At 40.4% G+C, this 273,868-nt stretch overlaps 4 protein-coding genes across 4 annotated transcripts; 1 reads left to right on the top strand and 3 right to left on the bottom strand.

The window, feature by feature from the left end:
• Positions 1 to 11,598: 11,598 nt before the first annotated feature.
• TRAF1 (TNF receptor associated factor 1) lies at positions 11,599 to 30,230 on the bottom strand. The gene is made up of 7 exons (XM_016213758.2): positions 29,661 to 30,230; positions 27,454 to 27,538; positions 19,398 to 19,463; positions 18,325 to 18,735; positions 16,646 to 16,823; positions 14,794 to 14,942; positions 11,599 to 12,860 (listed from the first exon to the last, which is right to left on the bottom strand). Exons 1-7 carry the CDS (start codon positions 29,798 to 29,800, stop codon positions 12,642 to 12,644), a joined length of 1,248 nt encoding a protein of 415 aa, XP_016069244.1. The 5' UTR covers positions 29,801 to 30,230; the 3' UTR covers positions 11,599 to 12,641.
• A 15,663-nt stretch (positions 30,231 to 45,893) lies between these two features.
• C5 (complement C5) lies at positions 45,894 to 121,737 on the bottom strand. The gene is made up of 41 exons (XM_087823222.1): positions 121,673 to 121,737; positions 117,942 to 118,134; positions 115,321 to 115,483; positions 111,793 to 111,863; positions 109,736 to 109,827; positions 106,908 to 106,990; positions 104,484 to 104,574; positions 102,910 to 103,024; positions 101,172 to 101,298; positions 98,651 to 98,766; positions 96,536 to 96,721; positions 95,157 to 95,360; positions 93,662 to 93,871; positions 93,392 to 93,541; positions 92,232 to 92,361; positions 90,875 to 90,937; positions 89,906 to 90,103; positions 88,289 to 88,379; positions 86,442 to 86,515; positions 85,117 to 85,256; positions 83,877 to 84,104; positions 81,877 to 81,937; positions 77,508 to 77,597; positions 76,136 to 76,348; positions 75,614 to 75,689; positions 72,217 to 72,376; positions 70,500 to 70,595; positions 68,906 to 69,077; positions 65,922 to 66,127; positions 64,467 to 64,619; positions 61,751 to 61,813; positions 60,302 to 60,383; positions 59,031 to 59,082; positions 54,587 to 54,689; positions 53,535 to 53,609; positions 53,314 to 53,419; positions 52,142 to 52,225; positions 51,291 to 51,380; positions 48,981 to 49,064; positions 47,050 to 47,188; positions 45,894 to 46,492 (listed from the first exon to the last, which is right to left on the bottom strand). The coding sequence occupies exons 1-41, from the start codon at positions 121,735 to 121,737 to the stop codon at positions 46,354 to 46,356; spliced, it is 5,034 nt and encodes a 1,677-aa protein (XP_087679348.1). The 3' UTR covers positions 45,894 to 46,353.
• Positions 121,738 to 132,384: 10,647 nt separating this feature from the next.
• CNTRL (centriolin) lies at positions 132,385 to 203,719 on the top strand. Its single transcript, XM_087822847.1, has 43 exons — positions 132,385 to 132,721; positions 134,621 to 134,751; positions 137,906 to 138,036; positions 138,854 to 138,995; positions 140,531 to 140,717; positions 144,082 to 144,275; positions 148,203 to 148,259; positions 150,155 to 150,274; positions 151,161 to 151,386; positions 152,973 to 153,082; positions 155,053 to 155,247; positions 159,463 to 159,616; positions 160,890 to 161,110; positions 162,273 to 162,449; positions 164,968 to 165,102; positions 168,964 to 169,109; positions 169,700 to 169,907; positions 170,413 to 170,592; positions 172,425 to 172,604; positions 173,364 to 173,480; positions 173,814 to 173,958; positions 174,443 to 174,591; positions 176,428 to 176,617; positions 177,695 to 178,008; positions 179,494 to 179,699; positions 181,453 to 181,645; positions 184,272 to 184,402; positions 184,540 to 184,680; positions 184,783 to 184,909; positions 185,698 to 185,862; positions 186,615 to 186,774; positions 187,933 to 188,048; positions 188,127 to 188,344; positions 191,681 to 191,838; positions 193,175 to 193,248; positions 194,301 to 194,489; positions 194,901 to 195,126; positions 196,707 to 196,912; positions 197,915 to 198,055; positions 199,397 to 199,669; positions 199,843 to 199,905; positions 201,166 to 201,378; positions 202,567 to 203,719. Exons 1-43 carry the CDS (start codon positions 132,526 to 132,528, stop codon positions 202,624 to 202,626), a joined length of 7,065 nt encoding a protein of 2,354 aa, XP_087678973.1. The 5' UTR covers positions 132,385 to 132,525; the 3' UTR covers positions 202,627 to 203,719.
• Positions 203,720 to 205,214: 1,495 nt separating this feature from the next.
• On the bottom strand, positions 205,215 to 228,134 carry RAB14 (RAB14, member RAS oncogene family). Its single transcript, XM_087822848.1, has 8 exons — positions 227,945 to 228,134; positions 219,547 to 219,605; positions 218,299 to 218,352; positions 216,919 to 217,096; positions 213,025 to 213,091; positions 209,018 to 209,105; positions 208,680 to 208,710; positions 205,215 to 207,477 (listed from the first exon to the last, which is right to left on the bottom strand). The coding sequence occupies exons 2-8, from the start codon at positions 219,596 to 219,598 to the stop codon at positions 207,300 to 207,302; spliced, it is 648 nt and encodes a 215-aa protein (XP_087678974.1). The 5' UTR covers positions 219,599 to 219,605; positions 227,945 to 228,134; the 3' UTR covers positions 205,215 to 207,299.
• Positions 228,135 to 273,868: the final 45,734 nt, after the last annotated feature.

The raw sequence follows: 273,868 nt of genomic DNA, 5'->3' as shown, positions 1-273,868 counted from the left end.
GCGAGGATGTTGGACCTTTGGAACCTTCGTAACACCATCAGCGGAGACATAAATGGCTACCATGGCTTTGGAGTGGACTTTGGCAACATCCAAGCAAGTTCAAGATGCCCTCATCCACAGTTCACTGACTCCACCCCCCTCACTCCACATATAATTGTGAAAATTAGACATCGATTTATTATTCATGACTGCTGTCCAGATAGATACATTGTGATCTATTCACACAATGGAACAATACACCAAGAGTCAAAAGAAACTAAGGCTATAAGCTTCAACATAGATATTGTGTAGGAAAAGACAACATCCAGATGTAGGGTAGGTACAGTGTGAAACAAACAGTTGTTTTAAACGTTCAAAACTGTGCTGTGTATATATTTTTAGGGATCCAGTCAAATAGGACAAGTGTCAAAACAGGCATGGAATATCAAAGACACCACAATTTAGAAGAGTGGTTACCTCTGGGAAGGGAGGGATAGCAGTGAGATCGGAAAGAGGTACACAGGGGTTTAATTACATCTGTAATGCTTTATTTCTTAGGAAAAAGTATCTGAAGCAAATATGGCAAGGTGTCAAGATCTCACAATGCTGGGTCCATACTTGGTCTTTCTGATCCTTCTTCTCAAGTCTAAAACTTTTCCTCTGTTTTCTGTGTGTTTGAAGTGTCCAGTAACATAAAGGTGGAAGGGGCAGGGAGACTGCCGGGATGTCAGGAGAAAAGGTTTGGTCACGTGTGCAGGGCCATTAGAGCTCAGTGTCCCAACACGTCTATTACGTGACTTGCCACGGCTTGGTGAACCAGGGCCAGCAGGCGGCAGATCTGGGTACTGGGGAGAGAATGGAGGCTTGGGGAGGTGGAGTGATCTCCCCATGGTCACAGGAGATGGGCAGTTAGGGCTCCTCCCCTTACCCTCAGCTGTGGCTTTGCATTTGCCCATCAGGGGGGACAACCAGAGGCCAAAGATCCCTCCCCCTCCACTGGCTACCTTATTCTATGTTTTCTTTCAATTAAGAACAACTAGGGAAATGTAGAAAAGTGCAAGGAAGAAAATAAAAGTCTCTTGTGACTTCTCACTGTCTTATTTTTAAAATCAACTTCAGAGGTATGTAGATAATGCACATACAATAAATTCACCTATTTTAAACGCACAGCACTCTCCTGAGAGAGCATGACTTCATGTGGGAAATCTCTGTCGTGTACTAGACAAATTAGCATATATGAAAGGGCTCTACAAAGAAGAAAATGCTTTTCACAAATACGAATACTTACTACTGTAGCGCAGTTTTTGGAAATAATTATGATAAAAGTGCTGTCACCATTGAAAGCAGGTAGGCAATTCAGGGTTTCGTGGCCTGAATTGGGGCATCAGTTTATAATGTCCTCAGGGTGGAGGTGCTGAGAGTTTTCAAATTATAGTCGAAAACATGATTCTTAACACCATTTAAAAATTAAAGAAACAAAAACCGAAAAAGAAAAACACAAAACAGATGACAGGGTCAGACTGTGACCCATTGAAGTGCTTGTGGCCTTGGAAAGCTGCCGAGCCATAAACACCTTTACCTGCGGCTTTTGTGGGGAAATGAGAGGCTGCCCTCTCTGCGAGCCCAGGGGGGTAGAGGAGGGAGCCTTCACCGAGAGGCAGGGGATCCTACTGGAACCCTGAACTTGCCGGAAAACCAAGGGTGGGTCTTATTTCTTCTCTGAATTGTAGTCTCCCTGTCAAAAAGAAAGTGGTGCCTTGTTTACATTTTCAACATTCCGCAGACGGTTATGGAAATGTGTTGTGGGCAGGCTCTTTGCTAGGAATGGGGGGTGGGGAGAGAGGGAGGTGTGCCAAATAGATGAATGGCGGGCCTCTCGTAGGTGGGGGAGGGGTACAGGCACATCCGTAGGTAAATCAGCAGGCCAAGGGTAAATCGGTGGACGCACCCCAGTTAGCTCAGAGATTTACGTCATGTTGCTTTTGTCAGCTCTCCAGCAGTCCTCTTGAAATATTCTGCCAAAATTTCTTTAAAAGCCCTTTTGGTTGAGTGTTCTGTGATATGTGACATTCTCATGAATTTCAGGGGGAGTTTGCTACTGGGTGGGGGAATGTCTGTGTGACCTTCGGGACCTCTTTCAGCTTGGAGAGGCAGTGACTGCCACCAGAATCCCATGGCTGTTTAAGATCATCTTTGCTGTGTCTTGCTGAGAAACTCATTGTGGTCTTTCTGTGGTCTGTTCTGCTCTCCGATCCTTGGGCCTAAATTGGGGCAACAGCTCCAAGAGATTTAGATGGGACCACTCAGATCTGCATCTTACAGCCGCTTCTTCCAATAGTTCAAGGTCTCCTGCCACGGAGGAGAGGTGTCATCTGGGTCAGAGCTGCGTGGAGGGAGCCTGGCTTGCATGGGAGATGCCCCAGGTAGGAGCCTGTGAGCTGAGAGCGCTCCATTCCAGATGTGGTTTGGACCCTGGGGTCTGGATCCCACCTGTGAGGCTTCGACAGGCCCAGGGTGTGTGTGTTGGCTGGTGTGTCCGGGCAGCTAGAAGAGGAGGGACTCTGGAGCAGCTGGCATTCAGGAAGGAGGCCCTGGGACTTATGCAGGGTTGGTGGGGACACCAGGCCTAGTATGTATGGACATCCAGCCAAAATAGAGAGATGCTAAGGCAGCTGGACCAACAGCATGGGGAGAGCACTGCAAGAGGGGAGAAACAGGGGCAGGCCTCTGCAACAAGGGGTTCAGTCTGTGTAGGTCACAGAGAAACCAGAGGAGAGCCCAGGCTCAAACAATGAGTAACCTCACAAACCCTGCACGGCCACCCTGGCATCTGGCATGACTGAGAAACCATGTCATCTCCTGCAGTCCCAAGATGACCCGATGTCAGCTTGAGTGTTTCCCACTCCATTCACTGGTCCCTCCTGCCTGCAGTCACCCCCGTCTGCCAATCATGGGGCCACACTGGGGGAGGACCCTTCTGTGATGGTTATTTTTGTATCAACTTGGCTGGGCTCTAGCACCCAGTTATTTAATCAGACACTGATCTAGGTGTGGCTGTGAGGTACTTTGTAGATGTGGTGAACATCTACAGTCAGTTGATTTAAATCAAGATTACCCTCAACAGTGTGGGGGGCCTCGCCCAATCAGGTGGAGGCCTTGAGAGCAAAAACGGAGGTTTCTCACAGAAGAAGAAATGCTGCCTCAGACTGCAGGATTAACTCACCCAGGTTTCCAGCTCGTCAGCGGGCCCTACAGAGCTGGAAGACCCACAGTCATGGGAGCCAGGTTGTTAAAACTAAAATAAAGACATCTCCAAATGTATCTATATCCAATGAGTTCTGTTTTCCTGGAGAACCCAGACTGATGAAGCAGCTTTCACAGTCCTTAAGAACAAGTCACTGGTCAGGTCTTTCATAGCCCATCTCCTGAGCACCTAGTGACACATACACAGGTCCCGGTATTCTTTGTCTTCCTGCCCCTCTGTCCATATACCCCAGCTGATCTCTCCTTTGGCAGATCACATCCTTGGGTTTTACTGCTTCTCCACACTCAGGATCCAAACGAGGCCAGAAGGACCTAGATGGGCACGGAATCGTAGAAGAGCAAGGTGGTGGCTTGAAGAGCTGAGGTCTGGAACCCAGCGGTGAGATATGGAATAGGTAATCTGCCTGGCTTTTCAGGACCAAGGCAGCAGCCTGGACAACTGGGTCTGTCTGTGTCTATATTTCCTGGGCCTTGGCAAGAGAGACTGTGCCAACATTTTCACAGCATTCAAACATGGTTTTCCTGGTAAGAATCTTCAGATCAATGCCCACAGGACCACAGGAGGTGGCTACTTCCTGCTAGCTATGTAAATAGGATGGGGACCTATGACCTGATATCAGTCAGGATTCTTGGTTACAAGTAAGCATTGCCATCACTGGTCATCTTAAGCAAGAAGGGGCTTACTGGGAGATAGTGAGGGCTCACAGAACTGACCATAGGCTGGAGAACAGGTTTGAACAAAGGGAAGAGCCCAGAGAGTGCAGGAACCCCAGCCAAGGGAATGCTGCAGGCACAGTCTGATCCAGGGTCCTCTACTGAGCCTGACTTTCATCTGCCAGGGTCCCCTCACCACTCACTCAGTGGCAGCCCCAGGAATGAATATTTGACTTGAAGGCATTGTATTTCACATGTGCCTGTCCACTGTCTAGGCAGGAGGAGATGCTGGGGAAGAATTTTGCTTCACTAGGCTTTTGCAGTGGTGGTGGCCATGGGAAGTGGATACTAGTTTCCCCTGCCTCACAGTGGGGAATTTCCCCCAAAAGGGAAACCAGGGTTCTAAGGTGGGGGTGAATACTAAACAGATTGTGACAGCTAAACCTAAATCTCTTGGAGCTATCGTCCAACCTAAACCAGTAACTGTTAGATGGTATTGCTTAAAAAGGAGCAAGGTAGGGTGGACAGAACTTAGGGTTTGAACTTGGGTGACTCAAGGTCAAATTCTACCACTTACTAGTATCGTGACTCTGGGGCAAGAGCCTCAACTTCCTACTCTGAAAAATGGAGATAAAACTACATACAGCTCACAAAATCGCATGTGACAACTTTGTAAACTGTCAAGTATTTTGAGTCTAGGTGCAGTGGGGATGGAGCATTCATGCCTGACGCATCTTGGTGCTCAGGTGAAAGCCTGATCCCCTAGCAAATGCCCAGCAAGTGGTGAGTGAATGGATAAACAAGTGATCAGTGACAATCATCATCCTAACTCGACCATCAGCTTTGCAGAAAAAAGCAGGCAGATGCTGTTGAACCCTCATGTGCGTTTCATGCACTGAGGCCTCACAAATGAGCCTGCATTTTTTTTTGGTCTTTTTTTTTTTTTTTAACAACCCTTTTGACGTTTTCATTTTAATATGCGAAACCTGGCTACTTGTCTCAGGGAGCGTTTATGGAGAGAAAGCTTCCAGTTGGCTTTGGGGCAGCCCATAAAAATGTACCCAGACTTTGACCAGTAAGGAGTGTGCAGCTGTTGGAGAACAAAGACAGTGACGCCATACACCCTGGTGGGGCCCACAGTATCTCAGTAATTAGCTCTCTGGGCCAGAGGATGCCTTCTTCATTCCTTCCTGGTTCCTAGTCAAAGGATGGGGCCCAGAATCTGTTAAAGAGAAACCACAGCTTTCAAATAACAGACAAACACATCTTAAACACAGGCAGTCTGTGATTCAAACGGTTTCAAAGGGTATGGGGGAGGGAAGTGTTTTCAAAAGTTTTAACTGCAGCAGCTAATCAGAATAGCCACACCTCTCCCTCCCTGCCAGCTTTCCAAATCCTACATCTCCCTTGGCTCAAATCTGACCTCCTCCAGGAAGCCCTCCTTGATAATCCTAGCCCATTAGGGGCTTGTTCTTCCATATGACTTAAAAACCTCCAGAGGTTCCTTCTAACTTCAGGGTCAAGTTCAATTTTGTTGAACTTGGCATGCAAGGCCTTTTGCGATTTGGCCCCTTCCCTCTCCTGTGGCCTCTTCTCATACCCCCACCCCCCCCCACTTCCACCCTTGATCTAGCTGTGCCAGAACCTTCGGCTCCACCTCCTCCTTCCATGGGGGCCTCAGAGCCTTGGACTGTACCCTTGCCTTGGCTGGATTTCCTTCTTTATGTGGCTGCATGGTATTTATTCCCCAAACTCAGCCCAGGCCTCTCCTCTGGAGGATGGGGGTGGAGAGTTTGAGTGCCTCAGGCTGGGTGAGGTGCCCGTTTGGGTTCCCCAGAGCGCTCATGTATCCTAGCAGTCCAGTTACTCCTGGCCTCCAGCCTCCCCTCTCTCTGGGGAGTTTGCTCATCTCCATGTCTCTATTTGGCTCAGAGAAGGGGCTCCTTTTTCAGCCCTGCTCCTCACACCTGGCAGTACCCTTGGATCATCTGAGCAGCTCTGAAATGCTGATGTTCTGTTCTCATCCTCGGGGATTTTGATTTAGTTGGTCCGGGAGGTGGCCTGGGCATGGGGTTGGGGAGCATGGGTTGAAAAGTTCCTCAGGTGGGTCTAATGTTGAGCAACACTATCCTTTATAGCATATGACTCAGGTCTTCCCCAGCAACTCAGAGGAGCTGCTTCCAGGCTCCTGTTGGGGAGTGTGGCCTTGAACTCACAGCCCCACTGTACTCACCAAAAGTTGTGTTGAAAGAAACACTATTCATCCACGTAGCTGGATCAGCAGAGCTGAGTGGCTATAGTTACCACAGGCCCACCCAGCCCCCCAGGGCCTGTTGGGAGAGAGCACCTGCATGAGGATCACCTGTTACAGAGATGCCTGAACCCCAAACCCAAGGAGCAGGACCTGGGACTCCGCACAAGAAACAAGCTACTGGGCTCTTCTAACGCACAGTAATGTGCCACACCTCAAAATATTCAAAAATGGGCCTGCAAGGTCCCAATGACTTGCAAAACCAGGTAGGGAAGTTAAGACAAAAAGGGCCTTTGGGGAACCATGGAGGGACTGACTGGAAAACGACTCAGCTCTGGCCAGATTTTGTTCTTGGGGCCTCATGTTGTCAAATCCATTTAAAAAAAAAATACACCACCCAAATCTGGTTTTTATGTGAAACCTGTTTAAGTTTGACAACAATTCAAATAATTTAAATACACTTTTCAGTCCAAGCGAAGCTTAACTGGGGGCTGCATTAAGCTAATGGAGCGCCAGTTTGCTACGAATGCCTCCTATGAACTCTGCGTGTGGGTTAAACTGGAGAGTGGCTCTCGTGCTGCGTGGTCACTCTCTCTCTTCTGAGCTGCTTCTCCACTTTGGGACTTGGGCCAGCGCGGAGGGGAGTACAGGAAAGAGCTCGGGACTCGTGCTGTACGTGCAGTAAGTACGCTGTTTGAGGACATTGCTCCTTAGGTTCCACAGTGCCAGCTCTTCGTGCCAGCTCACTAGGAAAGGCCTCACTGGTCTCGGGGCCTATGAGAGTCACGTTTCGCCTCAGCAGCTGGTTTGTTAGTGTCTTATGGACCCTGAACCGCATGGGATCGGTCTTTGCCTGCTAGAAAGCTCAGAGGACAATCTGTGGCCTGTCTCTGTAACGTGTAGGACCTCAAGGTCTGTATTTTGTAGACCTGTCTCATTCCTGGCTTCTTCTGACCTTTCCAACTTCTGTTTTTCATTTGTCACCCATCACATGACCGTGTTTTCACATTTTTATTCTCTTGTATATCAAGTAAAGAAGTTATGTTAAGTGCTTTCTGAAACAAGGCAGGCTATAAATAAATAAGCCCACACAAAATAGTAAGTGCTCGAAAAGAGTTTGTTGAATAAGTGACTACTGGAATGATTCATCTTTCGGTCCCCCTCCGGGCCTTGCACAGAGCAGGTGTTCAGGAAGTGAGGGGAAGCGAGGGGAAGGAGGATGGTGTGGAAAGTGACAGTTTAGAGATGGGGAAACAATAGCCCTTTCATTTCCTTAGCCAAGTTAAGCTCTCTTAGTCTCAGTTTCCTCATCTGTAAAATGGGTATCATCTCAGCACCCACCTTCTTGGAGTTTTGGGAGGACTGAGTGAGATTATGGATATAAAATGCCTGGTACATAACAGAATGAGGATATTCTCACGCTGCTCAAGCCAGCTAGAGTCCGACAAAGAAGCTACATGTACCCCCTGGGGGAGTAAAACAGACATGTGTGCCTCAGCTCTCAGTCCCAGGTCACTCACCATGCTGAGGTCACCCCTGGTTACAGTGCCGGTGCAGGGAGCTTTCTGTCTGAGTCTATGAGTCCACCGCTGCCCCTTCATTCTTCCCAGCATGTGCAGGTGCTGAAGGCCCTTCCTGCTTCCCCATCACTCAGCTCTCCAGGCCTCACCCTATACCTCCCTGTTCTGGGAGCCTCTGGCAGTTTTCTCCAAGTTTCCCAGCACCTCCCCTAACCCTGCCTGGTCTCCCTCCTGGGGATCACTGAAGGGAGCAAATTCATCCTGAGCTGCCCCTTGCCCTCATTGATAAACGTGCCCACGCTCCAGGAGGTTTGTGTCCGGGCCATTCAGGTGGCGCACTCACAGAGGACTGAATGTCCTCTCTGGGTGGGACACCGGCCTGATAGTCAGGAACAGAACCCTCTTTAACACCTGTTTAGGGAAGGTAATTCATCATAAATCCTTGCTGTGGGAAGTGAGTGATGCTGAATTTATGGTCAGCCTAAGGGCAGAAAATTTATTCACAGGGGGTACCATTGTGTAGGGCAGAGGTTCCCAAAGTGTAGTCCCCCGACAGAGAGCATCAGCACCAACTGAGAACATGGGATGAGTGCAGATTCTGGGCCCCACCCCAGAACAACTGAGTAAAAAAAGTGGTGGTGGTGGTGGGGGGTGGCACTCCAGGTTTTAGCAAGCCCTCAGGGCGATACGGATGCATGGCCAGCTTGCAGACCACTGAAGCAGTTTGTAGCCACAGCCACCTCCTCTGTAAACGGGGACAATGCTAGGGCTTCTGTAAAGCAAATCTCACACATGGTTAGTGCTCAGTAATCCCCTCACCCAATCATCATCACACCAGCTTCTGCAGGTCAGCTATGACCTGATACTGCTTTGTGATCCCCATGGAATCAGTCATGGACCCCAAGACAAGGGTGAGAAATAAGACAAAGTTAAGAGAAATCTGATTAGAAAGGTTGGTTGGGCCCTGAATGCCAATCTTAGGATTCTTATTTTAAATGTTTCTACTACTTTTCTAGGACAAAGCAATAGGATCCTAGTGATTCCAGCAGCCCCTGGGGCCACCTGGCCCCTAATCTCCAGGCCACCTCCCAGTTCCTGGGGAGGATGTTGGAGAAGCTGCTGCAGGCCAGCGTCCCCTCCCCACCTGCTCACCCCAACAAGGCAGCTTAAGTGCATTCTCTGACTGTGCCCCCTCCTCTCTCTGGCCTTGGCTGTGGCAGCAGCCAGAAGCCCTCTTATGGCCTGGAGGCCCAGGCTGCCTGGGGAGGGCTGGCGCAGTCCAGGAAAAGGCGGCTGGGAAAGCGGCTGGGGGCTGGGAGTGCAAGCAGCAGTCACTGCATCCCACATGCTGCGGGGCCCTGGGTGGCCCGGGCCCCACCAGGGGGGGCCACCCTGGCAACCAGCTGCTCCCCTTTTAAGCCCTTGGCTGTCCCTCACATTCGTATGTGTTCATTTATTGTCTGTGTCCCCTACCACTGTGCACAGCAATGTTGACCACTGACTGCCAAGACTAGCACAGTGGGTGTCAGAAGGATTTGCTGAGTGAACACCTAATAAACCGCTTATTGGTAGAAGGCTTTAGGGAATCTCCCTCTTAAATAAACATGGCACAAAAACCACCAGAGCATCAACTTCAGCGAACATTCCTGGGCACCTTCTATGTGTCAGGACCTTACGTGGTAATAACAGGCGACAGTCCCCGGCATGCAGGGGACTTGGTGATTCAGCTTTGCCTGTAAGGACACTTGGGCTCAGAGCTGGTAATGTGACTTGTCCAAGGTCACACAACCACGAAAGAGCAGGTCAGAAGCTGAATCCAGGTTAAAGGACTCTGCCCTTTCTTTCCAAGCTCCAGAGGGAGGGGAGCCCCGCTGGAGCATTAATCTGGCATGGCTTCCCCAGATTTTCTCATTTTCTCACTTGGACCCCAGAGCCACTAAGACTCATAAAGTAAGGAATAGACTTCTTAAGAAAAATAAAGCATAGGAACCTCCAGCAAGCTTTTTTTCCCAGCTTCATTGATGTATAATTGAAAAGTAAAATTGTGGGAGGTTTTGGAGCTTTCAAATTTAAGAGGAGTCTGTAACTTTCATGTCGTTTATATAACAGCTACAATGGCACGATTGCTTGATCAACAGGCTCTTCGGTAAAACCCTGGGAGCCTTCCAATTAAAACAAGGAACCTAATAAGGATGTCTGTTACTAGTATTATCTAACATTGACCTGAAAGTAAGCAACACAGTAAGATGCGAAGCCATAGGGCAGTGGCAGAAAGACATGGATGCTTCTTAAGGACTCTGAAATTGGAGTTTATATTAAATATCTTATATAATACTTGTAGCACCTCAACAAGGTAGACATTTTATGTCTTAGAAATATATTCATATATTAGTATTATTTCTATTTTTTACTTCTAAAGAAGTAAGATGTCAGGGGTTTGGTGCACTTAACACAGGGCTTTGTTGGAAGACAAATTAGTAAATATTTTAAACCCCTGTCTCATCCTGCTGTTAACAGCCCAAAGGGTCACATGCAGGTGATTTACTTTCTGGCAGATGGAACTGCCTTCAATGCCTTCCGTGCTCCAGCCCAGAGTACCTTTCTGCCTTTCCCTCCGTGGTCCTATCTGGCAGACCCTACTCGAAGCCAAGGCTGCGTCCCATCTCCGAGTCTGTACTCTCCCCCACACCCTGATCTTCTGTACCTCAAAATATTTTAAGGCTGAGTTTCAATGTCACCTCTTCCATGAAGCCCTCCCTGCTTCACCCAAAAGATCTGAAATCCTGTTTTTGAGCTTCTCTTATGTACCAGTTCCAACGATCTACCTATGTATGGATTTCCCCCACTGAACTAAGAGTTTCTTGAGGTTAGGGTGCACATCTTAATTTTCCCTGCCTAGGGTCTGGCACAGTAGGTCTCAATAAAGCTTTACTGAAAGAATGGCTGCCTCCCACCCTGAAGAGAGTCTGTGTCTCATCCCATCAGAAATAAACCATTAAAGATGTAGAGTCACAGTGGTCCCTAGCAGTAGCTTGCTCTACAAATCTCGTGAGGTAGGGACTCAGTGAGGAGGGATGATGTTGTTATCAGAACACCAGCTCTGAGGCAGGACTCCCCATAACTTGTGTGACCAGGTCTTCCCTTGCTGTTCACACCCGCTGAGGAAGCAAGTCCGTCTCCATTACCGACGGGCTGTCAACAGCAGGGACAAGAAGGAGCCCTCACATGTTTGCAGCCCTTCAGGCATGACAAAATGCCATGGCACTGACAAAGCCCCTTCACATGCATCCCCTTTAAATGAAGAGGCTGAGGCAGGGCAGGAGACCAGGTCTGGATGAGGGTTGGGTCTGGGTTTTCTGACCCAAGGAGCCCATCGAGCTGTGCTGCTCCCTCACCTCTTGTGAGGAACAGGCCGGACTGCTGACCCACTTCACAGAGCCGGCCCTCAGGGTGTGAGGAATGAAGTTGATCGCAGCCTCACAAGTAGAGAAAGAGCAAGTGAGCTGCAGGGAAGGCTCTGGGAGGTGGGGTGGAGAGGAGTGAGGCCCTGACCTGGAGCTCTGAGCCGCAGCATGAAGCCTCAGGGTCTCTGGAAAGCAAGCCAGGGTCCCCGTAGGACTTGGTTGTGTGAGGCCTCCAAGGTGAGAAGACAAGCGTGGACCACAGCCAGGCCATGACAGGTAGGCAGTGGTGCCCAGGCCTTTCTCTCTCCAGCCTCTCCTGTTAGCACCTCCTGTGAGGTCCACAGAACCCAGCGAGGGAGGCGGCTGGCTGCTTCTCCCCATTACAGAGAGGAAAAGACTAAGGCAAGAGGGGATGTTACCTGCAAAACTGGCAGTGCCACTGAAACACAGCAACGGTCCTTTCAGGTTTGGCTCAGTTATGACCAACTTCCACGACCATACGCCATCATGAGAACGTCAAAAGAGGGTTTTTAAAAAAAATATTTCTTTGGTTTTATACACACTTGAAAGGGCAACCTCTGCTAGTGGCTCAGAGACCCTGATCAGTCAACAAGAAAAGTGAATACCTTGGTTAATCAGGCGACACAGGATTCTGGAAAGCGTGGAAGGTGAGCCCCGGGCAGGCAGTGGAGAGTTTATGCCTCTCTTCCTTCACGCTCCTCTGGCTGCTCCTGAGAGCTCAGTGACCTTGTTGCACCTGGAGAAGGTGAAGGGGAATTGGGCTGGGGGAGGCATAGGACGCAGGGTTTGTGTGTATGTGGTAGGTGCTGTGCCGGCCAGCTCAGCCCACCTGGTGGTACTGAAGGTGAGTGCGAAACCTGGAGGACACGAGGCTCCTGAATGTTTCCAGAGCCCCTGCAGCCATAGGCCTCACCTGGACGAGGAGGCCTAGAATTAGAGACTTTCTGGGCTGGAAGGAATTTTGAAGGTCTTCATATCCAACCCCCAATTTAATGCCTTCCCCCATTCCAGTGTAGCCCTCTGGCTTTGCTTGTTTACCTCCAGTGATGGGGAACTCAGTGTATGTCTGGACAGAATGATTTCACACTGGCAACCTGTCCCTTCCACCCCTTGGTTCTGACCCCGGGCAGGAGGGCAGCAAGTGTGTTTCCAGTTTCCATGGTGGCCCTGCAGAGACCTTCCAGGCTCAGGTCCTTTATCTCCAGGTGGCGATCCATGTCCCAGGTCTGGTCCCCCTTCCCTCCCCATCTTAGTCAGAGTCTGCCTCAACATTCAGGGTTGGAGTGGCGGCCAGTGTTGCGTGGTCAGTGCAGAGAGAACAGTTCTGCCACCACCTCCTTCTGAACCCTCTGCCTTTGTGGGCCCAGCCCAAGGGCCTGCCAGCCACCTAAGCTGATGGCTGCCACAGTCAACCTGTCAGCCCTGCTCCGATCATGCCAGCCCAGCTATTACTGTGCCTGGGGACTGTGGACACCAAGGGCAGGACTTCCTCCAGTCTGGGTTGGTGCTCCCTCAGGACACAGATGCAGCTACTCGTCCCCAGATCCCCTAAGCACTTGTTTCCACGATGCACTTGAGGAACATGGTGTCGTCCTTCACATAAGCATGCTTGGGCGACTGCAGCCTGTTGAGAGGGAAGAAGAGAGGGCAGCCGCTGGCGACGTTGGTTTCACTCTGGGGCCGCTGGAAGGATGCTGAGCTCAGGTCGGGCCGGAAGGCGTCAATGGCGTGCTCACGGTTGTTCTGGTCCAGAAGCATGAAGGTGACCTATGGGACAGGGCAGGTGGGAGGTCAGACCCTGGGCAGTGCACCCAGGGGCCCAGAGCTGGTCTGTCTGCCACTGTGCAGCCCCTCAGACCCTGAGCTCAGATTTGTTAGGGAGCCCCTGGGAATGGAAGCACCTGGTATTCTGAACAGGCTTTGGGGACTGTCCTATAATTAGGGATCTGATGTTCTATTCAACAGTAAGAGGGAATTTGGCTGCCACAGTCAATTTTGGTTGGCTGCTGGGGCTATAGGTGGGACTGAGCCCTGACAAGGAGGCTGGACTCATAACCTGTAACGCCCCTTCCCGCTCAGAGATGTTTGATAGTCAACTACACGGAACCTCCTAGGTGAGGCAGGGGGGCGAGAAGAAAGAGGCCTTCTGCTGAGGGGCTGTCAGTCAATGTCTGGAAATGTCTGTCTGCACAGGGCAGATATGTGTACCCCCAAGATGCTGATGATCTCAGTGACACAAACCCTCTTCCCTGGTACACGTCACTGGAATGCCCATCAGGACATGAAATGTCTTCCCATCACCCACAGCAGCTGTTCTCAAAGTTGGCTGCACTTAGAATCCCCTGGGAAGTTTTTAAAAATCCTGATGCTCAGGCCTCACTATTTTCTATATAGTGAGACCCAGGTGTGGGTATTTTTAAAATCTCCGGGCAGGTGTGGGGACTACTGACCTACGGCTCATATCCAGACCACTGTGGCACTCTTGCCCTTTTAAACATTCTTAATAGACTTTATTTTTTAGAGCAGTTTTAAGTATACAGCAAAACTGAATGGAAAATACAGATTTCCCATCACCTCCTGCCCCCACACAACCTCCCACACTACCAACGCCCGCATCATTGTGGGATGTATGTTACACTCGATGGACCTACACTGACACATTATTGTCACCCGAAGTCCATAGTTTACATCAGGGTTCACTCTTGGTGTTGTACATTCTATGGGTTTGGACAAATGTGTGATAACATGTATTCATCATTATAGTATCATACAGAATAGTTTCACTGCCCTAAAAATCCTGTGCCCTGCCCATTCATCCCTCTCTCCCCACAGCCCCTGGCAACCACAGATCTTCTTACTGTCTCCATCGTTTTGCCTTTTCCAGAATGTCATATAGCTAGAATCATACAGTATGTAGCCTTTCAGATTGGTGTCTTTCACTTAGCAATATGCATTTAAGGTTCCTCCATGTCTTTTCATGGCCTGATAGCTCATTTCTTTTTGGTGCTGAATAATATTCCATTGTCTGAATGTACCATGGTTTGTTTATCCATTCACCTACTGAAGGACATATTGGTGACTTTCAAGTTTGGCAATTATGGATAAAGCTGCTATAAACATCCATGTGTGCATTTTTGTGTGGACATAAGTTTTCAACTCATTTGGTAAACGCCAACGAGTGTGATTGCTGCAGCACACGTTATAAGTATACTTAGTTTTATAAGAAACTGCCAAACTGTCTTCTAAAGTGGCTGTACTATTTTGCATTCCTACCAGCAGTGAGTGAGAGTTCCTGCTACTCCACATCCTTGCCAACCTTTGGTGTTATCAGTGTTTTGGATTTTGGCCATTCTGACAGGTGTGTAGTATCATCTGCCTCTCTCCCTCTCTCTGAAAATGCTGCTAGTTCAGGCTGGCCCCACAGCACCTCCTCCAGGAAGTTTCTTTATTCATCCCACCAGGTGAATTTCTTTTCAACATGCCTCCCAGGGGTGTCGGTCCAGGCATTTTTGCCCATGGACTAATGATGCTGGAGGGAGCCTTGGCTACTAGATGTGAACTCAGGCTCTTATTTTATGAAAGGAGCTGATAATGCAGAGAGGGCAAGGGACTTGTGCAGGTCACCTGCCAGTTCATGGCTAGACCAGGACCAGGACCCAGGCTTCCCCATCCCACCCCCAGTGTTCCCCTTGGCCCGTACCTTGTTCCGGAAAGGCCAGGGCAGCAGAGCATCGTATTCCCCTTTCATGATCACAATGAAGAGTGACAGGTGGGTCCTCTTTCCTGTTCCATCACCATTCAAGTAGAGCCTCAGGCACAACTTGTAGCCGTACTTGGCAGTGTAGAAAGCTGGAATGTGGAAGCCAGAGTCAGCACCGATGCAGCTGGAGACTGCTAGCATTGCAGATGAGGAAACTGGGGCCAGAAGTTAGGCATGCCCAAGGTCAGGGAATCAAATAAGAAATCTGGGGGTGGAGCCCAGCATTCTTCTTGGTTACATACAGTCCAAGAGGATCCAGATCTTGGAGCTCATCTAGCCTAGTGGCTGTCAACTGGCCATCAGAATCACAGATTGCCAGGCCCCACCCCCTGAGTTTTGGGATCAGTAGTGCTGGGTGAGGACTGAGAATCTGCATGTCCAACGGGGACAGTGATGCTGTTGGTCCAGGGACCATACTTTGGACTTAACCGACCTGCATTTTGCCATCGGGAAACCGAACCCAGCCAGTGGAAGTGTCTGGCCTCAGTGTGCTGGGGACAGAGCCAGGATTAGGGGCCAGGCCTCCTACATTCCAACACTGACTTCTTTCTGCTGTCCTAGGCCAAGGGGCTGGGGGCTTCTGGAGGCTGGGGAAGACTGAGGGGGCTCACAGTTCTTCCAGGCACCCTTGGCAAAGGCCCCTGAGGAGTGAATCACTCTCTGGTGACTCAGCACAGGGGCCTGGGGGCTCTCTCCCTCGGCAGCCAAAGGGGTCATGCAGTGTGGGTTCCAGTGGTTGTCACCATAAGGGCCCCTCTAGGAGGGAGTGATTGGGGACAGAGGATGGGTGGGGCAGGCAGGAAGGGGCAGAGGAGGGACAGACTGACAGTCTGACTCATCCTGTCCTTACGTTTTGGTAGAACAGGAAGCCAGAGACACTGCTTGCTTTGTCCCTCATTGGAAAGAAGAGAAGAGAAAAAGCCTACATGTTGGAGGTGAGGCCACCCCATGAAGGGGCTGCCGCGTGAGGAAAGGGGCCTGGCTTTGGGACCCAGCTCTGCTCTATGGTGTGGAGCAAACTCCGATGCCTCTCTCTATCCCAGCCCTGTTGGTGCATCAGAGGAGCAGATGGACAGGAGACGTATGAAGCTGGGGCAAAGGTGAGAGGCCGTTCAGGTCATCATCTACACACACCTTCCTTAATGTCCCCCTCCCTCTTGCCGTTTATGAGGACGCACATGAAAGACGAGAGGGAAGAGGGGGAGAGCACGCAGGTCTGAGCATTCCATGCACAAATATACACATTGTTTTAGAAACAGAAATCGATTAATTGAGGGAAACATCTATCAAGTAGCTACTTCACACAAGACACTATGGCAGGCCCCGGGGCCCTAGAAATGAATAAGAACTGCCCCGGTCACATACCACTTCCTAACGCCCTACCCACAATCGTGCACTCAGCCCTGCGCTTGTCTTATTTCGGACCACTGGCTCTCTGAGGGCGGGGTCCCAGGGACTTGCCTGTGAGAATCATCCTCTGCCTCCTCTCACTCGCACACGCTTTGGTTCACGGCACACTGTCTTTCACATCAGACATCCATTCGAAGTCAATGACAATTTTATTCCTGTCTGCAGGATGTGACTGATACTCGGGGAGATGGAAGGTGTGGCAGTTCAAATAACCCGTGCTCTACATGGCTGAGCCAGGCGCTGCCCCCTCTGTGGTCCCAGCACGGTAGGTGGCCCAAAGGGACACTGGCCTAACTGGACACAGTACGGAGTCACAGAGTTGGCTGCTCCCCATGCTGTTTTCAGGGCCCAGTGAGTCTCTGTGCTCCTGGAGAGGTGTTACCTGGGGAGAAGAGGCTGACGGTCCTGCCACAGGCTGACTCATGGCACCGCCTAGTGACGTTGGTGATCTTCCACAGGAAGGTGCCATCGAAGGAGGCCTCCTCCATGAGGCGCAGGCTCTGCTCCAGCTTACCCAGGGCCTGGTCTTTCTGGGCCAGTGTCTGATGCAAATCCATCACCTGTGGGAAAGCCAGCTCAACCAGGGACACCAGAACCTGGCTTAGGGGGGTGTGATATGGAGATACACTGCCAAAAATATGCCTTCCTGACCATGTCTCCCTCAGGCGTGTGCATCTGCCTTTGCATGCGCTGTACCTCCTGCCTGGGATTCCTTTTCCTTCCTCCTCTACTGGCCAACTCCTATTCATCCATCAGAAACCTGGCTCACACAGCCCTTCTTCTGGGAAGCATTCAATCACTGCCCTAGCTCAGCTGATCTCTCTCTCATCTATGTTCTTACAGAGCCTTTACAGCAGTTTTATGAGGGTTATTTTTCTGCCTTTCCTACCAGATAGATGTCTTCCCTACCGAGGGCTGGGCCCATGCTCATTTTCTCTCTGTGTGCCTGCCTTGCATAGTGCCTGGCATGTAAGAGTAGAGCCAGGAAGTTTGCTCATGAACTAAATACATGGTCGCTGCCCTCAGGGAGCCCACCTTCTAACTGGGGCAAGAGTTACGTAAAAAAAGGTTTTCCTCTTCACTCAAACCCAGTGCCTGGTTCTTCCGGTAGGTTTCCCCATTCACATTTGACATAATATAAATTTATTCTTGGGTGTGCTCACATAGGGAAGCCAGGAGTGGAAATAAGTGTTCTTTAAAGAAGCTGAATCCCTCATTTTACTGATGAGAAAGCTGAAGTACTGAGAGGGAAAGTGACTTGCTCAGACATAGCAAGTTAATGGTGGAGCTGGAACTAAAATCCAGGACTAACTCAACATGAGACAGTGATGTCATGTTGGCTCCCCCCCCCCCAAAAAAAGGGGGAACATTAACATGGTGACTGATTATATTAAGAAAAGTATAAGCTCTGGAACAAAGGAGGGGATGACAGTCCTGTTCAACCAAGAACTGTCAGGTAAGTGGATTATCTGGAGTTGGTCCAGGATCACCATTCTGAATGTGTGGAATCCTTTAGAGACTGAGCCAGAGTGTATGTGAACAGCATGAAACAATGTGCTGTGATGAAGGGGTGAAGGCACTAGGGGCATTTAGCCTAAAGAAGGAAATACTCAGGTAGGTTATAATCACTGATTGCTCATCTCTGAAGGGCTTCCACAGGATCTAGAAGGGAGATTTATTTTGTGGGCCCTGAGGGGCAAAGTCAGGAACAATGCAGGTAAGAAACAAAGAGACTGATTTCAGTTTGGTGTAGGAAGAACTTTCTAATAGTGAAAAAATCCATCAATGGAATGAGCAGCTTGGGAAGGGAGTGTCCTACCATGGGAGAAATTTGAGCAAAGGAAATGAAGCACTGGATGGGGGAATTGACCTTAACTAGAACTTCCAAGTGCTCCACCTAGAGGTCTTGGGACACAGGAGAGATACTTTTTGATGGGGGAATGACTGCTGTGAGTGGAGAGAATGCTTCAGAAGAAGGTTGATCCACTGCTCTGGAGACAAGCCAGGGCAGAAGAGAACCCCTGAGCCAGCCTTGAAGGCAACCTTGTGTCCCATGCTTACCCTCTGTTCCAAGCTCAGGATGAGCTCGCGGTCCAGCTGGCTCTGGTGGATGGAGGCAGCCAGGGCCAGGTGGGAGGCCTCCACCTCCTTGTTGAGGACGGCGACGATGTTCTCAAACACGCGCAGCTTCCCTTCCAAGTCGGCCAGGAGCTTCTCCTTCATGAAGTGCTGCAGGGCCAACTCCTCCTGGTTCTCAGAGCAGGGTGCCCGGTAGCAGTCTACCTCCAGGTCCCCAGCCACCTCCACGGCCGCCTGCAGCTGCAGGTCTGACAGATTCCGCTCCAGGGCCATGGGCCCTGAACCCAGGCCTGAGCCCAGCTGGGCCTTCCACTGTTTCATGAACTCCAACAGCAGGTTTAGGTGGGTGGCCTGAGAGGTGACTTCATGCTCTTGCATGAACTTGGCGCTCCCCTGCCCAGAGAGTGGGGCTGATCAGTGAAAAGGCAAGGTTCCCAAAGAAAGTCAGATCCATTCACTCAGCAAAGGCAAACTTGTTTTGTGTGCAGCGAGAGGGAATCAGAGGACCCTGGCATGAGACATGCCCACAGTGAGCCACGTGCCTCCAAGCCTCTAGAGCAGGGGTGGGGAAACTTTTTTTCTGCCGAGGGCCATTTGGATATTTATAACATCATTTGCGGGCCATACAAAATTATCAACTTAAAAATTAGCTATGAAAAAAACTCCTAGACTTATTGAATTTTGAGTCCTGCCTGTGGTTGCCTTGGCAGGGCCAGACCAAATGATACAGCCCATGGACCAGACGTTCCCACCCCTGGTCTAGAGCAACAATTCTGCCCCAAGTGCAGTGATGATTCAGGACCATGGAGAGAGGCATGGGGGGAGGGGTTGGTCATTTCAGTGATGCTACAATGCTAAGATGAGACATTAAGAAGAACTTTCTGGAGTGTGGAAATGTTTTACTAGTGAGATTTGCTGCTTGAGAAGGTCATTAATGTAAGGGGCATACAGAGGAGTAGCTTGATGTGGGAAAATCCTGGAAGGGCTGAAGTGGGGAGACCCAGCGCTCTAGGGTTGCAGTGGAGAGATGTCCTTTCTCACACTCAGATGCTTACCTTGAAGGAGCAGCCAACGCCTGCAAAGGGGCACACAACTCCATCTGTAGCCGCCTCAGGGTGATCCTGGAAATAATATCACTGGGTGTTATGGGAGTCCCTGTGGGACCACTGGGGCTTTCAGCAAAGCATCAGGATCCAACAGGGCACATGATGGGCTGGCGCACAGGACTCTGCACATGCTGGTCCTTCTGCCGGGCTGCCCCCTTTTGTAACCCTCCTTCAAAGCAGGCTCAGGGCCCCTGCTGTGATCCTGGGCAGCCGGGCTACTTCTCCTGTCAGGACAGGATACACACAGCACCATTCACTCTTTGGTTGCCCCCACTGGTCTGCGGGCTCTGTGAGGCTGTTTTCCTAGTGCTGAGGTCAGGGCCTGGCACAAAGGAGGCACTTGGGACATGCTAGCTGCATGAGTGAGCACCTCCCTCCTCCTGAAGCCCATGGGGATGCTCCGCACAATTGCCATCTGCATCCCTCCTTGGCAATCTGCCTTGACTAGAGAGTGCCTGCCCTATACTGCTCTCCTTCTGGATAATGCACAGCCTAAGGGCAGGGATGCAGAAGGGTCTCAGTGTTCAACAGCAGCCTGACCATACTGTTAACCTATTTACAGGTCTGAGGAGTTTACAAAATGGTTTCATGGTCATAATTCTTCCTAGGACCCCTGACAATGCTATAGAAAGGCAGGGTAGGTATTCTGTCCCCATTTTACTGATAAAGAAACTGAGGCTTAGAGGGGAAGGGATTTGCCCAAGAAGGAACGGCTAGGAAGCAGTGTAGACACAGGCTCTTCCTACACCACATCACTATAGTTGACCCTTGAACAACATAGGTTTGAACTGTGTGGGTCTACCAATACACGGATTTCCCCCCCCAAGAAATACCTGTACTGTTTTGGATGTGCAGTTGGGAACCCACGGATGCAGAGGGCTGGCTATTTGCATTGATCTACACCATTTTATATAGGGGGCTTGAACATCCATGGATTTGGATATCTGTGGGGGGTCCTGGAACCACTGTCCTATGGATACTGAGGGACAACTGTAGTAGTTAAATTTGGGAGCAGTCAAAAGTTATACACAGGTTTTCTGTTGTGTGTGGGGTGGGTACCCCAAACCCCTGCATTATTCAAGGGTCAACTGTATCTCTTATCAAGTGTAAGCCCAAGGGGAACTGGGAGAAGTTTTTTCCAAAACAGATATCCAGAAAGGGTTTGTATCCAGAATATGTAAAGAACTCTGTCAATTTAGTAATAAGAAGACAAACAGCCTAATAAAAAATGGGTAAAATACTAAACAGATGCTTCCCAAAAGGAGATATATAAATGACAAGCCTATGAAAAGATGCTCAACATCACTAGTCAATAGAGAAATGCAAATGAGAATGAAATACCACCATGAAATACCATCATCCACTCCCAAGATGGCTAAGATTAAAAAAGAACACCAATACTGAGCTTTGGTAAGGACGTGGAGGAACTGGGAAATAGGAATGTTGCCAGTGGGAATGCAAAATGGCACAGCCACTTCGGAAGAAAATCTATAGAAGTATCTCATAAAGTTAAATCGTACTTACAAAGCAACTTACTTATAAAGCACGCTTGTAAAGTTACCATACAAGCCACACTGCACTCCTAGAATTTACCCAAGAGAAACTGACATGTTTACATGTGTATGTGAATGTCCATGGCAGCTGCATTAATAATAGCTCTAAACTAGAAGCAATCCAAATATCCATCATCTGGTGAATGGACAGTGGCTTTTTAAATTTTTCTAGAACACTACTCAGCAATCAGAGGGACTAAAACACTACATGCAATAACAAGGAGGACCCTCAAAGACATTATGCTAAATAAAAGAAATCAAACACAAAGGACTACAAGTATGGTTCCATTCTTTTGAGATTCTAGAAAAGGCGAAACTGCAGTGACAGAAAGTCTATGGGTGGTTGCCTGGGGCTGCATCTGGGGAGACTGACTAACCAGGGGCACGAGGAAGCTTTTCCTGGTGCGGAAAAGAAACGTTCACCATCTTGACTGTAGTCATCACACAACTGTATAAATTTACCAGCATTCATCAAACTGTACACTTAAAACAAGTGAATTTTATTGCCTACAAATAATATGTTGATTTCCAGAGTTTTGTTGCTGTTGTTGTTTAAAAAAGAATAATCTAGAACAAAACAACATCAACAAAACAAAGACAAACAAAAAGAGAAAAAACAAAAACAAAACAAAACAAAATAATAAAATAAAACAGAATACTCTAATGGAGCCAAATGGAGATTTGGATTAAAAAAGGGGAGGACAGAGGTCTTTGGGGCTGAGCAAACACAAAGCTACATTAGTTATTAGTCTTTAAAAGTAAAAGAAGCTAGAGCGTGGGCTTAACGAGTATGGTTGGCTTAGGGCACAAAACACAGCCCAGCAAAGGGCCACCCCCCTTCGCCCTACTACCCTGGGGTTCAAGCACAAGATGTTCTTAACAAAGAATAGAAAACAGATGTTGTATTGGGGGTGTGGGGAGAGGGCAGCCTTGGCAGGGAGACCGTGCTGGCACTGGGAAGTGTGTAGTGACGCAGCTCTCCCAGCAGGTAGCTTCCTGATCTGTGGGCACAACAGAGGGACTGATCCTTGGTGTGGACCTGGTTCCTGGTGAGTGGACTAAGGGAGCCTCTCAGGCCCTAAAACACCCTCGAAGTCCATGATTCGAATCCTCTGCGGTTCTAAGCTGGGAGTGAGAGCCATAGGAAGTATAAAGGGTGGGAGAGAGAAAGCGGTGGAATTCCAGAATCACCATGCAGGCAGAGGGGCACATGTCTTCTTGGTGGCTGAGCCAAAAGAGGTGTTGCGTAGTGCAGGGAAAAGCCAGGCCCAGGGTGGATGCAGGGGGTGTCCTTGTTATGATGTGTGGATGGATGTGGGCTGTGACCAGACTCCAGTGGCTGTCAGAGGATGGCAGAGGTGACTTGAAGGTCTCGGTGGCCAGTAGTCTGCTCATAGTTCCATCATCAGTGAGTCGCTCATTCCCTAATGAGCGCTACGGGGGTTAAGGGCTGGGCTCTGGAGCCAGCCTGTCAGGGTACAAAGGCCATTTCGTTCACGTCACATACTAGCTGTGAGGCCTTGGGAGAGTATTAACCTCCCATGTCTCACTTTCCTCCTCTGCAAAATGGGGATAATGATAGTACAACCCCCCCCCCCCCCCCCCCGTAGAGAGTTCTCATGAGAATGAAATGGGACAGCACATGTAAATTCTGGTCTTAGTTACATATTGCTGCTATAATAAAATGCCACAAACTTATGGCTTAAAACAACACAAATGTATTATCTAACAGTTCTGTAGATCAGAAGTCCAAAATATCAAGGTGTCAGCAGGATTTTGTTCCTTCTGGGGGCCTTAGGAGAGAATTGTTTCCTTATTTTTTCTAGCTTCTAAAGGCCACCTGTACTCCTTGGTACATGGTCACTTCCTCCGTCTTTAAAGCCAGTGGTAGAGTATCTTCCAATCTCTCTCTGACTCTCTAGTCTCCCTCTAATGAGGACCCCTACGATTACACTGGACACACCTAGATAATCCAGGATAATCTCCTCATCTCAGGATCCTTAATTTAGTCACATCTGCAAAGTTCCTTTTGCCACTATTATGGGCTAAATTATCCATGCCCCCTATTCATATGTTGAAGTCCTAACCCCCAGACCACGACTGTATTTGGACATAAGGTCTTTAAAGAGGTAATTAAATTAAAATGAGGGTGGGCCCCAATGAATATGACTGTTGTCCTTGTAAGAAAAGAAAATTTGAACACAGATGTGAAGGGAAGGCAATGTGAAGATATGGGGAAAATATGGCATCAGCATCTACAAGCCAAGGAGAGGGGCCTCAGGAGAGACCGAGCCTTTCTTGAACTTGTCTCCAGACCTATGAGAAAATAAATTTCTGTTGTTCAAGGCCCCTAGTCTGTGGCACTTTGTTATAGCAGCCCACGTAAGGCAATGTATTCATAGGAATTAACATGTGGACATCATTCTGCCTACCATAATACAGAATAAATGTCAGCCATTATTATTATTATTAGTATTAGCAGTAGTATTCCAGTGGATTAAGCACTGCCCTTGGGACCGGGGCATCTGCCCTGGGCCAAGCCTGGTATATATCTGGTGCCACAAGCAGCCCCCGTTAGTGGCCTCAAGCTTCAAATTGCTAAAAATAAAATTTGCAGTGGAATTTCCTCTGAGGAGGAAACAGAAACAGAAAACAAAATCCCAGCCCTGAGGGAACACTCGTCCTTCTGTCTGTGTCCGGGAAGTCTGGGGGGTGTGGTGTTCTTAGCCACTCTGCTTACCCAGGCCTTTTGTGACGGGGTCAGCAGAGGGTTCTGTTGAGAGGCCCCCACTTAGAAACCCACAAGCTTCCAAGAATGTGAGTGTTAGGAGGGTGCCAGGAGCATGAGAGCAGCCTCTGTGAAGCTACTGCACAGAACAGAGGGTCTGCAGCATGCCAGGCATGGCCCACACCGCCATACTGGCACAAAGACTACCTGAAGTCTTGGATGACTGGAGGGGCTGTTTTTGCTCAGGTTTCAGCTGTGTTGAGGGAGAAGTACTCTACTGTGACAGGGCAGGCCCAGTCAGTCTGTCTTCTGCCCGCCAGGCCTGCCCTCCTCTGCACCTGGGCCAGCTTCCTCTCTGGCAACCTCTGCTCAGCTCAGCTGCCACCTCTTCTAGGAAGCCCTGTCTGATTTTCCTAGTTGAAAGTAGTCTTGCCCATTCCTGTTTTTCCAGCACTTAAGGCTGACTGTGAAATTTAAACCCGCAGAACACATTTAGGGTGGTCTGCCATGGAGGCAGCAGAGGGGAAGATGCCACCAGCCTAGGATGCAGGAGTTGGAGACTGGCTTTGCCTCCCTCTTGCTACATGACTTTGGTCCAGGCACACCTCCTCATGGAGCCTCGATATATCACAACCACCCATACAGGATGTCACAGGATCAATGAGGTTACAGATGCAACTGTTGAGCTCAGCAGTGTAAGGGTTCAGGGGTTCATTTCTACACATCACACTTCAAAGGACACAGATGCACTGAGACTAAGGACAGACTCAAGGGGGTTGTGGTCAGCACCTTTCCACTCATATGCAGGACTACCTCAGAGGACAGGAGGCCGACTGACTTGCCTTGTGTGGCCTTAAGGGAGACAGACTTCAGCTCAGTACAAATGAAGAGGAAAATGGTACAACAGTCAGAGCCCCCCACAGCGGAAGTGGTGATTTCTTAGAGTAATGAGCCTCCCATCACTGGGAGGACATAAAGCCACCTGGCAGGAATCCAGTAAAGAACAGAATGGAAATTGGACTAGACAGCTTGACCGCCTGTCACTTTCTGATTCTAGAATAAGTTAAGGCATTATTGTCAGCCACTGGCAACAGATGCCAGCTTGCTTTTGACCTTGAGTGGCCTCAGAGGGAAGAGAGTGAGAGAAACCATTTCATTCACAGGGTCGCAGGCAGTGAGAATTGAATGTTATTTTCTATCCACAGGCTGCCCCCTATTCACGTCACTTCTACGAGAAGGTCATGCCAGGCAAGAACCAAGTCTCTAACTAGGTCAGTAGTAATCCTTTAATATCTGCTTCTTCTATTACCTAAGGGGCCCGTGGCTGCCAGCACTGCTTAGAGAGATACCAATCTAATGAAGTCAGAGGGTAAGGACAAACTGATAAGCAGATGGCACAGAAAGTGTTCGCAAGGATGGGTGCCTCGGGGCTTAGCTCAGCTGGTCTCCGGCCCAACACTTCCACCCACCTCCAGTCTCCAGGTTTTCCCAGATGCACAGACAAACTTCGCAATTACCATGCATGCAAACTATTGACTTATAATCAGCTGCTTTCCTTTGGTCAAAAGTCCCCCAAAGTTCCCATCACGGTCAGGAGCTGGAGTTGTCCCTTGTCTTTCCTCTAGGTGGCTTTGTGCAGGAGTCAGACCACTGGCTCATTACCGCTCCTCCCCTCCCCCGCTTCCCCAGCCTTCCACTGGGGGTACAGTGATGATGGCTTCAGGGGGTGAGAGGGAGACCCATGCTGCTTGGAGATCTGCCTGCCCCCAAATGTAGGCAGCACCCCTCCCACCCTCTTGCTTGTTACAGTGCCTATAATTCCACCATTAGAGTCACTTCATTTGGTTTAAGGCAGCAAGTTTCAAATTATGCTCTGCCAGGCCCCCTAGGAATCCCCAGGGTCCCTCAGGGCCTGGGGCAGCTGGGGTAACTAAGAGGACAGGGTTCCAGATTCCCCTTTAATCAGAGCACTTCCACTGTCATCTGATTTCACGTTAACAAAGATGACAAAATTAAAGCCACTGGATTAATAGATATCAACATATCTCTATATTATCTAAGAGTTGTATAATTACTGTGTATTAATTTTGTTAAGAGGTCAGAATGAAACAAGTTAAGAACAACAATCCTGTAGCATTCAAGCAGGCAGGGGGCTCAGGAATCATCCAGCCCTGCCCTCCCTTGTGCAGGGGGAGGGCAGTAGCCCATAGAGTTATGGGTCTGCTCATTCCCCTAACTCGCTGAAAGGGGGTGGGGGACAGAGAGGAGAAAGGAGGGGAGGTGTGAAGACTTGCAAGCCTCAGGTCCTACAGGTGGGAGGAAGAGTTGCCCTGCCAGCCATTGACCAGTCATCTGAAATCACAAGACATTGCAGAGCAAACGTAGCCTCTTTATTTTACAGATGGAGAAACAGGCACAAGAGTTGTCTTGGCCACAAACTGAATTATATAGAACCATCCCTGAACATTGGGCTCCTGGCCCCTGGGCTGTGGTTCGAGGCAAGGGAGGAGCTTTGGCTGAAAGCAGCCAGGTGCCTCACAGTGATAACATGGAGGATGGCTGAGCAGTGAGACCCTGATCCCCAGAAAGCTTCGCACTGAGACTCCCCAGTGGGTGTCGGGGCCCCATGTGTAAGACGAGGGGTTAGGTTTAGAGCAGTGGTTTTTACATTCTTATAGCTTTGGATTCATGGATCGATACAAGTTTTATGTTTGTTTTTTTTAATTGGGAGACTAACATAAATATGGCCATCTTTTTAATTTACCAAGTAAAGGCTCTACCAAAAATTCTACCATTTACTATCATATCATTTCATTTATACAAAGACTTGTATAGGAAGAGCATAATCTCAGAGTAAAGGTTGACTCTATAAGTGGAATTTAGTTTTATAAAAAACTCACTACAATATCCTTATTTGTATCATTCTGTCAGGAACTGGTGGGAATGGACCAGCTCTGGTCAGCATGTGGGAACCTCTGAGCTGGACAGATGACCCGTGAGAATCCTTCCAACCTGGATGGGCTAGGATTCTAAACTGGGGGGCTTGAGAATGTCTCTTTGGCACCTCACACTTCCAAGGCCATCTCTTAGTCCTAGGAGCACGGCTTGGCTGAGCCTCAGAGGGGAGCCAAGAATGGCCTCTCCTTGTCTGAGGGCAATCAGGGACACGAACAACTGTCTAGATCAAAACTTTTTCTGTAAAGGGGCAGAGAGTAAATATTTGGGGCTTTGAAGCCCAAGTTGCAACTAGTCACCTCTGCTATCACAGGGCGAAGGCAGCCACATACAATTCAAAAATGAGTGGGTGTGGCTGTGTGCCAATAAAACTTTATTTATGGACATGGAAGTTTGAATTTCATATCATTTTCACATGTCACAAAATATCATTCTTTTGATTTTTTTCTTAACTATTTCAAATATAAAACATATTCTTAGCTCGTGGCTATATAAACACAAGGGGCATGCTGGATGTGGCCTGTGGGACACAGTTTGCAAGTGCCAGGTCTAGACTGTTGTTCTCACCTTGATCAGCCAGGTGGCCTTGGGCAAGTTGCTTAACCAAGGTGCTGTCAGTCTCCTCACTGCTTACAAACCAAATTCAGTCTAGACTCGAGACAGAGAGGAAGGTGCCTGCCAGGGACTGTGTGAACACCTGTCTACTGGGCCTCAATCTCGACAAATGGAGAAAATGGACAAATACCCTTGCGTGGCTGTGCCAACGTACCTTCTCCGGAGACATAAGGCTTCCTGGGCTTACAGATTGGGGGTCATCTCCTCTGCACTTGGGACAGATTGGATCCTCGCCGTTCCTAGAGACATATGAACGAATCTGGCTGAGTGAGGTATTCATGACTTCCTGACACCAACCTCTGTCCCAGTAGCTCCAAAAGCTGAGGTTTTGCCCAGCACAGTGCCTGATACAGTGAGCATGCAGATCCACAATCCCAGACCCACTGTTCTCAAACCTCAAAGCACTGGGCACCCAATGTCTTCCCATAGTTTGCAGTGAGCTTCTTTGGCAGCTAAACCTGACCCGCCCGAAGTGACTGGGGGCTATTATAGCCCTTATCCCACTTAGTGTGAATATTTGCTTCATTGCAGAAATATTAATAGGCTTGATTATAAGGTGCTGCCCAACTCCACTGGAAGAATTATGTAGTAATGCACTGACTTGCTTTTCTGAAATGTGAAAAAATTCTGACTTCTAAAATACAACTGAGCTAGGGCTTCAGGCAAGGGATTGTGGCTGTGTAGCTACAATTGTTCCCAGCTTCCTCTATTTGGTTTTGACTCTTTGCCTTAGGAATTACAGTTGACCACGACCAATTAAACAAGAAGGGGCCTCAGAGAACACCTAACCTGAGGTTTTCACCAAGAGAGGGTGTCAGACTCTCGCCAGGTGACACATGGGCTATGAGATTTTACAAAGCTCCCAAGTAATTCTGATCCACAGTCAGAGCCACTGGTCAGGCCTCAAATGTGAGACCTCAGAGGACATATGGAATGGCCAAGGGTAGGCAGAGTCAGGAGCAGAACTGGGCAGAGCTCCTCATACCTAAAGCCTGGGTCCCTTCAACATCCAGTCAGCTCCTTCTCCACCTCTGCCAGGTTTTGGAATAATGAGGAGGGAAGCCAAGAGACCCAGTGAAAAGCCTGAGATGAACCCACAACAATCAGCTTGATGGTAAAATCATTCAGGCTTTGACTACCCTATCCCCACAACCTGGTCTTTCCATGGCCACAACCTCTCCCCTCCCCCTGCATCAAAACATTTGAATTTCTCAAACTAGAGTGATTCAGTTTTCCCACCTTCTTACTCTGTAAAGCCCCAAACAAAGGTCACGCTGGGGGCGTATGGCAGTTAAAGAGCACTTTGCCAGTAAATTGACCTGGGGCAAGTTGACCTAATCTCTCCATTAGGCCTCAATGTCCTCTTCTGTAAAATGGGACAATAGTATCCACCTTTCCAAGGCTCTTCTGAAGACCCAAGGAAAGAGGCAAACAGTTGGCTCAAATTAGTCCCTTAAGGTCGGACGCTGATGATAGTATGGATGTCATACCTCTCTGAGTTATTGATATTTTAAATATTTTATATATGTAAAACATCTCTTTATATAAGTATATATCTATATGTAAATATATACATATTCAATTATGTATACATACAGGGGTTGGCAAAATAGGTTTACAGTTGTGAATATGCAAAGTGGGCAAAAGTAGGTTTATAGTTGTTTGTATGGAAATCATACAAATAATACAATAATTAATAAATAAATATTACTTGCATACTCACAACCGTAAACCTACTTTTGCCCGCCCCTGTACATATCATCTGTAAATACATACATATATAAACATATACATATTCACACCATATCTACATATATAAATATATCACCTACAAATACATATATAGATATCTTTGTTCCCTTTAAAAGTGTTCTCAGCAAATAGTACAAGATGATGGGTGGTATTATGGAAGGAGATATAGTTGTATAGAAGTTTATCATTTACTAAGAAAGTTTATATTCATTATTACAAAAACTTTTTGGAATATTATTGATTGTGCCTCTTAATCCTGGGAGATAGAATATAGCTTTACAGGCATTTTACAGACAAGGAAGTGGAGGCTTCGAGACATAAAGCAATTTGTGCCCAGCCTCATAGTAAGTAAGGAGCCCAGCTGGGCCTGAGGCTCTCCCCTACCCTGGACAGCCTTCTACTGTGACAGCTGACATCTGTCTGTGGCTACTTCTACCAAGAGTCAGAAGGGGCAGTGTCAAGGACTGTAAGGAAAGGGCAAGGAAACTGAGGCCCAGAGAGGTGAAGTCACCTGCCCAAAGCCACCAGTTTCTCTCACCCTCTTCTCCCATCAGGGGTCCCTCCCTGGTACCTTCTTCCCACCCACTCTATGCTCCTCTGACCCCTCACCTCAAGTTCTCAGAGAGACAGGCGGTGCAGCAGAGGGCCTTGGGCTCTGATGGGTCCTGGCAGACGGTGGGGGGGCACCCAAAGGGAAACTCGTTCTCATCGGGGGCTGGGCGGGGGCTGCTAGCTGAGCCAGAGGCCATCCCGGGGTCCCAGGCTGGCCAGGGGGCCCGATTAGTTCCTGCGGGGAGGCACCCAGCCCTGTGGAGTCTGCGCTGAGAGAAGAGGTAAGTTCTGGCGTGGGCACCCTCTCTGGTGAGCAGGAGTCTGATGACTTTATCTTCTCGCTGACTTGTGTGGTTCAACGTCACAGCTGAATCACAGGAGGGATGCAGGAATTACCCTTTGTGGTGAAAAAAATCCCCTGGATGCTGACTGAAGGCTCTAGGAGTGTCCAGTCATTCTTTAGAGTGACAGAGAGCAAGAGAACGAGTCAGAGAGAAAAAACAACCATGTCACAGACTTTCAGGAACCACAGTCAGAGTTCCCCTGTCAGAGAAACTCGGGCTGCTGCTGGCTTCCTCCACCTCCTCCCCAGGGGACATGGGCAGACAGCCAGAGCCGGTGACTCGTCTGTGATCCTTGAGACCTCCAAGCAGCCTAGAATTCTTGATGGGGGTGCTCACTGCCTTGGTGGAAATCCCTAGGTCCTGGTGGCAGCTCCAAAAATGCAAGTTTCAGGCGCTCGATCTCTGCACTGTCCGGTGTCTCAGATAAAAGTCACTTCCTCACAATGGGTCTCGGTTACCTCATCTCCAAAACAGGAGTTGCAACAGGTGGTCTCCAAGGCTCCTCTGGGCTCTCAGATTCTGTGACCCTAGGGCCAAGGCAACCAGAAGTAGCAGGAGGCTTCTGATGGCCTTGCCTGTGGCATTCCTCATCAGTCATGATGACAACACAGGACCTTTCCCTCCTTTCAAGTCCAAGGCCTCAGAACCATACACTGCTCAGTGCACTCCTCAGGGCCCCACTCAGGAAGTCATAGGTGGCCACATACCCAGGTCAGGCACCACCACTTCCCAGCCCTGAGGAGAACAAAGCTCTAAATAAATACAAGGCCACAGGGAGTTGGTCTCAGTGGCCAAGTGGAATGCAGATCCACTGTTGTGTGGGATCTGCGCTGCCTGGCACATATACTGTGAGCAGGGTAACATTTTCCTTCCTATTCCTCAAAGTAACCTGTTGGGAATTCTGTGGCCACATATAGGCACAGAGAAGCAAGACTACTGGTCCAAAGTCACACAAACCCTGGTGGTGGAGCAAGATTCGCAGCAGGTCTGTGGGACTCCAAGCTCGGTCTGGGTTCCTTTACCCATACAAGAGAGATGAAAGCAAGGCCGAGTGGGGGAGCCTAAAGAGCCTGGGATGGAGGCCAGAGCATCCAGCCTCTATTTTCTCACCTATCAAATGGGAAAGATAATTTCTTCACATTTTTCTATCCTGCTGGGCTGCTACTAGGGATTTGGAAACTTTTATAATGATTTCAAATCATGGGCTTTGAGGTCTAACAAATCTGAGCTTAAATCTTAAGTCCACTATTTACTAGCTGTGCGTCCTGAGACAAGGTCTTTAACTTTTGAGCTGCAGTTTCTGCATCTGTAAAAGGGGGAAATAGCTACTTCACCTGACTGTTGAGACTAAATGAGATTGTAGGTGAAAGTGTGCCATGATGCACTGCCCAGCTGAGGTGCTCAAAAGCCTTTGACACTATATTCTGATGATGGCCACAGCCCTCCCAGCTCCTCCAGATTAGGGGAGAGGATTAAAATGGTAAATGATGCTTATATCTAGTGTTTACACATCCATCAGCTTTATTTGAGTCTCACAAGTGGGCAAAGTAGGTCAGATGTTGTCCTCTGACCCGAGATAAATTCGACTACCAACCTTCCCTGAGCAAAACTGGGGCTACCAGGGGCTGCTGACAAAGAGGGCATGGCACCCTGGTGCTGCAGTGTAAACCAGGACCTCTCCTGGGCCAACCCTGGCCGGGCTCTTTCAGCAAATGACCTTGAGGCCTACTTCAGAAAAGACTATCAGAAAGGCACTCCCTCAACTGCCTACCCCAAACCTGCAAACTTCCTCGCATCCGCACCTGTTCTCTCCTTCCCTTGGTTTGACACAGATAGGTACCCAGGATTTCTCTCCCTATCCAAGTTCTGGGTCCTTTTCTGTTTAGTCTCTTTTCTCTCTGCCTTCAATGCCTCCCTCTCTACCAGCTCCTTCCCATCAGCATCAAAATATGCCCCAGCTGGTGAAAAATAGTTATGTACTACTTTTTAGCGCTGTGTGAAGTACTTTCACAGGCACCATCTCATCCCATCTTCACATGAACCCTATGAGGTAGTATTGTCATTATCTCCGTTTTACAGATAAAGGCACAAAGAGGTTAAGCGACTTGCCCGAGGTCTCACAGAGAGTGAGTAGGGACTTCTAACCACAGGTAGTGCTTTAAAATGCTCTTCACCTTCATCCCAAATTCCTCTCCCAAATCTATACTCCCTCATTTTAACAGAACTTCTAGAAAAGATGGCCTACACAGGTGCTCCCTGCCTCACTGGCATCTCAGTGGAATCATCTCTCCAAGGTTCTCGATGTCAAAGTGGCCAAGCGCCCTGCGCCTGCCCGTTTTCATCCACCAGCCCTCTGGCCAGCACCAGACACGACTCTGGGCCCCTCCTTTAGAATTCTCTTCCCTCTGCGCCTCCCTGGGACCCTCACACGCGAAGCCTCTCTGCCGCGCACCCCCATCTCCCTAGTCTTCCACTTGTCTTTCGGGGCCCACCTGGACCAGACCCCACTTCCCCTTGGCGTCTCCGTAGGCCTCCCCAGGATGGTGCTGGGCACCCGCCTTTGAGATTTCATCGCGTCCCGCAAGCCGGGTTGCCTATGTGTCCCCTAGCTCCGTTCGCCCCATGTCCCCCACCCGGGCGGGTGACTGTCGTCTGGCCACCGTCATCTCTCCAGCTGAATTCCCAGCCGAGCAGCGCCCGCGACTATTCAAGGATGAGCGAACCCCAGGGGTGCCCCGGGCGCCCGCAGGAAGGGCTGGGGCAGTGAGCCCGGGTGGGTTCTGCAGCCGCGACTCCAGGTCCCGGGCCGCGCGCGGGGAGCCCGGGCCCGAGCGAGCGGGACCTGGGCGGTGCAGGGCGGGGAGCGCCCGCAGGGCCCGGGCGGGTGGGGGTGGGGTGGGGGCGGGGTGCAGTGCAACCAACCTCGGCGCCGCCGCCGCAGCCGCCGCCTCCCCGTGGCCGGCTCAAGCTTCCGGTGGGGCCCCGAGGACGTGGCCGCGCGGCGGAAGCCGGGAGGTTGGGGGCGGGTCTCCCAGTCCGAGCCGGCTCCGAGGCCGCCCCGAGGGCGGGGCGAGCGCTCCCCCTGACGGGGAAACTGAGGCCGGGGCGGGGTCTACGGCGTCGCCCTGCTCCCTCCCCGGCTTCCGCGCCCCAACTCCCTTCTCCCTGTTCCTGGCACACGCGAAGGACTCGGTCAAGTGTTCACAGAATGAACGAGTCCAGGCAGACCTGGGACTTGGACCCCCACGCCCGTCTCCTGCCTGCCTGAAACCCCACGTGGAGGTGGGTGAGCAGAAGCAGAGCCCGAGTCTGCCCACTTGGAGTCCTGCGAAGAGCCTAGCACAGTGCCAGGCTCCGCCAAGCTTATTGGGTTGGCCCACGGTACCAAGCGGTTCGCAGGCAGGGTGCTTTTACAAAACTGGGTGTTTTAAGGAACCACTTCTGTTTTTTTCTAAACACACACACACACACACACACACACAGTCACTTATTCCCTATGAATCTGTGTGTATCCATCAAAATAGTTATGGAACTTAGTATTGGGATAGAATTTTTGTTTATAAGATACAACCTTTGTCTTCGCGAATTTGACAAAGGCCCTTCTCCCACGGACCTCTGCCTGTCTGTCTGCAGGACTGTCAGCTGGGGGAGGAACCAACTTTGTTGGTTTTGTTCTGTTCTAGTTACTCAGAGGCACCCATTAAATTTTCTGTATGTATTAGGGTCCCATTTTTTTGTCTTGACACCCAACTGGAGTTGGGAACTGTGTTTTAATTCTTTGAGATTTTGTTGTTTAAGCCTGGGATGCATTTAAGCCTCCCACCCAGGGCAGAGCTTCTTCCAGCTTCTCACCAAGAAGCTGATGCTGCAGGACAGAGTCCCTCTGGTGAAAGGAGGTCCTCTAGGTCCTCCCTGGAAGGGAGACACCTGTTCTGAACAAGTAGAGGATCTCAGGGGCCTCCAGACAGGCGACCTGTGGGAGGTTGACCAGAGGTGGCCTTTTTTAAGAGAAAAAAAGGATTCAGAGTTTTGAGTCTCTGATTTAAAAATTCATTGATTTTTCAGTCACTCCATGAAGGATTTGGGACCTATGAAAGCCATTCTCTGATCCCACTTCTCTCCCACCCACCTCTTCCTCTGCTCCCCAAGGCAGTGTAAGTGAACAGGCAACCTGACCTCACTCTCTTCGTGTACCACATCCTGTTTTCAGATTAATGAGCTCATTTGATGGAAATTTACCAAGGGAAATAGTTTAATTTTGGAAAGTACCAAAAACTTATCTGTAGTCACTTGGCTTATTTGGGGGGCTCTTAAAATAGAGGGGGCATCACCGGGGGACCTCTGAGCTTGCAGGCAGCTGTGCGGTGAGGCTGCAGAAATCGAAAGCTAGGCCTCACGGGGTTGAACCTGACTCAGAAAGGAAATGAAACCCTTTGGAGACCACTAATCTCTACCCAGGAGAAAATTTTTTTTCCAAAAATAAGTTTTAAAAGAAAAGTAGTCCATCTGGCTAAGGCCTAACATCTGGTAGTCTGAGCATGGAGCCAAGATTAAGAAACAAGAAAGCAAACCCAGGGAAGTAGAGCGTGCTAGAGCCTCAGCAGTCCCTTTCACATCCATATCTGCTCTGTCTTCAAAGAGACACCAAAAGGCTTCCATTCTCCAGTTTTGCCCCAATCCTTTAGCTGCTAAGCTCTTGACACCGAAGTTGCCTGTCTAGCCTTGTAGCCTTTTGAGCTTCTGGCTCCCAAAAGGAGCTAAGGACTGAATCGCCAGGGGAACTTAGATATTAAAGTTTTGTGGGCCATTCTTCATTGAAGATGATAGAGCACATGTGACTAACTTTCTAAGTGCCTGACCACCTCCTGGCTTGCCGTATTTCCTAAAGTAGAGATTTTAAACCTCTTTTCAGATACAGAATAGAAAAATGGTAAAAACTGCAAGGCCCTGACAATTTAGTACTGGGATGAAAGGAATTGCATCTTCCTTCACTCTTCCCACATCTAAATCTGTAGTGATATACCGAAGGCTATATTTTTATGTTGAAATGAGCACCAGACTAGGAGTCAGAAGATGTATGTTCTGTTTTTCCCCCTTGCCACTAATCCAGTTGTTTGGGGTTGGGAGTGGGGGGAAGATAAATAAATGAATGCTTAAGTAATAATTTGAAAAATTACAGTTCATAGATTTTTTTTTAAGCAGGAAGTGATCAAAAAGATCATAGAATGTGTTAGGTTTTTCAAACTTTGTATTAGCTGTAGGACCATGTCTTTGAATGTGTTCTCACTTAGGGCCCAAATATATAAACCAGCTGGAAGCCGAGATACTTTGGGAAGCAGAGCAAGTGGCTGGGAGTGTGTGCACTGGGCTTCTCTCCTCCCCATCCTGACCTCTGGGCTCCAGGGACACAGTTTGAAAATCATGAACCTTAAAAAAAAATTAAAAAAGAAAATCATAAACCTAATGAGATGTGAAAATTGGGATTCTCACGTGGGCTGACCTGCCTCTGCTGTCCCAGCCATTCAAGCTTTTCTCTGACAACTACCTTTCCATGTGTTATAGTTCAGGACGCTGGTAGCCAAGGGCATTAGAGGAGGAAGAGATTACACTGGCCTGGGGGAGGCAGAACCAGATTAGAGCATAAGCATCTGGAGGATTGTGGTCCATGGTTGTGCTAAAAATACCAACAGTGACAATAACAGTGACTACCCTTCATTTAATATCAGAGACTGCTCTGAATGTATCACATGAATTAGTCCATTCACTAAAATCACCAAGAAGAGGTTAGAAAACTATTTTCTTCTGTCCAGATGAGAAAAGTAAGGCTTAAAGAGTTCAGTAACTTGATCGTGGTTAAGCAGCCAAAATTTGGCAGCACTGGGGGTGGGAAGGGCTTTGCATGGTTTTTCCACTTGTTCAGACCACCTGGGATCTCACCTGGTTCCCCACTGGCAAACTGTGAGTTGTTTTCCTGCCCTCGGCTTCAGTTTCCCCATTTGTCAGGTGACAAGAATGGAACAGACATTCCCTTGGATCTTTTGAACACTGTCACTCTGTGTTGACAAAACCCAGGCCTGTGGTACAGGTAGGTGAAGGGGGCCACCCAACCTATCCCAGTCAATACGCCAGCCCACTCCCCAGCCTCTTAATTCTTGACATTTCTTTAAGAAGATACAGATCAATATCTGCTTCAGGGAGAGAGGAGGAACCAGTCATTGTGATCCAAGCTTCCTGTTAAGTATCAGGAGGAGAGTCTTTCCTGAGGGCAGGTTGGGAGAGGAAGAGGAAATTGTCCAGTCTGGAGGAAGGTAGGCTCCAAGGAGGGGTAAAAGGGATGGATGGTGGGTCACAGTTGCTGCAGACATTTTCATTGACTTCACTCCATACGTATTTATTGTGAAGGCATATACTGTGTTCGGTCATGAGCAAGGCCCCGAATTATAGCTATGAATGAGTCAGGCAAGGCTCATAACTGCTACATCCTAGATGTGAATGAACTGAGTACGTCTAGTCAGCTAATGACAGCCATGCTCCTGTTTGTCAACAACCGTTAAAACATGGAGCCCCGAATGGGCTATTACTCCCTCTACTTATAAAACCCAAAAGTTCCCAATTTTGCCCTATATTCCTTCTTTTCATTGCGAGCATCATGCCTTATCCCTGTCATATCCATGGCTTATGTTTAGTGAAAACAATTAGTGAACAGCTTTCCTGTGAGCATCATCTTAATCTCCTCTGATAACTCCTGATTCCTGAAGAAGGAAATTTAATTAAACAGAGGATTACAGGTTATCAGTCACCTAGTAGATTAGAAGACCAAATGGTACTGGGTTCTTCAACCCAAATTCAATACCTCCCTCTGGTAACTTATACACAGCCAAATCAACAATAAAACAAAGAAATACACCAAAAGGTCTTATAAAACTATAGCTATACTATGCATTTTTCCGCTTTGGTGTTGATTAAAAATGCAAGAATTTATCCATAAGTTAACAATAGTTAATGATGATTTCACCACCATCAGAAAACATTTAACTATCTCTGGCCTGGCTTTTTTTTTTTTTTTAATATATCTTTATTGATTTCAGAGAGAGGAAAGGAGGGGGAGAGAGAGAGATAGAAACATCAATGATGAGAGAGTTATTGATCGGGCCCGCAACCGGGGCATGTGCCCTGACCAGGAATCGAACCCCGATTGCCTGGATCCCAGGTCCATGCTCAACTGTTGAGCCACGCCAGGCTGGGCTGGCCTGGCATTTTTCAGGGTGTTACAAAGCTAGAAATAGCATTTTAACAAAACTTTGAAAAGAAATCTGGAGTTGTTTGTTGTAGGGAGTTTCTATATCTGGTGATTTTCCCCATCTCAACAGATTTCCAGATTTTAAGGGGAAAAACAAAGCACCTCTGAAGTTCTTTGAACAGTAGGCTCCAGAACTGTCCCTGGGGTGTTTCCAATTATTTGTGGGACTGGCCACTTTGAAAGTGTAATGGGGATTTCAACATATGATGGGAGTGCCAGTAGTACTCATGGGGAGGGTGACATGGTCCAGGTGAACTGCTTGGCAGACCTTTGATAAGAAAAGCTCCTAAGATGCCAGTAAAGAGGAAGGCAAATATCTCTGGATTACTACTAGCCAACGTACTGTTTCTCTTTGCCATCTCTGGCCACCCAGGTGCCCTGTTCTAAGAGACCGGTTTAGCTATGTGTCAGATTCCTACTTTCATGGAATTTTACCATAAAGACTTTCCCAAAGGTGGATACCCTGGGCCTCCAAGGCCCTTGGCTGGGCTATGGAATTACTGTTCTTCCCTCACACTTACCTTTGTGAGGTTGGATGTCCTGGGCTCTGGGCTGGTGCAGATGAGAATAACTCAGCCATTAGCTCGGCAGCAGTCACTGACTGGATGAGGCAAGGTGCAGCCTGGTGGTCATCTCACTCTGTCCGGAGGACTCAGACTGAGAGAGAAATCAGGGAGTGGGAAGAGCTCTTACTCAGGAATTGGGATATCTGCCTATGCTGTTGATTGCAGACTTCGGGGGAAAGTCCCACCCAGGCTGGTGTCACATTTTTCTTATCTGTGAAGTGGGAGAATGACCTCTGAGGAATGCTTCAGAGCAAACCCTGTAACCATTCAAACCCCGGTGCTGTGGAAGGGGAACAGCTCTCCCACTGGTTTAGGAGCTGCTCTCCTCACCTGGACCAGGAACTTTTATAACAGATGCTGGAAGCTTCTGCTAGATGCCTGGTCTTTTGGGACTCCAGATTTTTTTGATTTTTTTTTTTTTTAAGAAAAAGCAATGTGAAAAAACCTCCTGTGATGTATTTTTTTTTTTTTCCCCAGAGCTCAAGCCAGATGAATTCCTAGCACAAGCTGAAACTTGGAAGCAAGAATGTAGGGTGGGAACCCTGGCTGGTGTGGCTTATTTGGTTGGGCGTTGTCCGGTGCACTGAAAGGTTGCCGGTTTGATTCTTGGTCAGGGCATGTGCCGGGGCTGCAGGCTCGATCCTGGATAGGGGGCATGCAGGAGACAACTGATGGATGTTTCACTCTCACATCAATGTTTCTCTCTCTCTCCAATAAAAAAAGAATGTGGGTGGGGAGTAAGAGACTGAGAATCAGGCAACAGCCTGCGCTCCCTCCTGCAATGCCCAAGCTGAGGGCAGGAGGGATGTGATTGTAGGACTTTCTCCTCTTACAAAAGAGGAGCCGGGCCCAGCTAGGGGTAGGAGCTTGCATAGTAAATTAGAAGTCCAGAGGCCTCTTCCTCTATGTTCTGGTGCCCTTTTGTCCCAAATTGCCTCAATAATACCCTGTTCTTTCTTGTTCCTGCTTTCACTTTTCCTTGGATATCTCTCCACAGGAGGGCCTGGGAGCACAGCATATTTGTGTTTATAGGCTCCAGCCTAAATCTTGTAAACCGGAGGTGGGGCTGGTAGAGGGGGCATAGAAAATACCTATTAAGAGGGACCGATTTGCCATCTTAAGAGGACCCAGGAGAATATCACTCCTACCTTTCACATCTGTGAGTTCCCAAAATGTGTTTAACAAATTCATTTTTAGCTTCTACCATGGGTCAGTTTGCTCATTTTTAAAAGAACCATAGTATACACAGCTAGCAACATTTTCTGGGGAGATCATTGCCTTAATTACTTTAGAACTATAATTGAGGAAATGTAAGATGTAAAATCTGATGGACAAAAAAACCCATTCTGTCTAGCTGCCATTCTTGATTTCTGTCTTCTGTAACCAGTGTCCAGCCGCACAGCTAGAGAGCCTGGGGTAGGGCCCACAGCTCTCCCTGGCCCCCTGACTGCTGAAACTGGAGCTGCCTGGGGAGGCCAGATCCCTGGCACCAGCTCCTGCCTGGTCCTGCTTCTCCTTTCACAGAGAACATGTCTGCACAGGAGCCCTCCCAAGCCACCTTGGAACTCCTCCAAGGACAGGCCTGGAGACTGGCCAGGAGAGAGGGTGCTCCTGGGAAGGACACATCAGTGGGAAGTAGAGACCGTGGCATGCAGGCATACACATGCAAATGCTTGCAGGACAGCCAGATCTTCCAAGGTTTCAAGAAAAACTGGAAATCTGGATTTTTATGTGAAGTGTCTTGATTATTAGAACATTCCATAAGAAAAACGAAAACAAAATCCTCCCCACAAACCATGTCTGTGGACCACTATTTGTGACCTCTGGTAGAGCCTGGCACGCCATATATACAACTTAAGAAGATGAGCTAATGCCCCACATGGAGCTCACCTGGACTTTGCACATTGCATGTGTTTATCCAGGTACAGAACCTGTGTGCACGTAACGGAAACAGTCATTGAACATTTACGCACATGTTATCTCCTAGGATGCCATTGTAATATATTCATTTTGCAGTTAAGGAGACTGAGTGTTGGGGATCTCCAAGGTCTTGTAGCTAGTGGCTGGACTTGCATCCCAGGCTGCCTGGCCACAAAGCCAGTGTTCTGAACTGCCACACAAACAGCCTCCCAGGCGCCTGCACTCTGAACTGAAATGCCTTCTAATTTGCCTCCCTCACTAAACTCAGCTCTGTGAGTTCAGAGACTTTTAATGGCTGTTGCATCCCCATCACCTAGCACTGTGCCCAGTGGAACATAGAAGGTGCTCGACAAATACTTGTGGGATTGCGCATAGGCACACATAAACCCACACACAGGCACGTAACTCCACCGTGCCCCAGAACACCGAACACTCACGTTCTCACAAGAACACCACCCACCCCCACTCCCCACCTCCCAGGGCATCAGACCCAGCTGGGCCTCCTCAAGTCCCCTGGCCAGCCTTGCCCAAAGCCTTCACAAATTGTTTCCTGGAAATCTCAAGGCGGCTGTGGTGTTCTTTTTCCCTAACTCAGGAGACAGCTCAGCAGTTTTGTTTTTCAAAGTCTGGGACTCATAAACCTGGATCCTTTCTTCGTTTTTTCCACTAGCATTTTCCTTGGCCTTGTGCCCTTCCCCAGGGCCTTGGCCCGGAGGTTGTACTCCGAGCGCCCTCTGCTGGGCACCATCTTCTCAACCTTGTGGCCAGTTGCAGTGGGGAAGGAGAGGACATGTCTCACACTCAACTGCTTTACAGATGGGGAAACTGAGTCAGATGGTGGTACTGGGAAAAGGTTGGAGGGGGTGTAGGCTCAGGCCAAGTATATGCCAGGTTTTGTGATTTTTTTCATTGTTGAAAATAATGAAATAGCTTCCAGAGCTCAGACACGGCAGAGAAAGGCCCTCTGCTCTCCCCAGGGCCTCTGTATGGGGCAGATGACAAGAGACGGAGGGACTTTATTAGATTCAACTTTATCCTTGAATTTCCACCACATTTAATAGGCAACGAAAATGAGATGCAGAGAGATGTTGGGAGGAGTGGAAGAATATTTATTGAGCATCTGCTATAGCTAGGCTTTCAAACTCTCACATTTAATCTTCACAGAAACCTTGTGAAGTAGGTAGCTTTGTTTCCAGTGTAAAGATTAAGATATAGAAGCTGAGCAAGGTCTCAACATCAGAAAGGGAAGTGGGGGGAAAAAATTGGAATCCAAACCTGCTGTGTTCTTGGCTCTGCAGCCTTCTGGATTTTCCCAACTTGGCTCCAGTGGGCCCAGGATGGAGATTTTCTGGCTGGGCTCATGGGGGGCAAGGTTTTTACAGCCCTCCTGCTCAGAAAGGGAAGGCCCTGTCCTTGGCCTCTTCCAGAGGGCTGCGTTGGCGGCCAAGGGGAGATGGGTCAAGTAGCCCCATCAGGCTTGAAGCTGAGGGTCCCAGAACTGGGAAGAGGGGCCTGGGACTGGACGCTGTGCAAAAGCCCCTCAACTCGCAGTAAAAACAGGATTGGATGTCTTTATAAACTGAACTCATGAGAGGTTCCAAAGGCCAAGGGTTTTTCTGAAAAAGAAAGCAAGTCCTGGAAGGTTTTTGTTTTGTTTTTCCTCTTAATGGGGTTCTGCTTAATGACACAGGAAATGAAGAACACATCTCACTAAGAATTAGTTACTGCCCTCCCTAACCCATCCTCCGTCTTGCTACCCTGTTGAAAACCTTCAAAACTCCTCTCTCCCTGCAGGAAAAAGGCCAGCCTCCTTATCTTGTTGCTCTGTCTAGCTTGGCCTTCCCATCCACTTGTCTCGTTTAAACAGATCTCCTACGGGGCTTTTCTGCACATCTTCCTTCATTCCCACCAACGGGCATTTGCTCGCATTATTTCCTCTCTCTGAAAGACTTCATTTCAGCTTATCCAGATGTCATTCTTCAAGACCCCGCTCAAAGGTCTTCTCCTCCATGGAGCCTTCTCCACTGTGCCCAGTGGGAACCATCCTGCCTTGTGCTAACCTTTGAGAGTCATGTTCCCTAAGACACTGAAACCCTCGAGAAGCAGTGCTGGATTCATCTTTGATTCCCGTGTGTGTGCGTGTGTGTGTGCATGCTAGCCCTTTATACCACTTAGCAGTATGGTGCTATAGAAAGAGCCCTGAGACCCCAGCTCTGTCATTAGATTAGGGTTGAACAAAGATGTGACAGAGAGAGCTGTTGTGTGTCTCCCCTTCTCAAGTCAAGATAGCTGAGCACGTCTACTGTAGTCCAAGATGGGGAGGCATGGTAGGCTGGCACCTGACAGCCCCCAGAGAAATCTAGAGGGTGAGAGATAGGTGCCATCTTAGACAGACAAGGCAAAGGAGAGGCAGCACTACTCAAATCAGCCTGAGCGCCCAACGTAGGTTTGGGAATAGGATTTGCTCCCATGGACTAGAAGTGGGCCATACACTGGAAGAACTGATGTGAAGGCCTCTTAGGTCTGTTCAAGAGGCACTGGAATAGGGGGCCTACTAAGTAGGTTGGTTGCTGCTGCTGCTGCTGTTGAGCACCCTCACCCACCAGTGACAGCATCCCTGACCTGCCACCCTCATTTCTGCCTCATGCCCTTCCTCTCTTTCTCCCTCCCTTCCCCCCCTTCCCTCCCTCCCTCCCTCTCCAAAAAACCAGAAATGACTGTCTTGGCACTTGGGATTCAAAAGGTTGCCTAACAAATGAAAACTGATCTTACCTCTTTGCAAAGCAATTTGACAGTACATTTCAAGAGCCAAAATATGTTTATGTCCCTTGATCCAGTAACCCTTCTCCTGTTGGATTATTTATATAAAGTAAATTCCCCAAGGGAGAAAAAGAAGTTTGTACACAAAGATCTTCTGTGCAGGATTATTCATTCAGTAAATATTTATTGAGTTTCTCCTATGTGCCAGACACAGTTCTAGATGGTGTAATAAAGATAAACAAGGTCCCTCCTGGGGATTATAATTGGGGAGAAAGACAATACATACCCACATAAACGAGAAAAGTAACAATTTTACTAAATTCTCTGCAGAAAACTGAAGGTCTCAGAGAACTGAGTGGCTGCTCTAGATTGGGTGGTCAGGGAAGGTCCTTCAAATGTCACTAAATAAGATGACATTTAGGCTGAGATTCCCATGACAAGAAGGGGCAGCCATATGAAGGCCCAAAGACAGCATTCCAGAAAGGGAAGCCCAAGGTCCAGGGACCACTGACTTCCTAGGGCTGCAGAAGGAGTGAATGGGATATAAGGTAGTGTGACACCCACATACGGGTGAGCAGTCCTCAGAGCCTGGGAGACTGTCTGAGAATTCCATGCATACTCCCCCACAGAGTCATCTCTAAAGCCTTCTTACAACAGTATTCGTCAGGTAAGAGCTCTCCTGCTCCCCTTTCTTCTGCCTCTCCTCACTACCCCACCCCTCTAGCCCTGGAGAAGTCAGAAGTCACAGCAAACTGGGGAGGGAGGTGTGGGGAGAGGCAGCTGTCCATATCCACTATAGGGGGTCCTACTTGCAACAAGCACTGGGTGGGAGAAAAGGTTGAACTTTAAATCAAATTTGGAATTTTGCTTTTTAGGGGACTGAGCATATAATTTAGAAATAGAGTTTGGTTAGAGAGTGTGTGTGTTTTCTGTTGGTGTTGTCAGGGGCAGATGGAAGAGGGGTTGATGCTAAGGCAAGAGAAATTGGAGCTGAGGAAAAGCAATGGGAAAAAATATCCTCAGGTGAGGATTAACAAAAAAACAAACCAAAAACTTTTCCTTAAACTTAATTTATGACAAATAAATTTATTTTTTAAAAAATTGTATATCTTGGCTCTTATGTGCTACTTATGCTTTTTCTAATAAAGGTGCTCCTCAACTTATGATGAGGGTTACGTCTCGATAAACGCACCATATGTTGAAATTATTGTAAGTAAAAAATGTAATTAATATACCTACCCTAACGAACATCATTGTTTACTAAGCCTAACCTATCTTGACCATGCTTAGAACACAATATCCAAAAAACTCTGGCAACACAGTGCACTGTATAATATTGGTTGTTCACCCATATGATCATGTGGCTGACATAGCTGTGGCTTGCTGCTGCTGTCCAGCATCATGAGAAAGTATTATGACACATATCACTAGCCTGGGAAAAGACCAACATTCAAAGTATGGTTTCTACTGAATGTGTATCACTTCTGCACCATTGTAAAGCTGAAAAAACGTAAGTCAAACCATCACAAGTCAGGAACTGTCTATACATATTAAAATATATAGCTATTAAAATGAACAGTGTTCATCTATACCACCTAAACCATTCTCTTGACCCCCAGACAAAACCTGCCTTACGCTTTTCCCACCTGTCTCTACACAAATCCTGCCCATTTGTCTCCAGGAAGCCTCCAGAAGCTCCCCCAGCTCACTCAATCACTCACTGCTCTGGGTTCCTTTCACACTCACAGAAAGAAATCCATACCCAACATTTGGATGCTTACATGCCATGCAGTTTTGTTTTCTGTTTCACAATTATAAAATATCTTCCTAGAACTAAAAATAAAAAAGATATTAGTGTTTTCAACTCCCTTGTTTTATCTGCCACCAATGAGATGAAGAGGCTTGTCCCAAATCCCTGCCAGGGGAAAAATCAGGACGAGACCTTGGAAAATCACACTTACTGGGGAATCCACAAACACTTACTGAGTCCCTGTAATGTTTCCAGCATTGTACCAGGCACAGGAGATAGTGGTGAACAGAATGGACCCACACTTTGCCCACATGGAGCTTACAGTGGAGCCAGAAGCTGCATACTAAGCAATATATTAAGTAAATAATTGCAAGTACCTTGGAAGAGAAGTGCAGGGTTGAGTAAGGGCCCTAGCCTGTTTGGAGGAACACAAAAGCCTCACTGAGGAAGTATATTTAAATGCATAGGAATTAGCTGAAGAGGAGCTGGCGGATTTTTAAATGGCACCAGGCTAACTCACAAAGGCCTGCTTTGATGTTTGAAAGCTCAGCTGCATTGCGGGTGAATTCAGCCACTGTGGCCCAACCTATTGCCACAGTGCTCAGGTAGAAGGCAACCCAACAGTATAGACTCTGGTGCCCTAGAGCACTGCAGTGGTCCCCTCCACCCTGCATCAGAAAGAAGGTGATGGGAGACACTTCAGGCCTGCTCTGGAGGGGCCCTCACCCCTTACTGGCAGAGAGTTTGGGTGTATTGGACATGTTGGCTGTTTTTGCCAAGGGAGGGCCTACGATGTGAGCTTTGACATTAACAAAAATAAATCCTTAGTTCCTAGAAGTGGAAAATCTTAGTATTACTTACAGGGCACACTGCAAGGCTTCCTGCAGTTTTACCTAACTGGTAAAATGCAGATTTTTCAAAAAGGGAATGCATTTTAGTCACTGTTTCTGTTATATCCAGAGTTTATCTTCATACTTTCTTGGCGATATTTCAGTGGGGCTGGTTAAACTATACATGTCTGAGAAACTCCAACTGCATCCTGCCTTCGTCTTAGAAAGTGAAACCTGACAAGCACTGTGGTGGTGCAGTGATGTGGAGGAGGGGTGTGCTTATACTGAGAGAGAGCCTTGCGATGGGTCACCAACTCTGCCCTTACTGGGCTGGGAAAATTGCTTCATCTTTCTGAGCCTCCATGTCCTCATCTGTAAAATGAGGATAATAATAATTCCTGTACCTTGTGAGATGCTTGAGACATTAAATGGGAATATATATGAGAGCTCTAATGTGCTGAAAAATGTCATTTAAAAATGAGCCTCCTGTTATAAATCCTCTTTTATAAACCTCAAACAGAGGCTCAGACACCTAGCTGGGGCTAGAACAAAGGTCTCCTAATTACACCACAGTTTCTTTTCACTAGATTGCTGCACAGGGGCCTGTCTTCCAGGAGAGGAATTATTGGCAAGAGTGAGTGCCTGGGGAAACATGTGTGCTGGGAGGGAGGGGAAAGGGGTAGAGGGACCCGAAAAGGGGTAAGGAGAGGGCAACAGAAGGGGAGGGGCAAGAACACTCTCCTACCTTCTCCGTTTGCGGAGGGCTCCTAGGGCTCCGAGGTTAGGCCTTCTCAGGTCTCTGCTGCTGCCTTCTCTACCACTTTCAATTTGCCTGTCTTTGTGTGGGTGAAGTTGACCTAGCATAAAATAACATGCTTTTCCACACATTTTGAAAGCAAAGTCAGGCTTTAATGATCAGTTTTCTGTTCCTTGGTATTTTCTTTTAAGCTAAGGCCATGTTTTTATAAGATACTACATTTCAATGGGCTATTCTTTTGTCCCCAGTAAACATTCCTGAGTGGTAGGTTTTAGGAGACGTTCCAATTTATTGCTTCTGGTGTCCAATAACCTTGGAATGAGTATCTGTCTCCATGCCCCCAAGGCCATATTATTTCAGAAAGTTACAGCTCTTAAAATCTTTCTCTAATAAAAGCAAGTGCCACTAATTCTAAGTGAGCTTTCCAAATAGGACCAGCTGTGAACGTTTAAAAAAAACAAAAGGGAGAAAGAAATTTCAACAACAGGAATCCATACTGAAAACTGTACACAGATGAACTTTTTCAGGCATTTTCACAGCCGTTTAAAAAGATGTCTTCAGCAAACTCATCTAAATTAGCTAAAAATGCTTGGCATGATGGACACGTTGTGTCTTTAGGCCAATATTCAATCCAGGTGGAGGAATCTAATGGATAGATGTACCTGCCAAGAAAAAATGAAAACGAAGCGTTTGTGATGATGGCCATAGATAGAGGAGAGCTGAATTTGATTGAGCTCAGGCTGTTCAGGTCCCCAGGGGTCAGTCAGGCTGTCAGCCAAACTCTTCTGGACTCGCCTCCCTGTGGGAAGGTCAGCAGGCCCCTGAAGGTTGTGAAGTTGCTTGGTGCTCTCACAGTTAAAGGCAGGAATGACATCTGTTCCAATGTCTATTTTTTTAAAATGATAATAAAATGCATAAACATTTTTCTTTACAAACAGAATAGCCCAAGAACTTATTGGGGGAGCAGATGTGGTATAGGGGGTTCGGATGAACACACTCAGATTCATCTTCAGACCCAGGCCCTCAGTTTATCTGTCAGTGAGTCCTCAGCTGACCTAATGGTTTTAAATAGTTCTTTGTTTTAAACTCATATTATTTCATTTATGCTCCTAATGGTTTGTTGGTTAACAGCAGGACACATAAAAAACATGTAGTATATTTAAAAATAAATTACAATTTTGGAGGGAAGATCAGAGAATCCAAAATAGTAGTGACTTACTTGATACTGAAATTGTGTTTTATCTGGAGAGCTTCTTTACCCATAATTAAATACTGGCTTCCTTTTCGCAGGTCAGCATTAACACAGGTTGCCTTTTTAATGAAGGTGATTTCAGAGTCTTTCTCAGCAGCAGCTTCACCTGAGAGGCATACAAGTAAAGTTATCACATTCATGTTACAGTGTCACAATTATAAACTCTCTTAAGCATTCTAGTCCCTCATGGCTATTTATTAGTGAGTGTAAATTTATATAGAGAGGCTAATGGCTATTGTAGAGCAACAGTGTCCACATGGTTAAGGCTTCAGACTTGGGTGTTTGGGTTATACTCCAGCTCTGCCACTTCCTGGCTGTGTGGCCCTAGACAAATGATTTATGCTCTTTGTGTAAGGGCTCAGCACCCTCATCTGAAAAATGGGCATGACAACAAAGCCTACTTTGTAGAACTGTTGTGCAAATAAATGGGTTGATATATGAAAAGTGTTTAGAACTATATATACAGTAAGCACTATAAATCTGCTTGTTATTATTACTCTTGTAGAACCAGGAATTAAAAGAACCTCTTTCTAGTTGAACAATATTTATCTCCATATGTTGTAAAGCAAAATTAAAAAGTAGTTGGTAGCTGGCAAGGGGAAATTTTGTAGAAAAGTGGAAGACATATAGAAGACTTGGAAAACTTTACATATTGTCTTCCTCCTACTCCCATTATACTTGAACTTCTACCACAATGTTTTACTCCACATATCTGTCTCCTCAGCTCAGCTGGGAACTTCTTGAGGCAGGGACTGGGTCTAATTCATTGCTATATACTCAGGACTGATCTCCAGTTAGCTGTCAAACTCTGGCAGTGTCATCCTAATTATTAAATCCTGAAAAACTTCTGAACATGTTGGCAAATAGAATACAATAGTAACTGTGTCAATGATCAACTTTAATTAGTAATACAAATTCTAGTGTACACACATTAGTTTAAGCTAATTTTCTTAGGCTTTTCCGACGACTTCCTGTTGCAGCAATATATAAACAACATTCTCAGCACTATTTGCCAATTCATTCCCTGTCATGATTAGCAGTGTGGCTGTGTGGTGCCTTACCATTATTTTTTAAAACCTTTTGTTATGGAAAATTTCAAGCCTATTCAGGAGAAGAGGATACTTAATTAACCTCAACTTCAACAATCACTAATCTTTTTATCATTTATATCCTCACCTACTCTAAGCACCCTGTGTTTTAGGAGAAACACCAATTTATTATTATCCTTGAAGTACACAGTTGCCCTTAATTCTAAATAGTTTTGTTTTTATTTTGGTTTATTGTTAGTGTGCATCAATTCTTGTGTAAGTTGTTAAGTGTGTGGTGTTTTGAAATTTATATAAATTTAAAATTTACATATATTAAAAATGAACACCCAGGATGAAAAGATAAAAATGTAGGCAAAAGTTTCTTAACATACTTTACAAACAGAACAGTTTTTTTATAATTGTTTAATTTCATTCCTTTAAAAATGTGTCTCCTTAATAAAATTTACATATATTAAAAATGAACACCCAGGATGAAAAGATAAAAATGTAGGCAAAAGTTTCTTAACATACTTTACAAACAGAACAGTTTTTTTATAATTTTTTAATTTCATTCCTTTAAAAATGTGTCTCCTTAATAAAATTTACATATATTAAAAATGAACACCCAGGATGAAAAGATAAAAATGTAGGCAAAAGTTTCTTAACATACTTTACAAACAGAACAGTTTTTTTTATAATTGTTTAATTTCACTTCTTTAAAAATGTGTCTCCTTAAATAGAATATAAGCTTTATGAAGAGAGTAACTGGCTGTGTTGTTGAAGTTGTATCCTCCATGTCTAATAAAATGCCTGGCACATAGTAAGTACTAAATATTTGTTGAATAGAAAAATGAATGAGTGAATTCTCACCAGCTTTGTAGACATCCAGGAGGGTTGCAGTGTACTTGATAAAAACATTTTCTTCAGTGAAGGATGTGATACTAACTTTATAAGCTGGTAAAAAAGAAGACAACAATATGTTGATGCTAAATACCACTAATGCCATGTCCACAGAAACCAGAGTTAGTTGAAAAAATGAGAAATGAAGCATGGCAAGGTCATATGTGCACCTTGAGGTAAATCTTATTTCTTCCAAGAAGCTTTCCCAAATACTCTCAGTCTGATTTTATTGATCATTACTCTAATGATTCATTCTACTTAGAATCATTAGTTCTGGCCACTGTTATAGAACAGGCTGACTAGGATAAGAACAATGTTAAGCTGAAAGAGGAGCACACAAAACAAACAAAATGAGACTTTGTTAGATATAAAGTTCAGATTCTGATCCTGCGAGATTAGTGGAGTCATGCCCAAGGGGCACTTTGAAAAGCCCCTTCCTTCCTTCTCTGCACAATTATCCATCATTAAGGCCAGCCTTGTGAGCATCCTTTTCTTGTTTCCATTCCTCAGATACCTCCACTGGCTTTGATCTTTGGTTTGTGATAGGATTGTTTTCTAACTCATCTTTGCTTGGATTGGCAACTCTCTGACATAAGCTACTCCCAATGCTGTTCTCTTCACTCAAGCATTGATCCATGGCATTGACCTCAGTTCTAGAACAACCAGCTTGAAGGGACCCATGCCTTCCATGCGGCCTGAGAAAAAGATCCTTTTATTTTTGCTTGCGATGGGGTTGAATGACCCAAAAGGTTTGTACATTTTTTAGATCCTAGCTAGATAGCTAGATATGAGAAACCCATTTTAACATAGAGAATACATGCAATCTGGATTTAGTTCATTACTTTCAAGAAAAGATAATAGATGAAGAATGAACACATTGTGGCAAAACAAAGGCTTCTAAATTAGTGGCTTAAAATAGATAAACACTGTCCTGAGTTTCAAGCTCATAAATCTTTATGGTGAATATGAGCAATGTACCTACAGTGGGCATAGGTGGAGAGAGGAAACTATTTTGTTTGGATTCTGTTATTCCAGTAAAAACCCATAGTCTCCCAAAAAGCCAGCTAAGTTTTTTTTTTAATATAATAAATTAAATCCAGATTGCATTTATCCTCTGTATTAAATAGGATTCTAACATTTAAAATTTAAATCATTCTAAAATAGAAGAAATAATTTAATGAAATTTTTGTTTGCTAAAACAATATGGTATTTTCTTTAAATCTCAATGTATTTTAAAAACTACAGTGGGTCTTGGCTGAGTTGGGCCACATTTTAGCTTTTTTTAAAAAAAATCAAGATGAATTAGAAGGAAAGAAAGACTATAAACCACACAAAATTCATTCTGATGGCTGTATTTCCATTAAGAGAATTCAGTGTAATACAATGGAAATTATACTGAAGACCAGGATGGCTCCTAGTTCTACTACTTACTTCCTGCATGGCTTTGAGAAAATTATTTTATTTCCCCGAGCCTCAGTTTCTTCACTGGTAAAATAAGGATGAACCCTCTGTTACCTCAAAGGTGTCTTATGAGACTCCTATGAGAAACTATATAAAAGCAGTTGGTAAACACTTAGCACCAAATCAACTGTACTGATTTCTTATTAATAAATAATGCCCTAGCAATTATCAAGAAAAGATTTGAGATGGTGTACCATGCTCTCTATCTTAAAAAAATCCAGAAATAAACATTAGAACCTATGGATAGAAAAATAAAGGAGCTAATTCTATGAGGAACTTGAGATAAAACTACAACTGTACTTGGGCATTTAATTTAGCACTGAGCTCTGGAAAACCAGAAGGGGATGCGAGAGTCTCAAACATGGACTGAAATTCTACATATATTAAAAATTATTTAGTATTGATATTTTCACCATGTCTTTGAAGAGATTTAAAAAAACCCCACAAACCCTAAAACAACCTGTGTCTCTGCCTCTGTTCGATCGAGTGGAAGAATACAGTAAGTAGTGAAATCTTATACCTTTGAGGCTTCTCAAAAATTCTCTTTAAATATATTTCAGTGCCTTTAATTCAATGGTATCTTTAGGAGTAAAGTATCTTCACATCACTTCCATCATTTTTAATGAAAATCATGTTTCTTGCTGAAGGATAAATAACTTTGCATGTTAATGCTGAAAACTGCTGGCATTTTCCTTCAAAGGAATACATGAACTATTGTATCCACATAATAACTACAAAGAGTTATTGATCTTCCTAACTTATTATGTATTGATAAAATGTCATGTTTAATGGAACTATATATTGAACTTTTGAACTTACCATATGCAATCTCTGGTTTACATGCTGTTGTTTTTCTAGTATCTGCAGAGATTGTCAGATCCAATTCTGGCTGCATCTGTCCACAGTCAGCTGGATTTTGTGAAAAATGGTAAACGGTTAATGTAAGGAAGCACTCTCTATGGGAGTAAACACAGTGCCCATGAGCCCTGAGACAATCTAGTATAATCTTATAAGTACCAGATTCCTAAAACTCATCTATTGTCTCCTCTTCCATAAAGTGAAACATTATATATAAAGCAAAAACAAATAAAAACAAAATCTTGAACATGAGACTTATTCTTAGAATGCAATGCTGAAGGAATAAAATGATAACTTCACTGACTTATAGATACAAGTGGTGCAACAAGTACCTAAGAAATGTGTAGATATTAAGGATTTGGAAAAACAAAATAAAACCAACCCAACCCAGACCCTCATGAAGTCAGTTGATTATTTGTGAGTTCAGGGTCTTTTTCTTGGCCAAGAAGGCTGCCTTGGATTTATAAAAGACTGAATGGGGAATTCACTAACTGGGAAGGACAAGGGGAAAGAAAGAGGAGCCTCTCTTCTCTTAGGTTGTGGTCCTATTACATGAGAAAGACCAGGTGAAAAGTAAGAATTTCACATCATGTTATCCCTCTGATAGCCAACAATCATCTGGATGGTGTTTCTCCACTTCTGTGTGGTAGAACATCAGGTTGTTCAGGAGGTGTTGAAAAGTAGCTTTACAGTGCTCAAGAAATCAGCTTTCAATCAGCTGAGATTGCATTTCTACTTCTAAGATACCACAGTTTGTCAAACAGCTTCCCCTTGATCAGCCCCAGATTATGAGTGGCTGCAATGAAGTTTACCTTCTACACATTTGCACACTGCTCCTTCGCAGACTTTCTGAAGTTGGCTATTGGATGTGCCATAAAAGATGGTGCACTTTTTCTCTGTGGCAATGAAAGCATGGTTAGGAGAGGAGGCTTGAGCAATGTAGAACACATTTACCACTCTGTGAATCTCATCCATGGGGTCTTAGAGATCACTAATTTCAAACCCTTCTTTTTGTAGGTAAGGCCCATGGAGGTTAAATTTTGAATTGCTTGTCCTGGCATAGGCCCTTCTATCCTCAAAATTATCTTCCTTTCTGTGCTTGAAATTTTATTGTTCAATATTCATTTCTTAGAATGAAAATATTTGGTGTTTCCATGAATGAGAGGAAATACATTATGTTACATGAGAGTCTATTGAAAGAATTGTAATTGTCTAGGCTGGAGAAGAAAAGGAGTGTGTGTGCATATGTGTGTGTGTGTGTGTATTTTATCTCTCAAGGGGAGGAGGGGCTAAGTATGTTCTACGTGATTTCAGAAGTTAAAACTAGAATGAACGGGTGTCAGAGTTTGGTTCATTCTAAAAATTTTCTAAGAATGCGAACTGTCCAAAGTGGAGTCATCCGTCTTGTGAATCAGAGAGCTCTCCAATCACTTAATATTCTCAGAAGTGGCAGAGTGATCAAATGTGGGTTCATTCATTCAACATTTATCACTACACATTATGTACCTGATACTGTGTTAGATACTAGGGACACATTCTGTCTGGGGCTGGTGAGAAACACATGCAAATAAATAACTACAATGCAATGTGAATGTGACAACTACTCTAACAGAGCTCTCTGCAAAATGTTATGAGAATATAGATGGAGTAGAAGTTGATTCTGGGAGAATTAAAGAAGTTGTAGACTAAGTGGGCTTCTCTAAAAAGGAGAGGTGCAATGAAAATGAGCAACGAAGATAATCCTGAGGCAAAGAATTTAGCTGGGAGCAATCTAATCCAGCTATTTTAAAAATGAAGAAACAGAGAGGTGAAATGATTTGCTCAAAGTCATGCTGAAGTCTGCACGTGCAAGTTGGGACTTTTGTGAAGAGTGAGCCCTGGGAGAGGCAGTGCATAAAATTTACAAGCCTCTAGTGGATTTCTAAAGGTTCTGTAATGAATACAAAGTAGTCCTTGGAAGAAATTTCAGAGTAGAGTTGGTTACCTGGTCTGTGATATTCATAGACCGTGAAAGTAGCAGGATTCAAAAACCCAACTTGAAAAAGTTCAACTATCCGAAATCGAACACAAACGAACTCATTGGAAGGAATCTGTTGGCAAATTCAAGGTTTAAGGAAATTATGGAAGGAAAGAGACTGATAATGTTTTAGCTTGTACATTTTGACCAGTAATAGTAAATAAAGAATGATGGGAGGTGGAACTTACTGAGTCCAGTTGCAGAATAACATGCCCATCTTTGATTTGATAATCAGTTAATAGTTGATCCACCCCTTCCACAAGCTAAGGGAGGAAAGGGAAAAGCTTGAATTTCATTTTATGATCCTTTGGTTTAAATGCATTCACCCAATAAGGAGATATTAGATCACGGTGATATACGCCACCTATTCACAGAAGTTGAAGAGCAGCTCCTTCTCTTGAGAAACTTGGAGCACGCTATCACATGCACTCACAGTTTTTGTGCCACGGAAATATGTATGTCCCCACTTTGCGGGCGTAGACAGCTAGTCAGTAAGGGGAGGGAGCAAATGGAACTGGACATCAAGCCCGACTCCCCCCAAAGCGGGCAGGAAGAACTGGCTCCTGGTCACCAGCAGGGACTACTGGGGCAGGATAAAAACAGCGGGCAAGCTACGTGCCTAGGCCATGCCCAGCAGAAGCCAGGCGGTGCGGGGAGAGGAAAGCTCGGGCACGGAAGCCCGACGGCTGCGGCAGAACTTTGGGGCATGTGCAGCAGGAGCCAAAATGGCGATACGAAGGGGGAGGAGTCTAGCCTGGGAAAAGCAGCAGATTGGGTAACGGTGCGGAACCCCAGAACATCCAGGAAAGGGATTGGCTAGGGGGAGGGCCCAACACAAGCCTGGGAAAGCCCGGGACGTAGAGCCCGTCGTTGGAAGGACAGCCTGCTTGTCCCTTAAACCAGGAAAATACATGCTGGATTATCAAGAATCTCGGAGCAGCTGCTGCTGGAGTTTGCTCACCCTCGAGGATTTATTCTGTCCCTTCACTCCAATAAGTTATGCCGCTACGCTTAAACTTCCCCCACTTGTGTGCCCTTTGCAATTCCTTCCTCATGACGCCATAAAAACCCATTCACATCAGCAACAACTTCACTGAAAAATAAAAACTCGGGGAGATTGTTGGTTTGGAAAGAATATTCTGGGCGATTCTATGAAAGTGATGTATTAGAGGAAATGTCTTTGTGAAATAATACAGTAAAGAATACCAAGAATTCATAACAATATTTAAAAAATATTTACGGCTCTTAAGTCTTCTGTGTTTGCACTGATTCCAGTAGGCAACAAGATATCCATCACTGTGTGGGAGGACCCAGATGATGACTCTCGTCTGCTGGGCTTGTAGCTAAAATAATTAGAGATTAGAAAATGGAGTAAATAGATAAGAATCTTTAAGAAGAGGCCATATTCCCTACTAGGCTTTAATTTTCAAAGTTGGATTTCCACTACAATATATGCATGGCAATCTCTGAATTTTAAGTTGCAAGACGTTTTAGTCATCTATACTAACTCTACTCACTTGACCAATAATCTCAACAGAGCTGAAGAGGTCATAGAAGCCATTCAGTGTAAGCTCTTAATTAACCAGTTGAGGAAACTGAGGATGAGAGTAAGGCACTTGGCTGAAGGTCACATTACTGGTTTGCCTCAGAGCTGCATATGTCGCTCTCGATTCTCATTTTAGTTCTTTATCCGACAGAGCATATTCAAAGAAAAAATCAGTTGTGTATTGGAAAAAGACTCAATAAGCACGATCAGGAAAATACTGAAGGAAATATGCTAAAATATTAGCAATGTGTCGTTCCCCCCCCCCCCCCCCCCCCCGCCCCGGATTGTGAGATTAAACGTGATTATCTCTTTTCCATGCTTTTCTTTATTTTCTAAATTTTCCACAACAGACACTTTATTTTAAAAAAATGTTTGAAGGACAATCTTTTGTCTAGGAATTGTGCTTGTGGAGAAGCTAAGGAGGAAGGCAAGGGGGAGGGAAATGGAAGATTTGCTGTTTTTGGTTTTGTTTTTTTTCCTAGTAAGAGAGAAAAGAACACTGAAATGGGGATTCAGGAAACTTGGGTTTTATCCCAGTTCTACTGAGAGATTTTCACAATCATCTTCCCTTTTTGGAGCTTGTTTTCTTATTCCTAAAATTAGCTGTGAAGAGGTATAAACGTGTGTTTTAAATTTATCTTTAGAATTCCAAAGTTTTAAGCAGTTAGACAATTTAAAAAAGGGTAAGCTGGTGGGCCAGGACTGACAGGGGCAGAGTGAGTGTGGTTCTGCAAAGACTGAGTTTCAGGTTCCAGGTCTACCTCAAGATGCTTCAGAGGTAGTGGACATACAAGAGTAGGGCTTGGATCCTGGCAGGGTAGCTCAGTTGGTTGGAGTACTGTCCCATACACCAAAAAGGTTGCAAGTTCGATTCATACCTAGGTTGTGGTTTCGATCCCTGGTTGGGGTGCATACGGGAGGGAACCTATCGATGTTTCTCACATCGATGTTTCTCTTTCTCTCCCTAAAATCAATAAACATATCCTCCTCAGGTAGGAAAATAAGAGTGGAGTTTGGAAGAGCAGTCAGGATTAAAGGAAGAAACTGGGAAAACAGCTTTATAAGGAGGAAAATGAATTGATCTTACCTAAAGGAATAACTATCAATGAAATGAGAAGTATTGGGAGAGGATCTCTTGTCCCCAATCACACTTCACAGAACATATATAAAGTGACCCTATTCAAAGTTTAGGTGTAATATTTACCATAATAATTTAAAATACAATAAAATTTCTGGCTTATAAAAATTAAACTCCATTCTTCACCAGATCAACAATTTAAACCAAATATAAAGCAACTTGGAATGTTACATGGCATTTGGACATGTCCCCAACTGGATGGGTGTCACCAGAAGCAGAGAACTCTTCCTCAGAGATGCAAATACTCTGTCAGCAGGGTGGAAAAGGGCCTCCTGAGTGGAAAGTGTCTCTGAAAAGTTGCTGGAGCCTTGATGACTGATTGCCATGGTGATGGTTTCAGCCGTGGAACAGAAACCTTCCTTTCAAGAAGCCCTTTGCCTGCTGCCAAAGACAGCACTCTTTCCCAAAGGCATTTTGTTCCAAGAGAAGGAAATAAAATCCTTTTTTCTTTTCTTATGAATGCAACAGCGGTTGTAAAAAGCTAAATACACGAAAGAGACGCTCTGAACACAGAAACTGTATGCTGACATTTTTTTAATCAGGAGAGAGAATATTAGAAGGCAAAGAATTTCTCCCATGAATAAGTACTACACAGTTACTTTCCTAATTTATCCAAAGTATCTGCAGCGTCTCAGAGCCAAAAGCATATTCCACTTGGCTTTTCTGAGCATTCTGTCCCCAGTGTGTAAAAACCAAACTATAGAATATTCAATATTACATCTCTATTTGCTTTCTTTTGTGTATTAACAATCTGGAGTTAGGCCTGCTGTCAATGAATTCAAATGAATGAGTTTTTGATGAGAGCCTTTTTATACAGGGTAGGGCAAAAGTAGGTTTACAGTAGTGCGTACAAAACACACAGAGTTTATTCTTGTATTATTATTTATTAATTATTGTATTATTTGCCATACAAACAAATGTAAATCTACTTTTGCCCCACCCTGTACATAGCAGAGCTGCGGAATATTAGAACTGGAGGACACTTTGAGATCAGATTATCCAATATCCTTTACAGAAGAGGCCCAGAGAAGTAAGCTGATTTACCAAAGGTCACTTTAGCACTTCATGGCAGTGTGTCCAGCTCCACTATCAAAGAGTGCCTCTTATGCCCACTCTAGGTGTCCCCCTGTAGGGTCCTGTGCATTGACTCTAGCTCTGCCCACAACTAGCTTGCTCACACCTCCCTATGACAAGTGTTGTGGATTTAAAGACAACTGTGATCACATCCCTTCCCCAGAAGAGAGGTACCCAAGAGTAGGGATGGAAGTCAGGAGGAAAGAAACTGCCTGGGAAGGGTTAACTGAATGGAAAGAGCTTAGGCAATAAGGGAGGGTGAGGGATGGGAAACAGAGATCAGAAATTGGCCCAGGAAGGAAGGAGGGATTGTGAACAGGCTGGCTGGTGAAGGAATCCCGAGAAGACAGTGACTGGGCTGAGACCACAAACACAGCTAGGAAGTAGCTGGGAAGGAGGAGGTGAGAAATAATGTGCTGTTCCTTGAGGTCAGTGGTTTAAGATTCATTGATTAAAGGAGGTGGTTTAGATACTAGACTGAGTGTCAGGGTCTGAGGTTTGAAGCCCCAGCTCTGCCTCTAACTTTGTGAGAACTTGGTAGGTTAGTTTACCTCTTCAGGTCTCAGCCTGTTTGTTTCTAAATAAAGGGGATTACATCATCCCTAGAACCCTTTTCAGCTTTAATAATACAACACTATGGAATTTCTAAGTTATCCATACTGAGTGTTTTAACATCAAGTGTGATTATAAGTAAAAACAGCAAAATGCCTATAGAAATCACTGTTATTGAAAATAAGAAGAGTTAAAGAAACAGAACATAACAGGAGATACTGAGGGGTGATGAAAAGAAGAGTAAAGAAGCCTGTGGTCTAGTCCTGGCTCTGCCACCAAGTGATTCACTCTGTGTGATCTCTAAGGAATACATGCACATTTTCAGAACCCTACATTTTCATAAACATTTTAGGATGGTGTGTGTGGTAAGCAGAATAATGGCTCCAAAGATGTCTAGGTCCTGATCTCCTGAATCTGTGAATTGGTTACCTTACATAGCAAAAGGGACTTGCAGATGTGATTATATTAAAGATCTTGAGATAGGGAGATTATTTTGGATTATCTGGGCAGACCCAATGTAATTCACATGGGTCTTTTACAAGGAAAAGAAACAGGAGAGTCAGAAAAGGAGACGTGATGATGGAAGCAGGAGTCGGAGTCAGAGAGAAAGATTAGAAGATGCAGTGCTGCTGGCTTCGAAGATGGAGGAAAATGACCTCTAGAACCAGGAAGGGGATCCTCCCCTAGAGCCTCCGGGAGGAATGCAGCCCTGAGGACACCTTGATTATAGGACTTCTGAACTCCAGAAGTGTAAGATAATACATTTGGGTTAAGTAGTAAATGTGAGGCAAATTGTTACCTGGCAGCATTAGGAAACGAATACAGTGACCAATTTAGGCCTCGAGTTAAGTCGGCAGTGGGTACAGCATCAGTGGCTCTGAACCCTGGCTACCATGAGCACGACCTCCGGGGGTGAGGCTGGATTTCTGGATAGTTCTAACAACTCTCCAGTTGTCTTCAATGTGCAGCCTGAGCTGAGAACCACGGGCTGATACTGGCCAGGGATTTTGCTGGGTGAATGTGATCTTTCTAAATGAAAGAGTAGGAGCTGCTTAGGAGAGAATCATTTTCTTTTTCTCTTCCTGATAGTTACATTACATCTCTATCTTTCTGAAACACTATAATATACACACATTATAGTGTTTGAATTAGAAGGTGGCCAAAAACTGGAGGAAAAACTATATATAAGCAAAAAACAAAGCTGTCCTGTACAGTAAATAGCTATTTAAGAATGCCTGTTATGTGCTACATTTAAACAAGTGAACAACTTTGCATTTTCTGGCCATCTTAAAATTCAAAACGATGTAAAGAAATAATATAATGGCAAGCATGAGATTTTGGAGTCTACAGTCCCCTTTGTGGAAATGCACTCACCTGGCACATGCTACTAGGCGCTTATATTCCGAGGTACCTCTGAAGTTGGATGCTAGCACACACAACAAACAAACAAGCAAACAAAAATGAGAATAAACTGTTTTTAACTGTTTTTGAACCTGCTGGAACAGAATCATTAATCAGTACGTCTCTGAACACACTTAAAAATGATTTGTGATTTGGAAGTTGGGACTTTTGGTGATTTTAATGAAAATTCATGGCTACAGACAATACCAGGGAGCCTTTAAATGATTAGAACAATTTGCTGTTCTCAAAAACCTTATAATTTAGAGGAGTCATTTAAGATAAATATGTAGTAGTAACATGTTTGGGGGAGGTTGTCGGGAGAAAGAGCAGATGCCTGGATCCACTGGATCCTGTAGGAAAAGGCTCCTGAATCACACAGGAAAGCCATCAGGCCAGGGGAGTGGCACACACCCTGACCCTGAGTCATAATTAGAGGAGGACTGGGGTGTGCATGTGGACTTGATTTTGGACTGAGAGGGAAGAACCAATCCACCAGAAGAGGGATGTGAAGGCCACAGTAGAAAAAAGGGTGCATTAATAAAAGGCCATAAGTACTGGAGAGACCAAGTTGAAGATGGAGGCAGATAAATATATATTTGTCAGAACCCTTGGAATACAGAAAAGGGACGGGGTGGAAATACGACAGGATGATAGGGAAATTCAGGGTCCTAGAATGGAACACTGACATAAAAGTAACAGAAATTCAAGTATCTGAAATTAGACCCTTCTAGGGCTTTATAACTAGTTATATTCTTAAAAAGTAAATTAGTCAAAACAATTTCTTGATCAGTAGTGCATACCTTTAGCTTAGTTATTAAATATCAGTTTCCAACTATTATTAAAGAGTTACTTCTGTTACAGTAAATGGCAGTAATGTTTACTCTGATGTCAACCTGCTGAAGAATTTGATTAAGAAATTTTTATTTTGTCCAGCTGGGTGTGACTCAGTGGTTGAGCATCGACCTAGGATCCCGGAGGTAGCGGTTCAATTCCCGGTCAGGACACATGCCCGGGTTGTGGGCTTGATCCCCAGTCAGGGGTGTGCAGGAGACAGCCAATCAATGACTTTCTCATCACTGATGTTTCAACTCTCTCTCTCCCTCTCCCTTCCTCTCTCTGAAATCAATAAAGATATATTTTTAAAAAAATTTTTATTTTGGGGCAAGCACATTTTCCTAATCAGGGAAGCTCTCTGACATTCTTTATGCTTAGGTAAAATTACAGTGTAAATCATGCTGTTTTACCATCAATGTCCTGGGCTTCAATTTTCAAATGAAAGTTGCAAACTTCTTCAGAGGTACCAATTTTGTAAACCACAGTTGCAACCTGTATTGGGACAAGTAAACAAGATTTTATTTAAAGTGGGAAAATAGAAAAGGTAGGACTGCTGCTGTAAATGAGATGCTTGAAGTATCATTTTCAAAATCCAGTGCAAATGGACCCATTTTCCCAGCACCTGGACTTTCGGCAAACTCCACAACCTTAAAATATAGCTGAGAAATCCAAAATAAGCAAAAACTGACCGTGGCCAGGCAGAATCTTGGTCCAAATTTCATGCAGTTAAATCTGAGCACCTCATTTTTTAGGAAACTTCCTAAGATTCTTGTCTTTGAGCTTGTACACTCAAATTTTACATATAATACTACAAGTAAGTGTGGTTTTCTCCCAGCCCACACACCACAGTGGTAAACAACAAATTATAGGTGTGTATGGATAGGAAGGGGTGCTGCCAAAAGCAGGTATATTTAGAGCAACTACAAGTGACAGAAAAGTGGACAACCTATCCCCCACCAATATAATTTGATAAACTGTCTGAGACACTGAGCTTTTGGTTTAGTGAGGGCCTCTCGTGTGAGAGGGTAACTTCCAATATGTGTTCTGGGACTGGTCCATGAGTAACATCATTAATTGAGAAAGGGAAGAATAAGAGTATAATTAAAATCATCAATAGAATATTTATTTATGCTCAGAACACAGAGATTTCATTTTATTTTAGCCATTGAGTGGCAAGTTTTTCTAAACTGTTTATGTTTGTCCATGCAGCCTATGGCTAAAATAAAATGAACTTAAGCCCTTACACACACACACACACACACACACACACACACACACACACACACACACACGTGTATGTCTATATACATATATACATAAAAATCCCCAATGATGCTAGATAAATGTGACTATGTTACTAATCATAGAAAACATGAATATATGTGTTTGTATATATACACACATGTATATGTGTATATATATATATGTAAGCATAAAATGATACATATATATATATACACACATATACAGGGTGTGGCAAAAGTAGGTTGACAATTGTGAGCATGTGAAACAGTTTATTCTTGTATTATTATTTATCAATTGTTGTATTATTTTCCATACAACTATAAACCTACTTTTGCCCAACTCTGTATATATATTATATATGTAATTTCCATAATTACATATGTAATTTCCATAAGTACACCAACTATATACATACAAGGTTTGAAAATAGAAATTTTCAAAAAGAAATTGTGAGGGCAGCTACCAAGGTAGCTAAAAAGAGTGAATCCTACTTCAGTCCTAGTTACCAATGCCCAGATTTTTATCTTTGTGGCAAAGTCCCTACTTTATTTTATGTTACTTAGTGCAAGCAGACACATACTCCCAAATAAGTTGGTTCTCAATGAAATACTTACCTGCACTGTTGCCAAGCCACTGCTATATCCAGTACGAACAAGAAGATCATCATTGAGAGGCACCTGGAAGGTGGATGGAGAAGCCATGCTTTCTTTTATTATTTAATAGGGAGAGAGGAGAGAGCAATGAAAAGAGCTGATATCTGCCAGCTTCCTCTCTCAAAGCTCTTGTGAGATTAAATGGATAAGGCATTGAGGATTCTATGTACCTAGTAGGCACTAAAAAGTACTGGAATTTCCTTTCTTTTCAACATATAAATACGGTGTCTGAAATAGCCTAAGTAAGCCAGCAAAACCAACATGTCAGAAGTCACTTTGATTACATTTTCATTTTTATATGGTTATGGTAAAACTGGATCTTCATCTCCTTTGCCAACTAAATAAATTCCTTTCAGTGCCTAGCATCTATGTGCCAAAGGAGATCCTTTTCATTAGCAGGAACAGGGAACCTCAGCATGACTCTAAAGTAGGTGCAATCTATCTTTCCTCCTCCCACCCTCTGCTTTGCACTCCTCTTTCACCTCCTAATATCTTACTTTCCCTACTTCCTCTGGTCTCTGTTAATGGAAACCCTTGGCACCCCACCCAAACCACCTAAAATCCGACCAAGCCTGCCAAATCCTTAGGTGCTGCTGCTCTTTTTCCCACTCTGCTAGGAGGAGACTGAAGACATGAACTGAGTGAGTTCTCCCTTCCAGAGAAAATCTAGCATACGGATACTCTCTAATGTGTGCAAAGCATGGAAGAGATCATTCTGAGCAAGAGGCCTGAGGAGTTGGTTCTTCACTCCCTCCAAGGCTGCAGCCTGACCTTCCCTTTACCTAGCACATGAGAGCAAAAGGGATTCCGTGCACATGAAAGATTGTCATCCCTTCCTCAAAATTTTAGTAAATGTAGGTAAACAGGCCAACTTTCTTGTTCTCCTGATGAAATACAGCAGCATTTACTGCAAAGCAGTAAACTGAGATACTGCGAGAGAGAAGGGCTCTATGGACAAATAAATTTGGCAAATGTACACTCCACTGTGCCCATAGCCCATTCTTCCTCAGAATCGCCACACTTAATCACATACAGGTTAAAGACAAGGGAATCCTGTGTTAAAGAATTTATTTAACTTAATTTAAATGAGCGTCCCACCAAATATTTTTTTCATGTAACGCATTTTAGGAAATGTTAGAGTAGAGGATTTCAAACTAGATAAAAATAGCCCAGGTTTCACACAAAGGCGACATCATGAGCTGAGGTTCAAATTATTTTAAGATGACGAGTGGCCTTTACCAGCACTACTCCCCTAAGAGAAGGATAACTCCAGCTACCTCAAAATGGTAGCCCACCAGGCTCTTCAGGCCAAGAGCTCTCATTAGAGGTTAGACTCTTGGCTCTGGTGAACCATGAGTCCAAGCTCTAATGAGCATTTAGAGTTCACCAGACATTGGTGAACTCTAAATGCTCCCAGGGAAAGGTTACCAAACTGAGGGTCACAATCATAAATGCCTGCAGAAGACCAGGCACAAAGCAAGGATGGATGTAAGTGCATATACATACAACATATGACTGGTCAGGACTGTAACAAACTGAAGAATGCATACCATGTCAACAGCACTCTATTGCCAGATCTTTGTTTTGTTTTATGAGAATTTAGAAACCAGATTTTTATTTGAAATTTCTAAATTTTAAATGTTGGAATATGTCTATGTCTACATCTACATCTATATCCACATCCATCTTTTTACATGTATATACAGGGTGGGGCAAAAGTAGGTTTACAGTCTGGAGTGCCTGAAACAGAGTTTATTCTTGTATTATTATTTATTAATTATTTTTGTATTATTTTCAATATGAATGACTGCAAACCTACTTTTGCCTTGCCCTGTATATTTACTATGAGCTATGAGTTTGCAATTTTTACATTAAATTTAATTTCTCATGCTTACTGACTTTACACAAACATGAATTTGTGGAGAATGTGGACAATAGAACAATCTCTAGTTATTTGTACATTTAAATATACCTCAAAATAATCTAAAATGTGGTAATTAGAAAAATAGGTATTAGTAGCTGTATACTACTATACCGTACTAGTTAATATTATTAATATGGGATCTAGTTTTTCCAATGTGTTCTTTTCTTTGGGAAATTCTCATAGGCCATCAAGGTTTTCATTTTAAAAAATCCGGTAGTAGCAAAGGACATGGGGCAAGTTGTTGGAGGACCTAAAGGTCAATTCCAATTTGGCCACAGTCTGCATGTGTGACCGGGCCAGATGGAACCACCGGTGGACTCCCAAATGTGTCTTCTCTCTTATTTTCCTGCTGTACCTTTGTGCATACTGTTCTCTATGTCTAGAATGTTCTCCCCTTTTTTTCATCTGGCTAAATTCCTCCAGATTTAACCCACCCATCTGGATGCCTTTGACAAACTCCTCCTACCTCTCAGCCTGGCTCGTGAGATCCTCTCTGTCCTTCCATATACCTATCAAGGCTCTTATTTTTCACTGTGGGTTTAAACTACTGTCTCCCCCCCCCCCCCCAGGTTCTTTGTGCTTTAATTTTGAACCTTCAGTGCTCAGGACAGAGTAGGCACTCCTGCTTAGAACACAGAAGGCACTCATTATATGTTTAGGTAGTGAATGGATACATTTGTAAAATAAGGGTGAAACAGATGATTTCAAATGTCCCATCCAATTATAAAATATTATAAAACATCTTTCATTTACCTCTATTGGTCTCCCAAGGAAATTCGTCTTTGTTATCTTATAATGATAGAAGTCACCTTTATGCTTGTAAGAAACACTGATATCCATATTCAAGTGGAGTTGTTTCATCAGGAGTGAATATTCTGTCAGGCCCTCGATGGCATTAATTGTATCCTATCAACAAGCAGCAAGGCACAAAAACCGGTTTAGCTTACTTACGTGCTCTCTTTTTACAAATACCCTTTCTTATAAGTGGGTAGGTCAGTGTTGTAGAGATGAAACTCCAACTGAGTGAAACTGGTTAAGGGCCCCCTTGTGGAAGTGGAAAGAAGTACTCTCCTCCAATAAGGACTCTGCTCTTAGCAGGAACAGGATGTGTGGCTTCAGGTCCAGATTCTCCACAATCCTGAGCATATGAACACAGGCAAGCTGCTCTTTGAGGAATGACCAACTCTTCGCATGACTATTTTTTTTTCATCCTTAGGCTTCAGCTTGAAGTCATAAATAAGCTCTCCCTTCCCCTTATTTAAGGTTGCCCCTTCTGCCCTTCAGAGCATTCATCTCAATTTATAATACTTTAATGTATAGTTTCTTGTTGGCCTCCTCCATTGTAATGTAAGAGTCAAAGTATTATATCTTTCCTGGCATCTATTACATTTAGTAGGTACACACATGGTAGCTAAAGAGTACATGGATGGATGAACCTAATTTTTCTGGACCTCATCTTTCTCATCTATAAAATCAGGAACTGTAACCACTTCAAAGATGTCAAATACATGGCTATCCTGTTTGCCCATGTCCTTGGCAGCTAAAACTAATCAATGAGTCACTGGTTCCTGGTAAGCCTATAGTTGTACCCAAGATGAAACCCATTTGCCTCCCAGGATTAGATGATCACTAAAGTAATCCTGAAGAACCCCTGGTAGCTTTAAATTTTATGTTCATATTCACATACTCTGTCATTGTCCACATATCCAGGGAACAGAAAATGTATTAACATTTGAACTAAACTTAAATATAGATGTATATTATACAACGATATGATAGTTATAATGTAAAATAGATGTGTTCAAACGAGTTTACATTGGTAGATAAACATGTAACAATCAGTATTTCTCTCACTTTTTATTTATTCTAGGGGAAGGGAACATCAGTACCTTTGTATACATGGCAGCCACTGTTTATTACATAGGATGTAACCTTACTAGTCATTTATGGTCATTAAGAATCATAAAGGAAGTGCTGAACTTAGAGTCAGGAGAACTGAGTTTTGATTTTGACTTGGCCACTAACTCCCTGAATGAACTTCTCAGGGCTTATTTGTTCCTCTGTATTAGAATGGTGTCAATGCAGGTAAGAGTCCTTCGATTCTAGTCATTTATTCTATCTATAGCGTGCCAGGATGAGGGTGAGATGTGTGGCGAGGAAGGCAGCAAGTATGTTTCAGGAAGATGAAACAAGACAAAGAAACATTACCTGGGTTGAATAAAAGCCACCTCCATACCTCTGTTCTTCAGATAGCCATTTAATGATTGGGTTAGCATAATTCAGATCTTTCAAGTTCAAAATAGTAAGTAAAGCATAGGCAGTGGTTTCTACCATTTGTGCTGTACCAGTGTTAGGTACAGCGCTATCTTGTTGTTGAAGATCATCTTTCCAAAAGCGGTAACTGGGTGGAGTGCCTGAACATCAACAAACCAAACTGATTAATATGATTAAAAATGTGAATTTGACGCAATTCCAGCAGATTTTTAGCAGTTTCTTCCAACAGAGGCCTTCTGATTTCCAGAAGTTTCTTATTCTTTTGTAAGAATTCCTCAAGATGACCAATGCCAAACAAGATCCCTAAATACAGTGTTATTTGCCTTTATTTGAAAAGGTCAACATGGAATGCCCACATCTTTTGGTAGCAGGGGACAGTTTTGAGACTCAATTTCCAATGGGGGAGGGGTTTTCCTGCACATCAACAAACAATTATAGGACACCTGCAGGATGTTGGAGAATTCAACTCAGTTTTGACCCCATCTAGTCAGAGAGAGTGTCAGATTTCACAGGTTAAGAGTTCAGTCCTACAAGATGGTTTCTCCCTCAAGCCTCCAATTCAGATGCTAATCCCCAACCTGGATTGTTGAGGATACTTCAGACCAGTTGGCTATAAATCAGAGGTTCCAAAGACCCTCCTCCTCAGGTTTAATTACTTTACTAGAGCAGTTTACAGAACTCAGAGAAACATTTTACTTACTCGATTACCAGTTTATTGTAAAAGGATATAACTCGGGGACAGCCAGATAAAAGAGAGGCATAGGGCAAGGTATAGGGAAAGGGCATGGAGCCTCCATGTCTTCTCTAGGTGTGCTACTCTGTCTGAATCGCCCCGTGTTCACCAACCTGGAAGCTCTTTGAACCTTGTCCTTGTGGGTTTTTATGGAGGCTTCACTGCATAGTCATGATTGATCAAATCATTGGCCATTGATGATTAACTTAACCTCCAGCCCCTCTCTCCTTCCCTGAGGTTGGGGGTTGAGGGACAGGTACTGAAAGTTCCAACCCTCTAATCACATGGTTCTCCTAGGCAACCAGCCCCCATCCTTACGTTACCTAAGGACTTTCCAAAAGTCACCTCATTAACAAAAGACAACTCTATCACTCCTAGCATTTAGGAAATTCCTTGACAGAAAATAACTACATTCTTGAAATTATGAGATTATACCCAAAGCCTTAGTTCAGTCTTTTATTATTTACTCCCAATTTAAAGCACTAAAGGTAATTTCATATATGCATCACTTTTCATAAATTAAATTCTAAATTATATTTGTTATTGCTCTAGTAATTTAAACTTGTCACCTCAAATTCTTTTTAAAAACAAATTATTTTAAAAAACAGTAAAGCATATCTAGAAATCATTTTTGAAGATTAGTGAAAATTTCAATGTATCTGTTTAAAATTCAGGATCCATTATTTGCATGACTTTGGACAACATGTTTTCCTTCCCTCTCAGAGACTCAGATTTGCTGTATTTAGAATGAAAGGTCTGTTTTCTAAAGATACTTCCAGCTCAAATATTATTTGAATTAAGTTCTCTTCTAGCTCTTAAATTCTATAATTTTATGATCCATATCTTACAATACTCAATACATTTCTCTTGTGTTAGTACAAATATTACATAAGTGGTTTTGAGATATATGTTAAGATTCAGTCATTTTTAAATGACATCGAGATTTATTAAACTTTTGGAAAACCTCAGCCAAGAGAGGCTTCAGAAGTGCTCAGTGATGTCCATGCTGATATAGGCACATTGGCCAGTGGTCGCTGCTACTATTTCTTTACTCTTGACCTATAGGAAGTTGTATCTTTAATTTTCTAAAATATATACCTTTATAGCCAAACTGATACACTATAAGCCAAGTTATGCACTCCTCTGCTCAAAATCCTCGAATGTCTTCCCTTCCCACTGAAAGTGGAAATTAATGTTCTAGGGCTCCCACTGGCCCCCAGGATCCCCTTGTTCAAGGTGGAAGCAGGCCCAGACCACAGCGCAGCTGAAAAGCAGATCCAAACCATGGGCTGGATTTCAGCCTCAATTTATTGGCTTGCTTGAGAGCCTTGCACATTGCACAACTGTATACTGTATACAGAAGTCCTGCAGAACTCCTATAATGACTTTCAAGGCCCTACATAACAGCTTCACCCTCCCCTCCCCTCCCCTCCCCTCCCCTCCCCTCCCCTCCCCTCCCCTCCCCTCCCCTCCCCTCCCCTCCCCTCCCCTCCCCTCCCCTCCCCTATCCTTTCCTTTCCTTTCCTTTTTCTGACTTCACTTTCTACCCCTCATCTTTTCCTCTCCAGCCACACTAGCCTCCTCGCCTTTCCTGGAGCACCAGGGATACTCCTGCCTTAGAGTATTTGCACATGCTGTTTCTCTTCCAGAAACACCCTTCTAGATAGCCACAGGCTCACTTCTTCCCCTCTCTTACTTCAGCTTTCAACTCAAATACCACCTTCTCAGTGAGGTTTAAGCCTGATTACCCTATCAAAAATTACAACCCACCACGTCACCCTTTCTCTCTTCCCTGCTTGGTTTTTCTTCATATCAGTCATCACCAACCTATTCACTATATGCAGTGTTTTACTTATTTATCATATTGCTTCTCCTTAATGAGAATGAAGTTTCACGAGGCCTAGATTTTTGTTGTTATTGGTGCCTTATCCCCAGAGCCTTGAACAGTGCCTGGTACATTAGAGGTACTCGATACATATTTATTAGATTTAGGAATGAATAAGCATGTGCTGAATGAATAAATATATGAGTAATAGCACTTATTACATTGCATTGTAATGGTTTGTTCCTTGAGGGCAGGAACTGCATCTTACTCAGCTTTGCATGCCACTACCTACTTCCCAGAATGAGCAGATTCTATATACTTAGTAAACACTTGCCAAAAAATGTATGGAACCAGTCATACCTTTAACGGAAGCTTTCCTCTTCAGGGCTGAGACAATGGAACGAAACTGTGAGTGACTTGTATCTCCCAGGGAAAGAGCGTAAGCAGCAATGGCCAGTGTGAAGGTGCTCTGGGCCGAGAGGGCATTTTCAAGCAGAAAGGTGTCAGCTTTAGTTAGAGCTGTGCTGATTTTCTGAAAACAAGGGCAGAAGATATCTAAGTTTCTTTGTGATGCATCAACCTATCAACTAACGTGAACTACCCCCAGGTGGCACCATCCTGAGGTAGGCAAGATAAGGGTGGAAAGAGAAGTGATTTAATGGAAATGGATGGTGTCTGGCTGAAGCAAACCCTTCCTGGCGGAAGGAGCAGAGCATAATCTCAGAAGCAAAAATGAGGCTGTCCAAATTGGGTCAAGCTTTTTGCCCCTGAATTCTCATCTCCCTCTAGAGGTTTTTCCATTTAGTTTCTACTTCCCAAGTCAGACCTAGCCTCCAGGAAGAAAAAGCACTGAGCATAGATACAGCTTTCAGCATTCCCCTTCAGCATAGCTGAGGCAGATTCACATTTTCAAAAGGAATTTTACTAAATAAAACTATAATTAGCAGAAAAAGAGCTAAGTTGCCAAAGTACTTTTTGATTCAAAGGATTCCTGGAAAAATAGTCTCTACCACTTTGTCTTTAGACAACTAAAATAGTCATTTTGGTAAGGTATTAGGAGAAAGCGTAGTGCAATGCTGCTAACATTGCCTGGCTCCTTCCTTCCAGCTCCATCTGTGTCTTACTCATGCGCTGCCAGGTGCCAACTGGTCCTCTAGGCCCCTGGGAATTGGTCCTCATCAATTATTTCGTCTTGTTAAGTATAAATAACAACTCTTTTGAAACAAACAAGAAACATTATTTCATTTTATGCTTCAAGTCCTACAAATCCTCTTGGGATTTTTCCATCTCCATTCTGTAAGCTGGTTTGAAGGACTTGTCTAACTTACTTTTGGTTTGTAGGTAGGAGTGTTTAACTTCAGTTTAGGGACCTGTCGCTTCCAAGATCAGAGGTTCATCTCTGTTATCCCTTGGAATCTTTTATGTTGATTCACTTAAGTGAAGCCTCTTCTTTTCCCCCTCAGCTTCCAAGCAAATGAAACAGCACAACCCAAAGAAGCAAACATGCTATCGTGTATAAGATAAATTCATATGGTGAATTTCTCATATACACGATAGCATGTATAAGTAGTTCCATGATACAGAGTGCCTCAACTGTAGATAAGAGTCATATACATATTATAAGATTTGACAGAGATAAGAGAAGGAAGTTGGGGATGCTGGGTCATTCTGTCATTACAGCCAGAAGTGATCAGTTCTAGTCCCAGCTCTATCATTCAGTAGCCTGTGAAAGTGAACAATTAAATTCATCTGTCCTATAGGTCTCAGTTTTCTCATCTGTCCAGCGGGTTGGATTAGGTGGTTTCTAATATATCATAATTCTGAAATCCTTTGGTTCTGGAGTTCCAGTTATTTTCAAGGTCTATACTCTGCCCCTCCCCCCCTCCCCCCAGTATATGGTACAGAAACAGATGATGGGTGTTAGACACAAAAAACCAAAAACCCTCTTACTTACCATTAGGGGGCATATATCAAAGGCCTTTCTAATTCCAATCACAGTAAAGGCTGTAAGATATAAGATGTTTTCTTCGGCTTCAGTAGACAAGGTACTCTAAAAATAATGATAAAGGACAGTGAAATGGCATCTTTAAAGCAAAATGACCTAGTTCTAATCTCCATATTGAGCTAATATCCCTCTCTTCCTTCATACATTCTAGTTGGGCTGCTTGCCATTTCTCAGGAAACCCTGAGTCTTTCTTACTTCGTACCTCTATGTGCCCTTCTCTCCCACACCTCTTTGTGTTGAAGCTCCACTTCATACCACTTCACCACATTAAAATTCTCCCCTCCTTCAAGAGCCCGTTAAAATGCACGAAGCACTATTCTGCCACTCTTCTCCCATATTTTTTTCTTTTGGGGCAGTGACATTCCAATGTAATGCTTCTGAGAACTTCCAATATGTGACCTCTAAGTACCTCTCCAGTTTTATTTCATGCCACTCGCCCCCTAGCTCTCTTGGCCCCAGCTCTTTGAGTGAATCACCCCCTCTCTCTACTTCAAAAATGCCAGGCATGCTGTTGGCTCCACTTGGAACCCTCTTCCTGACTCCCTCCTTCCTAGCTCCAAGAAGCCTCACAACTCATTTTTCCAACTCCCCCAATCTGGGATAGATCCCCTGGTTTCAATGAAATGATATTTCCCTTTTCTTAACATGTATCACATACTTGGAATTACTCAATGTCTCTGCTAGATTGTAAGCTCTGTGGCCTCACCTGTTTTGTTCACTGCTGTGTCCCTACCATGTAGTACTTAGAACACGTTCAATTAATATCTATTGAACAAACAAATGAACACATAAACTTATGTCTTGATTAGAGTCACTAGTATATTTACTCCACTTTCCCTACCAATGTGTGAGCTCTTTTGTGGCAGGGATACTGCCTGGTCTATCCCACGCTTCCTGTCGCATGCTGACCAAAATAGGCCCTTTGCATGTATTAGATGCTTAGTGAATGGTTGTTGAATGAATGTAGATAGATGGATGGATGGGGTGGACATCTTAAGAAAAAATAATTGTTGTAGCATTTTACTCTTCAAATGTCATTGTCAGTTGCCTCCATATCTTGTGGGAGTCCTAATCTGCTACTGACCCAACAGAGGACCATTATGAGACTCCTGTTAGCCAGGGAGCCCATTGTGTCTGATAAAAAATTCCAAGGAGTAGAATATATTGGAGCAATATTGAAATTACTTTGTATGTCAAGCATAGAAGTAGATTTTAATCTCAAGTAACACTCGGTTGCACTTTGAATTAAATTGACCCCAGTCTTTCTTTCCAACAGAGTGTAAATAGAGTCCCTCCCATCTTTCATGACAACACCGTGCAACCTTGGCCTGTAAGAAGGCTCTGAACTTCAGGTACAGGTTCCATACCAGGGGTACGTAGACAGTTTGTGCATTTTACACATTCTGAGACCTCTAGCATCTGCTGCCTATGAACCGCCAGTGCCTGTTACACAAGATGTCTAAGATATCACTGATCTGACCTACAATGGGTGGTCTGAAGAGCAGAATGAGGAGGCCTTTTGAACTCTTCGTGTGCGCACAAGAGGAGTTTCTTGCAGGGCTGCACATATTTGTTCCTGTCTTCCTCATCCTCCTAGAATAGGGTGAGACAGAAGCTCAAACGGGCAAATACAACTATTGCTAATCTGTGCATTTGGTTTCCTTACCTGTAATTTTAACGGTTGGTAATGGGAATATTTCTTGAAAGACCCGTTTGCTAGCTGACCATGCTCAATCAGCCACGTTAAAGAATTGCAAATTGAATTTTGGTCCTGAGGTAAATATTTATGTAATTGTCCCAGTACTCTTAAAACAAAAGCTGTCAACCTTTAAGACAAAATCAAATAAATAAACATTTATACACTGAATTGCTTTTGGCTCTCAATTTACAGTGTGTTTTAGCACATACAGTGTTTATTCTTTAAAAGAAAATAACATTTTAAAACATGCAATTCCAAAGTAAATTGTCATTATTTTACAAGAGAAGGGAAGATTTTAGGAAGATCTCCAAAAACATTCGGTCAACAAATGAGAGCCACACATTTTCTGTGGTTGCAACATTGTGAGCCCGTACATAAGCTAAAAAATGAATGCCTGATGATACAAAATAAAAATTTTTTAAGTTAAAGACAACAGCAGTAAAACAAATAGTGTTGAGTCAAGGCACTGACACATGAACGTACGATGTGGAAGAACAAAATTGTAGAATTCTTGATTGTAAGATTTGTGCAAGCCATCTAATCTAAATCCCTCTCTGAGGCCTGAACACCCTTCCCCAGCATCAGTAGGAGTGTTTATCTGCTTCCCCTAGAGCCATGCCATTGATTCAGGGCTCACTACCTCACAAGGAAGCTTTAATTCTCATAATTATTTAGTCAAAAAGCAATTTAAGTCTTTACTGATATCTCTCAAAGAGCCCTGTCTGATGTGGCTCAGAGGTTAGAGTGTCGGTCTGAGCACCGAAGGGTTGTGGGTTTGATTCCCAGTCAAAGGCACATACCTGGACTGCAGGTTCATCTCTGGCCCAATCGGGCTTGTGTGGGAGGCAACCAATAAATATGTCTCTCTCATGTCGCTGTTTCTCTCTCTCTCTCTCTTCCCTCCCACTCTCTCTAAAAATCAGTGGGGAAAAAAACTTCAAGTGAGAATTAACTATATATATATATATATATATATATATATATATATATATATATATATATATATAATTAGATCTTGTCTGATATATATATATATATATATATCAGACAAGATCTAATTCACAAGCCCCAGAATGCCTCTTACACCTTCATTCCTCTCCTCCAGTTCCCTCACTCATTCAACTGCCCTAGATCTGCCCAATTCTTCAGCTCCTCAGATGCCTTTGAGATACCTCTCTCCTCACTTTAAAATTTTGTTTTCATTTTCCTTTTTAAAATGAGTAACATATTATTCATTGTACTTTCTGCATATTTCCTGTATTTCTCTGAACAATTTTTGAAAGTATTCAGGTAGGCCATTTTTTCTATGTATCTATTTCTCTCAAGGAGCTTGTGGAATTGGTTCTAGGACAGTACACAAGTGTTTCTATGTTTCTGGCTGAGCACCACCCACTCAGTTTTGCCCAGAACTCCTGAGAGGCTCTGCGTGTTTACTGATAGGCTGTCACATCTTGTGGGGGTTTCAGTTCTCTAGGCATTTAGTTCCCAGCTCCAGTCTGGATCAACACCCACCCTGGTAGTTACCTCCTGATTGACATGCTCTAGGGATATACATGCCTTTTAAAATGTGCCATCCACATACGGCTTAGACACACTTCTAAGGTACAATCTGTGAGAATTGGTGGCTGATTGGATATAAAGCCAAAAGGATAGGGAGGAGTCAAAGTGGGGATAAAGTACGGAGTATCGCTGTGCACTGATTAAGGGAACAGAGAAACAAAAGAATGAATTTGGCATAGATTATACTTGAAGGACCTTTGGCTCCCAGACCCTAGAAATGTGGATCTGGAGGTTATGAAAGAAGTTAGGCCTTGAGACATAGATTAGAGAATCATCTGTAGAGAAGTTATGAAAGTCATGGGCAAAGACGAGATTGTACAAGGAAAGATTACAGAAAATAAGAAGGTCAAGGATGAAATCCTAGGGCCTCTCAATAGTTAAAGGGCATAATGTAAAAGTTAATTATTCTAGACTGTACACTCTTTAAAAGTGATTCATACTGTAGTACCCACAAAGCACATGGCATAGTGTGTTTTTAGTAAATATTTTGTCAAAGCATGATAGTATTTTTTGAAAATATATTACCATATGGATTTAATTAATTCAGATTGTCTTTTCCTCAAATCATCAGAATTATGGAAGTTATTATGCTTCACTGGACAAGTACTTATTGAGCACCTACTATGTGCCAGGTATGTACCAGGTGCTAGGCATACTTTGAATTGCCCATGTAGAGCTTACATTCTAGTGGCTGTCTGACAAACAATAAGTGAGGTAAGTAAGAATCTTAGTAATAGTCAGAGGGGAGGAGGGTTAAGGGGCTAGGTGACACAGGTGAAGGGATTAAGGAAAAAACAAAGTCAGAGACTCGGACAACAATACAGTGATTATCAGAGGAAAAGAGGAGTGGGGGGAGGAAGAAGAGGATAAGGGGGGGACAAATGGTGACAGAAGGAGACTTGACTTTGGGTGGTGAACCCACAATCCAATATACAGATGATGTATTATAGAATTGTACACTCGAAACCTATAGAATTTTATTAACCAATGTCACCCCAATAAATTCAATTAAAAACTTTAAACAAAGAATGTTAGCAATACATTCCAAAGAAAAAAGGGAAGCTGGGGAGAAGGCTATAAAGTTTTGGGATGGGAATGGGTACAAGTTTAGACAGAAGGATTAGCAGAGGCCTCACTGAGAAGGTGACTTTTGGTAAAGACCTGAAGGTAAAGAAGCCAGCCACGCTGATACCTGGGGGAGCATTCCAGATGGAAGTAACAGTCAATGCAAAGGCTCTGAGTTGGAAGTGTGGCTGGTGTGTTTAAGGAACAGCAAGGAGCTCAGTGGGGTTCAAGTGGAATGAAAGAGAACAGAATGGGATACAGACTGAGAAGTGAGGTGGGACCAGACCACAGAAAGCCTTGTAGATCACAGTAAGAACTTTGGTTTTTACCCTGAAAAGATGGGAAGTTTCTGAATCGTTTTGAATGGCATAAACTAAAACTAATTTATGTCTTAACAAGGTCATTCAAGATACTCTGCTGCATAAACTGAAGAGGTGCAAGGGCTGAAGCTGAAAAACCTGAGGCTAGTGCCATAATCCAGGTGAGAGATGAGAGTGGCTTGGACCAGTATGGTGGAGTGGAATTGGTAAGAAGTAGTCAAATTCAGGACATATTTAGAAGGTGCAGCCAAAAGTATTTGCTGGCTCAGATGTGGCTTGTAAGAGAAAGAGGGCAATGAAGGATGACTACTAGGCTTTTAGCCTGAGCAACTAGACAAATGAAGTTTCCATTAAGGTTGTTATTCTTTAGTTAATTAATCAACTACTGTATAAAATACAAGTCAAAACCTTCTACTTACCAAGTACAACCTTGTCCATTTTTCCACATGCTATAAGAATAGTCAGGATTTTTGTAGGACATGATGCTTATCATCCCTAAGAGGCACCAGAAAAAGAAAAGAGTGCTTCATTGACCTCCATGTCTACTCGGAGTGCTTTATTAGCTCCTGGGAGTGGTAAATTTCCCTTGATGTTAAGCAGCAAACATATGCTCTGTGGCCAACATTGAACTTCTCAAAGGAAATATATGAATCACTTAAATTGGGAATTATCAAGTAAACTATTCTGAGCTCATTCAAGAAGGAAGGAAGTGTGCTTTAGATTTGGAATGCAGGTGTCTTGTCTATTTTAGTAAGTTAAGCCAAAACACAACAGCAAATAGTATTTATTCCTATAGTAGAGTCTACCTTATAATTTTTTGATGAAATGCTTCTTTAATTAAACTTTTGTATAATTCATAACATAAATATTAGTTTAATTACACTATTAGTTTAAAAAACACAAGATTTTTATGTACAATATGTGAAATAGATTTTTTTTACCTTCTTTTAATTTTTTCATCAGGTACTGTTTTTCAAATAATGAGTTAGGAGAAAAAATGTTCCAATGATTTCCTGCTTCCAGGTAGCGATAAACATAGAATACTGGGACAACGCTCATCAATTCCGCCTCTGCATTCCCCTTGGGGAGGTCAGCAAGGATATCAATGCCTTCCCGACTCACAGCTGCAGACATGACCTCACCCATAAGCAGTCCTGAAACACACACACACACACACACACACACACACACACACAAAATTCAAAGAAAATACAATCAATTTCTATTAATTTCTAAGTAACAGTATATTTTAAATAGAAATAAGAGCAAGCATCACTAGTCTTTCCTTTTTATCTAGGCAGTTGAGTTACTTCTCTGAATTGGGGAGATAAAAATTAAAAGATCTGGTTAGAAAGGCAGATTTTTTAAAAACACCAAAAGTACGCTTAAAAATACCACTGTTATATGGTGGTGTAATACAGTGGGCAGATTACCGCATAGAGTACATGGCAAATTAACTGCCATTCAACTTGAAAGCATTAGACACTGCAAACACTATTAATCAGTTGCTTCTGCAAAGCAAAGCAAAGCAAAGCAAAGCAAAGCAAAGCAAAGCAAAGCAAAGCAAAGCAAAGCAAAGCAAAGCAAACAAAGCAAAGCAAAGCAAAGCAAAGCAAACAAAGCAAAGCAAGGCAAAGCAAAGCAAAGCAAAGCATCTGAATTGTGAATGCTCTGTGAAGGTCCTGTCCATAACTCACTGCTCAATCCTGGACTAACTGCTTTCTTATATATGCAACAACAAGGTTGCTCATGATTAAAAAGTCCTCTCCAGTACTAACATTCAGTGACTCCAAGGTCTTATCTGAGATAAAGTGTAATCAGGACCTTCTATATTTTGAAGATATGTCATTGAATTGTAAAGGCTGGAGACCAGGGAATACCCAGCAGACATCACTTTTGCAAATGCAAAAGAACCCCTCTGGGACACATACCTGAGCAGAGCAGTGCTGCTGGTTTGGGGTCATTTGCAATTTATAAGGCATTCTCTAGAGTAGGACTGGCCACTAAGATCATGGAAAGTTCTTAAGTCTAGAAGCAGCTGCACTTCCATTGTAGAGAAGTCTTTGGGTCAATGACAGACCTCACCCTTCATCATGGAGAATAAATTTCCTTTTAAATCAGGCCAGTAGAAGAAGACAGTTGGAAAAGTGGTTGGGGATTTGAAGGTGGGAATAGGAGTAGGGTACTCCCACAGGTGAGTTTGTATAAGCTACTGAATAGAGATGAGGAGAAATAGAATGATCATGAGGATATTGGATTTTTGTTTGAAGCAAAAAGTAAAATAATAGATAAAAATGACATTTGTTAATTTACCTTTTACACTGACAGTCCTTTTGACTTTTGTTTTGGGGACCAAATCTAATGGTACCCTGTATGGGAACAACTTTTGTCTGCTAACGACACCTGAAATTAAAAAAAAGTTATTAGATTTACACAGAATTCTAGAGGGAAGACTCTTTGCAGATTATTTATAATATAGCTACTGCAAAGGAATTTAAAAAACAACTCATAATAACAATATTAAAATTTTAGAAGGAAGTTAATAATAATTAAGGATTTTGATCAAACCCTAGGCTTAAGTAATCTCTTTAAATAAAGCATTGCATTTGACTGTAAGCTTTCTAGTCATTACAAGATAGGAAAAAAATAGACTATATAAATCTTATTCCCCAGTAAAAGTGAGATAGTCATTTTGTCCAAAGAAAAAAATTGTTCTTGGAACTGAAATCTAAAAATAACTCACACATAATTCCTTAGTCAAGGAAATGTGGCGATTAGCTCCGTTAGGAAACATGCCCTGAAATTCTTTCCTCCTTGTCTTCTCAGTCTTACTTAGACTCTTTTTCTTTATGCACAAGAACAGAGTTTAGTATACCAATATCAGAGCATTTTTCTACTGTAATCATTGGTTTATTTCATAAAGATGACGATATTTACCACGTTACTGATGGAATAGCAAGAACTCTGCTAAGCTCTTTATTTTTGTTGTTGTTGTTAATCCTCATATGAGGATATTTTTTCCATTGATCCTTACAGAGAGTGGAAGGGAGGGAGGGTGGGGAAGGGAGGGGGGAGAGAAAGTGAGAGAGAAAGAGAGAGAGAGACATCGATTTGAGAGAGACACATCAATTGGTTGCCTCCTCATACGCCCAATCCGGGGATCAAATCTGCAACCCAGGTACATGCCCTTGACTGGGAATTGAACCTGAAAACCTTCAGGCCACATGCCGATGCTCTAACCACTGAGAAACCAGCCAGGGCTCTGCTAAGCTCTTTACATGCATTGTTACATTGGATCCTTACAACATCCCTGTATGCTGCGTCTATTATTATTTTTATTTTATAGATGAGGAAACTGAGGCTTAGAAAACAAATTGCTCAAGGTCACAGAGCTACAGCTGTAATCTGAAGTCTAGAAGTTTTTGTTGTTTTTTAAAATATATTTTATTGATTTTAGAGAGAGGAAAGGAAAGGGAGAGAGACAGAAACATCAATGATGAGAGAGAGTCATTGATCGGCTGCTTCCTGCATGATCCCAGGGGATCGAGCCCACAACCCGGGCATGTACCCTGACAGGGAATCGAACTGGGATCTCCTGGATCCTAGGCTGATGCTCAAATGCTGAGCATATATAATCAAAGAATCTGGCAAATAGTTCATGGGCTATATATGGTACTTAATGATAGTAGGTTGCTTGAAATTATCTTAATTTGATCCTGCACCATTTTTCCCATCAATACCTGCTCTTGATTATTTCAATTATCATTAGCAACTCTGCTACCAGATGGAAAAGGTACAGAAGAGAAAGCTAACACTAAGAGAAGTCAATTTTACTCCTTGACAGAGATCATGATAAAAGATCCATCAAGCCCTGGCCAGTTTGGTTTAGAGTGTTGGCCCGTAGACTGAAGGATCTCGGGTTTGATTCCAGTCAAGGGCATGTACTTCAGTTGCAGGCTTGATCCCCAGCCCCGGTCAGGGCGGTGTGGGAGGCACCCAAACGACATGTCTCTCTCACATCCAATGTTTCTCTCTCCCTTGCCCCCTCCCCCTTCCACTCTCTCTGAAAAGCAATGGAAAAAATCTCCTTGAGTAAGGATTAAAAAAAATAAAAAAGACCCATCAAGACAACTCATATAAAGATAGATACCAGAGAGATTAAAATAGTTAAAAGTTAAATCTGTAAAACCAGTAAGATAAAATATATAGCAATATCTTGCATGGAAAGAACTATTAAAAATTACCCCCCAAAATATAATAATAAAATGAAATTGTAATGAATTTCACTATATCAAGATAAAGGATTCCTGTTCAACACACACTATGGTTCATTATTGTACGAAGAGATAAAATCAACATGAAATAGACAAGAAAACCGAAATGGAAAATAGAAAAAAAGTGGAAAAGATAGGAATAGGCAATTTATAGAGGAGAAGCCCAAATGGCCAATACTTTATGAAGCAATGTCTAAAATCAATAGTAATCAGAAGAATCCAAATTAAAACAATAATGAAATATCACTTTCTATTCCTCAGAAGTGGCACATTTTAGAGAGGCAAGGAATACCAGCATTGGTGAGAAGGTGGAGATATGAAAACCCTTATGCAGGGCTGGTGGAAGTGTAAATACTACAGCCATTATGAAGAGCAATATGACAGAAGTGTACGATATTTCATATATGTGTGACCTCTGACCCAGCAGTCCCACTCCTGGATACACAGTCAGGATAAATGCTCACACAGATTTGAAAAGGGAGATGCATGGGATGCCCACTGCAGCACTGTTTATGGTAGTGGGGAATCCATCAATAGGGGATGGCTAACTGAAACAGTGGTGGACTATACTTTGAAATACCATGTATGAAGCAGTGAATTAAATGTACATATAGCATTAGAGATATTTCTTTAAAACAGAGTATTGAGTTTAAAAACTTAAGAAATAGAACAGGATCTATAGCACAGAACCTTTTATATGTTAAAACCACCATTATGTCCCTGCTCAAAGACATATATCAAGCAAGCATATTTAAGTGGGTGCATTTGGAGGTAGGAAAGTGGGAGCGGGGGTCAGGAATGAAAGGAGGAAAGAAAACATGAGAGGTGCCTTCCCAGACCAATGATAATGGGGTGCCAGGAAGTGGGGTGGGGGTGGGGAAGTGAACTCTGCATCTGAGATATGAAAATATTTAAGGGAAAATGGTTTGTTAGGTAGAGAAAGTAGAAACTAGGGCTAGTCTTAAGTATTGAGTCTCTGTGATTCATCTCTTTTTAAGCTGATGTCACACAATGTTAATTGCTATTACTTTACAATTTGTTCTGATAACTTGTTCTCCCTCACTGATATACTTTTCAGATTTCTTCTAATGTTATTGTCCATTTACTTTTCCAAATGTATCTTAGCTTTTGAAAAACACAAACTCTATAAAGTCATATCCTGGTACAGCAATTCCAATATATAAATACTGAAAGTATTTAATAAAATCTCTGAAATAAACTGGAATTGATTGCCATCTTTACCCCATTTAGCACTCTAGAAAGTAACAGAGCTGCCTACATCTAAATTGTCTAAAATGGTAAGGGGAAAATGTCACACAAGATAGGAAAGAGGCAAAGATTTTTTCTTTTAATCAAGGCTTTTGATGAAGAGATCTATTCCCAGGTAAAAAGTCATTCATTCCCACCTTGTGGCCCTGATCTTCACACCTAGGATGGGTAAGGCAGGACCATTTTGGAAAGCTGTTTGCAACAATGTTAGTATAGGAGGCACAAGGGTAAAAAGAAGGAAAAGGCAAAGGATGCAGTGGCTCTGAGTCATGATGTAACTGTTTGAGGCTAAAACCCTCAGAACTTACAGTATCTCTTCCCATAGATTCCCTGCCCCCCTGCCCGCCCAGCTATGAGGAGGCCTGTGTGCAGATAAAATTAGAGAAAAAAGCTACTGTATGGATACATGGATACAGGACAGATTTTTCTTTTTCTACTCTACTGAAGTCACCCTTATTCAGTTCATGATACTCAGCTAGTTTAAAATGTTAAGGTCTTAATTCTTTGCTTTTACAGAAACGGCACTCTGAGGTAAACTTTTTTAATCCCCATTGCTATATCACTGAAAGAAAGGGAAAATCATTTGATGCAACAATAAGGTAAATTTTAATCATTCAATAAGAACTATGTAAGTCTGTCTTTTTTTGTTGGAAAAACTGTTAACTGAGCATATTATAAGTTTCATAAGTAGATAATGTAATTAGACCTTAAATGAGCAAATGTTTGCAAAATTCTAACATTGACAAGATTCAGAATACCTCAATTGAAAGAAAAAAGGGGAGCAGGAACAATGCGGAATGCTTTGTAAAGTGATTAATCAACATTGTGTTTTCAAATAATGCATGTTAAGTATGTAAAAGTGATTTTTTCTTATGTATCCTTCGGACTGATGGTTCAATAAAATATTATAATTATTATTGTGTTGGGTAGAAAATGATTAATACCTAAGGGAAGTCATAGAATTACTACTATTTCAATGCTTTGCATTTAAAACTAATGGAATTATTTTTCTTTGTTCTAAACCCATTCAGATTACAGTCCAGACAATTAACATTTTGAAAAATAGTGTTTCAAGTTACATACACACTTTAATTTCTAGAGCAAAGATGACACATAAAATACAAAATTATTTTGCCTACCGTAAATACCCTTTGGGTCTAGAGTAATACCAGCAAAACTTTCCTTTTTGATACCTTCTGGCTAAAATAAAGATAGAAAATATTCAGTTAAGAACATGATTAAATCTATATGATCTCAATTCTTAGGTGAACTTTACCGCTTTTCTAAGAAAAAAAATCCTTTTTTTGGGGGGGAGAGAAAGCAAAGTATGTTTAAATAATTAAATGCATATATGCAAGAATAAGATTTTCTGGCTATTTGCCAGAAAATAATAGAGCAAATGTTAAATAGAACTTATTATAAGCCAGGCAATTGACCTAAGTGCTTTGTATGTATTAGCTCATTTAATCTCAAAACTACTCTATGAAGTAGGTTCTATTATTACTCCCATTTGACAGATGAGGAAACTGACACACAGAGAGATCATGAAACTTATTCAATGTCACGCTGCTAGGAAGTGACAGAGCCAGGATTCAAACCTGGGCAGCCTCGCTCCAGAGCCTGTACATAGATCCACCATGTAAGGATGCAAAGGACAAGCCTTGCACAAAATAAGTCAATACATGTTTACTGAAGTGAATTTCATGGCTGAAATCAGAACTTCGAAAATGAACACTGTGAACCTTGAGAAAGAAGAAACCTACTAAGAAGGGCTCCTGGTTGCTAGCTGGGATCAAAAAACAAAACAAAACAGAATCATTTTGCATAGCAGCCATTTGTATATAGGAACCTCTCACACAAACTGCACTTCAGGGAGAAGCCTGGGCTGAGCTCCCTGCCTGCACTGTGTTTCTGCCATCTGAGCCAGGCCTTATAAAGGAGCTCCTGGAGTCCTGTTTCAACCAATAGGGCTGAGGCTTTCCCCGCACAGCTCTGACCAACCAAAGTGGTTCTATTCTGACCAATCAGGGCAGTGACTTTTGGACCAATCACACAGCAAGGATTTAGAGTCCTTATTGGCATGAGGACAGACCAATTAGGGACCAGGGGTGGGGACTTCCGTCCATATAAGCTAGCTCCCCTCGGCTCTGAGAGAAGTTCTCTTTCCACAGAAGGGAAGGACTGCGTTTCCCTGGTGGAGCTAAAACACTGTGGCTGTCTCTGGGAGCAGAGTGGAACAGACCAGTGCCGGCCAGAGCAGACTGGAACGGAATGGAGCAGATCAGATCAGCAGAGCAGATCACACAGCACAAAGCAGAACAGGAGGGAGCAGAGCATGGCAGACCATTGAGAAGCAGACTAGCGAGAGAGGCAGCCTCGCAGCCCTGCTGTATCACAATTGAGCTGTTTTGCAATGAAGAAAGTTTCCTTCCTGCACCCTAAATTGGGGATTCCTGTTGGCATTGAAGTGGAGCCAACCAACCATTGGTTGACAAGACCTAGGAAAACACAGTTCTGTCATTAACTAGCCACTTGACTCTGGGCAAGAATCTTATCTTAATAACAGGAAGACACTCAACAGACTCCATGGGTAAATCCTACTGAGTAAATGATAGGTTTTTTTCCCTTTTTTGGCCTGTTTACTTATTTATAAAATGAAAAATTTTCTAGACTATAAATCCTAAACTATAAATGCATGGGCATGTCTTATATTTCTAGCATCTACTATAATGTCTGGCACATAGATTTAAAGAACATATTTTCTAGATGTGTTGTGGGGGCGGGGGTAAATCTGGAAGGCTATATATCAAATTGTTAAAATTGGATAGCTCTGGGTGTGGGGATTATCAGTGACTTTAATTTTCTTTATGTTTTTTTCAGTATTCTATATTTTCTACAATAAGCAAGTATTGTTTTATTTAAATTTTTAAATAATTTCAGAGTTAAGAAAAATTGCAAGAATAATACAAAAAAGATCGGAGATAATCTCCACCCAGATTTCACCAAAAGTTAACATTTTGTTACATGTACATTATTGTTTTCTGTGTCTCTTTCTGAATTACTAAGCATAAGTTACTGATAACTTTTTTCAGAATGAAACAAGTGATTTTAAAAGAATCAGGAAAAACATGTTTCTTACCACCACTCGTAATGTTTTTACTAAGATTTCTTTTCCCAGTGAAGTTTCCAGTGAAAAGTTGATGTTGTGGAGGCCAATTTCCAGAGGAAGCACGGTAAAGGTTACCAAATGACTGGAGGAGCCCTCTACTCTCTGCTGTAGACATCTGGAAGTCTTTCTCTCCTGATGGTTGATAATTGGGCTTCCTGATGAACAAATTCCCTCCACAGGAGACATTGTAACACAGAACTGAAATATCACCAATGAACAATTATATCAAAACACTTTATAAGGAAAGTATGCTCTGTGTTCCTCTGGACACAAACTCCTGATACTTTCACAGTGTTAAATAATTCCTTAGATTCTAAGGCCAAGAAGAAAGCTCATTTCAGAGTTTCTAAAACATACATACAAGTTCCTGTAGACCTTAGCAATGTGAAGGGATGTCTAGGATGCCCAACACTGCTCAGAAATACCTTACAGTGTTACCTACTAAGTCAGGGGCAAAGCTACTGAAGTTCTTTGTTCTTGCTGTGATAGCATTTGTTACACTGTCTCTTTGTATTTCATACAGTGGGAACCCCAGGTTCAGGCATTCTGTCCTACTCATTTTTGTATCTTTTAGCTCATTCTTTGGTATGCAACAAATGGTGTTATGAAAGACTGAAAACTCCCATGTGTTGGCATTCAAGTCCTTGCCCAAAATGTCCCCAGATTAATTTTCTAATCTTACCTTTTAACTTTCCACTTGTACCTAATTTTACAACCACACTCTGACTGCAGAAAGACCTAGGTTCAAATCTTGGCTCTGCCTCCTACTGTATAATGAGAGCAGGTTGTAAGAGCTCTTTCATTCTCCATCTCTGCATATTTGTAGTGGGGATAATAACAGTAGATACTAACTTCTGGCTCAAATAGTAAATATTTTTCATCTCTCTCCAGATCTAGTGAACTGACCGAATTGAGAACTATACCCCAAAGAATAAAACCATAATAACCAGAATAGATTAAGCAGGCAAACAAGAAAGAGTGCCAGTGTTCATCAACTAATTTTGAAAAATTTCTCAAAAATAAAAGTTCCTTCTTTCTCTTCAGAAACACAAACTATCCAGGGTGGGCAGGACAGGAATTAATATTGGCTTATGCTGCTGAACTGAGTTGAGTTTTTATTTTTTGTGTATGTAATAATTCCATTAATAGAATCCTCAGAAAGAGAATTCTTTTTTTCATTTATTTGAACATACCATAAATACCTACTTACCCCTATCCCAGACATCCTATAGTTGTAAACAGTTCCTTTCAATTCAATCTGTTCCCCTCGTACAACAGAATATGGTATATTCATTTCCAGGAAGACATCTTTGAACACTTTTGACTTGACAGTATCAGAAACACATATACCTTCAGCACAAAGTAAAAGCAAAGTAGAAGCACATTAGGGAATTCCTATAATACTTCATTAGTACTAAAATGGCTCACATTTGCTTTGCTTCAAGAAAAAAAATTAAATCATGTTTTCTTCATCATTGTCACCCTATGCCTTTGAGTTTTCTATTCATTGATCTTTATTTCAACAACTATTGGTATTAACAGAAAACTTTATTTGTCCAACAAATATTGAATTCTATTTAAGGCATGAGCTTTTCAACTAAAGAACCAAATCTCTTTTTAGATATTTATCACTGGTTCCATTTAATGGGTATAAAATTTTTATCATGAAAACCAAGATTTTATAGAAACAAAAAATAGCAAACAAACAAAACCAACCCTGAAGTTATTTATAAAGTATCTGCACTAGCCCTGGCCAGTTTGCCTCAGTGGTTAGAGTGTAGGCCGGCAGACTGAAGGGTTCTGGGTTTGATTTTAACCAAGGGCACATACCTCGGTTGCAGGCTCCATCCCTGGCCCTGGTCAGGGTGTGTGCGGAAGGCAACCAATCAATGTGTCTCTCTTACATCGATGTTTCTCTCTGTCTCTCTCTCTGTCTCTCTCTCTCTGTCTCTCTCTCTCTCTCTCTGTCTCTCTCTCTCTCTCTCCCCCTAACACTTCTACTTCCTTTCCACTCTCTCTAAAAATCAATGGAAAAAATTATCCTAGTTGAGGATTAAAAAAAAATGCTGATGTCAAGTCCCTATTTTATTTCATTTTTCTTAGTGATTGGGAGCTTGAGAAGAGTTAGAAGCAAATGCATACAACCAAGGTACATGCCCTTGACCAGCAATTGAACCCAAGACCCTTTGGTCCGAGGACCAACACTCTAACTACTGCACCAAACCAGCCAGGGCTTGACATCAGCATTCATAAAATGATGGCTTATAAAAGAGCAACAGAGGAAATCAATATGGTAAAAAATGTGAGCATATCTAAGCCTTTTTGTAAGACATTAAAAAGAATATTACTTAAAATGTCACCACTTAAGTCCTGGGTAAACTAAGTAGAAAATAACAAACACAAAAAAAACTTACTTTTTTTTAAATGATAGCAAAAATACAGCATTCTATAATGTCCTTATTAAGACAAAGCATCAAACTACATTTTGATAATCAAATTACTACTTAAATGAGTATATAACTTAAGCTTGCTTACCACTTTCTGAAATACCAACACCTTGAATTTCCCAGGTCGTTAGAGAATCAGGCAACACAAACTGCAACTCCTTTCTGAAAGTGAAAATGTTAATGTTCAAATACAGTGAAACATTGATAAACCCAACTAGACAGCATTCATTAACAGAATTTTGCTTCATATTACTGTAAAAGAAAAAAAAAATTACAGCAAAACAAAAATCACATCAGGTATTAGGAAATTCAAGCAAGAAAAATATATTGCATAAATCTCCTACTTGTTTTATGCTTTTAGATTTTTTCCCTTGGATGGTGAGAATTCAAATTCAGAAGGATGCCTTTGAAACATTGCAAATTTAAAACATACAAAACAAAGAAAAATTATGTTCATTATGTAGTATGTTCTAAAATAGGGAAGCAAAGTAATGCATCTCAACAGTGCTCATAAAGTTGACATAACTAAAAATTTCTGATTAAATTTATATATTCATTTCATTCAACAAACAGCTATTGTCCACCAATTCTGTGTCAGGCATAGTGGTAAGTACTGAGTATATAGCATTTATAAGATATAGTCCTGTTCTCAAGCAGTTTTCAGTCTAGTGGAAAAACCACTTAAATAAACTGCAATGTACTATAATAACTATATCAATAAAGCATAAAAAAATTCAGAGGAAATTTGGATTTATTCAACACACTTATTTTAGTGCTTCTACAAGCCAGACAGACTCTATGCCAGGTCCTAAATATAAAACAGTAATCTGAATTTAATCCTTGCCCTAGAGGTAATTACATTTTAATGTGGAAGATGGGCAGGTAAATAGGCCATTATAATACTGTGATACATGTAACAGGGTCAATCAGGAGGAATAATTTATCCAATCACTGGTACAGTAGGGAAAAGTGATGGGGAGGCTTACCAGAGGAAGTGCTAGCTAAGGGGCAATGTCAGCTGAAATGACAACACTGTGGAGGAAGAATTAGAGGGGATATGGTAGAGACAAGGAGACCCATTAGAAAACTGATGACAGGCTTGGGACTCAGTGCCTTGACTGCTTTGAGCCCACAAGAAAGGGTGATGGTCAGGGTCTCAACATTATGCATCACAGTTTTTAGTGCTTGGTACCAAGTGGGCATTCTGAAAAAATGTGTTGAATAAAGAAATTTAATGAGAAAAGAACCTTTCTTCTTATTAATCAACATTTGTTTTATAGTACAGCTATTTCAGGATAAAAAGGGTTGCTTTACAATATATAGCATAGGTGTGCTCAGTTAATGCTTACTGATGGAAATGAAATTAAGTGGAATCGAACACTTCTTCCCCAAGAGTTAATTCTGCCTTGGACCAACTAGTAGAGCAAAGCACACATTTAAGAGAAAATAAGTAAAGCAAAAAAAAAAAAAAAAAAAAATTGGCCAAATGGTAGTATTATCTTAACTCTTAAATGAACTATTGGGAAATGGGCAGTCTTCAGATTTTTGGCCATAATATTTGTATTTTCTCACATTTTTCAGAGATATGTCAAAGAAGTATACCTTTGTTAGATAGGACAAGGGTCTCAAGGTCTGGGCCATTCTTACTAAATCCTATTCTTGTTAAATGTTAAAATGTAGCACAGTATTTTGCAGACCAACTGTTAACACGATATAACCCAACCTGATAAATGTAGCCAACTGCAAAGAAGACATCAACATGTAATTGACCAAAGAGTGTATATAAGCAATGACTAAGCCTCCCTTCCAGAGGCAGAGCTTTGGATATGAATCCCCTATTTGCTGCAAGTAAATACAACTACCTTGCATATAGCCAACTGAATAGGGTACACAAAGTGGGGACCAAAGTGGGGAATCGCTTGAGTTCATTAATACCTTCTGGAGACATGATGAACTTCCCATAACCAGCTTTCTGGAAAATAGCTCCTTATTTCTGCTTTGGTTACTGGTGCCAGGGGCTGTATATCTGGGAGGGGGGGGTATATTCAGTTATAGAAAAACAACATAAATTCTATTTAGAGCCAAACTGTAAAATATGGACATTAATCTAAAACAACCATTTTCTGAAAGATCAATGAAACATGTTGCTTAGTGATTTCAAAATAAGAACTATTAGAGTTTCTCCATTAATAGCACTGACAAAACAAAGCATAAAAAAATCTTTGTTTTGTAAGTTGCTAAATGTTTAGTGTTCCTGAGATTATACAAGATAAAGTTATTTGCATTTTTATAATTGCAGTAATTCTGTTATTGTGATTCTCTGCCTTAGCTCAGAAATTTATTTATATTCCCTTTAGTCAAAATAAACAGAGCTCCTGCTCCTGTCCAAGGTGAACTAACAGGAACTGTAGTTATCCTTCTATCTTAAAAAAAAAAAAAAAAAAAAAAAAGACTACCAGACACACACCATGTAAAGCAGTTTTCAGACACCAGAGCTTAAGTGATCCAGGACTGTGATTCCTGAGAGAAGGGAGAAGATGGGGTAAAGCCTAGGACTGTCCAGATTTCCTGTCTGGAGACAGTTTACAGACTGGAGAATTTACAGACTGCAGGCAGGAAGAGGAACCTATGCAGACCCTTACAGAGTTGCAGCAACACACATGGGAGTTTTGGGAGGTGGAGCTGTCTAGAATGCAGAGTGCTAGTATCAGAGAGAAGCTGCAGAGATTGAGTTCCATGTAGCTGAAACCAAACCAGACGATTATAGTTGAAATAATGGTCAATGAAAAATATATGCACTAGGTTGTTTATGAAAATGCAGATTATAATAAGAAAAAGTCTAAAAACAACCCAAATACATCTAATAACATGGTTTTGGTAAGTAGCCACAAAAATTTATGTTTGCAGAAATATATCCATTCAAATGGATGATGTTTAAGACACATATTAAGCAAAACAATCAGATTATAAAACAGGAGCTGTCATTCTGCTTTTGTCTGTTTTATTTTGACTCTATATGTAAATGAAACAAAAGGCCTAAAAGTTATGAAAACATATTAATGAGATTTCTATAGAATCTGAAAATATATATTATACTTGAAACCAAAATAAGATTTCAACTTTTATATAAGTGCACTTAACCTTATGGTAGATTTAGAAACATTTTGCTATATTTGGTCATATAGGTATAAATGGAATTTTAAATGTTTGTAATATCACAGAACCATAGAATTTTAGAGCTCAGGGGCATATTGGAGATCATCTGGCCTAACTTTCTTGCTTTAGAAATTAGGAGACTGAATGAGTTTATAGAATGAGTCAGCTTTAAACTTGCCCTGGGTCTTGACTATAGACTAGTGTATTCTGCTCCATATACTATATATACCTTTTGGATTTCCAAAAATGATTAACACATTTTTTTTCTTATGGGTATTTGCAAGTTATCTTTTCTACTTTCAATTTTAAATAGAGCATGAAAATTACCTTAGCAGCATAAAATTACACAAAATTCCTCATATTGGGCAGAATTCTGATAGAAAATGTCAAACTTACGCAGCCTTCCCAATTGTATAGGTTTATGAGGGTCTTCAGCACGGAACTGGTTTGCTATGACACAACATTCCTTAAAAGCTTTGACACATCTTGGGCCTATCTTAATCCGGGCAGCTCGCTGTTCACAGGTTTCATCATCATTACGATGGGCTCCATCATAACAACATTTCTTCACTTGTACATGTTGGTATTTAGCAGCTGAAACGGTAATAATACAGGTGCACTTGATTATCCATAAAGCCATAACACCTCACGCTTAGAAAGGATCTGAAGGAATACTTGGTTTCTACTGCCATATGATGTCCCTCCCCACAACAGTCATGGTTAGTTGGCTGACTAGTCTCCCTTTAGAACTACTCTAGGAATGGGAGAATGTGGCTTCACGAGGTAGGTAGTCCACTCTGATTCATATTAAATGGTTAAAGGGCTTCCTGCAACTAAGCTAAATACTAAGTCTTGAAACTGCCACCTTGGGCTCAGCACCCTTTGACTAAAATATGTTAACTATCTGAGAAGCCCTCAATATTAAATAATTTCTATTAGACTTGTTTCCCAAAGAGTAATCCAAAATCCTATTGACTGTTAGACATATGAAATAAAAGAGATAGATTTCTAGGTATTCCCCAATTAATTAAATTATGGATTTTTTTCAGAATAAAATGAAATAATATGATTTTAATTGCTAGATTAAGTTTGTAGAGAGGAAATATTTATGACAAATAAAAGTTTATCTTTTAGATTTTAGAGATAGAAATAATACTTATTTTCCTCAGATTAAAGTTATGGTAAATGAACTATTGGATTTATTTGGATTCATCTTTTTGATAGAGGTGAATCAGATGTCAGTGAATATCTTTCTTTTTGACCATTTTACCTGAATTAGGGGACATTAGATAATGTTTCATTTTCTCCAGCTTTGGAATAATAGGACCATAACCTTTTTACAGTCACATGAAAATTTTAGGGTACCTTGTTCTGCTATTTTCTGCGGCAGCATTCTTCTTGGCCTGAGAATTTCTTTACATGGTTCATCTATTTTGTTTTTTTAAATGATAAAGACAAAAAAGAATAAAAGGAAAAGGAGATTAAAATCTCAAAAATAGAAAATTCCATGAAATACGTAAATATTTAAAACATTCACAAATCATTCATTTAAAATATTGAGAACCTGCTTTTAACTAGGCATTGCACACTACATATCTTACTATGATTTGTTTTATCTTAGGGGAGCTCCTGATCTAGTGTTATATAGTTTGGCTTGTTTGATCTGAGTTTGGTTTTGAATCCTGTAACCTTTTTCATCTACTCATTACAGAGAAATAGCTAAGTATTTACAGTGAGCAAAGTTTTTGTTGGATATGCTATTTTTATGATTTGTTTTTTGTGCTATATTATTACAAATAATAGCATTAAGTATACTTATAAACAATTTTAAAACCATAGAAGATGATTAAGATGTGATCCTTGCCCTTAGGGATCTCATAGTGCAGTGGCTAAGAAAAGATGTATAATTGAGTATAAGAATGTGCAGTGATGCACTGCTATTGTATTATAAACAGAGCTAGTCCCTACAATATTCTTTCTTTTAAAAGAGGAGGGAATGATCAATTTTATGGGGCAAAGAATCCTCATAGAGGAGATGATTCTTACACTAGCTCCTCCTGGCTAATAAAAGGAAAAGCAGTTCTGATGAGGAAAGGCCCCAAAGTGAAAAACAGCATAGGGGCACCCAAGAGCCACACTTGGCTCTGTAGAGCTTAAACATGGTATGGTAAAAGGTAAGGTAAGGGTAAGGGTAAGGGTAAGGGTAAGGGTAAGGGTAAGGGTAAGGTAAGGTAAGGTAAGGTAAGGTAAGGTAAGGTAAGGTAAGGTAAGGTAGAACAGGATGAGAAATAGTTGGAGAGAGTTGGGGAGAAGATCATGGGAGGCTTTGAGTACTACACTAAAAATGTGTACTTGCCCACTGGTGTGGCTCAGCGGTTGAGCATCAACCTGGGATCCAGGAGATTGGGGTTCGATTCCCGGTCAGGGCACATGCCCAGGTTGTGGGCTCCATCCCCAGTAGGGGGTGTGCAGGAGGCGGCTGATTAATGACTCATCATTGATATTTCTCTCTCTCTCTCCCTCTCCCTGAAATCAATAAAGACATATATATTTTTTAAAAAGTGTACTTTATCTTAAAGGCTAATGAAATGTACTATACATGTCATTCTAATATCAGTGTAGAGAATATTCTGGAGGGCAAAAAGGAGACCTGGTAGGCAAATGATTGATGTATATTTCAGTATCAATTTGCAGAATAAACAAAAAGTGATGAGCGTTTTACCATTTTCTTGGGTGTCATCTGCATTTGTGTTGGTGAGGAAGGTGAGTCCAGCCAAGTGGAATACATCTGCATTGTTGCGGCCACCACCTGCCCCACAGCCCAGGTCACTCTTCTCTAAAGCTTGAAATACCTGTCCAGACAGGTAAAATGTTGAGCCTATTCAGGTGTAGAAATCATTTCTCTAAAGAACTAAAGGTATGAGTTGTTTTAAGGTTATAACAAACTTGTGAAATATACCGGCCACTCACTTAGCAAATAGCCACGCATCCCAGCTGGCTCACTTCTCCTACTTCTGTGACTTTCTAAATAAACTTCTTGCATCAGAATTCTTGGCTCTGAATTCTTAGCCTAACTCAAGAACCGAGGTCTAACTCCACTGTTAATATAATCAATAGAGTATCTCCTCCCAAACAAAAGAAAAATAAATGGGTGAATGTATAAACGAGTGAATTAGCAAACACATTTTTAAGATGCTTAAAACAAAGCAAAACATCTTGTGTTTGAGGGAGAAGGGCTCTAGGTTCTAAGTGGGTGAGAACTTGTTTGGGGTGCTTATTCTAGTTTTAATTTTGACCCCAAATGTTTTCCTTTCTGAATGTTTTTAACTTCAGTTTCTTAGTTCTTCTGTCCTTGTTCAAGGAAATTCAAGCCTAGGAAACATGAACAGAGCGTAGGGGAGATAAACGGGAATTTAGGGGAATTGTATCATTTGCAAATTCTTCTGTGCCACAGACTTTTATGAGAGTAAAAAAACAAAAACAAAACAAACAAAACCTCCCCAGAGGTTGCTTATCCAGTCTTTTCTTGTGCTGCTACTATAATACCCCCCTCCCCTGCCTGCCCCCGCCCAAATCCCCAAATCTCCTCAATGGATGGCACTTTTGTTCCATGAATGTGATTGCTATAGCGGTCCTATGTTTTTAAAGTGCTTAACTCTACACCTGGGAGAACAAAAAAAGGATGGGACTTGTGCTTTGGGGAGTAACATGACAATGGCTTATCTTCCTAAGAACCACTATTAGAGTACAGATTTTGCTTATGAAAAAGCAGGTCTATTCTTCCCTTAATTCTTCCCTCACAACCTCCCCTGGGGGCCATACATTGTGACGCACTGCACAGAGCCACACACACACCATAACCAAGGCTATGCACTACTTAACTTTTTCTAGGGACTTTTTGGCTTTCCTTTGGAGTCCATATACAGCACTGTCCACCGCTGTTAAAGCCACCCAAGAATTTGACTGAGTTGCCATATTAAGAGATACATGTTCACCTGGAGAATATACATCTGTATCTGGAGACAGATAAACCTAGAAAGTCATTTGAAAAAGAAAAAAAAGGTAATTTTTATGAGACAAAATGTCATAGGTTGCTGTTTACAGTCTCCTTTACTCAGAAAAAATTCGATTGTGACATAATTTGTGGCTTACCTGAAGCTGGTTGCCACATTTTTCTTCAATATTTAACCAGATTGAGTCAGACACTAATTCTGCTGTCTGCTCTCCTGTGACAATATAATAGACCAGGAGACGGGCTGAAGGAACCATTCTCTGTGTCACTGGAACGTTTATACTTTGATAAGAGGAGTCTGGAAGTTTCTTCCTTGTGCCAAAGTCAATGATTTTGCCCTTGGATAAAATCTAAAAATAAAGAGTGTCAGCAAAAATAACTATAAAAACAAAACTTTTGCTTCAGGATGGAGCTTGGAGCTGGAGTAGAAATTATATTGAAGAAAAAGAAAGTTAACACCATATGAGCCTACTATGTGCCAGGAACTTTTATATTTACTTTAACTCCTTTAAATCTTATAATCCAGTAGGATAGAAATATTATTTCCATTGTGCAAATGAAAGGGCTGAAGCTCAAGAATTAACAAAATGTCATACTGATTTTAGTTCAAAATCACATAATTAGGAAAACAGAGAACTAAAATTTGACCCCAAATCTGTTTGAAGTCATCACACTGTCACTAAAATCTCCTTTGTTTTACTGATTAAAAAAATAGACCAGTGGTGTACATCTTACTAAGGAATTAACTTATAAAGGCAGGCATTAGATTCTAAACTGGAGACATAAATTTTTAAAAAATTACAGATTACATGAAGCCAAAATGTCTCCAAAGATCTAAGTTGTCCTTAGCAGGACTACATACAGTAGACTGTAAGTTTTGGTACACAGTCCCTAAATAGGTCCCCTAATTCTTCATCAATCAATATAATCTTTGGTCCCCATTTATTTTTTTCTTTCTCAAAAATACTGGAAAAATCCATCACCACCACCTTGTTTGGCCTGCCCACTGGAATAATTCATTCCATTTCTTTGACAATTGTCAGGAAGCCCTTAACGTTTTTCATACATTCTTCCTTGGTTTCACGGACAGGCTTGAGTGACCACTTCTGCTAACATAAGTGATAATAATAAGGGATGCTATAGAGCTGTAGAATTGGAGCAGGTATGATGTGACTCAACACTTAAGAACAGGATTTGGGTTCTCCTTTTATGCCAGTGAAATGCACATATTTTAAATAGGTCTGGGCATGTAATCTTTGGCCATGATATAGAGCAGAGGTAATGTGAGAATTTAATCAGGCTCTCTCTGAGGAGTAGTCAGCTCTCTTTGGTGAAAGGAGATCAGACAAGGAGTCAGAGGTTCCCAGTTCAAATAAAAATCTTCCTTTTCCAAGCTGAGTGACCATGGCAAGTCTTTTAACCTCTTGTCTCTCAGTTTCCTCATCTATGAAATGGTCATGAAAATCATGTCCAATCTCAAAGGTTTTTGAAAAACTTGTTATCAAATTAGATGATGTTGTTGAAGTGTTTTGTTAAAATAAATTTAAGAGATCATTCTAATGTTCCTCTATAAGCAAAGGAAAATGTTCCAGGTGGAGGAATAAATAGATGCAATTCTATCATTATTTTACTTACCAAGTAATTATACTGAGTTATTTTGTCAATATATGGACTTTTGGGGGTAACAATAATATTCATATTTTCTCCCACAAGCAAAGGTTTATAGTTTCCAGTCCAGCCAATATAAAGATAACTTTGACTGAGAGATGAATATGCTATTGCTCTGTAATCTCTGCTGGCCTGATTTTCTTCTGGAAGATCTGGGTCATTGGTCCTGACCTAAAAAAGAACATTTCAGAGAAGACATGTAGATTGCGATGAAATGTTTTCTGTGAAATATACTTTTTAAATTTCTTTCTTTCCTTTATAAATTTCTAAATTTTACACCACCAAATGCTGAAGAAAGGACTACCTCCACTACTCCCATGCTTATACTGCTGTGGTATTAAGTAACTTTACAAAGACTATGGACAATAATTAGAATCATATGGGATTATGAGCTGTGGTGGGAAAGTCTGGTGAAGTGAAGAGAGAAAGATGCTCCTGGAACAAATACTGGCACCCTTCCTGAAATGTAGTGGCAAGTTGTGGAGTCCTCTTCTAATGTGCTGGGATGGTAGAAATTTGGGGTAGTGGTGGGGAGGTCATGAGGACTAGAGGACAGGAGTTGTGAATGGACATCACAGAGATTCTCTGGCCCAATTTCATTGTGAAGTAGTGGCACAGAGGAGGGTTTATAAACACAGGGTGGGGCAGACATTATGTCATGGCAGCAATATCTACCTTTGACAGCAAAGGGGTTAGTAGTTCATACTCTGGAGTGTAATATGCATTGGTTTGCATCCCAGTACAGTCATTTATCAACTCTGGAGAAGTTATTTAAGAGAAGTTTGAAGCCTCTGTTTCCTCAGTTGCAAGTGGCAAAGATAATATTCTCTAACTCACAGAGCTGATTAAGTGGGTGTTAGATGTGATCTACATAAAGCTCTTAGCACAATGCATTTTTTATTTGGAATTGGGAACTTAGACATTATTTGCTGGGAGAAAAGACTATTAAGTGAGCTCTAAAGTGGGGTGGTTCATGCAGCTATAAAAAAAAGGGAGGCTCCCACATTTAACTCTTTTATAGCCCTGAAAAAAGATAAAAATTGGGGATAGCCGGAGAGAATATCCCTACCACTGACTTCTACTGCTATACTTATTCTGAAGCTTCTAGATTCTAATATAGTTTTACTGATGTAAGAGAAAATAATTAATTCTCAAATAAAAAAGTGATAGATTTATCTTCCTCTAGTGCTATTTTTGTTTGTTTGTTTATTTATTTTTGGATGCAAAATTGTGGAACCGTTCACTGGACTCAAGTGCAAAATCTCTTGCATCTGTTCTCTACACTAGCCAAAGTGCACAGTCAAAAGTATAAATTGTCCTTGAAAATTTAACAGAATTCAGCTCACATTAAACTCCAGCGCCGTCACTCCAGATGGAAGATTGATTACAAATGAAGCTACTCCATCACTGGAACCTGTTACGCTTTTCTTTGATTCCAAGTCAGCAGTCTCTTGGTTTTCATTGACTGTTTGTGCACTCAGGGTCACCGGCACCCCTCCTATTATTTCATCAAGAGAATCCTTAACTTGCACCTGTTTGTCAGAACAGTCCAAATTCAATTCAACAGCTCAGCACTTGTTTTAAAGCATAACAATTCAGAATTAATTTTCTTTCTTCCCCACCAAAGTATAAATATTCATGTTTAATTCAGTAAAGAGAAGTGTGTTCTCAGCTTATAAAAAGATTTAATTCTATTTAGTTAAATCATTTTTGAATAGATTCTCCTGTATATCAAGTAGACTCTGAACATAAATATTATTTTTTTAATTGTGCCAAGTAGATGTGATAAGGTATTCTGCTATCTAACTTCTGTGTTTCTTCAGTTGGTTTAGGATTAAATAAAAGAGAAAAAATGAAACTTCCCACTCACTTCTGGGAATGATTCTCTTGGATATGAGAAACAATAAATGCACCCTTTTTTCTCTTAATCTCTGCTTCTCACTGCCATGCATATAATCATGTATATTTTCCATGGACATATTTTATATTATTTTCTTTTTATATGTGATAGTAAAAGCCAGTGACCTCCAGTAAGTAATAAATAAAACATTTTAATTATACTAAAGCTGACTTTTAAAAGCAGCACATTTTCAAAGAAAAAAACCCTCACTCTTCTCTGGCTTTCTAAACTAAGGACAGAGAACACAAATGTCTATTTTAAAAATATAACAGGATATAACATAATATATAAATAATAAAAAATATATACTGAATATAATAAAATCTAATTAAAAAGTCAAATGAATATCTTAATTCCATACTATTAGCTTTTTAAAAAGGAAAAGTAGAGGAAGGAGAGAAAACATTAAATAGGAAGGAGGAAGCAAAAAAGACAGAAAAGAGAGTCAGGGATAGGACAAGTCAAGATGGAAAGGATGGAGGACAATGTAGACAGATGAGATCAGACAGAGTTATGCACAAGGAGAATACAGAGTGAAAAGCCCAGAGATGCAAACTCAGAGACACGCAGGATGTAAAAAATGGTGAGAGACACGGGTTTTTTTTCCAAGGAATTATATCTGCATCTTAAGGCTTTTTAGGAACATGCCACCAAATAGTTTGGTTATTTTTATTGCTAATCCTCACCCAAGGATATTTTTTCCACTGGTCTTTAGAGAGAGTGGGAGGGAGGGAGGGAGGGAGGGAGGGAGGGAGGGAGGGAAGGAGGGAGGGAGGGAGGGAGTGGGGGGGAGAGAGAGAGAGAGAGAGACATCAATGCGCGAGAGACACATCAATTGGTTGCCTCCTGCACAGGCCCCAACCAGGGCCAAGGAATGAACCTGCAACCCAGGTACTAGCCCTTGACTGGGAATCAAACCTGAGACTCTGGTCCAAGGGCTGAAGCTCTAACCACTGAGCAAAACCAATGAGGGTGGGTTTTTTTGTTTTGTTTTTAATTATTTCACAGGGAGAATTGATGTAGATTTAAAAAAAATCCTCACCTGAGGATATGCTTATTGATTTTAGAGAGAAGAGAAAGAAGAGAGAGAGAGAAGGAGGGAGAGAGAGAGAAACATCAATGTGAGAGAGAACATCAATTTGTTGCCTTTCTTATGTGCCCTGACTGGGGATTGAACCCACAACCTTTTGGTATACAGGACAATGCTCCAACCAACTGAGCCACATGAGCCAGAGCCAAATAGTTTTAAATGTTAGTGTTTTTTGAACTATAGACTTGTGGGGTTTTATTTACATATAATTTAATGCAATGCTTATTTAGGGAATGCCTAACACAGGCTATCTTATTAAATAATGACACTTGCCATAAGGCTGAAGCTGACTTGCAGTTTCCCACCCCTGTCCAGGTCCACAGGAGGGGCAGCTTTTACAGAGTGAGTTCCCTGCATGATGTGCCTATCTAGGGCTCTTCCCCTGTTTGCCACCCGACCATAGTTTCTGTAAACAGAAAAGGTCAATTATGTTCGGCAGTTTCTCCACCCCCTTACCCCCCCCCAATCTACCTTGATAGAATATGGAATTCCAGGCTTCAAGAAAAGAGGAGTAGCAACCAAATTCAGTTTGTAGGGAGAGAGGACGTATCTGATGCCAGAAAATTCTGCCTCTTCAGAAAATCCACCTAGAGAAATGACAAGAATCATGTTGACCTTTTCAGGGATACTGATCTGTATGGGGATCTATTTATCTCAATATGTCTCCACAGACTTGTTCCTTCACTTGCTCTATTCCTGCACTCTTTCACTTAACAATTGGAAGTAAGATGCGGGTCTTGGTTCAGAGGAGCAGTGCAGAGAAGAGTTTAACCCTCAGGAACTTCCGAAGCCTCATGTACAAGGCTTGTGTGTATAGATGCCCTGTGTAGAATTAGAGCTATAGGGCTGAATTCAGGAAAAATGCAAAGAAGGGACACCACTTTTCATTGTGGTCTGAGTTTCAGTTGAGTATGTACAAAGGATTAAGGAGAGAAGGAAAGGGTAGGCCAGAGACAGAGCCTTATAGGAGGTTCACCATTAGAGTGTAGAAATATGGAGAGAAATGTAGAGGAAGTCAGAAAAGAGTGCTTGAGGTAGAGAGAACCCTGAGTGTCCACTGGCAAGATCCCAGTAGTGTTACCCTCCAGCTAAAACTTAAGCTAAACTATTAAGAGTAACATACGAAGCCCTAGTGTCCCCAGACTCCTTCCCAATATTGCATCCCCAATATCCTCTATACTTTGACTAAGTGGATAATCTGTTATTCTCAAAGATCAAGATTCACTTTGCACCCTTGGAGTGTCCCTCTATGGAGGGTACCCACTTCACCCTATCTATCATCCTTATCTCAAAACTCTACTTATCCTGTAAGACTCATTATCTTTAGGACACTGTTTTTGGTTGCTCAACCATCACCTAGGAGCTCACCTTCCTCTCAACATCCATAGCATTAACTATTGTGCTTAAAGCACACATGGAATTCTTTCTTGATACTGAATTCTTTTGTTTACCTGTGTTATAGCTGATGCTAGTGTGTTGTATGTTGTAAGCCACTTGAGTGCTGGGATTATACATCATTCATATTTGGAAGCCTGCATGTTTAGCAACACTCTTTGACTACTTCATATTTCTTAAACTGAATTTATTTGAAATAAATTGAGAAAAAATAAAAGAAAGAAACATGAAAATAATAGCAAAAACAACAGCCAGGGCAAGAAGTACTAAGTTATCATCATTATCCAACATCTGTTGAGCATCTGATATATACAAGGTGCTCAATATCTAAATAATTACCTTCACTCTTCATTCTGCTACCTTAGACATACAAATTTTAAAAGGTAAAAGAGGCCTTAGGGATCATCTTTAACTTTAATTAAAAAAAAAATAGACTCAGTGTGGTTAAATTATTTGTTCAAGGTTAGTTGGGGGTTCAATATAAACCTGAAAATATAAAAAACATTAGTAATCAAGACATACCAAAAGTAAGACAATTTGACTCAACTTGGAATAAAAATTAATAAATAACTATTAAAAACTGTTGGAGTGGGGTTGAGAGCACTAAACAAGATGTTAAGGATGCTACAAAAGTAGTAGGTGGACCCAAGAAAGAGGAGGGGGAACAGAAGGAGGAAGAGAAGGAGGAGGGCTAACCTTATATGGTCCTCATTTTGGGACAGGTACTGTTTTAAGTGCTTTGTGTATATTGACTTTATGATCCTAACCACAACCTTATGAAGTGTATACTATTATTGTACCCATTTTAGAAACTTTATTACCTCCAATTTTATTATTATTATTTTAAGATGTTTTTATTGATTTCAGAGAGAGGAAGGGAGAAGGAGAGATAGAAACATCAATGATGAGAGAGAATCACTGATTGGCTGCCTCTGGCACGCTCCCTACCAGGGATTGAGCCTGCAACCTAGGCATGTGCCCTGACTGGGAATCAAACTGTGACCGTTTGGTTCATAGATTGATGCTCAACCACTGAGCCACGCCGGCTGGGCTGCCTCTCATTTTAGATAGAATTCCTGAACATTACAGCTGAAAAATGGCTTTTGGAGGCATTTGGTTCAACTTCATCATTGCACAGATAAGGAGACTAAAAATGATAATAATAACTTTCATTTGTATAGTACATTATCAAACATTTTTACATACATAATTTTATTTTTCTTTTGTTTCTCACCAGGTGAGAACATTGGGGTGCCAGATGGTCAAGCCAGATAGACTGCAGAGCCACTCAGGATAGCAACTGGGCAAGTGTTATCCTGCAGTTGAAGCAATGGGAACCCAATGACTAGAGAATGGCAATGTTATATTCTAATCTCAGCTTTTAATGACATAAAAAGTAAAATTTGACTATGAAAGAAAATAAAATATGAAAGAACTGTAGAAATTATTTATACCTTTAATATACTGTCTAAATATTTCCCAAGATAAAGTAAAAGAGAAAGAAAAGAAAGAAAAAAATAAAAAAAGAAAGAAAGACAAAGAGAGAGAGAGGGAGGGAGGGAGGAAGGAAGGAAAAGAGAGAGAAAAAGGAACTTACCTGTAGATTCTATGACTGTTACACCAATATAAAGGTACTTATTGTTTAAGTCTTCCAGACTGCTGTAGGACAATTCTTTAATTGCTGTTTCAGAGTTAAGTGTGACTTTGGCAATTCCATTTATCAACTTTTTAAAAGGAAAAAAGGAAAGAGTTATTTCAGAGAAAAACTTACAAGGAAAATTTAACAAAGTCTGCTTTTACTACCCTCTCAAGTGAAGGCCAATGCCAGAGGAATGGTTTATCATCACCACTAAAGTAAATCACTGGTCCACAACTAAGTCCAGAATGTTATTTTCTAATCTATATTATAGAATTATAGACATGGAGAGTCTTAAACATCATTTGATTCAACAGGTCTTTTTCATACTGACAAAGATGTCTTCTTCCAATTCTGCGTCATCATCCATCTCCCTAGGCCTTTCAGCTTACTTTTGCTCTTAACTGAGAGTTTGTTGGGTTTTATATTTAATTTGTGCTGTGCTGCTTACATATTGAAACACTAATTAAAAACATACCATGGGTAAAGGGATATGGGTTAAGTCATATTATATAATTTTATTAGTAATCACAATAGTAAAGTAGATTTTGCCTTATTTTTTTCTTCTAAAATTAAATAACTTGAAGCCAGGGATTTTTGTATTATTTAGCTTTAAGTCTCAGTGTCTAGCATAAAATCTTGCATTAAAAAGTGGCATTTAATTTATATCTTGAACAAATAAAACTTTTGAAAAAGCAAAGGCTAAATAACTGATGATGTAAACTACATGTATATGCAACAGTGAGTAGAATGACATGAGTCCTTATCATCTGTGGTATAATGTAAAAATCACTGAACAAGGGAAAAGGGAACCAGGGCTCTAATCTGGTCCCAGCAACCACTACCCCTTAACCATGGACAATTAACTTCCCAATGAATTCATTCACTCACAAATATTTATAGAGTAGTACCTACTACTCGCCAGGAACCATGCTGGCTCTGAGCATATAATGGGAATGATTCAGACCTACAAAGAGTTTAGTGTAGAAGATGATAGAGAAGTAAATAAACCATGACAATAAGGAAGGGTTTCTCAACCTCAGCACTATTGACATTTGGGAAGGATAACTCTGTTGTAGGGTGCTGCTCTGTGCATTGTAGAAGTTTAGCAGCACCCCTGGCCTCTACCTACTAAGTGCCAGTAGCATCTTCTTCCCCAGCTATGACAACCACAAATGTCTGTGGACATTGCCAAATATCCCCACAGGGGGAAAAATAGTCCCTGGTTGAGAATCGCTGCAATAAATTGTCCAATGCACTCTACTAAGAGAGGCTCAAGGCCTAAGGGAGTATACCTGGCAGGGGCAGTTAACCTCGTTGAGAGGAATCAGGGGGACATTCCAGAGAAAAGGTGTCAAGGTTGAGACTTAAAGTCCCAGGAAGAATTAGGCAGGCAAAGGAGAGGCAGGAGGGGACAAAAGGCAAGAGCATTCCCAAGCAGGAGCAGCGTTGCAAAGACCTGGAAGCAAGAGAGACTAGTATGAGAAAGAGAAAAGGGGGAAGTGGCACGAGGCTGGTGAGGGGGGCTGATGTCACGGAAAATGGGCTTTATCCTAAGGACAACGAAAAGCCAATGGAGGATTTTCAGCTTCCATTTCCCATACCTATATAAAATGAGAGATCAGAAAACATAATTTTTAAGTAATTTTCCATCTCTATCAATCATGACGTCTCTTTAGGTACCATCTTAACATCTTACCATCGTGCTTTGCATTGCTTTTTCCATCATTTCTTTATGGTCATCATGTAAGTCATCTTTTATTCCAAAAGAGATAAAAACTTCAGCCTCAGTGACAACTTTGTTATGAAAATATCTGTCAAACAATAATACCATGAAATTATTTTGCTAACAAGGCTACAAAAAAAAAAATTCAGATAAACTAACAATTTGAAATTACATAGAGCACTTGATACACTTTAAATTGTCTTCCATCCACTATTAGATTTCACCCTCATAAAGCTACAATAATGAAGCCAAAGTGCAGATTTTTATGACCATGTGCTTGATGGAAAAACTGACCTTGAGGAGGTCAAAAGACTCAGGTCCAGAGCCCTTTCCTACAGAACACATTGCTTCCTTGATTATTTTGATGTCAGTGGGAAGCTGCTTCCTATTTCCTTTTATATATTTAAAAGCAGCATGTCCAATCTTACTGTTATATGAGATAAATTTAATTTTAATCCTAACTGGGTATTACCTTCCTGGTTTAGAATTAAAGCAAGAATAAAGGAAACTTTCTGCACAGCAAATAATACTATAGCAAGAACCAACTTTCCTTATTCATAGTTTGAACAAATAAAGTGTCTCCATTAGAAGAAATTAACTCTATAATTCCATGTCAGATGAGCTTTGTATGTAGATTAGACTAACTCAAAAACACTCTATTTTAGGAATAAATGCTAGTAAGAGAGGCAGTAGAGGGTAGCATTTGAGGGCATGGACTGTGGAGCCAGACCGAATGTGCAGCTTACTAGCTGTGCAATCTTGGGTAAATTACTGAACGTTTATGTACCTCCATTTTTTCATTTGTAAAATGAGGACAGTAATAGTATCTACCTCATAGAGGTTTCATAAAGATTAAATGAGCTAATATAGAGAGTGCTTCAAACGTGCCTGACACAGCCTGATGGGGTGTGGCTCAGTGGTTGAGCATCGGCCTAGGATCCAGGAGATCACAGTTCGATTCCCAGTCAGGGCACATGCCCCAGTTGGGGGCTCGATCCCCAGTAGGGGGCGTGCAGGAAGCAGGCAATCAATGACTCTCTCATCATTGATGTTTCTCTCTCTCTCTCTCTCTCTCTCTCCCTCTCTTCCTCTCTCTGAAATCAATAAAGATATATATTCAATAAATAAATAAATAAATAAGTAAATGACAGGAAAGAAGGCTTCATATCTTAGTCCCAATATCCTAAGTCATGCTGGTTCCTAAACATACCCAATGATCCCTAAGGGTTTTTTTTTGTGGGTGATTAACCAACAAAGCTAAAGTCAGGACCCACTCACATTGGAATGAGCAAATAACCTATAGGTATGATGTCTTCTCAATCAGTCAATCCCAAAGTTATGGCAGATATTGCCGATAAATCACAGATCTAAGCAATACATAAGAGTATTAAATCAACATATTGTGCATCTTAAACTTTCACAATGTTACATGTCAATTATATCTCAATAAAGCTGAAAAAATCACAGATTTCCCTTTGGGTAACTATCACTCACCAGAGTTGGCCTCAATTTAGCTGGATAATATGAAAAATAAATAACTTTCTTACCTTGCTTTTATGGTAATTTCAAAATTATTGAAGTTCTTATAGCCAATGAAACTATGTTCTGGTTCTATTGAGACAGAAAACTGTGGCAACACTAAAATAAAAATAAAAAGGCAATATTACCACTTAAATTACAGCAGCCTCCTTTCTGGTATAGCTGATGTAACTTTAGTACAACATCCAGCTGTCATCATCGTCATTGATGACAACAACATCATCATCACTGGGATGCCTCCCACTCCACCAATCAGAGGTCAGTCCAACTATCTATGTACCAGATGCACTTTGTTTATACTTAGATTACCACATTTATTATAGGCAATTGCTTATTTCCTTGACTAGAGTGTGAGTTCCTTGAAAAAAGACTTCTCTATTTATCTTTGTATATCTTCCCCTCTCACCCTTCTCATAAGTCTTAAACATAATAAATGTTTATTAAATGGAAAACAGAAACTTCTTGCTTATTTGGTATTTCTCTTTTTTGTCCAGTAGATACAATCCACACAGTCCCCAAAATTCCAGCATAAACTCTGACTCTCATCAAAAAGAGAAAGCTTATAATTAACTATAAGAAATAATATCCATGCAAAATTAAAAATTAGAACATAAAGGAGTTGTTTTTTCCCCCTATTTTTTGGGTATCTTGGTTGCCCAAGAGAATACAATATCATCTGTTGAAATGTCACTGTCTTCTCTTTATACTTACTCAGACTGTGTACCAGGGCTTATGGATTCTAATTCTATTAACCTACACAACAGTTAATAGAAAATTGGGTGACTGAGTGACCCTGATATTGTGGACAAAGACTGGCACACAAATATAAGTGAGATAGTTGGTTTCAGATATGGCTCATGTGTTTTCTAGATGGTGAAGGCTAGAAGTAAAAGAACAATGCAATTTGTTGCTCTGGACTGCATTCCTATGTAATCAAAGATCCAGGCACATGTGCTTTCTTCAGGATATGAAGTGCAAGGAAATATTTCACCCTTTCATCTAATACACATTTGCCATGTAGCAGGGACACTACTGTCAACACGGATATGCCAGTGAACAAAACCGACACAAACTCTGTCCTTAATGTGCTCACAGTCAGGCAGAGAAGACAGGCATATGAAAAAAAATTACACAAATACCTAAACCACAGTTATGAAACCAGATATGAAGAAGTACAGAGAATCCTACTTGGGAAAGAGAATTCAGGGAAAGCTTCTCTTAATAAATGGCTTTTCAATTGAGACTGGAAAGGTGAGTAAGAATTGGTTAGGCAATGAGAGAGGGGAAAAGTGTTCTAGGGAGATGGGACATCATGCATAAAGTCCCCACTGCTGGAGGGAAGCAAGGGGAAGAGTGGTATAAAATGAGACTAAAGAGGCAGTAGGCCAGTTCAAAATAGGGATTTTGATTTTCATTATAAAAGGAATGAGAAGCCACTGGGGACTTTTCAATAGCGATATAATATGATGAGATTTGCGTTTCCAGATTATTTTGGTTAAAGCCAAGGGAGAAGATTTTGGAAGAAGAGATAGCAATCAAGAGGCTTTGCAGTAATCCAGGAGAGAGACTTGCGCTGAACCGATGAGGGCAGCCACAGGTAATAAGAGGTGGATGAATTTTAGATATATATAGGAAGCAGCAAAAACACTTGGAGGAAGGGAGGTTGGTTGTAATTATATGTATTGAAAGCCTATATTCTTTAAAATTAAGTTTAATTGTAACAAATTTGTCATTGTTTTGTTTGTTAATTGTTAAAACTTGTGTATTTACTTTCCATATTAAGAGTCTCCTGGGGGATTAAACAATGACTTCAAGCAGAAAAAAGTTAAATTTGATATCAGAGCACACACATACTCGATCTAATAAACAACTATTAAAAATGGAAAAATTAAGCTATTTATATGTTAATTATTAGTCCATTAACATGATTGATTTCAAAATAAGAATATTTTAATTTCCAAATAAATATATGAGAGATTTGTGCACCAGAAGGCAAATAGCACTGGACTAGAGGAAAGAAAATCCAATGGTTGTCCTTGTTCTGTCACTACTTAGTTGTAATGACTTTAGTAAATCATGTATTAGTCTTTCTGAGTTCCACTCACCTCATCTCTGATTAAGTTTCTCCTAAAGTCGTAATTTTGGAAAAAGGCCTTAACTAGTGAAGCTCCTCAGGGAGCTAGGTCTCTTCAGGTTCTATGACGAGGAGCATAGGTCTAGAGAGATTGGTGTGCTTGTTCAAGATTACCCAGAGCATGCTGAAACTAGAGCCTAGACATTGGGACAAGCACTCCCATGCCCTCCCCCAGTACTTCTCACCAAACCAGCAGGCTGTCTCATCTTCAGGGAGTGATTTTGCATTAAGTTTATTACTGAAAATAATTATTACAAAAACACTAACTCTTTATAGGTAAACTTTTGTCAGAAATTACCATATTCTTTAACTTCAAAATATGCAGTTCCAGTTGTTGAAAAGTCCTCTTTATATTTAGCTTGAATTGTCCACACACCATATCTGTGAAAGCAAAATATTTAAAATTACAGAAGTCATCAAGTATTTTTAATTTACCCAGAGGGAATCTAATCAATCCTTATTTTAAGGAGGGAAAAGTAAGTAAAGGTGTCTATAGCCTAAGTAATATATTTTCTTTGCAAAAAACTGGAATAATTGAGTGTTTTCAGGGTATCAGAAACTGTTTATTAATTAGCTTTTCATATATTGTGTTATTTTTTTCAGGTATTTTATCTTAATACTGCCAGTAGCTGTGAATTGAAGAGTTTATGATACTTGAGCATTTACTTGATCTTGGAGCAATTATACTAACATAATATTAAAATCTACACTATAGTAGGAAATTCATAATAATGTCTCTAGAAACATATAATATAGGTCAAGCCCATCCGGATGATAAAATTCACACCTCATGTAAAAGATGCTATCACTGGAGACAAAGTATGGTTTATTTAAAGAGGAAAATCACCTGGGTTTAATTAAAAACCTTCAGTCGAAAAATATTTACTGAGCATTGGATTAAACACTGGAGATTAAAAATAAACAAGATATGCCCAGCTGGGCGTGGCTCAGCGGTTGAGCATTGACCTAGGATCCAGGAGGTCGGGGTTCGATTCCCGGTCAGGGCACATGCTCAGGTTGTGTGCTGCAGCCGATCAATGACTCTCTCATCATTGATGTTTCTATCTCTCTCTCTTCCTCTCCCTTCCTCTCTCTGAAATCAATAAAGATATATTTTTTAAAAAAATAAAAATTAAAAAATAAAATAAAAATAAAAATAAACAAGAAAAAGGGTCTCTCGCTCTGGCCAGCATGGCTTAGTGGTCAGACAGTCACCCTGTGCACTGGAGGGTCACGGATTCAATTCCCCATCAAGGGCACATACCTGGGTTGCAGGTCTTTTCCCCATCCCATGTTGGGGCGAGTGTGGGAGGCGACCAATTTCTGTCACACTGATGATTCTTGCTTTCTCCTGTCTCTCGCTTTCTCCCTCCCCCTTCCTTCCACTCTCTCTAAAAAAAAATCAATGGAAAAATATTGTCACTCCTTGGGTGAAGATTTTTTTTAAAAGGGGGTCTCTTATCTTCTTAGTCCATGGGAGTTCAAATTTTTACTTTTCCATGTACTATCAGATTGGACTTGGGGAAGGTGCTTAACCTCATTTGTGAAATGGGAAAAATAATATCTACTTTGCATATTGGTTATGCAATCAGTAAATTTAATATTATCATCATCATTAATTCAATGTGCCCATTATGTTGAAGTGCTGGAGATACAACAGTGAGCAATACAAACATGATCCCTGTCTTCAAGGAGATTACAGTCTAGTGGGGAATAAAAGGGCAAGTAAAAATAATTGCAAAATTGAAATAAGTGCTACTAAGAAACTCAAGAATAAAAGAAAGAGAGGGACTACATTAGATCATGTGTCCAGGGTCTATAAGCATTTATCTTTGAAAAGGGAGCATTTATCCTATGTTCTACTGAATGGGAAGAAGTCAGCCTTATGAAGAGCATTCTAAGCAGAGGGACATGTGCAAAGGTATTGGGGAAGGAAAGTACTGGCCATAAGAAGCTACCATGGCTGACACATAACTGTCACAGAGCAAATGGCACAAGATGAAGAAATAATAACAACTGGAGAAATGATAATAGTTATAAAACAGGTTCAATTCTGTGCTACTGAGCATGTAATATTTTCAAGAAAGTATACAATTTAAAAATAAATTATTTAAATCCCCCAATTTAATACAAATTTCTAGATAATCTTCAGTACAGTTAATTTACTATTAACTGCAAAATCCCTTCTAGAGTGCAGAGCAAAAATGACCATAAAAAGATTTTGCTTTAAAGTAATACTATAGCCACTTGTAGGTGCACCTATCTTATCTGTCCTACTCTAAAAACTTGAAGGCAGGGGCTGCAGATTCTTCATTTCTCTTTTACATGTCTCATTCCTATTGTATTTTGTACATGCTAGGAATGTGTTCACTAAGTATTTTTTACATTGGATTCTGTTTAAACATATTCTTTTTTTTTTTTTTAATATATCTTTATTGATTTCAGAGAGAGGAAAGGAGGAGATAGAAACATCAATGATGAGAGTCATTGATTGGCTGCCTCCTGCATGCCCCCAACCGGGGATCAAGCCCTCAACCTGGGAATGTGCCCTGACCGGGAATCGAGCCCTGATCCCCTGGATCCTAAGGTTGACGCTCAACCACTGTGCCATACCAGGCAGGGCTAAACATATTCTTAAATCCTTTAACATGAGGCCAAATGGAAGAAATAGCTCCGAAGACATCTCCCCTCTTGAAATATGATAGTCTGTGCAGAAAAGATTGCAGAAAAGTAATATTTTTATGACTCTCAGAGCAAGGCATAGGTCCACACCAGCCTTTTAGACTGACAGTCTATTAGATTTTCTTAAAGGATGGAGGATTGATGGTTTTGATGGGGGGGGGGGTGTGAGAAGCCTGGGGTCTGTTCTTTCCTCTTCCAAGTTTTAATTTCTGTGCAAAGCAGAAGCAGATTGGTGAGAAGTATTGGGAAATGCCCCCTCCCCACCCACCTCGAAACAGTCTAGCTTCTCATGACTGTTTAAAAATTTTTGCATATCCTATTTCTTTCACACTGGCACCCTTTGTTAACACTAGGTGGCTCCATTTGACTGTTGATTGGCTTTGCCACTAAAAGTTCCAGATGTGTTTTTTAGAGAAAACTTTATTTAAAAATATTTTAAAATACTTAGGATTAGATGGAATCTTGAAGTCAGGAAAAGAGATAATTCCAGTGTAATCACTTTCTTCTACAATGTCAACTCCTGATCCTTGAGGATCCTTTGAATAAAAACAAACAACATCAAAGCACAAAGCACATATTAAAAATTAACTCATTATATTATCTTTGATCTACAGAAATATTTACTAACAAATATCCATGTCTTCAAATTAAATGTGAAGGAGAAAGATCACTTAAATGTGTGAAAGGCAAATATGGTTCATTTAAGCCACTTCTTTCCCTCTTTTCGGACCCCCCCTTTATCTCCTACCCCCCCCCCCCACACACACACACATAGGGAGGTATAAATCAGCATCCAGGTATCCTAGTCTCAGTTATCTAGATGAGACTCAACTCTATCTTATATAACTAAAAAAAGAAGTTTAATAATAACTGATGTTATAATTAATCAAATGTGAACTTATAGGCTTTATAGATACCAGACTCTAAATTTCTTATCTGTTCATTTGAGGTTTTCCAAAGTAAATATACTATAAAATGCATTTATTAGCTAGATACTCTATAACTGCAGTATGGTTATTTTTGAGCTTGATAAAACATTAAAAATAGTTAAACAAACTTTAAAGTTTTCATAAAGTTTCCTCATAAGCTTCCTATTGTGTGTGGGTTTGAAAACTGTTGAAATGAGGTTTCTTATTTTCTTTGTACTACATGTAGGGGTCTGGTCTGCCCTTAACCCAGACATTTACCACTATATGCTGTGATTGTGAAATTCATGGTTGGGATGTTAAGGTATTTTTGTCTCGAGTTACATAGGCCCATTTTGAAAAAGAATTAGAATTGAAACTAAATGTCTTCTGGGCCGATCTTTATCCCTGCAGTCCACTGTGCACAGTGCTTCTAAGATGATCTTTCTCGAGTACTGTTTTCAGGACACTCTCTGTACACTGACTCCTCACTGCTCTGGGATCAGACTCCTCAATCCTCTCTTCCTGGGCCAGCTCTTACACAGGACAACTGACATCCATTCTTCCTCGTGTGGTGTCAGGATTCTGCATCACTCAAGTTCAACCATGGAGAGGGACAGGAGGTGGAATAAATAGCATCTGTGCATATGCTCTAGTATTTTCTGACAGAAAAAGGGCATTTGAGCTGACACTGCCTCTCCTTCGTTCTCTTCGAGACTTCTGACATCAGTCAGCCAGTTTATGCACTATCCTCATTTCTTACTTCTTCCTGCTGTCATAGCTAAACTCATGCTATATATTACATGGGGAGTTCTTCATTATTTTTAAAAAACCTATGGATATTCCTTTCATTAAGACCCAGGTCAAGCTTTCCCTTACCTATTCTATTCCAGAAAAGGATTACATCATCCTTCAACCTCATCCTTATTTTGTCTTCCCTCTGAGCTTATGTGTCATTTGTCCTACTGTACAATTAGGAGAAAAGGTGCTGCAGGCTATAGTGAAGGACGATTACTAATACACCTACTGTTAATAGGTGAACAGTTATTTCCCCACAAAAATTTTGTAGGGTTGTAACACAAACTGGGTAAGACCATGGGAGTTTATTGCACATGTACATGTCATCTGTTGTGTGTGTCATGGCTAATAAAAGGTTGATAACTGCTCATCTTTATATCATGGTTTAGCACTATTTTTCACATGTGTTAGTATGTTAGTTACTAAACTCTAAGTTCCTTAATTGTAAGTACCATGGATTATAATTCTTTATCTTGAATTGTACAAATAAAAAAATCTCATAATAGGTATTCAATTAATTCTTAGTGATTGATGGATGTTCTTAAAGAAAGAAATCATGAAGTATATATTTAAATGATTTAGTTTAAAATCATAAGTTGTTGAGATTTAATTTTCATGAGTTCTTTACATGTGCCTATTTAAGAGGTATAGACCTATAGTGTTATACTCACAGAAAGTGTTCAGTCACCATTTACTGAGCATTGAATGAATCAGTATGGTATTAGGGGAGGGTTATGAAATAATGTATCTTATCCTAAAAATGAGTTAAATTATTATTTAGATAAATAACATACTTACTGTGAAAGTTAAGACAGTTTCTCTTTTGGCTGGCTTCAAGTCATCATTCAGTGAATAAACTCTAACTTTTACTGTAAGAATAATTGATAGCATCAAAAACTCTGTTGTGTTTACAAGAATATTTTGGTTTTTAACAATAATCATCCTTAAAAGAGCTGAGTCTCATTAAAATAAATCAATGCACCATCAATACACCAAAATCCACTTTTAAAAGAAAGAAAAAGTCCACAGATATATAAATTACTAATGAGTCTTTTCTTTTAAAGAGAACCCTTTTGGATTCCTTTAAAGAGTCAATTCTAATAAATTTAGATTACAGTTCACTTTGTTAAAAAATATTTACATACAACTTTTTTAGAACACATATATAGTATAAAATTAAGTACATCTGTAATTAGGCCATTGTTTATCAAGAATTTCATAGTAGCAAAATAGTAATGTCTACCACATGGTTATATAGGAATGTAATATATTGTCTCATATTAGACTTGAAGATTTTAATGAAAAATTAAGTAGTTTGATTCAGACATTATACACTCTTACAATGCCCCAAATTAGCTCTTATTGTTGCTAAAGGAAACTTTGAATTGCATGGTTTTGTTGTATTTATTGAGCCAGATCCTACAATTGTCCTCTCATTGTTAAAAGAATAATGTTAATGGCTCACCCAGCTGGGCGTGGCTCAGTGGTTGAGCGTCGACCTAGGATCCTAGGCGATCCGGGTTCGATTCCCGGTCAGGGCACATGCCCGGGTTGCGGGCTGCAGCCTATCAATGACTCTGTCATCATTGATGTTTCTATCTCTCTCTCTCTCCCTCTCCTTTCCTCTCTCTGAAATCAATAAAGATATATTTAAAAAAAAAAAAGAATAATGTTAATGGCTCAATAATGACTAGTTCTCTTCAATTAATTTCTTTCTGTCAATTATTAGATCCCCACCTTTTAAACAAACACATCTGCTTCATTGTGCTGTGAGAACTAAATGAGACAAAGCTTTTGCATAGCTTGGCACATAATAACTAATCAAAAATGTTTATTATTTCTATTTTATTATTATTATTTCTATGACTACTACTGTGTAACCAGTTTGTGTCTAGCTTAGAAAATTAATTATGTCTCCAGAGCAATGGTGTATCGGAGGCAAGATCATCAATAAATTTTTGTGCCAAAGTTATAGCTTTTGAGTGAAAAAAGTATTAAGGGCCTTCAATGTGCAGGTACTATGTTAGGCATGGAGATATGTGGTGAGACAAATCAGACATGGAGGTCTTCTAATGGAGTGGAGGAGAGAGGTAAACACGTGATCACACAAGTATATGTAAAAATCCAGGAATGACAGGCACTACAAAGTTCACTTCCTGGCTGTCTGGGAGGGTAGTCAGGGAGGTCAGAGAGGGCTGCCCTCTATGGGATGACATGTAAGGGTTGAGTAGGAGTTAACAAGGCAATGGAGGGGCATGAATGTACCAGGCAGAAAGGTACACAGGCCTTAATATGGATAGGAAAATGGTGTGAGCAAACAACTGAAAACAGATCAATTTGGCTGGTGTCCACAGGTGAGGTGAAACACGGTGGATGATGAAGCTAGAGGGGAAGGCAGGACACAAGCTGTATGGAACTGAAGGATTTTGGTCCACAGTCTAAAGTCCTTTATCCTAGAAAGCTTTGAAGATTTGAGCTTTATCCTAAAAATGCTTACTAAAAGTCCTTCAAGGATCTTTAGATTAAATGTGTGTATCAGGACATTAGAGCTATAAATAGCTAGATTCAATCAATTTTAAAAGAATTATTTTTAAGCATTTCTTTTTCTGCTGTATATATAAGGCTTTGTGTTACTCTACAGATTAAATAATGGAAAACACTTTGTCCCTGTGCTTAGTCTGTGCTAAGCACTGTTTTAAGTGCTTTACACATAAGAATTCACTTACTTCTCACAACTCCATGAGGTAAGTTCTATTATTATTTCCATTTTATAGATGAGGAAAGTGGGACTCTGAGAGGTTGAGTAACTGAAGCAAGGTCACAGAGCTAATAACAGCCCTAGCTGGGATGTGAACTTAGACAATTTGGCTCCAGAGTCGGCTTAGTGGAAACTAGAGGAAAGTTCTCTAGTTTTCCTCTATGACTAGAATAGGTGAAGATACCAAATCTTCTTACAGTAAAGTCCTGACAGAGAAATAATAGATGAGTCTGTTCTTAAGGAAAGCCATGATAGCTAAGAAAGTTCCAGGCTCTGGATATCAGACTACTTATTGGACAAAGACTGAGGACCCTAAGTGGTAGGTAGTGTCAATAACACCCAATTAATGAAGAATCCTCTAATACTGAAGGACAGGGCAAGGATATAATTGTTTCTCAGCATGGTTATGTTCAAGAGGACCCAAGCTTTATGGGCAGAGACTATCTTCTAGTATACCAAGTCATATTGTTTGAGTCAAGAGATGGTACTATTTTGACAATGATATTCTGTCCAAATCAAGAGCAATCAATATTCCACCCTCTCTAGGCCTTTCCTTTCTGAGCTGATCATAACAGGTGCTCCTGCTGAAATGGTAATGGGGTAGCCTGTTCCATCCCACTATTGTTATCATCACCATCAAACAACATTTAGCAAACATGTGCTGATTGAAAAGTTTTACAACAAAGCTGGCTGGGTCTGCCTCTTTTCCCCTGTCCTTCATCAGTGATATCATTATAAAAACTCCATAACCTCCCCATCCCACACATAGTTCTCTCATAATTCCATCTCTAATGTGCTCAGAAGTCATTGATGATGAGAGCGAGATATGGAGGAATCAAAGACTTGCAGACACTTGAAAATATTTGGGCAGCATTCACACTTTTCTGTATTTTACTTTTGGTTCACTGGGAATAAGTCCAGTCATTCTTCAACTCCAGAGTTTTGACGGACTATCCTGCCCTTTCCCTCTCTAACAGAAGAACCATGAATATAAAACAGTGCTCTAATAGGAACTTTTTTAGGTAGATTCCCCTTAGAAAAATAATATTCATACATTTCTGTGATCTAGTTTATTCTTTACTTAAACATCTGATCTTCTAGGGTTAGATTTGTTTTCTGAACTTGAGGATTAGCTCTAAAGTAATACTTTTCTAATGAATGTGCCTCTATAATAAATTATTTTCCCATTGCAAAAATTATATTGGCAATTACATCTTATACTTGTTTAATAAGATATAACACAACATTTCACAATTTTTAAAAAACTTTTTTCTACACAGAAATAACTGATGGGGCAGACAATGTAACTGTTGATTTTGCAATTTACATATGAATTTAAAATTTATGTTTAAAAATAAAATGTAAGTGTAAAATTAATTTTATTTAATTGTTTAGCAATTTCCATATGCATTTAAAATTAACATGGTTTTTATAAGTGTAAAAGTCACTGGGAATTGAGACTCTTTTAAACAAGTTGAAATCCTATCCCCACTTAATTTCAAGTGTTAAAAAGCTCTACAGTAGTGTCAATTGTCCTCCCCAGGAAAAAGAAGCATCTTATACTCTACCTGACTGTTGTGGAGTGTAAACAGGTTTGTCTGTTTGAATGAAGAGAAATCCATTGTCATTGGTTATTGGCATTTTTTTTGATTTTGAAAAATGCTTTGATACAACATCCAAATACACATGTGAAACTTCATTCTGTTCTCCAGACAATTGTTTGGGTTGTATCTGTAACAGAAAATGTTGATGAAAAAGAGTGTAATAATAATTTTAAAGTTATAAAACATGTTGACTTTCTAATTACCACTGTAATCTCATTAGAGGGAGAAATAAGTATGTGTATTTAATCATTTAAAAAGCAGTAGGGGAGTCAGAATAGTAAATAAATTTTGCCCAAAGCCCTTCAGTGTTAAATACCATAACCAAAATTTAGCTTTAAGCAATTAAAAGTGTTTCCTAAATGTTATATGCATTTAGTAAAACTACTTAAGTTATAGAAACTCTCTTAACAAACTTTCACTTCATCAGCTTGCTGGATTAGCCTATGGTCTCTATTTCCTCCCTTCAACAGCCTGGCTGATGTCAGGACACTGTATATCTATATCCTTCTTCTCCCACAAGTTGAACTGCATGCTTTCCATTATTTGTAAGTAATTGTAATTATCCACTTTACATTGTATGATATGCAAATTTAATACATAAATAGTAATAAAATAAGTACTTCCGTGAAAACTTAGGCTTTGGACACAGGATAAAAGTTAATCACTAAAATCAACTGCTGTAGAATTAGATTCTACTTTTTTTGGAAAAAGTAGAAAAAGTTTGGAAAACACTAAAAATCCATAAAGATTCTGCACTCAGATTCTTTGCAAGTGTCTAAGTTCTTTGCCCACTTCAAAGAAACAGAAACTGTAGAACAAAGATGATCTGTTAAAGGTGTGGCACATAATAAGATTTGGTGTTACAATCAGTGGGCCTCCACTTAAAGAAAAGACCTTGGCACAATATCAAACAATTGGCAAATAAAGATACCTTATAATGTTAAGATAAAATTATATGCTTAAGATATGCACCAATTTTTATGATTTCTCCACTGTAATCTACTTTCCAATTAACCATCCAAGTTAGCACTGTTCAACAGATCTTTCTGTAATGATGGAAATGTTCTATTATCTATGCTGTCCAATACAGTGGCCACCAGTCACATGTGGCTATTTGAGCACTTGATATGTGGCTAATGTGACTAAGGAACTGAATTTTTTATTTTTGTTAAATCTGATTGATTTAAATTTAAAGGAAATAACCTTATGTGGCTAGTGGCTACCCTGAGTCACATCAGATATGAGTGTATCTACTGAAAATAACACTTTGGGAGATGAATTTTAATTCTCTTTTAGAAAGAGAGAGGAAGGGAGAGAGGGAGAGAAGGAGAAAGGGGGAGAGAGGGAGAGAGTGAAGAGAGAAAAACACTGATTTGTTGTACCAGATATTTATATTTATGCTTTCATTGGTTGCTTCTTGTATGTGCCCTAACTGGGGATCAAGCCTGCAACCTTGGTCTATGTGAGGAAGATGCTCTAACCAACTGAGTTACCCAGACAGGGCCTGAATTTTAATTCTTCATAGAGCTAATAAGTGAAGTATTTGTTAAGAGATTAGAGCACTTACCACCAAAAAATTAATGAAAAAATTCCTACATTCTGGAGGACTTCCAATGTTGACTTTTTATTATTTATAATATAATAAAAATTATTTTTATTACAATGTTACTTAAATATGTACAAACCTAAAATTATGTATATTCTTATGCTTATAATTTTTACATAATCATAAAATCAAAATAAATGAAAAATGGCTAAAAAATCAATATAACTATAATTTTAAAGTCTATACAATTTCAAATTTTAATTCCTTTTAAAGAACACACTTTTAAAGAAACAGTGGTATAAATGAACCCCCAAGCCCTTTCCAGGTCTTTGATTTTTCTGGTTCTTGATTTTTGAATTTTTATTGGAATTTAAAATAATATTTTGGTTATATTTATTGACTTAGCTGAATAGATAAAAAGTATGAAAATTATTTTAAGTTATCAGAATTTTTAATAAGAAATGAGTTGCAAGCACTTTCCTAACCAAGCTATACTATAATATCTTGATAGAAGAAAAAGTTATTTGATCAAGGTTGTTTTTTTCTATTAACTACAGGCTGTCAATGAGAGCTATTCACTTCAGAAATCAAAAATTTATTAGTTTTGGGAACTATAGTTGTAGAGTATTGGAAGTTAAATAAACAAATGTCCAATAGCACCTATGGCTTTCTGTAGGCAATGCTTTCTTTACAGATCGATAAGTATATTCATATTTCTCTATTTCTTTGTAATGATAATTTTCACAGAAAACAAGTACTTCCAAATCATTTTCAAATATTTACACATCAGTGCAATTTTATTTTCCAATAAAAACATTACAATTTACATGCATTGCTCAAAAAATAGACACAACTCTCCTATTAAGAATTTTCTGTTTGCTTCATGTTATCAATACTGACTGACATACATCATCTAATAATCACACAAAGGTATAATGGTATAAATGATCAAATCTCTATGTTATCAACATTCAAACTTGGAACATATTTTATTGAGAATATTCTGTGTGTTTAAAGAAAATAAAGGATAAATACGTACTGTTAGGATTGCAGAGTTTTGGAATTCATTTTCTGTGGATAAAGTAACAGAGGCTGAAGCATAACTGAATTTTTTATCAGGATAACTTTTAATGGAGATCACTGCATCAAATGCTTCGGTGTATCCATAAACTTGAATTACAATATTTTCAGATGCTCCGACCCGAAAAACTTTTGGTGCTGATAAGACATACCTGTTGAAACAGAAAAAGAGAGGGACTGGTATTTCTATATGACATATTTTGTTATGCTTCTGACTTTTTTCGTCTCACTGGAGATATCCAATTTAAATTAGGCGTATTTTCTCAACTTAAAAGTTATTTTTAAATTAAAATTTGTGATCTGTGGTCATTTCAGCATCGTTTCCAAGAAGAAATAGCTTGAAATTAGGACTTGAAAAATATGTACTGGAGATTTAGTTAATATTTATTTTTTCATATGTTTTTGTTGATTTCAGAGAGAGGAAGGGAGAGGGAGGGAGAAATAGAAACATCAATGATGAGAGAGAATCACTGATTGGCCGTTTGGCACGTCCCCTGACCTGTCCCCTGACTGGGAATTGAACCTTGACCTCCTGGTTCATAGGTTGAGCAAACAATCACAATCATACAATAATAATGACAACAGTAACTTAGTTGTCATAGGTTGAGGCTCAACCACTAAGTCATGCTGGGCAGGCTTAGTTAACATTTAGAAAGGTAGTAATAGCACCTTCCTGAGCTACTACAGCAAAGGAAGACTTACTGGTATTGACTAGAACATGTAAATAGGGTCACTATTTTTGCCGATGAAGAAAAAAGCAACATAGTTAATGAATTCTAGCCCTGCCATCTACTGGCTGAGTAACCATGGTAAAGTCACTACTCTACTGAGACTAAAATAACTTAACTGTGAAAATATCACCTTCTTTACCAGGTTGTGGTAAGGATGAAATAAGACTATGTATATGAAAGCACTTAGCATGCTTAGAACTCAATAAATGTTAAGATTCATTAATTTCACTAAATTATCTTAAAGAAAGTAATCTGAGAAGTATTGGTGTTATACTAGTGAGGGGATTTTTTAAAAGGATAGAATAAAAGTGAGCTTGAAGAAATACATTTGAAAATGGAAGTAGTTATAGAGTCCTTAGAGAGCAAACAATCACAATCATACGTAAATAATAATGACAACAGTAACTTAGTTGTCATATGTGAGTCTGTATTAGCACTTTACATACAATTCTTTTGATCTTTTAGGCCAGAGATGTAGATACTATTGTTTTCTTATTTTACAAGTGATAAGAGGTTAATTTGACTAAGGTCACTAGGCTTATAAGTAGATGAGGAAGGGCTATTATATTCAGGTCTCGGTTGTGTTAAACGGAAATCAAAGTTACAAGCTTTGTTCACAACCACACAGGCTGTTACCTCAGTTTTATTTTTCATGTGATTATACAAGAATGAAAATGAATCTATGTTTTGAAATAAAATCTTTTAAATATGTGATTTTCTTCATTGTTTATTAAAACTTAAAAACATAAACTAGGTTATTAATTATATATCACAAAGTAAATAGTTTGAATAGTGAGAGCTACTTCTGTTATTAGAAAAAAAGTATTTCAACTCAAAAGGTCATAACTATTGACTAATTCAAGGGGCCTAAGAGCTCATCACTTCATCTGGCAGAATTATTGCAGGCTCCTGTCAAAATTATATTTAAAAAGTCTTTTCAAATCAGGAAGTCTTTAGTAACAATGAAATTAATTTGGAAGCAATTAAGTCCTTTAAAACATCTGGCAGTTCTACATGACAACTAATTTGGAACCATTTACAGGCAAATTGTGAAACAGAGAAAAGAATCTCTAGAGTTCCAACCGTCATCTGATTTCTCCATGTGCTTACCCATGAACAGCAGAAAATAAAAAAACTTTAGTTTTGATGATAATAAGGTACATTTACAGAAATGTTACAATATGCTAAGCACTGTTTTAAGTACTTTATACATATATAAACTCAGTGTTGCTACAACCACTCTGTGAGGAAGGTCTTATTACCCTCATTTTACAGATGAGAAAACTGATTATTTACTCGCCCAAGGTCACATAGCTAATAAATTATAGAATTAGGAATTAATCTTGAGTATCCTGTTTCCTGAATTAACACTTTCAATTGCTGTACTACACTGAATTTACCAAGAGTTTTGCAAATTTAGGGGGGAAAAAAAGGTATTTTAATTTTAGTATTCTTAGAAATTTTATATTTTTTGGTTTATTATTGTTTTAATTTTGAATTGTCTATGTGGTAATGGTGGTGAAACATAAAATATTCAGTGTTTATAACTCTCTAAAAGATGGCTCTGGAACCACCCTTTGTACATATTTTGGTCCTTATCGATTTACCAGTAGCAGCACAATCTAATCTAAAGAATTTCATACTTTTTCTTATTTTCTTTCAATAGTTGCAAAGGAGCAGGCCTCTGAGCTTGCAGGGGGGCAAAAATGTCACTTTGGCCTCTACCTGGAATGTTCTTTCCCCAGATATTTACAAAGCTTGCTCTCTTACTTCCTTCAAGTTTTGTGTAAGTCCCTTAAAGAATGGTGATGGGGAAAAAGAAAAAAAAAGAACCTTATCTGTCCACATTTTCAAATGTTCCCCATCATTTTTTTATCCTATTACTCTCCTTTGCTTTTTTCTTCATAGTATTAATAACCACCTGACCTTATTTACTCATTGGTTCATTCATTCATTCATTCATTCATTCATTCATTCATTCATTTGCTTCTCCCACTAGAATGCAAATGGTACACTCTCCTTTTTTCAAGATAAAGAGAGGCAATGCTCATTAGGGTCAGTATAGTGTAGTAGAAAGAATTCAGAATCAGGCGACCCAGGTTCTAGTCCTAGTCCTACCACTTAATCTCAATCTCTCTGAACTTCAGCCACTTGTTTTTAAAAAATGAACAAATAAATACTACTAAAGGTACTGGGGTAATTGTAGCAATGTAAGAAAATCAGATTTATGACATCCTAAGTACAGATTTATATCCATAATATAGTTTACATATTTATACACTTATGACAAACAGGGGAAAAAACTGAAATGGTAAAGAGGTGTCCTTAATACTAGTCCTGCTTCTGTCTCTTTAGCAGTGTGACCTCTGGCAAGTCACTTCCCCTGTTTGCACTTATCCTCATATGTGAAATGAGTAGGTTCAATTTAGATACTCTCCAATTTCTTTTCAATGATGCTATTTCTAGATATAAGATCAGCATTTTAAGACATTGTTTAAAATACACAGTATTTCAATAATACCCAACATTGTGAAGAATGAGCTCATAAATATAAAAGTAATTACAATAGTTTTTCAAATCACTATTAGAATTAAGCCCCAAGTAACCCTTGTTTTACTATGCACAATATATAGAAAACAAATAAAACTATGCACTTAATATAAATAAGCAATAAATCACAAGAAAGTTTGTTATTTAGAGTTTATTTTGTGCTTTTTCAAAAGAAATTTGAATAATCACTTATGCAATTTTTAAAAACTAACAATCCCATAAAAACTGTCATGTTGTTAGCTATTCATCAAATCAAAATACTTCCATGACTTTCTCATTCAGATGAGACTATTCATTCGGTATTCTCAGATGTAGAAAGTAATTTTCAAATTAACTCAGTCAACTAATTTTACTTTTCACTCATCACAACTAAGATACACTGAAAATAAAGATGGGTTCTTGTACTTACGTTTGTTCCTGTCCCCAACTCTTCCTCAGGAAGATTAAAAAACAAAGTATACCCCAAAGGCCCATGGCTGGAGACAGCAGTAAACCATGGGTATAACCTTTTTGAAGTAACTCTCCTTTTAAATACACCCAGCTTAAAGAATTTGAGTAAATTAGTTTACTGGTTAATTATTAATGTCAGAAAGAGGGACTCCTAAGTTGGAAAATTAAAATAGGAATTGAAGCAACCTTTAACACCCAGGTATAAAAGTAGGAGATATTTTACAGGGATTTAAACCTAGAGAATTTATTTTAATTAATACAAATTAAGGGATTATAATATGGGAGTTTAGCATTACAGTGAATGGCTTAAAGCTAGAAACCGGTAAGTCACATTGCCTTTGGCCTTTCCTCTTTTGACGAGGGTAATTGCTCTGCTGTTATATCATCTGTTAGCATCTAGTTTAGACAGGGCTCACTAGGTGGTCTTTCTAGAGAAGTCCTGAGCAACAGTTTTGTTAGCACTGGAAATGGCCTAAGGATAAGCTGAATCTGCAAAGGAGGTCTATGGAATAGTTCCTTGGTCTATCCCAGTCTAGAAAAGAAGCTGAACGTTAGGTGGAGGTTAAGATTGTGATGGGCAATGAAAATGCCACGACGAGCATGCCAGTATCATTCTTTAGGAAATAAGTAACGAAATACTTTAGTATTTAGTAGGGAATGGATATCCTCCAATATCTATTAATTCATACACCACAAACAAAATTTATATCCATTCAGGCACAAAATATCTTTCTTTCTTTAAAAAAAAAAATTAACTCATGTTAAACCTTTCAGTGAGGATCTTAATATAAGAGCTCAAGAAAAACAAAGCTTCCTATAACAAACGAGTCTAGTAATTCATTTAGAAGGAAATAGTAATTCATTTAGAATGAAATACAACTTTAAGATTTTATGATGTTTTATGTTCAATAGAAAACTTTTTATTTACTACTTTCCTTTTATTAACACTATTTCTACCTTAGTACATAGTAAGTACTCTGTTTTAAAATAATAAAACAGATTTCTCTAAACATTATTCTATAATTCAGATGTTTTATGGTCCCACTGGCATTCCTTGCTTTGAATTAATAAGGTTCTATTTTACCAATACTTTGGTACTGAATTCAACAGGGAAAAAAGGCACACAAAGGAAATTTGATGTACACATTTCACTAAAGGTGTCTCTTGCATATGTTATAAAATGGTAAAAATATGCCACTATTCTCTGACCATCGAGCCCATTTCAAAAGAAAGCCTGTAAAATGATTAAACTGGGTTGTGAAAGACGAGCCAAGTTAAAACAAACAAAGTACTCTTGCCATCATTTTCGGGAAAAGTTATTAGGAGAAAGTGAGAACATTCAAATTATCATAGATAATATTTGTATGTTAAGCGCAAGTTTCTTGCTTTTATTATGAAGTCAATATTGAAAATGATATTGGTTTCTCTGGTAGAAAACTTTTTTAAAATGATGAATCTCAAAGGTCCTTAATAGAACCAAAGTTCAACAATTTACAGATTTGTAACAGTGTTTAAAGTTTTTATCTGCCTTTTAAACAGGACTCAGAGATGGATTCTTCTCTACATTTTAAAATGATGACCTGCATCTCTAAAGGTGGGGAAGCTATGTCTGGCAGAAACTCTAGTGGCCACCTGACCTTCCTGCTAATGCTACCTCAGTTCTACCCTCAGAACTGAGCCCAAATGACTTCACTTAATTAACAAGTCCACCTCCTGATCTGGGTCCCACTTGATTCTCCAGCCTCAGTGTTCCCATTCTTCACTGCAGACAAGAAGCTGAATTGCTTGTTATTCTTGGAAGTCACCACAGCACAAAGGTGCTCCTAGGATAATTGACAGTTAGCCAAATATTATTACTACTATTATTATCCTATTTATATCCTTAATGTGGTGTGTCATGAGAAACATGGTTTAGATATGGGTTGCTGCTACCAGCACTGCAGAACTCTGCCCACTCAGGTGCTCAACCACAACACCATGTGAAAGGGAATTTGGGGTGCAAACTATATCCAGTTGGGGAACCTTATAAGTACATCTCTCTCATTAGTCACTTGTCTTCCTATATATTTATATGAATTTTAAAAGACACCGAGCTACAAAAAGTTTACTGAAACAAAGTATTACATGAAAGTCTAATGTATAAAGTAGTTAAAGTAAAGGTGCTTCACTGTGGGGTGGCCCTGCTGCTTGCCTGTCTCCCAGGCATGCACCCCTACATGGCCGTTGAAGTGGATCAATGGGAAACCTGGGGTCCCTGGCACGTGGTTTAAAAACACACTTAAAGCCCCAAACAACCTCTTCCCAGTGGCCTTGTTTCACTTGGACCATTCCTGTTACTTCTATCAATATCCCCAAGTCCAGCTTGAAATTAGTTTGTCAGTTGATCAGGCTGAAGGAGGAACCATTCTCTTTTCACCTTATGCCCAAGATCTACTGCTTTAGCTGCAAATTAAAATTCTTCTCCCAAGCGACTTGGGCTACCAACACCAAGCCCTCTAAAAGCTCCTTGTTTCATCACAATCCTGTACCTGTGTCTCACATTCAAGACCCTGGTATCTCAACATCACACTGGGAATTCACACAGACTCCACAAGGCCTGGTAGAGGATAATGGAAAGTGAAAACTCCAGGTATGTACTCCAGAAAAACTTTTACACATATGCCTAAAAAGACTAGTATAGAAATGCTCTCTGTAGGATTATTTGTAATAGTAAAAATTTGGCAGAAACCTAAAACAACAGAAAAATGACACTTTATATGCATACAATGGAATGCAGTTAGCTAATAAAACCAGCTTGCAGAATGACACAAGGAGCATAGTTACATTTATATAAGTTTAAAAACATGCAGAGCAATGTTATTGTCTATAGATATTTACATTGGGAGTAATAACATGTATGATTATGAAAAGTAAATATTAAATGAGGATAGTAGCTTTGTCTGGGAAGAAAAGCAAAATTTGAGGGTAGAAAGGGGGTATATATAGTGCTTCCACTCTATCCATTACCTTTTGTTTTAAAGGAACATCTGAAGTCAGTATAGCACTGTGTCACAAATAATTCAGAAAAGTTTAGTGGTATATATACTAATATTTGTTAGGTCAGCCTCTGTACTTTTCTAAAAGGTTGAAATATTTCATTTTTTAAAAAGTATGGTTTAGAGTGAGGCAAGCTTGAATTCAGATTCTGGCTCTGTCTACTTAGCTATGTGATCTTGGGCAACTTAATGAAACCTTTGAACTTCACTTTTGTCATCTGTGAAATCAAATAATAAAATGCCTCAAAGAGCTGATGGGAGAATGAAATGAAACATGTATAAAGTTTTTGGCCCTGAACTTGAATCTGAAAATGTTCACTATTATTATTACTGATTTAAGATATATTCATAATCATCTACTCTTTGTTTTTAAAAAATATTTCAATTGATTTTTGGAGAGAGAGGGAGAGGGAGAGAAACATCTATGTGAGAGTGAAACATTGATCGACTGCCCCCTGTATGCTCCCTAGTGGGGATCCAGCCTGCAACCCAGACACGTGCCCTGACGGGAATGGAAGTGACAACCTTTTGGTGCATGGGGGGCCACACAACTGAGACACAACAGCCAGGGCCATCTACTCTATTTTTGATATGTGCATTGGATCCTAGCAATCTGTATTTAATACAGTTTTACTGTCTTGCTGCTGCCAGGCAGAACAAAACACTGACAATCTCATAACTCTCAGGATGGAATTTTTTTTTTAAATCCTCACCCGAGGAGAATATATTTGTTGGTGTTTTAGAGAGGGAGAGAGAAAGAAACATCAATAAATTGCCTCCCATGTGTACCCCAACTGGGATTGAACCCACAACCTAGGTATGTGCCCTGACCGGAAATTGAACTCACAACTTTTTGGTGTACGGGACAATCTTCCTAGCAACTGAGCCACCTGGCCAGGGCAGAATATTAGAATGTCTTTCTCATAAGCCCAGCAGAAGTTTGCCTCCACTTCTTTTGTTTGTTCACTGTCAGTTAAAATTCTCGGATTAGATAACTGACCTCTTAAGAGTCCGTTTAATTGCTACATCCTGAGAGTCTGAGATTCCTAGTGAACAAACGAGCACAAAAAGTTTTCCACAGACCAGATCCTTTTTATAGAGGGCAGTAAATTTTTTCTCGTTTATGGCATTGACTTCTGTTAGCAGACTGTGTATACTCTACCTCTTTATCTCATAAACTGTAAAAAGGTCTTTGCTCAGAAAGCTACTCCTCACTCTGTTACGCAAGATGTTGTTGAAACATTTACTTCCCTGAATTGGGGTAGTAATTGAGAAGAAAGGCGTTAAGTGTTAATTCACCATCGCAACAAAACCTACAAACTCGAGTGCACTTTAACAGATGCTGAACAGATTCAGACATAGAGGACATTTTTCCCAACTTTTGCAGAGCTTATCTAAATAACGACAACATAATTAGTAGCTCCTAAAATGTATCAGTTATTGCAATAATTAACTTTCATAAGTTGTCTCTAATCTTCACAACCACTCTGAAGGGTGTTATTATCCTCTTGTAACTGAGGAAGAAACTGAGGCTCAGAGAAATGCAGTGATTTGTCGCAGGAAACACATCTAGTAAATTGCAAAGATGGGGACTTATGTTGGGATCAGTAGGAAAAAGGGAGAGATGAGAGATACCAAACCAGGCTGTAGTCTTACCTTCCCTTTGACACCTTCTCCAGCTATTTTGTTTGTAGTTGATTCTCCATTTTAAAAACTCTTGAAGAATTTATAGTCTGGTCCACATATTTTGATTCCTGTTTATATGCTATTGTACATTCTAGGCAAAGGTTCAAAGGTACAAGATGGGAATAAGTGTGATATAAATGAAGAATTTAGTTTGACTTATATCTGATTCTCTCTTCCTCAAAGGTGCTGGGGTAAGACTGGCTAAAGTGACAACCAGGCAAATGGCAGATTGGGGAGATTATCTGGAAAGGTTAAAAGGAAGAGCCAGAGAACACGGTGGTTCAGATCCAAGGATGGATGGATTTGTGGTTTTTTTTTTAATCTTCATCGAGGATATTTTTCCCCCCATTGCTTTTCAGAGAGAGTGGAAAGGAAAGAGAGAGACAGAAACATCAATGTGTTGGTTGCCTCCTGCACATGCCATGACCAGGGCTGGGGATCGAGCCTGCAACCAAGGTACATGCCCTTGGCTGGAATCGAACCCCGGATCCTTCAGTCCTTGGGTCGATGTTCTAACCACCAAACGTGGTTCTTTTAAAGTCATGTTTTAACCACTCCAGGCATATGTGATATGAATTACATTCGATTCAACGTATAGTTATTGGATGTTTAATAAGAGCATGGCACTACGCTCTTAGTAAACTTTTTAATGTTCACAGGTAACTTTGGAATTTAAGGTGGAGAAACTTGATTTTGATGAATAAAGCAGAAAAGACAACCAAATGGGATTCTTTGGGAAAATGTTTCAAAGTTGGACGTAGACACAAAATGCTTGGAGGCTGCTCTGGTCTTGCACATTTTCTGGGTGTAACACAGGATCTGCCCTGACCAGATCCCCTTTACTGGGCCCAGTACATCCATTCCACAGATGCTGTGAAAGTTGGCTGCTAGTTTCTTAATTGCTCCCTCCTCCAGGTAATTCGCCACAGCCACAGAGACATCTTGTCCAGAAATGTCTGGAAAGTCACATCCTCTCCCTGGGACTGGTCCACAGTCAACAACTGACTGATTCTGGGGCACAAGAGACTAGCTGCTCTGCCTCAAATACTAGGAGCAGTTGAGACTCAAGGGACAAATATGTTGAGGATCGCCCAGATCCATGCCGCTCTTATATCATCTTTTTAACTTGAGTTCAGAATACCTAGGTGAGCCTGACCCAGATTCTTAGTTGTATTGGGCTTAATGCAATCATGTTCTGATGAAATTCCTTCCCTAGCCCCTGCCACAGCCCACAGGAATATTTTCCACAGCCCACAGGAATACTCGCTCCCTTAAGCGCGTGGCAGCTGAAGCCCAAGCTGCGTTCGCTCAGCGGTTCATCATCTTCTGGCCTGCTGGTCCCCGAAGCAGAGAGTTTGCCTCGGAAAAGGTAGCGCAAGGCACCCAAGTTCTAGGCCAGACGGCCAGCATCGGAAGTGCAGGGACTTGGCGACAGCTCTACGTCAGTCCTCTAGGTCGTCCTCTGGCGCTCAGCTGCCAAGGATCATGTCAGCGTGAGGCGTCTGAAGCTTCGCCTCAGTGACGGGACGAGCTGGCTGGCAGCTGCAGCAAGAAACCTCACCTCCCTCACGCTCCACACGCCGGACATACCCGCCGCCCAAGGCTTTCCCGCGCCTTAGCGCGCCGACGTCTAAGGCGGAACAAGTGGCGGGAAACCCCGCCCCCCACAGCAACGGGGAGGGGCGTGGCTACGGTAGGCCCCGCCCACGCCGCGCGCTCTGCCCCAAGGCAACCGGCACAACGCAACAAAATGGCTGCCGCGCCGCTGGGCACCTGAAGGGAGTGACCCGAGCGTCTCAGCCCAGCCTTCTGTCGGGGACCCGCTCCGCTCGGCCTCTCAGCGGTGAGTGGCAGGTCTGGTAGCAGGCGTTCTGCGGCCTCTAGACGGAACGGTGGGGGCCGGCGGCAAAGGCGGGAAGGCCTGGACCAGCTCGGGAAGGATTCGGGGCGGGGGCGTGTGCTTGGGAACTGGGATTGGATGGGAAGGAGGGGAGGGCCCAGCACGGGCGTGGGGAGGAGGTGGAGGCGGGAGGTTTGGATGAGGAGGGAGGAGGAGGAGGTGTTCGGGACTGGGGGGTGCGGGGCAGGTGCGGATGGAGGACCCCAGTGTGGGGCGCTGAGAGGAAGAGGGTGGGGCTGGGGGGTACCAGGTGGCCGGGATAACGGGTAGTTTGGGTATCCCGACGGGTGTCCTGGAATCAGGTGAAATACAGTACATGGAAAAAGAGGAGAATTAGGATATTGGGAAGAAAAGTGAAAAGGAGGGTTAAGGGAGGGGTGAGTTTTGAAGTAAAAACTTGGTTTCAAGTCTTGATTCTGTCACCTTGTGTGTTACTTAACCGGCTCCGTGACTTTGGGCGTCTTCCTTAATCTTCCTGAGCATATGTTTCCTAATTTGTAAAAATAACTTCTAATTATTTTTGAGTGTACAGAATATGTCAGATTCAGTTCTAAATCATTCCCATGTATTAACTAATTTAGAATTTAAAATAACTTGTATGAGGTTACCATCCCCATTTTAAAAGTAATGAAACTGAGAATCAGAGAGGTTAAGTAATTTACCTAATGTCACACAGTAAGGAAAACCAGCATTTTAACTCAGGCTGTTTAGTTCCAGAATCCACACTCTTAATTCTTAATGATACACTGCTATTTGTGTACATGAAGTTAATAATTCTGATTTTATTCAGTCTCTGCAAGGATTTAAATTTGGTAATGTCTTTAGAGCCCTTAGAACAGCCCTTTCTACAAATATTTGTCACCAAACAATTGACAAATAAGAATCCTTGCTGTCTTATAGCTTAAACTCTATGAGAAGAAACAAGCAATAATCAAGTACTTTCACAATAATCATTTAATTCTAATTGTAAGTGTTGGAAAGGAGACCATTTTGTGCAGAGACCATGTATAATAGGGAGATATAATCCTGCTGTGCATCTGGAGTGTAGACACCCTGCCTTCTCAGCTCTGTATTATTAGAGCCTAGCACAGTTCTTGGAGCAAAAAGTTGCTCAATAAAATTGGGTGAATGAGTTAATAAATTAATGGAAAGATATGAGAAGCTTAGGTCTTAGGATATCTGAGTAGAATGGACAGAGATGTGAGAGGAGAATTCGGGATGTTAATAGGATAGAAAAGGACACAGAGATCAGGGTGTTAAAAGGGAAAAGCAAGCAGCTAGGTAATTATGTTGGGATGAAGAGGAATGGGTGGGGGTTTGAGTATTTTCTTTGAGGAGGGAAATAATTAGAAGTCAGAGTATTGGAATGTATTAGGATATCAGAATATTTCCTGGGATGAGCAGTTTGGGAAATCAGGATGTATGTGAGCAGTTTGGGAAATCAGAATAGATATAGAGGTGTTGAGGCAGGGTACTGAAAAGAGCTACAGAGAAATGGAGGAAACTAATATAGCGTTAGAGAATTCAAGGGAAAGTTTGGCAATCAGAATGAGATGAAGGATGGGAGGCAGGGGTTGACAATTGTGTTGGGAAAGAAGACTGTCTAGATTAGAGACTTTAGAGAGGAATGGAATCAGGACTAGAGAAAGCTAAAGAGTAAGAGTATTTAAATATGGGTCCAAGGGTATGGAATAAAGTAGAGTTATACGAAAAGTACTGAGATGTGATTAAACGACTAAGGGATGTAGTGGAGAAGGGATATGGAGGTCAAGCAATGGGGATAGATATCTGCAGATTGGAGTGGACTGGGAAGAGATGGAAGGTTTGGGGATTGTTGAGAAGATCAGAGAAGACGACGGAAAATTAGGAATGCTAGGAAAGGTTGGATAGAGGTGGAGGTGTACTCTCTACCAAGCTGTGAAGGATGGGATTGTTAGATCAAGGCAAGTATCTGAGTCTTAGAGTGACAAAATGGGTAGTGTTTTGGTACCTTGTCATATGAATCCGATATCACATCATTCCAGTGGTTTTCTCTTGCACTGCAGACCACCTTGTGGGCCTTCAATATGAGTTTCCAGCTCTGGACTTTGGTTTGTTTTTTTTCTTTTTGTCCTGCCTCTTCATACACTCTAGCCCTACCTCTCAGCTCTGTCTTCTCTGTTCTATTGCTTGGCCTTTGTTTATGTTATTGCAAACAACATCCTAAGGCCAAAAAACATCCCCAGTTCTCCCTTAAAATTGTACTTCAAGGTTTACTATCTTCAGGTGGTAGCCTCTGAAATAATGCTAGCCATTCTCAAACACAGTAAATCCCTAAGCCCAGTTCAGTGAGTTAGACATTTTAGGAGATTGTAATACATTATCTGTTGTTTCAATGTGCAGGCTTTATAGGAGCTATGGCAACCCAGGGAGGGGATCTAGGAAGGCACTGTAACTTTGGAACCATCACTTAATCTTTCATATTACAATTCATAAAAGGAAGGATTTGATCTTGATTTATGGATCCATTCTAATTTTTGTTTTAACTCCATAAGTGAGTAAGGTAGAGTTTTCTAATCAGGAAAGGAAACAAAGGACTTCATGATAGTCTAGTGAGGCCCAAAGGGTCTTGGTCATTAGGATATTATGAGAGGAATTCAAGATGGTTCAGTATTTTAAGAATTAAGAGAGAACATCAAGATGCAGGATATAAAATAATTGCGTTGCATAAAAATATAGGATGTATTTTTTAACCAAGCAACTAAAAAATATATAAAGTGTATTTTTTAGCATGTGGCATGCACAATTATTTTAATTATATAATTTTCTATCATGCTATGGGATAGAGGAAGATATATAGAAGTGGCAACTGGGCCTTGTCTCTCCACTCTTCTATTTTTTTAATCTGTTGCTCTTATGAAAACTACATTTAATTCAGGAATAAATAAAATTTTAGCTTTAAAGCACATGCCTCTTAGCTCTTCTCAAGTTTGAGTATGTTATTCTTATTTAGGAAGAGAATGCCAGTACAGCTTAGCACTGAATCATTAATATTACTGAGACTTTTTCTGTGGCAGAATGGTGATATAAGACATAAAAGTTGTTTACCACACTTGTGAAATCAGGACCAAAACCCTTGTGGCTATGGCATAAATAGCAGTTATGTGAATTGGGGGAAGCTTTTCAGACTTATCTGGATGGTTTAACATGAAAAAATGAAAGAGAAAGTAAAGACACATATAAGTTTGCAGTTTAAAGTGAACTGGACTACTGGAACAAGGCACTTGGCCATGTTATAGTGTATAACTGTGAAGTAATCGCTTTTTGAAAACAAATATAGCAGATTTTTGCTCCCTTCAAACCAGATCATGAGTTCAGTGATGCTGTCATATTAAATTTTCTGTCTTATTCCCCTGAGCATTGTTCACTATTTAGGGAACACTGGAGGTGAAACAGGATGGGAGGAAAATGAGGGAGAAATGGGGAAATGATAAATTCAGTATGGATGTTTTGAATTTAGGATGCCAGTGAGGTTTCAAGTAGGCAGTTAGAAATAGGAGTCTAGAACTCAGAGAAAAGTTGGATTGAAGATATAAATATCAGTATACAGGTGGCATTGGGAGTCATGGGTGTGTGTTAGGTTGTTTAAAATGTGATTAGAGAAAGACTAGAAGAGACTTCAGGACTCTGACATTTAAAGAGTGAATAGAGGAGTGTAAGCCAGCAAAGGAGGCCAAAGAGTGGTCAGGGAGGCAGGATGATACCAGGAAAGTGTGGTACCCCAGAAGCCAGAGGAGGAAACTTTCAGGAAGAAGAGAGTGCTCATCAGTATTAAGTTCTGTTGGTTGTTAAATATTTATTTTCAGCTTCCTATATTCTAGGATGCGTTGTGGGTAGAAGGGCTTTATGACTAGCTCTCGCCAGTAAATTGAGAACAGAAATGACAGGTAAGATTTCTGGCTGGAGCATGTGTCAATACAAGACCCTGTGGAGGACTCTTTTCCCTCTGGCAAGGTGATCAGCTTAGTTTGAAATAGTGTCTGCTCTTGTCAGCTTGGAGTAGTGTGCGTCCTAGCATTTATTAGCTTCTGAGTTTATAACTTTGTAGTCTTGAAAATTCTAGAAATAATTTTTTTAATAGCTTAAAAAATTAACCTTGTTAAATATACTGAAAACTCTTTACAGATTTTGGTGGACACTTGTCTTCTTGCAATGAGGAAAGGTTCTCAGCAAAAATTTTCCAAACCAAAGATGCCATCATCATCTCTTATGTCAAATATGAGATCTAGGTCACTTTCACCTTTAGGCGGATCTGAGACTTTGCCCCTTCATTCTGGAGAACAGTGGTGTAAGCAAGTCGGGATTGCTGATGAAAACACTATACTTTTGGACTACCAAGACCATAGAGGTATTGCTTTCTAATCTAAGAATTTGACCACATATTCTTAAATAGAGATGGAAAATAATGAACTTAACCTTTTTGGTCCAAATGTAAAATATATCCTGGCACTAACTTGGCCTGTTTTTATTGACAGACATTGTGTAAGGACAGTGGAGGATGGAGGCTTCTACGTAAGGGTTAGGAAAAGGGAGTTTTCAGAAGAGAAAGCTTTATTTCCTGTGGTGGGAGAGTGCCTTAAAGCTCATCTGCCAAATTTATCATCAGCCTTTCCTCATGGGCAGGGCAGATCTTTTCACTTCAGAATGGAGTGCCTTAATTCAGTATAAAAGTGTTATCTACACTTGGGCTATCCCAGTTGCTTATTGGCAAACTGCTTACCTGTGAATGGTCTGATTTCCACATAGGATATATATATGTTCCACCAAGGTTTTTATTTTCTTCTTAAAACCATTCTGTTTGGAATCTATTTTCAAAAATAAATTCTTTTTCCTAAGAATCAGTTTAATGTGATTAAATATGAAAGAAAACCATATAATTTCTTTGCTAAGTCACTAAATCAGAGCCATCAAACTCTATTGACCTGAATTTATGATCAGTTTTTATTAATAAACATTATAAGCATTGAGTTTAGACTATATCCTTGCTGTCAGTTGGTACATGGTTATTTCTAATTTGTTTGCTATTTTAGAATATTAGTCATTTTCTTTCCTAGAACAGCCAAATTAAAGGGGAAAAAAATTTTGTTTTCAGCCAAAATAAGTGTAATATTAACTCATTATAAATAATCATAGGGAGTCTTTGGTCCACAGTATGGATCTGAACCCAGGGTTAATTTTTTCCTGACTCATAATGAAAGAACCAAGAGGCAATTTTCTTTTTATGACTGCTTTTGTAAACTGTAACATGGCTTTAATAAACTTTGATGGCAATATCTTAGGACAGGATGTGCTATCCATCAAGCTAGTACTTTATATCTATGAAATATGATGTCATCTTCTCTACTTAAAGAGCAACGAATTTGAGTTTCTCACCATTTAAAAAAAAAAGATTTGTAAAAATGTAAGCTTTTTTTGCCCTAGCTGGTGTGGCTCAGTTGGTTGGAGCATTTGTCCCCCGCGCTGAAAAGTCACGGGGACTGATTCCTGGTCAGGGCACATACCTACCTTTCGGGTTTGATCCCCACCCCTTTGGGGGGGGTGTGCAGGAGGCAGTCGATTGATGTTTTTCTCTCATATCAATGTTTCTCTCTCTCCCTTTCCCTCTTTCTAAAAATCAATGAATGTGTCCTCGGATGAGGATTTAAAAAAGAATTTGAGCATTTTTGAACTTTTGATTGGAACTGAAAAAGCAAACAACTAAATAGTGCCAGTTGTTTTTTAATTTCTAAAAACTTCAGTGCGGCATATGATTAAAAGTGTACGTTTTGGATTCATCTGCCTGGATTCACATTCTTGATTTTCACATTACTAGCTGCAAGATTTTGAATAAATTATAATTTTTTAAATAACTGGGAATAATAATTTCTATCTCAGAGGTTTGTTGTATAAAATTTTTTAAATGTAAAGCATTTAGCACAAAGCTTGGTACATAGCTAATACAGAGTAGGGCAAAAGTAGGTTTATAGTTATGAGTATATGAAACACAAAGTTTATTTTTGTGTTAGTATTACTGTAAACCTACTTCTGCCCCACAGTGTATTTATAGAGTACCACTGTTTTTGTCATTATTATGAAGTGCTATATAAAGTAAAATATTATTAAAGCATTGCAATTAGAACTTGCCAGCTGTTTTTACTTTTGCATGGCTTAAATATTTTTTGTTGTTGTTATTTAACATCAAAACAATTTGTTTTTCAGAGTATTCATGTCTTCCTCTGCTGACAATGATCTGTTTCTGTAATTTCAGAAGCTGATTCACCTACAGGAGTCCGATATATTACAGAGGCCCTAATTAAAAAACTTACTAAACAGGACAATTTGGCCTTGGTAAAATCTCTGAACCTTTCACTTTCTAAAGATGGTGGCAAGAAATTTAAGGTAAGTTACCAGCATTTCTGAATATAAGGCATTATTTTTTATATTTCTGTGCTTTAAAACTGAAAAAAAAGAGATTATATTAGATTTACAGTAACGTCTCATCCTAATGTCCCCTAATTTGTAGCAGACCATTAATTGTTTCCAGCGAATGTTCTACATGAGAAGTATATGACATCTTCAAATTCATAAGTACCTATTATTTTATACATTATTGAATCTAGAGAAAGGGTTGGTCGGCACACTACAGTGGGCTAAATCAGGCTGGCTGCCTATTTTTGTAAATAAAATTTTGTTGGAACACAGCCATACTCATTTGTTTACCTGTTGTCTGTGGCTCTTTTTATTTTTTTATTATTAATTAATTAATTTATTTATTTTTAATCCTCACCCGAGGATACTTTTTCAGACAGTGGAAGGGGGAGAGAGAGAGAGAGAGAGAAGAAAAAAAAATCGATTTGAGAGAGACACATTGATTGGTTGCCTCCTGCATACGCCCCTACCCAGGCCAGGAATTGAACCTGCAACCAAGGTACGTGCCCTTGGCCGGAATTGAGCCTGAGACCCTTCAGTCTTTGGGTTGATGCTCTAACCACTGAGCCAAACCTGCTAGGGCTGTGGCTGTTTTTACACTACAGTAGCAGAGGTAAGTAGTTGTTACAGAGACTATGTGGCCCACAAAGCCAAGAATATTTATTACTTGGCATTTTGTAGAAAATGTTTGCTAATCTCTTCTTTAGAGTGTTTGTGCATAAACTATACAACATGAACACTTTGTAAAGGACAAAATTTAGTTTTAAATAAGTTTTTACTGATTTCAGAGAGAGGAAGGGAGAGAGAGAGAGAGAGAGATGGAAACATCAATGCTGAGAGTCATCATTGATCGGCTGCCTCCTGCACACCCCCAACTGGGGATCTAGCCTGCAACCCAGGCATGTGCTCTGACCCGGACTCGAACCGCGATCTCCTGGATCCTAGGTCAATGCTCAACCACTGAGACACGCCCACGTGGGCGACAACTTAATTTTTTAATTAAAAAAATTTAAACTTAGATGCCTGCATTAGTCACAAAAATTAAACCAGAAGATTGAAGATCTTAATCAAAACAAAAGTCAACCAACAAAAATGCTATAAAGGCTCTAGGGAAGAATATAGGTGAAGATATTTTAAAATCCTAGTGTTGGGAAGCCCTTCTAAGCAAATACCAACCCTAATACCACAAAGAAAAATACTGACAGAGTTAGCATACTTAAAGATTGAAAAATTGTGTTTAATGAAAGATATTGCTTACAAAGTTAAAAGAAAAAAACCAAACTGGCAGGTGGTGTTTTCAATGTATGTAACAATATCCACATACTATAAAGAGCTCTCACCATTCAGTAAGAGAGACAGTTCAATGGAAAATGTTCAAAGGATATGAACAGGCCATTCACAAAAGTATAAAAATTGCTAATATTAACATGAAAATATGTTCAACTTTATTAATCTCAAAAAATGTGAAATAAAACTCAACAATCAAGTTTATACTTGCTGAGTTTGTACTCACCAACCCAGCAGTTCTCTTCGATGCCTGTTCTACTGATATGATTTCCCCATGTATTCAAAAGTGTGTGTATAGTTATATTTATTAAGCATTATTTAAAAGAGAAAAATTGGAAGTAGCCAAATGTCTGTCAGTAGGGGATTGGTTAAATAAATTATGGTGCAACAGTAGACTATGGAATACTATCAAGTTTCTTTAAAAATTAGTTAGAGCTCTATGTATTAATGTGGGACTATGTCCACAGCATATTTAATGAAAAAAATTCTAAAACATTTTGTATAGTAAGGTCTCAGGAGTGTGATTAGTTGAGGCGAGAACTTAAGGCAGGAAAGGATGGTATGAAATGTCACATTATATTGAGTAGGATGAAAACTTAGAAGAAGTCACTTGGATTTTGCAATTAAAACACCCTTCTACTCAAATCCACCAAGTACATTTTTTCAGGGCCTTTGCATTTTTTTCTCTGCCTGGTATTCTCTGCCCCCAGATGTTCACACAGCTGGCTTCTTGCTATTAAAGTCTCAATTCAGTGTACTTCCTCTGTGAGGCCTTCTCTCGCCACCCAATCACAATTAGCCACCTTCTCCTCAGTCACTCTCTCATTCTTTCAGTCAACAAATATTCAGTACCCATTATGTGCCAGGCATTAGTGCTGTAGCAGTAAACAACAGACAAACTGTCCTCTTAGTGCCTTGTATTCTGTCACATCATGTTGTCTTTATTTTCTTGTTAGTATGCTTTACTCTCTGAACATTTTGATTATTTCTTTATTTGTCTATTGGCTTTCTCTGAAGGAAAATAAGAACCTTGTTTTCTTTATTCACCCACCGTACTTCCAGGACCTGAACAGCTCCTGGCAAATAAATATTCATAAATATTTGTGGAAGGGTGAATGAATGGTGATCTTGGAGAGAACTGTGTGAATAATACATAGTAAATGCAGAAGATATATTGCCTTACCAAAAGAATAAGAGTGAGTGGAAGGCAGAGTGAGCAAGTGTACATAATTCTTGGGAGAACATGGTGGCAAACAAGAGAGAGAAAGTGATGGCTTTGTAGGAAAACTAGTTCAGTGTGAGATGGCTTGTTTTGTATAGAAGAGATTGAACATGTTGAACATAGGCTTCTGCAGCAGGGCAGTTGTCTAGTTCACTGGTATATCTCCATTGCCTGGTGCCACACCTAGTATGTAATAACTGCGTAATGAATATCTGTTGAATAATGACTGTTTTTAAATTTGAAGGAAAGATCCTGGAGAGAGAGAGATTGAAGATGGGGAGAGGAGATGGGTAAGGTTTGCAAGAGCCTTAGTACCTTGTTGAACTCTGAAGAAAGGAGAAGAGGGAGGGAGAAGCATGAAAAAGTTGAGGTGGGGAAATTCTTGTTGGATAGTCTTGCTCTTCTTAGCATATAGGAAGTGTTTTCCACTTGGGAGTTTGGCGGGTTGAGGAGAGCTGCTATGGAGAACCTCACCAAGGGATTGTCCAGGAGAGCAGTAAGGGTTTACTATTCTCTTATGACTGATCATCACAGCCTCTGATACATGTATTTATATGTTGTGCTTATGTCATGATATCTGTTGTATAAAGTATCTATTCATTTTTTTTCAATTAGTATATCGAAAATTTGGAAAAATGTGTTAAACTTGAAGTACTGAATCTCAGCCATAATCTAATAGGGAAGATTGAGAAGTTGGATAAACTATTAAAATTACGGGAACTCAACTTATCATATAACAAGATCTGGTAAGTACTTGCTTAGGTAGCATTGCAGCGTCATTGTTTTTGTTAAAGAGGTAGATTAATACTGCCCACTTTACTGAAAGAAACCTTTGAAACAGCAGGCACTTTGGTCCTTTATTCACTGGTGGTCTGGCCCTTCACAGATAACTGCCTTCATATTTTGACATTACTGAAGTACTGAAAAATATCTCTCTAGCATAATCAAAGAAGGAGATACGTTTTTTTGAGTACCAAATTTCATCTTAATTCCATTTTTGACAGGAAGTTTTCCCAGCTAGAGTCTTTTTTTTTTTTTTAATTGATTTCAGAGAGAGGAAGGGAGAGGGAGAGAAAAATATTTGTGTTTATAAATATTGTATTATCCTGGGGAGCCCAACCAGCTTGAAATGGCAGCCCTATCCTGCTTGCATAGCTACTCTTTTGGTAATCACTTAAGATAATAATTAGAACATCGCTTGTGCAGGCCTGCAACACATAGCCCTGTGTGCTGTTCAGTTTTCCAACTTTCCCCTGACTATCTGCTAGTACTCTTTACAGTGGTTAGTAAGAATGCCACAGACAGACTCATCTTTTCTGTGGGATCATAAAGTTTGATAGTAAGATAGGTAGGATTCCTAGCAACAGTAATGAAGAATTTAGCAGAGCTGTTGTGGTAAATTTGTTTTTAGCTGTTTTTTTGGTTCTCGTTTATTAAAAGGATTTATAAATTATAATTGTGAAAAGTAACCCAATGTAAAACCAAGGCTGTTAATTCTAAAAATACAGTGGAGGGACTCTATTATGGTATTTACTAAGTTTGATTTTACCCTTTGGTTTCCAGCAAAATTGAAGGCATAGAAAATATGTATAATCTGCAAAAACTAAACCTTGCAGGAAATGAAATTGAACATATTCCACCATGGTTAGGAAAGAAGTTAAAATCTTTGCGAGTCCTCAATCTGAAAGGCAACAAGATATCATCGGTAAGTTATTCAAAGTAGCAAGAATGTTTTTCAAATTTTTGGACTTGTTGAAAAAAGATTAAAATCTAAGTTTTTAAAAAATGGAGTCTCTTCTGAGGTCAGTGGTACTTTGATGAAACACTTAATTTCGACATAGCCTAGGATTCTCTAACTTAATTAAATATAGGCATTCCTGGTTTTACATGGATCCATGGTAAAAAGAGTTGACCTCTTAGCATTTTCACATTATCATTTCATTTCAGAACATTCTTGTTAAGGAGACAGTGCAGGGATTATTTTTAAAATACTATGAGCTAGGTACTATAGTTTTATTCCCATTTTGAAGTAAAGTCTCAAAGAGGTTAAGTCTCTTACTTAAAGTCACACACTTTGTACCAGAATTCAGGTCACTGAAAGCCTGGAACACATATCTTTTTTCAAATTTATGAATTAATCTTGATTATAGTGTTAGGTGTTTTAGGCAATTCGTCACTAGTTTTTTATAATAGAGCAACTTTATCATGGTTCACATAATCTGGTGATGTATATTTTTCTTGAGTGTAATTTATGACTTTATTTGATATTTATAGTTAGATGTTCAATAAACATTACTAAGTACAAACAATATATTTAAATCTGTATTAAAATTTGGGACAATCATGCTGTAATTTAAAGAACATCAGTCTTAAAATAGAAAATAAAAGATATGCCTTCTAATATGTGTCTAGACTTACCTTCTTTGACCTTGGATAATTCTTTCATCTCTCTAAAAGTCACTAAGTTGTAGAAAACAATCTCTACCCCTGCTTCTTTTATAGGAATGTGTACGCACAGATGAAATGATAGATATGAAATTCTTTAAAACAATAACTCGAAGGTTGTATTTCTTAAACCTTCACCAGTGGAAGCCATTAATAATAAACAAAACTCATTCAATGCTGTGCAGTTAACAATGTCTTTGCTTTCTTATTTCATTTTTATAAAGATCTGATAATGTGACTCTACCATTTCACTCTGACTGCCCAAGAGCCTCAGAGCCCAAGTTCCATGTTGCAAGGGGCTTATGGGGTGATGGGAACAGGTAGCCATGAATCTAAGTTTGCCTTTTAACTATCAATTATAGTTGTTAACTGAAAATTTACCAAAATTTTTTCAATTTGTTCAGTCAGTTTAATGAAAAAATAGTAGATTTAGAGTTACACAGATTTAAATTCAAATCCTGTTTCACTCACTTAAAACCTCTGAGCTTTGGGCAAGTCACCTAGTTTCTTTGAACCTCAATTTCTTCATCTGTAAAATTAAGATGATGCTTATATCATAGGCTTTGAGGAGTCACATGAAATGGTATGTAGAAATGCCTAATATTGCTCTGATACACTGCAGATACTTAAATACTCCCTTTTTATTCCTCCCTTCAGACACTACTTTTGGATAATGGGTTTCATTGCCATGAACAGGTTCCTTGCCATGTTAATAGCAATTTTCTGTATTTATTACTCCCTTTCGGTATGTTTATGATTTTTAAATTATACCAATAATTTTATATGTCATTTCAGCTTCAAGATGTAAGCAAGTTGAAACCACTTCAAGATTTGACTTCTTTGATCCTAGCTGAAAATCCAGTTGTGACTCTTCCTCATTACCTCCAGTTTACCATTTTTCACCTCCGTTCACTGGAAAGTTTGGAAGGTCAGCCAGTAACCACTCAGGACAGACAGGAAGCTTTTGAGAGATTCAGTTTAGGTAAAGTGACTTTTTTTTTTTTTTTAAACCAAATTTGGATGGGAGAGGAATAATTTAGAAGTTATCCAGAAAAATATATTATATTATGAACTTTATAATGCTGTTAACATTTGCATGGAAAATGGCACCATAAATCAATTAATTTAACAAATAGTCATTGAGCATACTGTGAACCAGGCACTGTATCTGATACTAAGGACACAATGGTGAGCAAGACATATAGTACTGGCAGCTTGCATTTTAGTGAAGAAGACAGACAAAAAGTAAGTAAACCCTGATAAAGTAGCAGAGAAGAACCCTCTTTTTGGGAAAGTGTGGTGTAAAGGAATGGCTCTCTGAGAAAGCGACATTTAAGCTAATGGCAAAGGTAAGAATGGAGAGGGAGAGGGAACAGCTTATTCTTTGAGGTTGAATGGACCCCGGTGAGTCAAGGAACTGAAAGAAGATCAGTATGACTGGAGGGATAGCTCATGAAAAAGTTTGGACAGTTGGGGAGAGGTGAGACAGCACACGTCCTTGGGGTTTGGATTTTATTCCAGGTGCAGAAAGCCATTGATAGTTTTTAAGCAGGTGTGGGACATGAGCCAGTTTATATATTAAGGTTATTTTTGATACAGGATGGAGAATGATTTGGAGTAGAGCAAAATGGAGCTAAAGGGCACGTGAGGAGGCTGTTGCAGAAATCTAGACTAGAAATGTTGATGGCCTGTATTTAGGTGGTGGGTATGGTATCGATGAATCAGTTTTGGAGATTCAGCAGCACTTTCTACTGCATTGGAAATTCCCAGGTTCTGGCTTGAATAAGTGCTTGGATGGTGATATTATATATAAAAATGAGAGAGCTTAGAATGTTGAGTTTGAATGTCTGTGAGACAACCAAGAAGAGTTGGAAATGTGAGTCTGGAGTTCAAAGAGATCTGTAGTAGATATAAATTTGAGGGTCATCAGCATAAAAATGATAATTTTATTCCACCAGAATCAATTAGTTCACTCCTGCAGAAGGTAGGATGAGCAAGAAGGGGAGCCAGCTAAAGAAACTCAGAAAGAGAGGCCAGCAAGGTAGGAGAAAACCAGGAAATAGTGGGCTGCAAAAGCCTGGAGAAGAAGGTTTCAAGAGAGGAAGTGGTCAGCTATGTTGAATGTTGCTGAGACATGAAGTAAGATGAGCACAGAGAAGTGCATTAGATTGGCAACATATGATGATCTTTTTTTTTTTAATTTAAATATCTTTATTGATTTCAGAGAGAGGAAGGGAGAGGGAGAGAGAGAGTTGAAACATCAATGATGAGAGAGTCGTCATTGATTGGCTACCTCCTGCACACCCTCAGCTGGGGATCGAACCTACAACCCAGGCATGTGCCCTGACTGGGAATCGAACGGCGATCTCCTGGATCCTAGGTAGATGCTCAACCTCTGAGCCACACCCAGCCGGGCAACATATGATAATCTTGACAAGAGCAGTTAAGGAGCAGTTAGGACAAATGCTAGATTATAGGTGGGAGAGCAAATGGGAGGGAGACATTTGGGTTAAGATTTGAAATTTCCTCCCACAGTTTCTCTTCCCAATACCTAATAAATGAATTTTTAAAAATTAAAAGTTATTAAAAAATTCACCAGTAGTTTCCAGACCAGTGAGTGAATGGGCAGAAGCCAATACCGTAAACCTCAAAGTTAGTAATCAAAGGGACAAAGAGACTATTCAAGAGTGGAGTGGAAAGTCAAATCATGGCTCAATTATTTTGGTCCTTGAGAAGACAAGATGAGATCAGAGAAAAAAAAGAAAGACTGTCTCTTAAGTAGAACAGGACACTCTATCAGAAGGGAGAGAAGACGTGTGCCGGTGTGGGTAGTTTTTTTTTGCTTTAGTGGTGGGAAAATAAGGAAGTTTCCACTGGTGGGGTCTGTTTAGTCATGAAATATGAGGTCATCAACTGAGAAAGAAAATAGAGTATGGGAGTTTGTAGAGAAAGAGGAAGGTATGAAATAATCTACTTTAGAATGTTAGGAAATGAGCCTGTATCTTCAACCGTTTGAAATTGGTGTTAGTTTACTTTGACTTACAAAAATGACAGTTTCATAATAGTTTAATCCAATACTTGAGAAATAGAAATTTTTATTAGTTTGGGATTCCCCCTAACTCAACATTTATTATCCTGAAGGTTATGTTTAAATGTATAATTAAAAATTGTATATAATGCAAAGGAAAGTCATCATATAAATATGTTCTTGGGAAAAGTGTTTAAATTACTTGTGATTCATTTATGACTTTGAATATTAATTAGGAGCCTTTAATGTGCTGAGCTCTTGGAATTTATTGGTGAGCCAGGTAGATGCAGTTTCTGCTTTCACAAAACTTTAGTGGGGAGGGCAGACAGCCAAGCTATTTGATTTTCACAATTTCCTGTGTGACAAGGGCCACAGCAGAGGTGAAGGGTGGTGTGAGAGCTCCCTGAGAAGCATCTAACCTGGGGAGAGGGGAGAGTCAGGGTAGACTTTTCAAAATATTTTTAAAACTAAGACCTGGAGGATGCATAATAGGCCAGTAGTTGATAAAGGAAGACAGTTCTAAGTGGAAGGTGTGAATGAAAGCCTGCAGGTAAGAAGAAGCATCACAAATCTAAAGAATTGGAATAATTTCAGAAAGGCTGCAGTGAGGTGTGTTTGCAAATGAGGCTGGAGAGCGAGTTTGGGATCAAATCATGAAGAGCCTTGTCAGTTCTTCATGTATACTTTTTGGATCCTGTCCTAAGCATAATGGGAAGCCTTTGATAGTAGAGCATAGTACTTTGCAAAAATGCTTGCAGCATCCTTTAATGTGTAATTACTAATATAAAGTAAAATATCACATGTTTTTTATAGGAGACCTGGGAAGAAACCTCATTTATCAACACACTAATTGAATTAAATACTTGGAAGAAAAATGTTATCTTTTAAATTTGTTATCCAGATTTTTACTTCTTACCTCTTATATAAGTCACTTTCTAGTTCAAGATAGTGTTGTTCCCCCCCAAAAATAAGTTATTCATAGTAAGTTTTTAAATTGATTTTTAGGGAGAGGAAGCAGGTGGGGGGTGGAGAGAGAGAGAAACATCAATTGGTTGCCTCCTGTACTTGCCCGACTAGGGATTGAACCTGCAACCTGGGTATGTACCCTCACTGGGAATGGAACCTGCTACCTTTCTGTGTTTGGAACGATGCTCCAACTGACTGAGTCACACTGGCCAGGGCTCATAGTGAATAACTTTAAAAGTAGAATTGTATTTATACTATTCTAAGAGTTCTTTTGCTATTAGTTAAGTAATATTCTTACCTTTCTTCAAGTAGAAAATATAATTTTCAATAACTATTAAATTTGTATTGGCAGAAGAAATAGAAAGACTGGAAAGAGACCTGGAAAAAAAGATAATGGAAACTGAAGAGCTTAAGAGCAAACAAACAAAGTTTTTGGAGGAAATTAAAAATCAAGATAAATTGAACAAATCATTAAAAGAGGAGGCCATGTTACAAAAACAGAGCTGCGAGGAGCTAGAGAGTAACCTAAACACGAAAAATGAATTGGTAAGTTCATATTTTACATTGCTGTGACTGTATATATTCTTTTGAAATAGAGAATTCTTTGTCCTTGGGTCTAAAAACATAACTTCCCGACCATAGAATGGGGAAGATGTGGTTTAACAGAAATATGTGCAAAAGATTTTACAAGTTGTAGTTGACTGGGCACTATAATATGGCTGCTCAAAAGACGAATGCTGTCTTGGGCTGCATTATGTAAAGTGCGGTACCTAGAAGAAAGGAGAGAAGTGAAGCCTTATACTGTGAGGAGCTGGTCAGACTGCCCATAGATTGCATTTTTTTTAACAACAACATTGCTGGTGAGGCTATATATTGGCAAAAACTTTTAGGAGGCAATTCAGTGAAATTATCCAGATTTAAGTGGATATACCCTAAGTCCTATATATTAGAAATATTATATAGTGTTTATATTATTATTGTATTTATTTATTATTATATAATTGTTATACTATTGTATAACCTATATTTTAAATAAGATGTTCTATAGAAATGGTAGCAAGAATATGTTGTAAAGATATTTTATATTTACATACATATTTATATAAATATGCATATACACATGTATATATACAGGGACATTCCCTAGAATGTTGTTTATATTGGCAAAATATTGTCTAATATTGCCTAATTGTCTCTCAATGGATATCTATGTGGTAGAATAATCTTGTTAAATATTAAAATGAGGTAGAGCTGTATATCCTGATATGGAAGGCTGTCTAACACATATTGCTATATGAAAAAAGCAAGCTATAAAAGAGTAGACCAAGGAACAGCATATATATAAAAATAGTACATGATAGTATCAGTATATGTAGGGGAAATGGCAGGATATGTACCAAATTCTTGATAGTAATTATTCCTGAGGAGTGGAATTACGGGCTTTCAATTTGCCATTTATGCATATCTGTAATGTTTAAATTTTATACAATTTGGCTGTATGGTTGAAATAAAAAGAAAACATATTTTAAAAGAGATTTAAATGGAATAGATAGTGTATGACCAGAAGGTATCTGACCCAGAGGCTTTAAAGGTGGTGAGACCATGTCCTATGAGGATTGGCCAAAGCAACCAGGAGTGCCCCAGCTGGAGAAGACGAGACCCAGCAAGCTATGATGATTGCCTTCAGCTAGTTAAAGGACCATTTCAAGGAAGAGGCACTTAGACTTGTTGATTAAGGTCCCATGAGGTAAAACTGAGAAGTAGCAAATAGAAAATATAGGAAAACAATTTTTCATTTAGTAGTATAGAAGAAATTGCTAATAGCTCTCTTGAGATAAAATGTGATAACTCTGGAATATGTTTGCTGTCACTGAAACAGGCATATGCTCAGGATTTGGGGAAAAGATAAAAACATTAGGCAGAGATGGGCTAATTTTAATGACCTTTTACATGATCTTAAAAGGCCTTTTCAACTCAGAGAATCTGACTCTGTAAAATTATTAGGCTGCTACTTTGTCCTCAAAGGCAAAAATAGCTGTTGGTACTTTCTTTTGACAATTCTTTTTCTGAACTATGCATAACTTAGAGAATTATACTTTTCACGTAACTATAAAATCTTACATAAAGTTATCTTTATTTTTGCATTTCCCTTTCAAGATTGGCATTCTAGCTTAATTACATATTTGTTGACACAAATTCTGCTTAAGCACTTAAATTTTTAGCAAGAAAAATAATGTTCCCTCCTCTCTATAGAGAGGGAAATAGTTACATGAAATCCAAATACCTAATTACCTCCTTCTTGAGCTCTTCTTTGCCTGAGAAAAAAGGTAACATACCAGGGGACGTGATGAAAGGGCAGCTTCCCCAACTCTGTTACTCATATGTTCAAAGCACATGTGGGTTCCTTCATATGCCTCTTATTTGAAGGTAGTTTTCAAATATGTTAGCTGTATTCTGAAGGCATATTATATATGATGATAGCAATTTGGCGATTATTAATGGTTTTATATTATACGTTCTTCTGTTGCTCTCCATTCCATACTAGAGTGGATTGATGAGCAGTTTAATCTTTGGAGACTTACGTGACAATCAGTTTTATTTTAGCAGTGAACTCTTCATGCCATCACTTAACATTTGTATTTTAAAACAAACAACAACAACAGAAAACAGAACTTACTGTATCGTGACATTTTTGAGCATTTAAGCATTTTTTCTGAGTTATTAATCTCTTTTGTAATATAGAATCCATTGTTTATTAAGATAAAAGAACTTATAATTTTTATATGCTGACTCCCTAGTGCATCCATTGAAAACCTTGGCAAAATGTTGTATTTTATAACTTTGTGGTATTCCCAAATAATGGATTATTATAGTAGCCTAGTTTTCTCTTTTATTCGTTTATAATGCTGTTGATATGTTTGTGCTGTGAATAAATGTTTTGTAAATTGTCAGTGGTTTTTGCTGTTCTGTTTTTTCTGTAACTATTTTAGAAGATAGGCTGTACTCTTTTTTCTGTCATGTTATTTTTATCATTAGTCATTTAAAAACACATTTATATACAAAGTTAATATGTTTATTCTAACAAATTCTGACAATCCAAATGTATACAGTAGAAAATGAAGGTCTCACTCTTCCCCTACCCCATTGCCTGGATGTTAATATATATCCTTTTTGCTTATACAACATACATGTAATTATATAACGTATATGTAATTAAATATATATACCTTTGAATATTTTTATGATTTAAAAAAATCTTACTATATATTTTTAAATTCTGCATCTTGTCTTTTACAAAACAGTATATCATGGACAGCTCTCCATGTTTAAAAAGAATAAAAAGAATATTCATAAAATATTATTGATGAATATTTAGGTTGCTTCCACTTTGTTTTTATTAGAAACAATACTACAAATAAAATTCATATATATAATGGCTGCATTATATGTTTGTGTATGTATGTGTACACACACTAGTAATTCCTTAGTACAAATCACTACATTATTTTCCATTTGAAAATAGGAAAAAAATGGAATCTCTGCTTTAATTTCACATTTCTTTAGTTGCTGGAGAGTTGAATATTGCATATGTATTTATTAGCTATTTTGTATTCTTTAAGTATTTTCTCTATATTGTTTTGCCTGTTCTTTCATTATTCCAAAGGACTATTCTATTTTTAAAAAAGAATTCTGGCCCAGCCAGGCGTGGCTCAGCGGTTGAGCGTCGACCTGGGATCCTGGCGATCGGGGTTCAATTCCCAGTCAGGTCACATGCCCGGGTTGTGGGCTCGATCAATGACTCTCTCATCATTGATGTTTCTATCTCTCTCTCCCTCTCCTTTCCTCTCTCTGAAGTCAATGGAGATGTATTTAAAAAAAAAAAAAAAAGAATTCTGTGTTTTATTTTAAAAGCCCGCATTTGAAAAACATTTTCCATTCTCTTATGCAGAATATCTGATGATAATACCATCTACAGTTATATAATATTTTCTAGTTTCATAAAGTAATTCCCCATGTAATAGGTCAACCTATAAAAGAAATGTAGCAACATTGAAATAAAACTGCTGGCGACCATTAAACGGTAGCAATCCCCTTCTCCTGCCACCAACAAATATTAACTTTAATTATCTTTAATATTAATATTGTTCTTTTTCCTTTTGAAAGTTATTTAATTCCTGTCCTTTAGTTTCCTCATTTTTAAAATGAGGGTGATTTACCTGTCCTGCCAATCTCTCAGAGTTGAGAGGATTTAGTGAGATAATGAATGTGAAAATAATATGAAATGAATTGAGCTAAGTTATGGAAGGTGGTAAATCTGTAACTCATAAAATGTGTCCATATAAGAACAGTGCAAGTACTAATAACAATATATTTTTAAGGTAAGTAGTCCGTAAAGAACAACTTATATTTTTATAGCCTCAACTCTCTAGAGTTCTCTAGGTAATGGTTTCTGTTGCTTCTTTCTCCTTTTAGCCCTTGTCTTGGTTTCTTGCAGACCCTTTTCTGCCAATTCTTTATTCTTCTTTAAAGGTAGCTCCTTCAGGACTGAATTGCACACTGTTTTTCATGGTTTGCATGACAACTCGAATTAATATGCTTATGTACATTTTAGTTTTGAAACTGGCTTGCCTTCCCAAGAAATGTGCGTGTGTATGTATGTATGAAGTTTTCAGTGGATGTATGTATAGGATAGTGAATTTGAATGTTGGGGGGAAAGAATTCGTATCTTTTTTCCTATATTAAATATGTTAACTACAGTCAGCTCTTGATTATTCACAGATACTACTGTAATTAGCCTACTTACCGGTCCTTTGACTCCTGATTTGCTCTCATTTATGCATTTCTTCAATAGACATTTATTGAATGTTTACTGTATGCTAAACCTAATGCTATAAAAGACACAAAGGTGCTTTAAGATGCACAGAGTATTTATTCTTGTTTGCCTGCATTCTCCATGGCTCCAGTCGTATTTGCCTTTGTTTGGCCCTGCTGCCAGTCATCTTTGGGAGAGAAGCCCAAAATTAGTTGATACTGTTGGTTGTGAGTTGCTTTTTTGAGACTTGAGGTCTTTTGAGCATTCACTGGAAGAGCATCAGTGTGGGTAATGTGCTGGACACCCTTAAGCAGGACATCGGAAGCAGTATTGTATAATAGACAGAGTGTTAGGTTTGAAATCAGGAGACTTAGAATTGAACTCTGCCTCTTCCACGACCAGCTGTGCAACAGGGCAAATTACTTAACCTCTCTGTGCACCTTTTATCATCTCATAAGATAGTTATGAAGATTCAGTGAGATAGCACAGGTAAAATGCTGGCACACTGTGAGTACTTGATCAAAATTATCTCTTATTCAGGTTAGCATTACTTCCCTTGGATGGATAATCAGGAGGTGACTGTAAGCTAAATCATGCACGATTTTGATTTCCTGGGCCTTGTAAAATGTTTGTGTTTGTTTTTTATTTTCTTGAGCTTGCATTTTTATATTAATAGAGTTTTTCTGCATGTTTTTTTTACTGGTATCTACTATCAGACACTGGCAAAAAAAGTGAAAATCACTTAGTGGACCTTTGAAATTAACTCAAAAGATTAGTGTAGTAGAAAAGGGACTGGTACTGATAGTTAATAAAATATTTAGCTTCTGCCACTAATCGAATATGTAACTTTGACAAGTCAGTTCACCAATCTGGGAGTCAATTTTTTAATTTATAAATTTAGAGCATTACATTGGATGATTTCATTTATTCTAGCTCCAAAATTTCTAAGAATAACTAAAAACTTGTAATTATAGTAGAATTAGTTTATTAAAAATTTAATATTACATATTTGGATCTGATGGATCTTACTCACATCCCTTATCCTCTATTACAAAGACTAATGTTCTGAACACTTGAAACTGAGATGCCGTTAGCCAAAATACTACAGCAACAACAGTACAGCAGTTAAAACCAAACTCTTATTTTCATCCTTCTCATTCCTCCTCCCGATTCCTTTATAATCGATGTTAAATGTAATTTCCATTCATGATTTGAAGCTATCATTTAAATCTCAGAGTGAGTTAAATAAGTTGGGAAATCAGGAAGCAGGTACTTAGTAGACTAGTTACTTAAAAATAATTGATACAGAGTTATTTTCATGTTTGGGTAAAGCAAATTTAAATGATTTTTTAAAATCTTCATTCATTGTATCCTGAAATAGCATATAAACTTCAAAGGTCTTTTATGTGATCTCTTATGAAGTGATAATTTTGTATTTCATTCTTTATAATACTTTAGAATTATGATAAGATCCTCTGAATGTTGTGCTATTTGCTGTGGGGTTTAAAACAATCTAATTATTAGTTATGATTAGAACTTGCCCCATACCATTGTACCTTTATACTGACTTACCGATGCAAATGTGTTGTCTCATGTCAAATTGGGCCAATAGCTAAAACAGAAGACCATGGAACTAACGCGAGCATGTCAGAAACAGTATGAGCTGGAACAGGAATTGGCCTTTTATAAAATTGATGCTAAATTTGAGCCACTGAATTATTATCCATCAGAGGTGAGTTGTTTTAATTTTTTAGTAATCCAAAGTTAAAACAAGCATATAGTGAGGGAGAGAAGGGCAGGTGGTGGAGACTTTCAAGGGATTTTATCAATAACAATTCCATTTTCTTGTTATGAGGGCATCAGCAGAGCAAATGTATTTTGGTTGAACCTGAGAATTATTTGGCTCTGTAAGTTAGAGCAGTATCTAAAAAGAGGTAAAAAGCCCAGAGGATCTTTACCTACAGCCATATCCAGAACCCAAAGCAGCTTTCTAATCCTTAGTTACCTCACTTGAAAGTATGGTTGATCATCTCCCTTAAATCTAAACTTCCAGAAAAAGTGCACTGCCTGCTTCAGCAACCACCGAATAGTCATCTCTGTACATTGTTAGTTCAGTCATCACTGGGTTCAGTGTTAGTCAACCATTATTTATACAAATGTCATAAATGTTACTGCAAAAGAGAAACCACTTAACTTCTAAGACCAGGTGATTCCAGCCAATATCACATTATTTAGTTAAAAATACAATTATTAAAATTTATTAAACTGAGGTTTTACTTATATGTCAGCCAAGAAACCAAGATAAAATACCTAGATTTCTGATTTGAAAGATAAAGGACTGCTAAAAGCCACATAACTGTAGGCAGTTCTTTAATCAGTCATTCCAAACGCGCTCCTCAGGAATAGGAGGAGAAATCCTTTGAGAACAGTGTTTGCTCTAGTTCTTTTTTTGGTATATTAAGAATAAAAGAATGATATATATGTTAGCTTCTAGGCATGTAGGATTAACATTGAGGCAGTTCTGTGATACGTTCTTCACTAATAAAATGAATACTGTCACTTGACCGCTTATAAGTTACTTATTAAACTATACACCTATTAATTTATTTTGCTTTTAGTATGTTGAAATTGATAAAACCCCAGACGAAAGCCCTTATATTGGCAAATCCAGATACAAGAGAAATATGTTTACCAGAGAGAGTTATATTATCGATAAAGCCCAGCCGATAAAGATCAAGAAGATGAAGCCAGATGAAGAACAACCTACAAATGAGCAGAGGAGCTTGAGAGCCCATATGCCACTGGACATACAACTGGAAGACAAAGAAAGAAAAATAAGTGCAGGTTTTAAAAAGTTATTTTAAATTCTTAAAAAATATAAAAATGTTAAATAAGCAAATTGTTTTATAATTTTTTTACTTAATATGCTGAAGGCATTAAATTGTTCACATGAAAAGCCTTAAACAAAAGTAGTGATTCATTGAGCAGATTACTTTTTTTAGTTATTTCTATTATGGTAGAAAATGGTTTTTTTGATAGTAATTTGATGGCATCGTATCCAGGGATTGCAAGAATGCTTAAGTCTGCCACTGTCAACAGGTCCTTCTCACCATTGGAGCTATACATTCAAAAGCATAATTAGTAATACTTGAAGCAAGTGAAGTACCACTTTTTAACTACGCGTGCTGCCAAAAATCTAAAGCAATGCTTACAATAAGCTGGATTAGTGCACTCTCCTTAGGCTTGAGCCTGAGGCTGGCCTTTAACTCTTCCCAACCTGTCCCTGCACTCCACCTCCTCAATCTTCTCTCCCCACCTACCCCCAAAACGTCTAATTCAGTGGGTCTTACACCTCCTGGCAAGTCATAAAGAAGAAATAGTGCCCGGCCGGGCGTGGCCCAGCGTTTGAGCATCAACCTAGGATCCAGGAGATTGCGGTTCGATTCCGGGTCAGGGCACGTGCCCGGATTGCGGGCTAGGCAGCCGATCAATGACTCTCTCATCATTGATGTTTCTCTCTTCTCTCTCCCCCTCCTTTCCTCTCTCTGAAATCAATAAAGATATGTTTAAAAAAAAGAAAAGAAATAATCCAAGAGGGCACTTAGGACCCTGCCAGTGACAAACTTTGACTCCACTTACCTACTCAGCTGCATGGATATGAAAGGAGAAAGCAGATCTGAGTTCATGCATGAATTACTAAATCATCGCCTCTTGTGAGGCTCTCACCAGTCAGATTAGCAGCTAATGCTCTGTTGGTTGGTAGCTAAATGGAAAACATGGAAGGCCAGTAGAGGTTGGCTTGGAGAGGGAAGAAAAGAAACTGAGTTGTCCATGTCTATATATATACTATATGCCAGGCTCCAGAGCGGAAAGCAAAAGTAAATCAAATATTTGTGCAGACTAGCTTCAAGGAGCTCATCATTTTATAGAAGGCAGGAAAAGGGGAAGGAGAAAAAGAAATTAGAAATTTGAGGTAGCAAATAATTGATTTGAGATGACTTTAGCTGAGAAAGACTGTTCAGTAGTGAATTTCTTGATATTGAGTCTCTGTAACAGAGGTTTTTAAAAATAGCTTGAGCCTAATTATAACATAGTGACATGTAAGTGCATATTTACCAATAAAGTCCTTATTCTCTCAAAAGAGTTCTTTAGTGTTGGGATTATCAAGTAAAGCCCTTTTATTTTAGGGATTTTACAAATTAAAGGATCAATTATAGTTCTGTAGCACATCATGAAACTATTCTTGAGATTAATAGGAAAACCATCATAAGAAATTACTTTTTATTTTTGTGATCTATAATTTAATATAATCTGTAATCTAGAATTTAACTGGGGGAGGAGGTTACTGTAAAGGGAAAAATCTGGTATGAATTTGAAAATTTAAGATTTTTCTCGTGTGTGTGTGTGTGTGCATGATTTTAAATTTGCAGCACAAACTCGACTATCAGAACTGCATGATGAAATAGAAAAGGCAGAACAACAAATTTTAAGAGCTACTGAGGAATTTAAACAACTGGAAGACGCTATAAAGCTTAAAAAAGTATGTAAAAGCAAAGCAGCAATGTTAAAAAGAAATGAAAAAATGAAATGTTTTCTCCCTTCATAACCATGTAAAACAATTCTTAAATTAGTGCTGCCTAATTAATTACAGAATAACAGATTTTAGAGTCAGGTACAGTTTTGGCATATCCAGTTACATTTTCCTTCTAATCATGATGACATCCTATTAGCATTTTTTTATAAAGTCTGTAGAAATAAATGATGATTTATGTAAAAAGATGTATTTGGTCTACTACTGTGAAAAAGCCACCTACATAACCCAGGGAAGTTGCTTCTTGATATAGATCCTAATTTAATTAAGCATTCCCTACCTTTAAGATCCTGGGATCTAGATTAAGAGCCAGAAGACATCTCTACTACACCATGAACATTATCAAACAAGCAGCAGAAATGTAAATGATATAAAATATAGTGCACAAAAAAAGATGGAAGTGATACACTCTCAGAAATTACAAAATGTGTCATGAAGAAGTAAGCAGCTCAAACTAATGATGTAATTGCATAGGGAGAAAATTCAAAAAAGGAAGTATTTGACATTTTAGTTTTTAAGTGTGTAAAAGGTTTCAGTTATTTGCAACTTTTAAAAACCTGTATTTCAAAATTATGATGGTAACTGCATTCATACCATAGTAGGTAGAACAAGTGTAAAGTTCTAAATTATAGATTCTTTTTAAAGACATATTGTTACTTTCAGATTATATAGTAACTAGAAATTGATTCATGTTTATTGGAAGCTTACTATAAATCAGTTGCCGACTGGGCCCTGAGTAAATGAATAAAACAGATATGTGTCCCTTCCTCATAGAAGTAGGCAATAAACAAGAAAAGTGGAAAATAAATATATAGTTAAACAACATAAGTGTAGTAGGAAAAAAAGTTAGGAGAGGCAATAAAAATGATATAATTTAAATTGTGGGGATCCACAAAGGCCTGTGTGAGGAGGTGATCATTTAGGCTGAGACCCAAAGGATGAGAGGGAGCCAGTGAGGCAGAATTAGGAGAAAGGTATTGCAGGTAGAGGTGATAGTGTGTGCAGAGACCTTCAAACTAAAGATTCCTCTGCAGAGTGAGGGGGAGTATAGTGGAAAATGAGGTTAAAGATCGTGCCAGGCTTCATAGGTCATTTAAGGGGTTTGAATTTTATTCTGAATATAATGGGAAGCCTTTGAAGGATTTTAGGTAGTAGAGTGGCTGATCCTATTTGTATTTTTATACAAGCACTCTGGCTACTGCAAGGAGTGAAATGGGGGAGGTGGAAAGAATGGAGATGTGTGCATCTGTTGGAGGCTATTTATACAGGCGAGAGATGGTAATGGCTTGAACTAGGAAGGTGATGGTGAGCTTAGAGAGAAAGCAGACTGATTCTAGATAAAATTTGGCCGTAAAACTGATTGATAGGTCTTAAAGATGGATTGAAAGTGGGAGATGAGGTGAAGGGAGCTAACAAGAATGATTTTAATTTATTAAATAAGAATGTTTTAAAATAGTACCTGCCAAAGTTTTATATAGCTAGATTGTAAAATGTAAATAATGGACATAATTTTTAAACAAAATGTGCTTGGAAAAAGTAGTTATTTTTAATGAGTAAATATAAATTTTTCATTATACTGTTAATTTGCTTGACATGCTAATAACAAGGGTAAGTACTGTATCAAGTTAGCTACCATTAATAATTTACATGTTGCTTATACTAGAGTGACAATTTCATTTTTACCTGCTATTAAATCATTAGTTTTCATAAACTCTTATAAAATAAGATTTTCTACATATAATAAGCATAAAAGTATAAGATAGAAATAGAATGCCTAGATAACTCCTGTATTTTACTCTTATTTTTAAAAAACTGATAAGAGTATAGACTACCTTTAAGTTGTAAAAGTTGTTTTCTTTAAATTTGTAATTCAGTGTTGCTATTCTCTGTTAATTGTGTGTTGGGGTGTGGGGGATTAGCTTTCAGGAGCAGAAAAAGACCTTCTTTTCAAGCAGTTGAGTGGTAGGATACAACTTCTAAATAAATTACGCCAGGAAGCCCTGGATCTAGAAATGCAGATGGAAAAGCAAAGGCAAGAAAATGCTGAAAAGCAGAAGGAGATCAAGGACCTGCAAATAGTCATAGATAGCTTGGATCCCAAAGACCCAAAACATGTAAGTGAATAAAGAGATTCTGGCTTATTCTATGGGGACTAGAATATCATTTTAGCTGCATATTATGTCTCATCATTTTTAGCCACAGAATCCTTTCTGAAATTATTTTTTCATTTGATGTCCAAATTTGAGTAATATATATTTATATATGTGTGTGTGTATAATGTGTTTTACATATGCATATATGTGTATGTACATATATTTATATATACATACATGTGTATATATTCACATACTTATATATAAAATAGGTGTATATATTCACATACTTATATATAAAAATATGTGTGTGTTTAAAACACACCCTAGGGTTTAAAGAACGTAGCTTTCAGTAAAATAAGGGATGAATAGTATTTTTTTTTTTTAACTGATTGAATTTCCTTATATTTTAAGTCAAGAGAAACCTGCTTCAAGGTGCTCTCTAAACCTCTTACCCTTTCTCTCTCTTTATCTTATTCTTTCTTAAGAGCTAGGTAGTGGGACAGAAGAGCAGGAGTGAGTGTAGAGTCCTTTTTCTACCCCTTCTTTAATCCTTTATGCAAATATTCCACTAAAGCTATTTGTTGTTTCATGTTGTGTTGTTTTGTCCTTAAAAAAGAAACATTTCTCTAAAGTATGTCTTCCTAAAATGTGTCCAGAGGTGGTCAGGTGGCCAGATGATGGAGTTAGGTTCTTGTCTCTTTCTATCTCTACCCTGAGAAGTCTCACTAATAATGGCTTATGTTTTAGCCAATATTTGTACAATAGAAATGAAAATATTTTCTGCATATTTTAATGGTATACTTTGAATAAAGGTTATTTTTAAAGAACTTTAAGGTCTCTGGATCAAGAGAAATTATATAATTTAACATGGTAAAGGCAATGCACTATAGTTGCTTTAAGTGTTTGACAAGTTTTTAATTATTCCTTTAAACATTTTAGTAAAATATCACAGATATTTTTTGCAGACCAGCTAATTTTGACAAAGGGTGACCTTATCATCATAGGCTTAAGGTCTTTTCTAACAAAAGCCTAAGACTTAGTATTAAAATTGAAACCAAAAGTAGTCTTATTTTAAGTAATTTTCAGTTCATGAAAAATTAGAGCTTTTAAGTAATGTGTGTAATATGGACAGTAGTATCTTACTTTATTGCATTTATTTGTTCAGAAGTCTACTACCCCATGTGAGGCCCCTGAGGACAGGAACTGTATCCCCAGGGGCCAGCCCTATGTTTATGCATGCTTGTATCAAGGAAGGTAGGAAGGAACCCGCTTATAGGCACTACCCAAGCCAGCTTCTTTGCTGCCCCTACCAGTTCTGTGATCTATGAGTCTAATTAGAACCTAGATTGTATGTGCCTTTCAACAAACAACTGTGATATTCCTGGCAGACAGGGAGTCTAATGTTCACTGTATTTATGTAAATAATTACATATTGGAAGGAGTTAAATGAGAAGTAGGAGTGACATCCAAGTTTTGAAGGTAGTTAAAATCAATAGTGTTAGTGGGGATGAAGTTTACAAACCAGATTTAAGCTTCCTTTTTGGTATTGTTAAAACTACTAAAGGTTAGTTCTTAAGGTTACAGCCTTAGTCTGAGCACCAGAGGATGTTTCTTTTTAATTTGTTCACCAGAGGGAGCATCTTTTTCTGATTTGCATAAAGTTGCCGTATTGGCTAGTTTTAGGCACCCAATTTTAGGCTACAAATATGAACATTTTAGCAAAAGGGAATCAGAGTAGGATCCCTGCATATATTTTTTACAGATATTGATAGATGTTTATTTAATTAACTTTTATTATCTAATTAGATGGGGTATCTTTCTGAATAGCAAATATAATTTAAAAGAAAAAGCTTGAGAGATTAGAAAATAGTATATGACTCTGAGATATGATGAAAAGCAAATATATTAAGTGCCAACAACGTCTTGCATAGTGCTGGTGAGGAACTTTAACACAGCATCCCTATGAGATTGGTGACATTTTTTTCAATTTGCAGAAGATAAGAATGTGATTTAGAAAAATTAAATGATTTCCCAAACTCACCCTTTTAGGAAGAAGGAGAGTCCATACTTATGCTACTATAGTGACCCTCTCCCACACAGGAATTAGAGGTCTAAAGAGATTAATTATTTTTAAAATTAGCTCAGAGCTGAGCCTAACTCAACATTTTCAACAAACATAAGCATTTAACTAGGTTTCAAAAGGAAAAGATATTATTTAAAAATCTTATTTTAGTTATAAAAAAATGGTCATAGCTAGAAGCACATATATCACAGGAGCAAATAATAAAGGAGGGTTTATATCGCTTTTCCCTACATGGCAATGCCCTGTGGAAGCACAAGGTTACTGTTCTCTGTGGGGTTTAGCCTGTAGTAATCTTTTAGAAAGGGTGCGCGTGATTGGCGCTGGGGAGCTTCCTGTGCTGTGGGGCCGACCGAGGCTGCTCGTGATTGGGCCACTGGGCTGCCGCTCACTCGCAGCCGGGAATGTGGTTTGAAGACCTGGGAAGTTACAGAGGCTTGGAGGCGCTTACAGAAATGTGGCTGTCAGAGAGGGAAGTGCCCATAAATTTGAAGACATTAGAAAGCGTTCCGCCCACAATTTCCTTGTCCTCAACGGCTCAGTTTTAACAGGACAAATTCTAAGTTAAGGTAGGATCATTTTCTCTCTCTCTGCAAAGGGCTTAAAAGGAGGAGGAGTCAGATGTAAGTTCCTGGTTTTACAATAATTCTTTTGTGAGCTCCACGGTACTGAAAATCGCAGAAATCTACTTTTGCTCCCATGTATTTAATGCAAATCATGGACATATTGAACCAATTTTTTTGTCCTGCATGTAAAGAGATTTCAGTGAAATTTTTAATGGTGAATTTTAAAGATTTATTCATAGAGCTATGAATGCAGGAGTTTTTAGGATTGTTAAAAAATTCTTTCTTGAGCCATAAAAATCCTAAATTTACTTAGAATTTAAGCCAAACTTGCAGTTACCTTTTCAGAAAGATTTCAGATGGATATTTTGGGAATGTAGGGAGAAGAAGAATTTTGAAAATTTCATCAAGTTTTACCTGTAATGAATTTAAAATCTTTTGATAAAGCTGCCATTCATTTCTTCTTTGTCTTTGGAGGCAACAAACTTCTAAAATTGAAAATGTTCTTTTTTTTAATTAATTGGGTCGTGGAGTTTGTTGTTTAGACTGTAATAAAGTTCTTCCTTCTGATAATTTATTCTGTTCTCTGTTGGGGGAGGAGGCAAACTAGAGCCTGTGAGGGTGTGAGTGAGTGAGAGGGCAGAGATTCTCTGAGGAATTATTTTTTTCCATGTGAACAGTCTCCAGATGACCTGGGCAAGTCATTTGATGAATCTGAGACTCAGTTTTCTCATGTGTAAAAGGAAGAGTTAGACTACTTCCTGGTTGTCATCCCCACTCACCCCCAGCACACCTGAGAAATACAATCCAGTCTTTCCAGTTACCAGTAGAGCTATGCCTAGAGCTATGCCTGTCAGAGTGTGAGAGGGGGTGTGGGTGCAAAAGCTGTTTTCCACCAGGCGCATATGTAGTTAGTAGAGGAGTGTGTCTCCATAGGGTGGCCCTCCACCTTGAGAATCACTGGGCTAAATGGTCTTTGAGATCCCTCTCAGTGCCCAGTTTATTGAACCTAAAAACAAAATGTTTCGTTGTATAAAGAATAGAAATTAAACTTGAATTTCAAGCAAGTTTTCATTTCATGTTTCCATTATCCTATAAGAAACCTTTTTTAAAAGTACATATAATGTTTTTTTATTAAAGCAGTATCACATGTTTATTATAAACAATATTTAGCATAAAAACTCATAAAAAAAGAAAAAAAATCTCCTGTAATATTTCCACCCAGATATAATCCTTATTAACATTTGGAATATATTCTTTTTCTATATGTATATGTAATCAATTAACTTTTTGGAAACATTTTTAAAGAGACATGTTTTAATGCAGTTTAACAAACTCTGAACTTGGCTATATACCTACTAGCTGTGCCCTTGAAAAAATCATTTAACCCCTTTTATACACAATTTGCTCACCTATAAAGTGGGGATGTTTCCCACATTAAGTCATCATGAGGTTTAAATGAAAACTACTCATGTGAAAACACAGGACCTGATACACAATAGATGCAAATTGTTACATTTTATTTTCCAGTCTTCCTTTAGAAATGTTAAAGATTATTATTTTTTAAAGAATTTTTTTTTTTCAATTCAGTGCCATGTGAAGGCTCAGAAAAGGGGTAACGAACAACAGCTTGACATTATGAACAAGCAGTACAAACAACTTGAAAGCCGTTTGGATGAGATACTTTCTAGAATTGCTAAAGAAACTGAAGAGATTAAGGACCTTGAACAACAGCTTACTGAAGGTGAGAATTTTAGTTGATTTAAGAGTAAATCAGTTTCAGTATTAATAAAAACAAAGAGCACCCAGATAGGCGTTAATCCAGATATTAGCTGAATATGCTTCAGCTGTTTGTACTATTTGATAGGGAAATGTTGACACAATACCCAAAAGTGTGTAATAAAATTAAAAATTTTTAATTTAAATTTATTGTGTTGATGTCCTAGTGAGTCAGGTCATTGCAGTCAGTAGTCAGGAAGTCAGTTACATGATCATGATAAACTTTGCCATATGATTGTCTTCTTACGGGGTGAGGAATGTCCAGCCCACGGGCCATATGGCCTGTGAAATCATTTGGTCTGGCCCTGCCAAGGCAACTGTAGGTGGGACTCAAAATTCAATAAATTCAATTAAATATTTGACCAAATATAGCAGACTAATTTTTAAGGTGATAATTTTGTATGGCCCTCGAACAATGTTATAAATATCCAAGTGGCCCTTGGCAGAAAAAAGGTTCCCAAGCCCTGTTCTATGGCATAAAATCCTTTCAGGAGCAAAGAGCCTATTGCCATCAGGGCATTCAGTGTCTAGTTATAAGGGGAGTGCAGGAAGAATTTTAGGGTCTGCTTTTGCAGTGCAGATTTAAACTGTGACATTGTCGTAATCGTGGAGGGGGAGGATGAAAGGTGGTAGTGCTGAGAGCCTTCGCTCCGCAAGAGATCTCAGTCCCTGTTTTGCTGTTATCAGCTGTGTGACCTGGGACAAGTTATTTCTATCTCAGTCATTAGTTGTTGGGGAGATTAAATGAGATAGTATTCATAAAGTGCTTGTCACTTAGTAGGTCCCTCATGTATGGCTGGTTTGTTGTTTTTTTGTTTTTTGTCTTCAGGTTTCATGTTTATGTCCCTAGTCTTGGATTAGTCTTGTTTGTTGAGTGGTTTTGTTTTGTGTAACTAGCAGCAAGAACTTAGTTTTTGTGTACATTTTTCATTTTATTTGGAAATTACTGCTTTAAACTTTTTGCAGCAAGAATTAGCATTTTATAAGCAATTTTTTGTTGTATGCTTGCTCAATATTCCTGTACTATGGATAATAGGGGAAAAACTACCATTATGTCTTGAAAAAGAAAAATAAGGTAGTAGGAAATAATTGAAAACTTAGACTTTCATTCTTAGCTGGTAACAAATAACTAAGGGAACATAAGCATGACACCTGAAGACAAGACGAAATGCAGTATTATTTATATATCTTGAAAGCATTTTCTTATATACATTTTACCTTCCCTTATTTCATCTTAGGCCAGATAGCAGCAAATGAAGCCCTGAAGAAGGATTTAGAAGGTGTCATCAGTGGGTTGCAAGAATATCTGGAGACTGTCAAAGGCCAAGCAACTCAAGCTCAGAATGAGTGCAGAAAGCTACAGGATGAGAAAGAGACATTGCTACAGAGACTGACTGAGGTTGAGCAGGAGAGGGACCAACTGGAAATAGTTGCCATAGATGCAGAAAATATGAGGAAGGTATGATTTGGTTTTTTGCCTGTTTTCCCTAGCCTCAGAAGTAGATGATGTCCAAATTCAGTAAGTTAGCCAAGTTAGCAGCAATGCAGTTATAAGTGGCAAAAAGTATTAGTAGCTATTTAGTCTTGTTTTTTCCTTTAGTTGTGATACACTTGGAATCATTATTTTTCTTTTACTAAGGATAGAAGGTTATTTTAGCTGAATTTCTATTCCTGAAAGATATTATCAAATAACTCTAAAGAATACAAAATTATAGCTATTATAAATGTGGTATTAAATGTTCATATTTTCTTATTTGTATCCCAAAATTAAGTACAATTTTTCTTATTCTTGTTATTACTTCATAATTTTAACATTATTTTATAGATAAGACAGTGTTGTACCCTTTTGTACCTGATTTGTTGCCATTTATTAGGAGACTTCACTTACTCTGCTTTAATCCAGAATAGTTTGATTTAATTCTTTAAGATCCCAAATAAAAAGATGCAAGCTGTAATATTTAATTATAAAAAACCAATGGGCTAAAATGACTTAGAACTGAGTTATGCTAATAAGTATGTACTTGTATTCTTGTTAGCACTCATTTAAGTTCCTCTATCCTTGATATTAGAGAGTGCTTGTCCCGTTTTGCTCTTCTGATAAGTGAACATACTGTGGTTTAATAGAAAGAGTGTGGGCTTTGGAGTCAGAAATCTCAGTTCATATTCTGACTGTATCTTTTTTTAATTACACAGCCCCATGCCCCTTAAGTGTTCATTCTCCAGTTCTTTGTCTCTTAAATGGGAATAATATCTTGTCTCACACAGTAATTATGAAGATGAAATGAAACAATGAATGTAAAAACATTTATTCCAATGTCTGATAGAAAATAGGTTTTAAGTTTTATTCTCCTTTTTCCTTCTTACCTGTTCAGGCACATTTAAAGTGTCACTCTTTGGGAAACATGTTGGTAGCTTACTGATTTTTCTGATTACATTTAGTCAGGGTTTTGCTTTCCAGCCTGGATATGCACTGCCTGTGGCTTCATGATATTGCTAATGAACACTTTCTGTGCCAGGCTGGTCAGCATTTGGTTTACTATGCTCAAGTTACTTAATGATTTGCTGATGCTTAAGCAGCACAGTGGTAGTTTTGTAGTTAAACATACCCTAAATCCCTTTAGGAGCTTGCAGAGCTAGAAAGTGCCCTCCAGGAGCAGCATGAGGTGAATGCATCCCTGCAGCAGACCCAGGGAGATCTCAGTGCCTATGAGGCTGAACTAGAGGGTCAGCTGAAAATACGTGATGCTGAAACCAACCAGCTCAAGGAAGACTTGGAAAAACTAACAAGGCTCAGCCAGGTAAGTAAGAACATAAAGCCATCTAGAAGCCAAGTAGCCTGTGACCTTAACATACCAGTCTTCCTTTAATGTAGTGTAAGATTAAATACTTTTTAATATAATGTATGTGGAGTGATGAGAAGAGCACATTTTTGGAGTCAGACATTCTGAGTTCAAATACTGCCTGTGTGAACAAGTATAAATCACTTCATGGCTCTGAGTCTCTGACAAATGCGTCCTCATCTGTAAAATGGGTTATGATGGGGATAAGGGAGAATATGAGCTTGAAAGCTCCCAGCATTTGGTATTCAGCAAATTCTAGGTTGTTTGTTTTGTTTTTAAATATATCTTTATTGATTTCAGAGAGGAACGGAGAGGGAGAGAAATAGAAACATCATTGAGGAGAGAGAGTAATTGATTGGCTGCCTCCTGAACGCCCCCTGCTGAGGATTGAGCCCGAAACCCAGGCGTGTGTCCTGACCGGGAATCAAACTTCGATCTCCTGGATCCTAGGTCGATGCTTAACTGCTGAGCCATGCCTGGCCGGGCAATAAATTCTAGTTTTTCTCAAAACAGCTTGAGACCTCTTTTAAGTTGATGTTAAATTTTATTTTGATACTTAGTATTTTGGTTGGATGAAATATCCACTCATTTAAATTATATTTGCAAATTAGAAAGGGATAGGGTTCTGTCGCTGGGAGAGGGGTAGTCAGGGAAGACTACCTTACACAAATGATGTTTCAGCCAAGACTTGAAGGATGAGTAGAATTTGGCCTTGTATAGGGAGTGAAGTGAAAGTGGTAAGGGGTAAAAAGGGTAAGTTTGTAGACTTAAAGGCAAAGAGAAAGAGCATAGTGCATTTAAAGTGCTGAAAGTATGCCTCCAGTATCCCAGGAACAAGGAGAGGAGTAGGGAAAGAGGGTGAGAGATAAAGGCAAAGAGGCCATCAGAGGCCAGTTATAGTATATTCTTTATCAGATCAAAAATACAGTTTTGTTTAGCACCTAGTCAAATGGGCTGCATCTTCCTCCAGGCTGTTCACCCTGACTTTTCCCTGTCTGCCTGCTAAAAACCTGGGTTCAGGATTCTGCTTTGGTTTTTTGATAACCTTGTGCTTGATCAAAGTATTTTATCATGTGTCTAGTAATCATTTGTGTACACTGTCCATCTCTCCCCGCTAGACTCAGCATAATGAATGCCCAGGTTATGTGTCTGTTTCTGTTTTCTCAGTGGCTGGAACATGAGGAGGGTCAGTATATCCTTATTGAATGAAAGTGAAATAAAATAAGATAGTTTGAATCCCAGGAATTAATGTAAAATAGCATTTAGATGATTAGAAAAGGAAAAAATAGGTCCAACTTATTATAGTAATTACTTTGTATTTCTTTACTTATGAGGTATCAAGTTACCACACTAGCCAGTTGTCAAGATTATATTTTTTAAGAGCACCAAGTTTTACAAAACTATAGTTGATAACAACGTTGGGGGGAAAACTACAGCAATATGATCAGAGTGTAGAAAATAGAAGATTGGGGAAAACAATTAAAATAACAGTAAATACCTATTTTTAAATAATAGTAAATAAAATTTCTAGATGGTATCTGCTTTCAAATCAAATTTTTTTTTTTTTAAGTTTTAAGCCAGCCCTTAGCCTGAAATCTGTTGTCCTTTGTACTCCCGTTGTCCTTTATTTTTTTTCCTCATAAGTCTTGACAAAAATATAACACTCTGGCCTTTTTACAAGTTCACTTGGTATTGAAGGGGACACTTGCTTCTTTGGCATTAGGACTACCAGGATTGGTTTTCAAATCACACATTGATGGTATGGAACATAACAGATCTCTCTTTGATCTACAGGTCTTGATTGATGTACTTTGGTTATATGAAATCACTTGTGGAGTTTATTAAATGCAGATTCCTGGGCCCCACCCTAGACATTCTGGTCCATCAAGTCTGAGAAGAGTCTAGGCTTATGTATTTTTTTTAGAGGGGGAGGGAGGGAGAGAGAGAGAGGGAGAGAGATTGAGATTGGTTTGCTGTTCCACTTACGTATACATTTCATTGGTTGATTTTTCTATGTGCCCTGATGGGAGATCGAACCAGTAGCCTTGGTGTATTGGGATGACTCTCCAACCAACTGAGCTTCCCGGCCAAGGCAGGCCTGATGCATTTTTAACAGGCACAGCAAGTGATTTTGATGCAGGTATTTGAGGACCACAGTTTGAGAAATATTGGCCTAAGGGAAAGGAAAGCAGTAATTGTTGGATCACTCACAGAGCCTTTGAAGGGAGGTACTGGGGCCCACCCCCAGAGATTCTGATTTTGATACTTAATCTCCTTTAAGTATTACTAGTTTAAGCAGGCATGTGAAAAAAAATTTCCTTGGACCTTTAAATTTGGGAGTACAAATATAAAATTGAGTTGTTATAAAACCATAACTAGCAAGGGACTGCATGTGTATGTAAATTTCTTTTTGCCTTTTTAGATAATAAATTCTTGCTGTTTTGTGTTTTCATGTCCTTGCTTCCTGTGGCAATAGTTAGAACAATTAGCCCTTCAAGCAGAACTTGAGAAAGAGAAGCAAGCCCTCCAGAATGCCCTCGGAAAAGCCCAGTCCTCAGAGGAAAAGGCCCAAGAAAATAGTGAGCTCCGCGTGCAACTTAAACAGCTGCAGGTAGAGACTTGTTGGTTCAGAATGTATTCTTACACTGGACACTCACAATGTTGACATCTTTAGTCAGCAACTTAACAACCTGCTCTAACGTGTAAGCAACTTGAATTATTAGAAAAAAGGAACTCTGAGTGGGTCAGTACCAGAGCCTCTGTTCCCTTGTGAGCCCATTGTTTTAAAATTATTAATATGTTTATCCTTCATGTTGTTATGCTGGTGCAACTTCTCCTAGAAGCAGATTTGTCACCAGACTGAGCTAAAGTTATCAGATTAGTTCCTTCTTTTTCCACTGAAATATCTATCCAGAAATTTAACTAGAATGGGCTGCAGTAGAACTAATTAACTATCAACAGTTTTTACCGTCCCTGTGTCACAAAGGGTGCTATTTAAAATGCAGTCATTTTACATTGGTAGGGGTTTTCTTTGGTCAAATATTTTTATAGCTATTGTCACAATAATGTGACCAACTGCAGGAGAAGCAAGTGGACAGGATTTTCCAGATAATTAAACTCTCTCAAAGAGGACAGATGCCTGAACAAACAAGTACCTGAGTCAATACTCAGTTTCCAAATCTATTAGGTCAGGGGTCACTTGGCTGACTGGGGTGGCAACTGTTACACTTCACCAGAACTAAAAGGGCAGACTTGCTCTGGTTTGGGGCTAAGCTCACCCAGATTCTCTCTCTTTCTCCAACACCTTGAATATTTTTTCCTCAAAGTTTAAGGAAATTTAAAAACCTACAATTTACTGTGTACTGCTGTCAGTTCAACTTCTGAAGCAAGTATAAAAGATATACATGTTTTCTACTTTTGTGTGAGTTGTGTGTGTGTTGGGTATTCATTGGATGATGATTATTTTATTTTTTTGGTTAATCCCCACCTGAGGATATTTTTTCCATTGATTTTTTTTTTTTTAATTTTAAATGTTTATTTTTGTTTAAAATATTACAGATGTCCCTTTTTCTCCCCAGTAACCCGTTCCACCCCGTCCCACCTTCCTCCCCAGTCCCTCTCCCCACCATTGTCCATGTCCTTGGGTTGTGCATATCTGCAAATAAATTCTTTGGTTACTCTCTCCCCCTCCTCCCACCCACCCTCCTCCATCCCTCTGACATTCGTTAGTCTCATCTATGCTTCCATGTCATTGAATCTATTCTGTTCATCAGTTTATTAAGGTCTTTAGATTCCACGTATAAGCGAGATCATGTGATGTTTGTCTTTTCTCTGCCTGGCTTATTTCACTTAGCATAATTTTCTCAGGTCCATCCATACTGTCCCAAAGGGTATGAGATTCTTCTTCTTTACAGCTGCGTAGTATTCCACAGTGTAAATGTCCCACAGCTTTTTTACCCACTCATCTACTGATGGGCACTTGGGCTGTTTCCAAATCTTAGCTATTGTAAACTATGCTGCTATGAACATCGGAGTACATATATTCTTTTAGAGAGGGAGGGAGGGGCTAGAGAGAGAGGAAGAGAAAAAGAAGGAGAGAAAGGGAGAGAGAGAGAAACATCGATGGATATGAGAGACACATCAATTGGTTGCCTCCCTTATACACCCTGACCAGGACCAGGGATTGAACCTGCAACCCAGGTACGTGCTCTTGACCGGTAACCAAACCCGAGACTCTTTGGTGCTGGGGCTAACACTCTAACCACAGAGCTACACAGGCCAGGGCAGATTATTATTTTTTACTATGGAAAATTTCAAATAATCACAAAAACAGAGAGAATAGTCTTATGACCTTTTATTGACCCAGCTTTAACAATTATCAGCATTCTGCCATTCTGTTTCAGTTAGTCCACTTAAAAAAAAAAAGTTTTAATATGTTTTTATTGATTTCAGAGAGAGGAAGGGAGAGGAGGAGAGAGATAGAAACATCAATGATGAGAGTCATTCATTGGCTGCCTCCTGTGCTCCCTACTGGGGATCAAGTCTGAAACCTAGGCATGTGCCCTATCCAGGATCAAACCGTGACCTCCTGGTTCATAGGCTGATGCTTAACCACTGAGCCATGCTGGCTGGGCAGTCCACTTTTTTTTTTTTTTCTGGAATATTTTAAGGAAAATCTCATACATCTTTATTGCACTCATAAATACTTCAGTACACATCTCTTAAAGGAAAGGCCAAAAATCTATTCTTTGGGGGCCTTCTCCAAAGTAGAAACTGAAGTCAGCTTTCAGAATGCTGACCTGTGCTGTGAGACTATCTTAGAACTCAGTCCTCTGATTATTTAGCCTACTAACCTACTACAGAGTTCTAATTAAATTCCTCATTTGTCTTTGTCAGAAATCATTTAGTTGCAGTGTATTGAAACCTACTAACAGTACCTCAAAAAAGGAGACAGCTTGCCAGGAACCATAGCTGCTCTAGAAATCTTTCTGAGGCTTCACAGCCCTCTTATTTCTCCTCAGTCTGTTTGGGCATTATCTGTAGTCCAGCATGGATTCCAGCCCTGAGCTGACATATCTTTACAGGTCCAGCTCCTAAACAGACTTGCTGTACTAGATCTTGGTTCAGTTTTTGGAGGGAGTGAGAACTGTTTTTCAGTGGATTGGTAGACCTTGGGTGAGATCACCTGCAGCCGGATTAGACAATAATATAAATATTGCCACCACAGGGCATTAGGCAGGACAGTTTACAGATAGGATGACTGTAGATGGGACAGATACTTAACACGTTCATTGCAATTCTAAATTTTCTATTTTAGTTCAAAATGTTACACTGAATTTGAAGTAAATTAATCACTCAGATAAGTGTTCAGGGGAATTCAGTTAGTAGCTTGGAATACAGAACTATTTTTCTTTACAATTCAGCGAAATATTAGCAGTTTCCTTTTACTTGAGAGAGCCATTGTCTGAATTTAATTCTGACGTTTAGATGTGTGTGTTTGTTAGTAGTGAAAATATGCTGCTATATTACAAATACTTCCTCAGAGAATTATAAGCTATTACATACAAGCTTCAGTATTAGATGTTCCATTTTTCAGTTGATTGACAGATGGATCTGAGTATTATGGGAAAGTGTTTTTTTAACTTTGAATTATGAGTATTCTCAGGCATATACAGAAATAGAATACTAAAATGAATCCTCATGTATATACCACCTATCTTCAACAATTATGGCCAGTCTTATTTCATTTATAATGCCCTCCACACTCTGCCCCTCACACCTATTCACACAGTGATTTTGAAGTAAACCCAAGACATCTTATTTTATCTGTAAATACTGTATTATTGTATGTATCTCTAAAAAATAAGGGCTTTAGAAAAGCACAAACATGGATACTGTTGTTATATGTAAAATTATAATAATCCCCAGTATCATTCAATACCTTATTAGTATTCAAATTATCTCATACATTTTTAAAAAGTGTTTTGTTGGAATTGGGATCCAAATAGGGTGCATATGTTGCATTGGCTGGCTTGATTCTCAAGTCTCTTGTAGTCTATACATTTCCTCTTTTTGTTCTTCGTTATGTGTTAAAGAAAACTAGGTCTTTGTCCTGTAGAGTTTTCCATATTCTAGATTTTTGCTATTTGTGTCCCCATGGTATTGATTATGTCACATATGGGAGGTTATTTAGATTCAAGTTAGTTTTTGGCAAGAAGACATTCATAGGTAGTGTTCATAGGAACTTCTTTTTGCAACACATCAGGTAACATCATAATGCCTGGTTGTGTCTTTTGTGACTTTAGATCAGTAGATTCAGATATTGTCAGCCCAAGTGGAAAGGGTTTAAAAAGTTAGAAGAGGGTGTTGACTAAAACTATCACATGACAAGTAATACAGGCTGTATATGTGTATGTGGATCTATTTTTAATTTTGTTTTACTTTTACCTCCCAATTTTACTCCTCTTCGTAGGATGACAATAACCTATTAAAACAGCAACTTAAAGATTTCCAGAATCACCTGAACCATGTGGTTGATGGTTTAATTCGTCCAGAAGATGTGGCAGCTCGTGTGGATGAGCTACGGAGAAAACTGAAATCAGGAGCTGGGGAAATGAGGTAATGGAAAATCAAGACCTCCAAGTATACAGTGGGCCAAGTTGTGAGGGTCAGTGATGAACTCACCTTTCCAAGTACTGAAAATGGCTGAGTTCTTTTGTAAGGTTTCCCCCTATCATGTTTCCATAGTTGAGACACAAGATTGCTTAATTTAAATTCTCTATCACTGATTTTTTTTTCTTACATTAAATCTTTTATACTTTTTGGTATTATTTAATTTAAAAACATAAAGGTTTTAAGAGTAACTTTCTAAGAAGTTCATTGTATATGGTTAGAAAGTAGAGACAGACACATTATGCATTTTAAATATTAAACAAATATCAAAAGAAAACAGGCTAATTTAAGTATATGAAATGGACATTTATTCTCTGAGCATACATTGTTAGCCTGTATTTTCAAAGTGACTCAGAGTCATTTGATAAAACAATGGTTTGAACTTAGGAGATGTTCAGTAAGTTGCAATGGATTGATGCTGGTCCCATTCCATACAGCTCTTTTTACGCCTGCGTTAATGTTACCAGCATGTTTGTACCCAGCATCTAGCATCAAAATAAAATATCATATATATTATCTTTTTTCCCCCTTACCAGAATCCATAATCCTTCAGATGTCTTAGGGAAAAGTCTTGCTGATTTGCAGAAACAATTCAGTGAAATCCTTGCATGCTCCCAGTGGGAAAGAGAGGAAGCACAAGTGAGAGAGAGAAAACTCCAAGAAGAAATGGCTCTGCAACAAGAGAAACTGGCAAATGGACAAGAAGAGTTCAGGCAGGCCTGTGAGAGAGCCCTGGAAGCTAGAGTAAGAAAAGGGCAAAAGGCAGCTGGAGGGAAGTGTTTGGCAAATATTCATGGTGTTTTTCCTCAGCAAACTACAGTGCTCCTTTTCTCATGTAAATACAGTATAAATGTTGTTATTTTCACTCATAACGAGTGAAGCTGGGTTGTGACTAAATTCAGCTGCTGAGTATGGCTACTGATGTCAAAGTCAGCTTCTTTGTGACTCTGTGTTTTCCTTGTCCTGGAAGCAGGGGAGATGTGTATCTTAACCTCAGGTAAATAATGCCACATTGCTGGAGTATAACATGGTGCCAGTATCTGATTTTTCTTGATGTAATTATTTTAATGAGACAAACATTAAAATGGATCCTAGAAAATGTTTAAGAGAAAATCATCCCCAGGAACTCTGAGTACAAAATTTCATTACACTCTTTAGTAAAATGAAATATAGTTCTCTAAAAAGTTTTGATTTTGCTCAAAACGTATTTTGCTTAAAAATCATATTTTAAATTCCCATTTCCTCACAGATTAATTTGGATAAGAGGCAACATGAAGCAAGGATCCAGCAATTGGAGAATGAAATTCACTATTTGCAAGAAAATCTAAAAAGTATGGAGGAAATCCAAGGCCTTACAGATCTCCAACTTCAGGAAGCTGATGAGGAGAAGGAGAGAATTCTGGCCCAGCTCCAAGAGTTAGAGAAAAAGGTGGGGAAGACTAGGAAAGTGAGACGCTTGAGTCCCTGCTGTTTGGGCCTGCCCCCAGCCATCAGGCCAGCTGAGAAGGGGTGTGATCCACAGTCGCCTCTGGCTGTATTGCTCGCCCAGAGGTGAACCTGGCCTAAGAGAAACCTGCATGCATATCACCAAATCAAGGGCCTGAGACAAGGGTGCCATGATAGATACAAAGAGAACTGGGACTGTAAGGAGTGACTTTAGTAGAGCTGGTTAAATGGAAATTAAATGCTATTGGGATGAGTTTCCCACCCCTCCTTCAAAACTCCTTGCTCAATTAGACACATCTGTGGGAAATTACTTCTAAACTCCTCATCTTTCTAACACCCTGGCCTCTGTTTGAACTTCTCAATCCCACCTACCTACTCCCATTGTCAGATCCTAGACCTTGCCCAAATTGCGCCCACCCCTTTTGAAATCACAAACTGAAGTGTCACATTCTGATTGTAACTCTTACCTGACCAGCACCCCCATGCTGACCATTTTGCAACCTTATTGAGTATTTCAGTACACTAGCCCTACCTTTTCTGTTTGTTAAGCCTTTCTGTCTTTATTTTCCTCCTTGTCCAAGTTAAATTACATAGTCCCTTGCCCTTTTCTCCTGTCTTACTTCTCTGACAAAACTGTAGCTATTTGCTTTCTTTGGGCTTGCAGACATGCCAAGTATTCCTGTAGGGAAAAAAGCACCCTTCTGGGCATAGTGGTATCACTGTAAACTCTTGGTCCCCAGCCTCAAAGGGAAAACTTGTCCCTTTTCTCTAGTAAGCTCATTCTCTCGTACCCTATTGTTTCTTGTCTTCTCACTCCTCACACCTACCCTCTCCCTTCTCCCAGCCTCAATGATGACTTGATTCATACTTCACTGAGAACCCATCAGTCTCCAAGTCTTATTGAGCCTGCTTCCAGAATATATCTGGAATATATATATGTACTTTGTTCTTTTCCAATGCCACCACCCTCATCCAGCCACCATCTCTCCTCTGTACAACTGCTGTGACCACCTGACCCTGCTCCACAGAGCAGCCAACATGTTCTTTCAGAATATGAATTGGCTCTTGTCAGTTCCATCTGTGTCTCCCCCCATCTCTAGTAGCTTCTGTTTTTAGTATAAAGACCAAAATTCTTACACTTATGAGGTCCTGCATGATTGCCTTTGTTTAGTTGTCTCCTTTTCTCACTACACTCCTTTCAGTTAATCAAAAATACCAAGTTCTATCTTCCCTCCTGGTGTTCGCACATGCCATTCCCTCACCTGGCCTGTGTTCTTCCACTATTTTCCCTGACTGCCACCTTCCCACCAATGTAGGTCTCCCCTGCTGTTCTCTCAAATAGTACCCTCTTCTGTCCCTTGGTAGCACTAATCACATTTTCAGTTATACAATTTGTGTATTTATTTAATATGTCTCTCCTAAATCCTTGAGGGCAGCAGCCAAATCTGTTTGGTTTGCTACCATATGCCTGCTGCTTGACTCAGCGATTCCAAGCAGCTGGTCCATCACTTGGTGATGGTGCCAAGAAATGTTTTTCCAATGAATAAATGAATTTATGATCATGAAGAATCTTCACTAAGTAGACTGATTTCATTCTAAGTTTATCATACAGTTTTGAGATGATTTTATTTATTTATTCACTTAGCGAATATTTATGGAGCACCTACTGTGTACCAGGTATTCTAGGCATGGGGCATGTAGCAGTGAACAGAGCCTCTACCTTCATGGAAGCTAACATATTAATTCATTGCTACCAAATGATTGATATGTTTAATTAATGTTTCATATGTTTAATTAATGTTTCTTATATTTTAGAAGAAACTTGAAGATGCCAAATCTCAGGAGCAGTTTCTTGGTTTAGATAAAGAATTAAAGAAACTAAAGAAAGCTGTGGCCGCCTCTGATAAGCTAGCCACAGCTGAGCTCACCATTGCTAAAGACCAGCTTAAGTCTCTTCATGGAACTGTTATGAAAATTAACCAGGAGCGAGCAGAGGTGAGTCCACATGTACAGAACAAGTTTCCACCAGTGCTGCTGCTGCTGTCAAAACACATAACTTGTATTATTGATCTTCTTAAAGACTTCGGTTATTTTCTAAACCACTATAAAGTTGTCTGTTTTCCCTTCGGACCTGAAGATTGTATTTCTCCCATCACAGCCCTACCATGGGTCCTGCACTCTATTGGGTCCTGAAAGGAACCATCAAATGAAACATACCATCCCTGCCTGAGAGTGTAGAGATCTGCTTAGGGAGGTAGCTGTCAATACACACCCAAACAAAGGTCTTAAAGGCTCATCATGTAAACCTTCTGAATCTCAAACTTTTCATCTTGTGCAGTCAGATGATTAATGTGTTACCTCATAGGGCTGCCATGACTCCTGACTGAGATAATGTCTGTTATAGTCTTTACAGGATGCAAATGCTAATGAGATTAATACAGTAGATCATAGGAGAGAATCTAACGATGAGAGTCCAGAGAGATACTAGTCATGGAAGACTGTAGAATAGTGAAGAAAAAATTAGCCCTTGCTCTTTCTGATGCAGCACCCTGCTCACTTGGCCCAATAGAGATGTAGATCAAACTGCCAAGTGATTGGAACAGCACAGGACAAGGTGGGACTTGGTGTCACGTACGTAGGACAGTCAGGCAGGTAATCTGATGAAAGCAGAGGAATAAATCTGGGAGAAAGAAAGAAATGAAGAAGACAACCTGTGATAGTAGTGGTGCCTTTCTCATACTTCTGTCCCAATAGGAGTTGCAGGAAACGGAGAGGTTCAGCAGAAAGGCAGCACAAGCAGCGAGGGATCTGACCCGAGCAGAAGCAGAGATCGAACTCTTGCAGAATCTTCTCAGGGATAAAGAGGATCAGGTCAGTGCTGGTACCCTGAGACCTTCTCCTGATTGGGTCCTTATCAGTTCCTAAAAGATTGATCACTGGAGGTGATATCTCAAAGGATTTTAAAGTGCTGTCACTAGTCATGAGTGCTTTATTTTCTACTGTGTACCAGGGACAGTGTAGTTTAACTATAAAGTGCTTTATTTTCTACTGTGTGCTAGGGACAGTGCAGTTTATAAGGAGTGATGTGGTTACCTCATTAGTAAAATGTAAGTAAAAATTCTAGAATTACAGTCAAGTGGCAAAGCTAAGTGCACCTGGAAAAGAATGTTCACTGGGAACTTTGTGTATGTGATTTCTCAATAGTTTCACATTGAGATGGAGAAAGCAGATGTAGGCACCGGAGGAGCAGACTCACAGGTGCTAGAAATTGAGAAGCTGAATGAGATTATGGAGAGACAAAGGACAGAGATTGCCAGGCTTCGGAACTTACTAGACCTCAGTGGGGCTGGTAAAGTATTGGGCTTTTAATTTTGGTAGTGGTTTTGTACTTGTTCTAAAGTCAAAACATATTGTTTGTTTTTGACCTTTTGCAGATTTATTTAACTGTTATAGATCTGTTCGATGCTTGATTTACACAGCTGTGATAATTAGCTTAATAAATAAAAGCAAAGAATTAAAAATATTTATGTAAATACAGTATTAAGGAATTTGATTACAAAGAGATAAGAGATTTATTTTTACATTTTCAAAAGAAGTAATGTTTACAAATCTGTTTATTTCCTTTCTCTGGTTTACTTTATAAGTGAACAACAGGAGGCTCTGTCTGTCTGCTTTAAGTGTTAGCAAAATCTCATTACCAAAGGGTAGGCTGAAAGTCAGCTTTGAGGGATTGATAAAAGTCATTAACTCTCATGGAATCACTTTTGTATTTTGAGAGAGAAAGGAAGTATATGATTTCATAGCCAACTTTATAGAACAGCTTTCCCTTACAGATAACAAAGGAAGCTTTGAAAATGTTTTGGAAGAAATTGCTGAACTTCGACGTGAAGTTTCTTATCAGAATGATTACATCAGCAGCATGGCAGATCCTTTCAAAAGAAGAGGCTATTGGTACTTCAAGCCGCCGCCATCATCATCAAAAGTAGGAAGTCTGTGGTGCTGGGACTATATACTGAATTTTCTTGAAGAAAGTGTGACAGTGTTCCCTTCACCAAAGTTGTGAACAAGTGTCAAGAACACATATCTAGGCTAAGCCATGCCCTGAGGTTCTTAAGTGTTTTTAATATTGAGATGAAAATAGGGCCTTCCCAAGGAAGGTGACAATTGCCCATTCATGCTTAGGTAGTATATTATGGTGTCCTTGAGTGGGGATTCTGTAAGGGGATAAGATGACTTGAGCCCAAAGAGCCTGTTGGAAAATATGTATAGCCTTGTGCAGATGCTCAGGCAGAAAACTGGCACCTGGATTTCATTTCATTTTTAACCAACATTCACTCAGTGGTTACTGCAATCTAGTTCTAGACAATGGTAGGGTTCCATGATGAATGATATAGGCCCTACTCTCAAATAGCTTGTGGGCTGTCAGGGAAGACAGGCACACTAATGTGATTACACAACAGTGATATGCATGTGACAGCAGATTTGACCTGTGTGCTCTAGTTGCAGAGAGGTGTGAAGGATTCATTTTGTGGGGAGTTCAGGAAGGAAGGCTTTGCAAGCAGGGTTGTGAAATCAACACTTAGCAACCATAAGGGATGGGCTTTTAGGAAGGAGGGAACACCTTTTGTGGAAAAAGAGAGTTAGTTTACCTATGGCAAGTAGCCTATGGGGCTCAAAGTTTGGATGGGAAAGGTGAAGCTGGAAAAGTAGATTGAGGTTGTGCTTTTTTTTTTTTTAATGTATCTTTATTGATTTCAGAGAGAGGAAGGGGGAGGGAGAGAGAAATTGAAACATCAATGATGAGAGAGTCGTCATTGATTGGCTGCTTCCTGCACGCCCCTGACTGGGGATCCAGCCCGCAACCCAGGCACGTGCCCTGACCAGGAATCAAACTTCGATCTCCTGGAGCTCGTCCGCTGAGCCACCCCTGGCTGGGCAGGGTTGTGCTTTTTTTTAAAAGGGCCTCAAAAATCTCTTGCACTTAATTATGTAGACCTTGGGAAACTGAGGTTGTACATAATATGATCAGAGCTGTAGTTTAGGAAGAATAATTGGGCTGAGTATGGAAGCTAGACCTGCGTGAGGCTGTTTGAACACAATCAGGTGAAGGATAGAAGAGGCCAGAGTAAGAGCAGTGGAGCTGGAGTGGGAGAGATGGCATCAAGGGATGTTTGGGAGATAGAATTGTCAGGGCTTAAGGCCTGAATGTGGGGAGTGAGGAAAGCACTGTAAGCAGCACTTATCCAAAGCAGAGGGGCTAGGTGACATCTTGCCAGATTCAGCTAACAGGCAACCATCAGGGAGAAGTAGCTCTGACATGCTAGGATCCTAGGGCTCTGTATACTTAATCAGAACCCCAAAGAGCACATCTGAGATTCTTCTCCCAGGAATCTAAAGGAAGCCAACACCCTTGGCACAACCAGGGCTGGAGGTGGAAGCAGTATGGGTGAGGCTTTGGATAGACCATCTTCTTAGAGGGAGAGTAGCACTTTAAAGCTATGCCAAAATCCTAGAGCAGAAGAGGCTAATATTCCCAAATTCCCTTGAAAGTTCACTGTGTGTCCTTTGCCTCAGAGGACAAGGAAAAAGAAGAGAAACCACCAGGAAAGATAAGTACTGGAATAGAGAGGCCGACACCCAGGCGTTTTGCGTACCATGCAATCACATCTCACTTCTGTCTATGAAAAGTGAGAATTGTGGTGTATGAAAAGAGTTTTTTTCTCAGCTTTGCTACATCTCAGTTTTGCTCTAGATCTTGACATTTCTCCAAATCAGCCTTTTCATTTGTAACAATGTGCTCTACTGTCATTTGTTGTAGGTTTCCAGCCACAGTTCCCAGGCCACCAAGGACTCTGGTGTTGGCCTAAAATACGCAGCCTCAACTCCTATTAGAAAAGCACACCCTGGGCAGCCAGATGGGAAGGAAGGCAGTGGACTGCCACCTGCCTCAGGATACTGGGTTTATTCTCCCATCAGGAGTGGGTTACATAAATCGTTTACAAATAGAGGTAAGTTAAATCACATAAGGTAGTTGCATTTCTTTTGCCTGTTTAATAACTCTTTATTGGTTCCCTGAAATCCATAAGACACAGTCCAAACTTCTTAGCTTGCTCTGCAAGGCCCTCTGTGATTTGGTCTTGGCCAGTGACCTCTTGCCCTTTTGTCTCACCTCCCATCACTCTCCCACACGTCAGCCATACCCAGCTGCCTAACATACAGCATGCCGTGTTCCTCAGACTTCCATGCTTTAAGTCCTCTGTTTGAAATGGCTTTTTCTTCCTTCCTCTTCCAAACCTTTTTCTACTCATCCAGGTCCTCAAACACCACTCCTTTTATGGAGCCTTCCTCCACCCTGCCTCACCTAGGAAGACTGAGCTGCTTCTTTGCCTGTGCTCCTGGAGCATGGTGCTTACATCCTTGAGTCATGGCATTAATTGCTTGACTAAAATGAAGTGTTGGAGGTCTGCCTTCTAAAGCTTTGTGGGAAAGAATCAGACCTGGGGTAAATCATAGGTCTTTCACTAAGTGGTTGTGCGATCCTAGGCAAATTATTTAGCTACCCTGAAACTGTAAATCTTTAAAATGAGAATACCACTTTCTGAGAACTTGTTCAATCAGGACCTACTTATTGAGTGCCTGATGTGTGCTAGGTTCTCTGTCATCAGTGATAAACAGAGTTCCTGCTTGTAGGGGAGATAAGTAAGTAAACCAATACCTTGGAGAGTGCTGTTCATTGTGATAGTGGTAACTGCTGAGAGCTGTGGGATCTCACAGCACTTCTCTGTTGGTCTTTAATGTTGCACAAAGCAGGCACCCAAATGGTTGCTGAATAAATGAATGAACGAATGAAGATGGAAAAAAACACACCAAACCAACAGGTAGGCATAAGAAAAACTCAAGTATCAGCTGTTGAAAATAACTCGAATCCCTGTTTTGATCTGCTTTTCAAAATTGATTTTGACCTTTTTTATAGAATTTTATTCTAAAATTTCTGGTATCTGGCCTAAATGCTGCTGTTTTCTGCTAAATTTGTTTACTTGGGAAGCCATGGAGGGTAAAACAATCTTCTATTTATTTCTTTCAAGATGCAGAGAGTGGAGGAGATAGCCCAGAAGAGAGCGAGCTGGATGACCAAGAGGACCACCCATTTGTGCCTCCTCCTGGATACATGATGTACACTGTGTTTCCTGATGGTTCTCCTGTGCCCCAGGGCATGGCCCTGTATGCACCACCTCCTCCCTTGCCCAACAATAGCCAACCTCTCACCCCTGGCACTGTTGTTTATGGCCCGCCTCCTGCTGGGGTCCCCATCGTTTGTGGACCTCTTCCCCCCAACTTCTCCATCCCCCTCATCCCTATGGGTGTGCTGCATTGCAACGTCCCAGAACACCATAACTTAGTAAGTGGAAAGACATACGACCCCCTATCCACACTTCCATGGGAGACTGAATAAGGTTATATACTTAATAAGTTGGCCTATTTGTGAATGGGTTATATCCCCCAAGTGTGTTTGTAAGGCTGATATTTAGAACCAAGCAACCATTATCTTATTAAAATACTGGACAGGAGTTAGGGTACCAGACCAGTCTACAAACCTGGTTTAACCATTGTATAACAAAATGCCTTTAGTCCAGAAAGTAACCATTTTTAGAAAGCATATATATTTTTCTACTGACAAGTACTGTTATTAATGTGTATGTATAAACATACTCATATACTAGTGCCTGTACTTGTACACATGTATATGTTTATATGTATGTACATATATGTGCTTGTGTATACACATGTATGAGCAGCACACAGCAAAGATTTTGATGGCAATTATCTCTGGGCAGTGAGATTTATTGATTATTTTTCTTTTCATAGTTTTTTTTATTGTACACACAATTTTGTATCTATTTTTCCCACTTAATGTTATAAGCATTTCCCCATGGTTTTACAAATGTTTTTAAATAGTATGACTGCACAACACTTCTTTGTAGGCACTATGGTTGACTTGACTGTGTGTAAATTTTTACTCTATTTCATATTCTCAGTTTAGATTCCAAGAAATGATTATTTCCTAATTACTAGCTTACTTGATAACTTTTAGGTTCTAAAGAAATAAAATGTATTTTACAAGCTCCTCCTTCAAATTCAAGACACCTGGAGCTCTTTATGTTTTCCTTTTCTTAGCAGATTGAGAAGAAGGTAAAGGACTAGGACATGTGGGTGCCAGCCACTCGTCCTATTATAATAGGTCAGACTAGCGTCAGAGGAACTGTGTGTATTTATGTGGTTAAAGTGATAGTCATTCACATTGTTTTGCAGTTTTTCAGTGCATATTGAATTTATACAGTTCTGTTGGTTCAGCAGTTGATCATCTCTTAAGCTAGGTCTTTTACCCTCCAGTATACCCAGCTGTTTCGGTAGTTTTCCAGGTACACTTTTACACCTCCCTATAGTTGCACATGTTATTTCCTTAGCTTAGGTCTTTCCCATTTCATTTATTCTTCAAAACCCAGGCAAAAGACCTCTTCTTCTGGTCAGCCTTCTCACAGAACTTCCCTCCCATGTACCCAGAGGAGGGAGAGACCTCTTTGTGTGTCTTTTCTGCTAGATGGCTGAACTCTAGAGGCAGAGATTGTTCACAAGAGGTACTTGGTGAATGTTTATCAATCATAGTTGGTCTGATGGAAAAGTTAAAAGCTTTATTAATCTACTCATTTTATCTATGGCATGTGAAAAAATTGGCTTAACTTAATTTTTCTTTTTATACTGAAGCCTTAAAAACTACCACCATTTTCAGGTCAGATATACCACTTTAACCACAGTTCATTCCAGTTTTTGGCAGGAAAGAGGGAAAACATGATGTTTCAGTATTGCATTTTTTTTCTTTGTTCAGGAGAGTGAAGTTTCTAGATTAGAAGACATAATGCAGCATTTAAAATCAAAGAAATGGGAACAGTGTATGAAAGTATCCAAGCGGCAGTCTGAGAAAGAAATGGAAGAACTGCATCATAATATTGATGGTCTTTTGCAAGAGAAGAAAGATTTAGAGCATGAAGTTGAAGAATTACATAGAACCATTCAGAAGCAGCAAGAGCGAAGGTAATTATTAGCCATTTTATTTTTATAATTCAGATGAATATATTTGTTCATTAAGATAACCTATGTCAGTGCTGTCCATTAGAACTTCCTACTGTCTTGAAAATGTTCTAGATCTATACTGTCCAAGCAGTAAGCCACAAGCCACATGTGGCCATTGAACACTTGAAATGTGGTTAATGGAACTTAGGAACAGAATTTAATTTAAATTAATATCCACATGGTGATTACCATATTGGACAGTATAAGCCTCAGTTCTCTTAGCCACTAATCCAAATCAGCCCTTCTTGTAGTCCCTTTTGGAGAATGGCAGAGCCATTCCCCCTCCCCAATTACCCTGACTAAAACATGCCAGGTATCATCAGCATCTCCTTTTCCCTCCTCCCCCAGGCATCCAGCTGGTCTCCAAGTCCTACTGACTCTACTCAAAGAGCTCTGAAACTGAACCCCTTCCTTCATCTCCGCTTCACTGGCCTTTAATCAGTCTTATCCTAGATCATTGCAGTAGCTTCCACACTGGCCTTCTATGTCTAGTCTCTTTCTTTCCTTCTACCCATCAACTTGGCTACAGATCTCACTGTGCCACCCTCCTATGTGACTTTCAGTCCCATCAGAATATATTCTGCTCACCAAGATCTGAACGCTATCTCCCTTTTTTACCCTGCTCTCCCTGTTCTGGCTCTACTTATTTTGCTGTGGTTTCCCCAAGCACCATGTTTTCTTCTGCCTCTCCACTGTTGCACATACTGTCCTTTGCCTGAAATGGCTTCCTTACTCCCATGCCTAACTCCAACCTTTCTTTCAAGGCAAAGCGCAGGGATCCTCTCTTACAAAGTCTCATCTCAGGCTCTCATAGTTTGGGGTTGGCAGCCTTGGACATAGTACTGTTCACACCATGTTTTAAGGAGCCCAGGAAGGCAGTAACTGGGCATCCCTCTCTCTGCTGCAGCACTGGCATAGGGTCTGTGAATGAATGCAGTATCTGCTGAGTGGGTCACTTATGTAGAAGCCCATCTTCTGCAGTAGTCCATGGATTATGACAGTTCCCCAGTTCTTGTCATTTAAGCCAGACTGACCTAAGCACCAGGGTTGGGGGGAGACCTGTGGAGGACACAGAGGTGAGCAAAATATGGTATCTGCCTTCCAGTAGACCTGGTGGGGAATAGCAACGGCCTTGGGACTAGATGTTTGAGGTTTTGGGGATGGTTATGTCTATTATTTTTGTAGGTGTATGTGTGTGTGGCGGGGGGGGGTGGGGTGTTGAGGAGGATGGTAGGGCAGTAGGATAACCATTTCTTTTGCCAGATATAAAAGTGTAATATAAATGATCATTTTAGGGAATTTGGTAACACAAAAATCTTCAAAGGAAAAAGTAAAAATCATCTATATGACTTCATTTAAAAAGAATCTGTTAATATATTGATGAATTTACTTTCATGTTTTTCTGTCATAGCTGATCTTATTTTCAAGTAATTTTGACACGATGGCCTTGAGTTACCGAACCTGTGTCATGCTTTTTGATTTTTCAAATATCGTCAACATAAGTTTACTCTATCAGAACAGACAAAATTAGGCAGTGTTTGGGGGCAGCTGGTGATCTGGGCCTTGAAGGATAGTTTTGAGGGAATGGATGGTTATTGTGGTAATGGTTTGTTTTATAACACAGAAGAATGGAAATATTAACATTGGTTTAGGCTACAAGTGTCTGTATTAAACATTTTAAATCTCTTAATATGTATGTGTATGATATTTTTAGAGACTTCATTGATGGAAATGTGGAGAGTCTTATGAATGAACTAGAAATGGAAAAATCACTCCAACACCATGAAGATATTGTAGATGAAATCGAGTGCATTGAGAAGACCCTTCTGAAACGTCGCGCAGAGCTCAGGGAGGCTGACCGACTGCTGGCGGAAGCTGAGAGTGAACTTTCATGCACAGAAGAGAAAGTATGTTCTGTTGTGGTTTGGGGTGAGAGAGCTTACTGTTGTCAGCATGAGGGATTAGAAAGAAAATGTGATAAGAGTGCAGTTGTCCAGGTCAGACGGCCGTTTTCCAGGCTGGACGCTGCTAGTTAAGAGCTACGAGAATTTGAGCAAGTCGCTTAAGTCCCTGAGCTTTGCTTTCCTCATTCGTATATTCAGGCTAAGAATACCTAGGCTGCTTAGTATTAATTAAATGCAGTAGCATATGTAAAGCTCCTAAGTCATTAGTTTCTACCGCAAACCACTTCCTTATCTTACGTGAGTCTTTTTATTTAGGCTTTGATGTCTGTACTTATTAGTTTTTATTTTCTATCCTCCCACAAACAGGGAGGGTTTCTTTGTCATTGATTTTTAGGGAGAGTGGAAGGGAAGGTGAGGGAGGGGAGACATCTATGTGACGGAGACATACCAATCAGTTGCCTCCCACATGCGCCCCGACCTGGGGCAGGGATCAGACCTGCAACCCAGGTACATGCTCGTGACCGGGTCAAACCCGAGACCCTCTGGTGGGCAGGCTGGCGCTCTAACCACTGAGCAACACTGGCCAGGCATCTGTATTCATTAAATAGATCAACCTTATATTCTTATGGCCCTTACAGGACTCCTAGTTTTACTTTGTTCTCCAAGTTGATAAGGATATAAAAATCAAATAATTTTGTCTGAGATAATATTCTTGAGACTACAAGACAGAAGGAAGTCAGGGAGGAAGAGGATCTACCTTTTGCCGCACATTGGCTGTTTATAAAGACCACTTCATTTAACCTTCCTGGCAACCCTGTGAGGTGATTGTTAGCACATTTCCCAGATGTAGCACAGAGAGGCTGGAAGCAGGCCCAGGCTCACACAGGTAAAGTTCTCCCCCACCAAGAGAGGGTTTTTGCAGTTAGATGAGAATTCCAGGATAAAGTCCCATGCCCACATGGAACGACCTCAGGAACTACCATTTTTATATTGTTACTTAAACATGATTGATTTAAAGAATAGAAATCAATTACCCAAGAACAGAAACGAAGGATTTATTAAAGAAATTCTTTGAGTGATGGTTTTAATAAGAATGGAAAAACATCCTCATCTCTTCATCAGTTTCTTCTGTCACATGTTAGATTGCTGTGAGAGAAAATAGGTGTGAGCAGGACAGAGAAAAACTTATTAGTGGTGTATAAAGGAAACTGATGATAGCAGTAGGCAGAGATCGACAGTAAGTGAACCAAAGCCAATAAGCTTTTCTCCCTTCATCCTCCCAAAATGACTCAGGGAGGCAGTTTGCTATGGAGGAAGAGGAGGGGAGAAAGTGCTATAATTTTTTGTAAGGAGTGTGCCAGGCAAGTTAAAACCTGACACAGAAGGAGACAAAAAAACTACTTGGAAACGTGGCATTCTGGAATGCGTAGTGAGTTTTGTCCAGTGCTTTGCTGATGAAACTGACAGAAACCTGTCATGTGAAATGGAAAGTACAGTGAATTATCTATAGCTCTTCAGGAGCTTGCCAACACTTTTGCATTCACACAGGATATTAAATACACAAGTTTAATATACTTGTAAAATCAGACATGCCTCTGATTTAGTGCAACTGCAAAACTTGAGTTTTTGGCTAAAGGTGAGTGACACTGCTCAACCAAGTGCAAACCAAACTCTGTTTTTGGAACTTTGATGACATTATTTAAGCCTTTTATTTTAGAAAGAGAAACCAAGTTGATTTAAAAAATACTGCATATGCAAGTCTTGTATAGGAATGTTTTGAAATACTTCAAAAGTATTTAATATTTGCATTTCTCAACCATAATTAAATCATCTTTAGATTAATGAGGTTTTCTTTAACATGATAATAGCTAGAGTACAGCCAGAAGAAGGAATATTAATAAAATCACCTCATTACCACTTAATGGGGTAGATATTTTTAATTGAAAAAATAATGTGCAATAATATTACAGATTATTTCTTAAATAATCCAGTCTCACCACCCTAAAATGATTATTTTTACTTTTGCATAGCTTTTTTGTCTTTGTTGACACAATTTTACATAGTTGGTCTTACTTTGCTTGTACCATTTTAAATTTATCTTTTTCAAGCAATATAATATCATAAACATTTTTCCATGTTGCTACATTGTCATCTTAAAGGCTGCTGTGTTGATACATTATCACTTGTTGAATTGATTATTTCTCCTATTATTTCAATATACAATGAGCATTTCTGTGTGGTAGTTCTTTACTTCTGAATTCTTCTCTGAGAATCGGAGAGTCAAAGTGAATGAACATTTTTTAAAGTATTGCCTTGTTTTCCAAGAGTTATACCAATTTACACTACCAGTAGCTCTGAGAGAGAAGACCATAACTGAATTGCTATTTTTTTTTAAATTGATTTTAGAGAGGAAGTGAGGGAGAGAGAAGGAGAGAAATATCAATGTGAGAGAGAGACACTGATTATTTGCCTCCCATACTCACCCTGACCAGGGATAGAACTCGAAACCTGGGCATGTGCCCTGATGGAAAATTGGACCAAGGCCTTTCGGTGTACAGGACAATGCTCCAGCCAACTGAGCCATGCCTGCCAGGGCCTGAATTGCTTTTAATGACCGTTCCTTTTCTAGACAAAAATTGCTGTTGACAAGTTCACTGATGCCAGGAGAAATTTATTGCAAACCGAGAAAGATGCCGAGGAATTAGAAAGGAGAGCTCAGGAAACTGCTATCAACCTTGTCAAAGCTGACCAGCAGCTCAGGTATGTGGAATCCCTCAGCCATTGATATATCTGGTGATCTGAATGAAAAGTTTAGTTCTAAGAGGATAATAATTGCTTTATGATAAATAGTGCATATTAAGTCTAAGGGGCCTCATGGGAATAAAGCGATGTTTTAGATTGATCCAGGCTGACACAGAGAATTTGGAGCAGCACAAAACTGAACAAGAAGAAATCTTGAAAGAAATAAACAAAGTTGTTGCAGCAAAAGACTCAGACTTCCAGTGTCTAAACAAGAAGAAGGAAAAACTGACTGAAGAGTAAGTACCACAGCCACTGTAGGGCTTCAAGGGGCTTGCAATGGAAGACATATTGGGGTTCAGTCTCCATTTGGATCTGCTTTATTACTGCGTGCTTTGTAGGCTGCAGAAACTGCAAAAAGATATCGAGACTGCAGAACTCAATGAGGATCACCACCTGCAGGTGCTTAAAGAGTCGGAGACCCTCCTGCAGGCCAAGAGGGCAGAGTTGGAGAAGCTGAAAAGCCAGGTATGGCAACAGATATTTTGAAACCTACATTCGTGTGATGATTATAAAAAGAAATACATGTTTGGTTGTAGAAAAGACTGGAAAATACAAAATAAAGCTTAAAGCGTAAATGAGACTGTATATCCTAGTGGACAAGAGTAGAGTCCAACCCAAATTTTAATCCCAGTTCAATAAAATGTACTATTGGGTAAAAGGAGTGAGTCTCAGAACAGGATATACTCAGATTGTTTATGTTAAATGTGTTTATGAACACATTTATTTTTGTATTTTGTTTGTATTTTTAGTCTATAGTAAAGTACAAAACTGGTCATCTGATAAGGGGGGGATTATCAGGATTTTCTCTTTCCTGTCTTTTGCATGTTTTCATTTTCTGCTTTTTATGTAAACAAATACATATTACTCTTAAAATTGTAAGTAATTTTAAAATTTACAAAATGAATAAATTTTTAAAATACCCGCCTAACCTCCATTGCCAAAGTTGTCAAATGGAATGAGGTATAGATATGAAAGTTCTTTGAAAACTGTAACCTGGGGGATCATTATTTTCCTTTTTTTGTTTTTGGTATGATTTGAGTGATTTTACATATGTGAGCTCAAAATCTTTATTAGGCATTTCAGGCCTGTATCCCAGCCTGGCCTTTCTGACTCTTGCAGCCAGGATAATTAGAATTAGGCTAGCTCCTAACTTCTCCCCACAACCTTTAGCTAGACTAAATATCCTCTATCCTAGCAGTGAAGGCTGTGTGGCCTTTGTCAAACTTTGTATTCTTCACTTTTCTTTAATGCAGATCACAGGTCAGCAGCAGGAGATGGCCGTCTTGGACAGGCAGTTAGGGCATAAAAAGGAGGAGCTGCATCTACTCCAAGAAAGCATGGTGCAGGCCAAAGCTGACCTCCAGGAAGCACTGACACTGGGCGAAACTGAAGTAGCTGAGAAGTGCAATCATATTAGGGTATGTTTTCCAGTGGATTTTCTTAAGAGTCCTAGGATAGTGCTATAGGTTTATTTTGAGATATTTTCATTGGTTCCCTCCCCCATCAAATGCAAATATAAATTCATGAATCTTGACTCCTCTTGTAACACCAGTTTGGTGGTGTGTTATGTAGCCACACTGGCTGTCATGTGCAGCTCACCCAGTAACGTTTTCTGGATATGCACAGTTTTCTGCCTCTGTGCCTTTCTCATACCTTTTCTTCTCCAGGAATTACCTTTCTGAGAATGTCCTGATCCTACCCATTTTTCATGGTCCAGGTTCATGCCACTAAGACTTCCCTGACTTTTCCTTTACCCTGGAAGGAGTTTCTCTTCTGAGTTTAGTAGCACTCTGCACATTTCCTCGGGCATCTTAACCTTTCCTGATCATGTTTCTGTTTCCAGCCTTACTTCCCCACAAGGGACAAAGGCCCTGGAGGGCAGGAGAGGTATCTGACTGAATCAGCCTTTTTTCTCTACAACACATTGCCTTGCACATAGCGAATATTACATATACATTTTAAATGAAAATAGTGTGTTACCTTCTTACTTCTATTATACAGAAATATGTTAGTGTAATACAGTGCTGTTCTTGACATAAAAGGCAAAAATGAGCTTGTTTCCAAATTAGAATTTCTATAAGATAAAATAGTTAATAACAGAATAGATATTAAAGTAATTTCTATTTATAATTTTCTGAAGGGGGTGACTTTTTTTTTTTTTTTTGCACAGGAAGTAAAATCTCTTTTGGAAGAACTGAGTTTTCAAAAAGGAGAACTGAATGTCCAGATTAGTGAAAAAAAAACTCAACTTACTCTTATAAAGCAGGAAATTGAAAAAGAAGAAGAAAATCTTCAGGTAGTTTTAGGGAAGATGTCTAAACATAAAACTGGTAAGTTTAAAGGAAAACAATTGTGTGAAGTCTGAGGTTGGAAATGTCTGTATTCCAGGTCACAGGAAAAAACCATATTGTCAAATAAGCTTCTTTTAAAGTTTAACCTTACAGATTTTAAAAGGAATATGATATTTTTCCCCATACAAATTAATAAAGTTTATTTAAAAGCAGTATAATCATATTCGTTGCTGACGCAGTGTGGTGAAAGCAGAACACTTACTTGTCGGCTGTTGATTAAAGTGTGAATTGGAACACTCTCCCATTGTTCAAGACTCATACAGTTCACACCTGCTGAACCATTTAGCCCATATCTAGTTATCTAGAGAAGGCAAGCATTTATGCCCATCACAGGAATATTTTTTTAAAAAAGAGAAGCCTTTATTTCCTTATTTCGCAAATTAAGCTGTGTGAGTTGTTTACTTGCAGCAAAATTTATGACAAAATTCAGAAACAAATGACAAATTTAAAAGCCCAGTTTTAAAAATATCAAGACATGCAAAAATGCTGGTGAGGAGAGTGGAAAAATAGATAAAAACTGAATACACATTGGGGAGAAAAAGGAACATCTGTAATATTTTAAACAAAAATAAAATTTAAAAAAAGGTAAATTACCAAAGTTCAAAAAAAACAACACAACAATACAGAGTCTAGTCTGAATTAATTTTAATATGTATGTGTGTGTGCGCGCGCACATGCACGCACACTCTAGAAGGAAATACATCAAAGTGTTATTGCAATAGATGCTGGAATAATGATGGATTTTGGAGTTTTTCTTCTATACTTTTTTTCCCCAAATTTTCTATAGTTAGCAAATATTTTTATAATCATAAGAAAGTTACTATTTAAAAATCTGTATTTCAAAGGACAAAATTTTTCCTATTTTGACTAAAATTCTTTTAGGTGGGATAAATGCCTTTAGAACTAGATCTTCGTTAAATGTTTTTATTAAAATGTTTTGTTAAAATTAATGCTTAGCAATACTTTTAAAGGATTGTTTCATTCAAAATACAATTATTAGCTCCATTAATTCAGCACAACAAATATTTTTTTATTTTCTCTTGTTTCTTGTATCAGTCAATAGCATTTTTTTCTGTTTCATTTTATAAATGTTTCCAAGTTCATTTAATGGCATGGGCTATGCTTTGTTTCTGTTAGAACTAAAGAATATTCTGGACATGCTGCACCTTGAAAACAGTGAGCTACAGGGTTTGAAGCTACAACATGACCAAAAGATGTCTGAGTTAGAGAAAACTCAGGTTGAAGTGCTGGAGGTAATAAAGCCGTTTTACCCATACCAAACTGCAGTCTTTGTCTTTTAGCATGTTTGAGTGATCTTTTATCTGATTTAGGAGAAACTGGAGTTAGAGAATTTGCAGCAGGCAGCCCTTCGACAGAAAGGGGAAATAGAGTGGCAGAAGCAGCTCCTGGAGAAGGACAGACGGGAAACAGAGCGAATAACTGCTGAGACCCGAGCCTTACAATCATGTGTTGAGTCTTTGTGCAAAGAAAAGCAAGATCTTGAAGATAAATGTGACAGCTGGGAAAAGAAGTTGGCACAAACCAAACGGTGAGAACAGGAACAAATAAGCTTGCAACATCACTTCTTGAAAGCTGAAATATTATACACACACTACACAAAAATTTAGAAAATGGAAAGAGTACTCTGCAAACTCAGTATCACAATAAAATTCACCAATAGTATTTTTGGGTAAATTTCCTTTTATGGTTTTCCCCCCAAAGCATTTTCTTAAATAACCTGTTGTGGGGGGTTTTTATAGTGCGTCTATTTATTTATTTGTTTACTTTTTTAATCCTCATCTGAGGATATGTTTATTTATTTATTTATTTTTAAATATATCTTTATTGATTTCAGAGAGAGGAAGGGAGGAGAGAGAGATAGAAAAGTCAGGGATGAGAGAGTCATTGATGGGCTGCTTCCTGCACGCCCCCAACTGGGGCTCGAGCCCGCAACCCCGGCATGTGCCCTGACCTGGAATCAGACCCTGATCACCTGGATCCTAGGTTGATGCTCAGCCGCTGAGCCACGCCCGGCTGGACTGAGGATATCTTTATTGATTTGAAAAAGAGACAGAGAGAGAAAAACATCAATGTGAGAGAGAAGCATCCATCAGTTGCCTATCGTATGCACCCCAATGGGGGATTGAACCTGAAACCTAGGTATGTGCCCTGACCGGGAAACGAACCCACGACCCTTTGGTGCACATGACAAGGCTCCAACCAACTGAACCATACCAGCCAGGGCCTGTTGTGTTTGTTGTGGGTTTTTTTTTAAGTAAAATAATGCATGCTGGACAATATAAATAAATGGAGAAATATACCTTGTTTGTGGGTAGGAAGACAATATTGTTACCATTCAGTTCTCCTCAAATTAATCTAGATTCAAAAGAATCACAGTCCAAATCCCAACAAGTTTTTAAAATAGAAATTGACAGTCTGGTTCTAAAATTCGTATGCAAATGACCTAGAATAAAATCTAACACTTTTTAGCTATGACAGCAAAACAACTTTGAAAAAGAAGAACAGAAGTTTAGGGTAACACTACTTGATTTCAAGACTCAGTATACAGCTATGGTAATCAAAACACTGTTGTATTGGTATAAAGATAGATAAATACATCAGTAGAACAGAATAGAAAGTCCAAAAGTAAACTCACAAATATGGGGACAGCTGATTTTGACAAAGATGCAAAGATATCCTTTTCAGTAAAGATTTTCTTTTTAGAAAATGTTACTGAGATAAATTGCATATTCGCCCCCTCCCAAAAGAACCTCAATCCATACCTCACACTATGTAAAAATTAAATGCAAAACCTAAGTGTAAAACTCCTAGGAAAAAAGCCTTTGTGACCTTGGGTTAGGCAAATATTTTTAGCTGTGATACCAAAATCATGATCCATGAAAGAAAAATTGATAGCCCGGCCGGGTGTGGTTCAGCGGTTGAGCGTCGACCTAGGATCCAGGTGATCAGGGTTCAATTCCCAGTCAGGGCACATGCCCAGGTTGCGGGCTGCAGCCGATCAATGACTCTCTCATCATTGATGTTTCTATCTCCCTCCCTCTCCTTTCCTCTCTCTGAAATCAATAAAGGTATATTAAAAAAAATAATAAAATAAAATTGGACTTCTTCAAAACTTAAAACTTCTCTTTAAAAGACATTTAAGATAATGAAAAAACATGTCATAGATGGGAGAAAAAATTTTGCAACTATGTATCTTATAAAGGATTTGTACCCAAAGTCCTTTATTTTATTTTTATGTATATATATATATATATATTAATATATATATACACATATCAAGAACTCTCAAAACGCAATAAGAAGAAAATGACCAATCCAATTTTCAAAGGGGCAAACGATTTGAACATTTTACTTAAGAAGACATATGAGTGTCATATAAGCACATAAAAAGATGTGCAGCATCATTGACCATTAGGAAAATGAAATTAAAACCACAATGAGATATCATTACACACCTATTAGAATAGCTAAAACTAAAGCCTGATCATACTGAATGTTAGCAAGGAACTTTCACACGTGATTGGTGGGAGTGTAAGATGCTAGACCACTGTGGAAAATAGTGTACCTACCGGAAGATCTAGCAGTTCCACTCCTAAGTATTTACTCATGAGACATGAAAGCATATGTCCATACAAAGACTGTACGCTAATGTTCCTAGCAGCTTTTATTTGCAGTAGCTAAAAACTGGAAACAATCCCCTGGCCGGTCAGTTTGATTCCCAGTCAGGGCACATGCCTGGGTTGTAGGCTTGATCCCCAGTAGGGGGTGTACAAGAGGCATCCGATCGATGATGCTCTCTCATCATTGATGTTTCTATCTCTCCCTCTCCCTTCCTCTCTTTGAAATCAATTAAAAAATTCAAAACAAAACTGGAAACAACCTAAATGTCCATCAGCTGGTGAATAGGCAAATTACAGTATATCCATACCATGGAATACTACTCAGCAATAAAAAGTGATGGAGTTGATCAGCCTTGGCTGGTTAGTTCAGCTGGTTAGAGTATCATCCCAATATGCCAAGGTTACAGGTTCAATCCCTGGTCAGGGCACATATAAGAAACGACCAATAGCCCGGCTGGGCGTGGCTCAGTGGTTGAGCATCGACCTAGGATCCAGGAGATAGAAGTTCTATTCCTGGTCAGGGCACATGCCTGGGTTTTGGGCTCAATCCCCAGTTGGGGGTGTGCAGGAGGCAGCTGATCAGTATTCTCTGTTATCATTGATGTTTCAGCTTTCCCTCTCTCCCTTTGTCTCTCTGAAATCAATAAAGATACATATATTTTAAAAAGAAACGACCAATGAATGTATAAATAAGTGGAACAAAAAGCAATGTTTCTCTCCCTTCCTCTCTCTCTCAAAATCAGTCAATAAATTTTAATAAAGGAGGGGGGATGGAGTTGATACAACAACATAGTTGAATCTCAGCGTAATTATTCTGTGAGAAAAGCCAAACAAAACCAAGTTCATACTGTGTGATTCCTGTTATATAAAAGAATGCATGCTCATGCATGTCTGTTTATGGACAAATCCTATTATACAAACAATTGTGTTTCCTACTTTTACACTTACCAGAAGTCAGAGATCCATTTTAATTACTCCAATTTTTGGCATTGCTAGTCATGCTTTTATCCCTGATTTTTATAAAACTTCAATTTAGTGAGTTATTTTTTGAAAAATCGCCTATGTGGAAAGCTGAAAATAAGGTTTCTTTTGAAAATGAGTTGAAGAGCCTTAAATGTTTTAAGACTTATAATCTTTCAGATTCCATAACTAATTTGTGAAAGGATAGCACTGTTCCTCAGTTGCCTCGTGTGTGCTTGAATGTTTTCTTTTGACAGCCTGTCTGTTCTCTACTTGGATGGTAGAGTTTTAGCAGCTACAGAAGAAAATAGCAAAATGGAGCAATTGAACTTAGAAAAGCTGCAGTCGGATGTCAGAAAACTGCAGCAGGAACTAGACCGTTTAAACCAAGACAAGCTCTCCCTGCATAAAGACATGGCAGCAATGCAGCAGCAGCTGAGAGGTATGAGGCCGCACAGCAGGGGCTTCTGCCTTTTGTTAGGTCTTCATTTAATTGTTTGATTTTCTTATTATTGAAATAACTCATGCTAATGGGCATGGGGTTTCTTTTAGAAATGACAAAAATGTTCTAAATTTAGATTGTGGTGATGTTTGTCCAGTTGTGAATATAGTAAAAGCCTCTGAACTGTACACTTTAAGCGGGTAAAATACATGGTGTGTGAATATCTCAGAGCTGTTTGACACTAATTTCTTTTCCTTAAAGAACAATTTTGAAATAGCAAAAAGATGAAATAAAATTTACTGTTGCCCTGCCACAGTGGCTCAGTGGGTTGAGCATTGTCCCATGCCCCCAGAAGTCCCCAGTTCGATTACCAGTCAAGGCACAAGGGTTTCAGGCTTGATCCCCAGTAGGAGGTGTGCAGGAGGGGATGTTTCTCTCTCCCCCTCTCTCTCCCTCTCTCTCCCTCTCTCCCTCTCTCCCCCTCTCTCTCTCCCCCCTGTATCTCTCTCTCTCCCTCTCTCTCTCTCTCCTTTTTCCCCCTCCCTTCCTCTCTCTCTCAAATCAATAAAAACATTTTATTTTAAATAAAAAATAATTACTATCGACCTCACCCCTCAGAGATAATTCCTATTAACAGTTTGGTGAATATCCTCCCAGATTTTTCCTAGGGATGTGTGTTTGTTTGTATAGTTTTAAAAAGAAAAAGAAAGATGCAAATAATATCTTTATTACCAAATCTTTATAATTATTTGTGATTATTTAGGAGAAGTTACTAAGTAATTCTAGCTAATAATATACTATGTCTTAGACATGATGCAAATATTTTATATGTAGTTACTCATTTAATCATTATAACATTTTCATGAGACAAAAGCTATTATTTTACCCATTTACAAATGTGGGAACTTTAGTTTCCTTGTCACTTGCTTAAGAGAAGTGATTTGCCCAGCCTCACATAGCTAGTAAGTGACAAAACCAATATAGATATAAAATCTATTCCCAAATTTTCTTCCTGAAAGATTGTGCCAAATTTACATTTCTACCAGCAGTGTTGAAGGTACCTGATTATAAATCGTGCACCTCATTGACACTAGGTATTATCTGTAAAAAAAATTTGTTAGGATTTGAAAATAGAAGTCTTAATACCTTGGCTTCAAGCCCAGATCTGGTTGTGCACATACATCTCCTTTGGCCTTTAAAAAGATAGTGTGGCATAATCATACATTTAGCAGAAGTACGTGTAAATTCACTTCCACTCTACTTTTGGGGGGAGCTAATGGGAATCTGGAAAATGCATACAATATATTTCTTATATCATGTAATGTTATTTCTGTAGAAAAGCAAGAAACACTAAACTCATTACAGGAAGAACTAGCTGATGTTCAAGAACATTTGATCCTAACAAAAGAGGTAAGCCTAACATGTAATCTTCTAGTGGTATCCTGAAGACACACAAACAATTGGTTGAAATATCAATCAAATAGGCTGGTTCCTTTTCACACCAGCAGGTCCTATAGAGCCATTTATATAACACAAAAATCATATACACAAAAATTTTGATGCAGAGCAGTGATTTTGTAATTTATTTTAGCCCTAGAACTCTTGATTCTAACAGTTAATAAGGTGGTGGCTAGATCAGAGCCCAACCCCTCAGCAGCCCCTGTGGAGGCTTCAGGGACCAGATGGACCATCTCTTACCTGTGGCAAAGATGAGGCCTCTAAAGGCTGAGCTTAGATTCGATCACTCATTGAGCTGCAGAGTGGATACTTGACCCTTATACTTCTAATGATCTTCTTAAAAGTAATGTTGTCCTGTGAGAATAGTGTTATAATTTGAGTTTCAAAGAACCTCAAGCAAGTTCTGGGCCTCAATTCCCACTATGTAAATTAGAGGTTTGCTTAGACATCTAAATTCTCTTCCTCTACCTCTAGGATTCTTTGTTTCTAAGAGGTATAAAATGTAAAATCAAAGTATTCTATCTTTGAAAATGTCTTAAATGGGTTCTCATGAATATTTTTGGTGTTGTTAGAAATACGGTAACTTTTTCAAAAATGCTTAATTTGAAGAAAAGTATTTATTGTTTTCTGAGTTTTTTAACCTGTATATTTCAAATGATTACAAAACCATGAGTTTGGGTTCATTTTCAATAAGGATTAACCTTATTCGGTTTTTCTTAATCTTCTTAGCAAGCCTGTGAGGTAGGTATTATTTATTCCCACCTCAGTGACAAGGCAACTAAAGCTCAGAGGAACTGAATCTCTTGCTGAGGTTATGACATCTTCCATCATCTTATTTTTTTAGGTACTAAAAAGAGGAGAGCCAATGATTGAGTTCTGGTACCTTTGTATAAGTTTGTTGAGATAATAAAGGATATGGAACTTTTATTTTGTCTCATTTTGTCAGATTTAGCAAATGCTGGAGTGGGTTTGTTAGTAGTTTCAATGTATCCTTTCACCTAAAGGACCTGCTCCACACCACCAAGCGGAAGGATGCGCTGCTCAGTGAGCAGACCAGACTCCAGAAGGACATCAGTGAGTGGATAAAGAAGTTGCAAGACTGTCAAGGAGAAGGGGAGATGAAACAACAACAGCTTCAAGTGCTCCAGAATGAGATAGAAGAAAACAAAGCCAAACTAGCCCAACAAGACATGGTACTACACATTTATGATTTTACATAATAGGAAACACTTTGTCAGTTATGTAAGCTTTTTTCCCCCTGGCAGAAACCTGCTGAGAAGTACCTGCCGTGGAACTAGCTTCCCTTAACTGCCCTGTGTAACCAGGGGGTATTAGTATTTCTGGACTATTAAGGCCTTAGAACATTGGCCCTGTAAAGAAACTTGATGGCCACATGTCATTTGCTGCCTGAATCCCCTCCTCACATGCTGGCCAAATCGTTTTCCAGTCCCTGCTTGATCACCTTTGTAAAGGGAACTCACTCTGCCACTGTGGGCTGTTTCCTACTTTCTGTTGAACTGGAATCTAACCAGTGTCCATGAAGGTTCCCTCATCTGGGGCACTGTTTGTTATTGTGTGACTGACTAAAGTTGTTCTTTATTAAGATGTTTCAAAGACTCCAGAAAGAGAGAGAAAGTGAAGAAAAAAAATTAGAAGCCAGTAAAGTGACACTGAAGGAGCAGCAGCACCAGCTGGAAAAGGAATTAACAGACCAGAAAAGCAGACTGGACCAGGTGCTCGCAAAGCTATTGGCAACAGAAGAGCGAGTCAGGACTCTGCAGAAAGAGGAAAGGTGTGGTGAGGCCCTGGAGAAGACACTCTCCCAAACCCGTATGTATCCTGGAACATCACATTTGGAGGGGGGTGGTTCTTCTCGTGTCCTGTAAAGTGTATACAGGAGACCCAGGCCACAAGCACAGCCCCGAAAGGAGGCCGGAGAAGCACAGCGGGAAGTACGGAGCACACTTGACCCTCCCAGCCCTGAGAGAGGCGTCTGGGACTGACTGTTCAGCCTTCTTGCTTTGCATATTGTCTGTCTTGAGAATGCTGTCCCAAGGAAGTAGGACAGTAAGGCAGATAAGTGCCAAAAGGTGCTCTACAGGCTCTCTGTGAAGTGCGTTATTTATGAGCTTTGGAACAATGACCCATGTCATCTCAAGCAGGGATAAAAACAATATTAACTGTTCTACTTCTATCCAATTTGACAAAATACCTAAATAGAGTTATTTGCCTTTGGGTCTGTTTGTTCTCACTTAAGTCCTATATAAATGAAGTTGACATGGAAATTTTGGGTAAATGATTGTTCTAACATCAATAAATGATTTTTTTCTTCAGGGTTTAATAATGATCAGAAAATGTCCCCTCCTCTCACCCCTGAGTGAGCTCAGTGGACTTGAGGATCTGAAAGGGTTATTATTCCTTTTTCCCTGAGAACTCTTTTTTTTAAATCCTCACCGGGGATATGTTTTTATTGATTTTAGTGAGAGAGGAAGAGAGAGAGAGACATTGATGTGAGAGAGAAACATCGATTGGTTGCCTCTGGTACACACCTGGACTGGGGATCGAAACCTTTTGGTGCATGAGACGACACTCCAACCAACTGAGCCACCTGGCCAGGGCACCCTGAGAAGTTTTGATAGAACCATATCCAACCATTTCATTATGAAAATGACACCTAACAAAAAAAACTTTTAAAAAAAGTGTGACAATGCCAGAGGTGTAAAAATGAAATCTGGATAGGGTGTTACTTTAAGAAGGTGATCAGAAAAATTTGTTTTAGGTGTCACTTATTTATAAGCATTATTTATTGAGTCTCACTGGGTACCAAGTATTGCATACATGATTCCCATTGATCACTAGGAGATAGGTTCCCCCTGTATAATAGGGCTCATACCACTCCAAATCCTGTGTTGTTTGCACTGTGCTGCCTCCTGTGAGGAAGTAGTGGTGTGCCTCAAAATCAAGGTCTTTAAAAACACTTCAGCAATCTGTTCCATGTTCCCTGCACCTCAGGATTGATGCTGCTTTTGAGTCAAAGACTCAAAAAGGAGGCAAAATATTACAGATGTCCCTTTTCTTTCTTTCTTTTTTTTTTTTTTATCTGCAGTCAAAATCAATGCACAAATCCCATGTTTCTTACTGCTTTCTATTAAATGTATAAAAAACATTTTAAAAAAAAGAGGCAGTCGCTATCTATCACTTTGGAATCAGGCCCTCCAGGACCAATTATGTCAAGAGGCACCTTATCTAGGCCTTTTTCTGGGCCTCTGGTGTGGTCCGAGGGGCCTTGGAAGACTTAGTGGTGAAGGAGTGGGTAGCATGTCATTATGCCACCTGCCCAGGGGGGAAGGAAAGCTCTTACCACACCAGCTGGGGGCCTCTTGCTAAAGTGCAAAAAATGCTCGTTTCAGAACAACAGCTTTCAGAACGGGAGCAGCAATTAATGGAAAAGTCAAATGAGCTGCTGGCTCTCCAGAAAGAGACAGATTCTATGAGGGTAGACTTCAGTCTCTTGAGGAACCAGTTCTTGACAGAAAGAAAGAAATCCGAGAAACAGGTTCTTAGCCTGAAGGAAGCACTTAAGATCCAGCGGAACCAACTGGAGAAAAACCTTCTTGTGAGTACCTGCTGCCCTGGCAGTTTTTGAGGAAATGATGCATTTAAATATTTAAACTAAAACACCGCTTCAATGTTTCAACATAGAGAAAAGAGATTACCTGTCAACCCAACTGTTGCTTTTGGCATATTTATGTGTAATACCTTCTTGAAGCTGACGTGGATGCTGCCTGAGTCTGGGCTGCAGCCCTGGCTGGAAAGATGGTCCTGTGAACACACAATGTCAGCGATAGCAGAGAGCACGCTCAGCTGGCAAGCCGCTGCTTATGCTCCATGGGGTGCATGGGGTTGAGGGAAGGAAGGCTTCTGAAGACATTTACACAGCTGTAGTCAGTGCTCACAGATTTTTCTCATCCCATCCTTTCGGTCAACCTTAGCTTTAATTAATCATTATCCTAAAACCATGAGGCCCAATCTAGCATGCTTTTATCCCTGAAATAAATTTTGGGTGGTGATACTCAGATGAACTCAAAACAGTTTATGGTGGGTGGAGACAGATGGGCAGCAACAGGGACAGTCACAGGAGTCAGTTTATCCAACACACTCTGGAGGAGTTATTGAAGCCAGGTGGTGTGAATGGAACTTAAAATCGTGTGTTTCCCAAAAGGTGATAGATTCCCTTACAACTAGTGATACGGTAACAGGATTGTAAAGATAATATGCAGCTATCTGGATTTTAATCCTCCCAACAACCCTATGATGATGGGGGTCATCATTCCTATTTTGCAGACAATTAATGGAGGCTCAGAAAGGGAAAGTAACTTACTATCAAAAATAATGTTGCAGATCTAGGATTCAGACCTTGGGCTAACAGACTCTGAGCATGTATGTGCTCCCAGCTCTACCACAGCTGCTAAAAAAGGCAGTAGAATTACCCCCATTTTACAGCTAGAGAAGCTGTGGCCCAGATGGGAAGTGAAGTTACAGAGCTGGAGAGTGTATAAGCCAGCCACAACATCTCCATATGCTGGACCGCAGAGTCATTTTCCTCCTTCCATGCCAGGAGCAAAAGCAGGAGAACAGCTGCATGCAGAAGGAAATGGCAACAATTGAGCAGGTGGCCCAGGACAACCACGAACGGGCCAGGCGCCTGATGAAGGAGCTCAACCAGATGCAGCATGAGTACGCAGAGCTCAAGAAACAGGTGCGTCCAGGAGTCCTGGCCCACCTCCCGGACGGAGGGCCCTCAGTAGGCACGCTCACTCCCGTGGCCTCAGACAGACTTCACTTCTCAAACAGCTTGTTAGGAGGAGTATTTCTTTGTGGAAATTGTAAAAAGCTGACTATAAGAATGTTAAGTCAAATTTGTATTTCTAGTCTTAAAATTTAGAAATGTACCTCCACAAGAAAAACATATTTGTACAAAATATATATTTTAAATTCCCTTAAATTCAACAAGCTCATTGTTCTGAGAGAAAAATGAAGTTCTTCAACATAAAATTTTATCATGTCTCAAAAAAGTATGTTGAAGTGTTAGATTTTATGTTAGAAACAAGCCTGTAAGAGCCAAACCCCCAGCAAGAAAGAATGGGCTCCAGGGGAACCTTCACTGCCCTGCAGTGGGTGTGAGAGTAGTTCACGCTTAGAACAGAGTCTCTCCTCCTAGAAGCCCCTGGTGTCCCTTAGCCAGTGTCAGCATCTGGGCCACCCAGGACTCTCTAGTTGGGCTGCTATGGCCACTCATTTGACCCTGCCACACTTTGTCCTTTGGACAACTCCATGTGGCATTTCGGTTTCATCTGTGTCTCCAAACCACACTCCCTTTGGTTCAAGAAAAGAAAAAAAATTTAAAGGCCCCAAACCTCTGCAAACTTGGAAGAGCAATTAGTAGTGGGTATGACTATCTTCACTAAGCTCTTTTTGGAGAAAGCCACATATAGTAGTCTTAGGTATTCAGCACAGTCTGTAACACCTGAGGAACCTCTGACTGCCCAAATCACCAGGTTCTTCACCTGTAAAAGGAAAGCATTTGACCAGATCATTTCTAAGCCCCATTCAGCATTAACATTTATAATCTGACTTGTTTCAGTAAATGGCCCTTTTCTCCTTTGGGATTTAGTTATTGTAGTTGCCATTTATTGGGTACCACTAAGGTAGCTCATATAAATTCTCAGTTCTCTGTTTTTTTAATGCAAGGTATTATCATCTATAAATGAGGTAACAAGCTCAGAAGTTAGCTTACTTGCCCTAACTCATGTGGTTATGTTTACTGGCAGTGAGACTGAAATCCAGCTCTAACTCCAGAGAGACTGACTTCTACAGAGTTAATATACTGTCAAGGAATACTGTGCCCATGCTTTTCTGACGGGAAGTTGCTCCACTCAAAATGCCAGTAAAATCCTTTACTTGGTAGCTTATAGGTACTGGAGTAGTTGAAAAATCACAAGTTTTTTACATTTGTAGATCTTTAAATACATAACACATTCAACAGTTCAATTCCAAGTAAGTCCCAAACTTTACCAATGGTATTTGACTCTCTCTTTAGATGGCAAACCAAAACGATTTGGAGAGAAGACAAATGGAAATCAGTGAAGCAATGAGGACACTTAAATCTGAGGTAAAAGATGAAATCAGAACCAGCCTGAAGAATCTCAACCAGTTTCTTCCAGAACTACCAGCGGATCTGGAAGCTATTCTGGAAAGGAACGAAAACCTAGGAAGAGGATTGGAAAGCTTGAAAGAGAACTTTCCATTCACCATGAGTGAGAGACCATTACCTTTGGAAGAAAAACCTAATTTTTCCCAGATCCACATCATGGTAAGGGTTTATCCTGCTAGTCTCTGGACTTTGTAGAAGGATAATTTGGTTCCTACCTCCCTCAGATTAGCTGAAAAACAGACTTGAGGGTGGGGAGGGTAGAAGGAGGGAAAGGTGGTTGGTTACAGATAGTGGCGCATGGTGACTGATGGTCCCCTTTCCCTCTGAACAAGGATGAACACTGGCGTGGAGAAGCGCTGCGAGAGAAACTGCGTCACCGTGAGGATCGCCTCAAGGTTGCCCTTTATGAAATACATATGAGCATGAATTCCTTGGCACACTGAGGAGAGGGGCAGATTGCTGGCTGTCACACTGGCTCGACTGCAGCACTCCCAGCAGTCTGATAAGTTACATGGTCGAAGCGCAGGGAAGTTGGCATCACACAGTAAATGGAAGGGTCATTATTCAAAACCAGGAATTCTGGTGTTAAGCCCACTGTTCTTTAACTTACGTAATGCTGCTGTGCCTCAACTAAAACTGACAGAATCTAAGCATTTGGGACAGGAAATAGAGATACAATGATAAGCAATAAGGAGCTCACAGGCCAGTGGCTGGGGGAAAGATTGGGAATACTAGAAAAGTAGGCTTGGGTGTCAGATAAGAAGTTGTTTGGCTTGGAGCATGCTGAGTTTCAGAGCCTTGTGACTCATCCAGGGAAGCAAGTCTATCTGTAGGCAGCTGAAGATAGGAGTCTAGGATTTAGTGGTCAGTGTTGGCCTAAACATTTGGGGTTAAGGTAGAATAAGAGGGAACATAATGCACCTCTGCAGAACAGATTTTATATATATATGTATATATATACACACACACATACACACACACACAGAATGGGTGAGGGAGCTGTTTGTGTATTGAGTGGAGGCCCTTGACTTCTAATAGCCTTCAGCCACATGTGGCTATTTATATGTAAATTTGTTATAATTAAATCAGGTTAAAAACTCAGTTTTTCAGTTGCCACAACTCAAGCTCTCAATAGCCACATGTGACTAGTGGCTACTATATTGGACAGCACAGAGAACATTCCCTTCATACAGAAAGTTCTGTTGGACAGTGCTGCTCTAGACTGAATAATTTCAAAGGTACAGCGTTGGGAAAGCCAGAAAGTAGTCTGCTGTTGAGGATTAACTACATTGTGAGACACTGAAGATACCAGGTAGAGACCAATCTTCTGCGTCTGGGCAGAAAGGAAGAGAGAAATGAGCAGGAATTTAATGGGGAGGCGGGGATGCAGGAATCCTCAGCATTGTACAGTGGAGAGAACAGACTGAGTAAAAGGCCGTTTCTGACCACACAAAGCAGTACAAGTTTACACACACTGAGAGCAGTGTGCCCCTCTAGATTTTTATTTTTTTAGGACAAGAGCATTTTCAGCAGCCATTCCTACTTTATGATAGTCAAATTTGCCTCTCAAATGTTAAATGTGAGGAAGCTACTGAGTAATAGTTCTGGTGCATTTTTTCTGTATAAAACCCTAAGTTTCATCCTAACACTTTCAGGCCCAACTTCGACGCTGTATGTCCAAGCAAGCAGAAGTGTTAATCAAAGGGAAGCAGCAGACAGAGGGCACTTTACACAGCTTGAGGAGACAAGTTGACGCATTAGGGGAACTGGTCACCAGCACCTCTGCAGATTCCACATTGTCACCATCACGCAGTCTGTCTCAGCTGGAGTCCTCCTTTGCAGAGGACTGTCAGCTTGGGCCAAGCCAGGTAAAAGGAAGCTCTTCACAAAGGGTCTGGTCTGTATTGCGTAAGTACCTGAAAGCTTTGGGGCACATAATCTAGAGGAGACTCAGAAGGAAAACAGTGCCACCTTCCAATCTCTGGAAAATTTGTCCTAGGAAGACTTGTTTTTTTCATGATCTCTAGGAAAAATGGAATCAACTGAGGTCTTAGGAAATAGACTAGACCTGGAGACTGGATGACCTGCCAGGGACATACTTAATTCTGCTATTAATACCTCCACCTCTGGATTTCCTTATTCCTCCTGGGTCACATAAGAAGTTGAGACCTGTGAGGCCAGTTTGAGCCCTAGTTTAGTCTGCCGTCCCCCTATATCCTGGGGAAAGCTGACTGACTGTGCCTACTGTTATTCCTCAGCAAAAGTTTGAACACAGACCTCTTAACCAGGGTCTATTTAAAAAACACACCTGAATTTCATAAAGGTTTTCCGTGTGACTTAGATATGGTTGATCATTTAGGAGGTACCTGAAATATACTTATTGGTTGGTAAATAGTTAACACAGCACTACTGTCAGAGACAGGTAATAGCTACCATTTTTGAGTACCTACTGTGTGCATGTATTAAACCCTTTACATGTATTTTTTTCATTTAATCTTTATACCCTGGAAGGTAGGATTATCCTTTTATCCAAATAAGGAAATTGTATAAAATGAAAACTGACATCTCACAGCAAAAGACAAAACCAGAATTTAGGGATTTATCTGTCTTTACCACAGAGCAGCAGTATATGGAATGCTTGAGCCACAAGGAACATTCAAGGAAAATTGCCTATTTAATAGGCACAAGCTCATTAGCAGCAGAGCCAAGATTTAAATATGATTACCTTAAAACTATGATAGGACCCAAGTCAGGTACAGGCCCAAACCGTCATGGGCCTTAGGGAATACCTTAAGGAAGAGGGTGTCAGGTGGCTTTGGAGGTAAGACAGCCCCCAGTAGTGGGAGATGAGTGCACAGGGGTTTGGGGGCCAGGTTCAGTGATCAGCTCATGGTGGCAGCCAGAGTTCAGGTGCTCTACATTCAAGAGAATAACGGAGGAGGGGTTAGGGCACAATGGGTTGAGGTATTAGTCCAGGTCTCTGTGGGATAAAAGCCCATACCACATTGGAGTTCGGGGGCTAGCTTCTGAGCCTATTTTATCTCCTTTCTTTTCAGAACTCCTTCCAACAAGTTCTACAAGGTCCGTCAAAATTACGAGACGGTTACCAGCACTGATGCCATTCCCAGCTTCGTGCTCACAGGGTACCTGTTACAAATAGTTCTTTTAATCAGCACTTTCAGATGGAAGATCTTGAATTTTAGCTTATTATAATCTTAAAAGTAACTTTTTAACTTTCATCTTAAAACATTTTTCCAAAGAGGTACTCAAATACGTATTTTACCTATTAGCTATTATGCTGTCACCTAGTTCTGTTAATTTACTTAAGACCTGTTTTTACTGTTGTAAGAATTCATCCTTTCTTACTTTGTCTTACTGTAGGAAAAAAATGGTTCCGCCAGATGAGGAATACTCTCTCGCATAAGTGTATCTGAGGAAAGACCTTTTCTCCACTACCTCACGAACTTCATAGCTGGAATGCCACTTGGTTTTTATCAAGATCCAGTGAATTCAGATGCTGAAACTCCACTATAGTTTATCTCACTTATACCATTAAGGCCAGGGTTTTTGTAAGTCACCTGTACATATGGGAATAGTTGTAAACAATTTAAACCAGTGTCCTAGATGGCTGAGCATTTTTATTTTTTTATGTTTGAAATGTGCTGTTATAAAACCAATGCTGAATGTAACTGCAAATTTGAATCTATAAACCGTTAAAGTCTATAGTTACAAAGAAAAAATATACTTAGACCTCTCTTCATTCAGTGTCAAAAGTTATTTTTGGATTTTGCTTAAAATCTATTTTCATATGAAAATAAAAGGTAAAATAAATTTGGGGCTATCGTCTGACTTTACATTTCACAGATCTACAGTAAAGCCATCATATTATTACCTTAATTCTAAGAAATGATAATCTTTCAAATGGTTTTCTATCTTTTGCCTGGAGGTAGAAGTATGTTGTACCTATCAAAGAAGATGTTTCATCTTTGGAAATATCTATTATAAAAGTATTCCATTTCACGTGCTTTTCCTCAACCAAAACTATTCTTTGGTGGAAAAGTAGAATTTTGTACTTTAGAGAATCTGACCCAGTGGTAAGTTCAAGTTGTGTTCAGACTTTTAAATTTTTGAATTACTGTAACTAATGGCTCAACTCCATGGTCTGTGAATACATTATTCTAAAAATAAGAATAGCAATTACTGTCACAATCAAGTGTGTAACAATAGAATTCTTTCAATGGGATAGGTGAAGTGTGAAATTACATGTAATAAATTAGATTTTATAATATTCCCAAGGACTCTTTTCTAGGCCCCTAGACAGCTTTTGACCCAGAACATACAATACAGAATAGCAGTGCAGTGATCCCTCACCACTTACTGAGGTTTATATTCCTAAAAAGTTGTTTGGCTACAACTGAACCATTAAGATACGGAATAGCCCTGGCCAGTGTGGCTCAGCTGGCTGAGCATCCTCCTGTGCACTGAAAGGCTGCCGGTTCAATTCCAGGTCAGGGCACATACTCAGGTTTCGGGTTTGATCCCCATTGGGTTGTGTGCCAGAGGCAACTGATCAATGTCTCTCTCCTCCTCCCTTCCTCTCTTAAAAAAAAATAAAAATCAATAAAAACATTTAAAAAAAATGGGAGAGTTACAATGAAAATAACAATAACATAAAATTTACTTGTACACAGTAAGTACTAGAAGGCATCGAGGCCAAAACAAAAATGTATTTAGTAGTGTCTTTTGTACTTAGGTTCTTATTTCATTTTCACAAGTCTTAAAATCCTTAAAATACCAGCCTATTCAGTAACTGAAATCCTTCAGGGACACATTTTCTTATTCTATCCATGTGCTGAATGTAAGGGTAAAATATCTTCTTCTAAAATGCCACATGAACCCTCTATATATTCCCAAATAATCAGGAATGGAAAGTAATCATTAGGCCTTTTGTTTAAGGGTAGTGTACTGACCCACACAACCACAAAAAAGATCATCCTTAAAGGATATGTGGTCAAAAAAGTTCTCAAAACTTTTAAGTCTTCTGGAATTAAAAAGATGAGGTAATTAGTGTATGAAGCCAAACACCAGGTTCCAAAAGACTTTTTTCCAAAGAAACTACTACCTCTGACTATTATTATCCATAGAAAATAATTGAACATTGTGGAATGTCTAATGCATAAAGGTATTAGCACCAATTACTAATGAGGAGGGCCTCCTCATAGGTGTGAGGGCAATGAGTAACCCAGAGAAGCAGGTGACCGCACAAGTGGTAAGCTCTCATGGATTAAAAATTAAAAGAATTTCACATTCTCTCCAAAGTGCACTTTCCCCATGTCTGGCACATGAATGTTACAATATGACAATTTGCTCCTCTATTTTTGAGCACCCAAGTTTATTATAAGGATTACACATGCAAATAACAGAACTTGGCCCCAAGTACAGTCAAGGGAGAACACCATCAGGCACCAAATGTGCTGATCTCACACTGAAAAAGGTTGACTGAAAACACTGCAAGTGGGATCCAAACACAACGGTTTGTAAAAACTCAATTACTAAGTGATATGGATTCATATGCTTTGTATGTAGACTTCTCTATCAACAAATAAGGATAGTTCTGCAATAAAAACTGACAACTTATGCTAAATAACTGTTTACCTGAAGAAAATGTGAAATCCTATTATAGTTCAGAAAATAATACAAACAATTTTAATTGAATCTAGATACAGGTACTTTATTTACAAATATTTAGGTTAATAGCATTTTGTTACATCAAATGAAGAGTACAGCAGTCTGAATAAATCCTGTCACAGAAACAATGAGACCCACTGTAACAAACTTTGGAAATCAGGGTACTGCACCTACACAAGCCGCAGTCTTTAGTTTGTGATTGCTACCTTATATCCCAATGGGTGGTTTGTTGTTTTGTCTTTGTAAATATATACACACACCGGCAGGTCATGGTCCCTGGGTGAGTCCCTTGTGATGCAGCAGTGTGAGCAAAATGGATCACTGTAAGTCTTTAACAGAATATACGAATCTACTCCAGAAATCTTTTTTTAAAAAGTTCAAGACAAAAATAAAAACGAGTCCACAAATTAACCAAATCCTATTTTCTGCACATTCCAGTTTTGGCTTTTATTTAACATTGACTATACAATACTCTGGGTACTACCACGTTTACAACCCAGAAAGGTGTACTGTTTTACTTTAGTGTCTGTAAAGAGGGATTTAAAATGTGTATTTTAAACACAGCAGTTGAGCTGAGTGCATTTTATATAATATACCGAGGTTTATCTATCCTTTGCTTCACTAACTTCTGAATTTCCAGCCTAAACCATAAACTCAGAAATCAATCAACAGAAGTAAAGAACTTGGTAAAATGTAAGTTTGTTGTCTAAAGAAATGATTGTTTCCCTTGCAGTACGGTATTCTTTCAGTGGCCAAACCATCTCTGCAAAGTAATAACTTACTTTGTATCAGCATAAACATTGAAATACTGTTAGAAACACTTTCCCTTTTACAAAACAATTTATGCCAACATGACAAAAAATAGGGCCTCATACTAAGAACACAAGGGATATCTTAAATTATTTCACTGTAGTGTTAAAAATGCACAATTTAAAATCCCTTAACAGCAGACCTGTGATTCTGGCTGTCCAGTTCAGAATCTCACCACTCCAAGAAGATAAAGGTATAAAAGCTTAAAATGTGCAATAATAAACCCAGCCTTTTTTCTTTTTCTATACAGTAAGGCAAGAAATGCAGCCTGTAATGCAAAACGTTTACAAAAAGAGAAAAGCAGGTTAGCACATTGAAGATTGCACAAGAACAGTTAAGAAAATCAGCAGGTAAGCCACAGTGCAAAGATGAACAGAATCTGCTAGTGTTAATCCTCTCCTGCTAGGAGCTCTTTACAGCATAATGTCCCCAAATTGCCAGCACCAAAGGGTGGAGCCAGTATTACTTGTGAACTGCAGTTGTGTCTGTTTCCTTGTGTGAAATGGAAGGGAGTAGCATGGTAACATAGAGGTCTTACTGTACAAACTGGTATTTTATACTGTTCCAATGCCATTAATCAATTTATTTTCTTCATTAAAATAATATACACAGAATGAATTGTTAGTTCAGTTCCTTCAAATTTTATACATATTTACTTTCTGCTAATAAGAAAAGGATAAAATGATGTTTAAAAAAAAAGAGATAAAGCTATTAGGGAAGATAAACGGACATTTTCCCTGTGCAAGGCTAAGACAGAAGCAAACCTCCTCAAGAAAAATGCCACTCAGGAGATGTATCTGACAAGAACAAAAGCAGGTACAGAACCCCTTCTCTATCATCAGAAGCCATGTCACAGCAATAAACTTCTTGGTTACAACAGACATACTCGAACAGTTCAAGATGGAGAGAAAGGCTTAAGATATCAAATTAAACCGTACAGTGAGACGAAGCCTTACCAGAAAGAGGGAGGGGTAAAAATCATGAAGTCCAGCATCAGTGCTCAGTTTAAATCATGTATTGGTGACATACCTATCACGAGGACAATCAAGGGGGGAAAAAGTCTAGATTTACCATGCAGGAGAGATTACTCTACTTGCCTTTGATAACCTGATTACATCTAGTTGTTTAGCAGTTTAGTATTGTGTTAAACTGTTTTTTACAACAGAGTTTTTTTCTTTTTTCTTTTTTAATTAAACCCAGTAAGATGTACAGAAGACAATGAGGCAGTAAAAAGTACTGCTTCCAACAGACAGAGGTGAAAGGTCAAATGAGAGCCATAGCAAAGAGGTCACTAGCAGCCACAGCCTTCTCTCTGGGGTTGGGGTTCACTGGTTAGCCGGCCTCCCTGTGGGGCTGAAGGTTTGTGCTGTACACCAGACTCGGCAGCATTCAGATCCAGGCTTCCATCCTGAATGTTCTGATAGATTTTCTTGGCAGCCTCAAGGAAAGCATCTTCTACATTCTCTCCCCTAAGAGACAATTGACAACTTTATTCGAGAACCATAGTTTTCTACAAAAGATAAGACATTATACACTGACCTTTTGCTAACCTTTAGTCAACTGCCTTGATGTCTTCACCTTAGCCACTGTCATCTAATAAGAGATTACCAGAAGACTGAGCTAAGAGAACAACATGGGAAAATATTTTCTGTGGAAAGCAGATAAACACAGTACTGAGCTGTTCTACAAACCCTATTTGGATAACTGTATGTGTTCTAATCATTAAAATGCTAATGTTAATATGTAACAAATAGGCCATTTCTGTAATAACAGAGTATTCCAAACAGAAATGAAATCTCCAAACATGCAAACATAACTCCCAGATCTGTACAGTCTGACTGGCAAAGCATGAACTGTACTGTTTTTAGCATGTGATGGCAACATGTTCATGCTTAGCCACGTTCACACTTCAATACTCTTAGGACTAACAATAGAGATGAAGAAAAAGGAGCTGGCTTCTTACCAACCCAAGGAATTTTTGGCTTAATAAATGAAGAACTATGATGAGAGTCCTGGGGTTCAACAATGGACATGGGATAACAATTAGAAAATGTTAATTATGCTTCTAATTACTCTTACACACTATTTCCTTAAGTCATGCTTTTTACCATGACTGGAAGTATTAAACAGAGTCCAAGGTTGAGTCCAAGATGTGAAACTCAACCTCAGTTGTGAAAATGAAGTGTTTACACAATTTCATTTATTAACATGGGTTACCAGTGGGCATAATTAAGGTATAATCTTTTAGGTAAATTAACAAAAAATATTATTTTGAAATGCCAAGTAGGAAACAAAGGGTTGCTTACAGTTCCTCTAGCTATAAGCGCTATGCATTTATATATTATACCTTTCATGTACAGGTGACCCTCGAACAACTGGGGTTAAAGGCACTGACCTTCCTTACAGTCAAAAATCTGCTCCAAACATGCAAACTCCCAATCATGGAGCTGACCCTTGAACAAGGTGGGTTTCAACTGTGCGGGCCAACTGAATTACGCAGGTCAATTCAAAAAAATTCCTCATATGATTGGACCCACATAATTCACACCCATGTTGTTCAAGAGACAACTGTATATACATACATACATACATTGTACATTTTTCATATATATGGTTCTATTTTGAGAAATCTGAATATAAATGAAAATGATCTAATTTTAGCCACACTTACGTTTTTGCACTTGCTTCAAGGAACAATAAGCCTAAAAATAAAATTTAGACTATGATTAGGACATTTCAAATTACCTCACAAGGGCATTCTTTTTAGCAACATCTGAAGTTTCCCATCAGCTTTCAGTATTTTATGAAAGAATAGGAGTGGAGGGAATAATTGTACTACCCCCCTCCACCCCCACCATGAATTCTCAAAACACATTTTGCTACTTCCTCATTCTTGAAATTTGAGCAGTTTGTGTTAAAAAATAACTGCCGAATAATCTGCAGGATTGAAATCCTTAGAAATTCTCCCAAGTATGACCACCCCCCTCAAAAGCCATTAAAGAAACCCACCATTTTCTTCAGCAAACTGTTTGGCTTCTTCATATGTAACATCTCTCTGTGCCTCCAAATCTGCTTTATTTCCTATGAGAATTATTACCTAATGTGTGATCGAAGAAAGATATCGTAAAACAAAAGCAACCACTTAAATCAACCATAAAAATTCTGAAATCCAAAAATCTTGATAGAAAAAACATGTGGACCTAAAAAGGAAAACAAGTACTAGCAATTATCCACCAGACAGGACTACAGAATCATGATGCCGTTAGTATCAAGAGGGATCTCAGCAATCTTCTAGGCCAGGGGTTCACAAACTTTCTGTAGAGGGCAGAGAGGATATATTGCAGGTTTCTTTGCATATGCTTCTTTGCTTTTTCTTTTTTTAAACAACTGTTTAAAAATGTAGAAAACATGCTTAGCTTAGAAGCCATTCAAAAACAAAATAGTCCATGAGACACACCTGGTCTAGGCCAAAGATTATGATTTATCTGAGTGAGATTACAGGCTCCAAGGGATCTGTGAATGCACTGAAATTAAGCACAAAATGCTGTAAACAAGGACAGTCCCTGAAGAGAAAGCTCATGGCTTTTATCAGATTTTCAAGTTTCTGGGATCCTAAAACAGTTAAAAGAAACTACTAATTCAACTCCATCAGGCTACAGGTAAAGAAATTAAGGCTCAAATAAGGCAGAGACTTGTCAAAGATCAGTCAGTGAGTTAGTGGTAGGACATTAGAACCCAGGTAGAACACCCAAACTGTGATCTTCAAATACTGTCCTACCCCACACTATCCCCACGCAAGACTTAAGTTTGTAGCAACTGATGATAAATGTCTGTGTATCCATGAGGGGCAGTAGGAGACACATATGCAGTGAGCTCACACCCAAGGCAAAATATCACACAACCATATCCATTTTGGAATCATGTTATACAAGTGAAATTAGGCCAAAGTTAAAGGCAGCTCTGAAAAGTTCTAAGAAAAAGTGTGCAACCTTGGAAAACAGGGTTTTTTTGAGAGGGTGGGATAGAGATTTATGGACAGACTGTCTCTGCCTATATGTTTATTTGACACCAACTGGTAAAGCCTCCCTCCCCCTTCCAAACAGATGTGTTAATCCAGATATGGATACTTTAGGAACGGATGGTTTCAACTAAAAGGGATTTCCACCATTAACTTTTTTTCATGTGAAAGTACAGCCCACCCACTTCCAAAAAATGATGTCCAATAAACTTCTGACCCAAATGTAAACTTTGAGCAAGCGTAGTTAAGTAGCGTAACAAAAGTGAGCATTCTTGCCCTGGCTGGTGTGGCACAGTGGTTGGAGCATCAGCTCACCCTCCAAAGGGTCTCAGGTTTGAGTCCCAGGCAAGGGCATGTACCTGGGTTGCTGGTTCTATCCCTCACCCTGATTGGGGGGCATGCAGGATGCAACCAATTGATGTTTCTCTCCTTCCCTCCCTCCCTTCTACTCGCTCTGAAAAAAATCAATGGAAAAAATATCCTCAGGTGAGTAACAACAACAAAAGTGAGCATTCTTCAATCAGTGTGGACAACTGACCTCTGAGGAGGGAAAGAAGTTTTCACATATAGTTCACTGGTCTTTTAAAGATTAAGATAATGACACTTAAAAAAAATCAATTTTTTCTAAATATCAAGATTGGTAACATCACAATGGCCTAGTACAGGGCCATTATAAGACAGATACTCAAAACAAGAAATGTATACTGAATGAAAATGCTGCCACCTCTCCAAATTCCTTAAGAATTTCTAAACCATGCTTCCTTATCATTCTGAAAGGCATACCAACAAGACAGAGAGAAAAAATATATCACCACAAAATGAGAAAGTATATACAGTAGTCTCCCCTACCCAGTTTTTCACTTTCTGAGGTTTCAGTTACCTGGGGTCAACACATCATCACAAGAAGAAGGGTGAGTACAATAAAGCATTTAGAGAGATAGAGACCACATTCACATAACTTTTATTACAGTAGTTATAACTGTACTATTTATTATTAGTTATTGCTTTAATCTCTTACTATGCCTAATTTAGAAATTAAGTTTTATCATAGGTATGTGTGTAAAAGAAAACAGTATAAGAGGGTTCGGTACTATCCATGATTTCAGGTATCTGTTGGGAGTGCTGGAATGTATTCCCTCCGCAGATAAGGAGGAACTACTGTAATTTCCACATAGAAATAAAAGGCAACGCTATAAAAAATGTTAACATATGAGCTGGACCATCAAGAAAAGATTTTCTTTCTTCTGAAGATCTGGTATGACTTCAAGAGGCATAAATGAGGCAGGAAGGATATGGCTAATTCTTTTTATTATACTCCTCTAAGGACCCAATACTGTGAGTGTTTTGGGTTTTTTTTAAATAAACATTTTATCTTAAACAACTACAGAATCACAGAAGTTTACAAAAGAGTAGAGAGGTCCTATATACCCTTCACCAACCTTCCCCCAATAATAGCATCTTACATATTTATAATTGCAAATACCTAGAAACTGACATTGGTACAATCTATAGCCCTTACTCAGATTTCACCAGTTTTATGCACTCTTGTGTGTGTGTAGTTCTATGCAATTTTATTGTAGGTATAGATTTGTGTCATCACAATAATCAGGATGTAGAAATGTTCCATCACTACAAAGGAACCACTTTGTGTTGCCCTCTTTATAGTCAACTCTCACTACGCAAACCCCTGCACGCCCATTGCTAACCCCTGGCAACCATGAATCTGTTCTCCATATCGACAATTTTCTCTTTTTGAGAATGTTTTATAAATGGAATCACACAGTATGTAATCTTTTGAGACTGACTTTTTTCACTCATAATGCCCCTGAGATCCATCTGAATTGCTGCACTTATCAACAGCTCATTCCTTTGAATGGCTGAGTAGTATTCCATAGTATGGATGTACCACACTATTTATTCACCTATCAGTGCGATTTAGGTTGTTTCCAGTTTCTGGCTATTGCAAATAAAGCTGCTATGAATATTCATCTATAGGTTTGTATATATACTTGCAGTGGGTTTAATGAGAAATGGATATGAAAGTTCTAGGCACAGTCCCCATCATAATAGGCAAACCTTATTAACTGACTCTAATATAATTGTTGTTTCCTGATAAAAGCCAATGTTACCACTGATTACATATTTACTGAACCAAGCCTCTGCTAGGTGCTAGGGTACAAAGCTTAAATGAGACACAGGCCTCGTTCTTGAGAAGCTCAGAGTAAGTCACAGCTCAGTGCCTTTCCTCACTTGTCCCTGGAGTACCCTCAACAGCATCTACTGAACCTTACTCATCCCTGAAGTCCCAGCTCAACACCCTACCTAAAGCTGGTTTCTCTAGATGGCACTGCTCATCCTGGGCCATCACCAGCACCCGAGTCACTCTAACTCACATTTCACTCTGCTTTTCAGCATAGTTATTTGTGTTCCTACAGGTAATCTCCCTGCTAGACTATAACCTTTTGTGGGCCAAGGACCCATTTATCATTGTATACTGCAGAATCTAGCATGGTGGCTAGCCTTTAAAAATCTCAGTATGTTCTCAGTCTGGCTAAGAAGCTAATTATTTAAAGCATGCAGAACTCTTTAATTGAAATTTTATTGAGATAACTGTAGTTTTACATGCAGTTATAAGAAATAATGCAGAGATCCTTTATATACTTTGCCCAATTTCCTCCAATGGTAACATTTTATGAAAATAATACAGATCCCTTTTAAAGTAATAGTTTCAGATTTCATAATCTCCACTTGAGATCACCACCCCACTCATAACTTTCTTTTTTTCTCTTACAAACATGAATAAAAACCCAAGTATAAAGTGTGACACCTGGGGTAATTAGTACAGGAAAATTGTTAAGTTTTCTTCAATTAATTTAAGGATAAAATAAAAATTCTCATTCTTAGTACCCAAACACAAAAATCCCACTAGCAAATGGCTCTCCTTTTGGGGTTAGCTTAGATCTTAAGTTTTCTGTATAATAGATATCATTTAACTTACAGTATTTGGATTGGTGAGATTCCTTGCATCTGTCAACCAGCTGCTTAAGTGGTTATATGTACTTCTTCTGCAAAAATTAAAGTTTACATTTGTGACTGCCACATACAATTGCCATTTCAGTAGGAAAAAAGAAACTTCAATAAATATTTAAAATATAGACTTAAATCAACAGATCCTAAAAAAGTATTTTTGCTTTGACTAGAATGTTACCCTAAAGAACAACAGTTGTGGAATGCAAACACTTTTTTGCATTTGTCTTTAAATTTTTCATACTGGAAACCAAGACAGTCATGTCACATACAATACGCTGGTATAAAATTCACCTTTCCAGGGAAGGGATTCGATGTACAAATTGCCAGCTATAAAAACAGTCATGGGGATATAACGTACAGCATGGGGAATATAGTCATTAATATTGTAGTAACTGTATGATATCTGATGGGTACTAGACGTATTGAGGTGATCACTTTGTAAATTATATAAATGTCTAATCACTACATTGTACAGCTGAAACTAACATGTCAACTGTAATTGAAAAATAAAAAAAGTATTGAAAAATTAACATCTACCTTTCCTTAAAGAATAAGCTATAATTATAACAGCATAAAAACTGGCTTTAGAAAGGCATTGAACACATGTGATTGGAAACTCAAGTCCCCAGATATCAGAAAATGAGTTTATCCTAACTTTGTACACTTATTTATCAGCAGCTAAATCATTTTGGGATTCAAACTGCCCTATTTTCCACTTTCTCCAAGCAAGAGTTTAAAAATTCACAGGCTCATATGCACTAGCCAAGAAGGCCCTAAAAGAGCAAACAAACTCAAATAATTTACATTATTATTATACAGAGTGTAATATTAATCAGACATTACCAAAGGGCTCAAAATAATAAAAATTTTGAAGGTTAAAAGTGTCTTTGATTTATACAGATTCACAGAAAATTAATCCATCTTACTCATTTAACAGGTGAGGAAACAGAAGCCCATAGAGATTTAGATGACTTCAGAGCCAGGTGGCCTAGGACCTTTATACACATTGAGTCCTCAAACTGTTTCAGGTTTAGCCTTATGAATAATATATTCCATAATATCCAGTTGCTAGTGCTCATATGAAATTCAATATTCCAAACATTTAATTCTTTCCTAGTGGGAACTGAAAAGAACTCACTAGGACTCTCTTTTTACTGTGCTCTATCATATCATACACAAATTACCTTTTAAATGTAAAAAAACAATCATATAAATGAAAATAACTTTTTCCAGAGTTTAAAAATTTTTAAGTAAACAATGGTCAAATATTTTTAAAAAGCACAAGCCTTATCACTGCTCAGTATTTGTAGTACCTTGCTTTTACACAACAAATATATCTTACTTCATGCATAAACCTTAAATAACACAGCCCCAAACCACTTATACTGATTTTGATAAATTTTAAAATGTCAAAGCTGCCCTGCCTGCTGTGGTTCAGTTGGTTGAACATCATCCCATGCACCGAAAGGTTGCTGGTTCAATTCCTGTTCAGGGCACATACCCAGGTTTCGGGTCCACCCACCAGTTGGGGTATGTACAGGAGGCAACCAATGGATGTTTCTCTCACATCAATGTTTCTCTCTCAAATAAGATAAAAACATTTTTTTTAAAGGTAGTTTAAAAAAAAAGTCAAAGCTGGTAATGAGTGAATTACAAACTGCCACCACTTTAGTAAACAGATAAATCTACACACCTTTTGTAAGTGGTATCAAAATCATGAAAACCATATTATTTACATGTACCATAATGTCTACTAATCATTCTGTTTCATTAATTTAAAATTCACCATCATAATTTCAAATCTATAAATACAGTATCATCCAAATATTCATTACCCTGGTGGTACTAGAGCTCAAAAAAGTGCTAAAATATCCCTAACTTTATCATGGATGTTAAATATATCAAACAACTTATAGAGCCAAACAAACTGCCATGATAAGCTATGCTATCAATTTAGGAAAGTGCTTTTAACAATTAGAGTTAATGCCAAGAATAAAAAGTATTATTAAAGCAGGGACTTTTAAGTTTGCAAAATGTCGAGGATTAATAGGAAAAAATTGGAGGACTGTAACATCAATGTCACTATGAAGTATCACTGAGTCAAGAAAACACCTATCTAAAGCCTAAAGTACTTCTTACCACTAAACAGTTTTATTGGGATATAATGAACATACTATAAAGCTCACCCTTTTAAAGTATGTTCTAGAATTAGATAGTAGTGATCATTGCACAGCTTTTTGAATATTCTTAAAACCACTGTGTGCAATGATCACTACTACCTAATTCTAGAACATTTTCATCACCAAAAAAAGAAACCCCAGACCTATTAGCACTCATTCCTAGCCTCTGGCAATCCACTTTGTCTCTATGCATCGGCCTATTCTGAGTATTTTTAATCAGATATGTGGCCTTTTGTTTCTGGCTTCTTTCACTTAGCAAAATGTTTTCTAGGTTCAGCCACTGTACATCATGTATCACTGTTTCTTTCCTTTTGATGGTTGAATTTTATTCCATTATGTGCATACACCACATTTGTTCATCCATCCATTCATCAGTTGATGGATATATTTGGGTTGTTTCCAGCAGAAGTGACTTTGATAACTTAGACACACATTTTACCAAAAGTATTTACTATACTTAGATATGTTTAAAAGCAAACCATATATGTATCAAATCATCACACTGTATACCTTAAACTTATACACTGTTATATGTCAATCTTATCTCAAGCTGGCAGAAAAGATACACACACAAAAAAGGCAAAAGAAACTACAACTTTATACACTAAAATACTGTAAGCACACATCGCCATATGTAAGTTTTATTAATTCATGGAGTTTTTAGTTATGTAAAGTCTTTGGGAATGTATCCCTCATAAAAAGATGTTCTGCACAGGTGGCCAGGTTTTGAAAGTCTTCCCACAAAACTATTTACTAATCACTGACTGGCTATATGAAGAGCCTTAAGGCTGTTTCACTATGTTTTAACCCTGAAATCCCCCAATTCTAGGAAGTGGCATAAAGCATTTCCCAAAGGGAAATACCCTTTGAAAGTCCAATTATCACTTGGTCCCACTCACTCGTTCCTACTCCACCATCCAAAAGTCAGTCACACTGCTTTGATTAACACTTTGCATTAACATGAAAGGTGATCTAGTTCATTTTCTAACTTACAGTAGACAACAGAATTTGATGAAGTGGCACAATTTTCTATGATTTCAAAATTCAAACATTTACAGTTCAGTTTTGTTACTCTGTATAAAGTGCTTTGAGTTTCCAGAAATAGCCAAACTGAAAGAAATTTAACCTCACTGCCTAAAGTACTTACTATAAGCCACTTCAACCAATTTTAGGACAAAAAAGAATTTAATGAAATACTCAAACACCTTCAGATGCAAGTGTAAGAACTTTTTATAATCTATCATGTTAGATTAGAAAAACTACTTAGTTCCTTGCTTGGCCTTATTTTGTAAAGGTATAAACTTTAACACTAGAGACTGAATAGAGTAACTCCTCAAGACTTGCTTGCTTTCTACTGAAGTGAAAAGAACAAAGTTTGGTATAAAATATTATTTCACCTCAAATAATTCAACTGATGCTGCTTTTCAGAATAGTATTCTTCTGTCAGCTCCACCATCATCTCCTAAAGTTTTTCTTCAGTCATACCCACTTTCAGAAAAGGAAATCAACATGTTACGTCAAGTCTTACACAGCAATTTAGAGAAGAAACCATAAAACCCAAATAAGCACATTTAATCTCACAATTACAAACTAAGGAATGGTTAAATCAAGAAAAGGAAACCACACTGCCTAAAGTAGACTTTTTTTCTTGTATGAAGGTTGAAAAATTATTAATCTCTTACCTAGTGATATCATACACCATAAGCGCTCCTGCAGCTCCTCTGTAGTAGCTTCGTGTAACAGCCCTAAACCTCTCCTGTCCTGCTGTATCCCATATCTGCAGTTTGATTTTTTGGCCACTAACTTCAATTATTCTTGTACCAAATTCAACACCAATTGTGTGAGGACAATCAGCCATAACTGTTAGGGAGGAAAAGAAATATAATATAATATTCCAACTTCAAAAAGCTTCAAATTAAACCAGTGGGGGAAAGAATCCACTGGATTATCAAATGACTTAGTAATGCTTATAGGTTATAAAAAGACTAAAGCTAGCACTTTAAAAAAAAAAAAAATCATCAAAAACCCAGAAGTAGTAACAGAAATGGACTAGAAGAGGAGTCAGCAAACTTCTGAAAGGACCAAATAATAAATATTTTAAGTTTTGAAGGCCGAAAGGTCTCTGTCACAACTATTCAATTCTGTTGCTGAAATACAAAAGCAGCCATAAATGACTAAAATGGGGATAACTGTGTTCTAATAAAGCTGTACAAAAACAGGCAGTGACTAGATTTGGGCTATAGGCTCTTGTTTGCTGACCCCTGAAATAAAAGAATCTGCTAATTGAAGACTGTAATAAACTCTTCATAATACCAATGTTATACTATTGTCCCTCTGACAATACCTCAAAGAAAATTAGCACATTTAATATATATTTATAGTTCTATATTGGTAAGTCATATATATCTAATCCAATAGGATAAATTTACTAGTCCTTTCCTTATAATTAGGCCACTGGAAATCTAAACCCACTATTCTCTGGTACAAGTACACACAGACCACTGGACACTTCATAAAATATACTAAGAAGAAGAAAAAAAGCCATAGAAATAATTTAAACTATATGGAGACAATTTCAACTATACTAGCCATCAGTTACATAAAATAAAATGGCCCCTTCCCCTACCACCCAAGACAGAGTTATACTTTGAATCTTAAGTCATGAATGCAGACAGGGTTCCATTTTAAATATTTTCAACCTATTATTATATAGTTAACAAATGATACATGCAGCAAATTTCCCCTAATAATTTCTATAATGCAAAGTCAGAGAATTAAAAAGATTTAAATTTGACATTACAATATACATTTTTAAAAATTAAGTTCTACCATCAAAAAATCTAAAGTGAATCAAATTATATGTGACATAAAAATCAACACTCTGTACATGGGTATATTTAATTTTATCTGCACCTACTTAGAACCACTCCCCAAAGACAAAAGTGCATATACAGGGAAAGGTTATGTTTAAATACATAGAGTACACTGAAAATGACACTTTAAAAGGTAGAAAAGTGACAATAAAGAATTTACTAATGTTTTACCTTTCATTTTAAACTTACATTTTTTTTCTGTAAATTGGTGAAGCAAGCAAGATTTTCCTACTCCCATGTCCCCTGTTTAAAAGAAAGTTTGAAGTAGCGATTACATTTCTTAATTTTACACTCTTTATAATTACATGCAATGACTGCTATACCCCTTACAATATCACAAATTTCTGGGACACTTAGAAAAGTGTATTTCCCTAATTTATAATGAGTTCAAAAGATCCTACAGAGCAGTTTTCACTGTGATGTACAAACTCACTATTCCCAACTTTCAGCAGAAACAGAATTTGGTTATAAGTTACGTTAATGGCGAACAGCTGAGAAGTGCTTTTGTAACAGAGAAATTGTTGTAATCATGTTTTTCACTTTGAGCTGTTTCAAAGTTTTATATTATTTTTTCCCTTAACCATGCATAAAAGCAAAAGACACCTAGGAGTGACAAACAGGGTAGCAGCATATAACTAAGCAGGAGTAAGTTTTGGAAGCATGATTCATTAGATCCCATCTTATCTCATATTTTATGCTTGCATAATTCCATAAAAGGAAAGAATGTACACTACATGAAAACCATAACAGAACAATGTCCCCTCTGTACTACAGCAATTTAACCTTTGGTGAAGGAAACATTGCAATACAGTCACATAAACTCAACATTAAACCAAACTGTTCTCATGTGAAGAATTAACTGAAAAGTATAGGTACTTTCAATTGTGCTCTTACAACTATACTTGGATAAATAGCACTGTCTTTCAATTTGAGTAAAACCTTCTTGGAACTTAAGGGAAAAATCACCAATGTAATATTTTATATATATTACACAATTATTCTGAATCAGTGTTCTCTATCAATTTTTGGAATCCAGGGGGCTCTGAGGGCTTTCATGATATTTTTGGAATATATCAGCTCTTCTAGGAAATTAATTTCATTCCCAGTATTAACAAGCTTTCAGGCTGCCCTCAAGAACAACCAACATCACTTCAAAGGCACCCAGCATTATTCTACAGAAGTATCCAGAGCCACAACGCAAAGGGTACATTGTTAATGCAAAAATATATCTTCTCAAAGGAGCTTTAATTTTGCATTGAGAAAATTACACTTCTTCTGGAGTGGTATGTTAAGTATTAGTATATAGATATTTAGTATATTAACCTTTTTTGGAGAACAGGAGTATACGTTAAATAAACTTACCAATAATAATATATTTAAAGATGTAAGAGTATTAACCTTTTTTGGAGAACAGGAGTATACGTTAAATAAACTTACCAATAATAATATATTTAAAGATGTAAGAGTAGTTGTATGGTGCAGTTGCCATGGTGGCACTAAAAACAAAGAAAACTGTGTTACTTCAGTAGAAAAGTATACATAAGTTATCGAAGCTGACCACTGCTATCCTTTAAAGATACATTAAAATAAAGCACATTGATTATAAACTAAATGTTGGCTATAATAAGTTGGACTAAAACTGCATTTCCCAAATTGATCAAATGCACACATTTTCATGAATGAACACCACTTTAACCTTCTCATGTATTATCCATGGAAATATAAGAAATCACTTATATCAAAACAATTTCAATAATTCACATTAGGAAATATCCAATAACAAATGTTAATCTGGAAAATGTTAAACAAGGAAATATTTATAAATTCATTACAAAATCATTATAATTAGTCCCCTTCCCCTATCTCTATCAAGTTAATTACTGATGGGCCTACATGTTCAGAACTCTCTGATTTTTATAACAGAATGAGTTTTAAAACGTAACTACTAACTTACAAACACAATGTAAGTTTTTACTCTACTATAAATCAATGGTTAGCACAGCATCCAAAGAAAGAGCAATCATTATTTCCAAACCAAATTAATGCCAGATTTAGGCAGAACCACATGAAATTGTTGTTCTTGTAGATTTTTTAAAAAATCAATCATTGTCAATTTCTATGGTTCAACCTAATGTAGGATTTGAAGATTAGCAATATTATCAGATGTCTGCTATGTACTACTATAGGAGCTGAGAGAAATAATGGCATAAAATACTACCTGTGGTTGTAAAATTTGAAAGTTTATGTATTAGAATATATTTCAAAAGATCACAGCCTATTCCTTAACCTCAGATAGACAACCTGAAGAATTCTAATTTCTCTCCTACTTTTAATAACTTAAAAAAACAACTCTCCAATTTATTCAAACAAATGCCTTGAATGTGTCAGACACTGCTAGGTGATAGAGAAGTGGTGAATTCTAATACTAGTAATAACTTCCAATAAAATTATTCACAAACCAGTTTTCAGTTTAAACAAAGATAAAAATTATATATATATATATGAATGTTTAACCTTCATTTTTTAAAATTTGATTTCCAGTAATTTTTCTTAAATCTGGTTTTTACTGTTTTGTCCAACTGTCACATTACACAAGCTATACATTAGGTATAATTGGAGAAATTCATTTACTGAAACTAACAACTTCCTATATATCACATTTCAAGTAAAATTTCTATATAACTAATAAAATATAACCTGTAGAAAAAGTATATATGTAAAATAAATGAATTATTGTCATCAGGGAAGACCTCACACAATATAGTTAGCTCTCTTAACCATGTGAATCACATGCAACAGAAGTAGATGCCCTACTACCCATTCCAGCTTGACTTGTTGTAACACATTTATAATCAGTCTTCAACATCACAGCAATCTCCCTTAACCAGTTCTTTCAGGAAAGGGGGATTTTCTAATTAGATTAACTCTGATTCTGATCATTACCCTAACTGATTCCCTTTTTACAGACACTCGGGACTCAAAACATTTTAAGAATGAACTTGGTCATGAGGCAAAAATTGGTCTGAAAAATTCACTAGATCTCTGAACCAAATCCCAAACACAAGGAAAAAAATAATCTCTCACAATAAAAATTATATTTAAAGATTATGTCTTAACTTGCACTTCTCCCAGGCTTTCTTCTTCTAATTAATTTTTAACTCTTCTTGCCCCATTCAAACTTGGGGGAAAATAATAATTTAGTAACCTTTAAATTACTGTTTCTCTCATGTTCTTCCCCTTATGATTTTCCTATTTCTTTTCCCTGTTCTTACTGAAAGTTGTAGCTGTATATACTTTGCTCCCTTCCATTTTATGTTAAAACTATGGCCTCTATCAATTTCTACTTGAAATGTTCTAAAAGCTAATCATGAAATCATTTCTAGTTGTACTAATTTGTATACTTGCTAATTATTACACAAGCATTCATTAATTATCTACTCAGATGAATAATTTTGAAAGTGTCTTTAAAAATTACCAAGCATTAATTGCTATAACTATTTCCAAATAAAAGAGAATGATCACTATTTCAGATTGAATACCAGCACCCTATCTCCACTTCACCACACAATTTTCTAGTTCAACCTTCTTAAAAATTACCAATAAAAACCCTAAAAGTAGAGTTAAAGAAAAACTACGCAAATTTACTAATTCCAGTAGATAAGGAAGGCAGAATATATCTAGCACTGTAGCTGCTAATACAACAGGTCCTCCCTCTCTTACTCTAAGGTAAGATACTAACTGGGTTTAAATATGCTCATATAGTTAATTGATAACAGTCACTCAAAATTATGCATTTGCAGAATTATAGTCAAGTGGCCTCTTTTATTTTTATTTATTTAGTTTTTATTTTATTTATCGGGGTGACAGTGGTTAATAAGATCATACAAGTTTCAAGTGTGCCTTCCTATGTTATATGATCTGTATATTGCTTATTAACTGTTTAACTGTGCTTCAACAAAGGATTTCCCAAACTCATTTTTTTACTAAAATTGATCTTAGAGGAAGGGAAGGGGAGAGAGAGAAAGAAACACGGACATGAAAGAAACACTGACTGGCTGGCTTTATCTGGAACTCGCCCCAACACTGGGCATGTGCCCTGACCGAGACTTGAAACTGCCACCTTCTGGTGTAGGGGACCATGCTCCAACCAACTGAGCCACACCACACCAGCCAGGGCCCAACCTCATTTCTTGAACACGAAACATACCACTGTTAAGGTGATAAGATGAGAAACATATTTTTAACTAGCAACTAGTTTTGGAAGGGGTATAAAGTTTTTCCCCTGTTACTTAAGGGGTTCCTTTGCTTCACTTATTCAAAAGTAAAAAAAAAAGGTGTAAGAAATGCTAATCTAGTTCAAACGCTCCGAAAACACGAGTCCGACCTCTCAACACTACAATCTCCACTAATTAAAAAACCTTGGTAATATTCTGTAACTTGTGCACAACTACTGGTATGATTAAAATGCACTTTCTTCCAGGTTTTACAAAAAGCATTTGAATAAAATTTACATGCACATAAGACTGCCTTTAATTTCTTTAAGGAAAAAACAACAGGCATCATTAAATATATGAACAACTTGTAAACTAATAACAAACACAACTGTTATGGTTACCACTTATTGGGCACTTAATATATGCCAGGGAATGTGCTAAAAACTTTACATGCGATCTCATTTCATTCTTACTACTACCCTTATGAAACAGTAACTATTATCCTCATTTTGCAGATGAAGAAAGACCAAACAGGCAAGTAACATGCCCAGGTCACACAGCTAATTGGTCAAGCCTATATTAAACTTAGACTTGGCAGTGAAGAACCCCACTCTTAACCACATCATCCTCCCTCCTCCACAGTTATGAGATGTACTTGTGAGTAAATCTATGAAACCCTATAGTGGTACACTGGGGGACAAATCTTTCTCAGTTCACTCACTTGGTTTTAATTTAAAATTCTTAATAAGCAGTATTAAACAATTACATTCAGAGGATGCATTGTAATCAGGAATTATAGGTATGGATAAATGATAATACTAGTAATAATAATTCATATTATATCTACTTACAAAAAAAGTTTCTGAAGGTAAATAACATCTGTTGAGAGTAAACCATGTGATGGTCTGCACTTTTCCCGATATTGATTGTCTTACATAATTCTTACTTAATTCTCACAACTCTGCAAAATCATTATCATGTCCATGTAAAAACTGAATAAATAGAAGCTTGGAGAAATTCACATTCGGCCAGTGTTACAAAGTTAGTAAGTTGCAGAGCTGGAACTTGAACCCAGGCCTAATTCCAAAGAACCCGATTTTCTCTAAGGTAGCTTATTAAAGATATATAAATATGAAGACTGATAAAATAAAAGCAAAAATTCAAAATTAGAGAAAGATGGAGGATAATTATACTAAAAAATTAGGACAACAGTTCTACAATCAGTGCATGTAAAATTAAAACTTCCTGGCTGTCAAGTGAAATTTTTACTAAATGCATAAACACTAATAATTGTTACATGGTCTGTTTTAAATATTAACTATGCTTAATACTGCTTTAACATGATTTTGCAACCTCATCTCTTGAACATGAAACATACCACTGTTAAGGTGAGAAATACAATTTTTAAGTGGAGTTTGCTACTGCATAAAACGCTTCAACATGCTATTTTTCACTTAACGAAATTATGGATGTTTTTCCAGGCCAATACATATAGATCTAAATGGTTACTAAACGCATATTCAATACAATAACTGTACCAAAAGTAGAATTGCATAGTCTTCATATACGAAATCAGACACCTTTCTAAATAAAATTATAGAGCTATAAATGACCAGTGTTGAAATGTGCAGATAAGAGATGTGAAGGTAGGCACTTTCATATACTTTGCTTGTGGGAGTCTGAACAGCCGAAACATTTTGGGGAAGTAATCGGTATATATTTTTAAATCTTTTTTAAACTCCCCCCGCCCAAATCCAAATCACCCTTTGGCCAAGAAACCCACTTAGAAGTATGCTACAGAAATGAAAATTGCAGTCCGCAAGGTTACAGGTTCAAATGCATTTAATGCAGCATTTTTACAGCAAAGAAACTGGGAACAATCTAAACTCCTATCAAAAGGGAAAGGACTAAGTAAAGTACATCTGTACTATGAAACAATACACATCTAGTTTAAAAAACATTTAAAAATACATATTAACCTGGAAACAATATCCATGATTTTAAGTGAAAAAAAAGCCTGTTGCAGAGTTTGATGCAATAGCATGGCCCATTTTGAACACACATACAAACACATCCCTCAATCCCATATGCATATAATATGGAAAAAATATGAATCAAATTTTAAAAAATGAACACACAGGCTAAGAACAGAAAAAGGGAAGAGAGAAATTATTAACTTTCTTTATCCATCCCTGCACTGGTAGTATAATGAGAATGTAGAGAAAAAATTAACGACTGTTTAATATTTTATATACAATTCTGATACCAAGTAAGCTAAAAAATAAACCAAAAGAACTCCCTTTCATAATATTTCCAACATTACTTCCACATTCACCAATAATATGGGGAACATAAGAAGTCAATCAAATGATCAGTCTCAAAAAATAAAAAACACCCCAATAATCAATGGTATTTCCAGGTTTTTTTTTATAGTTTGGCTCCTTACTGTGTTAACTTATGCACTGTGTCTGACTAATCCTTTCACAACTGTTATATAGCTATTTTATTCTACTCCTTAGAATATGTTGTTACTGTGTAATTTTTACATAACTGATTCAAGACAACACAGGAAAAAAGCAACCCACTAAACATTTCAGGTGATTTAAATTCTGACCCTCACTGTTGAGATTATATTTTTTTACAAGCAAGATACCTTGTTAAAAACACCAGAGCCAATTTGTGATTTCAATATAAAAATATTTGTTGAGCATCTACTAAGCATAACGCTGTATGATAAATTTGACAATATAGTAATGCTTAAAAAACAAAAACAAAACAACAACACTGTCCCTGCCTTCATGAAACTCAAGAAAAGTAGCATTTTGATTTGCTTATATAGGCCCAGTTAAGTGGAATGCTACTTGATTTGTGAGTTCAGTGAACACAAATGGTAGTCATTCTAATACTCTAATCAAAATGAGTGGTCAATTTCCTTTCCTCAAGAGTAAAGCAACCTCTGAAAATAAACCACCCATTTCTGAAACTCACATAAGAAACAAAACAAAAAAACACGACACCTCACTTTTGACAAGCTATTTTATGTCACACACTTTTATACAAATCAATAATGTCAATAAGGAGAAAACTTGAATTCCTTCATGTATGTGTCAATAACAGGACTCTTTCAGGTAACTATGATGGTATGCTATGAATAGAAAATAAAGTACTCCAATATTGAACCTCTGTTCACAGAAAAAAAGTACTTAGGAGAAAAACAAAAACAAAACCCCTATCTTACTACTAGGGTTAAGAGGATTCGTGAAAATTTTACTGGTGAAATGATACAATGTCTGAGATTTGCTTCAAAATAATTTGGTGGAGAGGATACAGGTGTATGAAACAAGACTGCCAATCATTGATGACACTGGCTGATAAGTATTCCAAGGCTCAAATACTACTCTACACTGTATATGTTTAAAAGTGTCTAGGATAAAAGTATTTAAAAAGTAAAGTAGGACATCTTTGATACCTCTATTTGTACACTGCTGTCTCAAGTCACACCTGGCATTTAACCATACAAAAATGTTTCACGCTTTTTTTAAAAAATGAAGCATCTTTCAATAGCTCTTGTTTTAACATATTCTATTTGCTTTAACCAAAGGTTTCCTCCAAGTACAATATCTTACTAAGATTATGCAAAAATATTTACTCTTGATAAAAATCAGTTGTAAGAACACCCCAAATTCCTTTGCATAGTTGAAGCACACAACAACCATAAAGTTTAACATAAAATATAAAGAGCCAAAACTTTAAAAAATGTAGCTTTAATTCAAAATAGTTTTTTTGGTTATTAGAATCTAAGGTTTTACATCTTTTAAATAACAGTCTTTTACTGAGCACTTAATATATGCCAGCTACTTTATAAGTAATCTCTAATCCTAAAAACTCATTTTACAGATAAGGAAACCAGCTCAGAGAAGTGATATATCCATGATCATATATTACTGAGGGAAAAGCTAAAATTAAGCCGCTGTCTAATCTACAGCTCTCCAAAGCCATGCTCTCCTCATTTATTCAACAAATATTAAACATACAATATAATCCAGACACAGGTAATGGGACACTATATGCCAAGCAAGGTGCTAATGGTTTTTAAAGTCAACAACAGCTCAAAAATGTAGATACTATTATTCTTTGTATAGATAAGGACACTGAGCCTGAGAGGTTAAATACTTTGTTTATGGTCACTTAACTAGGAAGTCAAAGTACGTTACATACCACATGCTTCAAGGCATGACCAGATAACATTGCCTAAGCCTAATACTGAGGAAAATTTTTGCAAAGTCTTAGGGGAGGGAGTGGGAGCTGGATTAGAGCAGGGTTAAATTTTGGAAGGAGTGGCAGCTGAATTAGTGCAAGGTTAAGTTTGTCCTTAATAACCACATCTAAATAAAAGGCAGTCGTTGATAGTAATGAAATCAGCAATAAATTTTGCATGAGTTCAAATCTGGGCTCTGACATTTGCTGTGGGGCCACAAGGAAAGCACTTAGTCTCTGGGAATCCCAGTTTTTTCTTCAAAGATAAAATGAAAATCTTGCCATCTCTCCTTTAGAGCTGTGAGAATAAGGACTGGCAGTGTAGGGGCAAAAACGACAGACTGGGTTACAAAAAAGCAATCTGCTGTCATCCAACGCAAAAATAGGGAAAAAAGGAATTAAGTTGTAGCTACCTTATAAATGGTCAGGTCTGTAGCCCTGGCCTATCTTGAGTGTAGTCAATACCAGCCACAGTGTAGGGAGAGGCCAGTTTGCATGCCCCATCATTAACCAGTCACATCACAACTTCACGCCTCAGTTTCACCACTTGTAAAAAGGAAATAACTCGACTTACCACCAAGAGCTACTTAAAGCAAGATAAGCCTGTGTGAAGAGACCTAAATCTGTGCCTGGCGCACAGTTAAGTTCAACGATCGAAACAACGCCTGTTCCTTATTTTCAATTCTAGAAATGCCAAAACTTTTGGTCTTCATCATTTCTGGATTCTATCTGGGCCCAGGGCCTTATAGGATGTCACGGGCCTTGTGGACACTCACCCAAACCAGAACCTCCCAAGCACAGACCCAAAGACGCCTTCTCCAGCCCGGGTCCAGAGACAGTCCACCGACATCCACAAGGACACCGGCGCTAGTCCAAGATGCCGGCGTGCTGCCTTTTGTACTCAGGGCCAGACGCGGCCTACGGACAGGGGATCTGCCACGTCTGGGGCTCGTGGACTGCTAGGCGGCACGGCTCGCGCGGATAAATACCGCAGGGGTGGTCTGCAGCCGCCGGGAACAGCAGCAACGAGAGGAGGCCTGCGGCGAGGCCAGTCTGCCCGGTCCGGCCGAGGAGGCGGGAAAGGGGAGGGCGAACACACCCTTCCCCGCCCGCCTCGAAGCTCTCAGCTGGGCCAAAGGCTTCGGAGGGTGCAACGCGGGGACACTCTCGCCCCCGGTTGGGAGTCCCGGCCGGCCGGGCGCCGCAGCGTCCACCGCGACCCCGGGCTCGCCGCGGCCTGACAGGGCCTGCCCTGCGGCGCCGCCCGCCCGCCGCCCCAGCTCGCCGTCGTCCCCACCCTCGGCCCTCCCAGGGCCAGGCGAGGAGGCCTCGGCCGGACGGACACTGCGGAAGGCCTGGGTTACCTGGGGGGTTGCTGGTGGCTGGGCAGCTTTCCGGGAGGGAGGGGGGGCGTCAGGGCAAGGAAGAAGAGTGCGAGCGCAGCAGGAGAGGGGAGGGGGCGGTCGGCCGAGAGCCCGGCAAGTGGCGAGCTGGACAAGGAGGTGCAGATGCGCTGGCGGCTGTAGCGGTGGCAGCGGCGACTGCTCCTGGGGCTCCCTCAGGATCTTCTTCGGGCAGGTCCAAGATGGCGGCGCTCCCTGCACAGGGTTTCCTGTCACCCTCGCAATGGGCCGGACCACAAAAGATGGGGGAGGAGGATGCGCACGCAGCCAGCGGAGCCCGGAAGAGGGTGGCCGGCCCTGCCTGCTAAGCCACGCCCCCTCCTCAGTCCTCCCATCCGGACTTGTCCCGCCCGGGCGGATGCGCGCCCCACTGGCCCTCACTCTTGAGGGGGCGGGGAAAAGCGCTTATGCGCAAGCGCAGTATACTGGGTTAGTCCGAGGAGAAGCTGCTGAGTGAGGTATTTCTGGGTCTAGCAGGGCTGGGGTTGTCACTCTGAGGAGTTTTTACTATTTTTAATGCCAGCAACTACCACTTAATGGACGCTTACCATCCACCAGTCGCGGGTGCTAAGCACACAGCTACTGCATTCATGCCTTCATGCCTTCATTCATTCATTCAACATGTATGTATTGAGCTTTGTGCACGGCGGTGAGCAAGGCACACTAGGTCCCTGTCCAACAACCCCAGGAGATACCTATCCCCATTTTATCCACGGCGAAACTGAGGCTCAGATTGATCAAGTCACTTGTCCAAGATCTTGCAGCTAGAAAGTGGCACTTTCTGCCCTGTGTTTCACTTCTGTCCCTTTCAACCTCCTTTTGGGGGTGTCTTTGACGGGAGGAGAGAGATTGTGACCATATTTTTCACAATTTGTTCATCACATCCCATAGTCCAATTTGGTCTGCTGTTACCACCTTCCCAGAAAGTTTAGCACGACCCAGTGCAAGGCTGAGTTACGACTTCTGTAGGTCCTGGGCACTTTTGTCTTGTGCTTGTGAATGTATATATATAATTTCATATTTTACAACTGCATTGGTATAGAGATGAATATATATATATTTTAAATATATCTTTATTGATTGCAGAGAGAGGGAGGGAGAGGGAGAGAGAGAGATAGAAACATCAATGATGAGAGAGCCATTGATTGGCTGCAGCCTGCAACCCAGGCATGTGCCCTGACTGGGAATCGAACCCCGATCTCCTGGATCCTAGGTCGACGCTCAACTGCTGAGCCACGCCTGGCTGGGCTAGAGATGACTATATTAAATGTTATATAGCAAAACATCTTCTTCAACCTAACAGTTTATCTTTCTCTCTGTTTTTAAAAGAACTTAAAACATTATTGTGGGCTGCTAGAAGTATTATCTGCTCTAGGCACTGTGCCTAGTGGATAAGACCACTCTGCCTCAGTCCCCCATAATGGAGTTCAAGCTCACTCTTGGTATTCAAATCTTTCATAAGCTGGTTCTTTCTTTGTTAAGTGAGAGTTCATTGGAAAAGATGTGTATCGCAATTTACAGATCTTATTTTCAGAAGGACCTGGGTGCAAATCCCTGTTCTGCAACTTACTAATGATATGTCATGTCGCTTGATTTCTCAGATCCTCAGCCTCTTCTGCAAAGTAAGTGTGATGATATCTGTCTCACAAGTGCCCTTGTAAAATTAAATGAGATAATATATGCAAATGAATGCAAAATGTTTGGTATATAAGAATTTAATGTATGGGAATGTTTATTACAAGATAATCTAATAAGGTAATAAATATCCCTTCCAGCCCTATAGTTCTATTCCTATATTCTTAGTTCTAATAAATCATTTGTGGTCACAATTTAATATCTCTGAAATCAAGAAATTTGCCTCTGCCAAATAAAAGAGAAAGCTGCGAAACAGTTGCCATTATTTGTGCAGCAATGAACTTAGGTCTAACTAGAAAGTTTCTGTACATCCGATTGTCACCTTAATTGAAACCTTAATGTTTAACTAATACTATTGAACATTTACTATGTACCAGGAAATGTCCTAAGAATCATGCATAATTTCTTACTTAATCCCTACAACACTCCCATGAAATTGGTACTATATTCACCCCATTTTATGAATGAAAAGCTGAGTGTCATACAGCTCTAAAGTTATAAAGGTAAAAATTGGTAGTGCTGGGACTTGAACTCAAACATGTATGACTTCAGAGCTCCCATTCCTAAGCACCACTCCATACTTCATCCCTTATATGCACTTATAGCAGCTTAAATGTAGATCCCGAATTGCTGCTTACGTCTGTGTCAAAGACATTACACTTTTATGTAGCATTAAAGAGAACTACTGTTGTGAATGCAGTAGTATCTGTGACATGCTAAGCAATACAATTAAAGTAGAAATTGTCAATTCTTGTGATAAGTGACAGAATTTTCAAAGTCAGGAGAGACTATATGTAACCAATTGCATCATAAGGTAAGACTGTCCATGGGATGCCAAACATCTGTCAGGATTTCTAGGTAACTTGAAAAATGCTGTTTATATGAAGAGATATATACACAAAATATTCATTGCAGCACTATTTGTAATAGGAAAAGCCTAGAGACCAACTATGACTAGAAAACTGTTATAATAAATTTTAGTACATATGTATTGTGGAATATATGTAGTGCAGCAATTAAAAGTGTGGCTCAGCATCTTCCCATGCACCAAGAGGTCGCTGGTTCACTTCCCAGGTTGCCAGCTCAGTCCCCAGTAGGGGGCATGCAGGAGGCAGCCAATCCATGTTTCTATCTCTCCCTCTCCCTCTCTGTCAAAAAATCAATAAAAACTTTTTTTTTTTTTTTAAAGGAATGAGGCACACGTATATGTCCCAATATGGGACAATCTCTAAGAAATATTTCAAGTGAAAAAAGCAAGGTGCAGAAAACTAAATAGCATGCCAACATTTGTTAAAACTCAAAGGAGGGGGAAACAGACATAATGTGCTTGTGTGAGTGAACAGTGAGAGGGATTTTTCCTGTTGTCCTGAAATTGCTGCCGTGACCCAAATCTGGACAAAAAAAGTCCATAGGAGCCCATGTTCTGCATTTAAAGAATTGTCAGTGGTCGGAACCAGCTATATTCCAGCAGAACATTGGAAGAGCCATTGTTGTTCTACCTGCCCTACACCAACCCCTCCTCCCCACCTATTCCCCATTCCCACCTCTCTCCCCACAGACAAACCATCACCACTAAACAGTGGAAAGAAAGAATGGGAGACCGGAGGGAAGTCAGCATTTAGGGAAAATGAGTGTTCTGAAAAGAGACCCATCCTTTCCTCTTCCTCCTTGAGAATCACTAGTGAGCATTGGGAGTGCCTACAGAAGAAGAGACTGGCAACCCACCCCGCCTCCCCCATGTATGTTTGTATAGCAGGCTTACTGATCTGCTCTGCCCCATTGCTTCCTAAGGAAAACACAAATGGAGGGAGACCATGGCAGGGGCCTTGGGATGGCCCGGTGGAGGGCTCTAGATGGAGCGGGACTAAAACTGCCTCTACCATGCTCACATGTATCTTGGTTTCCCAGTCCTAGAATAGCAAAGAGATCTTCAAGCTAGAAGTCATCTGGAAAATGGAGCCAATATATGAGGGGGTCACCCATTCCAAGGGGAGATGCATGAGATCACTCCAGGTACTGATTCTTTGTCATATCCACCTGTTCTTGTTTCATTTCTACCTGCTTATATTTTTATAATACCTTTTGTAAAAATAGATGTTATTCTATTCTTTATCTTTTTCCAGACCCTAAACATTTAAGTCATTTTCAAACCTCTCTTTTGTGTTTATTTAAGCCAGATTAATTCATCTCCTTATTGGTTTTATAGGCTTAATTTTTTGTTAATTTTCCTCATAGGTTTTAGAATTTTGGTTCAGAGATGTACCTTGGATTATAGATTTTTTTTTTCTCTCTCTATACTTACCCCTTTTTGTATAGTGGCTTTGGAGTTGCCACCAATCCAGAACCAGATATTAAAATATCAATGTCCTGATTTTTGCAGTAATATTGAAGATACAGCAGAACCAATACAGTTTGTACTCTGAAATTTATTACTATGTACATGTGCTGTCTAATTTTAAAAAACTAAAATATTTTCAGATGTAGTTCACTGACTTTCAGTGATACATAATTCAATTAAGTAAAAACAAATGATTTAAAAATACTGGTTTACTTAAAAAGAAACGGTCATTGATATACTTCAAAATTTAGCAGTCAAAATCAAGTGCATGGGACTCTTTAGTCTCTGGGTATGAAAAAAGGAATAGATTCTAATCCTTTAGAATAAAGTGATGTATAAATGTAGGGATATGTACATGCTATATTTAATTAAAAAGAAATTTTGTGACCATTAAAAATAGCCCCTCCCCACAGCCATATACCTTATACTGACTCCCCTCCCCCAATGTAATCCTCTGGAGTCATAGTTTATGGGGGTGTGACATTCTAAAGCTGACCCATAACAACAAAAATCACATAAAATGAAAAGTGTACTTGAAAATTTTTCTGGAGAGCATGGCACTGGAGACTAATTTATTAGAGGCCATGTTACATGAAAAAGATATGCATCTTTGGACTTTGGAATCACACTCAGTGTGGCAAAATGACCATGTTATGAAATCCACATGAAAACTAAGGTTCACTAAGAAAGTAGCAGATTCAGCTCTTTATCACATACTTAATCCAAGGCATGCACTTATTTAGAATAAAGGAGTACAGAATGGTATTTAGATGAAATAATGTGAGTTAAAAGCATGTGTGATGTGACACACTGTATTAAACGTGGTAACTCTCACCATGGCACAAACATGGTAGGTGCTGTCAAGAACTGAGGTCTTACCCCAGTTGCATGCTGACAGCTTAGCCTAATGCAGTTTCATGGGTACAGGCAGAAGACATGAGATTTCCTGGGTTAGAGACAAAGGACTTCGTTTTTCACAGCACTGCATGTAGATGAGCATCAGCATATTTGCATCAGTTCCTGGATGTCTAAATGCGCGGTGTATAACATGAGAGGAACTCTGAGCTTAGGGAAACCAAATATTTTAGAGTGAAGAGTAAGCATTTCTGTCCTTTGCTCTGAAGGGAAACTATTTTTGAAGGCTTTTTGTTCTACAAACATCCTTGAAAAGATAGTCTAGGACAAATGACAGTCAGAGCCTCTGCTCTCAAGATGTGCCGAGCCCGGCCAAGCATGGCTCAGCAATTGAGCATCAACCTAGGATCCAGGAGATCAGGGTTTGATTCCTGGTCAGGGCACATGCCCAGGTTGCGGGCTCCATCCCCAGTGTGGGGTGTGCAGGAGGCAGCCAATCAATGACTCATCACTGATGTTTCTCTCTCTCTCCCTCTCCCTTCCTCTCTCTGAAATTGATAAAGATATATCAAAAAAAAAAAAAAAAAAAAAGATGTGCAGAAACACAAGAGATCCTTGGAGGGTTTTTTCCCAACAGGGACAAGATTTTATTGTGCTGTATTGTATTAAATTTGGTGAGAGGGGGCAATGAGTGAATGATTTGCTATAGAGGACAGAATATGGTTTTGAGAGGACACCGACCTTAGCTCCATTTCTAGCATAACTTTTTATTAGGTATGTGACCTCCGTCAAGTTACTTAACTTCTCTGAGCCTCAACTACATAATGGGATAATAGACCTCCCCCTAAAGAACTGTTGTTTAGATCAGTGGAGAAAGTGTCATGGAAAGTATCAAGCACAGTATTTGGAATAGTCTAAGTGTTCAACATATGCCCAATTCTTCTGTTTTTCCTCATGCACTGATTCCCTCATACAATAAGGTGCACAGTTAGGCCTCTGCCAGAGCCCCGTACCCCTCCCCCAGGTTGGGAAGCAAATTCTTGTGTCCCAACTTGAGTTAGTTAAGATACATGGATTCAGATGCTATAATTAAGAGATATAAAAATGATAATGGCTTTCACAAGTTAGAAGTTTACTCCTCTCTCACATAGAAACCTGATAGGTAGTCAAGAGCTGATAAGGCAGCTTGAAGGTGGTGATTTTTAAGCTCTTCCTTGGTTGCTGCACTGCAACCCAAATACATGGCTTTCATCTTATGGTTCAAAATACTTACTCCAGCTGCCACTCCCATCATGTCCCATTCCAGCCAGCAGGAAAAAGAAAAAGAAGTGGGCGAGTGGATGGATGAGTTGGGCATATGTTGAACACCTAGCTGCAAGAGGGGCTGGGAAATTTAGTCTTTATTCTGGGGAAGATTGTTAATAGAGGAAGAAAAGAATGGATATTGAGAAATGACTAGCCATTTCTGCCATACCATCCTTCTTTGCTTAAGAGCGGGCAGGCATTAGAGCTCTAAGGCCTAGGGAAGGTAGAGTTACACTCTGAAGCCACCAAACAAGGACTGGAACCAGCAGTAGACCATGAAGCTTTCCCACCAGTGTAAGTTCCTCAGAAGTCCATTTTGGGCTCTCTGGGAACTCTGAGTAACTAGCATCCCATTTGCCTTGCCTGAGTTCTGAACAAGTTGAGGAACAAAAAGAAACAAAGGGAGGTCTAAAGATCACCTGTATTACTGGCATAAACCAAGTTGAGGGAGAGGCTTTTAGACTGGTAGCTAATAGTGAATCCCAGAACCAGGCTGCAAAGACTAGGGCAGGCACTCTGCTGTAGGGGGTATGGAACCACAGAAGCAGCTCTCTCCCAGCAAGAAGGACAGTGCTGAGTTGAGCATAACCTGGTATTCTCAAATTTACCCAACAAATCAGTTCATTCCCTCCCAGAATGTTCTCAGAAAGAAAGAAAGAAACAAACAAACAAACAAAACCCTGCCTCATTGAAACAAGAACTTGCAATAAGGGATTCACCTCTTCCATCCATGGTGAGCAAAGAATGAGGCTTAGAAATAGCTGAGAAAACAACTATAATACAGCCCACAGATATAAGAAGGATCCAAGTTGCCAAGTCAGAAATTACCCAACATTACAGTTGGATTTGAGTCCTAGCCTTGCATCGTAGTAGCTATATGGTTTTGGATAAGTCCTGTAAACTCTCTAATTCTTCATTTCCTTGCCTCTGAAGTGAGGAAATAGTAGTATCTAATTCCTCAGTTAGTTGTGAAGAGAAAATGAGTACAGCGTGAAAAGCTCTTAGCAGAGTGCCTGGTAGTAAATGAGTCCTCTGGAAACAGTAGCTGTGATGATTACTTCTGAGAACCAATCAATAGCTCCTGAAGCAGTTTCTCCATATTAATTGGGAAAGGGAAAAAAACCACCTTTATTTGCTGTCATGGAATTCAACAGAGATCAGAAGTGTTTCTGTAGGTAGTAAAAACAATTGGGGAGAGAGGGAACAGAGGGGGAAAATGGGAAACAGGCCTCTGAAGGTTTAGCTAGTTTGAAAGATTGACTGGAACATGGTCCAGGGTAAATTAGACTGAGCCTTTCCTTTCCCTTACCCACTGTGCCACCCCAAACACACACACACACACACACACACACACACACACACACACACACACACACACCCCATAAACCAGCCAATATTTATCCAGAGTCTGACATCACTACTCCCTATTTCCTGGAGAGGATATTGCCTTTATAGATATATTAGTTAGGAGAGGCTAGATTTTGCTGTGTAACAAATGACCCCCAAAATCTCAGTGGCTTACAACCACAAAGGTTTACTTCTTGTTCACCTTTATGTCCTTGAGAGGTCAACTAGGTCCCTATTCTACATCATCTGTACGCCAGGACCCAGGTTGATGGAGCACTCTCTTTCTCTTTCTCTGTGGAATATTGCCATATTTTATGGCAGAAGAAAAAGAGACATGGTGAACACCATGCTGGGTCTTCAAACTTCTGTTCCAACGTGACACACATCACTTGTGCTCATATTTCATTGGCCAAAGCAAGTCTTATAGCCTCACACTGACAGGGTTGGGGCACATAATTCTCCTCTGGGGAAGTGAACATAGGTGAAGAGTAATGCAATCTACCACAGTGGGCTCCCTCCCCATCCAAACACTCAGTTGCAGAGGGCTAGCCAGCCACTGAGAGCTGACTGACCCTGGGCCTTCTCTGAGCCTCAGCTTTATACTCTATGAAATGGAGACAGCAGTACTTGTCCTGTGAGCCCCACCAAGAAGGGGTAAGAATTCAGATGAGACCACGGGTAAGAATATGGTTTGTAAACTGTGAAGTATTACACGCCCATAAGGGGGTCTCATTACTAGTATGATTTAATGAGGAGAGAAAATAAGCTTTTCATAGAGTACTTCTCCCTTTCTCTGCCCACAGAAGGATTTGATGAGCTTATTAGCACATAACCCAGTGCCATGTTCAGCACTTTACTTCAAAATTGCTCAACAAGGTAAGGAATGTTATTAATTCCATCTCACAGATGTGAGAACAAAGAGGTAAAGTTTCTTGCTTAAGGTCACATAGCTAGAGAATGGTAGAGTTAAGACTCAAACCCAGGTCCATCTGCTTTAGGGTTGCAGCTGCTAATTTAAAAACAGCATTCTAGATAAAATAGAAAGGCTAGCTAATGTTTTAAAAATAAGTCTTACAGTGTCTTCAAACCTTGAGTGATTTGGCTCACACTATGGATACTTTAGCCACTGTGTAAGTTGGTGATGACATTTTGGTAGCCTGATATTTCAAATAAATGCTTCCACGTATACATGTTGCTAATTAATTGAAGATGAGGATGAGGGTGGGATGAAAGTGGTGTAAATAAAGCACTGAATGCAAATGAGGGCTTGACTTAACAGCTGAAACCAATTGTGTGACCTTGGTTGGGTCACTTCTCCTCTCTGGCCTCATTTTTCTGATCTGTAACGTGGAGAGGTTACATGATCTCAGAGAACAATCCAGGCCAGTGAGTCTCAGATGAAGGGACCTCATCTGAAGAGTCTGCCCGGGAGGTTCTATTCCCCCTCAACCTCCCTCCAATGTTCTCCCCCCCAAAAAAATCACTTAATTTTTTGAAGGGTTTTATGGATGGGAGTTCTGTTTAAAACCTTTAAAGTCATCTGGATAAGGGAACTTCTAGGATGTTTAATATTCTGTGTTCTCTGATAAGAAGCTGTGAGGTCCACCGAGGAGAGGCCAGTGGATGGTCACACATCACAGTTAACAGGGCATTCACTCAGTCATCAGCGATTCACTCATCACTGATCAATGATTATGCTTGAACATGGGCTTCTCTCACCTGTCCACTGGAGCCTCTCAGTACCCCCTTCTTGTTTTCCCCCTCAGGGCCTCATACTGGCAGACAGGAAGGGTCAGTGGACACCTCATCTATAAAATAGGTATGGTGGCCCTTAGTTTACTGGATTGTTGTGAAGGCTAGAAATTTATATAATATCCCTCTCCACTGAAGCCCCAACCCTCATTTCCACCCCTCTGTTCTCTGTGCCAGGGTGTCAGCTACCTCCTGGTGGGCCCCTGCAGCCTTCAGGGTTGTTTCTGAACATTGTTCCTGGCTTCTCTGAGAAGAGAATGTGGGGGAAGGGGGAATTTTCCCTTGTTTCCCTCTTAGTTCTTCTGGGTGGTCTAATAATCAAATTGACACGAGACAGCCTAACAGGATAAAATAACCAAATTTAATTACTTATGTACATATAGGGAGTTCCATAAGAATGTAGAGCCCTAGGACAAATTAGGCAATTGAGGCTAAGATGCTATCCTGAGCTAAGGAGAAAAGGTGTTGTGGTTTGGGACTTCAAAGGGGAGGAAGGCAGTTCCCGTGGAGATGAAAGCAAATGTTTGGTAGATAAATGTTTGCTGGGACATCTTTAATGATGGGACACACAGAGGACTTTGATAAAACGGGTCTTATTAGGTTCCTCCCTGTCTATAACACTCAGTTCATTTTAAACTATGATGATAACTTCCTTCCTGGGGCAAGTACTCTATCTAAATTCTTTTAGGTTGCTGGGGGAAGGTCAAAGGTGTTTCCTGAGTCTTTTCTTTCTTAATAACAACCAGGTTAAAATAATCAGTATCCCCCAAAAGGCATATTTTGGGGTGGCAAAACTGTGTTCCGCCTCAGGAGCTACCTTCTTCCTTGTGGTTCCTCAGTACAGATGAGGATTTAAGTATTTTAGAATCCCCAGAACACAGTATCTGTGAGACAAATGAAACTTTTGAGCAGATAGGCATAACTTTAAGGAATAATTATGCTTAAAAGTCTTTATCTCTCATCTTTGGTCTTGCCAAAGATCCTTTCCCCTCCAGATATCAAAGAGAAAGCTAAGGAGCAAAGGTAGTGTGCAGAATTCTTTCCTGCCTTATATTCACTCTGGGTTTTACAGATTTGATGTCTGGCATCCCCCACCCTGAGCTAAGGAGGAAATGTGTCATTTGTGTTGGGTTCACTGCTTTATACCTGGTATAAGATGTACAAACAGAAACAAAAAGTAACGTGTTTCATCAATAAATGAACACAGGGTAGCTGGGTTTCACTTAGAACTGACAATAGCTGGGGCCAGTGGTTTTCAAAACTATTGAGAAAATCACTTCCTGCTTCCTCCAATCCTTCCATCTAGTCTGGTATCAAAATGAAAAAGCTGGCAGAGCAGAGCATTTCGGATGTACTCCACAAGAGGGGGTAACAGGCCCACACCGGCCAGCTCCGCAGCAGAAGTCCTGAGCCCTGGTCATGGGTCCTACTTGTGATTTACACAGCAGTATTTCCTTAGTCTTTGTTTTAGTTCCTCTTTTCCCATCCCAAGAGGAAGTCAGAGAAGCTTTTGGGGTCAGGTGGACTTGGATTAAAATCCTGGTTCTGTCATATGCTGAGACATTGGCACACAAGTTAGCATTTTGAGCTGTTGTGTTAATAATTGGTAACTTCTTCTCAAAGCCGAGGAATCACAGAATTATAGACTCTTGGCGCAATAAGGGACTTTTAAGATTGTCCAGTAGAGCCCCCACATTTCACAGATGGGGGATGCTGAAGCCCAGGCTAGACCATAGCCCAAGTCTCTGAGCACTTGAGCCTGTGCTTTCTCTGCTACGCCCAGCTGCCTTGTTCAGAAATGCATAAAACGTAACAGCATTCATCAATGAATGCATGAATGAAAAGAAACAAAGTCCTTTAACCAACAAGCCTGTGTCTTCCTTTTAGAGCAAGGACTTTGCACCCAGGCAAAAACACAGGCTGCTGTATTTATCATCCAGCTTCAGCAGTGACTCACGAGAGCCAGTTGCTTGATCTTTCGCCTCACTTTTCTCATCTCAAGGGGGAGGTGGTGACAACTGGGGATAATAACAGTACTTACCTCAAAAGGTGTGAGGGTTCAGTGAGCTCATACATAAAGTGCTCAGCTCAGTGCCTGACATCTAGGAGGCAAGGAATAGATGTTCTTATAATCGAGGTCATGTAACTTTGCTGAGCCTCAGTGTTCTCATCTACAGAGTGGGGATTTTACATATTGTTATGGAAGTATTAAATGGTACCACCTTAGCATAGACCCTTACTCATGGTCATGATATAAAATACAATATATAATGATAAATGTTACTTTATTCCCTCCCATGAAGTAAAGGATGACTGCTTCTAAGAACAAAGCTCTTCACAACAGCCCACCCCCCTTTGATACTGCAATAGTTGAGATCACGCATCTTTTCTCCTCTGGAGTATTGCTACGGAGTCTGCACCGTGGGAGGAAATGGGGGATACCACATGGCTGGAGACTCACTTCCAAGGGGCACCCTTGCTCAGCTCCAGCCAGTTGTTGGTAGGAAGGCATATAGGTTCCTTGTATTAGGTTCCAACAGCAGCTGTACCAAAGTGCCACAAACTGGGTAGCTGAAAACAATAGAAATGTATTCTCCAAAGGTTTTAAAAGTTGGAAATCTGAACTCGAGGTGTGGGCAGGGCCCTGCACCCTCTAAGGTTGAGAGGAATCCTTCCTTGCCTCTTGTAGCTTCTGGTGGTGGCCATCAATCCATACTCCTTGGCTTACAGCTGCATCACTGCAGTCTCTGTCATCTGCCACATGGCATTCTCCCTCTTGTGTGTCTGTGTCCCTTCTCTTCTTATAAGGACATAAGTGATATAGGATTAAGGGCCTATCCTATGCTAGTATGATCTCATCTTTTTTATTTATTTATTCTCACCTGAGGATATTTTTCCCATTACTTCGTTCAGAGAGAGTGGAAGGGAGAGAAGAGAGAGACACATCAAGTGGTTGCCTCCGGCTCGAGCCCCCACCAGGGCCAAGCCTGCAACCGAGGTATGAGCCCTTGGCCGGAATCAAACCCTGGACCCTTCGGTTCATGGGCCAATGCTCTAACCACTGAGCAAAACTGGCTAGGGCAGTATGACCTTATCTTAATTTACATCCTAGTTCCCTCTGCAAGACCCTATTTCTAAATAAGGTTGAATTCATAGGTACCAAGGGTTGGATTTCAACATTTCTTGGGGGTGGGGGATGGGGAGTACAAGTCAACCCACAACACTTGTTAAAAGATTTTTAAAATATTTGAAATTTAATGAGCTCTTTCAATTTATTATTTTTATTTACATATAAGGTATATTAATAATTACACTATATTAATTTACTTTGTTAATTACATAAAAGTAATATATTTATTATGAATAATATAGTATGTAAATTCTAATTCTATTAATAAATTATTAAACAAATTATTTAAATTAATTTTATAATTGATTATAATTGAATTTTTAAATTAATGTTAGAACAGTTAATCTTAAAAAATAACTAGGTGAGTTGAACAAAACATTTGGGCCTGAGAGGCACCCAGGCCCAAATGTTTCAACCCAGGCTTCATGGACTGTCAGGGTGGTCTTTCTACAAAGCAAAGATGGTAATGTTACTCCCTCCATGATGGCCAGTAGCTGTCAGCAACAGCTGACAACAGGATCCTCCTAACAACACTTCTAGCTACATCTTGCCCACACGCCCCCTGATGGAACCTGGGCTCAGGTATAGCTCCCCTGTCTGATCCTGACCTGGAACAGACCTTCACTGCCAGGCTTATGTATTTTCTCCAGAAACAGTCTCCATCTCCCCCATTCTCCACCCCCACAACCCACCCCTCAGTTTTCTCTGCTTCTCACTTCAGGCCCAGCTTAAAAGCCACTTTCTCTATGAACCCTGCCAGGCACGATAGTGTCTCCCACCCTGGTGCCACAGCACCTTGCTTCTGCATTTTGCAACACTCTTTTCTTGGTATCACAGTGAGGTGGTACTAGTTAGCACTGCTTCTCGGGAACTTTATCTTGGTTATTGTATTAGTTTGCCAGGGCTGTGACAAAGATTCTTTGCTTGAGCAAACTTTAGTCAGCTTCTGGAACCTTCTTCCAGGCACATCTGTGCACTTCCTTGTAAAAACTAGTTTCAGCAAGAATCCTGCTAAGTCAGTTTAAAGCAAACCCTTGACCCTTGGTATCTGATCACCCTCAATATCTAATCAAGTTATTCTTCCTGTCCTATTTCTCAAGTGATGTTTGTCTTCAGCAAAAATCCTACTTTGTAAATGTAGCAAGAACTCCCCCTTACCTGTGATATTTCCTTTTAGTAATTTTCCATCTATTTACCACCACCCCTCCCTGGCTGTAAATTCACACTTGCCCCTGCTGTATTTGGAGTGGAGCCCAATCTTCCTCCCCCATTGTAAAATCCCACTGCAGCCTCTACACCTAGCACTATGGTCCTGAATCAAGTCTGCCTCAGAGTCTTTAACAAGGGTCAGTGATTGTTTTTTTTCCTTTAAGAGCTGCCATGACCAACGTCACAGACAGGGTAGCTTCAACAACAGAAATTTATTTTCTCATGATTCTGGAGGCTATGAGCCTGAGATCAAAGCATCAGAGGGTTGGTTGCCTCTGAGGACTCTCTCCTTGGCTTACAGGTGGATGTTTTCACATGGTTTTCTCTCTTTGTGTGACCTACCTTTCCTCATCCTCTAAGGACACCAGTCGTATTGGATTAGGGCCCACCCTAATGACCTCATTTTAGCTGAATTACCTGTTTAAAGATCCTGTCTCCAAATACAGTCATATTCTGAGATACTGGGAGTAGGACTTCAACATATGAACTTTGGGATGGTGCAATTTAACCCATAACAGTCATTTCTTAAAAAAATTTTAATAACCCAAATAATATAGAAATTTGTTTTTATTACCTCCAACAATACAGGTAAAGCTAAAGTTCTCCTTTCCCCATCCCACTCCACCCAGCTGCTAACACTGCTACCAGATCTATTTCTAAGCTTTTGCAGAAAGGGGTGCACGTGCATAAAGATATAGCTTTGCTGGTTTTTCTTTTACATAAATAAAATTATATTGCCCATACTATTTTGCAAATCCTCCCCCTTCTCCTTTTTTTAAAAAATGTGTATATTCACCCAACCTCTGCTCAGACCGAGTTTAGCTGTGGATAAGCATGTTCAGCATATTTGTTTAAATATTGAAAAGAATGAAGGCATGGAATATAGATCCGCTCTGAGTTTGGTAGCAGTCACCTAATAGCATAGGATCTCATTTTTCTTGTATGTAAAATGGAGACAATAATCATAATACTCATCTCTTCGGGTCCTCAAATTGTCATTTAGAAGTTACCCTTGTTCAAAAGAGACAATGGACCCGAAATGATGTCATTTGTGCTAAGTTCACGTCACCAAACTGAGACTTAATATCTAACCTAACTGTAGTTTCAACCTCCCCCAGGAATATAACCTTAACCGGTCAGTCTGGAATTTCCTGGTCAGCACTAGTGAGGTAATTCACCTGATAGACCCCCTTTATCTTGCCCGAAATAATCCTTTCTTTTGTTTATGAGTTCATTGTCCCACCTCTCTTTCTGCCTTTAAAAACCCTTTCTTTTCTGCAGCTCTTTGGAGCTCCTTTCTGTTTGCTAAATGGGATGCTGTCTGATTCATGAATTGTTGAATGAAGCCGAATAGATCTTTAAACTTATTCAGCTGAATTTCTATTTAGCACCCTTCAGTGTAATACTCAACTGGTATTGTTGACAGGAAGTCCAATAGATTTATTCAGTTTCACTTCCTTGATATTCCTGAGAGTCTGGGGAATGCTTCTATTTTCCACAAATCCATCCTGATGGAAGCTATCATCTGTTGACCAGGCAGCTCTTCTGCCGGTCTGTCTGCTGCTGCTCTCCCTGTTCCTCTTTACTCAAGCAAAGACCCAGATTCCTCTCTTAGTTCCCCAATGCACACCTAATACCAGAAGGTTCAGCATAAAGAATTTTACCACAGCCTTCCTGACAGCATCATTGTCCTCTTCATCATTATTACCTCTCAGAGAAGCCTGGAGGGTAGGTTCTGTCAGCGTATCCCTTTAGCAGGTGAGGACTCAGAGGCTCAAAGAGGTTGAGGAATTTTCCCAAAGTCACTCAGCTAAGGAGTGGGAGAGCAAGGCCCAAAGCATTTTCCAAAGTTTGGCTAGTATCAGTGGTGGAATCACAGCTCATTTAAGCTGTTTCACACAAAGCATTAAAGTAACTGAACCAGTAGTGAGACAGTATTCTATTTTTAGTTATCTTCCATTCCTGCTGATACAATCAAGGAAAGCCTCAGGTTGTTTCTAATACCCTTGAAAAGTTCTCTAACATGTGCCAATCTCCCTTTCTAACAAAGAAAGAGCAGGCAACAGCTTAAGTTTAAGGACATTATTTTGGTGTTCTTGTATTTATTTTTATTGAAAAAGGTTGGTTTTCCATTGAGGTAGCCATATACATGCTCTATAACAAGATATAAATTATTAAAAGGGAGTAGATTTACAGAAAATCTATAATCAACAATAATAGTATGGTTAGTTCATTAAAATGATTAAAAAAAATTTTTTTTAAAAGAAAAAGAAGTGAGGTTTGAGGCCTCAAGGCTGGGGAATAGTAACAAGGAGGAACTTAAGACAGGATACCAGAGCCCATTGCCTGGCCTGGCCTCTTCAGTCCCATTGGGGCCACCTCTCTTCTAAGTTCCTGGCAAGGACCCCTGAAGAGAGGCCCCTCGACCCAGGCCAGCTCCAGCCCGGAGAAAAGCCAGTTATCGTCCTAATACACTAGAGCCACCGGGAGTGCAACCTTTCCCTGGCGCTACCTTATTGTCTAAATTTCTCCATTTCAAGGGGAGTTTCCATCTCTCTTTGCATAGTAATAGATTCAGTGACATCACATGGCAGACTGGGGAATCTCGGAGGGAAGGTGGGGGTGGGTCGGTGGGTGGGGAGAGATTAACTAAAGAATCTATATGCATATATGCATAACCCACGGATGCAGACAGTAGTGTGGTGAAGGCCTGGAGAGGAGGGCGGGTAAGGGGGTGGAGGAAGGGGGCAATGGGGAAAAGGGGACATCTGTAATATTTTGAACAATAAAAAAAAGAAAGAAAGAAAAAATCCCTGACACTTTTCCCTCAACCAAGAAAACAAAAAAAGAGCAGCCAGTTTTCCCCCTCAAATGCAATTAAATGGCAGGCAGCTTTGCCAAGGCGGTTTATTAAAGGCCTGGCAGAGCGTTAGGTCATAACAGTAGCTGCCTTTCCAGCCCAGCCCCCCATGGGGAGAGGTTACGCTCCTCCCTGCTCTGAGTTAAAACTTCCTAAAGTGCAGCTCTGACCTTGGCCCTGGCGCCTTCTGTTCAAACATGCCCGTTTCTCTTGGGCCAGTCTCCTTGGATTGGCATTTGAGGCCCTTCACAATCAGTCCAATATGCTGAGGGGCAGGACTCTGGATACCAGGTTTCTGGTGCTAGAGCGACCCCTAATTTGCGGTGTGACCTCTGTGGGTTCCGGTTCACCACCAATAGTAAGAAGGGATTGGTTCAGGCGAGTCTTTGCCAGAGCTGACACTCTGTGGGCTGTGGCTTGAGCCTGAATTAATTGACCAGCTCAAGATCTGAGGGGCTGAAAGAGCCAGAGCTGAGGTCCAACTCTGACTTGACCACCTCCTGCCCAGCCACAGAGAGGATTTTGGTGCTTTGCCTCTTCAGATTGTTTTATGCCTGAGGGCCCTATGTCAGGAAAAACAGGTCTGCTGGGAATGAAGCTGGCCTCCTGGCTTCCCAGTGAGTCTCCTCATGTAAATAATAAACCAAAGCCCTGGAGACTGAGGAAGTTGCTCACACTTGATCCCTCATAACACTCCTCCCACCCCAAATGACTGGTTCCAACAGGAGAGTTTTCTGTCTTGCCTTTTAAAAGGGGAAACAGGTTTTTAAAAACTTGCCACAAAACAGGTGTTCGGCATAAAAATATTTGGACAATGTAGAAATGTATGAAGAAGAGTAAAAGTCAACTGAAAATGTTATCTACCTACCCTGCCTGAGTGAGCTTTCATAAACACTTTTGTGTTCATCCTTCTAGGCTTTCTCTAAGAAATACTGGGTGAGGCAAAAGGAGGTTTACAGTTGTGAGTGCGTGACACAGAGTTTATTCTTGTGTTAGTATTTATTAATTCTCGTATTATTTTCCATATGATCAACTGTAAACCTAGTTGTGCTCCCACTCTGTATAAAGACATATATCTTGATAATAAAAATAGGACCATACTAGAAATACTGTTATAATTTTTTAAAAGATGAAATTGTGACTCATGAAAATATAAAATGAACACACACGTCAAAGTTTTATTAACTTAGTAATTAGTGAATTGTCAACTGAAAAATAATATTGACTAGGTGTTTTGTCACCAAAAAGGATTTACTCTGGAAAAAGAAATGGTTGCAACCCAGTGCATGCAAGCCATGTACACACTGGCTGGTGAGCCAAGGTGGAGGGGTATTTATAAAAGGGAAAAAGAACTTAAGGGAAGGGGAAGTTAGAATCATGGAGCTTTATTATAAGCATAGAGTTCTTCCTGTAGGGTTCTCAAGATTCTGATTCCTTTTCATAGAGTATGAGAACTTCCATTAGCCCTAGGTCCTCCCACAGATGCTCCCAACTAATTGTTTAAAAAAAAATTTTTTTTTAAACATATCTTTATTGATTTCAGAGAGAGGAAAAGAGGGGAAGAGAGAGAGATAGAAACATCAATGATGAGAGAGTCATTGATGGGCTGCCTAGCCCGCAACCCGGGCATGTGCCCTGACCGGGAATCCAACCCCGATCTCCTGGATCCTAGGTCGACCCTCAACTACTGAGCCACGCCCGGCCAGGCTAATTGTTTTCTTAAAGTCCCAGTTAGTCTTTAGCAGAAGGAACCAGTAATGTATTAAAACCAGGTGAAAGGAAAATCTGATTAACATGCACGGATGCACACAGTCAGGATTGCAGACATAAATTTTCTAATGGATGTAAAGATGATTATTGTCTTTAGCACAGTAAACATTTACAGCACAAAATCAATTTGCATTTCTATGGGGAAGAATAATTTGCATTCTTATCATTTTCCTATAGTTTATAGGGCTGTGAAGTAGCCGAGTCAAAGACAGTGAAAGACTCAGGCCCCTATAGGATCAAGAAACCCCCAAAGATAACACCCAACATTCTGTTGAAAGGACACACAACAAACACAATTTTTCTCAATAAATATACCATTGATACAATAATACCTAAATACAGTTCATGCTTAAATTTCTTCAGTTGGTCTGATAATTTTTTTATAGCTTTTTAGTTTTTATCCAGCAGTATAGGAAGCATTTAATTTCCAGGTCTCTTCAGTCTCCATTAACCTGGAACAATTTCCCCTACTTTTTATCTTTTTTTTGTCTTTCGTGACATTGGCATTTTTGAAGAGTCCAGGCCAGTGGTTTTATAAAATGTCTCACAGTTTGAGTTTGTCAAATATCTCATTATTCAGCCAGGTTATACATTTTGGGGGCAAAAATGCTATTTAGATGATGCTATGTCTTTCTCGTACATCACATCAGAAGGCACATTTTGTCAGCTTGTCCCATTATTGGCAATGCTAAATTTGATCACTTGTATGAGATAAATAGAAAGTATGTGTTGGTCTCTGCCCCTGGTTCCTGACACAGGACTCCTAAAACCCTTGTAAATTCCTAAGTGATAAGAACTCTAGGAGCAGCTCCTTTCCCAATATTTGGTCTATGACTCTGGGTCTGGCACAGGGCTCCTGAAACCCTTGTAATTTCTTGAGTGATAGGAGTGTTTTTTGTTTTAATGAGACAACTCTGAGTGGGCTCCTGGATGGCTCCTGGATATGGACTGGTCACTGGAAAGACCAAGCTATGATGAGAAGCTTGGAATTTTTAGCCCCACTCTCCATTCTCTTGAGAAGGGAGAAGGGCTGAAAATGGAGTCAATGATTGATCCTGCCCACGTGATAAAGCCTGTTTGTCCCTAAGGTGAGTGGTCTAGGAAGAAGGGCAGCTTTGCTCCCTTGTCATTGATTCTTCCATGTCCTTGGCAGGGTTTTATTTGTATAGATGAAGTTGGATTGCCCTTGCATCTGGGTTCTAGCTGGTGAGAAGGGAATGGAGTGTGGAGGACCCTTCCTATATATCTCAGAACTCAGATCCAGAAATGGCACATGTTATTCCTTGGGGGGAATTCAGACACATGGCCACCCTAATCACAAAGGAGGTCTGGTGGGGCAGCCATGTGCCTGGCTACAAGTCTACTCATAGGCACAAAAGGGAAGAAGGGTTTTGGTGAATAGCTAGCAATCTCTGCCATACATCATTCCATATAGCCCATATTTTCCTGAGGATCTGTGTTAGTTTCCTAGGCCTGCCATAGCAAAATGCCACAAATTTGGTCACTTAAAACAATAGAAATTTGCTATCTCATTCTGGAGCCCAGAACTCTAAAATCAAGGTGTCTTCAGGGCCACATTCCCTCTAAGGGCTCCAGGGAAGGAACTGTTCTCCATGCCTTTTCTAGCTCGTCGCCACTTCCAGGAATTTCTTGGCTTAGAGATGTATCACTCCCACCTCTGTCCTGACATGGCCTTCTCCCTATGTGTCTCCACATTGTCTTCCCTTTTATGTGTCTGTCTCTATGTCTGCATTTCCCCCTTTTAAGGGCACCAGACATATTGGATTAAGGCCTACTCTGATGACCTCTTTTTAACTTAATTACCTCTGTAAAGAACCTATTTCCAAATAAGTCCCCATTTGGAGGTATTCCAGGTTAGGACCTCAGCATATCTTTTTGGGAGGGACACAGTTCCTTCGATAACAGGGTCTATTATCTGCAACCAACTCTTATGCACTGATACCTGGAACGTTTGTAACAGAAGCGAACAGAATGTATTAGAAGAATATTGCGTAGCTTGTGGAATCAAAGGAGCACTTGAGCAATCGGGCTTTGGGAAACAGAAATCAGGGAAACTCCAGGCCAAAACTCATGGACATCTCCTTAGGGCCTGCCTTCTAGATGTCACCGCTCTCAAGTCCTTCTGGCCAAGTTTCCCTTCTCTCAAGACACAAGTTCTTGGAAGAGTCCCTTGGGTCAGCCTGTGGTGGAGTCAGGGCCTGTTTAGGGGTATGTGAGTGGGATCAAGTGATGAGCAGTCTAGCTGGACTTCATGAGGTGTGAGAGGGGTAATTCCTCCAAAGAAAGAGAGAGGCTTCTATCAAAAGATTGGGAGAGAGATGTGCTATGCAGGCAAAACCACAGCTGTTTGCTACACATTATAATTCATTTGAGAAAGATTGTCAGCTCAGGCAGTTATATTTCTAAATATTTTGGCACTTAAAGGAGCTATTTAGTCATCTGGAAAATGTAGAGTAGTGGAAAATGCAGTGTCATGTGGTAGAAAGAACACTTATGGTGGGATAAGGAGAGCAGGTTTTGTTTCTTTAAAATATTTGCAGATGGTATAATCCTATGCTGACAACTGAAGTGAATTAACTGAAAAGCTCTTGGAAACAACAGGAATGTTCAACCAAGTATCAGGTCTCTAACTGGAAATAAAAATAATGCAATATAATCAATTAGAAAAACAACATAACAGAACTGAAGATGTTATTCAAATTAGCTACCAAGGCAATTTGTGAAGGATTAAACTCAGCAAAAAAAAAAAAAGCAAAGGGTCTCAGATTCTCCTTGGAGGCATAAAGGATGAAGGGTAGGAAGATTTGTGATTATAAAGATGTCATTTCTCCCTAAATTAATTTATTCAGTGCAAAAATCTCAGTAAAAAATAATCACCTCAGTCAATTAAAATCTGAATTCATTTTTTAACTTGAAAATATGAGTGTAAAATTCATAGGAAAAGTCCCTGTCCTTGGATGTTGGGCCCTCATAGCCAACAAGCTTCCTTCCAAGGGACAGGGCCTAGGTTTTGACTCTGGCTCTGAAAGTAATGTAATCTTTTCAGGCTTTAGTTTCCTCACCTGTGAAGTGGGATAATCATATCTTCCTGCTTACAGAGCTGGAAGCCTAGATTACATGAAAGAAAATATTTGAAATAGTTTTATAAATTGTAAGGCATGCTTCATGTTATAACTACAATTTTTTAAAAATCCCCCAACGATGCCAGATAAATTCAACAATCAAATGAGAAATATTTTCATTGCTCTCGTTTTGCAAAAAGGCAAACATCTTTTCTCTTATTAAACTCAGTTACAGATGATTAGTGAAAGTTTGATTCCCGAGGAGGAGAGAAAAAAGCTAATGGGAGCTGCTTGCTGCACTAGAGGGGCAGTCATTAGCTTGGCTGCTCACCGGTCATGTGAACTGAGTAAGATGCTCATGCCTTCTAGCACGCCCTCTACTCCACCCCCTCACCCTGAGTTATCATTTCTCATCTGTAGAATGAAAGGTTAGGGACTTCATGGAGTTTGAGAACAGAAAGTTTGAAGTCTTTACAGATCTCAGTTTGCCAGCATTTACTTTGGACAATTCATCTTTTCTTTTCCTGGGTTTCAAAGTCTATCTGACGGGGTGATAATAATATCTACCTCATCAAGAAGACTCAAGGATTAATGTAACAATACATAGAAAGTGCCTGGAACATAGTAAATGTTCAATAAATGGTAGCTGTTATAATTACCATAATGATAATAGTTATTATTATATATTAATATGATTAGTACTATTGTTATTACTACCTCCAAGGGCATTTGCAGCTCTGAAATTCTAGGATAATATGTCAGAGAAAAGCTAAAACAGGGAGAAAAGAGAAAAGATTCCCTTAATAGGACTTGAGTCAGTATCTCAAGTGGGACCCTTTTCTGGAAGACAGGCCCTTGTGCTCACAGAGCCTTATTTAACCTTGGTGACTCACAACAAGAGCTCAGCTGGGCCCTTCCTCCTCTGGAAAAAGGAGCTGCGCAGAGCCAGATGGGGCTGTACAGGGGAAAGCTCTGGCCTGGGAGGCTGCAGCTGGTGGCCCCTCAGAGAGTCTAGTCCAAGAGTTTTTAACTCTTATAAAATATATATTGAACTGAGGGGTTTCTTTTTCTGCAAATAATTTTTGAAGTAAGCTCCACTGGTGGCCAACCCAAAGCTATGCCCCTCCCCTTCCTTGAGGGCAGGACCCCCACCTGGTTCGGAATCTAGCAGCTATGAGGGTCAGGAGAGAATGGTGCAGCCTCAGGGCCAGGGCTAGGAGGGAAGTTGATTATTCTTGCCTGTGATGGGCTTAGGAATGGCCTGTGACAGAATTCTGGCCAGTGAGATACAAGGGGATGTCTGTTCTGAGGCTTCTGGGAATATTTTCCTCATTCTTAAAGCAAAAAGGACATGCTCTACCTAGACTTTTGGTGGGGCTGTAAAAACAGTACAACCTCAGTGGAGGGTGTATTAGTTTCCAAATTACCACAAGCTTGGTGACTTAAACAACACAAATTAGTCTCTTCAAGTCCTGGAGGCCAGAAGTCTTACTGGGCTAAAATCCAGATGTTAACAGGACTCCAGGGGAGATTCTGTTTCCTCCCCCCTTTTCTGCCTTCTAGAGCTTCATTCCATGCATTCCTTGGCACAAAGCTCCTCCCCCATCTTCAAGACCAGCAATAAAAGACCAGTAACTTTAAAACTCTCTCTGCTCTGTCTCCTTATGGCCTTGTCTTCTGTGGTAAAATCTCCCTCTGCCTTCCTATTATAAGGACACTTATGATTGTATTTAGGATTTGCCTGGATAATGCAGGATACCCTCTCTCTCAAGATTCTTAACTTAATCACATCTGCAAAGTTCCCTTTGCCATAGAAGGTAACATCCGGGAATTAGGATCTGGATATCTGTGGGAGCCTTGAATCTTCCGACCACAGGGGGAATTTTGGCACTAATTAGCAAACTTACCTGTGCATTTCTTTTATTTATTTATTTATTTATTTATTTATTTATTTATTTATTTATTTATTTATTTTTAAACATATCTTTATTGATTTCAGAGAGAGGAAAGGAGGAGGAGAGAGATAGAAACATCAATGATGAGAGAGTCATTGATCAGCTGCCTAGCCTGCAACCGGGGCATGTGCCCTGACCGGGAATGCCGGGCTGCATTTATTTTTTAAAAAAAACCCTCAGGTTTATTGAGGTATAATTTACATGTCATAAAAACTCACTTTTTATAGTGTACAATTCTATGAATTCCAACAGACACACATGGTTGTATAATTACCAACACAGTCAAGATGTACAATAGTTCCATCACCCCAAGAAATCTCTTGGGGTGAGAGCTCCAGGTGCTCTACCTCCTCATTGGCATTTAGTATTATCATTTTTCTCTCTCTTAATTTTAGTCATTCTGATAGGTGTACAGTGTGATGCAGCAATCCCACTTCTAAAAATCTATCCCAGGGATGCCTGTGAGCTGAGTAAGACAAATGTTATTTTATAAAGGATGAGATTGAGCCTCAGAGAAGGGCCATAACCTGTCTAAGTTAGTCAGTGATAAATAGTGCAGAACATAAATGTTGCAACTTAGAGCCCTTGGCCTTTCCTTCATCCATCCATCCATCCATCCATCCATCCATCCATCCATCCATCCATCCATCCATCTCTTCCTTCCTCTCCTCTCTTTCTTTCCTTCTTCCTCTCCTCTCTTTCTTTCCTTCTTCTTCTCTTCTCCCTCTCCCTCTCCCTCTCCCTCTCCCTCTCCCTCTCCCTCTCCCTCTCCCTCTCCCTCTCCCTCTCCCTCTCCCTCTCCCTCTCCCTCTCCCTCTCCCTCTCCCTCTCCCTCTCCCTCTCCCTCTCCCTCTCCCTCTCCCTCTCCCTCTCCCTCTCCCTCTCCCTCTCCCTCTCCCCTCCCCTCCCCTCCCCTCTCCTCCCCTCCCCTCCCCCTTTCTTCCTTCTTTCTCTCTCTCTCACTCCCTCCTGTGCACCTCCTTCCCATAAGCATTTGTTGATTCCTGCCGTGGGTTAAACCCTAGGCTTGGAATGAGGGATTAAAGATAAATGAGATGTGGGTACTGTTCTGAAAGAACACAGCAGACATATCCACAACCAAAAATGGACACAATGTGGAGGCACCACAAAGGGAGGGAAGGCATTTAACTGGACCTTGAAGGGTAAGTAGCATCACTAGACAGAGATAATGGAGAAAGGAAGGGCATCCTGGGCATAGGGAACAGGGAGAGCAAATACTTGGGAAGACAAGAAAGCATAGGCTGCTGGAAGGGAGGGGAGGGGGAAAGGCCCTGGTGCCTAAGGAAAAACGAGAGCAGATGAAGCTGGTGCTAGATCAAAGAGGGCCTTGAAGGCAGTGCTAAGAAGCTTGAAAGGTGATGGGATGGAGGCTCTTAAAGAATTTTAAGCAGAAACATGGTAAGATTATGTTTGTAAGAAAGATCATTGGGAGGCCATTTTGTGGTGGATGATTACAATGAGGTTAGACTGGAGGCCCTGAATCCAGTTAAGAGACGGTTGCAACTGCCCAGACCAAAGATGATAAGGTAGGATCTGAGGCAATGGAGATATCGAGGGGGGAGTCATTTCACAAGAGATTTAGGAGATAGAATAGATAAGACTTGGCAGTGGAGGTACCTTCAAGGTGATATGTGGGAGGTGCAGGAGAATAACTGCGAAGTGGCACCTTCCATTTTAATTCATTCCCAAATAATGCAACCTCATCAGTCTTTTCAGAGGATATATTTATATTTGTGTGATTGCTCTTTGCAGCTTCTTTCTCAAGAATGGCTCTCCCTCTTCCTGATTTTATTGGGCTGTAATGGCTTTTTCTTCCCAGCCCCCGTTTCCTGGCAATGGTTCCTCTATAGGGGTGATGGTGAAACCTAGCTGTGCCTGGGGACTTTCCACCCTGGTCACCTGTATTCAGGCCAGGTGGGCATGTGGACAATCTGGGCCAATCAGAGTCCTTCTCTGCAGTCTTGACCGTGTCAAAGAGGATAGTTGCTGCTCTCTGGAAAGGAATTGGAAAGGAGGTAGTTCATGGCTGTTTTCTGAGAAGTAAAAACAGCTGTGTTTCAGTGATGGGATAATGAAGAATGCAGAGAAACAGGCGGAAGAAGTAAAGAGGGTTGTGTGTTCCCACAGTGCTCAGGCCCTGATTCCTCCTGATCCTGAGGCTGGGATGTTTCTACCCTTGGGGTCCCTTTTGATTCAGCCAGCTCTGGCCAGTGTTACTGTGCCCAAAAGAACTGTAATGCTTTCGTCTACAGAGGCTGTTACAAAACTCACACACCAGTGGTTGCATCTTCCAGAAGTGCCTTTGTGTTCGTGCAGTTTGCTCTCTACATACTTCCCTTTTTTGCTTCTTCTTCTTGTTTGTTTTTTAGAGTAAATTTTTAAGTTGAAGTATCACATATAAACAGCCAATATGCACTATTAAAAGACTCATTTGCAATTATTTTTAAAGTCATTATTCAAAAGTAAATAAAAGGCAAATTAATCAATTCTCCTCCAAACATTTCCTGAAAGAATTGCCAGTGCGGCTAGGTAATGGGGAAATGGAGGTGACTAACATCCAGTCTATATCATCTAGAACACACACCTATGGAGAGGGGTGTGGACCAAGGCAAACAATTAAAGTATTATTTGAGAAATTCTAAAGTAGAAGCATTTATTTGATAAATATTGATTTAGTGTCCACTATGTGACAGGCTTTGTGGAAGGTGGCAGGAAGTCAGTCTCACAGACCCTAAGTGCTAGTGGAAGTATAGTATATAAAAAGAGATGTGGCTAAACTGAAAAGGGTCAATTAATTTTACCCAGAGGGATCAGGAATGGGGAAGGTGGCATTTGAGCTGGACTTCAATGAAGTAGAATTTTGGCAGGTGGGGAAGGTGGAAAAAGGGCATTTTATGTTCAGGAACCAGCATGAGCAAAGGTATGGGGGAGCAATGGTTCAAGGGCATGCCGATGACCTGAGAGGAGGCTCCCATGACCAGAGGCAGAGTATGAGTTGGGAAGCTGGGCAGTGGCAGGAAATGAAGCTGGATAAGACCCTGGGGCCAGATCACTAAGAGTCTTGAGTGCTATGTATGGCAGAGATATTTACTCCTTACCAGATACCCATCTACTTGCCACATTTCCAAGTCTCCTTGCAGTTGGAGGGAGCCACGTGACTAGCTTCACCAACATGGTGTGAATTGAAGTCACATGTGTCAGTTCTGGGCTAAAGTATAAAAAAACAAGCTTTAAGTTAGCTTTCCTGCCTTGCCACATTGACCAAGGAAGCCACACCATCTAAGTGGTATAGCTCCACCATGGCGGCCCCTCCATCAGTCTGGGTCCATGAGTGATTATGTGGACCATATTCATGGGATATGTACCATAGCTAAGAAATAAACTTAGTTGTGTTACGCTATTAGGCTTTGGGGTTAATTTGTTCCTGCAGCATGACTTAGCCTATCCTAACTAATACACTAGGTTGAAAACTTTGGAATTTACCCTAGAGGCGGAGAGTAACCCTTAGAAAGTTTTAAGCAGGTGAGTAATATTGTCAGATTTGCCAGACTAGATTGTCCCTACCTTTGCGTGACAGCAGTGTCGTTGTCCACAGTCCCATCTCAGGAGGATTTGAGCTTGTTCAGTTCAGCCCCCACCTTACTTGTTCTTTCTCCCCCTCCCCCCCCCCAGATACAGATGCGCAGATCTTTCTTGTCACCATCCCACTGGGTCTAGGGCCCTGTTCCCTTGCTTTGGGCTTATAGGCTTTACCCTGGGGCATTATGTCACCTGGAGTAATGGGGCAGGTTCATGTTGAAGTTGTATGGTATGGATGGGCATCTCTCCGGCCTGGCAGGCCTCCAGTGAGTTACCAGTGCTGCTCACAGAGGAACAATGCATACGGGCAAATTTGGTGCAGGCAATAGGAGGTTCTCTGTCTGGTCATTGCTGCGCCATCCGTGGCAATGACTGAACTCTTGCCCCGTTCCTTGTGTCCCTTGAGGCCTTCTTTGCTAGTCCCATTCACCTGGCTCAGTTGAGCTTCATGTCCTATTCCTTTTTGGTAAACTGCCCCAGATCAGCTCCGAGGCCAGCGGGGTCCTTGTGGTGACCCTCTGTCACTTTCCTCTCCTCTTCCTATTTGCCGACCACCTTCTACGTCTAAGGAAATCTCTCCCCCCTCTGGCCTCCTCCACAGTACTTCTTTCTCTCTCTCTTCTAGTTCCTCTGTTCTTGTCTAGTTCTTTAACAGAAGACTGTTGATCTATTAAATCTAGGGCCTGGTTCACCAGCAATAAATACAAACAAACCGAAAAAAGAAAAGAGTAGGAAGGGCTCAACATTCAAACTGCATGATAAGTGAGGGAAGATAACTGCAGGAGGCTGGCAAGAAAAGGGAGGCGCCTCATGCTGCTTTAGCACAGAAACAGGTTGAGCTTCACATCCTTCCACACGTGTAATAAGCAAGATTTGGCTTCCCCCCAAACAAGTCACTTGTTCTAAAAGCTTTCAGCTTTACACCATTATAGAGAGCCGTCTAAAGGCTGGAGGTCCCTTCTCATTTCTTATTTTTATTTAATCCCTTCTCTTTCTTTTTGTCCCCCCAACCCCCAGTTCCCAGTGCCCCCAACTCCTGTCCCTTGGGTCCACCCCAGAGGAGATAAAGAATTACTTAAAATCAGAGCTATCTTTTCACCTGAAGAGATCATCCTGTACTTTCCAATGGTTCAAACCTTTCCTCTCCATTCTGGGCTCGGGGCTTTGGCTTTGCGCAACCAAAAGACCCTTAGAGGGTTTTCCCCCGTAACACAGGAGCAGTTTTCTTTAGAAGATGAATTATTCTGCCGCCCCTTTAGCAACAGGCACATGTAGAAATATTTTTGTGTCTCCACCACGTGTGTTTTCTGTCTGTTGTTGTTACTGTTCTCACTAGATAACACAGTTACCTGGTTTAAAAGTCAAAGGCAACAAAGGGTGTGCACAGAAGAATCTCCTTTCTGTCCCTGCCTGCCAGCCACCAGTATACTCCCCAGGGGTGGCCAATGTTACTAGTTTCTTATGTATCCTTCCAGAGTGCTTTACACAAGTCCAAGCAAGCACATATATCTATCTTTCCATTACTTTTATTCTTCGCACGTGCTAACATTCCATACACATTGCTTTGTACCTTGCTTTTTACAATTAAAAATATGGATGTAGCTTGGGAATGCCCCCATCTTACCACATAAAGAGTTTTACCATTCGGTGGTGTTCAGTGTATGCGTGTTTGTAATTTATTTAAATAATCCCCGACTGATGAACATTTATGTGATTTCCAATTTTTTACTACTATAAGCAATGCTGCTCTGATAATATTAGATATTTCATATTGCACATTTTTGGGCCATCTGTAGAAAAATTCCTGGAGGTGGACTTGCTGGATCAAAGAGAATGACAAGTATTCTAATTGCCTATCTTTGGGCTTGTTCCAAATGACCGTCTTGCCAGCCATTAAGGGACTCTGTTTTCCCACAGAGAACACGTGTTTCAAGAAAAACCCTCCTGGGGCCAAGTAGAAGTTGGATCGGAGGGAGACGACCTACGAGTGCCTATGAGGGAGATGGTGTGTTCTAGGTAAAATGGGCAGGGGAGATTCATTCTCTTTAGGCATCAGAAGGCTTTCTGAAGGTGAGGCTCTGGAAGAACCAAGAGCTCACCAGGCAGAGAGAGGAAAAGCCCATGTGGCCATGATGGCTCTTCCTGGGAGTTTAAAAGAGAGAATTTTGGGCCCCGGTGGGGTGGCTCAGTTGGTTGAGCATTGTCCCATACACCAAAAGGTTGCGGGTTCAACTCCTGGTCAGGGCACATTCACGAGGCAACTGAATAATGTTCCTCTCTCACATCGATGTTTCTCTCCCTCTCTCTAAAATCAATTTTACAATAAATAAATAAAGAGAATTTGGGGAGAAGAAAAAGCTCTATGCCTGAGGATGTACCTTGCAGAATTACCAATAAGAGCAAGGAATAGGACAGCATTTGGTAAGGGTTGAGTAATGATGATATATGAACTCTATGGAAAAGCAAAGTATAACAACAACAATAATAATATCAGCTATTGTTTATTAAGAGCTACTATGTGTCAAGCACTGGATTAAATGTTACTTGTGCATTTAAAAAGCCCATTTAATCCTTATACCAACTCTCTGCATAAGGCACTATTATTTCTAATTTACAGATGAGAAAACTGAAGGTCAAAGATGATAAGGAACCTGCCAAAGGTAACATAACAAGGAAGTGTCGGAGCCAAGATTCCACAAAGGTGTGTGTGACCCCAAAGCCTGCGCTCTCAAATTCACTAGAATGCCCCCCCTCAAGAGCTCTGAGGGAGGTGTGCTTGGAGATGAAGTGATTACAGGTAAGAAAACAGAGGCTCCGAAGGGTATATGACTTTTGGGGGAGGAAATATAAAGAGTATATCGCAACCTGGAAAAATGTTTGCTAAATAATGAGAGAAAAATGTGTATAATTGTTTAAATGTGATTATCACAACTATTTAAAAATAGAAATACTTGTGGGTGTACTGCCTCCCCAGCCAGAATATTCTAGGGCAGTCCCGGGTTTGAAGTTTCTGGTCATTGTCCATCTTCTATCAGGTGCTATCCTCTGACTTTAGGAAAGTTGGGGAAACATGGTTACTTTACTTACAGCTAAATACATTTAAGTAGTTATTGTATTTTTTAAGTACCATGAGCATTTATTATGGAACAAACACTGATATCGTGATATAATAAGAAATATATATTTTGGTTTTCATGCCAGATTCTGGCCAGAGCTCCTGAAACCTGTGAAATTTCCTAAACGGTAGAAGTACTAGGAACCTCTTTTGTTCTAACAGTAGGTCTTTGCCCCCTATTCCTGACACAGAGCTCCTAAATTCTTTGGAATTTCTTGGGTGATAGGAGCATTTATTGTTCTAATCAGGAGACTCTTGGTGGGCTCCTGGATAGCTTCAGGGTGGGGTCTGGTCACCAGAAAGACCAAGCCAGGATTAGAAGCTTGGAACTTTCAGCCCTACTTCCCCATCCTCTGGGAATGGGAGAAGAGCTGGAGATTGAGTTAATAATTTATTGTGCCTATGTGATGAAGCCTCCATAAAAGCCCCTGAACTAGGGGTTCAGAGAGCTTCTGGGTTGCTGCACACACAGAGGTGGCACACCCAGAGAGGCACGGAAGCTGCACCCCCCCTCCTCCACACCTTGCCTAATGCATCTCTTCCAACTGGCTGTTCTGGAGCTACTTCCTTTATAATAAACTGCTACCCTAGTAAGTAAATTGTTTTCCTAAGTTCTGTGAATTAGGAAACCTGAGAAGGGGGTCATGGGAACCCTTGATTTATAGCTTGTTGGTTAGAAGTACTGGTGGCCTGGACTTGAGATCAGCATCAGAACTGGGGGTGGGGACAATCTTGTGGGATTAAGCCCTGAACTTGTGGGATCTGATGCTATTTCCAGGTTGACAGGTGAGAATTGAGTTGAATTGTAGGTCACCCACTGGTGTCACAGAATTGGTCAGTGTGGGAAAAACCCACATATTTTGTGTTAGAAGTAAAGCTCTGAGTGAGTAGTAGAAAAGAAACAGTAGTTTCCCCTACACACACACACACACACACACACACACACACAGTCTTCAGTGTTGCTACAGTGACTCAAACTTCTTTAAAATATAAAACTTGGAAACACCAAGAGGTGATATTTGATACAAATCTAGAAGGTTAAGAAGCAGAGCCTTACTAATTAATGTAAATTGATATCAATGTCTTACCTATTCATTAAAAGGCTACTCCAGTCATTAGATTTCTGTGGTGATTGTTTTTTAAAGGTTAGCCTTGACTAACTCCATTATAATTTTTTTTCCCCCAGCAGTACAAGTGAACAGAAACAAGACAGGAGTCTTAATTTATTTCAAACAGTGAAAGTAACAGCTATTAATTAGTTATTTCAGAAAGGTTACTCAGAATTCCTTTACATGATCATTTTTTCATCGCCTTCATGTTAATTCTCTTTATTCATTTAATTCATTCATTCCACATTGACTAGTCTCTGATTGTGTGCCAAGTTTTGTGCTGGGCACTGGGAGCATAATAGTAACAAGACTTGGTCCCTGACCATAAAGGGTTTGCTCTTAGAGCTAGAAACGTAAACAGATGATTATAACACAGTGTGATAAATACCATTTCATTCAAAAAGTTTGTGTTGAGGGTGTGCTCTGTCCAGGGTGCTGTGCTGGGCACTTTCATGGGCAGTAGAGAAGGAGGTATCTGGCCCTGCCCTCAGGGAGCCCATAGGCTAGTGGGGGCACAGGAAACAACCCACTAACTAAATCATTCAAATACCATCATTTGCAGGGGAATAAAGCAGGGTTCCGGGGTGAGGAATAAGGAGACTGGGGAACCTATTTTGGCAGAATGGTCCAGGAAGTGCTATCATGAGTCATCAAAGGGGCCTGTGGGAGCACCGAGGGGCAGCTAATATGATACACTCTGGAGGAGTCAGGGAACACTTTGCCAGGGAGGTTCCCCAAAAATGGACTGAAAAGGTAGGGAGGAATTAAATAGGGGAAAAATGTCAAGATGGGTAATCCTAAGAGACAGAACTGGGGTATGAAGGCTTGGAGGTGTCGAGGTGACAGAAAGCAGTATCCGCTGGGGGGTCAGGGCAGCACAGGGTTCAGGTGGGAGGGGACAAGATGAAGTGGAGAGGAAGCAAGGCCAGATCACCTGTGGCCACCAATGCCAGGCAAAGAAGCTTGGAATGTGTCTGAATGGTGATAAAATGTAGAATTTACTAACCCATGACCTTGGCACAGAAGGTTCCCACAGCTTCTCATGGGCTGTATCGATGTATTTTATGCTCTAACAGAGGGAGTCACAGGTTGCCAGTTGAAGATTTAACTGTTTCTCTTTTTCGGCTCCAGAGAAAGATGAAATTAAATGTCCTTTTGGGGAAACTCACTAACTACCTAAAGGTTGCTCCCTCATCCCTGAAGGGGTACATGTAGGGCACCTGGAGAAAAAAAAAGGAGAGGTTTGGAGTCCCTAAGGGTGGATATGCAGACGCATTTTGATATAGAGCTCCTGGCAGGCTGGGGCCTTGGAGAATGACTGCGTGAGAAACAGCGCATGGTCTGGGCCAAGCAGTGAGGTTGCTGGACAGCTCCTGGGGCACCTGGGACGTGTCCAGGGACCTGGGTCTGTCCCTACCGACCCATGTGTTTGAGGTCAGAGTCAAAACAACAAGACTGGTGCACAGGGAGAAAGAAAAACTCCAGGTTGCCTGCTTGGTGTGAGTGTGGGCTGCACCCCACTACCTGCCCGCTGGGGCTGCATCAGCCTCTATTTGGGGAGCGCTCAGGAGGAGAGGGAAAGCTCCATCAGGAACACATCGTTCTCGTTAATCAGGCAGTGGATTTCTCAAGTGGGTGGTGTTTTGTTTAATTAAAAAATTTTATTGATTGGCTTTAGAGAGAGGGAGGGAAGGGAGGGGGAAGAGAGAGAGAGACCGATTTGTTGTTCCACTTATTTACGCATTTATTGGTTGATTCTTGTATGTGCTCTGACTGGGGATCGAACCCACAACCTTGGCTTATTGGGATGACGCTCTAACCATCTGAGCTACCTGACCAGGGTTCAAGTTGGTGGTTTTGATTTGACAAAAAATACACCCAAAGTGATTGCATTTGCACTGTGAGTTTTTGAAGACATTCTTACAGATTATAGATGTAAAATAAGATAACCTAGAGCGACTTGACTTAAAATCAAATGTTTTGAAGGACAGTTTACTAGACCTTATGAGACAGATGCTGTCTGGCAGAACATTCATGCAGTACAGCAGAACCAGGGACTGGAGAAATTCCTGGTTTTATGAGGCAGGTGTAACTTCTCTTAGAAATCATTACCTCTGTTGTCCCACTTTGCAGATGAGACAATGGAGGCTGAGAGGAGTGTGACTTGCCCAGGACCACCCTGTAAAAAAGAGGCAGGTGGGGAGTGAACTTGAGTATTCCAGCTCCTCAGGCAAGGATATTTAGACTCCAGCTGGAACAGTGGTGAGAAGGGGGGGGGGGGGGGGGGAGAAAAATAGAAGCACAAAGAAATAGGGAGACGGTAAAGAGGAGGAGCAGAGTGCAAGTGGAGGAAAGTGGAGAAGGGAGATCAACTTTTGACTAAAACCTTAATCCAATCAGCTGTTATGGGTAGTTTTTTGTGTGTGTTTGTTTTGTTTCTTAGTTTCTCCAAATCCCAAAGAAGGTAATGCTTTGCAGGCCTGATTGTGTTTCCACTATAGCTTAGAGCACAAGACAGCAGCACAAGATCTGAAAAGCCCATTGTTCCGTGTTGTGATAATATATAATTCTCTGTAAATGCTGCAGTCCAATGTGCAAAGTACTGCCCCTCCCACCCTATTGGTGACCTGCTGGGACAGCTGAATGCCTCTGGTCCGCTGAGCCCAGAAGAGTGGGGCTGGGCTTTCAGAAACAGCTGGGCTTATTCATCCAGAACAAAAGCCAGCTCTTCCTGCTAAATCCCTGGCAGGCATGGACTGCAAGGCCAGCGGCCCCTGTGCCCCTCAGTGGAAACTTCTTGATCTGGCTCCAACAGTGTCAGTCTCCTGTGTGAGAGCCTTTGACAACTTCCCACTAACCCCATCCCTTCAGTCTGGCATGCTCTCAGCCCCACATGGGAGATAGTGACTTGGGAGTGAACTCTGGGTCCTCAGCTCTGCCATTTCCCAGCTGTGTAATGTAAACAAATGACTTGACCTCTCTGAGCCTCAGTTTCTCCATCTGTGAACTGGGAGTAAGAGTAGTTTAATCTGAGGAATTTGTTGTCAGATTTGAAGGAGATAATGCTTGGAGCAGGCACCCATGAATCCTGTTGTCCTCTTGCTGTCTGGTTTCATCTACCATAACTCGGTCCATGTACCTTGTATTTCAGACACTCTGGGAATGCTCACTCATCTTAAACACCTCCATGCGTTTACCTATAGGGTTCCCATAATGATACCAGCTACTGTTTACAGAGACCTTTCTATGCCCCACTCAGTCCAGAAACCGAGGCACAGAGAGGTGTCCTCCAAGGCCCAGCTCATCTCCTTTCTTGCAGTTCTTTGGACCGTGTCTCTGTCCCCCAGCCTCTTATCCCATCTAAATGTCTGTTTCCTTGGTCACAGGCCCGGCAAAGATTGAGTCTATGGCTGATTCATTTGTATGCCCTTAGCCCCAAGCACAGGGCTTGCACATAGCTGGTACTCAAAAAAGCAGTAACAATAATAAGGAAAAAACAGAAAACATGAATTTCTTTTGTGGGTATAGTATGAAAGAAAACAAAAATAGCACTGCCTCAAAGACTTTTTTTTGTGTGTGTGTTTAAGGGGTTTTATGAATTACTTTTTATTTCTACAGCACAGGAGTTTATAATCTTTCTTAAAATTGGTCTACATTTCTCAAATGACTCAAAATAACACCCATATGAAGAAACAGTGACTTATCATGAAGCATTACATGAAGTGTACAGGGAAGAGGCCAACCTCAGGCCCTAACATTGTCAAGTAAAATTAGATAATTCCTGATCCTGAATAGGAGACATGGAAAAGGCCTTACCTTCCCCTTGACTTTCTTTCGTTTTGCTGTGAAAGAAGTTGGGCTTTGGTGACAGACCCCCGTTTAAATCCGTCTACCAACTCAGCCAGCTCTGGAGGCTTAAGTAGGTTACTTATCTTTTCTGAGCCTGTTTATTTATTTGAAAGATTGAAGGTTATATCTAACTTAGATGATAGTTGTAAGGCTTAATTGAAATAATAATGAGGCCAGCATATAATAAGCACCTAAAAAGTAGTAGTTATAATTTTAGTTGTTATTATGCTGAGTGCCATTGCTATAGAGCCAGCCGTGTGTAGCTGCTTCCTGGTAGAAGGAGGAAGGGCATCTGGGTGCTTTTGTTATTTCCTTGAAAATCTAACCTGGGAGGCTGGATGGAGGGGAGATTTTCTGCTGGGTAACAGAAACAGTGACCCTTGCTGAGGTTCATGCTGCCCAGCATCTGACTGGCATTTGTTTATGGGGCACATTTATAGAATTGTGCCTGCTAGGGATCCAGCAATGTAGAAATTCATCAACTGTGGGTTTATGGCTGAGCTGACAGTGATTGCATGGAATCCATAATTCTAACTTTTCATTAAAATAATGGGACAAATGCATTTCTGCCCAGGGATTCAGAAGATGTTAGATTGGCAGTTCTTGGAATTCAAAGCACAGCCCTCTCCTGAATCCTTCTGATGCATCCCAACTCACTCGATTTGACCAAACTCATTTCTCATTTCCCTTATTTGCTGATTAATTAATTCAATAAAAATTTCCTAAGCCTCTGTTCTGTGCCAGGCACTATTTGACACTGGAGATATATTAGAAAATCAACCAAACACACTTTCTCCTTCTGAGCTCCCAGCCAATGAGGGAGATATACACATAAACAGGCACTCTTAAGGCAGAGGGCTGAATGGGGAACCCAGGGTATTGGGTAGTGGTGTGCTGATAAATGTGATACAACAGGCTTGGGGTCAGGGAGAAGGGAAGTTCTGATTTGTAGCCTTTGCTGATTTCTGTGGTACAAATACTCCCGCCATGGCTGATTTCAGATTACCAGTGCGATGTTACTGAATGTGGAATTGGGAAGTGATGTGCAATGGCACACAATTATATAGTATTTCCACTATATAGATAAATAGCTAAAATAACCTTAAGGGCATAGATAACAGTATAGTAAAATAACTAAGAAGTGATAACTTTGAGAAGTTATTATCTTTATGTTATAATTTATTTAACTGTAAGTTTATATAAGTTACTTTTTATTGAAGGCTGTGTTTAACAACTAGCTATTAAACTTCCTGGAAATTTAACAACTAGCCCTTGCAAGCTGGTTCTAGCACACCACTGAAGGGACCCAGGCCGGAGCCAATAAAAGACTCCTTCCCTTCCAGGCTTGTCTTCCTTCAATCTCAACCCCTTTGCTTGTTCTGTGCTCTTAGCCGAAGAGGCCATCCCATTCCTCACCGCTGTTCTTATTCTTTCCATTCTTTCGAAGCTGATGTGTTCTTTTGCCTAGTTAAGCGGTCTTCTCAGCCTGGCTTCCCCTCCCCTTTTCTCTCCATCCACAGGTTACAGTGGGAGCAACCAGGTTTATGCAGAGTCAGTTGGATAAAGGGTAGGCATCTGCCCCAAGTTAGCTGTGTGTCACAGACAGAGATTTCAGCTCACTGCTGATAAAAGCAGAAATGCTTGTCTGATGTGACACAGAGCAATAATAAGATGGGCAGCTGTGAAAGATGGGATGAGAGTACCTTCCCAGTTTCCTTTAGTACTCAGGCCCAGCTGCATCCCTGCCCTAGGGCTCCTGAGGATATTCCTGGATCTCCTGAGAGCACCCAGTCAATGCATCCTTGGCACAAAATTTCTGCCTGTGCTCTGCTTCTGGGAACTTGCTGTAAGGCATTCGATGTTCAATAAATAATTATCCTAATAACTTATTTTTTCTGAAGCTAACTCCAGGAGAGGTCTGCACCCCCAAAAGCCCCACGGACCCAGAAATCTTCCCTGGCCAGCCCAGCCTTCTCCACTCTGAGTTTCTTCACAGCCATCTGGCCACTTGATGAGGGCCTCACTGGCTTTCTCTGTGGAAGATGGCCACCTCAGTGGTGACCTTAGCCTTCAGAGATGACCAGTCATCACAGACCTAGTTAATTAGCCAAACTTGTTATGTCCCAAACTCTAATTCCAAATTCTGGTAGTCCAGCTTGATTCTGGTGGCTCCTCCTAATGCTGTCAACTGTGTCTGGGGTGTGGGGGGGTTATAGTACAAACATGGGTGCCAAGGAAGGGCCCCCCTGTGGGTGTAGCCTTTGTTTCCCCAATTCCTCACTCTTGGGCAGAAAGATGCATGAGAATTCTTCTATGAGAGGAGATCCATATCAGCAAGAACAAGACGTTCACTCTGAAGGTGAAGATCCAGGGCAAAGAGGCTTCATTGACACCTGGCCCCAATGGGGAGAGGAGTACAAAAAGGAAGAAATGAGGATAGGACACCAAGGCAGAGGGTACTTCTAAGCATCTGTGCAAGATAGACTTAACCCCAACTGAAAGGTCAGGCCAAGGTATGTCTTGACCAGCTGTGAAACACATGTGTTGATGTACACAAAGCAAAGCACTAGGAATTTGGTTGGCCCTCCAATATAAATATTGGTTATCATCATCGTTGTCATCATCTTTAGTTTAAATTATTTCTGGTGACAGCCTAGGCTTATGGCTTTTCTAGTACCAGATAGAGCGATCGCAGCTATGTGTGCAAGCCTCTGCTCTCTTGGCCTCAGTTTTCCCATTTCTACAATGAGGGGTTGGACCAGTTGTTCTCCAGTGTTTCCTCCATCCCAGTATGATATTCTTCAGTTCAGTGGACACACAAAGTCAGAGGTTTACCTCTCTGTGCCTGAGAGAAGTTGCTGGGTTAGAAATGATATGTTAGATAATAACAGGACATGTATATGCCGGGGATTGTAATCAAAGAGCTCAGAGCCAAATAGTCTGCATTTCTGCTTTTCTCCCCACCTGCCCTACAGTGGGGCCCAGGAAGTGCTGGAAAAAACAGGGAGTGGCAGAGAGGGTGTGAGCCTCCTGAGTTTGGGCACCCTGCTTCAGCTATGAGAGAAAGTGGAACTGGGCAGTTTCCCAAGTCAGGAAGGGTGGCAGAGTATGACACAGGGCATTGAGCAAAGGAGAGGGGGCCAAAGACTCAACCTGTGTGGTTTCAGTTGTGTGAACTTGGGAGAGCTACTTAACCCTCTCTATGCCTTGGCCTCCTCATTTGAAAACAGGACATGGTAACACCTCCCGTGTGTGTGGGGTGTGTGTGGGGTGTGTGTGTGTGGGGGGGAGTTGGGGTAGGGAGTTGAGGATAAAGTCGGTGGCACCTGGGAATCCCAGAACATGGCATGAGGTGTTCAAGAAATGGTTCCTTAATTCTAAGTGTGGTACAAAAAGAGGGGTCAGGAGGAAGAGCCAGGCTGGGATTCCCCAGGCCCTGTGGCTTCCCTGGCTGCTACTCAATGGAAAAACCAGGAACTCCGCTCTTGGCCTCTCTGCTTTTCTGACTCTGATCCCCAGCATCCGGCAATTATTGACTTGGTATGTTTTACCTCATGTTAGAGGGAGATTTAACGCAGCTGAACATGGGGCTGCTACCGGCACCTATGCTGGGAATGGACATCTTGGTCACCTGGTCCAGTCTCCCATTGTGTGAGTCTCCTGGCTTGAAGCCACAGAGCAGCTGCAGGAGGCCCAGGAACCCATGTTTGCACCAGGACAGTTGGGAAGCTGTACTAGGTCCCGCTCCATCACAGATGCCTGTCTCTCAAATGCATGTGAGGTGCTGTTGAGATAAATAAAATATTACACTTGTTTACATTACCTTGCATTCATCTTCCCGACAGTGTGGATTTGCTCAGTCACCTAAAGTAATATTGGCCATCACACTCACAAGAACTTCCATTTATAGAGAACCCACAGTGCCTGCCATTGTGCTAAGAGTCTTTCTCTCGCTGAGCCTTCCCAACAGCCCCAGGAAGACGCGATTTTACAGAGAGGAAATTGAGACTCTGACATGTTAAGCCACTTACCTAAAGTTACAGGACTAGTGTCAGGAGTTCCCCCCAGGCGGCCTGACTCAAAGCCTCTGCTCACCGGTTTACCTTAAGGATGGGCATGCGCTTTGGCATTTCTTGTTTTCCTTCTGCATGAAGCTGGGAATCATCCTACTCATTTATTCCCTTCGGTGGGCCTAGCTGCTGCTTGCACACCGTCCCAGCTTTTGCGAGCAGTCAGTGGGCACTCCCCTGGGCCCCCGGCCCCAGGCTCCCGCAGCTCTCCCCAGCGTGCCCCGGGCCTCAGTTTCCTCGCATATAGAGCAGGGACCCCGATGCCTTCCGCGGGCAAGCGGCGAGGGCTGGTGAAGAGACGGGCAGTGCACTGGAGAAGGCGAGTCTGAAGGCAGGGTCCCGGCCTCCCGGCAGCCTAGGGGAGGGGCCGGCGCTCCCCCCCTTCCCCCACACCCCTGCCCCGGCCGCCCCGCCCTGAGGGCGGCTCCGCCCGCGCCCTGCCCATCCCGCCGCGCTCCCGCCGCGCTCCCGCCGCCGCCCGGAACCAGCTGAGCGCAGCTGGACCCAGCAGCCGCCGTCGCCAGCGCCGCAGCAGCAGGTAGAGGAAGGGGGCGGCCACGACCCCGGGCACCTCTGGGGCCTAGGCATCTGGGGATCTCGGGCATCTGGGTCCTCCCTCCCCTCCCTCCCCTCCCGGTCCTTGCTCCCCGCGCCTGGAGCTCGGCCGGGCAGCGGGGGCCGCGCTGGGAAAGGACTTCCTCTCTCACCTAGCTCGGCTTCCAGGGAACTCAGGAAGTTTGGGTTGGGGGGGGGGGGCTAGGGCAGAACCGGAGGGGGGTCGGCCCCCCACCCCCAGGCTCCGCCGTGCGGCCAGCATCCGAGCTAGCCTTGACCCCGCCCCCGCGGCTGGTGGAACCGGGCCCGGGGTGACCCGCGCTCGGCGCGTCTGACCCGGATTTGCAGGTCTGGGCGGTGGCTCCGCTGGGGAGCCTGATCCACAGACAGATCCTTGGCTCCAGGGCAGTAATGCCTTTGCCTGCTGGTCCTGGTCGATGATGAGCCCTCCACCCCCTTCCTCTTTCTGGACCCAGCACCGTTAGAAAGTTTTCCCCGTACTGGTCTGAAATCTTCTCGCACTTGCTACCTGTAGGTGCTGTCTTCTCCGTGCCACAGTGTTTGTTCACTTCCCTGACTCACAGGCAAACTTCTTTCAGAGTTGAAGACAGTGATTGGAATCTCCCTTTCCCTCTGGGTCCCCAGACCTGATTACAGCAGCGTCCCCCCTCCTCCAGGGCAGGCTGGCTGCCCTGGGCCATGCCGGAGGGCAAGCCTGAGTCCTTGGACCCTTTGGGTGGGCAGGGGTCAGCTGTAGCCCCTCATCTGTCCAGACTTCTACCGTTTATCCTGCCCTCACACCTTCCTCAGAGCAGAGAGGGGAATCTTGAACATGCCCAGAACTCCAAAGAGCCAAAGGCATTCAGGGCTGTGCCAGGGGTAGCAGGGGCTTTGTGGGAGGCAGGGCTGCTGGGGAGGTCCTGCTTTTGTTTGCCCCAGGGGACTTCTCGGAGACTTAATGCTGCACATCCAGTTGTCCCAGGACCACATTTCTGACCTTTTACTGCACTGCACTTTGCAGTGAGCATAGCTTGCTGAAGACTGACACAGCTGAGAGAACTGAAAGGCCCTGAGAGTTTGTGACAGGCTCATAGTCACGGAGTGAGGAAAGGGCAGGGCTGGGATCCAGTTCCAGTCGGCCCTTAGCCGACTCCCTCCACCTGGTGGGACCTTAGACTCTTTCTTGAGTGTTCCATTCGCTAAGGGCCTGAGAACCTCCCCTCATCCCCCCACACACTTAGGGGTGCTGGTTGGTGTTTCTTGGGCATATTAAAGGGAAGAGGCTTGGAACAGAGGAGGCAGGGTAGGAGAGAGGACAGTGGGCACTCAGCTCCCTTGAGACTCCATTTTCCTTTCTGAAGCTTCGCTATTTATAAATGCCAGGGAAATTGTAAACAGCCAAGGGAGTTTGAGTTGGCACCGGGGTGAGTTATACAGCAGCAAAGAAGGTTTCCGTGTGAATCAGGGAGGGAAACGTTACTCCAGAATTTTCCATAGTCTTTTTTATTAGGGACTAACATGAACTTGAGAAAGCAGGCAGCTCCCTGGAGGGGAGGCTGCAGGGTTTGCCTCTCATGGCATTTCCTTCCTCCCGCTTCCTTGATTCAGTACTTTTGGGTCTAGTGCCTTGTCCTGTGAGGGCCCAAGAACCCCTGAGGAGGTCAGAGCTCTCTGTCCTCAAGATACTGCCCACCTATAGTGATCAACACAATCATGTGATACTGAGAGTTACTTCAGCCTGTAAGGGGGGTGAGTGACTGAGTCTGTTTGGGCGACCCAGGCCTCAGAAATGAGTAATAGTTTCCCAGGAGATAAAGGGATTGAGGGAAAAGACATTTAAGAAACAGGAACAGCTTATGCAAGGGCACTGAGGTTTTCTGAGCAATCCACTTGGGTAGAATGGAGGGTAGAGTGGTAGGAGTTGAGACTGTAAACTAAGGGTTTGGACTTCATTTTAAAGGCAATGAGGAGTCTAGAAAGGTTTTTGGCTAGAGCAATGATAAAAACTCTCAGTCTGGTGGCTGATGTAGGAGATGTATTGGAAGGGGCTAAACTGGAGTCAGAGGGACCCCAAGGAGGCTGTTGCATGGTCAAGTGAGAGGAAGTCCAGGTCTGAACCAGAGCAGTGGCCCTGGAAGGATTAGGGTGGCCGGCTCTGGAAGCCCAGCTGGAGATCTCAGAACCGGCCATAAATTTCATCTAAAAGCAGACAATAGGCTTATAGCTGCTGGATAAATCTGCTAAGTTATTCTGAGTTTTGCTGTGTTCTTCTTTCTTCTTTTTCAAGCAAAAACATATTGTTAAAAATTCAGACATGACGGAGAGTATATAGTGACTTTCATCTCTCCAAGCCCCGCCTTTCCCCCTAGAGACAGCCACGGTGAACAGCTGTGTGTGCACTTGTGCCAAACTATTACAAGTAAGAGCTGTTGACTGGATGCCTTCACACTTCTTGGTCATCCAGTGTCAGTAGGTCACTTCCCCCTACTCTGTCTGTGTGGGTAGTTTGGGTCTTTCAGGAGAAGTTGCCCTGTCATAGAGATGATCTATGCATGCTCTGTAGACCTCGGCTGATGCTTTGGTCCCTGATTTTCTTCAAGAAAACTTTATAGCCGAAATCTACAATCTCTGAGGGTGTATATTTTCTTATTTGAGACTGTAGGACTGAGAAGTTAAAAGCACTGTCTTGGGAGTGGAGCCACAATGTTAGTTCTTCTGAGTGACCTTGGGCAAGTCCTGTATCTCTGGGCCTCAGGTTCCTCACCTGTAAATTGGGGGGGGGGGGGTGTTGATCTGCATCATAATCATAGAAAGCTACCTTCTAGTATACCAAGCACTGGGACATTAATTACTTTGTTGATTCCTCACAACCATTCCTCTGAAGTTGGTACTATTGTCCCTTTTTACAGATGAGATAACTGAGGCTTGGAGAGGCTAAATAATGTGCCTTGGGTTGTGAGCCTGTTCGGTGATGGTGCCAGGATTCCAGAGGTCTGACTATAGAGCTGGAGATCTTTATCACTGCGAACATTCTCCTGAAGGTTCCATCTAGTTCTGACATGAGAACTGATGGAGGAGTTTTGCTCTGACTGTAACAATGGACATGAGTCAGTGTTCGTGGCTTGGGAAGTTCAGTCCTGTAGCAGAGGCATGGAGGGTCCTCTCAGGACTGTTTGTAAACTCCTACTTTTCTGTACTGTCAACAGAACTCCAGTGGGGAGGTCAGTTTTTCCTCCATTTCAGAGAACAAAAGACTTGCCCAAGGTCACTTGTTGAGTCGGAGGCCCAGCCAAGACCAGTCCCCCCACCTTTTACCATTTGAGCCCATGTTTTGGAAAGCTTTCTTGGGAAGCCAGGAAAAGTGGGAGCCTCCCTGCTCCACAGGTATTCCCTGAAAAAATGCCTGCAGAAGCTGGAAAAAGCAGGTCCCAGGAGTTATGCATTTTGAGGGGGAGGGAAAGAAAGAGACCAGTGTTTAGGCAGCTGGGGGATGTTAAGTAAAAATATCTCCTCTCTTTCAACTGAGTGACTGTGTGTCATATTTCAGCCTGCTGTGGTTTGTGAGTTTGGAGACCACAGGCAGGCTCAGTTCCTGCTGTCCTCTGGCTTCCCCTCTCCTCCCCACTCTGCCATATGCCTGGGACCACATCAACAGTTTAAGGGCAGGGCAGAGAAAAGCGGTGGGCATAGTGGGCACGGCTGGGCAGCCGAAGGCGTGGGTCCTGGTTTTGTCACTGACAAAGCACTGGGTGACTTGTGCTAATATGTGCCTTTCTCTAGGCCCCAGTGTTCACGCTGCCCTAGGGGGTGGACAGGATAATGCCAGGCTTTCTTTGTTCCGATGGCCTCGAGTCAGAGGGCTTTGTGCTCAGGGCAGGAACCTGGGACCTGCACGTCTGCGAGCACAAAGTAAGCCCACATCAGTCATCTGTGTTTCAGTTACTTGCACCAGTGCCAGCTGGAGACTCAGCTACTGTTCATGAATTTGGTCTCTGTGGATTGAAGTGGTTGCCCATTTTGCAGATAAGGATGTTGAGGCCTGGGATTCATTTATGTATCCTATTCCCTGTTCTACAAGCAATAAGAATCCTGGGCACCACATGTAGCGTGCTTCCTGTGTGTAGTCGCCTTTTGTCTACACTGCCTTGTTTACTCTTCTAACAGCCCTGTGAGAGAGGCGATAATGACTCAGTTTTACCGATGAAACAGGCTTGGTCTGGAGAGATGAAATGACTTACTTTCTCTTCTTTGAGCCTCACAGTAGCCCTGAGGTTGTCATTATGGGCCCCATTTTATGGATGAGGAATTTGAGGCCTGGGGATGGGAGCTCTCTTGACCAGGGATCCCCAGGGGCCACATGGCCAGTTAGGTTCCTTCCCAGACCCTCCATCCAACTCCTTCCTGGTGCCTCCTTTTTCTGCTTCAGAAGGAGCCTCTGCCTCTCTTGCATTCAATGCTTGGACTAAGGGATAACAGTTTTCCTCCTGGGCTATAAAGCATCCCTGAAGTTTTCTCTTCCCAAGGGGACTCCAGAAATGGTTGGAGCCATGGTCTCTCTCAGGGAACTCTGATGAAGGTGCCACACCAGTGGGAGTGGATTCATTGATTCTGCTGTTAAGCAAACAGCCTTATTACTTTCCACCCTCAACAAGGATATCATGTGGGTCCAGCTTATTTGCCAAGCAAAGAATAGATATATGATATATGATATATGTAAGCTTTCAGGGTGGAGCTTGGCCCTTCATTTCCTTTCTATAGCGACTGTGGCTGGGCTGGTCCCTTGGTGGGTGGGTAGTCAGTAAATAATAGTTAATTTTTTGGGAATAGCAAAGTGCTATGGGTGGGATACCTATGGAATATGGGGTGCTTTTATCTCCCCTCCTCCAAGGACTTTTTTTTTTCTTTTTCTAATTATAATGTTGAAATTTTGAAAATGAAAAAGTATGAGAAAACAAAAATTGTCTATAATTCTGCCAACCAGAGATAATCATTGCTAACACTTGGGTGCATTCCCTTCCTGAAATTTTCAGCAGTTTTTTTTTTTTTTTTTTATCCCCATGTAATTGTGGTCATACCACATTTGTAATTTTCTATTCTGACTTTGTTTCTTTCAACATTATAATGTAAATATTTTCTCATGTTATTCAGGACTTCAAGTTTAATTTTTAAAAGAGTTTTAAAAGCATACTATACCTGAGTAGGTCAATGCATGTTTATTGCTATTTTAAATCTTTTGTTCCAATAGTCCAAGGGATTAAAGAAGTGAAATTATGCATTTTATTTGTAAAAAACAGGTTTTACATTTTTATTATGAAAATGATATGTGCAGATCTGATTTTTAATAACTCTATTATTGTATTTATGGAGTGACTATACTATGACTCACTTAACTGATCCTCTATTATTAGGCATTTAAGCTGTTTATAAACAATGTTGCAGTGAACACCGTAGTGCATAAATTATTCTCCTTTCATTATTTCTTAGAAGGATGCCCAAGACTTAGAGTTTCTGGGTCAGAAATTACATATTTTACAGCTTTTGCTACATTTTGCCAAATTGCTGCCCAGAAAGGTTGCAGCCATTCTTATTCCCACCAGCCACACATGAGGGTAACGGCCTTTGTGGGAGCCTCGGAAGCTGGCTATCAAAATTCTGGCTGAGCCCGGCTGGGCGTGGCTCAGCGGTTGAGCGTTGACCTAGGATCCAGGCGATCGGGGTTCGATTCCCGGTCAGGGCACATGCCCAGGTTGTGGGCTGCAGCCGATCAATGACTCTCTCATCATTGATGTTTCTATCCCTCTCTCTCCCTCTCCTTTCCTCTCTCTGAAATCAATAAAGATATATTTTAAAAAAAAAAAATTCTAGCTGAGAGGCCATTTGCAGAAACATCCTAATTCATTCATTCATTTAGCAAGTACATTTGCACAGTTCAGCATCAGTAAAGGATAATGTTTACGATCCAGGCTGAAGAGGTAGCGAGACACCAGTTCTCTAGTTTTTGCTTTGCACTTGCCATAAGACTTTGCGCTTAATCCAGGTCACTGTTCTGCCTCTACACTTAGAATGGAAGGGCTTGACTTTGTGTTCCCTTGACTTTGGTGTGACTGTGGTGACCCTCAGCTGAAGACCAGTCTCCTGACTGCCTTCTCGCCTCAAAACAGTTTCTGACCTTTAGCGTTGGACCTTGGGAATCACCTGGCCCCGCCCCCTTACTTCATGGCTGGGGATACTCATGCCCAGAGAGAGCAAATGAATTTCCTGAAGCACACAGCAAGGCCTCTGATTGCTACTCCACCATTTGTGAGACCTCAAAAGTACTCATCTAAACCAAAAATGATATTCAGTTAT

The sequence above is a fragment of the Miniopterus natalensis genome, chromosome 12 (genome assembly GCF_054644295.1).
Source record: "Miniopterus natalensis isolate mMinNat1 chromosome 12, mMinNat1.hap1, whole genome shotgun sequence".
Lineage (NCBI taxonomy): Eukaryota > Metazoa > Chordata > Mammalia > Chiroptera > Miniopteridae > Miniopterus > Miniopterus natalensis.
Note: the sequence above shows the minus strand (reverse complement) of the source record. Positions and strands in the feature narration are given on the sequence as shown.

What these genes read in the sequence shown, in the direction of transcription:
- TRAF1 (XM_016213758.2), bottom strand. Translation starts at nt 29,800, where the DNA reads ATGGCCTCTGGCTCAGCTAGCAGCCCCCGCCCAGCCCCCGATGAGAAC. An exon ending in GCCTTATGTCTCCGGAGAAG is followed by an intron (nt 19,464 to 27,453) that starts GTACGTTGGCAC and finishes TATTATTTCCAG; the next exon opens with GATCACCCTGAGGCGGCTAC. An exon ending in GCGTTGGCTGCTCCTTCAAG is followed by an intron (nt 18,736 to 19,397) that starts GTAAGCATCTGA and finishes CTCTCTGGGCAG; the next exon opens with GGGAGCGCCAAGTTCATGCA.
- C5 (XM_087823222.1), bottom strand. Translation starts at nt 121,737, where the DNA reads ATGGGCCTTTGGGGTATACTTTGTTTTTTAATCTTCCTGAGGAAGAGT. An exon ending in GCAGAAAATAGCAGAACAAG is followed by an intron (nt 90,104 to 90,874) that starts GTACCCTAAAAT and finishes TTACCGTTTCAG; the next exon opens with CTGCTAAATACCAACATGTA. An exon ending in TCCTTGGGAGACCAATAGAG is followed by an intron (nt 61,814 to 64,466) that starts GTAAATGAAAGA and finishes TCCACCTTCCAG; the next exon opens with GTGCCTCTCAATGATGATCT.
- CNTRL (XM_087822847.1), top strand. Translation starts at nt 132,526, where the DNA reads ATGAGGAAAGGTTCTCAGCAAAAATTTTCCAAACCAAAGATGCCATCA. An exon ending in GATGTCTAAACATAAAACTG is followed by an intron (nt 186,775 to 187,932) that starts GTAAGTTTAAAG and finishes TGTTTCTGTTAG; the next exon opens with AACTAAAGAATATTCTGGAC. An exon ending in ACGCAGAGCTCAAGAAACAG is followed by an intron (nt 198,056 to 199,396) that starts GTGCGTCCAGGA and finishes CTCTCTCTTTAG; the next exon opens with ATGGCAAACCAAAACGATTT.
- RAB14 (XM_087822848.1), bottom strand. Translation starts at nt 219,598, where the DNA reads ATGGCAACTGCACCATACAACTACTCTTACATCTTTAAATATATTATT. An exon ending in CCAATTTACAGAAAAAAAAT is followed by an intron (nt 217,097 to 218,298) that starts GTAAGTTTAAAA and finishes CCTCCCTAACAG; the next exon opens with TTATGGCTGATTGTCCTCAC. An exon ending in ATCTCACCAATCCAAATACT is followed by an intron (nt 209,106 to 213,024) that starts GTAAGTTAAATG and finishes ATCACACATTAG; the next exon opens with GTAATAATTCTCATAGGAAA.